This window comes from Dysidea avara, chromosome 3, assembly GCF_963678975.1.
Source record: "Dysidea avara chromosome 3, odDysAvar1.4, whole genome shotgun sequence".
NCBI lineage: Eukaryota > Metazoa > Porifera > Demospongiae > Dictyoceratida > Dysideidae > Dysidea > Dysidea avara.
This window is the reverse complement of record NC_089274.1, coordinates 7,069,661-7,358,018: the sequence shown is the minus strand read 5'-3', so window position 1 is coordinate 7,358,018 and position 288,358 is coordinate 7,069,661. Positions and strand designations below refer to the sequence as shown.

Below are 288,358 nucleotides of genomic sequence, written 5' to 3'. Positions count from 1 at the left end.
AAGAGGTGATTATTTGCTGCTTCAAAAATAACAAGAGAATGTGCCCTCCCCATGCAGCCACCTATAACTTTAGTCTGTTTGTGCTCCTCCCCTTGCCAGCTCCTGGATCCGCCCCTGAGAGGTATAGCTACTTTAATTAATATTATGTTAGTCATACACTGTAATCTGATACGTATATAATGAAGGGTGCATCTACTTACTTCACTGGACATACTGGATAGGATTACTGGTTATACTGGACAGGATTATTGGTTATACTGGACAGGATTATTGGTTTCAAGGTTTTTATTTTATTGCCTTTATTGGTCAGATTTAACCACAGAAACATTTTAAGAAGTCAATGAAACATCATGAATTTTAAAATCTTGCACTTTTTTATGTAATGTAGACTCTGTTCAGCATTTCCCACTGCCTATAACTCATGTGCTGTGCAATGTTACTTTTGACATATATACATAAGTATAGCTATGTCCAACCTGCCTGTTGGATAGTGCATGTACACATGGGGAATTAACTCTGGCTAACTATTAGCAAGTGTATATTATGATGATTCTTAATATCATGAGTACTTGCTGCTAACAATAAGACTATATCAAGACACACGGTAGTGTGTCGTGCGGCCCAAGAAGCCGACGCGCCACACCCGTGAGTATATATTGACAGGAAGAACGAAAACGTCATTTTCACACCTTTGTATCTCGGTGATCACTTATCTGATTGGAACCAAATTTGCTACACAGTTGCCCGCCAGCCAGGGGAGTCTACATTCCAAATGTGAAGGAAATCGCTCCAGCCATTTCCGAGATACGAGCTGCCAAAGTTTCTTTTTTTTTTCTTCGTTTTTTTTTCTTCTTCGTCTTTTCGCACACTTGCAAAAATTGCTATAACACTTGAAATTTGGCACACAGAAAGGGAGTCCAAAGGCGAATCCTAGCATCAAATTTGGTACAAATCCGATGAATGGTTCAGGAGTTATGACCGATTATTCGCGTATAACAAAATCGATTTGTTGTCACGCCTACAGGGTAAACCGCTTCATGGAATGAGTTGAAAATTGCTATGTAGATGGAGTAACCATCGTAGGAGTACCTTTTGGTGGTTTGAAAGGAATCGAGATAAAGACCACGGAGATATGACACAAAACCCAACCTGTGTCACAATTACGCGATCGATTTTTAGGAATAAAAAAGTATTAGTTTTCACGCCTACTAGGCAAACCGCTTAGAGCAATGAGCTGAAAATCGGTGTATAACTGGAATAATCTTCATAGAAAGTCCTTGCAGTAGTACAGAAGAATCGGATTACAAACCACTGAGTTATGATTCGAAAGCCAACTCCGTGTAGCAAATGCGAGATCGAGATACTCTAATAGAACAGTCACCCTAATAGAGCATTCGGCTAATTTATTTAATCCATTATAGAATTTTATTACATCACAAGTTATTCTGTAGGGAGTTTAACTGCAAACAGTTAATCTTATAGACATTTCAGCAAGAAGACAGTCACCATGTGGAGAGTTAAGCAAATATATCACAATAGAGATTCAGAACATTAAAAGTCACACTGAAGAAAGTTCAGCTATAAACAAGTCATGCACCCTGTAGAGAATTCAGCTACAATTAAGTCACTCTCTAGAGAATTCAGCTACACAGAATTCAGCTACACAGAATTCAGCTACACACAAGTCACTGTGGAGAGAGTTCAGCTACAAACAAATTACCCTTTACAGTGATCAGCTACAAACAAAACACTTTGCAGAGTGTTCAGCTACAACAAATCAACCTTTAGAGCGATCAGCAATGAACAAATCAGCACAAATCTACCTGTAGAGAGATAAGCTAGAAACAAATCACCCTGTAGAGAATTCACAGCTACAAAAAATTACCCTGTAGAGAGTTCACAGTGTAGTTTCTAGCTGATCTCTCTACAGGGTGATTTGTTTGTAGCTGATCTCTCTACAAGTTGATTTGTGTGTAGCTGATCTCTCTACAGGGTGATTTGTTTGTAGCTGAACTGTGATTTGTTTGTAGCTGATCTCTCTGCAGGTTGATTTGTTTTAGCTGAACTCTCTACAGGGTGATTTATTTGTAGCTGAACTCCTTACATTGTGTGTAGTTTCTAGCTGATCTCTCTACAAGTTGATTTGTGTGTAGCTGATCTCTCTACAGGGTGATTTGTTTATAGCTGAACTCCTTACATTGTGTGACCCAACCTGCAGAGAGATCAGCTACAAACAAATCACCTTATAGACAGTTCAGCTACAAACAAATTACCCTGCAGAGAGATCAGCTACACACAAATCAACTTGTATAGAGATCAGCTACAAACAAATTACCCTGTAGAGAGATCAGCTACAAACTAGACACAAAGTAAGAAGTTCAGCCACAAGCAAATTACCCTGTAGAGAGTTCATCTACAAACAAATCAACCTGTAGAGCAATCAGCTAGAAACAAATCACCCTGAAGAGAGGTCAGCTACAAAAAATCACCCTGTAGAGAGATCAGCTAGAAACAAATCACCCTGAAGAGAGGTCAGCTACAAAAAAATCACCCTGTAGAGAGATCAGCTACAAATAAATTACCCTGTAGAGAGATCGCTACAAACAAATCAACCTGCAGAGAGATCAGCTACACACAAATCAACTTGTAGAGAGTTCAGCTACAAACAAATCACCCTGTAGAGAGATCGGCTACAAACAAATCAGCCTGTAGAGAGTTCAGCTAAAACAAATCAACCTGCAGAGAGATCAGCTACAAACAAATCACCTTATAGAGAGTTCAGCTACAAACAAATTACCTTGTAGAGAGATCGGCTACAAACAAATCAACCTGCAGAGAGATCAGCTACACACAAATCAACTTGTAGAGGGATCAGCTACAAACAAATCACTCTGTAGAGAGATCAGCTAGAAACTACACACAATGTAAGGAGTTCAGCTACAAATAAATCACCCTGTAGAGAGTTCAGCTAAAACAAATCAACCTGCAGAGAGATCAGCTACAAACAAATCACAGTTCAGCTACAAACAAATTACCTTGTAGAGAGATTGGCTACAAACAAATCAACCTGCAGAGAGATCAGCTACAAACAAATCACCTTTTAGACAGTTCAGCTACAAACAAATTACCCTGCAGAGAGATCAGCTACACACAAATCAACTTGTATAGAGATCAGCTACAAACAAATCACCCTGTAGAGAGATCAGCTACAAACAAATCACCCTGTAGAGAGATCAGCTAGAAGAGGTCACCTTGTAGAGAGTTCAGCTACAAAGAAACCACCACATAAAGAGTTCAGCTGCAAATAAATCACTTGTAGAGAGTTCAGCTACAAATAAATCCCCCTGTAGAGGGATCAGCTAGAAGAAGTCACCTTGTAGAGAGTTCAGCTACAAAGAAACCATCATGCAGAGAGTTCAGCTACAACAATTCACCCTGTAGAAAGATCAGCTAGAAGAAGTCACCTTGTAGAGTGTTCAGTTACAAAGAAACCATCATGTAGAGAGTTCAGCTGCAAACAAATCACTCTGTAGAGAGTTCAACTACAAAGAAACCGCCATGTAGAGAGTTCAGCCTCAAATAAACCACCTTGTAGAGAATTCAACTACAACAAATCACCCTGTAGAGAAGAAGTTACCTTGTAGAGAGTTCAGCTACAAAGAAACCATCATGTAGGGAGTTCAGCTACAAAGAAACCACCATTTAGAGAGTTTAGCTGCAAACAAATCACCTGTAGAGAGTTCAGCTAGAAACAAATCACCCTGTAGAGAGATCAGCTGGACGAAATCACCTTGTAGAGAGTTCAGCTACAAAGAAACCATCATGTAGAGAGTTCAGCTGCAAACAAATCACCCTGTAGAGAGTTCAGCTACAAAAAAATCACCCTGTAGAGAGTTCAGCTAGACGAAGTCACCTTATAGAGAGTTCAGCTACAAAGAAACCACCATGTAGAGAGTTTAGCTGCAAACAAATCACCTGTAGAGAGTTCAGCTAGAAACAAATCACCGTACCCTGTAGAGAGATCAGCTAGAAGAGGTCACCTTGTAGAGAGTTCAGCTACAAAGAAACCATCCTGTATATAGTTCAGCTACATTTCAAGTCACCCAGTAGAGAGATCAGCCGCAAAAAATTATCCTGTGGGGAATAATGGGCATGTAATAAATATATGTATATAATTTGTATAATTACTAATAAAATCAAAAATAATTGAAGTATTAAAAATCTTCTTTAAGTTCTTTTCTTCTTCCTGTGGTAAAGAAAAAAACATATGGGTTAAAAAAGCCCCAAAGCCAACCATAGGCCGGCTTTGCAGTATACAAATACAAAAAGAAGTGATATCTAATCAAAAACAGCCAAGCTGTAAAAAAAGATGCGGCCCCCAAAAAGGCCATGGTGAAAAAGATGTGAAATCCAAGGTGGCGGCCAAGAAATGGCTGTGATGGTAGGTTAATGGTTACATTTTAATAACGATAATTCAGGTGAATTTTGTGCCAAAGCTCACCTGAATTGTCGTTATTAAAATGTAACCATTAACCTACCATCACAGCCATTTCTTGGCCGCCACCTTGGATCTCACATCTTTTTTCACCATGGCCTTTTTGGGAGCCGCACCTTTTTTTACAGCTTGGCTGTTTTTGATTAGATAGTAATAACTGCATGTGTTCTTAGAAATCTGTCATGTTTTATGAACAAAAATTAATGTCTCCGTAAAGGTGGAGAAGTTCTTTCAGTAAAATGTATAATTGTTAAACATTGATGTTTTGATGCTTAAAACCTTTAAACACAATATCATGTACAGTGTATTAAATAAAATATAGCATGTATATGGTACGTACAATAAGGGTTTAATAGTGTAGTTTAATAAATGTACAAATGCCTTTGTTGAACTTTTAACAGTACAATGGTGGCCTTGTGTTATTAAAGAGAAACTTATAAATCATGTTCAGGTAAATGAATGCAGTTAAAACTATATCCACATAGCCTGCTAGAATTCATTTGAGCTTCCTTTCATGAAAGTTATACTTTGAGTTATACAGTGTTGAGCATATAAATATATATTCGGCTTGTACATCTCACATTGCACATATTGTGACATATTTTATAGCAGCTACCATTTCTTATAGCTAAATGACATGTCAAGGTTTACTGAATCCATCGTATATACTCATTTGGTCTGGTTCATTTACATCAAAGCACTTCTTTGATAATGAACTCTGGTCTATTCGCAGTACTTCTAAATCCTTTGGCAGATATTTATGTTACAGTTAAAGTCAAGAGCCTGTATTATATGAACAGACTATGTATATACACTAGACTCAATAAATAATGATAAACTGCTCACCACATGTTCCCTTATTTGAAGAGGTCGAGGAAGAGGTGCTAAAGTATTACAGAGCACATCATCTAAAAAATTGTTAATGCTACAGTTCAGTGTACAAAATTGTCTTGTGGGTATACTGGTTCAAGTGTTCATTATTGTACATACTTGACTAAGATATACAGTGGAACTTCTTTTGAAGGATCGTCTGTATAAGGATTACTGCTAATACAGTTCTACTTCTGCAACCTCCACTTTAAAATTTCATCAAAATCTAGTCCCAAGGTGTGCATTACGCATATAGCAGTTCTGCTGTATACAGCTACATATAGCATAATTCAGCAAGTCATATTACTTTATGCCACAGCTTGATTATATCATGCAACAGTAATCAATGAAATGCAAAAGCCATATAGGCAAAACCAGATCAAATAACCTCTGAGAATGGTGTAATGTTTACTATATGTAAGTTACGATCATGACGTATAGCAAATTTACATAATTGTTGATCAAGTCAGAGTTGACGTAATCATGTCTCAATTAATTTATGTGTGCACAATCCTCATATTTTACATATGCATAGTCAAAGTAAATTTGATTTCCAGGTATATATACCTTCACAAACAAATGGACAAATCAATAGTTTAGTAAAGCATCTAGTAGTGACGGCTGCTGAGTGAAGTACTAGTGAAATATGAACACCTTTGGAGTATAATGATTATGGATATCTGAGAACCTATATGAAACAGACACATTGAGTTATGCTTGAGGTCGGCTTTTCTACTTTCCACATAGCTATAATATAAATATTTGTCTCTTTTTTCATTTTTTTGCAGCTGCAATGGGTCATATCAGGGGTATAGCCTCTTGTATAAACCATCTAGTATACTCAGCTGTAAAAATTGAATATTAAAACCAAATGTTTCTATACATAATTATTATGTATGCAACAATACCATGAAGCAACTGAAAACACTATATACACATTATTCCTTCAAAACAGGTCACAAAGCTTTATCAACACATGAAATGCTCAATAATGTTTAAAGTAAAAACATAATATTATGCAATATAGAAAATGTGTCTGTTATTTCATCTGTACAGCTACATGTTTACCAGCACCAACTGATAATGTCACAAAGAGGTGTCACAGCTGCAGCATGTAAACACCATTGTTTTATGGTATATATATGCAGCTAGGCTATATGTATTTCTGAAGCATCAAAACTCGTCATAGGGTTCTAACAAGAGTTCACAATATATTATAAACTCTTGGTTTTACACATTACCAACATGGTTACAGTCATACTACAGGCTTGCAACATGCAACTCCGGTGCAGTTCACTAGCTATAGGTCACTGATTAAAAAACAGCAAATGACAGATTGCACTAGAGTACCAGTCATATTAGCCAGTCACAACTGTTACTGCCCACCAGGCAATTGTGCCATACACACGCGCATGCACGCACACATGCACATACACAAAGCAAGACCAGTACACATACACCTATCAAACAAATCCTGGGCTGCACTCCAGCACTATATAAGAGTCAGTGCAGGAAAATCTTTGTGCAGGACTAATTGCCTGTGTCATGTGGTCATACCTGACACACATGTACCCATCCATCTACCTACCTACCCATCGTTCCATCCACCCAAATACACACAAACACACGTGCACACACAAGCACATACACATACAACACACTCACCATAGAGAATTACATGTCAAACACCCCCCAATGAAGCTCGGTAGCTGTATAATCACTTGGCTAAGGAATACCAAGTAGTGAATTAGAAGGTACCAACTGAATCCAAGAGGGAAAATTGGCCCCCAGACAATAGTGTGAGCCTGAATCTGATAAACTGGTCCAGGTTCTGTTCAGTAACTTTGTCCTACTATATTGAAGCACAGCACAGTAGTGTATAATGTACATGATAATATGTATAAGCTTTCACACACTGTGTCACAAGATGACAGTGTATATTACAATATTCTCAGTATGAAATTTTATACTAATAGGATTGTTCTGGTACATGCAAGTTATAGGCCTATATGAAATTTCTGCTGCTGGAAGGATAGATGCATATAAAAGTTCAATGATGTTTATGTACAGCAATAGTAAGGAGGATTTAAAATTGCAATGCTTTCCATCATTGTAATATATTTATTAAGTCATATGGGACAAGTGATGGCCAGTCAATGCAGAGATCATGAATTTGTTTCTCCTTTCTTTGTTGGAAGATCCTGTGAAGACATTTTTGACATGAACCCAGACAGCGATGGCAAGTCAGGATATTATTGGATTACCAATCCACTACAACAGGTATATTGTGACATGGAACACACAGGCCAATCTTGCACACAAATAAATCACAGATATCCAGAAACAAACAATAAACCAGGATACTATCGTTTAGCTAATGGTGAATGGGAACATTGTAAAATGGAACCACTCACTTTTACATGTGGACAGGGTAATTGGAAAACGATTGCAAGTATTAATGGGAGTAATTGTCCCTTGGAATGGAATAATGGCTGGCACAATGATACCAGCTTCTGTACAGCACGGAGTAACTCTTCAGGATGTCATCGTGCGATCTTCTCAACAAATCAAGTAGTAAACTATCAGAATGTCTGTGGAAGAGTGACAGGTTTTCAAAAGGGAACACCAGATGCATTTAATAGTAGAAGTAGTGCCCAAGTAGATGGGATATCTATAACACATGGTGACCCACGTCAGCACATATGGACTTATGCAGTAGGTCTTACAAATGAAGACAGAACATTACAATATGATTCAAACTGTCCTTGTGGCAAAAAGGCTGGACACAATGCTCCTGAATATGTGGGCAAAAACTTTTACTGTGACACTGCAAATAAAGTTACCAAATGGGTTTTAGGTGGTAAAATTTATGTGTCTACTTTCCTATGGCAAACTTCTGGCTGTTTTGACCCCAACTTCTGTTGCCATACCACTAACCAGCCTTGGTTCTACCGCCATTTGAATACTATAACTACTGATGACATAGAAGTTAGGATATGTAGAGATGACCCAGCTGATTTAGAAGATATTCTGATATACCAGTTAGAGTTGTATGTTCAATGACTGAAGCATTATTGCTTTTATTTTAATCTAATCTGTAATACTAACAAATGTAATATTGTACAGCCACGCTATACATGTACAAATATGGTTGATTAATACAAAAAGTAATTGACAACAATAGTTAATGATTAAGATAGGGTGGTTGATAGCTAAAGGCAAGCACTACCAGTAGTTGATTACAAGTTTTAACTAATTGCCTATAATTACAAACTATACTACACTTAGTTACTTAGAGAGTAAAAAGGGTTAGAATGTGTGCTGTTCATACAAGAGGAACAGGGACAACAAATAGTCCAGTCATTTTACTGTTTAACCTTTAACTAATTGCAACAAAAACAGTTTCAACTGTTTCTGGTACAGAAAACTGTGCTCTACAACACATCAAAAGTCTCGGTGAGTCTCATTGAGGGAAAGTGCTTTTTTGTGACCTTTTATAGTCGCATAAAAAATGGGATTTTCAGTTCTATTTCATCAGTGCATTATCCAAACCACTCAAATGTGGTATTAAATGATTGGTCTTACCATAAGGAACAATGTGATACTTGTTTGGTGTCAATAGCTTAATCTGTTCAAAAGTTATAACCCTTTTTACCTGTCATTATTTAGTCCCACCCACGCATATAATTAAATTTTGTTTTAAAGCAATTTCTTTCTGACACTTTAACCATGGCAGGAAACATGTTTTCACTTTTCACAACAGAGGGTCATGATGAAGCCTTAGATGTAGTTGTTGCCATGGAAACACATAAGTACTTTGTAGAATTATTGTAATAATTAATATAAGATATGAACAATACTTCAGACAGTATATGTATTACGGAAGATGTACACACAACTGAGTTGATGTGAGTTTAAAGTAGAAATGAGTGTGATACAAATAATAATTATAGTTACTCATGTTGCATCTTCATCAACATCATCATCATTATCGTTCAGGGGGGGGTTTGGGGGCTGAAGCCCCATTCATATTTAGGCTTTACTTGATCAATATGCTGAGTATTATAATGAAATTTTGTCTTAGCATAATTATATGATCACTAATAATACAAATACTCATAAAACCACCTTATAAACATCTTTCTAAGGTATTATCGCAGTGGATTTATGCTAAAGTTTATGCAACAAGGACCCGGATCAGCATTGGAGGTGTACAAGATCAAGATACTCTAATAGAGCAGTCAGCTAACTACTCTAATAGAACATTCACTGGAAACATGTAGTTGGTCCTGTTATGGAATTTTTCCACTGCGACACCTATACATACAATGAAGTGAATTGGTCTGTTTAAAGGGCTTCATTCATCTACTTGTGTAGTTAACATGTATGGCAATACTTAATTCAGGTACACAATTTCCATTGAAAATACTCTCAGATTCAATCTTGTATTGTTCAAATTTCAAATTTTTCCACTTTCAACATTATTATTCTAACATGCACCTATTCAGTGTTGTGCAATTGTGAGAGGGGTGCATCATGTACTTGGTTGTCTGTACCTACCCAAACTTTTCCATTAGCAAAATGCTTCAGAGAGCCATACCTATAATCTAAAGGCAGTATATAAAATATCTACAGGCAGAAAGTATTATGAATTTTATGTGGAAATGTCTCCAAATTGCAGTATTTTAGCATCTGTTTTTCAAAATTTTCCTGGGGGGCATGCCCCCAGACCCCCCTAGTTCCAGCATGCTTTGCACACCTCTACCCAAGAGATTAGTACCTTGAGTTAGCCCCCCCCCCCCCCCCCCACCCCCTTTATATATCCTAGATCCGCCCCTGTCATTTTCAATTACTTCTGAATTAGTACATCCCGATCCTCTGCAGTTGCCACAAGCAACATGCAGAAGGTCAGGATGTACTAATTCAGAACATTTCACATTGTGCTTCTTGCATGTGCACCTCACACTGCTAAAGTCAGCCTGACAGTTACATGTACTGTATCTGATTATGCTATCATGCCAGTCTGGAGTCTCATATTCAAAGAGTGGAACGTCAAGGCTATCAAGAAACAATTAGGTCCTGTAATACCCTTTTTCTACATGCAGTCCTTGGCTATAATTACACTACTTCACACCTGTATGGTATTGGAAAGGGCTATTATCTATTAAAAATTCCTGAACACTTTTGAGAACAAGCCAAACCTGTATTTGCTAAAGAGTCAGCTACCCCTGAAGAAATTTCCATTGCAGAGCAACAAGCATTAGTAACTTTGTACAATGGGACACCTGGTGAGTCACTAGACTCTCTGTGCTATAAACATTTTAGTGAAAAAAATTGCCACAAACACATTTTTTATCCATCCACAAACTTTGTCATCTACTTCAGCTGCAAAATACTATAGCCTTTAAGTTTATTCGCAAATATTGGAGCGGAAAGGTAGTTGTGGTGAAATGAACCCCTTAGAATGGGGTGGAATGAAAATAATTTACACCATTACCTACTGATTTTCCACCAGCACCAAATGAGCTTCTGAGAATTATCAGATGTAACTGACTGTAGCAGTATGAGGTGCACATGCAAGAAGCACAATGTGAAATGCTCTGCATGTTGCTTGTGGCAATTGCAGAGGGTCGGGATGTACTAATTCAGAAGTAATTGAAAACAATGATGGTGATGGTACTGATGAAGATGCAAAGTGAGTAACTATAATTATTATTTGTATCACACTCATTTCTACTGCACCAACTCAGTTGTGTACATCTTCCGTAATACATATACTGTCTGAAGTATTGTTCATATCTCACAATAATTATTACAATCATTTTACAAAGTACTTATGTGTTTCCATGGTAACAAATACATCTAAGGTTTCATCATGACCCTCTGTTGTGAAAAGTGAAAACATGTCTCCTGCCAAGGTTAAAGTGTCATTAATCCAGAAAGAAATTGCTTTAAACAAAATTTAATTATATGCATGGGCGGGACTAAATAATGACAGGTAAAAAGGTTATAACTTTTGACACCAAACAAGTATCACATTGTTCCTTATGGTAAGACCAATCATTTAATACCACGTTTGAGTGGTTTGGATAATGCACAGATGAAATAGAACTGAAAATCATATTTTAAAGCTAAAAATGGCTATAAAAGGTCACTAAAAAGCACTTTCCCCCAATGTGACTCACCAAGACTTTTGATATGTTGTAGAGCACATTTTTCTGTACCAGAAACAATTGAAAATGTTTTTGTTGCAATTAGTTAAAGGTTGACCCATTTTTTTGGCTAAAATCACTGGACTATTTGTTACTCTATCACTTTCAATTACAACTACTATTTACATGAACTGTTATAAGGTATCAAATGAACATTGTGAATATCATTTTTACCAGTTCATTTCACACTGCAAATGAGTACTTGCATCAGTGTACTATGGCTATAATTCCAGGATTATAAACCGGCAGATCATCAAGAAGGATCACAGCAAGTTGAATTATCACAGTGCAATATACTATTGTCAACATAATGTGCCAAACTGCAGTGTTGATTTACTTGGATCTGTGCATCCTGGACAAACACTGCAAGTTGAACTTTGTATGCCAAATAACACTAAACAAACTAGTTTATATGCAGAAAGTCACAATACAGATCTACCAAAATCAGCTTGCACAATTGCTCAGCAAAGTCCTTTGTTTAGCACAATCACTAATAACTCCAAAATGTTCAATTTTCCTATTGTTGCTGAATCTGAACAAAAGTGCGAATTGTTTCTAGCAGTATCACCTTGTTTGTACAACATTTACGAAGCATAAAATTACCTTGTCCAGTTGGATTGACATTGCAAAATAGAACATGTGATTGTGATCCTGATCTTAGTATCATTCACATTGACACATGTTACATTGATCAATCAACTATCACACGTCCTGCTAACACTTGGATAACTGCTCATTATTACTCTAATAACACTAAATATTTAATATCACATAATTGTCCAATGGATTATTGTCTACCACACTCATCACATCTTAATTTACTTAATCCTGATTTACAGTGTCAGTTTAACAGGACTGGTATCTTGTGTTCACAGTGTCAACATTCACTTAGTATGGTATTTAGATCATCAAGGTGTATACACTGTACTAATATACATATTCTCATCACTATCATAGTTATACTTGCTGGAATTGTTTTGGTAGTCTTACTTTATCTTCTCAACCTCACAGCCACTAATGGAACTATCAATGGAATAATATTTTATGCTAACATCATTAGCATTAATGACTCTGTATTCCTAGTAAATGATAATGTGTGTAAACCACTCAGAGTGTTTATTTCTTTTGCCAACTTGGATTTGGGTATTGAAACATGTTTCTGCAATGGAATGGATGGGTATGCTAAGGTGTTCCTGCAGTTGTTCTTCCCTTTATATCTCATAGTCATTGCTGTTTCAATTATTGTAGCAAGTCATTACTCTTCTAGAATACTACGATGGACATATACTAGATCTCTTCCTGTACTAGCTACATTGTTTCTGCTATCCTACACTAGTGTTCTCAGAGCTGTATTAACAGTCTTGTTATCTTATTCTACCATAACGCAACTACCAAGTGGTGATCAACAGTTAGTGTGGTCTATTGATGCCAGTGTTCCATTGTTTGGTTTAAAGTTTACCATACTGTTCATCACATGTCTTGTCTTATTCTTACTACTAATTCCTTTCAACATCATTTTGTTGTTTACAAGATTCTTTTTAAAATTCAAAATAATTAATCGTTTCAAACTGCATTTCAGGGATCACACAAAGACAAATACTATTATTGGATTGCAGTACACTTGATCATTAGGAGTTTATTTTTTGAATTTTATGCCTTTCCTGTCTCTATCAGATTAATTTTGTTAACTATGCTACTCATCATATTTAGCATTGGTTATGCATCTGTCTGTCCCCATAAAAACAAACTAGTAAATACTCAAGAACTCTTACTACTACTAAACCTCACTATAATGTATGCAGTATCCTATCAGGGTAGTGGTAGTGTTTTCTCTACTGTCACAAATGTCATGATCGGTTTGGCTTTTATTCAGATTTGTACAATTGTGTTCTATCATTTCCTCACCTACTCATGTCACTGTAATGTTGTGACTGCATTACAAACTGTGAAAGAGAAGTTGATGAGTAGTTTACATGTACATGTAAATTCAGATAATCACTTGCATAGCACTTCACAGCTAAATATACCTGATCACACATTCAGTTATAGCTAGGGACCCACCGATTATGCTCATAATTTTACCTATTATGCTATGCTGCACTGCTCAAAAATTTACCTATTATGCTTAAATTTATGCTCAATACTTACCTATTATGCTCAAATTATGCCCAATTATTTATGCCTCAGTTCTCATGCTCTGCTATAATTTCCAATTTATGGATAAATAATAAGTGGCTGAAGCACAAACTTACTTGTTAAAATGCATATCACAGAAAAGATCGATATACTCTAATAGAACAGTCAGCTATGTGATTGTTCTATTAGAGTTGCTGACTGTTCTATTAGAGCATATCGATCTTTCTGTGATAGCTATTTTGATAAGCAAGAATTCATATTATTACATAAATATTCTACCTATTATGCTAGCATTATGCTCAATGCTTTCAGGCACCTATTACGCTCATAATTATGCCAGCATAATCGGCGGGTCCCTAGTTATAGCCAGTATCAAGATGGACTTGTCAGTGATGATTTTCATTAATATTGTATAGATACAAAGCATTCACTTTCTGCTATAATGCAGTTGTGTAATTATTTGTCATATGCAACATATTACACAATCAATATCTAAATGCCCTGTGATAAAAATTTGTTATTTGCTAGTGATACTGTAAAACATACATACAGTGGTCCCTCCATTATCCAAACTTTCTGTTATTCGAATTCAGGAGATGACTGTTCTATTAGAGTATTTTGTCTAAAGTGTGTGTTCTATTAGAGTAATTGAACAGGGGTCTGTATGGGCTTCTATTATCCGAAGTTTTTGATTATCTGAACACACTCAGGGCCCAATGGTTCGGATAATAGAGGGGCCACCAGTGGCAGATTCAGAGTGGGGCACATGCCCCCCTCCCAAAAAAAAGATCCGAGATACTCTATCAAATACTCTAATAGCGTAATTAAGTAACACTATTAAGAAGCCTCCTCCGCTGAGTATAAAAATTTGCATCATCTGCAGCACCAACCCATGGACACACTTAGTTGTGTAGCCTGCTATGAATTAAATTCACTTGGTCCTTTGCAGTTACAGTTTACTTTAGGCTTATAGCTGCTCTAGGCCACTTAGAAAGTATGATTTAAATTTAGATATTTTGTAAATAACTATGTACTCTACATCAAAAAATTCAACCCTGAAACATGTAAAATACCTATAGCTTCTGGGGGGCTGTGACCCCAGCTTTATATCACTACCTATTGCCCTGGTCATGGTTCACCCTCCCCTCCCCCCTCCCCTCAACCTTGTCAAACCATGGATCCACTCCTGACCACTGCATTGTATTACATCATATGGACGATGGCTTCTTCTGTGCACACCACACAGCCTAAAAATTAATATTGAATTACAAACCAAAGAATGTAGATAATGAATGCAATCTAATTGATTGCATGGGAGGTCAAATGGAGCGGGTTTCTCATCTTATATAATCTTTTTTATGTACCAACATGTGCATGGAATTGCATAGCAACTGGAAAGTTAGTACTGTTATTTTAAAGTTTCACTGTAGCATTTATCATGCAGTACAGTAGAGTAGGGTTTACATTTTCCATCAAAAACCAGCTTCATGTAGTATGACTTGGCAGTATTGGTTGCATGGGTATAATCAAACTCAGATACGTCTTCACGGTGTGACCAGAAATGCTCCAATTAGTTGCCTGGAATTTCCTAACCAATGCCTTCAAACCCGCAGCATTAATCAATAATGACTGCTTGACTTTTCACTCGGTCAGAAGACATCACTTCAGCCTGACATAGCTATAGCTATTTTGGAATACTGCAGTAGAATACTTATAAATCATGGACTTACAGTATAGCTCTGTCTTTTGTTTGTGTTCCATTCTTTTTGCAAAATGGTGTAGATTCACAGTATATCAGTGGCTTTACGTCTTGACAGTGTTGTCTATCATGCCTCCAGCAATCGAAGTAGGTGGATGGTGAGCTTAACACATCATTGTTCTCCATATGTAGCTAATGGCAGAAAACTAAGTGAAACAGCCACTTGCATACGTCTAGCAGGGCCGGAGCCCAGAGATTTTGAGTGGTCCGGCCATCCATGGACTGCAATGGAGGTCATACTACTTCTTATTGATCTGATGTGCTTTTTAGATCATGTGATACTCAACTGCATGTGCTAAGCACCTTCAGCATGCCAAGTTAGGGGGATCTGGGGGCATGCTCCCCCAGGAAAATTTTTGAAAATAGATGCTCTGAAATGGCATCTGGAAGCTATTTTACTTGTAAAGCCTCTTTCTCCTTTTTGTTAACATTAAGGATATATACTGGTAATTTTGTACTACAGCGCCAATTAATTCAATTTTATAGCTAATTTTACTTTCAAAGTTTCAGTGAAAGCTTAGTCCTTTGAGATACAGAAGTCATTGGGTTTGTAACTGCTAATGCATGCATGACATGCTCACATGCGTGATCAATTAGCCCAATGCAGTACAATGCAGATGACGCACTGGAACTTTTGGGTGATTTGAGGACAATTAACATAGATGTAATGGCTTAGACTAAGTAGAACAGTGGCTATATTCTATACCAAATGCTCTATTAGAGTATTGCAATGACTGTTCTATTAGAGTATATTATGATGACTGCTCTATTAGAGTATATCGATCTTTTTTCAAATCCAAGTAGCTGAAAAGTGGTCCGGCCAATTCCGGACCGTGGGCTGCGTCCCTGTCTAGCTAGCACCCTGGCACAACCATAAAAAGCTCGGGAAAGCTGCATAAAAGCCTGTGCCTTCCTTTTCTAAGTTGCAAAATTAAACACAAACCTCAGTGAATTTGTGCTGACTTGTTAGCACTACTAACATGTGAGCTGACACTGGTTTTTACTGAGCTCGCGCAGAATAACTGTAAAATAATGTAAGAATATTTAGATGACAGTAACCAGATGCGGCGGGCGGTGGACGGGAAATAGAGAATTTATTTAGAGTGGCCTACTGATCCCATCAGATACTAGTCTCGCGTAGCCAGGCCCTTTTCTTTCTTTTGTGTGGGGGCGGGGTAGCCAGACTAATCAGATACTGAGAAACTGATGATCATGGCTAATAACAGGGCCACCCAATTTTTGATTCAGAAAGTTGCCATTGATGTTCAACGTGGCAATGCTGCTTCTGTAATGGCAACGATAACATCATCCCAGGACTGGGCAGAGTTTGCCTCTCTGCCCACTGTTTAAGTGTTTTATATCTTTGTGGTTGTATAGCCTGTAAATATCTCATGTAAAAAAAATACTGGGAAATAAATAACAGTCTCGATAACAGTACCCAAGAGAAGTCCCGATATCAAACGTATCTATGACCAATCTTAGTTGTTGTTGATACGAGGCGAACTACTGGCTCGCACAGCATCACGTGCAACACCTTAGTTGCTATAGTAACTCCTGATGATGTCTGCTAATTAATGATCACCCACTTTGTCTGAGTTTGCACCAAAGACATGGCTGGGAAGGTGAAGAAAAGCAAATCAGTTGCATCGCCAGGTAACCTTTTATATAACCGCATCATCGCTTTAATCTCGTGCTGTGTTGTCGTAGTGGTGATGACAGACACGCTAATTTTCCCTAACGGAGAAAAATACGGTAATTTCTGTCAAGTTACTCTGTTCGATGTTTAAATATATTGTATAGTTGGTCAGTATGTTAAACAATCAGACAAAACGGAGAGACAAGGAACTGGAGTGCACTATGCTAGCGATGGAACTGAGTTCTCTGGTATTTGGGTGGACGACAAACTGAATGGAGAAGGTACAGTCCATCTCTTTTTGTGCTATGTAAATTGTGGAGACTGCCATACACTTTGCCTACTTGGTACATGTTGTCGGCTTGCTGGTGGATTATTTTATATTTGATGAAGCTATAATCTGTCTGCATGACAGTTAGGCCAAGCAAACTTGATTAATTGTTTCTCATCCTCACCCGCATCCCTTTGTACCCCACCGCCTCTAATTTCAGTAGTATTGCTGTTATCAAATACATGCACACGTATTTTGATGCTAAGAAGGCTGGCTATCACTTTACAGCATAGCAAATGTCACTTGCGCCTCAGAAATGGTGGTGAAACGTAAGTACTACTTCTTAAAAGGCTTTAACTAACCTTAAAGTAACAGACAGCTTGATTTGAGTATTTTCTTTAATAACAAATAATGAAAAGTGACTGCATGAAAATCCGAAGAAACAAGCTATCAAGTTTGCCTGGCCTTATATACGTTCTACTCACATTATACTGTAGAGGGAAACTTTGGCAGGGGAAAACTTTGGTGAATTTGGCAATTTGCTACAAATTCGCCAAATTTTTAACCCGCCAATTACTCGTAGCGCCTGAGATTTGCATCTTTATAGCTATAGATTGAGCTTGAATTCACCAAAATTTATTTTGTCAAATGCAATTTAGCTTGCTATTTGCCACAGTTTACCCCTGCCAAAGTTTCTCTCTATATGGTATATTTAATAGTTCACTTTATTGTGTTGCTTTGTGCACAGTAAGCCAACACGTGCTAGCTTAACCTGTTTTTATACTGACAGAAGGTTGGAAGCACTTCAAGTGTTAGGCCACTTCAAATAAATTCTGTTTCCCATCCTGGACTCAAGACATATTTGCATGTAGGTGGGCGATCCATTTCATTATAAGATTGGCAGCTTTTCAAGTTTGCCTGGTACAATCATAAAAAGCTGCATAAAAGCATGCTTAAGCTTGTTCCTTCCTTTTTAAGTTGCAAAAATAACATAAACGTGGAGTTTGTGCCGACTTGATAGCACTGCTGACACATGAGCTGACATTGTTTCAAGATGGCTTTTACACAGAACCTGTCGTATGTAAGAATAACCAGAAAATAATGGAAGAATATGAAATAATGGAATATTTAGAACTGACAGCAACTAGATGCAGGCAGTGGGTAGGAAGCAGAGAATTTATTTGAAGTGGCCTTACTTAAAATATTGAGGTACTTTACTTAAATTCGCATGAGCCTCAATAGTCGTAATACAAACTAGCAAATTGTAGGACTTAATTTGACTGCTTGTGTAAACATAACTTTTCTTTTGTAAAAGCCCTTAGCAATATCCTACTTGACACATCTTTTAGCAGTTACCTAAAGACAACAACAATATGATACCACATTCCGTTACAATATCCACACTCTTTATTTTCAGTGTAATTTTTTCTAAAGGCACGTTATCATTTCCAACCTCCTATGCTGACAAGTCATAATTTTTTTTTTCACTTCAGACTACAACAATAGATTATTATATGCTCACTTTATTATCAATATGCTGATATGTAAATTTAGTGGCATGCCCCAGAATTTTTGACAGTGAATGACTACCATAAATCTCATACAAAAGTATGGGTAGAAAATGCAGGTTAGGCTTTAACTTGTCACTAGAATTATGGATAGGGCTCCCCATTCCAGTTACTCTGCTTAAGCCGCTGGAGAAGTTCTCATAACTAGTCTATTTCCTGCAGTTCACACCTTTCTTTCTATACGACCCACAATACATTCATTCGCAATTGTGATGTGTTAAAATACCACATGTCATAGTTAGAATATTTTCAGCAGTGCATATGTAATTTCTTAGCCTCTAAAAAGCTTTGTACATTGATAGTTGAGACTCGTGTATGGAAACCCTTCATAAATGTGTTAGAATAGCTAATTGCTGTTGATTGAAAACCTTCAGTAGTGAATTAAGTGACACAATTATTAATAGCGAACAATACTGAAAGTGTAAAAGATATGCCTTCAGCTTCTATACCAATTATTGTGTTCATTGCACTTACTATGAACACAAATTCCCCGTTTCTGATCAGCTCTTTCTTGTTGTGATAGGCACACTAAAATTGTATTAATGGCTATATCGCAAAACTTGGTAAGTAAATTCTATTTCATTCTTATTATGTGCAAAAGAAATGCCACTTATACAAAATTCTATTTTACTGTAAAAATTGTATTGGAATAAACTGGATAAAATTATGCTTGCCACATAAAAATTATGTACATTTTAACCACTTTGATACAAGGCTCAAATCAATGAAACCTATATACCATTGAATTTCCCTATTCATAACTGAAAAGTAAGAAGTCTTGGTTTAGTGTTTGTACAATAAACAAAACTTGAATTATAGGAGCTTATGTATGATTGATGCAGTAGAAATGAAGTTCACCATCATAGTTTGTTGAAATGGCCTTCTTCTTTGTGCACACTGAGGATTACAGAGAAAGTGCTATACCTTACCTGTTCATAGTGAAGAGCTAGTCCTGTCTTCATAGCTTTCATTTATGATTTTTTTACTGTATTAGTTGGGCTGTATAAATCTAGGTTCCAACTGCAAGACTATTCAACATAAAATTTCACTCCTTTGTTACTGTTGATAACAGAAAGACAATGAAATGTAATTCAAGGAATGAGCGGTGTAAATGATGGATTTTTACTCAGTTGGTAACATGATTTGTGGAGTGTTGACGTCATTTTAGTAGCAAACTTGCTATGATATAAGTACTATTCAAAGCTAGCAATCTCATTTTTCCAATACAATAGTGATCTGCCATAGTTTTACATATTATGTTTTCATATACAGGTGTAATAAAATATCCAGATGGCTCAATATATAAGGTCAGTTATTTGTTACACTATGATATGATAATCATCATCTTCTATAGGGTAGTCTGGTTAATGGAGAGTACAGTGGCAAGGGAGAGTACACATTTTCAGATGGCTCAAAATATCTTGGAAACTTTACCAACAACATGTTTGTGAATCTTCTGTTGAGTGAATTATTGAATGTGTTTGTCTAGGATGGAGGGACCAAGTGAATTTACAGATAATGAAGGCAGAGTTTGGATTGGAACATTCAATGGAAAGAAAGCTAATGGACTAACGCTGAAGCTATCATAGCGTTTTGTACATATACACAATACCATTTGTATCATTCATAATAATACTGTGACTGCTTTATTAGAGCATTTCACATTCTATTTGGTGCTCACTTTGCACGTGAGCAGACTGTTGTCTTAGCAACAGTGAGCAAATGAGCCGTAGGGCGTGAGAGCCTACCGTATCGCAAGTAGCTGTGAATACACAACATTCTTGGACAGTGTGTTCAAGGTAAGTACCGTATTTCAGCGCAAGGCCCGTCAGTGCTCATGAAGTGGTACACTTCGCTGGCTTCGATGATGCCATGTACGCGCCTTGCACTTGGAACGTTTGTATGCAAAGTTCGTGCATTAGTGAACCACAGTTGCAAGTAGAGCTGGATGCATATGCTGCTAATGAACCAGGTTATAAACACTGCCTAGGTGCTTGTCATCTGAAAGTGTGTAATGTTGCACTAAAAGTGAAATGCTCGAAAATTGTGTGTGAATGTTTAATGTTGCTACTTACAGTATGGCAGAGACAGCAGTGCACCCCAGGCCACACTTCAGCACATTTTTACAGTCAGATGCTAGTGCTGGTGGGGATGCACTCTCCTACTATCGTCACAAGCAATATCTCAGGAAGAACAAGACTGCAATTCTACAGGCAAGGGCTGGAAACCTTCCCACTATTCAGAAACCATCTGCTCCATTGGAGGTGAAGGGTGAGCAAGCCATTCCTAAGCTGAGCCCTTTAACTCAAAAAAGTCCAACATCTGTAAAATTTGAGGAATCAGCCGAGGTAAGAGATAAACATTGTTTACTTATCAAACATTGTCCATTGACACAAGTAATGTTAATCAGTGATATCCGGCTGGTCATTAGCTACTTAAATGTAAACGACTTTTCCATGTACTTTTGAAGTTAGTCTGTCAGTGTTAATTACAGACCCTCAGAAATTGTAGGTCCCTTGTAATGCATGTCACAATATTACCTAAACTAAGTTATCAATTATTTTCTAGCCTTTGGTTAAGCCAGTGAATCACTATCGATCATTGACAGCAAGACCTGCGGGACAGTTTGTTAGAACAGATCAGCCACGTCTTGTCAAGTCTGCAAGTACACATGGTAGGAGGAGCTCATGGTCAGTTGGTGATATTTCTTTGGTGCAAACACCTCGACCAAAAACTGCTGGAAACTGTACTCATGACTATAAAGTAATGCAGTCCAATGCACTGCCACAACTAGAAGCAGCACCAAAGCAACTCCTGCCAGAGCAGCCACCATGCAAACTAGGTTTGTAATTTGAATAACTTGAAATGAAAGAATGTTAAAAAGCTACTATCTGAAAGCTTCCCAGACTGAATTTTGTTCAACCACACCTTGAATTATGTTGATTGCTTGTGTGTCCACTCAAATGACCCATGTTATGCCATAAGTAATTATTATTTATTTAACAGTGTTAATTATATTTCAATTAGTATTAATGTAAGGATTTTAATTGGCCTGTTAATAAGAGGTGTTAGCTTTTATTAAGCACTTGGCTGGGTGACAATGAGTGTAACAGCAATTGTTATTGTGATTCCCAGTATCACATTTATTAACAATAAAGGTGTCTTAGCACACTTACTCTAGTAAAACATTTTTCAGGTTGGATCACTGAAAGTACTAGTGAAAACCGTACAAGCAGTGAGGTTGCTAGAGATGAGAAAACTAAACACAAGAGATCTCAAACTGAACCAGCAGTAAGGGTAGCAGCAGCAGCAGATTCTGGTGAAGCAGCACAGACTAACAAGGTAAAGAGATAGTGTCATAGTTGAGTTGTGTTATAATTAGCTTGTTCTAAATGTGTAGCTATCATTAACTGGTGCAGACAGTATGACTAGTATAAATGACTTGAAGCCTGGTGAAGTTGAACAGTTGGCTAAGGCCTATGTATATGGAACTTCAACTCAAAGGTGTGTATAGATTAAACTGCGTGTATGTGTTCAAGTGTAGTTGTGCACATGTGTGTGTATGTGCTCTGTGTTTTTAAGCGCCATGTATGTTGATGACTCTGTGTTGTGAATCGATCCTGGCAACAGTGATATTGCTTACTACTGGATAAAGTTGAAATAAGAGTTTGTGCTTGTGTGTGTAGTTCCGGATGCCATCTGATGGTGTCACTCTATGCATGTAAAGCTTCTTCTCCTGCACTCAGAGCAAAGAGATTACCTACAACCCTATGTGTGTTTGTGCATGATGAATTATCTGTACAGTAAGTAAGCATATATCCCAGTGCAAGCACAATCAATGTATACATATCATGTTACAAACAGGAAATTTTACAACTGTTTGTAAGAAATGAGACCATTCAGGTGTTGCAGCTGTGTCATTTAAGCTATGCCAGTGTGCATACATGGTTATGAAGTTTTTTGGATTCGACTAAAATAACCAAATAATGAGGAATTCCATTCAAATCTCCTTCTCATTGGTTCAATTACCATAGACGACCACCAATGTGCGTACATGTACACAATCATTACATAGTGCAAAGGATTAATGGATTGATACAAAAATTATGGAACTCCTGCTATACGTTAAAACCAAATCTTCAGACTATCTGGATGTACGACAATGCAGTAGGTTGGCTGACAACAATACATTTAACTAGCTGCTTCATCACTGAATACTCACACTAGTACTAGTGGAAGATACTGTATATACATGCTGTGTTTGAAAAAACAACAATTGTCTTATTTACAGGGGGTACAATGAGGTAGGATGGCATAACAAGCTACCAGGTCCACTACCTCTCCCGTCCACTGCCCTAGAGGCACTACCAGACCAAGTGTCACTGAGGTTTACTATGAAGAGATATGATGCAGAGCCTGCTCAATGGCAGGTACAGTAGTGTGTGTGGATTGATGTGTGCATCGTATGTATGTATATGTACTCTGTGAATAATGATATTGTCCACTGTTTAAGAGGAATATGGCTACACCAACCCACTAGAACCTGAGTACTGTACCAATGTCCCTGATTTTTTCACATAGCTTTACATGTTTGTGTTGCAGATTTGTGTATGTCATGGATGTGTCATTATTTGTGTTGCTTGTTGTAAGTCATCATCAGTCACGTGTATGTATCCAAGGTGTTCATAATTACAATCACTAACATGGTATCACAGGCAATAGGAACTGTGTGGGACTATACACAAACAAGGAATTGCAGTTACCATAAAGGACCACAGGCCATTTCATAGTAAGTGTAACCTCTTCAATAGTGATGTGAACACCAACAACTAATGAACACATTAACATGTTTGTCCTTTACATGGTTAATGTTTAGTGGTTATGTTTCTACCCATAACAGCTCCAGTCCAAACAGAAAGAGCCAACAAATACCAGGCTACAGGTTAGAATTGTATGTGCTTTCTAAATGTAAAAGTAACATTACTGTACACACATTGGATGGACCTTGAGTTTCACTGCAGAGGGAAAACCCTAGAATTAGGTTTCAATGGTCAGTTTTTATGCTTTCTGTGGGAGTGAAAATGGTATTTTAAAGGCTTCACTACTAGTTTACTAAACAGTCATACTGTGTACTGTAGTGGCCATGTTGGTGGTGGAATGGATGAAGTCGATGATCTTAATGTGGAATACAAACCAACCGTAGTGGTTAGAACTCACCAACCTTGGCATACGAAGATCTCACGGTAAGCACAGTTAGCTATGATATATAATCTATAATCATACACACTCACTCATTGCAGAACTTCTAATATCCCTGGATACACAGGCTGTGTCCACTGGAGTAACAGACTACCAGCTCACAGTAACATGCCCAAACCTGAACCAACATCAACTTCAAGAGTGCATAGGTAAGAATTCTATTTAAAGCACACTACAACTTGATGAGTATGTTGGTGGTTTTGGTAAACTTTGCTATTGTTTTATTGGACTTTAGGGCATTGCCTTTGGAAGAGAATGGTTCTCCATTTATCAGAACAGGAGTTCTTTCAAAGACTGTCATACTTACCAGCCCATATAATCCTTTCAATAAGGTCGAACACTAAAAAAGGCCATCCATTATTTATTTTGTAAAGTTGTTGAGTAGATATTTTTATACATTTAAGTACTATAGTTTTATAGATACAAAATATTGCATAACAAAACAAGACTGATGTAATAACTGTATAGCAGCACAGAAACAAATAAAAATCTCAATACATATACATGGCTGTAGGTTTGCAATACCAACCCTAAATCTTAAGCAAATTGTTCATACTGTGCATCATCCTTATCAAGCCCTAGAATGGAAACCAATTAAATATAATTACTAAAATTTTTGCACTTATGAATTTTACATAACATATTTCAGTGGAATGTAAACTGTGTACAGCATTGAAGTGATGGGTACAAAAGAAATTTACAGAAATAGTGAAATGAAAAGGTTATATACATGGTTAGGTAAATATAATACAAAGTGGAATTAATACACACACTGAAATTAATAGTCTTTCAATTGGGGCCAGACACAGCACATGCAGATGGGGATCAAGCATTCTCCAACCCTAAAGATGAGTAATAAGTGTGTGTAACTTACTAATGGTGAACTGGTATATAACCATACAAGAAAGTATTACGACATACCATATTTACGACGGATTTCATCAGTTTTGCTCTTTCTTTCAGAACGCCTGAAAAACAAGTACAAGTCAATTGCACAAGTCTGTTATGTAGCTCTTACCTCTGGACTGCTCTTTCATGAATGTCACTTCTTTCATCTTCATACCTTTGTTGTTGTAGCCTCCAAGACCTTACAAAAAAAATTTTTATTAGTACATAAAAACTTATCAGAATGTAGCGGACTTCTTACTGTAATGCAAATCAAAGGAAACAAAATGTGAAGTATTTGGTTCCAAGAAATCTAATACTAAGAGGCCAACTTCTAAACTATTAAAGATAGTACTGTCCATTACAAAGAAGGTGTACCAGCCAATTACATAATACTGGTGTGCATTATATAGAACACACCCTATACTGGTGTGCATTATATAGAACTATACCTTTTATTTCTTCGTGCACACCAGACACAACAGCAAATCACACAGCAGGTGATGCCAAGGAGAATCACAAATAATACCACAGAAATTATCACAGCATATGCTACACCATTGACTAAAGAGAGAAAATGGCATGTCAGACACATTACTGTGAACTTCCCTTATATGTAGTGTACAATTTATTATTACACAACTTTTAATCATGTTACTTGTGGGAGTATCATATTGACAAACCATGCTTTTATTTTTATATGGTTGAATGAAACCTAATAAGCAAGGAATCACATCAAGGCCAACGCATACTAGAATTACTATGTTAGGGAATAAACAGTAAGTCAAAGGAAACAGTTCAGTTTACATCATGCATAGTTTACTAGTGTACTTGGGATTATCTCATCTGAATGGCAACATACACTTTCTATAACATTCAGTTAGAACTAACGTGAACAACTCTTGTAGTTCCAGTCATAGCCAGAGCATTTGGTGCCTGTTGGTAAGATATGGCCACCGCTCCATTTCCATTCGCGACATACTTTGTCTGCATTACACCAGTAGCACTGCAAAGAAAATGGTGTCATGTAACACAATAGGAACTTGTATACTATGGAGACTATTTGTAAATACCTTGTCATCGTCATAACCCGTACACTGATCACAATTGGTATCATTGTAATAAGAACAAGGGGTGCCGGGAGCTAAAATGAAGTTAAACGAACACACAGATTAACCAATGTTACCTTACTAACAATAATACACTAATTACAACTTAAGTTGACAACTGAGTGCGTGAGTTCCGTACTTGGACTTGGCCGTGGAGTTGATGTTTGAGCTCTCGACGAAGTAACCGCGAAGGCTACTAGGCCGAATAATAATAATACGACAAACGAAACAGAATCCATTTCCCTCAAACTCAACTTGGAAGCAAACACGTAAAACTACTTCGAATGGTTTCCACTGACTCGACGAACAAACTGAACTTATTGTGTCACGTGCTATTCGTGGTTACATCATGTGCGCCATCCCGGGAACATCAAAATTCTAAATAACGCCCGCGTACTGTTTTCACCGCAGGTAACCAAAGGCTGGAACATGACTGAACTGAAAAGAACGAATAGCTTTGATGATAATCCACAGGTGAGCATCGCACCACAACATTGATGCTATAGAATCCCAATCAGCTGGGCAGAATCCGGAGTCCCATTTTATAAAATATTTATATTTGTGTTATGCACCTATCAATGTAATCCCCGACTACCACTAATACGGGCTGAGGTGGGAGAAGGTGGGAATTTGCATCACTGAAAATTACAATTCCCCACGTACGGGGAAGTACTGGTGATGCAAACCCCAACCAAGCCTCGACCTGCAAACCCCGGGAATACTGGGAATTTGTATGGTTGTGTGGCATTGGTCTAGTGATGAGTTAGTTCAAGTGGATTCTGGTATGAATGTAGTAGCTAGCACCTGAGACACTCCTTCCTAAACTGAAAGTGAAATCATACACCTTTGCGTTGTCTGAGTGAATTTCGTTCAGTATAGTGTAGACAAATCCCACTATGTCAGGGAAATTTGACGATCAATTCCCCCACCATTCCCCACCCTCAGCCCGTATCAGTGGTAGTCGGGCATTACAATGATAGGCGCATTATGAAGTACAGCGCGAATGTGTGGCTTCTGACTGAGGTGCCAGTTAGCCTTGTTACAAACTGTGATAAAACAATGACAAAACTTGTTTAGAGCACATGCTTTCCATCTACTGCCTCTGTTTACTGCCAGCACTGAATTTCTTATATGGCACAGTAGAGCATGATTCTTGAAAACATGGCAGTTTTAGTAATGGATTGTCATGAATTATTTTTACTGCGACTTGAAAGTATAACTTAAAGCTTACTATCCAGTTTGTTACTGAACAAATTCTGACATACTTTATATAAACAGGCTGTAGGACCAGGTCTTGTACAGACCTTCAGCACTTGTGCTGTAAAGCTTTAATAAACTAACGTTGATTTGATTCTACATGGAGTACTTTGAGATAATAAGTCACTCTCTAGAGTTCCTATGGATACATATACATGAAATTGACAAGGAGAAACCATTCTGACCACCTGGCGGACTCCTGTAAGTGTTCGAGTGTGGCTGCAGGTTCGAGGCTGCCTATGGATTTTTTCTCCTTTCTGCACCTTTTTGAACATAGCAACTTTAAACAGGCTGTAGGACCAGGTGTCCTACAGACCTTCAGCACTTCCTTAATAAAAAAATTAAAGAATAAATTTTGACCATCAAAACTGCCAATCCATTGTAATCAATAATGGTCTGCCTTCTCTGTATGTGTGTGGGTAGTGGGGGGATGAACTTTGAATATGTAACTACTCAACAGTCTGCAGCAAATTGTTAGATAAAGCTGCTCACAAAGCAATCAGCTGTTCCCAATGAACATTTTTGGCATGATATTGTACTGATTGGAACATTTAGTGTGATTTGTCTTCCTCTGTGTATGTGTGCAGTACTGTAGTTATGTATTTATCATTATATCTTCCTTGCCATGCCTTTTTGCACGTCAGTATAGTAGCATGTGTCCACGGTTTACCTAATTGTATGTGTTTGTGAACATCTTAATGATGGTTTATTCTCTGTCACCAATGCATAATATTTGTTTCACTGTACTGTATGTAGTAATTTTTCTGTGAGATGACCACAATGTTTAGTGGTATACCATTTTCAGTTAGAAAGGCGAACATGTTTTATGTTGATTGGTTTTTCTCACTTCAGGTCAAAGAATTCAGGGAAAAGCTTTATGATAATGTGAGTAATATAGTTGTTGTACGCATGGTTAGGAGTTTACAGTAATTTGTCAGATTGGCTAAATTTGGTGGTATTGCTCCATAAGTCTACCAGTGTTGTTTAGAAAAGTGCCAATCATGTTTTGCTAGGTAATTTACATACATGGAATGAATCGCGTATACTGTCGTACATAGCGAAATAATATTTAAGAGGAAAGAATTTACACAGTTTTGACTTTGCTAAATAATATTTAAGAGGAAAGAATTTGCACAGTTTTGACTTTGCTAAATACCTGTGTAAATAGCCATGAATGTTGGACCACAGGCATGTTACTAAAATTAATGTTATTGGTTTTCTTTAATACTGTATGGTTAGCCAGTTGAACTCCTCTTAATTCGGCTATTACTTTCATAATACCACAGAGACTACAAACAATTTAGCAGTGTTGCTATTTGTAGCCTGTGCATGCTAGACTGTTTACACGATTAGTGCTTGCTCATCTGGTGTACATCTGTGATACAAAGAAAGAGTGAGCAGACAAAAATACCTTTTTAGAATAGGCTGGGCCACTTATAATCCTTCCCATCAGCCGTGATGCATGGAATAACCTACCCCCAGATGTGGCATGAACAACACTAGATCAAAACAATTGATATGATAAGGTAGTTAGTAACTGGCTGGTTGTCTTCTTAATATGATCATTCACCTCATTAAGTGACCAGGTCCCAATTTCAGCTAAGGTCTGGCTTTGGACACATCCAAGGTGTGTTTAACAAGATCACCGCTGTATGTTTTCTATATATATATCATTAAGAAAATGTAGTTATTAATGAAGACCATATAGTTGGTATCCAAGGTTTCAAGAGACTCTACATACATGTTTGGTTATATGACTACATGTATATGATTTCTTCCATTTCAGGTTGAGAAGGAGATGTATGAGTTCTTCCCCACCTGTGTATTGGAGATGGATAAGCTAATCAAGGTTGTTGTCACAATGTGATGTCATAAAATGATGATGTAATTGTTTACACAACCTTTCCACCATACTTATACTTTCTTCAGTTTCTTGTTTGTACATATGTCAGTGTTTTATGTCTCAAAATGTCCTCACAATTATTGTGTTATTCACAGAGTGGACTATTTGATCAATCTCCCAGTTCAATATACTGCACCTTGCCATCAGGAGTTGAGAATGGTCCACATAGTGAGAACAATGAAGATCATGTGAGTCTATGTTGTCATTAGCATATAGCAGTCATGAGACATGGACTGTACAACAATTTATATTAGAGGGTGTCCAGTATGTACGTAGTCTAACAAATGGGACCAAAGACAGATGTTGTTTTCCAAGGTGTCTTTATCAGTGAAGTGTCCTGATTTTAGATGTCTGATTCGTTTAGACCATTACATGTCTTTACTCTACTTTTAATATTGAGGGGTTCCATCTACGTGTCTGATTCATAGGGGTGATGATCATAATTGCAAATACCAAAAAATTAATAAATAAAAATACTACATGGAATACGAGATATTTTGTACTGCTAAACTTTATCTGTGGACAGGCCAGTGTTTGCTAGAACCAGTTTGCTTATACCAACCATTTTATGGTGATGTTGATGCTGGAACAAACCATTAAACATTTTCACTAAATAGATAATTATAGTACTAAACATAATTCACCTGATGCTGTGTTTCATTGTCATGTTGTTTATGTACTACAGTTACCATCAAAGAAGAGAAAACTGGATGATATTAGCGTATCACTGTGTCCCACTGGTCAGTATGTGTAGTGTGTGTGTGTGTGTGTGTGTGTGTGTGTGTGTGTGTGTGTGTGTGTGTGTGTGTGTGTGTGTGTGTGTGTGTGTGTGTGTGTGTGTGTGTGTGCGCGTGCGCGTGTGTTAGGGCTGAGCGATACTACCGTTTTAGCAATATATCGCGATGTTTTGTTATTAACTATCGTGATACCATGCCTGTACATTATTGTCATTTATAGAACTTTGCGTGGGCGAGATCAAAGGAAAAAGTGTACTTTTATTTTCATAAAGTACACTATCAGCCGGCCAACAGCTTCATCGACCACAAAGAGTACTTTATTGCACCGCAAAGAGTGCTTTATTCGTTCAATAAAGCACTCTTTGTGGGCAATAAAGCACAGTTACCCACGTGCTCTAGTGCAGGCTAATAGCCTGCGGGGCTCATGCCAGTACGACTAATCACCCACACCGGTGAAGGCTGATAGCCTTGCCGCGCTGAGTGATCAATCACCCCAGCCAATACGAGTTCTACCACTAAATAGCTTTTATAGACATACCTAAATGCTTCGATAATGGGTGGGAGAAGGTAACGTTGCTGTTATGTTTGTTAATGTAAAGGGACAAGTCCTGGAGATATCACGGAAATGTTTCACTATGTGACTCACAAATGGAATCGATTGTGGGTTGCGAGCAAAACCTGCCAAAATACGTGATGAACGTCTACCATGCCAAACTATGGTGAAATACGCGTGAGTTACTTTGTTAAACTAGTTTGTGTATGTTCAGGCTGCTAATAGTTCGTGCAACGCGTACTAATTACGAGCCGTAGTGTATAGTGAAGCTACATGACTAGAAAGTTCCATAAATCATTTAAAGCATAGCCTTGCTTGTGCTTTAACATATACTAAAAATCCATTTGTTATGTTGTACTAGGCTCAAGAATCCTTGTAAATCATAACCTGGTTACCCCTGCAGAGAGGTGTGAACACCATAACATAACCTCAAAGCATGTGTTACAATAACTGTTACTGTAAACAAGAATGATAGTGGCTAGTTTGATGAGACTTCCTGCAGGAATACTGAGGAATACACTATGTAACACCAGCTATGATTGACTTATTTGTAAGTATCATGAACTATTCAGTATCGTGAATAGTGGCTTTAGTACCGATTGAGATACTAAATGGCAGTATCGCTCAGCCCTAGTGTGCGTGTGTGTGTGTGCGTGCGTGAGAGGAGAGAGAGGCAGCATAGCAAAGTGGCTAGAGCATTACTTGATAATCGAAAGGTTCCAAGTTGGATGCCCGTTTATGCCGATTTGGTGTTGTTGTTTCCTTAAGCAAGAAACTTTACCCAACCTACCCTGCTGTATATTGGGGAGCTGGTGGCCTAGTGTCATCTGGGGAAACAGCACCCAGCTGTAACATCAATGGGTACCTGGGGAAGCAAACGCCCAACTGTCCTTGTCTCACTTAGCGGTGTTGGGGTCATTGTGGAACTTCAGATTCCGCGACCTCACTTTGTGAGACCTGGACAGTCCTTACTAGCCCTGCCCCAGGAGGGTTTGCCTGCACAAGGCTCAAGCACCTGAGTGGTGCATGGGCAACCCAGTGCTGGTTCACTGGGTTGAAGTAGCTGTACTTCACAAGCTTTGCTTCACAGGCTTTGCCATAGGCTTTGCTTTGTGTGTGTGTGTGTGTGTGTGTGTGTGTGTGTGTGTGTGTTGTGTGTGTTGTGCATGCGTGCATGCAAGCATGGGTGGGTGGGTGGTTTCATGTGTGTATACATACCTGCATATATTTTCCTCATGTATGTATTCCATTGTTAAGGTACCACCAACACCGTCAATTATCCTTGTAATAAGGTACGTACAGTCTTATCTCTTTGTCTATTTGATTTAAATTCCATGTTTAGAAACTGAAGGAGGTAATTGCTGTCCTGAAGCCTCACATTATCACACTGATTGAAAAATGTGCAGAGGTGTGTAGTGTATTGTGTTCCAACTTCTAGTAGTGTTGTGTAGGGTGTAGGGCTGAACGATAGAAGTGTGTATTGTCAAGATATTAAGTTGATATCTGGATAGTAGAACTGCTATCCATTTCAGTCCTATGATGGGACCAAGAGTTCATAATATAAAGTTAATATTGTATATTATAAACTCTTGATGGGACTTTATAATGTACTTTGCATATGATGTCGAGTTCTCGTAATAAGATGGCACACCATTAGACAACATTTATTTCCTTCACAAAGGGTTTCCTATAGTTTCGACATACATTGTACTATACGTACACTGTATTACATGCGGTAAACTATTAGTGTATATTTATAAATGGACAATTTTAGTACAACCAATGGTGTCCTGATTATTGTGTTGTGCTAGTGAGTTTATTTACTAAGGGACCTTATGTATCTACCCGTGTTCTCACTTTTTGATAGTGGTGTGCGATATCAGGATTTTTATTTCGATACAATATTGGGGTAAATATCGAAATTTCGATTCGATTTTCGATAATTGTGTGGGTGGTGTAATTGCATGGGCGGACGATATTTATAAATATGCTTTAAATACAATTTACACACTAAAACTATTGCATAAAACAAGCCTAGAAAACTGGTAGACAAGTTTTTAAAGTGGCTAGATAGTACAGAACCAACCTTCATTTCTAGCGTGATTGTGCAATCACACACTAAATGCTGTAGATTTACCAAAATATTCTTCAATATTTCGATAATTATCGCAAAATATTACCTTTTCGATAAATATCGAAATCTGCTAAAGCAGTATCGAAAATCGATACGATAACGATATTGACAAAATTATCGCGAAATCGACGATATATTGCACACCACTATTTTTTGAGTGTCTCCATTAACAATTCCACTGTATGTGGGATAGCTAAATACACTCAGTATATTGTGGATTTGTATTAATTACGGCTCCTATTCTTATAGCTCAAGTTGTGGATTGAACTGAAGATTCCCAAAATTGAAGATGGCAACAACTTTGGTGTCTCAATACAGGTCAGTCATCTACTATGTGCAACTGTGTGTTTTCATCATATCAATCATCATGATAATACTGTATCATGATCTTATCCTTTCAAATCACAACATATTTTTATACAATTGTCATTGAGCAACCTGAGTTGCCACACAGGTGTAGTGCAGTCGTATAGCCTTTTTAGTATGAAAACCAAATAAAACACTAGTTCATGGTGGCCAATATATGCTAACTAGTTGCATCACCATGGATGTGTTCATACAACACCTGGAGAAATGTTGAGGTAAAAATCAGAAATCAGGTGCTATAACATCCTTGTTTTCTGTAGCTTAGATGTTAGATGACATTAATTTTCCATAAACTTACATACACAGCAGAAATTTACTTGGAAATCAGAAAAATCATGTGTGCTTATTTAACCAAGTGTCGTTGATTACAACAGTTGCTTGTAGATTGTGTGCCACCATTAGTGCTGAGCGATAGTAAAAATTTTACTATCATGATAGTTACTCATTAAATATCGCGATAGTGAATACTATCCCGATAGTTTATGAAACACTTTGCTCTTAACAAAGTCTTAGTTGTATAGCTATAATTTGTAGTCATATAGAAAGTTATTTTGCATGCACAGGACATTTGTTAATTAACTGCGTGGGCGGCTGATGGAATATGGACTTTTGGTAAAGCTTTTACAGGCCACTCCTTTGTAAGAAAGCTGGTAATACCAACTGTAAAACAGTATAGAAGGGTTGTTAATACCATTTTAATGCAGATCGGAGCTTATCATAACTATCACGATAGTGATATCCCTACTATTGCGATAACGATAGTGATTTACTATCGTGATATATCGCACTATCGATACTATTGCTCAGCCCTAGCCACCATCTTGACCGTTAATCTGATCATGTGATCCTTTATATTGTTTGATGTGCTGAGTTGATTTGCCTTTATTCCACCTTCATAGCATAAAGGATGAAGAGAGTTATGGCCATGTTTATAGAGAGATATGGTATAATTGGTATTTATGTTACATCATTTTACACAACTTTTTTTACCATTGGTCTTGTTGGCTCTTACTTACACAATAGTTGTAGTTTCATTCATCTGGCTTGAAGGAGAAAGAAAGCATGTTTTTGCCACTTAAAATATTGTCTGAATAGTCATAGTACCTATAACTGGTCTCTACCTGGCTGTGGCCATGCGCCTGGTTTCCTGAAATTGTTTTCCAGAAGTGATGTGTGTTCAATGTCTGTGCACTTTCCATGCACATGAGCAAAACGTTCTATGCTAAAATCATCCAGTGTATTAAAAATAGGGAACCGGGTACCTGGTTTTTTGATATAGCGCATTGTTAGCTTGTGATACGTACATGTTGTAGTGTTGCAACACTTAGGCTTGCGTTTTTTAAGTGAACGCCACTCATGTCATTTATTCACATAAATATGTTGATTTATGTGTGACAATTGATCGCGATATGATAAAATGCAGACAGTCGCTACATGTTAATCGACTGCTGGTTGTTTTCGCAAAATTTTGCTATTTGCTATAAAAACATATTGAAATAAACTGGGTAAACACACACATGCTACTTAAAAATTTTACACACATTTTAGTCACTTCAGTATGTTCTGAAACAAAACTCGAATCAATAAAATCTATACGCTAGCAGATTTGCCTGTTCATGGAGAGTAAAAAAAGCAGTTTGTATTCATACAGCAAAAGAGACACGTGAGTTATGGGCGCTTGTTTACAATGCAGTAGAAATAAAGTTTACCGTCATCATTTCTTAAATTTGTTGGAATGGTATTCTTTGTCCACATGGAGGAGTACAGGAAAAGCATTACCTTGATGGATCTGGTGAACAGATTGAGCCTAGTCCTACCTTCATAGCTTGTTTCAGTTGCAATTTGTGATTGATTAATTCAGAGCCTGTAATTTATTTGTTGTATTGTTGCCGTACAATTTATTGCTGTCCAACTGTAACTCCCGAGACCATTTATCATAAAAAGGCTAAAACTTTGGCTGCAATAAAATGGAATTCAAGGAATGCACAAAATCAACTGGTTTTTGCTCAGCTGGTCACATAGGATAGGGCACAATTAATATACAAAGTACTCCTTATTGCACAGCACTAGTGTACAACACTAGTGCATTTATCAGCATTTGTATTGTCTGTATACACCATATAGGAAGATATATTATCTGAAGTAACCAAACTAGAGGGAGACACTGGGTCGTACCTGGAGCAGATAACTCGGTATGGTCATCCATACATATATGTACAGTGCTATGCTGAAGTTTTTGCCCAATTTTGTAACCTTAACCAATAAAGTAGTGTTCGTTTTTTGGGGTGCTTTTTGTTAATCACAAGCTATGTCTACCTCACCCACTTAGTGTACCTTTGCTCAGTTTGTGTATGTGTATTGTACTGAAGTTGTGTGTTTGTATCCCATAAGAAATGTGTATGTGTTATGATTATCATTAAGGATGTAGCAACAAAATTAGGGCTAAGAAGAGTGGTAACTGGTTGGGCACACAGCTTGTATACACTTAGCATGTTCCTTCTGGGGGCATGGCTCTTACAGAAATTTTAAAAAGTAACCTTCTGAGATTGAATTTGGTACTGAAGTTTACTTGAAATGTGAATGTTTTAGTTGAGTACATGACTACTCTATTAGAATATTTCAATGGAGATGCCAAGTCCATGCTACAAGCTTCAATGTTAGACATAGTGGTGGGATTTTACCATTGTACCAATAACTAATACAATGGCTTCGAAATATCCGATACCGATGTTTTTTAGTGTTAGGTTACATCTGAAAATAAAAGGTTTTCAGTATGGACACTACAATAAATGTTAGAAAATGTGACTTGTTGCCAAAATGTTTCTGTAAAAAGAAAAAAGAAACTTATGAAATGAAAAAAAGGTGCAATGAAAAGGTCTGAGCATAGAAAAAAACCCAGTTTAACTGTTAATCGAACCCTTGACCACTGTAGAATAGTTAGCAACATAAGTACCCACTGTGCTACAAGATCAAGCATACATAAATTTGAGTTGTCTTAGTACTTAAGTGAAATATTTGCTAAAAGCTCAACTTTTGTTGACACATATGTTAGAGTTAAGCACTGCCACGCGTGTGTACAGAAAATACAGTACGAGGGTGTGTGTCAAGAAGCTAAAAAAAGCACGAGGCGAAGCCGAGTGCTAATTCGCCTCGAGACACCCCTCGAGTACTGTATTTTTCGTACACACAAGCAATTATGGCAGTGCTTTAAGTGTTATATTGTACTTCCTGGTCGCGTCTGGCTCGGAGCGATTTTCTCTAGTACTCAAACCGCTGCGATTTTCGGTGATAAGGATATCAGTAAGTGTTTAACTATTCTATTTCTAGTCATAGAACGGATTAGTTTGGCTAGTTTTAGCGATTTACAATGTCACGCACATGATCAGTCGTGCTGTCTTAGTGGAGTCGTGTTTTAAAAGCTTCGTGATCAGACGATCGGTAAGTGTTTATACAATCTATTCCTAGCCGTAGAACAAACTCGTAGGATTAGTTTGGCTGGTTTTAGCGATTTACAGAGTTGTTTACGTAACATTCCACAAATAAATTCTCCACATAACTGTACTGTATTTGCCCAAGTGTGCTGTATTTGCCCAATTAAGCGCATAACTGTACTGTATTTACCCAATTAGCTGCATAACTGTACTGTATGACTCATACAGTACAGTTATGCAGTTGATTAGTACTGTATGGAGAATATGATACGTGGCATCGCTTTGATCCTCCCATGCAAATTACAATATATCACAATATAGGTACTGATAGTTATATTGGTGTACCTCTAGTTAGACATCGCTTCAGCCCAACAGGCACCTTTTGGCATGCCGCAGTACATACAATGCAGTTATCTTTTGTCCTCAATTGTGTTCTGTTTCTTTTCACTTGCAGCGCAAGGTGTTGACTTGCAGCACCACATCAATGTAATTGCATGTTGCCTATCACGAAAGAATAAAACAGGAATCGTTCATGTTTTTCTACCGTATAGAGGGAAACTTTGGCGCCGTTAAAATTTGGCGAATTTGGCGATTGACCATGAATTCGCCAAATTTTCCCCATCCAAATATTTTGGTGGCGAAGAAAATAGCAAACCAAGCCTCGAACTAATCAATTTTCTACTCAACCAAGGGATAGTGGGCCAGGCATTACGCTAGAGCCAAGCCTGCCTCGACTACCACACTAGGTAGCTAATTACTGTACACGTGGTATCCTCAAACTTCAACTCGAAACGGGCATGACAAGTATAGCGAGTCCTACCATGTTAAGTACGATATTCACTATTCCAGAGGGTGTAGATCTACTTTCTATATAGTATTACCTTTTAGTTGGTAGCTGACTCCAGGCGCCGAACGTGGCACTCCAGTTCTCGCTTCAGGCACAGCAATTAGTGATCTAATTAATTCAATACGGCGCGCGCTTTGCTAATAATTCGCCAAATTTTATTTCGCCAACAGTGGTATTTTGCTTGATTCGCCAAATTTTTCCCCCTCCAAAGTTTCCCTCCGTACGGTATACCATGCCTTCTAAGGTACAGTAGATGTAAGCAGGCTGACCTTCAAATAGTAATATTTATACTTACCATTCTTATCTGTACTCTTTTTTCCCCAGAGCAATTAGATTTCTCTTCCTGATCATGTTGTAGAAACTGACAATATGAACACACTTTTAAATCTTACCTTAGTTTAGCTGCTAGCTATAGTATGTTCACGTTGAGCTGAACCCTGAAAAACAGCTAAAAATTAAAAGTGGATTTTTTCTCAAAAGAGTTAACATTTCTGCCAACCAGATGATTATTAGTAACAGCAAAGGTGTCAACAACAGACACGTACGGTTTGGCTCCATTACAAGTTCGGGAAAGGGCTCTAATGGACACTGTACTTATATGGCTTCTCCATAGGAAATGTATTGTGAAAATTTGATTGGCAGTAAATATTATGCCAAACATTTGAACAACAAGATTTTGAAATATTTTTAGCAGGTCAAGCAGTGCTACAAATGAGCCAAATTTCAAGATCGTGTGTAATTGCATCCAAGAGTTATTAAATGTTTTTGAGGATTCAGCTCAATGCAAACATACTATAATCATGCTCATTATTGAGGTCTTGTACATTACACAATATAATCATACAGTACTATAGTACTGTATAGTAGGGACGGCGAATGTGTGGGTGTGGCCTGTGATATAAGATAACCCAAAACTCTGCCTTGATTTTTCCTAACAGTATTAAGCCCAAAAGTGTCTTCAGATCGACCCGAAACAGTTCTGCCAAGTTGCTACAGAATTATATTTTAAAAATTAATTATTCAACAGAATTTTTTACTGCCTGCCTGCCTGCCTGACATCTTCAGTCAAGCGTAGTGGAAAACTGACTACAGCCACAGCTCTAATTCTTTCACAGAAACATTTCTAGTTCGCTTAAGAAAAAACCTTTGGTATATTGATAAACATACAATGAGTGCACTATTGTGTGACCTTTTATTCTTCTTTACCATGGTCATCAGTCAAAGTTCTCCACTGATAGTGTTAATAGACTACAGTAGGGCTCCCATCTACGGGCGTACATTTCAACTATTCGAATACACGTTGGCGAAGTTAGCAGTTGATACCATATAGTAAATAACTTGCAGTAAAAAATCGCACTGTTGCAAAATTGGGGGGGAAAGTTTTCTTCACTTGAATTTTTTTCATAATCTATGATAGAACGTAGCTACCATGTACTGTGTACGTGCAACTGCGAGCGATTAAATAACTTGCCAATTAAGGGGCGTGGCAGCCATTTTGATTGTGCGTCTTTAGCCTTCGGGATGACGACTCGTGATGGAAATGGCTGCCACACCCCTTAATTAACAAGTCTTAATCGCTTGCATGTAGCGATGTTGCATTCAAGTGGTAGCTATCATTCAACTGGCAGTGTTGCTTGTGTTTCTAAATGCATTTCTTTGCTATGACCAACACTATGTTTTGTGAATCCAAACTTACTAAAGTTTAGCAATTTATATAGTGGTGCACATCTGTTATGCTAGTTGATTGCTTGCATAATATATAATGCTGTGATTGACTCTATAATAATGGTTTCCAGGGTATTTAGTAGTCATGAGCTTGTAAAAAATAGTTCACAAACAAGTATAAGAAAAAATTAGGAATTTTAAATTAGAGTAGGGACAGTGTATAGTACTGCAATAAAAAGCACTGAAACAAGCTGGATCGGAGTAGTATGTAATGTCCAAATAAAACAGAATATTCCTACTGTGCATTTTGAGTGTAGCACAGTAGGGATATTCACTTCTTTTGGACATTATATACTACTCTGATCCAGCTTGTTTTAGTGCTTTTTATTGCAGTACCCTGCTCTAATTTAAAAGTCCTATTTTTTTCTTATACTAGTAATAATAAATAGTGCTCTCTGAGGGTATGACATAAATAGAGCTGTACCGATAATCGGATTGGCCAAAATATCGGCCGCTGATATGGCAATTTTTACCAATATCGGCATCGGTACAGAACAGTACGAGGACCGATATCGCTACCGATATTTATACAGCAATAGTTTGTACATAAACGGATTATAATATTGGTTTTCTACGTTATCCATGTGGCTGTTCAGTAGCAGTGACTTATTATTCACTGGACAGCAAGCGCTACACTATGAGAAGCCATACAAACACACGATTCTAGTTTGTTGCTGGAAAGTCTTAAATAAATGAAGCAGTTATATATAGTACCTTTGTAATAAAAGAACAGTCACAAGAAACCTACTGTACCAGCCTTCACACAAGCCAATAAAATGCAGAGTAATGCAGAAATATCTGTTTAAGGCTCCATGGGAGTATGCATAAAAATGTTTGTGGGTGCCTAATTGTCTGGATTGCACAATAGAAACCCAAGCCACTATTACCACAGGCATAGAGTGAGCAATGAATATATCCACATGTTGTTGTAGAGTAGGTAACTGTACACTTTTGCATAGATTAACTATGACTTTTGTTTGTAATGCAAATATCGGATCAACTATCGTGTACACTTTTGCATAGATTAACTATGACTTTTGTTTGTAATGCAAATATCGGATCAACTATCGGTTATCGGCTTCTTTTGGTGGTATCCATATCGGATATCGGTACATGCCAAAATCCCATATCGGTACAGCTCTAGACATAAATACCCTAAATGGCATGTACTGGGACTGGTAGATGTAATTTATTAGTACCTCCATGGCCTATCATGATTAAGATGATGATTTTACATATCGAGATTGTAATGGATCCTAGTAATCTCATTGTACACCATACAGTTGTCAGGTTGAAAGGTATGAAACTAGTTAGGGAACAAACACTACACAACTTTTAAGTCAAAACATATGTAACTATTCTTACTAAACAGTGCTGTGACATTCCTTCATTATTAAGACTATCAATATAAAACGAGGGTCAGTTAGTGACAGTATATGTGTGGTTTTATTAGGGTAAACAGTATATACACATGCATGTGCATTCAAACAGTTAAATTGAACAAATTCTCTATGTGACTGGATCTGCATGTTTGCATAAGGCTAATTTTACGTTAAACACAATAGGATAAAAATTAATCCATAAATTTTTGAGTACTTGTTTTGCAATGAAGCAATGCACTAACAGTAAAAACCTTGTATTCCTCAAAGCAAGAGGAGTTCAAAGTGTTAGTGCTTCCAAGGACACGGAAGACATGAGCATTATTGGTTTAACTGTGTAGACGTCCAGTTCGCCCTCATCTTTTTCACTTAGTTTTCGCCTATGTCCTGATCACAGGAAAGGTCTGTAAGACATAACTTACCTGGCAATGGATTCACCTGTTCATGGAGAGTGTGATGGTGAAAGCTACGTATTTGTACAGAACTGAATTCGTAAGTTATAGTTGCTCTATTAAGTGCCTGTAATTTATTTTCTGTTTTGTTACTGTACCAAATCAATCTTTCTGTTGTTACCACTTTAAATTGATAAGCACTTGGCTTGTAGGACTGAAACTTTGGTTGACGATTCCTTTGGCTATGTACATAAAGTAAATGGAATTCAAAAATTGTGCTAACATGTAAAGGTTCTTGCAGATCTGGTTACATGTAATGAGTACCTTCAGAACAAATTTTCACTAAAGGATGATGTATGATTCACTGTTGTAATAATTGTGATGGTTGCAGGTATTACACAACACGAGGTAAAATGATGTCAAAACTGGTCAAGTACCCTCAATTGGTAAGTATGTATAGGTATAACTATTGTGCATATGTACGAGGTACAATAAATGTATTGCCACAAAGACTGGATTCCTTTATTGCTTTGCTTTGAATAGCATAGTGCATGCTTTGTGAGTGACTTTTGGCATATAACTTTTTGCTCATATGGGATTATGAAACACAGGGACACACAATTTTCTAGAGGTGCACCGATAATCAGATCGGTTATCGGCTATATCGGCCTTGTTTTTTCATATCGGTATCAGATCGGTAACAAACATAAAAAGGCAGCAGATACAGATATACATAAACATCTATTTATGGGCACTCATGCTCTAGTAATATCCTAGCAGCACAGGATTATGTAGTGTTGGCTATTGATTACAGTCTCGGCTCTATCACTTATTTACTACATTTAGAGAGCAGATTGTTAGAGAAAATGTCCATGCTACTATATTGGATCAGCTTTGTTTATCGGCTTGATAATATTATTTTATATCGGTTATTGGAATATCGGCTAAAAGTCATATCGGTGCACCTCTACAATTTTTCTAAACTAACATTGAGGGACAAGCCATGAGCCCACAACTGGTTGTGGGGGGATGAAAATATATCACCTATCACCCTTTTATGTATAATTCATCTCTGTTGTTGCAGGAGGATTACCGCAAAGCCATAGAGGAATATGATGAAAAGATCTACTTCAGTTTAAAGCTCATCACTATGGAGCTGAGAAACACTTACGTGAGTACTTTGTTACTGACAGTATTCTCTATGAGATGTGGTCATTAATCAGTGATGATCAAGGAGAGCACAAGGGGCACGTGCCTCCCTCCCCCCCCCCCCCCAAAAAAAAAAATTTGCAAGATTGAGATACTCTAATAGAGCAGTCAGTCACATACAGTAGCACTTAAGAATCCTCCACAGTTGTTGAGTGTATAACTAACATCTGCAATACCATTCAGGAGCACATAATAGCCAGCTAGAAATTTTGCAGATGAAATACACATGTGTGGTCCTTTGTATGTCATTCTCTATGACATTTGGCTCTTAACTGAACTATTTATGACTGTTACTGATTCACAACTCTTTATCAATGCAGACCACTTAAAAAGCATTCTTTATTCTTTATTCACATATTTGTGCAAAAGCTGCTCTACCGCAAAAATTTAGTCCCGAAACATATAAAGTGCCTTTAACATCTGGGGGGAACTGGTCCATATTCCTACTACCCTGATACACATCCCCCCCCCCCCGTTAACTCACACTTTAATGCCAGACTTCTATCTAGTATCTGTACATTTGCTTGAGGATTTTTACTATGGTACTACATGAACTGGATTACTGGACTCCTCAAGTTTTGTTGCTATAATGTTTTATTGCCTACTAGCACTCCTACCTGCCCTATCATGTAGGTTAATCATAATCATTTACTACTGGTACACTGGTACCTGCCTACATGTAGCGCTATATTACATACTTTTACTTTCAAAATTTCCGTCATGCAAGCACACAGACTAACGTTTCTCAAGATACGTGTGATAGATAAGGTCCTCACACAGGATAAATCACAGGTAATTGATCTGCCCGTGCTTGCCCTGGTTTCTATCATATGTGCCATGTACTATCCCCAGAGGGCCATGTGCTATAAAGAAAGCTGATGTATGCAAAAACCTATATTGAAAAGAAAAAGACTTTTATCTCCAGCTGGATTCAAATCCACAGCCTAAGCACAATTATCACACATAACTATTGGTTGAACTGCTCTTCTACACATTCATTGGCTTACTGCCTGTAAAAGCTGCTTAAGAACATTAACAAGTTGAATAGCTATAGGTATTTACTTTTGGTTTTCCTTGTGGCTTACTTGCACTGTAACGGTGGCTGTTAGTAAACGTGGCTGTAGTCCTAGCACTTCATTAAGCATAGAAATCATTTTGTCATGTGCAGCAGCTGGCGAGATGTTAAAAGGAATACCAATTGTAGAAGACAGATGGCTATATGTGACTGGATATGCAAAAAGGGTCTTTCACCCACACCCAAAATAACGAACTTATTGATGATTTATACGTAGCTACAGATATGAATAGATTATTGACCAGAAGAGAGCAACAACATAGATTAATGGATTTCTGATTTGCATGTGTATTTATGATCTTTGTAGTTCATGGAATTGGATGCGTTTTCACATATCTGGTCACTTTCTTATGACCAGACTTAATCACAGCAACGTTTGGCATTTTATTTTGTGGACTGAACTTGCAATCTGGACTAACAGGTTGGGCTTGGAACAGCCTCCTAGCAATAAACTGGGTGTTATCTAGCTCTTGTAATGCTGGAGATGCACGTGCGGTCAACGGACAAAATCCACACAAATAGCACAATGTCTGCACATAATTAGTTTTGGGCGGACACACATGTCCTTTCAAAACCAATAGTGGTACCATAAAAGCTGATGTGTACATGTTTGTTTGTAGTGCTAACAATCAATAATTGTCACTTGGTTGCTAGGAGATATTACATTTTCCCAACCCAAGGATTTACCGATGCCACCTCCCCTTTGTGTACTGCTATCACCAGCAGCTGTACTGACCACAGCCTGGTGATATGTTGCAGCTATGTGGTTGTATTTAACTTCAAAACATTCAATGGAAATTCCCTATTCCAATTCCAGCAGTGTATATAAAGTGCTCCTCTAGCTCATGTCTGTACAATTTGACTCTATGTCTGTACATTTGTGAATATGTAAGGACATTTGTCCTCGGCACCTTAAAAATTAAATTAAGGCCTGCCATTGTTGAGCTACAACTGCTGATACTGCTCTTCCATATAGATCATTGAAGTCATGCATACACTAATTTGTTACAACAAAAAAACAAAAAAAACATTGCCAGTTGCATTGTGTGTACTGATTATAGCCAATAGATAAATTGTAATCACAGTTAGACCTAAGTTACATATGCTCAAAATTTTGTCCTAACTGCTTTCAGGAATTTCCCAAAATTTTCACCTATTATGCTCTTCAGTGTTCCCAATTATGTTTGCATTATGCTCCTAGGTTAGCAACATCTCTACAATTATTCTGGAACATTTACAGGTTTTTGCAATTGAATTCGTCCCGTTTGCAATTGAATTCGTCCCGTTTGCAATTGAATTCGTCACCTTTGCAATTGAATTCGTCCCATTTGCAATTGAATTCGTCGGTTTTGCAATTGAATTCATCGGTTTTGCAGTTGAATTAGTCGGTTTTGCAATAGAATTCGTCGCGTTTGCATTACAATTCGTCATAAACAAAACGGCTTCAAGAAACCAACCATTCATTAAGAGATGAATTATTTATGCCATGGAGAGTTACACTTGAGACACTAGAAGGTAATTGAAGCTGGTAGTACGCGAAGCTGATAGCTGTCTGACAAGTTAATTAGCTTGCTCGCGAGTGACCACACCCATCGCGAATGGCATAGTAGAGTTTGGAATGTTGCTGGATAGGCTGTAGAGGAAGAATTATTACCTTATAAAGAGTTGTTTACTACTGTTGTACTTGAACAAGTTCTTGTAGCAGCTGCTACACCATGTTTTCGTGTTTTCTCCAGCTGCCATTCTTGTTACGGACGAATTTAACTGCAAAAATGACGAATTCTGTTGCAAAAGCGATGAATTCAATTGCAAACGGGACGAATTCAGTTGCAAAACCGACGAATTCAATTGCAAACGGGACTAATTCAATTGCAAAAGCGACGAACTCAATTGCAAACGGGACGAATTCAATTGCAAAGTTGCCGAATTCAATTGCAAAAACCTGTAATCAGTGAATGTTCTATTAGAGTATTTCACTACAAAGTGACTGTTCTATTACAGAGTATTGATCTTACAGTTTGCAGTTTCCACTTACTGATCTATTAGAGAGTATCAATCTATTTTCATAGAATTTAGCCCATAGTTTGAAATATCCACCTAATATGCTATATAGCATTATGCTGGTATAGCACACCAGCCTATTATGCTTTTTATATGTTGGCATATTTGACGTAGGCCTAATCACAATTTTTTGTCCATGTATATATTGCAGTGTGTACAAGAAAGCATTTTCTGGCTAAGCGTTAAATTAGAGATGAGCGATAGTGCAACTACCATAATCATGAATTGGTAGTTATCGTGATAACAATAGTATCACGATATTGCTATCATCATCAAAGACACTTAATCTCACAAATACAACACTCGAATAATCCAATTCTCACATGTCTGCTTTTCTTAAGACTCAAAATTATCATTGTGTTACAGTATCTTTGTGTTTTAGTTGATACCTTTGTTTTCCTCATTGGGCTGGTCTTTCACAGTTCCTAAACTCCAACGCTATCATGTTTGCTTCTGTTATCCATGTTTGTGCATCATTTATCACAATAGCACAATTGTATGCTATCATTATCATGATGGTTACTTACTATTGCTCAGTTTTACGTACGGTACATTAAATCATAAAAGCTGTATGTGCCTTTAACATATAGCATTATTAAATTTTATGAATGAAGTAGGCATCCAGCGATAAAAAAGATTAAAATGTAGTATAACAAGAGATAAATAGTGGTATTGCAACATAGCTGTGCTGGAATATCCTGACATTGGCATGTTACCACCATCTGTTCAGTGCCAAAGTAGGGATTTTTGTATACGTTCCTAAGTAGTGGTAGAAGTGTTGTGATAGAAGTGTATTTGTGTGTACATGCCCACAACATGCTGCATAGCAGCAAACTCAATACCTTCTATTGCAAATTGTCACTTTATTCAGAATATATAATATGTAAGTGTGTTGGTATGTATTATTTACTGCACACTTAGTGCTCTTCTTCTCTCTATAGTGTATACTACATGACCTCATCACCAAAAACATTGAGAAACTAAAGAGACCAAGAAGTTCTAACACAGACTCCATGTACTGACCAACACTACGTCACAACTTGTACACAATGTATCACATCATGTGTTGTATTGAATTATTTAACTCAAGCTTTTGAAAGTATGATCATCGTGTAATCATAGAGTAGGAAATCACAACATACTATACACTAAATTGTGTATAATCAGTGGCTGCAACAAAGAGAAGATGCCTGTAGAAATGTGACCAGATATAGCACATTGTTTGTGGAGATAAATGCTGCTAGAATTTAATCAAGTATAGTTTGTTTTGTTTATAGTATGTAGACTATAAGTAAATTTGCAAGGAAAGTGACATGATGACAGATCTTGAGGTACATATGTACATGCCAGTTGTGAGTACTTACTTGAGTTGAAAGACTGCACATGGATTATGTTGTGAATGATATCATATCTTGTGCAAAATGTAAACCCACTTTCATACTTTTATCTATAAAAGAAAGCAACTGTGCAATGGTTATGCCTATTGCAGATTAGTCAACTTGAGATATGCCATGCCTATCCTTGGCAGGTTTTTAAAATGTTAGAAGCCTGCTTCTTAATGATAAATTTGAAAAATCAAATGCATATATACCATTTTCTAAATCCTAATAGAGCACTCTAAATTCCACCTTAGGAAACATCCTAAGCCTCAAAGCAGCCAATTAATCTGCCAAAGTATACGTCTACTAGTGAGTATGAAGTCAAAAAACTGAAAAAAAGTATTTTTATAAAGAACAGATTTTACCATAGGCCTCCAAAAAATCTGTGCACTTAGGGCAATTAAAACTGAAGCTTTTCTTACTAGCTTTTCTTCATATTTGTGGCCTATTTATAAGTGTACTGTACTGACAGCATCCATTCTGAACTGTTTTTGTTTGTGTAGGTTAACTTATCCATTGATCTGAGTATTGAACATTATGCATTGCAAGGGAAATGTTTTGTTATTAGCAAAAACAGCTAATTAACTGAGTGGAAAAGTGAAATCAAAGGTAGCTTTAGATTAATGCCTATCAATTGTAATAATGCACTCCCGGATATTAAAATTGGTTGGCATTAACATCATTGCAGCCATTTCTTGGCCGCTACCTTCACCCAAGCTTTTGAAGGCCACACTGGAGTGACTGGACCCTTTCCTCCAGTTTAGTTGTTTTCGTGTAGATTTTCACTTCCTTTTGTATTTGAATACCCCAAAGCCAGCCATAAACTGGCCTTTTGGAGATACTTTCAGTCTTCTTATCTACTGGCACAATGATGATTATGGAATGCAGAAGTTACAATAGTGTTGTATTGCAGATTTTATTTGACCATGTTTTGTAATACTTTACTTTTAATTGTATTTTACATTCCCCAAATCCAGCCATATAAACAGGTTTTGGGGCTTGCAAATTTCTTCTTATCCACATGATTATGATGATTCTGCATGGAAGACCAAAATAGATTATGTGACATTTATTTTTTAATACCATACTTGCTGCATATACGCATGTTGTGCATTAGCGTTGCTATGTATGCAATTTGTCACTGTACTAAACACGCGAATACCACTCTTGTTGTATTGGAAATGGGGATAAATTTCCAATACAACAAGAGTGGTATTTATCCCAAATTTCACTGCTACCCATGCTATTCCTAGTACATATACCCTAACAGAGTGTGCATTTTTTCAAGGACTTCTACATAGAATGTTCTAGAACAATCTAGATTTTGGTATATAGACCTAATGAAATTATGAACTTTTAATGATAAAAAATTGAATTTTCATTTATAAGGTAGAAATTAAGTGAGTTGAGCAGTTGATAACAACAGTTCATGAGAGTTCGATCCACGATCATGTTTTTTTTTAAGGCTTTGTATGCTTCCCTCACATCCACTAAGGTTTTTTCATACTCTTTAAATGTACTGTGTTTTTCTTAAAGATTTTGTATCTCCTATACTGTATGATGAATTTCTCAAAAGTGCAAAACTTAAATATGAAAATTTTGAAAATCTGTATAGTTGTAGAATTGTCCAGCAAAAAAAATAAGGAACCTTTACAGCAAAGAACTTAAAGAATCCAAAAAGTTAGAACAGTATTGAATTCAACAAAGATATAGCATGTAAGCAAGATCTTTAAGAGAGATAGTACTGTATATCAGAGATGTGGAGGTTTGCACTTTCTCACAAGAAAATATTGACCAGAAACCAGCCTCATGGTACCTTCATGGCACCTTGGTAGTATTGGTTAGGTATAATCAAGCCCAAAGGTGTCTTCATGCAGTGTGACCTAGCTGAAATGCTTCAAACAGAAATTTTTAAATCAGTGGAATTTTTTGCTGCCTGACTGAATGACAGAATTCCCGATGTTTTTAGACAAGTGTAACTCAATAATGGCTAAGGATACAGCATCATAATTATGGGCTTGAATTTTTCACTGTTAGGTTGTTGCTTTTGCTGGACCGGTACCTTTTGGCATGCCGCAGTACATACAATGCACTCATCATGCACTTACCTTTGTCCTCCTTTGTGCCCCATTTCTTTCACTAATAGTGCAAGGTGTCAATTCACAGTAGTATGTGATGGCTTCTCCACGTTTGTAAAGGAAATTGTTCGTATTTTCTGTATAATATGGATTGATTGCAGAGACTCTTCTGCGGTTCTTTGTTTGTAATGTTGTGTAATGGGATAAACACCAGTCGTAACATTTTTGTTACAAAAAAAAAGTTAAGAAATAGGTAGAAGGAAAAATTAGGAATTTTAAGTTCAATTAGGGATCATGTAAATAAAAAGCAGTGAAACAAGGGAGATTTGCTTACACCTGAAGATATGTTAGTGGACATTCAATCCCTAATTTAGTCATGGCCTGACCGAACTTGAAATTCCTTCATTTCTTATTAATTACTTGTCAAATTGTTATATATAACAAAGGTAAATATTTTATTGTTCATTATGTTTATTGTTGACAAATTCCACAATCACATAACAATATATAATAAATAAATTCTTCAGGCCTTTTACTGACATTTTGTGATTAAGCAATAATAATATTATAGCCCTTGCACCGATAATTTCAGTACTCTAATAGAGCAATCACATGCACAGTCAAAATACAGTTGATTAATAGTTGGTAGTCACCTCCCATCCACATCTGGTTTTGCTGTAGAAATACAGATCACATATCATTTCTAGCTTCCAGAAATTCCATGCTATAGCCAATGAAATGATGCATGTCTTATACTCATTACGAAGGGGCAGGCTGCACCAGTCAACTCTCAGTAAACACTCTAATAGAGCTGTCACCCAGTATGAAATGGCACACAAAAGCAGCCCAAATGGAATCAAAATATATAGGAACTCCACAACTAACACCCAGAGCCATATCATATCCACTAAACTACTATTACTAGCTGCTTGTTTTCTTAAGGAAAATTAATCATTTGAGTAGGAATCATACGAATAAACAATGGATATCCAAGTCAGAAACTTGAAGAATACTGAATGCAGAAAAATCCCAGATTTAATTAACAGGCAGCTTGCAGCCTAGTCTAGGAAAGTACTTGAAGAACCACATGGCCTGTAGGGATTCATTCTTCTGAATTCAGCCAGGGCCAGTATGTAAACGTGCTGTACTTACACAAGGAGAGGCTGAGGACCAGAAGTCACAGTATATGAAATTTACAAGCTTGTGTGTTGTGACGATTAATTTCAGCAACTGATCAGCAAGAACATGTCCATGCAGTTAAACATAATAGAAATGCACAGCAGTAAATCATCAACAAGCTGCATTGAGTATGTACTGAAACATGCAGGATGGACACTTATTTAGAAGTTACTGGACATGAATGTAATGAAGTAACAGGCTACATCATAGATACTAAATATGGTTCATGTTGCTTTGATCAAACTATGACTGTGTAAGTGCATGCTCGTGTATAAAATATAGCAACTACATAGTAGGATACAACATTGATCTAAAATTGTAGCTATGTATGCAGGAGTGCTAAGTGTGCTGGTCACATGACTAAAATAAATCCTATTTGTTTGTGTGCTAAATAAGTATGAAAGTTAACATCCATGTATGCAGCATAGGATGACCCAGACAATCAACCATGGAGGAAATATAATGGTGATAAAAAAGTGAAGGTAGTGGCTGACAGTATCCCTTGGTTGCTGAATCACAGTTGTTTGAAATTTTCTTTCATCACCTATCATCACAACAGTAGTGTCAGATTTCTTTTGTGTCGGGCGTCGTGTAGGATGATAATGCAGTAGATGATCAGTAATAGAGGAAGCTGCAAAACAAAAACAAGTTAATTCTACTTATACATGCAGGCGTTAATAGCAAGTACTGTAATTTATATTTACACTTGTAATGTTGATTCTTTGATGGAGTAATGCAATCCTTACAAAATGGAGCATTCACAAGTTTACACAAGCAAACAAAAGTACTCTTTGCTAGCCCACTCCCCTGCCTAAATTAAAAGATGATGAACCCGATTTCAATCTAAACGTTGACTTGGTAATGCTAGCATGATATTTAATAACTCTTGTAATTATGTAGGCACACTACATGCATCTTACATGCAATGTAATGTTTATAAATGAGCACTATCTTAATATACATACCATCATCATCTGAGTCTGTGTCGGAGTCTGATACTACATCAGAGTCAGCAGGTGATGAGGTATCTTCTGGAACATAATCTTCATCAATATATGGTCCAACATTTGATGGATCAAACGCTGGATTGTTAACAATTAAAGCAGTTGGCATTTGTGAAGCTGCCATTGGTTCATATCCACTATGGTCAGAAATAACCACCTTGAAGGGACTGTTAGGAATATCCACACCACTCCATTTTATAGTAATAAATATTTCACCAGCAATTTGAGGATTGTATCTTGCAATATATTTGCTGGATCCTTCATGCTCGAGATATTTTTCTATGTCAAATGGCCCTTCATTACTAAGAGCAGTGATGGTAGGGACTCCCTGACCTGCATCCTCAGTATCTACTGTGAACTCTGCCCACTCTCCTAGTATACCATGGCTTAATCCATCACCCTCGGCTTTAACCAAGTTTGCATTTGTAGTCATGCAACGTATCTTAAAAGGACTCCCTTGTACATGGTAACCAGATATCAACACTATTATTGTGTAAATTCCTTTGATATCTGGAATGAATTTTATTGCATACCCACCATCACTTTTATGTGTAAACATATCAATGACCTGCTGATCATTTGGGTCTCTTATTGTGACATCAGGTGTGTAATTAACAACTAATTGTGTTGTATCAATAAAAAATTCCAGTGATGTGTTAGTGTAGTGGACATCTTCAGACCGGATCTTAGTTACTTGGCACTTTGATGCGTCTTTTTCTGCTGTATCACTGACATCGGCATCAGAGACAGTTATCTTGCGGAAAGAAGTCCCAGGGATAGTAATATTCTGGTCACAGTGTTTTATTTCTACTGTGTAACTACCACTCTCTGGGGCAATATAAGTAATATCATAAATTCCATTGCCTACATCCTTACTCTTAACCTGTGCCTCATAATTCGAAGGAGCTTGTTTTATACTTACAGATAAGGAACCATTGTCTAATAAGCCATCCTCATTAGCTTGGATTGTAAATTTAGCTGGTACATGAGCTATAGCCCGTTCCTCAAGACCTGCTATGCATACTACTTTGTTTGATTTAAGTACTGTGAAATCAAATGGACTGCCTAATATATGCTCTATTCCCCACATCACATCTATTGAGTGATTGCCAAGCTCTTTTGGGATGAATGCACATTCCAGTACATTCTTCTCTATTTCAATAGTATTTATATACTCATGATTTGTAGGGCCTCGAACTTTAATTACTGCTTTACCACATCCTGCACCAGCAGTTAGCAACCTAAAAGCAATTTTTGTTCCAGCTTGGTATTGCCCAGTCAAATCACCCAACACTCTACATTGGTAAGCATCGCATATTTCTACCTTTAATGGTGTTTTTGGAATTGAGATGCCTGAAAATGCAACTTTAATTGAAATACTTCCTACTTGTGTAGGTTTGAGTGTAACTGTGTGTACATAATGACTTTTTTCTACTATTTTATGGCAAATCTGGTTATTTTCTTCATCACCAAATTGCACAGTAATATCACCAGGGCCTGCATCACGTGAGATCACTTTAAATCTAGCTGCTCTTCCTACTTGAAGAAACTTTGACAAATCTCCCAATATTTCACATTTGTTGGGATCAACACAATTCAAAGTGTAGGAATTCTTGGAAATTTGTTGGCCATTAATTTCTTCAAAAATTGCATAAGATCCAGTAAGCTGTGGAGTAAAGCGTGCTATAGTAGAATACTTTTCTTTAACACACTCTACATTTCGAACTCTTTCATTTTGTGGGTGATACACAATTGCAGAGTATGAATGACCTCCTTGTATGTAAAATTCATAAGGTACACCAACTTGTGCTACATTATTTGAAATGTAAATCACTCCAGAGGTCGCATCTTTATCTATTGCAGTACACTTGTATGGGCTTTCATGTAAATGAATGTTAGAATAACAAACTGCAATTTCAAACGTCCCTACTTTGCTTGGAAAAAAATGAAATTTGTATTCCCCATTCTTTTGTTTTATTGGTAATAAGGTACCAGTTTTGTGATTTGGGAAGGAAATAAATGATTGCAATGCACCATGTCTGACATCTCTATTTGTAATATTTACTGTGTAGGACACTTCTGTGTTCAAGTATGCAATGTTGTTTCGTAATGGGATACCCTTGAGCTCAAAATCATTATTAATCTGTTCAGATGCTGCTATATCGTGCTTGGTGGTATCAATGGTATGTACTGGAACAGGTTGGGTATTGTGTGTCAAATTGGAGGTAATGCGTACTTTAAAAGGGCTTCCAGGAATTGGAGTATCACACCATTTAATGTTTATTGAAATTTCCTCGATATTTGAAGGCATGTAACTTGCTTCATATGTGCCAATTCCTTTTTCTTTTATGTCTACAACAAAAGCCCCGTCAGAACTAAAGCCATTGATTGTAGGGACAACTTTTCCAGCATGTTTTGTAACTACAGTAAAATTTGCAAGTTTTCCTACAGTTCCACTGCGTAATCCTTGACCATATGCATACACTTTTTCTGCAGCCACAGACTGGTGAATATGAAGCTTTAAAGGACTCTGTGGCACATGAAATTCAGACCACAAAATACTGACTGTGTGTGTTCCTTCATTTCCTGGAATGAATGCTATATGGTGCTGTTCATTATTCTCCTTCTTGATGAACACAGCAAGCTGTTTGTCATTTTGGTCGGTTACAACAACTCTAAGAGTGCCATCTCCTCCTTGTGACGTGTCAACATTAAATTCAATTAAATCCTTAGCATATACACCTTGAGAATTGATTCCAGTTATGTTGCATTTTGATGCATCAGCACCTTGAACAGCATTAATTGTAAAAGGGCTAAATATAATATCTTCATTACAATACTTGATTATTGCTTTATACTCACCAACTTTTGGTGCAGTATACACAACATCATAATGCTTATTACTGGTTTCATCAATATCCACCTTGCATTCATGCTTATCTTCCGTAATGCTTATAACTAAGTCATTTCTATTCAATGAGCTGTTCACTGCTGTGATATAAAATTTAGCTGGTTTTCCAACTGTAGCTCTGTTAAGACCAGATCCTATTGCAAGGCACAAATTACCAGCAGGCTTCTCTACCATAATTTTGAATGGACAGCCTTTAACATGGTCCACTCCCCATATCACATCTATCATGTGTTCCCCAATGTCTACTGGAGTGTATGTACATTGAAAAGATCCATCTCTGTTGTCAATGATACTCACTGCATTTCTACCCAGCTGGTGATCAGGATGGTAAACCTCAAAGTTTGCCTTGCCAAACCCAGCACCACTACTTATTAATGTGAAAGTAAATTTCTCTCCAAATATGCAAACATTATTTGGCATGACAACTTCGCATTTACTGGCATCACATATGTGCACTTTGAAGGGTTCCTCAAACTGTGGAATTGTTAACCCTACAAACAATAGTTTGATGGAAACATCTCCAACAAATCTAGGCTTGAGCGTAACTTTGTGATGTCGACTATCTTGATTAGTATTTACTATTGCCGTACACAATGGGTTGTCCTCTTCATCATTTATAAATACTGAAAGAGCACCAAGTCCAGAATCAGCTGATGTTACTATAAATTCTTCCGCTTTTCCTACTTGAAGATATGAAGGCAAGTCTCCCAGTACTTTGCATTTACTAGGATCAATGCATTGCAGTACAAAAAAACTATTTGGAATAAGCTGACGGTTTTGTTCTTCAAACACTACATAAGATCCTGTACAATCTGGAACAAAATTTGCAACAGGCGAGTGTGGTTTTTTAAAAATGTTCACTTTACTGTTTTTTGGATCATATACAACTGCAGTGTACGCCGGATTTCCCTGTATGTAAAAAGTGTAGGTCTTATTGAGAAGTGCTATACGATTAGGCATTGAAATTACTCCAATCTCTGTACTCTTGATGTTGCTGTTGTCAATAGCAATGCAAGCATATGGACTCATACATACAGGAATGATGGAGTAACGCAGTATAATAAAAAATCTTCCAACTTCACAAGGTCTATACTGAAATGTTGTGCCCTCATCATTAACTGGTGTCAGAATAATGCTTCTTTGGCCAGGACGAGCAATTCTGGATTCTACTTTTCCTTGTAAGACACTTCTAGTGCTTACTGTGTAGGTGATATCTGTATTTAAATAAGCAATTTCACTCTCCAGAGGAAGACCCTGAACCTGGAAGTCACTTTTACTGATTGATTCAAGTGGTAGTGGATCTGAACTGGTAATACTAACTCTAAAAGGACTTCCTGGGATATGATTTTGATTTCTGCCCCACTTTATATTGATATAAACATCACCGATGCAAGAAGGTTGGTAGCTTGCTTTGCAGGTTCCAGGCTCATGCACTGTATGAACTTCAAATAACCCTTCAGCACTAAGACCATAAATTGTAAGCTTCCCTTGTCCAGAATCCTTAGTTTCTACAATAAACTCTGCAAATTTACCTAACCTTCCATTTTGTAATCCTTGACCATGCGCATAAACTTTGCTTGCATCTTCTAATTTGTGAACTTGAAGGTCTAAAGGACTTCCTGGCACATGATCATTGGACCACAACACACTTATTGAATGTATTCCTTCATTCTCTGCAATGAATCTTACTGAAAACTGGCCATTTTTACCTTGTTTGATGTATACATTAAGCTTTTTGTTATATGGATCCTTTACAACAACACTGAGTACACCATTTCCTCCTTTAGATGTGTCAACATAAAATTTTAGCGGAGTGTTAGTGTATTTATATTGTATAGGATTGATTTCTGACATCTCACATTTTGATGCATTGGCACCTTGAATAATGTCAATTTTGAAAGGACTGAAAACAATTTCTCTGCCATAACGTTTGATTTCTGCTACATATTCACCAACTGTTGGTGCAGTATATTCAACATCATAATGCCCAGCACTGGTTTCTTCAATTTGTTTATTTACTTTGTAGGTATGATTTATTGCCCTGATGCTTACAAATAAACCTTTGCTTTCCAATAAGCCACTCTCAGCTGTAATATAAAATTTGGCTGGTTTATCAGCAATACCTTTATTTAGGCCAGATCCTATTGCAAGGCACAAGACACCCGTTGGTTTTTCTACAACAACTTTAAATGGACTGCCTGGAACATGTGCTGCACCCCATATCACATCTATCAAATACTCACTGGTCTCTACAGGAGTGAATGTACATTGTAGTGGCCCATTTTTACTTTTAATGATATCTACTGTGACTTGTTGATTGTTAGAGTTGTATGCTTTGGAAATTGCTTTACCAGATCCTGCACCAGCTGTATCTAATGTAAAGCTAAAGGAGTTCCCTACTAGACAATTGTTGGTTTTCATAACAGTTATACATTTTTTTGCATCACATACTTGCACCTTTAACGGTTCCCCAAAATTTGATATTGGCATACCTGCAAACAAAACTTGGATACACATGCTTCCAACAAGTTTGGGTTTGAGAGTAACACAGTGTAGACAGTCGTCTTGTTGGGAATTCACTATTGCTGTACACATCTGGTCATCTTCCCTGCCATTGATCAGTACTGAAAGAATGCCAAGGCCTGCACCAGCTGTTGTTACTTTAACTACCGTCACTTCTCCAACTTGTAAATATTTAGGCATGTTTTCCAATAATTTGCATTCCCTTGGGTTAATGCACTGTATAACAGAAGAGCTATTTGGAACACACTGTCCATTGTCCACTTCAAACATTACATAGGATCCAGTAAGTTTTGGAGTGAAACTTGCTAAATAAGAACTTTTCTTTTTGGGTGTTATCTTTTCGTTTTGTGGATCATAAACTATTGCAGTGTATGATGGACCACCCTTCATATAAAATTCAAAGGGTTCAAAGATAAGTGCAAAATGACTGGGAAGTACAATTATACCTGTATCAGAGGTAATGTTGGGTACAGTGTAGCATTTATATGTTCTGATGTGAGTCTTGGAGTAGCGTAAAATGATATCAAATCTTCCTACTTCACAAGGCTTGTACACAAATGTGTACTCACCAGTTTTTGAAATACTTACAGGTGTTAAAGATATACTTTTGTGACCAGGTTGAGAAATGATAGAATGCAGTGTGCTATTTCCAGCACCACTACTGTCAACTTTAAATTTGATTTCCTTATTTAAAATTGCTTTACTATATTTACCATCAATCATTGGTTTTATTGGAAGATCATTTTTGTTTGGCTTGCACTTGCTGCGCTCAATTACATTAACTTCAAAAGGACTACCTGGAATTTCATGGTCGTTCCATTTAACTGTTACTATATGTTTTAGAGGTTTTTGGGGAATAAACGAAAAACGATATTTTGCACCTTTAGATTTATCTATGCTTGAATGAACTTGTATATCATCACTTTGCTTACCATCTACTGTTACAGTGGTAGTTAAGGATCCTGTACCAGCATTTGTAACATCTACTGAAAACTGTACTGCAGCAGGTGGGTTTACAAGAAGATGGTCATTGTTCAAATATTTGTGTCGGATCCTACAATACTCAGTAAACTTATTAGTTGTAGTAACAATCCCAGGTAAAACTGTACACTTTTGCTGGTTTACTGTGACTCCATTGAATGTAAACAGGAATTCTATGGTGCCCACTACAGGGGGTATGTACCATTCTTTAACCACCTCATGCTTACATATCTTAGTGAAGATAACATCTTCTTTAGTGCTTCCAGGATCAATTACTTTGGCAGCAACTATTCCATTTCCAGCTTGTATTGCATCAATTTCAAAAAAAATCACTTCTCCTAGAGTCATCTCCACTGGATGGATTTTAACAACTACTAATTTTGGGTCACAGACATAAATAGTGAATGGGCTACCAGGTATTGCTGTTTTGTTCCAGTAAACAGCTATTTTATAATCCCCAACGACTTTTGTGGGGAAGCTTTCAATGCAATAGGTTTGATTGTCCTTTTGGGGATCTTTAAGTGATAATTTGTCAGATCGTGGATCCTGCCCATACTGTGTAACTTCTCCAGTGCTTGTACCATTGTATTCTATATTGAACTTAATAGGATCCCCGAAATTTACCCTTTGTTGATTTTCAAAGGAGGGTTTACATTTACTTGCATCAACCCTTTCAAAAGCATACCGGAAGTAAAAGAGGTATGCAGAACTTCTAAACTCATCTATCTCGGCCTCACTGAACAGCTCAGGTGAAAACATTTGTGAATATCCTATACCTAAATTTTCTTCAGAAGCTTTCATTACATTTGAAAAATTATCTTTCGTACTGTGGCTATCAAGAGTATGCCAGGTTGAGTGTACTCTAAGGCACAAAGTGTTACACAATGCAATTAAGTTTTCTCCGTCACACCAGTCTGTTGTCAGGTTATTTATGTTTCTGTCTGGAAGGATTTCTTGCAGCCAGGCAAGCAATAAAATTTTAGCATGTTGTATGAAGAATGCCAAATAGATCATCATGCACTTCTTATCTAGATTACCCTTTTGCAACATGTCTGTGCTTATGATACTAGGTATGCCAAAGTTGTTTTTTGCACATGTAATTGCAAACTCACATTTTTCACGAGCACTAGATGTTTGTAGCACTGAGTACTGTGGACACAAGCCAGGCTCAAGCATTTCTATTAAGCGGCAAAAAAGAATCCCATCACACCAATCAGTGACAAAATTATTAACTGCTGTTGTAGAGAGAACAGCTTGAAACCACATCAACATGGTGTTCTCAACAGAGACTCTGATATTGCAGTTGCAAATGTGATAGAATTTAATTATTTCCCACAGTACCTTTAAAATGGCTTCACCATCACCATTGTAAATGTGCTCCTCCTCTGCAGAAAAGTACATGTCATTTAAATACAGTAGTATAACATACTATACAATGACTTACTTGTACCATGTAATTCTAATTTCAGTGACTGCATAAAGGTGAAACATGCTTTCAAGTTCTGCATCATTTCCAATTTATTCTGAGGCTTAGCATTAAGATTTCTTATCTCTTGGCCAGACAAGGTTTTCAGTAGAAAAGCTAGTGTCACTCCACTTTGAAAATCCCATTGAAAATCAGACACTTCTTCACCACTGCTTGTTTTGAGAATGTAGTTGATATAATTGATGAAAACAGTGACTCGTGCTTCCATCTTTGGATTGGTTTTGAGATAATCTGAAACAACTGTGATTTCAAAGACCTTTTTTTTAATTTTAATGCCATTGAAAAATAGTGACAGTTCTGATGGCCCTTTATGTGTTTCATCTGCAGTATATATAAATGTTACCTTACTATCAGATTTGACCATCTCATAGCTCATTTTCGCATCAGAAAATTCTGCATGCAACATATCAACATGCCCAGCTTTAGAAGTATCCACTCCAAGTTTAATGGTGTCCCCAACATACACATTATGCCTGGAATGTGTATCAAATTCAACAGCCTCTGGATTGCAAACTATAAACCTTTTTGGGCTATAAATAATATCATCATAATTGTCTTTCTCTGGGGCTCCCCACTGAATGTTTACCTCATGAATTCCAACTGCCTCAACTCTCAAAAAGCAATAAAATACCTTATTAGATCTTTTACGAGGCTCTTGATCTGCCCATGTTTCTACTTGTTCATTTGTGTCAGTGGTACAGGTGATTTTAAATTTACCCTTGCCAGCATAAGCACAGTCCACTGCAAATACAATGGTTTGTCCAACAGTAAAAATAGATTGCTCGAAGAAGTCCAAATCAGCTATGCATCTGGTGGCATCTGGAGCTGTAGGTATTTTAACATTAGAAAACATGTCTTTTTTTATAAAGGGAATGGCTACAAGGCCAACTTCATCTAGAAATTTGACAATTTCAGGTGGCACTTGATCAATATAAGGCTGATCCTCATGACCATCCTGATGAATAGGTTCAGGTGACTTCTTAAAGCAGTACTGTAAATAGTAGCAGAGGTAAACCATAACAGAAGTCTCATCAATGTCAGGATTAGCAAGATGCTCAGCTGAGATTATTTTTGGGATCTTGAATGGCCATTTGCTACCCAAATCTAATCCCTTTTCACAATTTCTTACATTGTCCAATTTAGGTGATTCAGGGCACGTACCTTCTTCAATGCTCTCAATTAGAGCACATAAGGCTATTCCATCATTCCAGTCAGTGTTTAAATTGCGAATCTTTTTCATACTTGGAAAACGCTGATGTATTTGCCAGTTAATCCAAGACAAGAGCGCAATGATTGCACGAACATTGACTGACTTTGATAAAGCAGTGGAGATTTGATTAGGACTTTCTTGTAATTTCTTTTGAATGTGATAACGATAAATAAGAGAATAGACTAAACCTAAAATTACGTTTAACTTTCCATTGTTGATATCTAAAGGATACAGACAATAATAGATTATAGCATCAAATGGCATAGGTTACAGCAAACCCAAAATTACACAATCAAGACTTACAAAGCCAGCATGTCAAACTGTGGTATATTGACATAAATAAAGAAAATGCAGTTTTCATAGCTCTGTGGTCCTTTCTGCAAAACACACTAATTTTGCACTATGGCTGTCTGCCGAGTAGGGTAGGCCACACAGCAAATTTGATTAACTTCCTTCCAGCCATTCATGAGATATGGGTAGCCAAAGTTTCAACTTTGTATTTCTTCGTTTTTTTTTCTTCTCTGCAGGCAACTAGATTATTCTTTTTTTTACACACTTTGCAAATGTTGCTATAAAACATAAATGTATAATTTGATTGCTTTGAAATTTGGTCCAGCGTATAAAGATGACTTCATCTACATTTATTAACTTTGTAAGAAATCTGATAAATGGTGCTATAAATGTTTAATCTCATTTTAAAAAAACTGATGTCACAGCTACAGGGTCAACCACTTATGGGAAGTGCCTTTAGACAATTTGAAAAACAAAGAAGTAACACCTACAAAGTTTCAAAGCAAAAACCGAGCAACTGTAAATTGCTAGGTTGAGATACTCTAATAGAACAGCTACTATGTGGTACATAAAAAAAGTGCACTAAAATTGTTGCCAGAGTTTAATCCTTAACCACTGAACCATTGCTATCATAGCTGTTCACTAATACTGAAATATACTTAATATAATTTACAGATCTACCAATGAAAATTGTTCTAGAATATTATATCTGCACAAAAACAGCCAAGCTGTGAAATGGGTACAGCCCTATAAAGTCAGAGTGAAAAAAGTTGTGGTATCAAAGGTGACAGCCACCAAATGGCAGCAGTAATGATGTCAATACTAATAATGCACATAGCCATTATTAAAATTTATTAGCATTAACACCATTTATTCTATGTGTGTTCTATTTAAATTTCTCAAAAAAATATGCGCTTTATTATATAGAATAGTAGAATAATAAATAATATCACCAAAAAATTAATCAGATATATTCATAATCATCATTGTGCCTGTAGATAGTTTAATTTCCTGTATCAATGCTTAGACACCAAAATTTATTTAAAGCGTTTACACTGATATACATTACTGGTAGACAGTGGGTAGCTAGACTCTGTACCTGCATGATAGGACCTTTTATGTACTAGCTGGACCAATAACAACTGAGTGACATGCCCCTTTATGATCTAGTACAGCAGGGATATGAATGATAAAAATAGTGAGACAAAACATGAATGATGGTATTTTATTTATTATTTTTATTAAGACTTTACAGCACAAGTGCTGAAGGTCTGTAGGACTCCTAGTCTTACAGCCTGTTTAAAGTTATTACAGAAACTATGTTTGAAAAGGTGGAGAAAGGCCATGACTGGGCCTGGGCAGCCTTGCACCTATAGCCATCCGATTAATGCTCGAACGCTTACAGCAGTCTGCCAGGTATCTTCTCCTTGTTAATTTCATGTATTTGTACATATATCCATAGGAACCTTAGAGAGTGACTTTATTATTTCAAAGTACCCCAAGTGGAACCAAGTGGACATTATTTTATTTATTAAGATTTTACAGCACAAGTGCTGAAGGTATTACAACATAGCTCTGTGGGAAATCCCTACTTTGGCATTCAACAAAATAATTGTTATGACATGCCAATGTAGGGGTTTTCTTACACAACATTGAACTGTAAAAAAATCAAAGCCTTTGCCTTAGCCATTATCAAGTTATGCTTGTCTGAAGGCATCAGTCATTCTGTTAAGCAGTCAGTCAGTAGAAATATTGTTTTAAAAATTGTAGCAGCTTTTGAAAATGTTTCAGGTCATACCAATACTGCCAAGATGCCATGAAGGGATTTTGAAGCTGGTTTTAGGGTGATATTTTTGGCCAGAAAAGCCCAAACCTTCATGATCCCCAATATAGTACAATATAATTATGATGATGATATCACTACTTAACAGTAAACTGCATGGCATACCCAGGGGGGTTTCCAGGGGTTTCAGGAAACCCTTTTGGATTTTACACAGTACTAAAAATTTAAACTTTAGGTTTCTGTCATAGAACAAGACACATTTTAAACTTTTATCTTTAGTTAAATAGTAGAGTTGTCTCACATGATAGCAACACTTGTTGTATTGTTCTGAATTATGATTTTGGTGTTCTGAATTATGATTTTAGTGAAAAGATTGAGACACTCTAATAAAGCCATCAGGTAATATAAGCATTCTAATATAACAGTCACTTAGCTGCACTGGAAGCCCTTTTTCAAAATTCCTGTGTATGCCCCTGAACTATCTCTCACAATCATTGCAGCTGCAAAAAATGACAATAACAGCAATAGTACATGGGAATATTACAACAGGTAGTTGTAAAGCCTTACAAGGAAGGTATTACTTGCCAAACACTGTTTTTTCAAAGTTTATGCATGATGTTGCACATGATTCTTCAGAAACTACAACTGCTCACTTTCAAACTATACTTGGATTAATGTGGATGGATGTCTTGAATACCAGGGTGGTTGTAATGCAGAATTCTGGTATACATTTTTATTACAAGACATATTTTGTTTTGGACATCTCTTCACCAAAACACAGATGGTAAATTCAAAATCAGCATATCCACTTTGCCCAGTATGGCTTCTTTCAGTCTTGCAGACCACAGAAACTCGCAGAAAACTCAATAATTTTTTTTACTATAAGTGGTGCCATAAAATCCTGTATTTTCATGTACTTTAGAATTTTGCATGGGCTTCCTGTGGGAACTTTGTTGCTCAAACTGTGATTCCGCATATTTCAATAACTACTGGATGAAATTTAATTCGGTAAAGTGCACTACAAAGTACAAAGCATTGGCTATCAAATACTAGAACAGCAGCTCATAAAACATTTATTGAATGGTTGTAATTTGCAAGTTCAATATTAGGGTTTATATATGGATTTAATGCTACATATATTTGACTTCAGATACGCTAAGATTCTTCTACTTTTTGTCCCTAAAATGTTTTTTTGTGTGTGTGTGTGGATATTATGTACAAATCATTGAGCATCATAAATTTATGTATCGTACATTAAATGCGGAGTCCATACATAGTTGGCTTGCAGACAACACATGTTTAGTATACCCACAGGCTGATATTATTAGCTCATAAAAATTTTAAGTTATTTGCTCAAATGCTTCACTTTAAAATGCCACATCATGCTCTGAGCAGGAGTGTAGCCAGGATTCTCTGGAAGGGAGTTTGAATTTGAAGTGGAGTATCTAGGGAAAGCGCCAGAGTGTCAGCCAATTTACACAGGAGAACAAATACATAAAATGCACCCTTAGGCAGTAGCATTAAAATGAGCTGTATGTGCATCTACTACAGCTGTTTATGCAGCTATTATCTGCTATTATTGATAGAATTGCTTATGGATAGCATACTGAAATCTTCTAGCACACAGCCCTTCTTCACAATCAAATTCCTTTGTTGGCAAATCGTTTTTCTGGTTCTTTTCTTCTTAATTAAAGTACACTTATCATGTTATGACTGCAAACAAGCTGAGATACAACTTTAAGGCTTGTTAATGGGATGCTGTTCTTTGGGTGTAATTTGCTGCAATTAGCTTCATGACTGCTCTTAGTGGATGACGATGGGCAGGCTTCAAGGCCTACCATGTTTTAGGCCATTGGTAGCCTTGCATAGTGAGACAACAGGACAAATTCCTGTTACCCACATGAAAACAAGTGTTCCGCTAGTTTATTAATTGGCTGATACAAATGTTGTGTTGCTTATTATAGCTACAGGATAATTTTAATCTTGTTTATAGTACTAATAGTGCAACTTAGCTTAAAATTTACTATACTAATTGGTGATCAGTTTAATTGTTAATCAGCAAGGATATAATACTCATGTACAGTTACAGTATAGCTAAGTGCAAGGCATTACTATTGGCTCAAGTATGCTTTATAATTACATTCAGAAGACCTTTGTTTGTGCATAATACTCTTTTGGGATGCTACACTGTAAGCTATACTGATAAATTCATGTTTTAGGCTTGTATGAGCCAGTCTGTTTTCCAGCATCTTAGTCACTTTCCATAGCTGGGCTATACTCCTCTAGTTTTAGTACGACATACTGGTAGAACTATGTTAGTATGGTAGTACTTCATAGTCATAAGGTTTGATTGTGAGCTAACAGCTGGGTCTGGAGGATACAATGCTGTCCATGTGTTGCTTGATGTGATGGTGTCTGTTAAAATTAATGTTAATCAAGTTACTTTACGTAGATCTATCATGTGTCATGCCATAGAGTAGGCAAACTGAATACAAAATAGCTATATAACTACCGACATACCAGTTGACTCAATCGCATAAGGTTTTGATCTTTCATAAAGTTTAAACATTTTCAAAGTTGGCCTTTTTGGGGATTCTCATGCAGCTCCTCACCATAGAATCACACCTTTTCCTTCTGCAGATTTCATTTAAAGGATGGATTTACTATGCAGTTTTTTCAATAGGGCAAGTAACACTAGCCTATCTTGAAAACCAGTTTGGATGTCCTTAACATCGTATCTCAGCAATGTGCCGTTTAACTCCTTGTTTATCCAGTTAGTGAACATTTTAAAAAATTTTGCACCCAGTTTGTTTGTGCAGTATCCATGACCTCTATCGTTAAATGTAGCTCCGATACAAAGCATCATCAGGTTGAAACAACACAGCTGCAAAGAAAGATCTGAAGCAAACTAGCTACACTAAGGATATAGCTACCACACTGGCTATATGTGTACTAGCCTGGAAGTCTATACTTTAAATGGTATTATAGATTAACATGCATGCAGGTATGCAAATTAACAGATGACTACAGGATACAGCTTTTGACTTACTTTGGTACCCAGTGTAAACTTTGCTGACAAAATTAATGATTCTACACCAGGCATGTGTATGCATTTGTGCAGGAACACACTCATTTCTTCCCCAAGATTCCAAGGCAATATTTATAAGGCAATATTTATAAGGCAATGCTTCTATCAAAGAGGCAACTCAATGTAACCATATAATTAACAACATTGGAAATACAGCAAGAAACTGCAAGATATGCAGGTGGTGTTATGTCTGCATTTTCCAGGTACAACAATGTATGTTTATATGAACCACATTTATATGTTGATTTTGCCTGCATATGCCAGTTACCGCCTTTGTATGGGTAAACAAACCACAGAGGTTTTCATTGAGGTAGTTTCGTACCACAAAGTAATAAAGTATAGCTTTATATGCAGCACAATAGCCTTCTGGATGTTGGGTTAGAACTTGTTTACTTGCTCAAGTGATAGCATTGTTGTTAAGGCGTTGTGTTGTATGGAGGGAAACTTTGGTGGAGGAAAAATTTGACCACAGTTGGTGAAATAATATAAAATTTTGGTGAATTGTTAGCAATGTACATGCCCTTACTTAATTAATTACCAATTGCTATACCTGGCATGGTACCATGCTTCACATCTAATATTCAAATACTAATCAACTAAGCAACAATCAAACTTCTATATCAGTACCCTTTGGAATAGTGAATATGGCAGCACTCACATTGTGCTTGGACTCCAAGGTTCAAGGATATCACTTGTACTACCTAGCTAAGTGCGTAAACCTTCTGCTGATGGAAACCAAGTCTGTGCCATCAAAGGCTACTGAATCATCAAGCTAGAGCCCTGTCAATGCCATCGATTACTGAGCTTAAAATACATCATAAAACAGACTTGTATTTCACATTCTAGTAAGCAAATCAAAAAGAGCGGTTGTTTTCTCATGAGCAAAATATTTGGATGGGAAAAATTATGGTCATTTGTCAAATTTTGTCAGTGCCCCTTTTGGAAGAGCCCTAATATCACTTCTGTTGAAAATAAAATTGTTTTCTTGAATGTTGACATAGATTCAGTAAAACCAAAATCAGTTAACGTCAGTCGTTTAATAGAGAACCATAAACAAACAATCAGCCTTTTGTTCCAAGCTGATATTGTTCATTTGTCAACTGCCATCCAATGATGGTGGTTGTTTTGGTAGTTATACAGGGTTTCATGGTTCTCCTACACAATTTTCAATATGATCATTGATATGATTCTCAATTGCATGAGGCTTGGGGGCAAAATACCTGGGGGTTCCCGAACTTTGAAGCCACAGGGATTTCTAAGGCCATCCTAACAATCCTAATGAAACCCTGCACTATCACACCTCAAGCTAGTCTTAGGATGGAAAAGCTACTCTTGGAATGTGGGAACACTGGACTTGAGTCTACCACACAAGACTCCCTTCAATAACTGAGTCTACCACACAAAACTCTCTTTTAATGCCTGTGCATTTCTTCCCTTAATAGAATAATCCCATACCATAATGTTAATTCCCTCTTCTTAATCCTTAATAAAGTTGTTATTTCAGGGGCGGTGGAGCAGGCCAAAAAGTGAGGGGGCCAGGCCAGCTGTAGGTTAAAGACCCCCCCCCCCCCCCCCCCCCCCAAAAAAAGGTCACAGTTTGCTGATAATAGCTGCTCTCCACCAATTATATCTCCTTATTTATAACTACACATACGTAGCTAAATAGCTTGCTACACTGCTTCTCTGAATACTGTGACTGCTCTATTAGAGTATCCAGATCCTGACTGTTCTATTAGAGTATCCAGATCCTGACTGTTCTATTAGAGTATCTCGATTTTTTCTTGCAAACAGTGTCCCATAAAAGGGGGGGGGGGGGAGGGGGTAATGGCCCATCTCCACTGCCTATGTGTTATTTAGCAACAGTAATGTAATTGGTTGTTTATGTGCTAATTTCTGACATAGTTTCCTAGTCCTAAGGGTGGGCTATGGGAGGGGACTTTTTGTTCCACCTGCTAAACTCTTTAGTAAACTCTTACATATTTGAAGTGACCCATACACGTGGTATTTTTCCAGTGCATGCATTCATAGTATTTTCCAATTAATACCTACTGTTCCATACTGCATCTAGCATTGTGATGCAGGTGTGCTACATACCTATCTAATGCTGAGTAGCTGCAAAGTGTTGCTACACCGCTAAAACAAATGCAATTATCTCCCTCCGTTAACTTTGTTTACAAGTTAAACTTTATTTAATTGCTCAATCATATGGTTTGTGTAGGTAAAACACCAATTTTACTTCTTTATAGAAAACTGCTACCACTGCACCTTCATACACAATAAGCACCCTATATAAAAATAATTATTGCTTTAATTTATTACACTGAGCTACTAGTGCTGGTACTTGCCCTGTCACATGTAATCAGTTAGTACACAATAAGAATTTGCCAAGGTGTGCACATGAACAAAATATATAATCTAATAAAGAACACAACAGACAAAAACACATAATATAGCTGCAGAAGTAAAAATGCTCTTGACTGCTCTACTTGTCTATCAATGTACTATCTACATGCTTTTATAGTGGTCACTTGTAGCTACACCAGAATTTATAAACTATGAGCAAAAAGACTTGACAAAAATTGTGCACAAAAAAGGTAGGCTAGATGAAAGAACTATCTCACCAGAGAATTCTAACTGGCAATGTCATGCTTGTAGTTTGTGCACTTGGACTGAAGATTGTACGTCCTGTGGTCACAGCTTCAACTATGTATTGGCTACCAATGGATGGAATAGTAAGACAGTTAGTAAATTTCAGCTACTTACTGTAGCTCAAGTAATCAGATATACACACATAACTTGTGTATGGATGGTACTTTACTAATACATAATATGTGTACTGTTTCCAGCCTCATGTTAATGGAATGGTAGCCATTACAGACTGGAGATTCACTGTTGGCCATAGAAGCCAGTTTGACAGTAAATGGATGGATGGATTTATTAACTCTCTGTTGTAGCTAACAACTATTTCATTTTCACACATATATTTTGGCAAATATATCTGCACAACAAAACAACTAAGCAAACCCCCATTGAAATGAGCAGGTAGTGCAAAGCTGACAGATCTATGAGTGTTCAACCTGCAAATACGGATTTTCTGATGTCTATTTCAGCTGACAGACTAGCAGTTTAGGATCATGCACTGTGGATTCGTTGATTGGTTCTGACTATTTTTAGTCAGTTGTTGGTAGAGAGAAGATAGTATTACTATCAGGACTGTTCCTTGTATCATTAAGGATTGATTATATTTAACTGGAAGTTACATGGATCCAACAAGCAGTCAGGGAAGGATACCAGCAATATTGTGTCTTGTTATGGCAAGTTTATTGTGCTGTACCAGCAATTAATTATCATCTGCTGATAACCCAGTCAATGCATGGGAATCCTAATGTTGACGATCTCTGGAATAATTGGCATTGTTGAACCACTTGACATTACCAATGATGATAGAGTCCTGGAACAGTTTAACAAGTCAATTTTACTGTGAGAATGGAAGACGGTACATTACCTGGCCTTGGAAATGTGAACAACCTGATCTTCTGGAAAATTTTTGATGCTGCTATGAGTAGATTGAAGTCTTTAGCAAGACATTTTGAAAAGGATAAAGATCTTTTACTCAAGTACAATAAAGGTAATCAAAGCCAAGCAAAACAAGGAGTGATAGAAAAAGTAAGAAAGAAACTTTAAAGCATTACCTGACTCACCATCCAGTTTTGACACCTACAAAGAACACTACAAAATTACGAATCACCATTGCTGCTAATTTTGCCAACAAAGAACTGAAGATCCTTACTTTGAAATGAACAATCTGGACAGACTCAACTTGCATTTTGTATTTGTTTCAAACTGACAAACCACTAACACTGTTTGTAGAGAACCATGTGAAGAAAATTCTGAGAGACAAGGTGATCTTTATTATGTGTCATCAGGTAACAATACAGCTGACCTTCCAACTAGAGGATTAACAGTGCCTGAGATTGAACAGTCAAAACTTTCCAAATTGGCTAATATCTTCACATGATTTTTTGGCCTACAGTAAGTGGCAGCCTCCACAGCCAGTACTACAAGATGTTGAAGCAGAGTCTAAGACTGCTAGAGTGTTATACAAATGTTCTAATGTTGCAACTCATGGTGAACATGACAAGAAATTTTCTGTATGTGGAATTGATGAAAAGAAACGTTCCTCTTATATACTTTGTTGGCTGAAGTGTTTCATTCATTATCTGATGGACAATTAATGATATCTTTTTGTGGACCTATTGTATTCAACAGAATAGGTTGCTGCTTCAAACAATGAGACTTGTTGTTTGAAGCAGAAACTTTGACTGAAGACTGATGACTTGGGTATATACTAAGATGTTATGGAAGATTCTTGAATGTGACTTTAACTGAGAGTGCAAGACATCCAAGTTAGAACACCTTACTAGTTTACTGATCAATGAAGTGCACTATAGACTAATCCATGCTGGTGTTGCCCATACATTGGCCCAGATAAGAGAAGACTACTAGATTCCACAGTGATGGGCAGAAGCCAGAACTGTATTGCTCAATGTTTACTGTGTCAAAGATTATTGGGCCACCATTTCAATCACCATGTATGCCACCTTGGCCTAGGGAACATGTTTCCAGATCTAATCCTTTCCAATATGTGGGTTTATATAGATTATCTGGGACCTGAAACATGAATCAGAATTGATGGATTTGTCTTTTCACATGTCTCTTGGTAAATACAATACACTTGGAATGAATATTAGATTTGTTGGCTAGCCAGTTCCTCAACTGCTTAAGATTTGTCTCTCGCAGAGGTAAACCTGATGTCATCGTTTTGGACAATGTTCCTCAGTTTAAACTGGTATGCACAGTTGTGGACAGAAAGCTTTTAAGGACAAAGAAGTGATGAGCTATGTTTCAGTAGAAGGTATTAAATGGAAACACATTATTGCCCTTTCACCCTGAGTGGTTTCTATGAGTTTAATTAACCCTATCACTGCCAAATTTGTAGAGGTTCCAATCTACTGTTGCAACTTACACGCCATACCATACAATCGTATATCAAATTACTCACAATAGAACAAGGAATTTGAATATTGAGTTGGTGTTTACACAAGAGGAACGACAAAGCCATTATATAACTTTAAAGCGCAAAAATTGATCCAAGTGAAACCAAACATGAAACTTCACAACTTTACAGGCTAGCACTGCAATATACATTGCTAACCTGTTTACAGTTAAAGCAATTATCTCTAAGTATGGTTTCCAGCATTTGAGCAAGTGCGCATGTGCATACAGGTACGTGGTCACTGTTTTGAGGCGTACAAAAGTAGCAACACACCACTCCAACCTATATAATCCCTCTCCTTACTATTTCTCTTTATTAGTAATGCCATTATCACTTCGAAGAATTGTCTACAATGCTTGTTATTGACATTCCGAAAGTATGTGATTGCATCATCTAATTGCACGATAGTGCACGAGAGACCAGCTATCCCTGTTCCTGTTCACTCCACTACAGGATAAGCGCAGGGGCTACTAAAATGCTTGACTTAAGTTGCAGAGCATTTAGAATGTGATGCTATGGGCATTTATATATCGAAACCACCATATGGCGGTTGTGGCGGTGAGAGGGTTAAGGAAATCAATAGGAAAAAGCACTTAGCTTTGGAAGGGTTTGTGATTATATATACACAATCAATTAAGTGCTTAAGTAGCCTATTTCAAATGCCTTCATTTACTGATGTATATGCTTGTACAATAATAGTCATTGCTATAATATTACAGGAGTACCTTATTCAAGTACTTGCATACCACTGAAAATGCCTTCAGATGACTGAGATCAAAGCATTCAAATTTCATGCCCCCAGACCCCAGTAATGGCATGCTTCACTTGCTAATGTGCTTCACACACTAAGGTACAGTTAATAATCTTTTAGTACTTTGTAATCCACATACCCACTTTGGAGGAGTACTGTTCTCTACCCCCGGACTGGTTAACCTTGTTTACAGCACTAATAGTGTTAACTTTATTTGAAATTTAGCTATTACCCATGTTTCATTTGATGACCAGTTTTGTTATTATGTTTTAATCAGCAGGACTCTCCAGGGATATAACACTGATGTACAGTTGCAATCAGTTACAGTATAGCTAAGTACGAGGGATAAATATTGGCTCAAGCTTGCTTTATAATCACATTCAGAAGACTTTTGTTTGTACATAGTATTGTTTTGGGATGCTATACTAATTCATATTTTATGGTCTGTTATGAGCCAGTTAGTTTTTACCACCTGTCCCTTCACTAAAGTAAGGGTCTGGTGAAATACAGACCTCACATCAATTCAGAGGAATTCAAATAGACAGTATACATAACTCAGGTAATTGCCGAACAAAAGCATTGTGTGATTTGTGTGTGCATAGATACACAGACTAGTACCTGGGATCTGAAGGCTTAGTTTTACCTAACCAACAAGTACTTTCGGATTTTCAACTAGTTAGGTAAAATTAAGTCCAAAAAAGCCTTTAGATCATCCCGAAACTCTTTCAACAAGTTGCTACGATTTATTTTAATCGAAAGGAATTTTCAACTGACTGATTGAGTAACTGACTGACTGATGCCTTAAGACCAGAGTAGCTCAATAATGGCTCTACGGGCTTGCTTTGGCCCGAGAGGTGCCTTCTGGCATACTGCAGTATGTATAATGCATTCTTCACAGATTTACCAGTGTCTTCCTTTGTGTCCCATTCATCTTTGCTGACAGCAAAAAGTGTCGATTTGGTGGTAGCACATGATGGCTTCCCTTCATAACGGGAATCGTCTATATTTTTCATAGTGGCTCCTTTGATTGCAGAGGTGCTTTTTGAACAGTTCTTGATTTGTACTGTTGTGTAACGGGTTCAACATAGCTGACAACAAAGCATAATGGATATTTCACTTTTTCAATGATAATTGATTGCTGGGGGCATGCGGCGCCATTTCTTTCTTTTGATGCGGTATGCATGGGTTCATCAGTCATAATAATTTTATTTTACAAAAAAAAGTAAGCAAACAAGTACACAAAAAAATTGGAATTTTCAACTAGAGTAAGAACCATAACACATTCATAAAAAGTACTGAAACAAGCTGTAGTGCACAACATTAAAATTACAGTAAAACAATAAGAAGTGTTGTATATATGCTCAAGATACCATAATGAAAATGTACAGTAGGGATATAACTAGGGCTGCACCGATTCTACTTTTTACCGATACTTCAAATACCAAGTACTCAGCTGGGAATTATCTGCAAGTACAAGTACCAATACCAAGTACCTTAAAGTAGCTATTTCATAGTACACACATTTATTATATAGTGCATTTCTTGGTATTCTTGTACACATTTTCAGTATGGTTCATGTTTATAATGAAGTAGCTAATCAAGATTCACAAACTACGGAAAGAAGTCACTGAAATGCAAACCAGTGGATATTCCAGTATTCTTCTGGAGAAGTGTAGATAATATCATAATGGTGCTTACAATAACAAAATATTCTAATACTAAAACAGTTACTTCTACCTGATTGCTCTATTAGAGTTATTGACTGTTCTATTAGAGTATATCGATCTTTTTCTCAGTAAAGCGTTTTCACACGTAGATTTCAACATAGATCAGTAATTTTGCTGGTAGTTAGCTATTATAGTGTTTTGCTTGATGCTTTTAGGCGTCCACTGTGCTAGTAAAATAAGCAAGTACAAACAAACGTTATTTTATTCTCGCACGTGATAAGAACCGGTATCTGCAACAATATAATCGCCAATTCCAATACTTCATGAAAACAGCAGTATCGGCCCGATACCGATACCGATACTAGAATCGGTGCAGCCCTAGATATAACACTTCTTAATGTTTTACTGTGACTTAATATTGTACACTACTCCAGCCTGTTTTAGTACTTTTTATCAATGTGTTATGGTCCCTTCTCCAATACTGCTTCATCATTGTCAGGGAAAAGTGAGGCTGTCTTTTGGGTGATGCTTTTTCATGGGCCATGTCTACACCTTTGTGGTCCTTACTAATTCATCGTTGCCAGGGCCCTAAGTGAGGCTGGTTTTTGGGTGATGTTTTTCATGGGCCATGCCCACACCTTTGTGGTTGCTACTATACAGTACTATTGTATTGTATGATTATATTGGCATGTATTAATTGGCTAGCATGGAATTTTACGCAAGAGAAATTTGTATTTCACCAGATCCATACTTTATGTGAAGGGGCGTGGCCAGATTAAGCTAAGCTATGTTCCCTTAGCTTTAACTCTATGTTAGTACTTACGTTAGCCATGAAGTTTGATTACAATTTAACTGCTGGGTCTTACAAATACAAAAGGAGATATGACATGAGTTGTGCACCACTTGCCTTATTTTATGCTTCCGGTCCTTTCATGTGAGTGCCCTTGGAATTCTTGGCAAAATGGTGAAAATAACTATCTGTTTTGTGCCTAACATGGCTCTTTCAAAATTTTTCTTGAAGCTTATGGAAAGCACTAGATCTACTGAGCCCCAGTGAACTATGCTTGCTGGTTTATATTACTACTACTGAGACTCACATGATATTCCAAATTATGCAATTAGTGTAAGTGGTGTGTACACATGCCCTATGAACGATATCCACAATGACATTTGTGATGATAAATTTAAAAAAAGGATGTAAGGCATATAGTATACAATGCAATGCAAATAAGCCTATTTAGTTGTGGGTTTGAATTTAAAATTTTCGGTCTGCTTTCCTTGTTGAGGCGTGTTTTGTGTTGTCACGGTACGTGTACTACTTATTATTTCCTGGTTCCATGCAGGGGCGTAGCTAGCCAGAACATGATGGAGGGGCAGGCATGCCCCCACGAAACGCTCAAAATTATTCGATTGCAAAAAGGGCTAATGACCCAATGGTGGGCTAGCCAACATACGGTGTTGTATTATTACAGCTTACACAACTAGCTACGTAACTATTTCAGTACTGATTGCTTATCACGTATCAATGATTCAATGGAGGTATAATTCGTCGAGCATCATCGAACGTGCCACAACTGTACTCCAACAAATTCATCCACAGTCTGGTAGAGCTATATTGTTAATATTTTAGTTTTAATACAAATTACTTTACGTTAGCCACAGCTTTTGTTGCAGTCCTAGCACACTGCTGACAGGATGACACGTTCACTCACTTCACTCGGCGAAATCAAATGCCACGTATTGCATGAAACTGATCCCACCTGTCTTTCTTGCTAGCAGAACTTGTAAGCTTGTGACTGATCCGCCTGACTGACTGATAAAGTAAAAAAAATAGACTACACTGCCATACAAAGATTGATCTAGTGTGATCGACTCGAGAAAATAAACTTGGTACATTTAACACTTTATCACCTCGTAGGCAGTAGGTTCGTAGCGTCATCTGGTCTCCTTTGTCACTTGTGAGTTGTGACTCCTGCCGCGGCGAGGTCCTTAGAGTGGGTCACTCTTCAGATTCGAAAATGTTCTATCACGTGAGTAATCTAGAAGTGTGTCTCTAATATTTTCGTTCGGTGGATTCACGAGCGAGTTGAATGTTGTGTGTGCGCGTTCACTAGCAACCTCTGGTGATACCGCGTAGTAGCGCACATAATTTAGTCATTTGCGTGTCAGTTTAATACTGGTAAGCTTGTGACGGAGGTTTTTAAAAGAAACCACTTAGGTGATGGGGGGGGGGGCAGATGCCTCCCTTACCCCCCCTTGGCTACGCCTCTGGTTCCATGTGTAAAAAACTATACAGACAACATTGATTTCGATCCTCTGGTGCATACCTATACTACATGTTGCAGGGGATCAAGTCACCGCTGGCTCTGGGATTTTTTTTTTCTTCAACGTTCCAGTTACACGTTTCAGACACCCTGCATTCACAGGCTTTAGCCTTCTCACAGGTCCCTAGTGGGATAGCATTCAATAATAAATAAATACTGCGTGCCAGTCTCTGAAGCCCCCGCACTAACCCAGCCATTTTGTCAATTATGACATCAAATTTCGTCATTTTGGATACCGTCCATGCCTCCTCTGGCCGGATACAACACTGTCCATGTGATGCTCGATGTGATTCAGTGAGTTAATCTACCATGTAACACATTGGCTACGAGGTCACATACTTTGACATTAAATCTTGCGTCGTCAACTATTAACGCATTTCGGCACTCATTTTTTGTGACCACACCTTTTCTTTGGAACTCAATTCCTTTTGAAATTTTATCTCAAAGGACTGCTGGCAGTTTTAAGACTAGGTTAAAACATTATCTTTTTTGTAATTAGGTTTATTGATTTTGTAATTATTAAGTAGTTCATGTTCCTTTTGTATTTGTTTGTGTGTAATTGTACATGTGAATGTATGTTCTGTGTTGGGGATCACCTTGTACAGGCAGTATTGCCTTTTGTGTTACCCATCTTTGGAAAAATTGATGATAATAATAATGTGTCTAGAGCGTAGTCTCGTGCCCAGATCGCTTTTTTTTCTTATTGTGTGGGGGCGGAGAAAAAAGGGTCTGGCGGATCTCCAATACATTTTTTTGTGCAGCCGGATCTACAACTTTTGGGGATCGTTGATTAGTGGTGATGAATAGCAAAGGTTTGTTAACGAAGCGACAATAGGAAATATGGCGCGCGTTTGCTTAGCAAGGCTGCATCCTTGGGTACGCGCGCCGTATTTCCTATTGTCGCTTCGTTAACAAGCCTTTGCTATCCATCACCACTAATCAACAATCCCCAAAAGTTGTAGATCTGGCTGCACAAAAAATGTATTGGAGATCCACCAGACCCTTTTTTTCTCCGCCCCCACACAAAAAGAAAAAAAAGCGGTCTGGGCACGAGACTATCTCGAGCGCACGGTAGACAAAATTGCATACAAAATGGTTATAATAATAACTAGCTAGCTAAGCTACCAGCTCACCAGTTGACTTGATTCCACAAAACTTTTGTTCTTTCATGAAGTGTAAACATTTATCGAGGTTTTCACACATTTCCGACTCGTTTTGGGGATTCTCGTGCACCGGTACCAGTGCCTGTACCGTATAATCAGCGCCTTTTTCTTCAGATGTAGATGAGTGGATGGATTTACTGTGCAGTTTTCTCAAAAGGGCAAGTAACACTATCCCATCTTGAAAACCAGTTTGGATGTCCTTAACTTCATATTTTGGCGTCGTGCCCTTTAACTCCTCGTTTATCCAGTTAGTGAACGTTTTTTGTTGAATTTTCACCCAGTTTGTTCGTGTAGTATCCATGACCTAGCTCAGTACGCCTACGTGTGGCTCCGTTGCTGCATGAGCACCAACCGGCTGGTCGGAACAATTCCTGGTTGAAAAGAACAAGATCTAGCACTGCACTAGCTATATGTGTGTATACCATCGGACTAACATGCATGCATACATGCATGCATGCAAACTTGCTCAATAATAGCTTACAGGTGCATGGGTGGACTTGAAGTTGTTGACAAATGATTCTATACCGGGCATATAAGCTGTATACAGGTGTGCAGGCACACACGTATTTCCTTATCAATGATATAAGGCTATACTTCTATCAAAGTTAAAGGTAACCATATAATTAATTAACAGTTGGAAACACAGTTGGAAACACAGCACGAAACAGGTTGAGTTATGTCTGCATTTTTCAGATACCACAAACATGTTTATATGAACCACATCTATATGTTGATTTTGCCTGCATATGCCAGTTACCACCTTTGCACTGATGGACCACAAAAGGTTTTCATCGTGGCGGGCAGCACAAAGGGCTTCTGGCTATCAGGTAAGAACTAGCTTACAAGCTCAAATAACATCGTTGTTGTCCCCTTAATGTATTCTGTGGTTTTATATTGAGTCATAGCTATGATTCAAGACCAAAACTGCTTACTCAGTGATAAGAACTGCGTGGCAGTTGATTTGTGGGGATATGAAGGGTGGATTCCAAGGGTCCCATGGAACCCCCTTTTGGCATATCATCTCCTAAGGTGCTGAGTATTTTCTTGACTGTTGACTACAATATTTTTATTATAAATTCAGTAAACTAAAATCACTTAGTCACTCAATTGTATGGCTTGTGTAGACAAAACACCAATTTAATTTTTACTGGCTCTCTAGAAATTAAGATCACTTATAATTAACTGCTTCATGCAAAATACCGTATAGCCTAAATATTTCGAGGAGCAAATATTTCGAGGTTGAGCAATGTTGCTAAAAATAAAAATTTCATGGATTTGCAAGCACTCCCAAAATGTATTAGACTATATGGAGGTCTAAATATTTCGAGGCTAAAATTTTCACTGATATCACCCAAAACCGTGAAATCAGCAAAAATTTTCCCCCTCGAAATATTTAGGTTATACGGTAAGCGCTCTATATAAAATGTTAAGCATCGTTTTGATTTATTACACTGAGCTACTATTACTTGCCCTGTCACATGTAATCAGTTAGTACACAATAAGAATTGGCCCAAGTTTTGGGCTGGAGTACTGTGTGTGAAAGGTGCTACGTAGCTAGTTAGCTAGCTGGTATGACAAGTGTTCAATGATAAAACTGGTCAGTGATCAAATGTACCTGTTTAACACTTAAATATTACCATTTATAAGATACACTGTAAGGAATGTCTCTAAAGTAGACACAAAGCCAAATCTAAACATAACGATAATTATTTTTAGAGGCACATAGTACAGACGAAGTCACCATGAAGCTGTTCTAAGTGAAAAACAGGTTAGATAAGTATTGTTTCTGTCCATTAAATATATGTAAAGTGCTCCATGTTCACTACTTTTATAATCAAGTTCATAAGTTTTTTCTTTTTTAAAATTTCAGCCAAAAAGTGCATGGTGAGGCTCTGACCTCACTGGTCACACCTACTCTGACTCCCTTGACTACAGTCTTGCTTGAACTGGTCTTACTTGACCTTGCCACACAAGACTTAGATGGACTTATATAGCTTCATCTTGTATTGGCTACCAATGGATGGAATAGTAAGACAGTTATTAAACTTCAGCTATAATTACTGTAGCTCAATACTAATAACTTGTGTATGGGTGCATGGTACTTTTACCAATGCGTACAGTATAATATGTACTGTATAATTTCAGCTTCATGTTAATGGAATGGTATAGCTATCACAGACTGAAGATTTACTGTTGACCATAGAAGCCATTCAACGGACCAAGCCTGTGCACTATGGCACACCAGGTCCATGAATACAGCTGTGCATATTCTACATTCACATAGCATTTAATGTAAAAAAAGAGAAAAACATGAGCTCAGTACAACCAACAGTTCATAATTTAAATAAGAGAGTGTCAATCTAAAGTACATTCAGCAAACATACTGATGTAGGTAGAATATCAGTTTGAAGCATATTCCAGATACCACAATACATATTTATATAAACCACAATCTACTGTTGGTTTTGCCTGCATATGCCAGTTACCACCTTTACATGGATACTCAAACCACAACAGCTTTCATTGTATAGGCTGTTTTGTACCAGAGTATAGGGTTTCTGGCTAACAAGGTCGAGCTTGTTTGCTCACTCAAGTGATATCATTGTTGTCTGCTCAGTCATGACTAATAACACAATCATACAGGAAGTATTTAGCTGGCTATAACTAAAGAACTATATAACTGTAAGACTGCTAATCAATAAGACATTGTGAATGACCTGCTATTCCTACAAAAATTTGTAGCTTAATATCCTTTCTGGGATGACCCTACTCAAGGTAAGTTTTGACTGCACTTACCACTCTTGTTTAAGTGTCCTATCCACTGTGAGCTGTAACTATTGTATGGTTGAGTCTATAAAGTTCACATAATTATTGAACTCAGCACATCCGGCCTACGGCTGTACGTAGCATTCATACATAAAATGTGCCCTTAGGCAAACTTTAACAAGCACGATGTGTGTATCTAGCTATAACTAGCAGGAAACCTACACTGCTGTGTGCAGCTCATTGTTATACTATGCTATTGTAAACTTGTAGCTTACTACATACACAACTTCCTGGTACACAGTATAGTCATGAGGGGGTGTCTATTTTACGGACCGGACCGGACGTTCCTGCTTAGCAAGCTAGGTGTTTAGCAGGTCTATTTTACGGACCAGACCAGAAAAGGATGCATGCATGTGGATCGATGTTTTCATGATCGTGCGTGCTTTTTGAATTCCGTGTGCAAGGATCTAAAGGCGAAAGTTTGTGAGAGCTGATGTTTTCGCGGGTTTTCGGGCCCCATCCGAGTTAGTGGTTCAGTAGCTACCTCAGCATAATGTAGTGTGTCATGATGGATCACTTATTCATCGCACCATAGATTTTCGATCACACTTCTTGCTTTCCGTCTAGCACCCTCCCAGACTGAGTGGCACCAAAAGTGAACCTTGTGCAAGTGCGAGTGAAGTTGGTCTTCCTGAACGGTCTGTGGTAAATTGATAATAATAATAACAAGTTGAAGAACTACTGAAGTAACTAACTCCTGTGTCACTATGTAATTCACACTGTCGAGTGCGGGTAACGGCATCCTGTGTCTTCTGGGTGAGGTCTCAAGAACAGCCGAGTGATATCACGTGCCCTTATTGACCAAAGGCGGAGTCAGGTGTACAGTCTATTTCCGGTTGGTTGACTAGAGAAACGGATAGTTGTAAAAACCGGAATCGAAACGAGAAACGAAACGAAATCAGCCTACAGTCTAGTGGAGGACAATCACTTATTATGCACAATTACACTATAATATATACACGCACTACCTGTTTGTTTATGCATCAAGCAAGACTCCAGGTGGAAGATTTCTCTGCACGACGCTTATCGATTAGAGATATTAAACGCCTGCTCCTATCCGAGGGTCTGGGGACTCTACAATCGAGTCTACAATAGAAAAGTTCTGTGCTTGGGTAGGTGAGCGTTGATTGTCCCTTGACCACTTACATAAGAGGTCTTTTTTGTTGTTGTTTTTTGCCTTGCCATGCCCACAGTGTAGTCCTCTACTTTTTGTGTTCGCATGCTGTCCGAGGTTTCACATGCCTATTTGTTTTGTTGTACATCTTTTCATCACAATTGTTAATGATGGTTATCTCTCTGCCATAATAACCACAGATGGCTTCATCCCTCTCTTAAAGGCATGGCTTCAGACTCTATAGTATGATTAGTATCTATGGCCAATCATCAGTGTTGGGCAAGTTACTTTTTAAAAGTAACTAATTACATATTACTTGCAGCTGAACTATTTAGTTACAGTTACATATTACCCATAAAATATAGTAACTGTAATAATATTACATATTATATTCCTTTGTGTCCATAGCCTTAAGCTGTCACGTGTGAAACTACCACCTTATCACGTGACACGATTGCGTTGTTGGACAATGTGCAAGTCTTGATATAAGTAAGTAGCTGGTGAATAAACCTCACTTAGTAGGCTTCATTACTTCGTTGTGGCTAGGCGTTACTCAGTGGGTTACAAACGAGATTAGTAACTTCGTTACTTTTAGTAATAATATTACGTAATATTAGATTCGTTACAGTAACTATATTACTTAGGTAACCCGTTACATTTGCAAGTAAAGTAACTTGAGTTATATTACCTGTTTTTATAGCGTATTTCGTTATATTACTTTGTTATCACAAAAGTAATAATATTACGTAACGCGTTACATAAGTAGCGCGTTACTCCCAACACTGCCAATCATTACCGTAAACGGTTTGTAATGATCAAGTAGTTATTGCTATTCACTCCTCTTATGAAAGTGGTCAAGGAACAATCAACGCTCACCCACCCAAGCACAGAACGCGTAAACACAATCCGATCACGTACAACTACACCATTAATGACATCTCTATCCAAGAAGTTTCATCTACTAAATATTTAGGAGTTACAATCACCAATGACTTGTCTTGGTCCACACACATTACTAACATCACATCCAAAGCTCTATCAGTCAAAGCATTCCTACAGAGAAATCTTAAGTCCTGCCCAACTCAAATCAAATTGAAATGTTATAATGCCATGATAAGACAATCTTAGAATACGCCAATCCTGTCTGGTACCCTCACATCAGAAGAGACATTGATAAGCTTGAACGAGTACAGAGGCAATCTGCCAGATTCATTATGGCTGACTTCTCGCGTTTCAGCAGCGTAACTAACATGCTCATTGACCTTAACATTCCCAGCTTAGAACACCGCAGACAAGTATCTAGTATCACCCTCCTCTACAAAATTGTTCATAATCTCATTGATATATCTCCAGTTGATTTAATCCCTGTCACTTCCAACACCAGAGGACATGATCAAAGATTTCATCATATCTATGCAAGGACCAATCAGCACAGTAATTCATTTTTCCCTAGATCAATTAGACTGTGGAATTCACTCCCACCTGACCTAATCCAACAACAATCATTACAAATTTTTAAGTACCAACTGAAATTATTATTACTTTCCCCTACCAATCAGTAATCCCATAGTCAATCATATTATAAAACATTTTGTATGCATGTTTCATATGTGCGTTAATCCTCAAACTGAGGCTGCACATTTTTGGAAAATAAATAAAATAAATAATAATAATAGAACTTTTCTATTGTAGAGTCCCTAGACCCTCGGATAGGAGCAGGCGTTTAATATCTCTAATCGATAAGCGCCGTGCAGAGAAATCTTCCACCTGGAGTCTTGCTTGACGCATAAACAGGTAGTGTGTGCATATATTATAGTGTAACTGTGTATAATATAGTGATTGTCCTCCACTAGACTGTAGGCTGATTTCATTTCGTTTCCCGTTTCGGTTCCGGTTTTTATAACTATCCTAGAGAGACAAAGTATTAAAAGTCATGTGCTTGAAAGTAGCCAATGAGATCAGCAGCCTTCAATTTAAACTAGCACCGTCTGCCTGGTGTGAAATTTCATTGGTTATTTCTATTCACGTGATATTTTTGCATTTGGCTTACATTATTATTATTATAATAATTGCAAGACCTCGCACAGCGAGTATAAATGCAATATACAAATCAAATATATAGCTACAGCTAACTAATTACAATTTTACAGTTCATTTATAAGAAGGCTGTTAAACACGGTGATAGATGAAGCTTCAACAGTCTCTGGTTGCAAGTTGTTCCATAGTATAGCAATGGAAGGAAAGAAGCTGAATTTACATGTGTCAATTCTAGTGAATGGTAGGGTAAGTTTGTACTCATGACCCCAGGTAATTCCTCTATTAAAAGTGATACATTCTGGTAGAGTAAGGTCCACAATATGATGAATAATTTTTACATGAACAACCAAGACTGTATTACCACAAAAGAAAAATACCGGCAGTAAAACACTCTTTATATACAAATCAGATGTACCTTTACAGCAATATCAGTGATTACAAATTCCATTGCTCCCTTGCAGCTGCCAGCTCTTCTACGCACAGTAAGCGTGTGTCTTCTGAACTTTAAACAATCCATATCACGTGAGCTATCATCACTTGATGCTATATCAAATAGTTAGGGACTGCTATTATTATTATTATTATTTATCTAGGACCGCATCACATACAACCAAGTACATACACCAACGTGACAGCCCCCTGGTGAGGCTATTAGGTGGTGAAGGCACGATCCCCAAATCAACTCAGTATGTCACAGTAGTGACAGATACAACACAATAGTGGCATCGTAACTAAAGGCCACCAGTAGCTAAGTGCCAGTACATCATTGGTGTGGTAATGGCACAGTGATGTGTACACAGTATATGTAATTATGTATACAAAACGTACAGGAGAGAACTATGCATTATTGCAGTATTGTATGCAGCAATACATTATAGGCAACATCAACAGATAAAAATTATTAGCCAATATACAGTAAAGTATCAACATCAACTAGAGCTAAATAAGGTTCATAAGTGGTGTAGCAATGGCAGTGACGGGGTGACACACTATAATTATGCATACACAACTTGCAGGAGATAGCTACACAATACTGTAGGAGTATGCAAGCCAGACAATACCAGAAATTTGAGGTCATGGGCCTACTAATTAAAAATTAAATTGACATACAGTGTTGTATTGGCAATACATCTCAAATAGCAGTGTACAATGTCCGCTCTGTAGTGAAGGTAATGAAATATGTATAAATAGAGGCTAAATGACCCATTTGGTAGGATTAAAGTCCGTCTACATGTGGCAATACAGACTATGGTTCAGTAGGCCCAAATGTATGGGTTTAACATACAATAAACTCACTCACCCTAAGTAGGTTGAATCTGTATGTAACCAATCATTTTCACCTTATTATTAACGCGTAGGCTAAAACCTTTGCTAAATACAGCCATCTACTTGTGGTTCCAGGCCGTCCATAAATGTCTAGCGATGCTCCAACAAATTAGAAACTGCTTCAGTATTTGACGTATTGCCTACGTCATTCGTCATTAATAGGCAAATCCAGCACTGACCTTACTTAGAAAGCTCAATCCAACTAATTATAGGTGTTCTGTTTTCTCCAGCACGTAAACTACGAAAGTAGTAGCTAGCTGAAACCGGCGCCAAATGAGATAGTCTACTTTTCAGGGTATATTAAAATCACGTACATCGAACTAGAAAATGCTTGTAATAAAATCAGCAGATTATGATGGGTGTTCTTTTTTAAACTAAGGAGTTTTGAGCATATATGCACATACACAGTGCAAAACCTAGAGCATGCTTTAGCATGCTCTCGTCTAGGGGGATCTGGGAGCATGCCCCCACAGAAGATTTTTTGAGAATTTATCCATCTAAGGTTAAATCTGGTGTAAATTTGGACCAAAAATTGCTCGACTAGTTATGCTAGCGATAATAACAAAGCAAAACGACTGAAATATGATGTGATAGACCAGCTTCCTACAGGACAAGACACTTATGGCATACGCGTTGTGATACAGACTACATTATAGTCAATCAACTCAATTAATTTAAAAATGCAATAACACGCACATATGCATGCACGTTATAAACAATCATCAGTTTAGTCGGTGACTTGTGGCTTCCGGATGAATGGTTTTGTATAGACGAGTAAAGGAACATGTACTTGTAAATTACAACAGAAATTAAAAAAAAGAAAAAAAGAAACAAACAGTTTATATCTCACACCATGTTCCTTAACTGAGAAAGTTTAAGCACACAAACAGTTATTTCGAGTATCCCTTTGATGTGGTTAACACTCTAATTTATGAGGTATAAATGTGCCATGATTAAACCGTGCACACACAGACACAGACACACACTACATACACAGTATGGCTTTGAAAGTGTACTAAGTGGAAGCAAATTTTGAGGTTAGTGCAAGATAATATTGTGGTTAGGGACTAAATGGCTTCAAACCCTTTGGAATGTGTTGGTTTCAATCATTAGACATTTATTCCAACATATGCATAGCTTTAAAAACACAGACATGCCAACTCTCACGCATTAGGCGTTAGTCTCACTCTTTGGCTAGTAATCTCACGTTCTCACGCCTGACCCTCTGTTTCTCACTCTATTAGCTTAGTTCTCACGCATTTGTCACGCCTGATCTGCTTCATCATTAGCCCTGTGCTTAAAATTGGACAGCCCTGTACTTATTTTTGTACTTTGAGCATGCAGCGACCTTTTTTTTTTTTTTTTTTTTGGTCTTCACTACCAAAAATCCTGGAGCTGCACTGGAGTCTGGTCCACATTGCTGGTAGTATTTGAGGTCTCACTCCTAAAATTGTTCAGAGGTTGGCATCTCTGAAAACATCGCATTCAAAAGTGATTGTATTATATGAATATTTTACACAGGTTGTCTACACTAATGCACACGACCAAAAAATGTACTAAATTTCTGGTAATGATTGAATCAGATAAAGGAAGACAGCCAAACCAGCCAGAACCTAGTAGCTAAGCCAGGTGAAGGCAAAAAAGATTAAGCATGTATTGAATTGCTTGACACCAACACAAAGGAAGTTCGCCATGCCAGCTGCACAAGACAAGATTGTTTCACTTGTATTTTATATTGTTATGTTTTAATGTTTTCTTGTATTGTTAATTAATTAAATATTTTATGCAATTGGCAGCTGGCATGTTTACTTGTAAAGTGGCCTCTCGCTTTCCCAGGGGCGGATCTAGGATTTATAAAAGGGGGAGGCTAACTCAAGGTACTAATCTCTTGGGTAGAGGTAGCGAAGCATGCTGGAACTAGGCGGGTCTGGGGGCATGCCCCCCCAGGAAAATTTTGAAAAATAGATGCTAAAACACTGCAATTTGGAGACATTTCCACATAAAATTCATAATATTTTCTGCCTGTAGATATTTTATATACTGCCTTTAGATTATAGGTATGGCTCTCTGAAGCATTTTGCTAATGGAAAAGTTTGGATAGGTACAGACAACCAAGTACATGATGCACCCCTATCACAATTGCACAACACTGAATAGATGCATGTTAGAATAATAATGTTGAAAGTGGAAAATTTTGAAATTTGAACAATACAAGATTGAATCTGAGAGCATTTTCAATGGAAATTGTGAACCTGAATTAAGTATTGTCATACACAAGTAGATGAAGCCCTTTAAACAGACCAATTCATTTCATTGCATGTATAGGTGCAGGCAGATTTGGAAAAATTCCATAACAGAACCAACTACATGTTTCCAGTGAATGTTCTATTAGAGTAGTTAGCTGACTGCTCTATTAGAGTATCTCGATCTTATAAACCTCCAATGCTGATTCGGGCCCTTGTTGCATAAATTTTAGCATAAATCCACTGATAATACCTTGGAAAGACGTTTATAAGGTGGTTTTATGAGTATTTGTATTATTAGTGATCATATAATTATGCTAAGACAAAATTTCATTATAATACTCAGCATATTGATCAAGTAAAGCCTAAATATGAAGGGGGGGGCTTCAGCCCCCAAAGCCCCCCCCCCCCCCCCCCCCCCCCTGGATCCGCCCCTGCTTTCCTTCAGTCACTTCACGTACATTCGCTAATCTTCTCCTTCGCGCAATCTGTGATTAAGCAAGGGTGTGGTACTGGGCGTTATATAGAATTACACGTATGGTCGAGTCATCAGCACGAACGGGCGCAACGATTATACGTTTGTGCCTTCGTTCACCTGCGAATCGATCCCCGGTTAGTTTATGTCTCTAGGCCTCGTAGTTTTCTCAAACATTAATAATTAATTATTTATTTATTTATGACGTAATTTTAACCGCGTTTCGTATTATTCTTAGTACTTGGTTGTATAGTTATTATTTATTGTTAATCAGCAGGACCCTCCAGGGGTATAATGCTGATGTGCAATTACATGTGTACAATTTACTTAACTATATAGCTAAGTATGTACAATTACGACAAGTTACTTAATTATTGTAAAGAGTGGTGTCCGAACTAGATACGTAGTTAGCTAATATTGTAATTATCATTGTAATTGTATGTGTACAATAGTGTGTGTGTGTGTGTGTTTTTCCTCTTTTTGTACCTTGTCATGCCCACAGTGGTGCTCTAGGCAGCCTACTCTGTGGTCGCATGCAGTCCGAGGTTACACATGTTTCTTTCTTTTTCATACCTGTACATATTTTTCTCATGTAATGATGGCTCTCTCTCTATACATATGTACAATTACAATAATAAACTATAAAAATATATGCAATTACGATAAGTTACTTAACTATATACATAGAAGGGGCTAATTTTTGCTTAAATTCTTCAACACAGTCAGTCTCAATAACCTCATCATCTAATCTATTCCATTCTGGTACAGTTTTTGGGAGGAAGGAATATTTATATACAACAATTCTTGGTTGGTAAGGTACTAGTTTAAAGTTGTGTGAGTGTTGGGTCCGTAATACAGTAGATTTAAATGGGAGATAAGTATTAGGGTATATCGATCTTTCGCGATCTGTTGCTTTCCTCCGTGCACTTTCTGCCTTAGATTTCCTGTTCGAGGTTCAAGCTGAAGGGGGGTCTCGAGACCCCAAAGACCCCCCCCCCCCACATCCGCCCCTGATATCATACACACTAATGTCAAATTAAAAGGCATTATGCACTTGTCAATTTCATGCCCCCCCCCCCACCCCCAGGGGGTGGGGGAATACAGGGGATTTGACAAATTGTAGTGTCAAATTCCCCACTGCTGGGGCAAAATCTGCTATCAAATCCCCACTATGTCCCCACCCCCATAGTAGGGGATTTGACAACACCTCAAGGATGACTAAGCGCATATTTCATGCATGCGATTAGTGTAATAATGCATGCGACTAGTATAATAAAATGTAGGTAGTAAAATTATAGCAAGTGCGATTTTATTGTTTAGAAATGCAACTACCAAAAATCGGTCAGTGAATTGGACAACTGTCAATTGCCCCAGGGGTGGGGACAAGAAGCAATGTCAAATCCCCACCTGGGGTGTGGGGACGCCCGGGGGTGGGGGCATGAAATTGACAAGTGCATTTACTACTGTAGCTACATCCTACAATACTCACATGCAGGAGGTAAAAGCATGTGAGTATATGGATTAGTGGGGAAATGAGAGCAGGTAAACAAGGTCACATGCATACTTGTCTGTATCAATATGTACTTGACACAGACATAATTGGTTAGATTGTATGTATCATTGGTAAGATTGCAGTATGCAAGTTTGGCATCCACACCTAATGAAAAACATCGTAAACTTTGAAAGAATTCAACGTCATGCCACCAAGCACATCTTGAATGATTACACCAGTTGCTACAAAGACCGTTTGATAAATCTGAGGCTCCTTTTTTTAATGTACATATTTGAATTACAGGACATACTGTTTGCTATCAAATCTATCAAGCTACCACTAATACTAGATCGGGTGCCAGCAACAAACTCTTGTTACCTCAATGTCTTAACAACATATCACGTGACATTCTTATTTTCATTGTTTACCATCCCTGTGGAATTCTATGCCAATTCTATAGTATGTTCACGTTGAGCTGAATCCTCAAAAACATTTAATAACGCATGGATGCAATTACACACGATCTTGAAATTTGGCTCATTTGTAGTACTGCTTGACCTGCTAAAAATATTTCAAAATGTTTTAATTCAAATGTTTGAGATAATATTTACGGCCAATCAAATTTTCACAATACATTTCCTATGGGGAAGCCATATAAGTATGATGTCCATTACAGCCCTTTCCTGACCTTGTAATGGAGTCAAACTGTATGTGTCTGTTATTGACACCTTTGCTGTTACCAATAATCATCTGTTTGGCTGAAATGTTAACTCTGTTGAGAAAAAATCCACTTTTAATTTTTAGCTGTTTTTCAGGATTCAGCTCAACGTGAACGTACTATAGACTTAAACATGTCATTTTATTTGTTGAAATCTAATTTGTATCTGTGGGATCATTTCCTAAGAAACTTTGATGAGAATAATAACTGCACTTTACATTGCTTATGTCCATGCTCCAGATGTCACCAAACAAAATCTCCAATTACCAATTTTAAACACTTACACCACTTATAGTTAACTATGTAATTTAACTAGCTAGTAATAATTGTACATTGTTATGGCTGTTGGTTGCTACCAACAGCCCTTTGATATTTTACACCATAAAACCTAAATAAATAATGCTTTGTGCCGTCAATTTTCTTCTGGTCCTAACTACAAGTATGTACAAAAGGTTTCACAATCAAATGAAATTATATATACTTCACCAATACAAAACACATGGGACAAACAAACAAATACAGAACATCATGCAGGCAAGTAGCAATAATTATTTTTAAAAGCATTTTCCAGGTTTAAGATCACCCATTTTGCTTAATTTAACAAGACTGTATTCACGACCTAACTACAACTGTGTGTTTCATTAAGCAGGACCGGAGCCCAGAGATTTTTAGTGGTCCAGCCATCCATGAACTACAATGGAGGTCATAGTCATGCGCACTAAATCTAATTATGATCTTTAAATGAGATATATCTGCTTTCATGTGATATTTAAGTGCATGTGTTAAGCACACACAGCATGCCGAGCTAGGGGCAGTCTCCCCCAGGGAAATTTTTGAAAATAGATGCCTTTGAAATGGCATCTAGAGTCTAGAGGCTATTTGCATGCAAAGCCTCCTTCTCCATTTTGTTACATCAAGGATACATCCTGGTAATTTTGTACTACAGTACCAATTAATCTAGCTATGGTAACTAAGTTCACTTTCATGATACAAATATTCAGTGAAAGCTTGGTTCTTTGAGATACAAAAGCCATTAATTAATTGCTAATGCATGACATGCATGATCAATTAAATTAGCCCAAAGCAGTGCCATGCAGATGACTCACTGGAACTTTTGAGTAATTTGAAGACAATTAAAGATTCAAGCAGTGTAATTAGAACATTAGCTTTATAATGAGTGCTCTATTAGAGTATTGCAACAACTGTTCTGATGACTGCTCTATTAGAGTATCTCGATTTTTTACAAATTTAACTAGCTGAAAAGTGGTCTGGCTAATGTTGGTCCGTGGACTCCAGCCCTGCATTAAGTATCACTGCACTATCTATAACAAGCTCAAGACCTATATTAGTGAATGATATATAAGTATATCAGTTAGATGATAACTCAAGTTTAATTCAAGGGAAAAAATCCATCCCTCCTGGAGGAGACTGAATGTGGCACTTGACTAGACACTGGGTGGCCTGCAGTTTGAATCCTGGGGTTGGATGAGTTTTCCCTTTCTTTGGCCCATTTTCTGTTTCACCTTGTTATCATTGTCTTAAAACCTCCAATTTCTATTTGTTGGATTAGGTAATCCAAAGACAAATTGCTGTCAGACCTTTATTTTATAGCTCTAATGAAATAGCTATACGTGATGTAGAACAGGCAGCTTTATAGTTTATACATATAGATACAAAATTAGCACTGTCAACCATGCCAAATCAGAATTCCTACCATACAGCATATGCAAGTATGGGTCACACTAATGCAGTGACAAGTGAAATATTTGGTAATACTACATAGATTCTTAACTGCAGTGTATCACAGAATGGGAATAAAAGATTTGATATAGAAATTGAAGAAATGAAGATCTTTGGTAGTCTTATATATAACCTAGCTAAGTGTTTAATATGTTGCTATAAGTGTGTTGTATAATAAAAACTGAAAGTGTGTGACTTTCGATATTCATGATTAGGAAGGTGGTACTAGAAAATGGAAATAGTGAGCTCATGGCTTACTACATCATCACCTCATCAATGCATAACCTTGGCGTATACATATACGTAGCTACATATTCTGTTGATGTTGCTACTACTACTACTACTACTACTACTACTACTACTACTACTACTACTTGATTAGCATGTACAACTGTACAGACAATTTAACTGACATCATGTTTATAAAACATAAGATGAGCAGTATAACTACATTAAATTAAGAGGAATTGTTCTTAGGGTAAAAAAAACAAACAAAAAAAACTGTTCCGATAATTGCCACCGTCTGCAGAAAAGCAAACAGTTTTGAGGGGTAGTTTGGGATCTTCTTCATATGATTAAAACAAACTGATGAAACAACACCAGTGCAACTCAGTACAACAGGCACAATAGTAACTTGCATCCCATACATCTGATGATAGTCAGTTTCCAAGTCACAATATTTTGTCACTTTCTCGACCTCCTTTAATGCCACATTAATATCAGCAGGGCATGATATTTCTATAAAATAGATTTGTTTCTTATAATAATCAAACACAACTATGTCAGGACGATTGCTTGAATGATGGTGGTCAGTGAATAAACTAAAATCCCACAGTATCTTCACAACAGATGATTCCAGCACTGGAGGTGGTCTATGGGAGCACCAAGACTGACTAACTCTTGGGAATGAATAAGCTCTCATTAAGTGCCAGTGAACAACAGCAGCAATCAGATTGTGACGATGGAGGTAGGCAGTTGAGGCAAGCACAGGACAGGCTGACAACAGATCTACAACGGTTTCCTCCACCTGGCCACATAATCTGCAATTCAATTGATGGTACTGATTTGTGCATTATTTTTGCCTCGATGACTCTGGTTGTTATCACTTGGTTCTGGATGGCAAAGATAGTAGATTCAGTTTCTGATTGTAGATGTTGTTTCCGCCACACAAAACTCTTCTGTTTGTTCACATCCTCAGTATCCACAAAAGAATAAAACTGGCCATGAAGAGGTACTACTACTACTGTTACTGCTACTGCTACTGCTACTACTACTGCTACTGCTACTGCTACTGCTACTACTACTACTACTACTACTACTACTACATTAACACACGATCAAGCGGATCAACATTGGTCATATATAAGTCATTATAATTTTGTGACATGAAAATTGTCAAACTACCAAAAATGTTGTAATCAATGCTAATCATACATAACGTCAAAAGCCTATGCAATTACCTAACCTCATTGTATAAAAAGTGTGTGTGCAAATTAGCGTGCTTATAACAAAACAATTTCTAGCTACACATTGTTAAAAAAATGAATCCTGATACAACAGCACAACAAACTAATCTTGCGGTCATCACTGATTTGCAACACTAACAATTGCTGACACCACTATCATCAATACTATCAAGAGCATCGATCCTCCACAACATAAGCAGCAACAGATTAACACCTTTTTGAGATCATGATTTGAATGATTCCCCTAAATATGTAAAATTACTAAAATAATCTGTGGACCTATTTAGCAATTATAACACTAGTTAATAAATTTCTATGTTATTATCCATGATCCATGACAAATACTGCAGGTCTGAAAATGTTTGCATTCACAAACTTTTTCAAAATTGTGCTATTTGGAGCTGCTTATGCAATTGATGTTCATGAATATTTGCTTACTACATATTTTCAATAGGACCAATTTATACTCGTCACAAATGAAGCTCTCCTGATTTTGTCCCACTCATGAATAACATGGAAGCATGATTATTTCAAACTGAGCATCTGTTTGGGATTTACGGTATATATATCTATAATATATAAAGTAACAAAACTCACTTTTAATGGTTACAACTACTTACTGTACAAGTCATATGACAACAGTGCATTAAGCAACTTACTGCAACAGGTGTATTAATCAAACGAACAGTGTCTTTTCTAAAAGCACAGTGTACATATAACAAACTGTATACTAAAATACATAGTGTGTGTGTGTGTGTGTGTGTGTGTGTGTGTGTGTGTGTGTGTGTGTGTGTGTGTGTGTGTGTGTGTGTGTGTGTGTGTGTGTGTGTGTGTGTGTGTGTGTGTGTGTGTGTGTGTGTGGTGAGTGTGTGTGTGTGTCCATATACGTTGCCTTCACAAGGAAAGTGACAGTTTGGTAAATTTGGAAAACAAGTATCATAGTGCTTAGTCAAACTACAAACCAAAATATTTCTAGTCTGTTTAGCCAATGAAACAAATTCACCTAATGTTTTTCTTGCCAAAAATGCTATCATGTGTAACAAAGTTATAGATTTGATATATGAAGCATAATAGTGTATGTTTACTCGTGTGTGTAGCATATTGGGGGTCATGTTAATAAGAATAGTACAAGCGTGTGGCTGGAGCACCAGTCCAGTCCTTGTACTGTAACAAGGTGTCCCAGCCCATTACATTGGAGGTCCTACTGAGAAATACAAGAACAGTACTGAAGTTGGAAGTTATATAGTTGGAGGGAGACGTTTTCCAGGAAAATCGCTGAAGTGTCAAGAGAACTTTCGAGTAAAAGAGACCGGACAAGAACAGAGCTAGAGTCCTGGAGCGAGATTTCCCCCTGGCGAAGGAGGCCAGATGTGGGACCGACACTTGTGACAACTGGAGCAAGGCCAGTTGAAGCAAAATGTGTGTGTCTCATTGGATTGCAGGAGAACCAGGAACTGAGAAAGGAGTAACCAGCTAGTTGAGGACCAATTCTCATAATTTGCAAGGCCATAGGAGGTGACTGTGAAGGGATGACAATTGGAGTAGTGTCTTAACGAGAAGATGTTGAGGGTTCCAATGCACCAAACATGGAGTCTGCGATGCCTGTTAGCAGTCTGGTAAACTGAAAGTGTTGTAAATGATTGTGAACTCGGTGAACAAGGATTGGAAGCATACTAGCAGTGCATACATTGGATGCTGGGGTGAAGAATAGTCTGATGAACAAATGTAAAGTTAATAGACAGATGTTAAGGAAATTGGTATATAGAATAGTGCATAATGTACACATGAGTTATATATATATACCAGAAACAGAGTTTAGCTTGGAGAACCAAGCTCTTGAAGGAGTGAAGTGATCTAACAGAGCATGGACTTGTTGTATGATGTATAATAGTGTATGTGTACGCATATGTGTAGTATATTGGGGGTTGTGTTAATAACAATAGCACAAGAAGAATCATGTGGCTGGAGATCAGAGTCCATTCCTTGTGCTGTAATGGGGTGCCCTAGCCCAATACACATGCTAAATTTGTCTAAGTTTGTAACCACCAGTCTTTAATGTCATATAATATGGTACATTTTTCTTGCAAAGTTAACTTATTGAATATTTTGTCTAACTGGTGTGATGTTAATGACAGATTTCATTCATGTAGGTACATAAGTTTTGGACAAATTATAAAGTGGTGGAGGCTGGCTATACCATGTTTTGTTGCAGCGTGGAGTATGGACCTAACAGTGCAGTGTATATACGTAAAAAGAGTGTATATAATAGTATAATTATTATGTAGCAGTGGTTGTTGGCACGTCTGAACATTCATATAGTTACTAACCCATAAAATTCTCCACTCTCTTTCTTATAGTGTGCAGCATCTCTACTTTGATGTTGCTGTTGCTGTTGCATCACAATAACAGAGTTGCTAGAGGCTTGTGGATAATCTGCATATAATAAATGTATAAAATAAACTATACAGTAGCTAATTCATTGCACCTAACATCACATGGTAGGAAATGTCATATAAAGTTGGTAATGTTTTCAAAAAGCCCTACTAACTTTTCATTTATTTTTGAACATATAGCGATTGCAAATTTTCCTAACTATCCCTCATCAAGGCTATGAAATTTGTCATGAATTTAAAATAAATATAGCTATTCTAATACCAAAACAATACAATGCTGTGCACAATGAAAGTTAGGAAATACCAACTACTTCTTTTATGATTAAGTTTCACAAATAAGCCTTTTGCTTTTGTAATAAGTGTTTAAGGGTGCAGTTTGTATGATACAACATTATACTTACAGCTTGAATAAGGAGGAGGAGAAGTTGAATTGTTGGCTCTTGGATTTGAATCAGCAACAGTTGGGTAAGGAACCTTTGCATTAGGAATGTTTGGATTGCTGGCAACTCCTGGATAAGTACCACTTGGGTACGAGTACTGAGGAACCCTTGAATTAGAAACATTTGTATTATCAGGTCTTGGATAAGCAATTGCTGGAGTAGTGACCCTTGAATTAGTAGCGCTTGGGTTGTGAACGCTTGGATTTGAAGAAGCATTACTAGGAGACCTTATGTTTGTGGTATCTGAGTTAATGCTGTCTTGATTAGTGGTACTTGTGCTCTGATTGCTCACCCTTTGATTTGCAACTCCTCTGGGAATAGCATTGTTTACACCAGGATTGGTGATTCTAGCCCTTGAATTGGTAGCAGTGTTTGCTACACTGGAATTAGCAATCCTAGGATTATTGACACTCTGATTGCTGGCACTTTGATTAGGATTGGTAATGCTTGGAACAACAACATTTGTATTAGTACGTTCTGGATTTGGATTAGCCTCTCTTTGATTAGAAACACTTTTAACAGGAGTTGCTCTTGAAGAATGAGCAACACTTGAATTAGTTGAACTCGGATTTGCAGTGTTTGAGCCTGCGACTATTGTACTTGCAGCTCTAGGGTTAGTGACCCTTTGTTTATAGGCATTTGTGTCAGTGATGCTTGGTTTGGGAACAGTTGGGTTGGGAGCACTTGAATTAGTAGCTTGTTGATTGGTGGATTGACTTGAATTGACAGTAACTGATTTAACAGTTCTTTGGTCACTTGTATTAGTAGCTTGTGAACTAGCAGACTTACTTGAATTGGCAACAGCTGACTTGACACCATTTGATTGCATAATGTCACTGGTAGTAACTTTCTGTTTAATGGATTCACTTGAATTGACAGCAACTGACTTTACAATTCTTTGGTTACTTGTAGTAGTAGCTTGCGAGCTAGTAGACTTACTTGAATTGACAACAGCTGGTTTAACGACACTTGGGTCACTTGAGTTAGTAACTTTCGGTTTAGTGGATTTAGTAGAATTGACAACAGCTGGCTTAACTCTTGGGGCTTGTATAGTAGTAGCAGTAGTAGAAATGCTTGATGTAGTAACTATGGGATTAGCAATTCTTGAGTTTGCATTACTTACAGTTGGTTTAGCAATATTTGGAATACTAACTTGCGGATTAGCAGAAGAGCTTTGGCTGTTAACGCTGGAATTGGAAGCTCTTGGGTTGGCAGAATTTGACTTGGTAGCACTTCGGTTGGAATCACCTGAATGAGCAGCCTCTGCTTTGACAACACTTGGAGTAGCAACAACTGAATTAACAACAGCAATCCTTGGGGTAGTAGCTCTCATATTTGGATTAACAGCACTTGATTCCAAAGCATTTTGTTTATCAAAACTATTGAGTATTTGGCGGAAAATAGAAACTAGTCGATTGAGTTCATTGAGTAAAGTTTCTAGTGTGATACTATGCTGAGAGGTTGCACTAAAGTAAATTGCATAACTAAATTAATACAGTTGATTTGGCATTGCATAATAAATCTAACCTTTTTTGAAGCTGTAAAATATCATTCTGTGCTTTGTACAACTTCTTTCCTATTATGTTCTGGTTTTCAAAGGATGCCCTGTCACCATCCTGGCTGCTAGCATCTTTGATTCCTTGATAAGATTCCAAATCACTCTTCACTGATTGCAGTAGCTACAATTTCACAATAGCATTAGTAAACAGCCACACACAATTAAAACAGCAAGTACTTACGTAGCTATGTATACAGTGTACATGCATACACATACAGTGACTATATAATTTATGGTGACTAACTTGCTTAATATTTATAGTGGGATCTGCTTCAACCCCATCACATTGCTCCATGTCAGGTTTGGAAGTTGTTACTGATATTAGGGTACTTTCATCCTGTACTTTGGAATGATCTTCTTTCTCAAGCTTTGTCACTGGTTTAATAACTACTGCCTTTGATGCAAGTGGTGCAGAATCGGCAATCTTTACTTTGAATGGACTGCCAGGAATTTGGACACCACCCCATCTGACAATTATGAAAACATCACCAACAATAGAAGGGTTGTATCTTGCTATGTATGTGTCTGGCCCTTTGGGTTGCACTGGTATTTCAAATGTTCCTTTGATACTGTGCACATTGACTGTAAGAGTACTCTGGCCTGCTTGCTTAGCTACTATTCTGAATTCTGCCCATTCATGGAGCTTTCCATTATGCAAACCAGGACCATATGCTTTTACCATCTTTGCATTGGGAGCTACAGCGTGTTTAATGTGAACCTTAAACGGACTTCCTGGTACATGAACTTCAGACCACAGTACATTAACTGTGTATATTCCCTCACTATCTGTAATGAATTTTACAGAAAATCTTCCTTTGTCTTCTTTTTTAGTGTATGCATTTACCTGCTGATCATTTGGGTCTCTTACAGTGACCATTAGTGTACCGCTTCCTCCTTGAGATGTGTCAATGTAAAACTCCTGTGGAACATTAGTATATTGATAACCCTCTGACTTGATTCCAGACACCTGGCACTTTGATGCATCTGTACCTTGTACCACACCAATTTTAAATGGACTGCCCAAAATAGGCTGACCTCTCAGTTTTATTTCAGCTATGTAAGCACCCATTTCTTGCACAGTAAATGTAATGTCATAATTTCCATCACCATTATCATCAATTTCTGTTTTAGCTTCACAATGAATTGTCCTAACGCTTACAAATAAAGCTCCACTATTTAGTAAGCCACTCTCATTGGTGATAATACTAAATTTTGCTGGTATTCCAACTACAGCTTGGTTAAGACCAGAGCCATTGGCAGTGCACACTAGTTCACTTGGTTTGTCAACAATAAACCTGAATGGACTACCTGGAACGTGAGCTATTCCCCACATGACTTCTATCAAGTGCTCCCCCTCAACTACTGGAATGAATGCACAGTGAAAAGTGTCTCGCTGACTTTTGTTGATATTTACTGTGTACTGATGAGTGGTAGGACCATGAACCTTAATCACTGTTTTACCAAGCCCTGCGCCAGTAACAACCACAGTAAATGTTACCACTTTTCCAACAGTGCAATTTCCAGCCTTCATGAAATCGGTGGTAACTTGACATACATTGGCATCACAAATCTGTGATTTAAAAACCATGCTTGGAATTCTGTGACCTGCAAACAAAACTTGAACCGAAATTTCACCAACACATCTTGGAATGAGGGAAACCTTATGTAGACAAACATCTTGCTGGCTGTTTACTTTTGTTCGACAAATATGGTTGTATCTTTTATTATCAATTAGCAAAGAAATGTTACCAAGACCTGCATCAGCTGATGTCACTATAAATTCTGATACTTTTCCAACTTGCATAGCCACAGGAAAGTCTCCAAGTGCTTTGCACTTGCTTGGGTCAATGCAACGCAAAAGAAAGGGACTCTTTGGAATTTGCTGTCCATCATACTCTATAAACACCACATAAGATCCGATAAGGGTAGGAATAAAGTAAGCAACAGCAAAATTCTTTTCTTTAGACAGAGTCGCATCCAACTGATTATTTTGTGGATCATAGACAGATACAGCATACGAGTGACTCCCTTGTATGTAAAACTTGTATACTTCACCAAAACAGGCTACATTTGATAGTAAAATAACTTCAGTGCTATCAATGTCTATAGTTACACATGTGTAAGGGCTCTCACTGAGTTCCTTCTTACAAAATAGTGTGACAATTTCAAATTTTCCTACTTCACTAGGCTTGTACTCAAATGTATATACATCATTTTCTTGTCTTGCTGGTTTTAATGCAATGCTTTTCTGACCTGGTCGACAAATAATGGATTGCACTGTACCAGTTCCAGCTCCTCTTGTGATAACCCTGTAACTGATATCCTTGTTCAAAGTAGCTATGTTATCTTTTAATGGTAGACCTTTAACAATACATTTGCTGAGGTTAATAACAATTACATCAAATGGAGTTCCTGGTATTGCTTGATCATTCCATAAAACAGTCACAGTGTATTTCCCAAGCAATTTAGGAATGACACATAAATTATGTGTCACTACTCCTTCTGACTCATTCACATCTGAATATACTTGTACTTGGGAACCTTTTGGATCAATTACACTAGATGTTAATGATCCAATACCAGCATCACTGACATCAACAGAAAATTCCATTGGTTTATCAATATTGTGTCCTTCATTTAAGTCATCATGCTGAATTCTGCACTTGCTGAAATCACTAGAAGCCAATGTTGATGCTACTGTTGAGTTACTAACAGCATCAGCAATGTACACCTTGAAAGGGCTGCCAGGAATTTGAAATCCACTCCATTTGATAAATATATAAACACTACCAACAATGGAAGGATTATATCGTGCTGTGTATATATCTGATTCTTTTGGTTCTAAGTTCACCACAAATGATCCTTTAGCACTAAGTGCACTGACAGCAAGAATACCATTACCAGCTTGCTTAGTGGATATTATGAATTCTGCCCATTCTTGTATTTTTGCATTATATAAACCTGGACCATAGGCTTTCACCATAGCTGCATTTGCAGCCACAAGTTGTTTAATGTTAAGCTTAAAAGGACTCCCTGGTACATGGATTTCGGACCATAAAACACTTATTGTATATATTCCTTCATTTTCTACAATACATTTTATAGAATATTTGTCTTCTACCTCTTTGTCGATAAATGAATCAACCTTTTCATCGTTTGGATCTCTTATAGTAACTTTAAGTGTACCGTTTCCGCATTCAGATGTGTCAATAAAGAATTCCTGTACAGTATTGGTATACCGATCATCTCCAGACATGATTCCAGTCACCTGACATTTAGCTGCATCTCCATCTTGAGCTACAACAATTTTGAAAGGGCTACCAACAATGTGTTCACCATGACATTTTATTTCAGCTTCATAAGCACCACTTTCTGCAGCAGTATAGTTTACATCATAAATACTACTTCCGTTATCATCAATGTGTACTTCAGCCTCAAAACCACGTGTTTTGATGCTGACAAATAAAGTCCCATTTTCTGTTAGGCCACTTTCATTAGCTGTGATAGTGAAATAAGCTGGTTTGCCAGCAGTTGCTTTTCTAAGACCAGATCCATTTGCCGTGCATGTCATATCACTTTGTCCATCTACAATGATTTTATATGGACTCCCTGGAACATGTGCTGTTCCCCACATTACATCTAGTGAGAGCTCGCCTACTTCTAATGGAGTGAATGCACATTGAAAAGTTTCCCTTTTCACCTTTTTAACATTTATTAAATGATGCTGCATTGTAGGGCTATGTACTTTAACAACTGCTTCACCAAATCCAGCACCAGTAGTAACCAATGTAAATGTGATTTCTTTACCAATTGGGAAGGATTTATCCTGTCTAAATTCACCAATAATTTTACATTGACTAACATCACATATTAATGCTTTGAACAGCATTGTTGGAATTTCGTGACCTGCAAACAAAACTTGTATTGAAACGTCTCCTATATGCTTAGGAATGAGGGCAACTTTGTGAAGACTATGGTCTTGTTGGGTGTCCACTATTGCTGGACAGGTTTGGTTTTCCTCTTCACCATCAATTAACACTGAAATAAGTCCAAGACCCGCATCAGCTGTTGTTACCATGAATTCTGTTACTTTTCCAACTTGAAGGAATGCAGGCAAGTCACCTACTAACTCACATTTGCTAGGATCGATGCACCACAGAAGAAAGGGAGTGTTAGGAATTTGTTTATCATCATGCTCTACGAACACTACATAAGATCCTATTAACGGTGGTGTAAAACTAGCAACTGAATAATGCTTCTCTTTAAAAAGGCGCACATCAACTTGATTACTTAGTGGGTCATAGATGACTGTGTTGTATGCATGACTCCCTTGAATGTAAAAGTTATAGCACTCGTTGAGAATTGCTAAATCTGAAAGCAGAATTATCTCAGTGCTATCAACGTCTATAGCTACAGAAGTAAATGGACTCCCACTGAGTTCTTTCTTGGAGAAAAGCATGACAATATCAAATTTGCCTACTTCACAGGGTTTGTACTCAAATGTATAAACATCATTTTTCTGCTTTGTTGGTACTAAACTGATACTTTTCTGACCTGTTCGACAGATTATGGACTGTACTGTACCTGCTCCGGCTCCCTTCGTAATAACCCTGTAACTGATATCCTTGTTCAAAATAGCTATATTATCTTTTAATGGCAAGCCCTTTATGATACACTTGCTAGGGTCAACCACATTTACATCAAATGGAGCGCCCGGAATCACTTGATCATTCCATAAAATGTTTACTGTGTATTTTCCAAGAATTGTAGGAATAAAGCATAAATGATGTGTAATCCCTTCAGTTTCATTTACATGTGAATACATTTGCACATGAGAACCATTTGGATCTATCACATCATTTGTCAGTGGTCCAATGCCAGCATCACTGACATCAACCGAAAATTCCACTGGCTTATTAATTATATGATCTTCATTTAAACCAGCATGTTGAATTTGGCATTTGCTATAATTACTAGCAGTCGTCAAATTTTGTAACTGATTGCCAATTTGTACTTGCAAATTATCCAACATATCTGAATCAATAGCATTGTCAGAATGAGTGCTACTGATAATTGCCTGTGAACTTTCTGATATTTCAGCATCATGACCAGGATTATGTAATAGATTTCTAACTTGTGCTTTCAGGCTATCATTGTCGGTTTCAATGTTTAGTAGTGAGTCATCAACTTTTGCTTGTGATTGGTGTATTTCACTGTTCAAGTTTTGTAGTTGGTCATTGGGTTGTGTTTGAAAGTTATCAAATGTTTTAATATCATCAGGGGGATTATTCAACTGATCACTAAGTAAAGCATCGAACATATCAAAAATTTCCATGTTATCATTAGAATTTTGCAATTGTGATTTGCTTGGTGCTTCAATAGTACCACTGTAGTTTTCTTTGATATTAGTACTTGTGAGATCTGCTGAAGTATATAATTCAGTAACTTCACATTTCCACCGTTTTATGCTAACTCCATTGAATGTAAACAAAAATTCAATTGGACCTACAGTGGCGGGTGTGTACTTGATTTCAACTACTGCACATACATATTCTGAAAAGAGGATGTCCTCTGCAGCGTTCTCTACACCAATGGCAAGAATAACAAGTTTGCCATTACCAGCCTTTTCAGCATCGACTACAAAAACCATTTCTTTTCCTATATTTACCTTTTCTTCAGGAAGCTCTCTAATGTAAACTAAATCTGGATCGGCAGTGTGAAATACAAACGGGCTGCCAGGAATGGCAATATTATTCCAGAAGGCAGCTATATTGTGAACGCCAATTAGTGTTGTAGGAGGATTACTTTGAATGTTGTAGACATTTCTGTCTTTAAGAAAGGAATCCTTATTGACTAATAAAAGTAACCTAGTAAATCGAGGATCCTGTCCATATAGTTTAATATCCCCAGTTCCCGTACCAGTGTATTCTACAGAAAACTTGATGGGTTGCTTAACATTAATTAGTTTGTCATCTTCAAAAGTAACCTTGCACTTACTTGCATCAACCCTAGCAGAAGCATACCTAAAGCAATACAGATATGCAGAAGTTGTAAGTTCATCAATTCGTGGACCTATAAACTGTGAAGGCAAAAATGTTGGCTCACTTTTTATATTCAGTTTTTCTCCAGCTACTTTCATGGCTAGAGTAAGATTATATGTGGGATCAGTGACTTTGAAATTGTGCCATGCTGGAAGTGCCCCAGGACACAAAAGAGTACACAAGGCTACCAGACTAATCCCATCACGCCAATCAGTAGTAAGATTTGTTATATTTCTGTTTGGAAGAATAGATTGTAGCCAGGTAAGCAATGATGTTTTAGCGTGTTGTATAAAAAATGCTAGATATATCATCATGCACTTTTCATCTAGGTTCCTCTTGTGTAACATATCTGCACTGACAAAGGCGGGAATACCTAAATTGCTCCTAGCAAGTTCAATTGCAAGTCCACAATTTTCGTTAGCAGTTGATGCTTGCAGTAGTGAGCACTGTGGACACAAGCCAGGCTGCAACACTTCTACTAAGCAGCAAAGCAGTATGCCATCATACCAATCAGTGGTAAAATTACTAATTGTGGTCTTGGAGAGAACAGTTCGAAACCAAATCAACATGGCCTCTTCCACAGTGACTGTTGTGTTGTGGTGGCCAATGTGATAAAATTTGATTATTTCCCACAGCATCTTCAAAATGGCTTCACTGTTGCCATCATAAATATCCTCTGCATCTACAGGATAATATAGAGTAGCACTATAATACATTGAATCATGCATTTGTATACAAAATGCTTACCTATGTCAGATATCTGTAATTCCTCTGATTTCATGAAAGCAAAACACAATTTTAGGTTATATATCATCTGTGACCTATTTTCAGCCTCAGCAATGACACTCTTCACAGGATCAATCTTTTTACCAGAAAACTGTTCTAACAAGGAAGCCAGTGATACCCCACTTTGAAAACCCCACTGTAAATTTGACACTGCTCCTTTACTACTTCTTTTGAAAACATAGTTGATATAATTGGTAAAGAAAGTGAGCTGCATTTCCCTATTAGGGCTGCTTGAAAGAAAATCAGAAGCAACTACAATTTCAATAGTTTTCATATTTAAGTTGTTGAAATATATGGACAACTCTGTTGACCCAATCGTATCTGCGTGATAAATAAAAGTCACTTTGCTATCAGTCAGTATCTTCTCACACTTCCTTTTCTCATCAGAAAATACTGCTTGCAATATGTCTGCGCTTCCAGCTTTAGAAATGTCCACATCAAATTTAATCGTGTCACCAACAAAGGTATTGTGCCTGCTTTGTAAATTCTCAAGTACAATAGCTTTTGGGTTACAGACTTCGAATCTTAGTGGGCTATCCGCCGTTATAGGGTTACCTTCCCACTGGATGACTAATTCATGAGTACCAACTGTCTCGGCTTTAAGAAAACAATCAAAAATTGATACTCCAGCAGTAAATGACTTTTTACGTTTGGTAGCAATGTTTTTTTCTCTGTTTGCAGTGGCATATGCCTTGATGTCTAAATGACCTTTACCGGCATTAGTGCAGTCTACTGTAAAAATGATGGGTTCTCCAACAGTAAAAACAGATCTTCTTAAGAATGTTAAATCAACTATACATTTACTGGCATCAGCAGGTTGGGGAACATCAACACCAACTTTAGCTTGCTTGGAATCAAGTTTGGAAGGAGCAAATTCCACAAGACCAGCATCATCAAGAAATTGAACAATATGTTCTGGAACATCAGGAGGTGGCTTTGGCTTATCAAAACAGAACCGTAAATAATAGCAGAGATAAACCATAACTGACGTTTCGTCAATTTCTCTATGACTCAAATGTTCAGGAGAGATAATTCTTGGAATTTTAAAATGTTTTTTACCTAACCGTAATCCTTTTTTACAGTTGTCCAATCGGTCATCGCCAGACAACTTTGTGCATTCAGGACATGTTCCTTCTTTAATACTTTCAATTAGAGCACATAAGGCTATTCCATCATTCCAGTCAGTGTTTAAATTGCGAATTTTCTTACCTTTTGGAATATACTTTGCTACTTTCCAGTCAATCCAAGAAAGCAGTGCAGTGCTAGCACTAACATTGACTGACTTGGCACTAGAAATTTGGCTAGGCCTTTCCTTTACTTTCTTTTGAATGTGGTAACGATAAATCAGTGAATAAATTAAGCCCAAAATGAGATTTAACACTCCATTGTATATGTCTAAAGCACCTACAGTACAATGGGCCATTAATAATAATTTACACAAGGTAGTAAGTACCACACTGTAAAGGTGGACATAAATGCATACATTGCCATACTAACTATATGAGTACAACAAAGTAGGCCTGAGCTCAACACAATATAAAAGATTACTTTTTGAAAGTATGTACTCAAGTCCATTTACAACACAATCCATGCAAAATAGCTATTAAGATGTAAAAAAGGTATGACTATTAACTTGAAAGCCCAGGTGAAAAAAGTTGTGAAATCAAAGGTGGCAGTCAAGAAATGGCTGCAATGATATTAATTCCAATCAGTTTTAATAACATCATTGTACCCATTTCTTGGCTGCCACCTTTGATTTCACAACTTCTATCCATTCAGGTTTGTGAAGGTCACATCCTTAATAGCTGTTTTTGCATAAATCGTAGTGTGTCGTGCGGCCCAAGAAGCCGGCGCGCGCCACACCGTGAGTATATTTACAGGAAGAAAGTAAACACGATTTTCACACCTTTGTAGCTCCGTGATTCCTTATCTTATTGAAACCAAAGTTGCTACAGAAATGCCGGCTAGGTGGGGGAGTCCACATACCAAATTTGAAGAAAATCGCTCCAGCCATTTCCGAGATACGAGCGGCCAAAGTTTGGATTTTGTTTCTTCGTTTTTTTCTTCTTCTTTTCGCACACTTTGCAAAATCCGCAATAAAACACGAATTCGTGCTTGGATCGGACTGAAATTTGGCACAGTTAAAGGGCTCATTAAGGCGAATCTCAGTACCAAGTTTGGTAGGAATCCGATGAACATTCACGGAGTTATGACCGATTATTTGCGTAGAATAAGGTCGAAGGCCTGTCACGCCCACAGGGTAAACCGCTTGAAGGAATGAGCTGCAAATTGCTATGTAGATGGAGTAACTATCGTAGGAGTGCCTTTTTGTGGTTTGAAAGGAATCCAGTTAAAGGCCATCGAGATGTGACACAAAACCTAACCTATGTCACAATTACGCGATCGACTTTTATGAATAAAAAAAAACTATTAGTTTTCACGCCTACCAGGCAAACCGCTTAGAACAGAGAGCTGAAACTCGGTGTGTAGCTGGAATAATTATCATAGAAAGTCCTTGCAGTAGTACAGAAGAATCGGATTACAAACCACTGAGTGATGATTCCAAAGCCAACTACGTGTAGCATATGCGAGATCGAGATACTCTAATAGAACAGTCACCCTAATAAAGCATTCAGCTACGTTTATAACTTACTCCATTATAGAATTATATGGCATTGGTTATTCTGTAGGGAGTTCAGCTACAAACAGTTAATCTTATAGACAATTCAGCTACAAGCAAGTCATCCTGTAGAGAGTTCAGCCACAAATATGTTGCTGTAGAGATTCAGAACGTTAAAAGTCACACTGAAGAGAATTCAACTATAAACAAGTCACCTTGTAGAGAGTTCAGCTACAACAAGTCACTCTGTAGAGAATTCAGCTATAAACAAGTCACTGCGTAAAGGGTTCAGCTACAAAAAAGCTACCTAGTAGAGAGTTCATCTAGATCAGCTACAAACAAGTTACTTTATGCAATGTTCAGCTACAAGTAAGTCACTCTGTAGAGAGTTCAGCTACAAACAAGTCACTCTGTAGTACAAACAAGTCACCGTGGAGAGAGAGTTCAGCAACCAATCAAAAAACCACCATGTAAAAGAGCTCAGCTATACAAACAAGATATAACTCTATAGAGAGATCAGGTAGAAACTTAACAGATCACACTGTAGAGAGTTCAGCTAGAAACAAGTCATCCAGACTGAGTAGAGAGATCAACTAGAAAACATCACCTTGTAGAGAGTTCAAATCACCCTGCAGATAGTTCAGCTAAAAACAAATCACCCTATAGAGAGATCAGCTAGAAGAAGTCACCTTGTAAAGAGTTTAGCTACAAAGAAACTACCATGTAGAGAATTCAGCTATGAACAGATCATCCTGTCAAGAGTTCAGCTAGAAACAAGTCATCCTGTAGAGAGATCAACTATAGAAGAAGTTACCTTGTAGAGAGTTCAGCTACAAAGAAACAACCATGTAGAAAGTTCAGCTGCAAACAAATCAAACTGTACAGAGTTCAGCTACAAACAAATCACCCTGTAGAGAGATCAGCTAGAAACAAGTCACCCTGTAGAGAAATCAACTAGAAGAAGTTACCTTGTAGAGAGTTCAGCTACAAACAAACCATCATGTAGAGAGTTCAGCTGCAAACAAATCACCCTGTAGTGAGTTCAGCTACGAAAGGATCACCCTGTAGAGAGTTCAGCTAGAAACAAATCATCCTGTAGAGAGATCAGCTAGAAGAAGCTACCTTGTAGAGAGTTCAGCTACAAAGAAACCACCATGTAGAGAGTTCAGCTGCAAACAAATCGAATTGTAGAGAGTTTAGCTACCAACAAATGACCCTGTAGAGAGTTCAGCTAGAAACAAGTTATCCTGTAAAGAGATCAGGTAGAAGAGGTTACTTTGTAGAGTGTTCAGCTATGAACAAACCATCATGTAGAAAGTTCAGCTGCAAATGAATCCCCCTGCAGAGAGTTCAGCTACGAGAAGATCGCCCTATAGAGAGTTCAGCTAGAAGAAGTCACCTTGTAGAGAATTCAGCTGCAAAGAAACCACCATGTAGATAGTTCAGCTGTAAACAAATCATCCTGTAGAGAGTTCAGCTACGAACAGATCACCCGGTAGAGTTCAGCTAGAAACAAGTCACCCTGCAGAGAGATCAGCTAGAAAAAAGTCATCCTGTAGAGAGACCAGCTAGAACAAGTCACTTTGTATGTAGAAAGTTCAGCTACAAAAAAATCACCCTGTAGAGAGGTCAGCTACAAACAAATCTCCCTGTAGAGAGATCAGCTAGAAGAAGTTACCTTGTAGAGAGTTCAGTTACAAAAGAAACCATCATGTAGAGAGTTCAGCTGCAAACAAATCACCTGTAGAGAGTTCAGCTACAAACAAATCACCCTCTAGAAAGATCAGCTAGAAGAAGTCACCTTGTAGAGAGTTCAGTTACAAAGAAACCACCATGTAGAGAGTTCAGCTACAAACAAATCTCCCTGTAGAAAGGTCAGCTAGAAGAAGTCACCTTGTAGAGAGTTCAGCTACAAAGAACCATCATGTAGAGAGTTCAGCTGCAAACAAATCACCTGTAGAGAGTTCAGCTACAAACAAATCTCCCTGTAGAGAGATCAGCTAGAAGAAGTTACCTTGTGGAGAGTTCAACTACAAAGAAACCATCATGTAGAGAGTTCAGCTGCAAACAAATTACCTATAGAGAATTCAGCTACAAACAAAGAGATCAGCTAGAAGAAGTTACCTTGTAGAGAGTTCAGCTACAAAGAAACCATCATGTAGAGAGTTCAGCTGCAAACAAATCTCCCTGTAGAAAGGTCAGCTAGAAGAAGTCACCTTGTAGAGAGTTCAGCTACAAAGAACCATCATGTAGAGAGTTCAGCTGCAAACAAATCACCTGTATAGAGTTCAGCTACAAACAAATCTCCCTGTAGAGAGATCAGCTAGAAGAAGTTTCCTTGTAGAGAGTTCAGCTACAAACAAATCACCCTGTAGAAAGATCAGCACGAAGAAGTTACCTTGTGGAGAGTTCAGCTACAAAGAAACCATCATGTAGAGAGTTCAGTTGCAAACTAATCACCTGTAGAGAGTTCAGCTACAAACAAATCTCTCTGTAGAGAGATCAGCTAGAAGAAATTACCTTGTAGAGAGTTCAGTTACAAAGAAACCACCATGTAGAGAGTTCAGCTGCAAAGAAATCACCCTGTAGAAAATTCAGCCACAAACAAATTGCCCTGTAGAAAGATCAGTTAGAAGAAGTTACCTTGTAGAGAGTTCAGCTACAAAGAAACCATTCTGTAAAGAGCTCAGCTGCAAACAAATCACCTGCACAGAATTCAGCTACAAACAAATCACCCTGTAGAGAGAGCAGCAAGAAGAAGTCACTTTGTAGAGTGTTCAGTTACAAAGAAACCACCATGGAGAGTTCTGTAATAAATATATGTATTATATATATAATTTGTACATTTACTGATAAAATCAGAAATATTTAAAGTACATCTGCTTCATCTTTTCTTCTTCCTGTGGTAAAGAAAAAAGACAAGGTTAAAAAAGTCCCAAAGCCGGCCTATGGCCAGCTTGGGGTATACAAATACAAAAAGAAGTGAAATCTAATCCAAAACAGCCAAGCTGTAAAAAAAGTGTGCGGCCCTCAAAAAGGCTATGGTGAAAAAAGATGTGAAATCCAAGGTGGCGGCCAAGAAATGGCTGTGATGGTAGGATAATGGTAAAAATTTTAATAATGACAGTTCAGGTGAATTATTGTGCCACTTATAGCCTTTTTGAGGGCCGCACACTTTTTTTACAGCTTGGCTGTTTTGGATTAGATAATATGTAACAATGACAAATGCAGCAGTAAAAAATATGCAAGTTACCAGGGGCGGAGAAATAGAGGAGCAGAGGGGGAAACTGCCCCCCACTTTTACAAGTGGAGGGAGTGCCCTCTCACTTTTTCCAATGCCCAGTTGCCAATGTAAAGCAACTATTTTAGTCATTAGCCAACTTACTTTGCCTTTATTTACTGGGATTTGTGCTAAAGGTTATGCAAACATGGAACACTGCATGAATCAGAGCTGGGAGTGCACGAAGTCGATATACTCTAATAGAGCAGTCACCTAACTACTCTAATAGAACGTTCAGCGGAATCATTGTAAGTTTGCCCTGCTATATGCAACTAATTCAATATGTCTTTACTAACACTTATATCTATATGTATACAATCAACAGCATGAGTCTATCTGAAATGCTTTCATTTACTGATGTATCTAATTGTACAGTGTCTCAATGATAGTCATTGCATAGGAGTATCCTTTTCAAGTACACATATTCCACTGAAAATGCTCTCAGATTCAATCTCAAAGCATCCAAATCTCAAAATTTTCCTGTGGGGGGCATGTCCCCAGACCCCCTTGGTATTGGCGTGCTTTGCATGCTAGAGTGCAAAGCACAGTAACATACAGTTAATGATTTTAAAACATTTTGTAACTTACAGCCAACCCACATGACTTGCCCCTCCACTTTTGAGTACTGTTCTCCGCCCCTGCAAGTTATTAACTAACATAACAACTTTTAACAAGAAGTCAGTACGCATGCTGAAGATATTGATTGCATGCAGGCATGCTTCACTTATTGCTATCTCCAGTGATGCGTAATGAGCAGAACATAACTGAAATCTGTCCAAGCAAATAATAACTTTGTTTACCTGTAATTAATTAGTGCCTAATCTAAAACAGCCAAGCTGTGATAGGGGTGCAGCCTTTAAAAAATAGGCTAGTATGAAAAAATTGTGACATCAAAGGTGGTGTCAAGGAATAGCTCTAATGATAATATATAGTCAACTGATCATGATTTGTAACAAACTAATTGACATAATATCATTGCATTGGCTGATTATCTTTTTCATATTTGCCTATTTATGGAAGACTGCAGCCTTTTCACAACTTGGCTCTTTTGGGCATTATTTCCAGCCATTTCTTGTCAGCCCCTTTGATATCACATCTTTTTCATACTAGCCTATTTTTGGAAGGCTGCAATCCTTTTCACAGCTTGGCTTAGATATCATTTCTTTTTGTATTTATATATCCTGTGCCAAAAACAGCCCAGCTGTAAAAAAAGGCGAGGCCAAGGATACACAAGTACATGTTCATGGAGTAACCAAAAGACATGATATCAAAATCTGGCCAAGAAAGCATTTACAGTATAGGCACTTTTGTGCATTCATTTTCTATATGCTTCACATTATCACATCCAGCTAGCTGTACATGTGTGTTTGCAATATAAACAATACTACTGAGATGATAAAAGATATTACACTGCATTGTTACCAAAATTAATTTAACTAAAAATTTACAATTGGTTTCTACTTGGCCATCTTTTTGCACTGTATATTAAAATAAAAAGATGGCCAAGTAGAAACCAATTGTATATTTTTAGTTAAATTAATTTTGGTAACAATGCAGTGTAATATCTTTTATCGTCTCAGTAGTATTGTTTATATTGCAAGCACACATGTACAGCTAGCTGGATGTGATAATGTGAAGCATACAGAAAATGAATGCACAAAAGTGCCTATACTGTAAATGCTTTCTTGGCCAGATTTTGATATCATGTCTTTTGGTTACTCCATGAACATGTACTTGTGCATTCTTGGCCTCGCCTTTTTTTACAGCTGGGCTGTTTTTGGCACAGGATATCACTACTTTTTGTTGACTAGAGAACATACAACTAGGTATTATATTACTTACACTGTAAATCCAGAAGTGTGAAGGTCACACTGTTGGTATGACTCCTGCGGTCGCTTAGTGCTATAGGAGACACTGCATTCATAATAACAGCTTCAGCAACAGATTAGCTAGCTAAATTAGTAGCAAAAGCTTCCAAGTTCAGTGTTTAGAATCACTACTAAAAGTGACTTGCTCAGAGAAAATTCATTCAAACTGAAAATAATGTTCAAATTCCCACAAGGACTCACGTGATATCTCGCGTGATGTTTCACGTAAGATAAGAACCGGCAAAGTCGAGGCTACAGTCTTAACTGTTCTTGCTGAAGCAGTGGGTTGGTGATATAACTAGTGTAGTCGAAATCTGTGCGTGGCAAGTGGAGCCGAATCAGCTGCGAGTTGTTGCTGAATGTATGCCTCGGAATGGACATGAAACCTGGCGGCACTGAATGCATCACACTATTGCCCCTCATTGTAAACGGCTATATAACTACCGTCGTATTTTTAGACAGGAATCTCCCATGCCATAGTAGCTTCCTGGGATTATATACTATGCTTGTGCATGTAGGCCAGAGCAAGGGGGTGTCAATCAGGCTCTTGCTGTAGGTCGATCTGTGACCGCGGTCAAACTCTAAGTCAATGATCAAGGCCACAAAAATAGCTCTTACAGTGGGTCAAGGGTCAAGACGATACGGAAGATTTGAAACCCACAATTGAAAACTATACGTAGCTACTATCAAGTTTACGAAATTATACGTAACTCACAAGAAGTAAGGATCTCCAAGAAGATGTTTTATTGGTCCGACAGGCATTTCGCCATGATTTTTCTCTCCCAGCTGCTGGTAGCACGCACTAAGAAAGTACCATACTAGGTTACAAGTGCAGGTGCGTATAGGAAAATAGAGAAATAAGTGGAGGTCAAAAGTTCAACAAGAAACGCTCAAGTCATGATGATAAATGCTGCAAGTCAAAGGTCAAGGTGAAAATTGGTCAAGACTTTGACCACGGTCACAGATCTACCTACAGCATGAGCCAACGTGACACCCCCTTGCCAGAGCCTCGTAGCTGGCTTGTTCTAGCTGCGTGGGTCAGACCGCGAACAAGTTGAGCTGAACCCTGAGAAAACAGCTAAAAATGAAAGAGGATATTTTCTCAACATATCAACCAACGAAGATGGTTGGTGATGACAACAAAAATGTCTAGAGCAAACAAGTGCTTCCACCAACAGTTCAGGAAGGTTAATAGGCTATATCCTATATTGTATGGTGAAAACGTTGGCTATAAATAATGTGTCAGGCATTTGAATGATTAGCGGGTAAGTCAATACTACAAATGAGTTAATATTTTTGAGGACTCAGCTCAATGCGTACATACAGTAGGCCGTAATTACTATGCATCAATTGATTGATGTGATAATAATATAAGCAGATCTGAGACAACCATGGACCATACTATATAGTAACTGGGCAGATATATAGAGTTATGTATACTCTGATATAATTGTTGAGTGTTGTAGTTTGCCAATAGTCAAAGCTAAATTAACCATTTTAGATAGCTTTTTGTGATGTTGAAGGTGTCAGGAAAACTCCAGTTAGGGGCAGGCAATAAAAGATTATTTTTAAAGCAGGAGAGGAACATGCTTAGGCCCGCAAGGTACAGGCTTAATCTACTTACCCCAGTAGATGCACCATATTATATATAATGCACATATCAATGTATTGCCCTACTAACCCCCCTCTCCCTCGGGCATATATAGGGCTATAGTGGGCACAACCGAATGTTAAATGCCCCATGGTAGGACAAACCTATTGTGTCAAATCCCCACCATTGGCTCCAGTTGCAATGTGGGGGATTTGACATAGCGTAGAAAAAATACTTGGGTGTTTAGTGAATGATTGTCAAATGCCCCATAGTGAAGCAGCAGTTTCATGTCAATTCGCCTTGTAAAGTCCCACTTACAGGCATTACATCCAAGGGGGGAATACATTGGTAGGTGCATAATGAGTTTACATGTTAAAATTTAGTCTGTCTTGCTTTTTTCATGCTTATAGCAGCTAATGTGCTTATTCTCAAACAATCAGGACTGGAAATACTACTAATTGTCTTCTACTTTTATCTATCAACTATCCAATCACTGCTAGTTTAATTAAAATTTCCTTTGCTGTTGTGTAACTTGTTTACCATTATGCTATAACCATTAGTCCCTCCTAGTTTATATGTCTCCTAGCAACGAAAATTATTATGTCAACAGTGTAGGTGAGAACCACAAAACAAGTCAAGTAATATATTCCAAAAACTGCTGCAGTATGCTTGAGAATGGTAATGTGGGATGCTCACTTTCACAATAATCATAATAGTGGAATTAAGTGTTTGTTGACATGTTAGTCTGACTATATGATTATATGGTTTTAGTTGCTGTACCTTACCATACTGTATCCCTTTCTGTATATGCAGGGTGGATACTGATGTTGTGACTGTTGGCAGGTGAGTTTATGGCCAATGGACAAATCACGCAAATGGTGAAGAAAAATTAATATGTGGTAGCTACCAAGACCCCACTACTATATTATGAACTCTTGGTGGTACTTCATAGCCAAACGCTAGTGTATCTGGTTTCCTGTGCTATTGTAGTCATTTTTTTAATTTTATGGGATCATCATAATGTAATTGTTTACTATTACAGTATATTCATGCTATCATTAAAGAGTTTCGGTCTATAATTGTGGGTTACTGAAAGGTGATGCGCTGATGCTGGCTTTTTGAGTGAACACTGAAGTTTCACAGGCACTGAAGGGCTGGGTCGGGATTAAAGACATGCACGGGTAACGTAGCAGTAAGTTACTTCCAACTATCACTACAGCAGGTATGAAACAGCTGGCTATAGCTATGTACGGCCCTGCATGGGCCGGAGTCATGCTATAACGAGTCAGTGGAGGCATACTGTGGCGAATTTAAAACAAATCAGTGACTGGACTCACAATTAAACCAAGAGTTGACAGCACAATGAAATCAGCCAGCTCGCTATGGCTAACCACTTCCACACTGTTTCGGTTTGGGAATTGAGGCGGGCGCCTCACATCTCGACGTCATGGTGGCAAGTTTGAATCTTCAAAGAGCACAAAAGCGATCTCATAAACCAACGAACAACTCTTAGCGAAATTAAATGTACAGATATATTGTGTAAAAAGCCCCTGATAGCCACAGCCTTTTTACAATACAACTTCATGGTTGAAAGAAAATCGCTCCAATGGGATGCGATGGCGAAGAAAATTAAAGAACGATGCACATTTGAATAAATAATTTAATTAATGCATTGTAAATGGGTGGGCGATGGAACAAACTACTCCAACAATTCGCCTGACTTTTCGTGTAGTGGTTACTCATTATACAAAGGTTACATGCCCTTGGTTTCAAGGCAGAATCTTTTAGTAAGGCTGAGATTTCGCCATGCGGATTTTAAAAGATTGCATAATCAATCCCTCATGTAAATGACTCACAGTAGTGGTCGCGTGTTTATTATTGTTTTGTGGACGCGCACTTTATGCTTCTTGGCCTCGCGACTCACTACCGTGAGTCTTGATGTAATATACGTATATATATGCTGGCCTTTGACTATATTTTTTACAGGTAAGCAGAAGAACAAGATTTTAAGTGACATTTGTATGATTTTACCCATCCAAAAACAGCTTATAGCTGTAAAAAAAGAGCGCGTCCAAGTAAAGCAGAGTTAACTGCGACAAAAAGTAATGATATCATAATGCGGCCATGTGCGAGGTGTGCAAGTTGTAAAATTAATATTAGCTAATCAGATAATACAATGTTATTGTTAAAATGTTAATGAGAACTATGTGATGCTGCTAGTTTTTAAGTGTGTGAGCATCTTCATAAATGCCACATAAATTTAATTCTCAATAAAGCAATGTGTATAGATTCTCTGATAGTAATAAATAGTTTGAGTTTGGCCACCTTTCCTTTGTTCGTAGCATTGCTGTATACAGGAAAGGCTGCCAAACTCAAACTATTTATTACTATCAGAGAATCTATACACATTGCTTTATTGAGAATTAAATTTATGTGGCATTTATGAAGATGCTCACACACTTAAAAACTAGCAGCATCACATAGTTCTCATTAACATTTTAACAATAACATTGTATTATCTGATTAGCTAATATTAATTTTACAACTTGCACACCTCGCACATGGCTGCATTATGATATCATTACTTTTTGTCGCAGTTAACTCTGCTTTACTTGGACGCGCACTTTTTTTACAGCTATAAGCTGTTTTTGGATGGGATTTCAATACTTTTTGTTAGAATAAGCAATGCACTGTTGATAACAGTAGGTGAGTTTCCATGGTTTTGACAGAAACCCCAGATTACAGTGACAGAATATTAAAATATAACTGTAATTTTAGTGGCCAGAGCCGCCCACATTGGGGGTAACTGGGGTATTTTGCCCCTTACCACAGCCCGAAAGGGGCCCCTTGAATACCTGTTTAAAGAAAGATCGATATACTCTAATAGAGCAGTCAGGATCTAGACCCTTCCTTGCCCCTGGGCCCCTCTTTAACTCTTTTCCCTGGGCCCTCTAATTTCTCTGGATGGCCCTGTTAGTGGCATGCAACTGCAGTCAACTAACTTTAACTAATAAACCCTTAACAACACTTTGCCTTTCATCTTGTACTGCATTGAAATGATCAAGATACTCTATTAGAGCAGTCACAAAACAGCTGTAACACAGCAATCAATATTTAGCATAGTTACAACTTCTGCTTAGCATCGGATTGTATAGTTTAAATTACTAGCTACTTACAGACTTTACAATATAAAAATATGGCACTTGTAGAAATGTGACTGTTCTATTAGAGTATCTCGATCTACTTCAAGCATTGACTAATTCAAGTGAAGAAGCTACGCCCCTGCCAAGAGATCTTGTGAAATGAAATGAGAATAGTAAAGAAAAGGCAAGCATGTACAGAGACAATAGAGGGGCGCGTAATTATGTCCTGTTGTAAATAAACGCCTTTAAAATTTATATTACTACTAAATAAACGCACCAGAATAGGCTTGTGTGGCTGTTGTCTCCAAGGTTGTCTCATTACTTGTCTTTTCGTGTTGAAGGGATTTAGTCGCAATTGGTGAGTTTAACTATACATGTATTTGTGTTGTAAAACTTAATTGTAAAAAGGCGATTAGCACATATCATGATAAACATGTATTTGTCACAGTAGAGTCTCTCACGAAGTCACGATTATTACGAGACATTGGACCAGGGTAAAAAATTTACTGCTATATTTAGAGGTTGTAGCGTTTGTATATCTTAGTATCTTAATAAATAATCCCCCATGATCACTAATCACTAATAGTACAGTGAAAACTGGTCATTATTCAGGCCGTAAGGACAAAATTTTCTAACCTTGCCTTTTAAAGAGGTGGCTGCATTATGCGGCCTTGAAAAAGGTAAGAAGCATGCTGTTCTAACTGGCGATAGAGATGGATTTAGTGTATGACAGCGTATGAGGCAGTGAGTGCTGGCAGCAAGGGGGCAGCCAATCTGTTAGAGCACCAAAAGCACTGCTTCAGACATAGGCAGTTGACTGTCAGCCCCAAGTGTAAAAAGTTTCACTATTGGTCCTTATAAGCTCCTGATGAAGAAAGTGATGAAGTCATTATCCATAGGATATATTTTTCAGAGTATCCATTTCAGTTCTACAATATAGTAGCCAAGCATAAGATGAACATAACACAGCATTCCAGTAGTTTAGTGGTGACCACAACACTGCCTGAGCTAAACTGTGGTGAGATTTGAAACTACCAGAAGCCCTGGAATGTCTTCAACACATGAAATACCAAATATCTAATGCCTGGCTTTCATCCACAGTGGACCTGTCTTGGTGGCCACTTGTACAGAAGGGAAACAGCTGCCACACAGTCTTGCGAGCGAAACAGCTAGTTGCCACACCCCTTAATTATCAATTTGTAAAATCTTTAGCAAAATTGTGTGTGCGAGCAAGTGCGATGTGGCAGTGCCGTGTATATGGTTGCTGCCTAGCAGTGACACATCACGAGTATTGAAGTCACAATGCGTTACTGTATCATCCATCTAAATACAATCTCTGAATGTGTCATTTTGTGTAGAGAGCAATCTTCCACAAGAAGTGACCTGCAGGTTTCAGTGTATATTGTTAACCATTAATATAGTTCACAATATTGTGAACTATATATACAGTGAAACCTCACTTAGTGGCCACCTCCTTAATAAGACCACCTCATTATATTGGCCACCTCTAGTAGGTCCCAAATATAGCTAAGCATTACTTATGACCTCATTAATAAGGCCACCTTGTTATTCAGGCCAAATTTTTTGGTCCCACAGCTTGCCATATTAATGAGGTTTCATGGTACTTATGTGAATTTTTATTTTTCGTAACTTTTCTTCAGGTTTACTGATGGGCACTATGAAGCATTGTTGACTGGTACGTGTATAATGTGGTGACTTGAAATGCTAAAACAGTACGTAGCATGTCTTGTATGTACATGTAATGTGTTGTAATGTGTCCACACATCCACACATCTTAGAAATAAATATAATTGTATTCTCTATAAATAGTCAGTTCCATTGTGCCACTGGGTCATAAGTTGGTTGAGTATGGATCATCCAGGGCACTTGAGTCACATTTTGTCCTGGCCAAGTGGATCTCATCCACTGACAGAATATACAGGATCAGATCACGTGTATAAATTACGGTGGAATTTGTTTATTGCCACCTTCACTCATTCAGCAGGTAACAGTGTATAAATTCTCAATTGGAATTGGCTTTTCAAGAGTGGTTGTCTTTCTATACTAGTGGCCATTAAGATAGGTTGTACTGATAGAGTGTACATACTAGAGATGCAACAATATCCTCCACTTAGTGTCGTTTGATAGTGATGCAATGGAGACTATGTATTATTGCATTTGAATACTATACTATTATATTGCAACTCTAGCACGTATTTATAACAGGAATGTTTGTTAACTGTTTAGACATACTGGAGCCACACCCACTCATCTGGATTCTACAAATGGAGTCATACCAACTTGTTGTCATCATACTTACTCGTTACTCCCATTGTGTTTGGATGAATCTACATGCCGTCATGTGAGACTTGCTACCATGGTGGGCCACTGGAAAACATTTGCATAGCAGTTATATTACAGTCATTATTGTACAATTCTTACATTATTGTTGTGAAAAGTGTTTGGTATTCATGTGTCTCCTCTGTATGTTGTAATTACATGTGTAATTTTGTGTGGGGGTGCTATAAAATGCAATAATGCATGGTGACAATTGTATTAGGCGATTTTGCACACTTCCTTTTAAGCTCGCTACATGTGCTAATTACTCACAGCTTGTGTCAACAACTGGTAACCGCAGTTGTACTCTTGTGTCATTCTTTAAGCCGCGCCCTTAGAGGACAAATTATGTGGGGGCGACTAATTTCAAAACGAAGGATGGTATGCAGCACCATAGATTATATCTATGGACTATAATCTATGGCAGCACACTTCTTGGTGGCTATATGTACTGATTAACTACATAGAGCGCCAGTTCATCAATACCCAGTGACCGCAGTTGTGCTTTGCGTCATTCTTTAAATTTCGAGTAAAATTCTTAGAGAGCAAATGACGCGTGGGGGCGACTAAATTCAAATTTCAAACTAGCCATTCTCAAAAACAAATGTTTCAATCTGAACGAAACTTTCAGAACAGTTTAAAGACACATTGCCCTACATGCCAAGCGAGTATTGCGGAAAACAACAATCTGGGATTTGTATTTGGCCTCTAGGTCGACTGAGGACGACTGAAACTTCGTTTGGTGCTGAAATCACGACTGTAGGGTAATCATGTATGGTGAAATCGATGATGTGAATCTTGAGGTGATTGAGTGAATACTGAAGCGATAACAGGGCGATCAATGTTCGGAATGCACAAAGGAACGCAAGGCATACACCTGCGGTTGCGTCTAACCGCATGCGATAAAAAAAAAAAAATGAAACTTCCCCTTTGATGTCGGCAACCTCGATCACGAAACAATCGGCATGGATTTGCTTCACTGCTTGTGTGGTAGTTACTAGTGACACGATGAGTTCAACTCCAGAGTTTCAGAGGGATAGCGTAAGTGACGGGTGGATTACAGGAAGGCTGAATTTGACAACGTTCGTTCTTGTAAAATCCTCACGTAGTGGTCGCGTCATTTATTGTCTGCGGCGCGCGTTTCTGCTTTACTGGCCGCGCGACTCACTACCGTGAGTCTTGATATTATTTTGAACTTCACTTTAGTTGTTGAATGTCGCATGTATGATGGATCTCAAATGGGCATGTATAGTTGGTTTTCATGTTATAACTCCTTGATGATTTCCATTACACTACTGGACTTGATAGTTTACTGATACATACAAAAAATTAACTAGTTCACTTAAGTGTTTTAGTCAGAAAACAAATTGTACTATTGCCGACTGCTCTTCTATTAGAGTATCTCAATTATGTGACTCTTATGCATGTTTGGTACATAGCCTATTTTATTTTGACTTTATAAATGTTTTTGTAGCACTCTAACAGAACACACATATTTCTGAGCGCTTCTAATACAATATTCTAGAATTTCCATTGATAGCTAGATCTAAAACTGACTTTACCATTCTGGTGTAGTAAACTAGAGCTTTCATTTATTATTATCATTATTACTATATAGGCCCGGGGCACATACAGCCAAGTACAATCACCAACGGGACAACCCACCAATAAGGCAGTACAGTGTGTGTGTGTGTGTGTGTGTGTGTGCGTGTGCGTGTGTGTATTGGCACATAAATACAATTATAATCAGATGCTTAAGCTTTATTGGGTATAATCAAGACAACAGCCATGTGTACTCTAATATAATTATATACATATATAACAGGCCCTCAGAATTCATACTGACCAGCAAATGCTTAATTAGCTAGGATATTAATTTATGTATCTGTACACAGTTTGTGTCCTTCTCATGTGATACCAGCTGCTTAAATGAGGATGGATCAGCATAGACAGTGGAAGAGGGGGTCTGTATTGTGCAATAGTCATCATGTGAACTCCTGCAAGGTTTCTGATCACAATCTAGATTCTCTAATAGAGCAGTCACCCCAATAGAACAGTCTTCCTAATACAACAATCAAGCATGTATTAAAATAGATAGCATTTTATTAACAGCTAAATCCACCAAAAATGCCCTCAAATTCAATCTCCTGATACCTAATTTTCAACAATTTCCTGGGGGGGCATGCCCCCAGACCCCCCTAGAATTAGCATGCTTTGCACACTTACTACTACCAACATAAATTTTGGGCATCCCTAATTCTAGCACCCTTGCACCTCCTATGATCAGGATGATGGATTAAGACATGGCTGGAGTTGCCAAGGGCAGACCACAGTGCTACCTAGGACAAAAGAAGCTGAGTATTTCCACTTTGTGTCACACACAACCATTATCTGACTCATCCGCTGAGTTACACTTTTAAGTATGAGATGGGCTGATATGTCAAAAAATGGTCACATGGTGTCTTGGATACACTGCAAGATGGTGTAGCAGATTGCTGTGAAAGGTGGCAGTGCCTTCATAGGAATACTCATGGATATGGCACAACAGTGGTGTGCGGACACTGAATGGTAGCTACAGTAGTGATTGGCACTTCACGGCTACAAGAGATAAATATGTTATTTATTGTTACTGGGTAGTTAAATACAAACACAGTACAAACAAACAATGCAAACAGTATTATATACAACATGAAAACATAGTCTACCTCTGTTAATAATCCATCTGAACACATGTACTGGCAGCTGACATGGCGACTTGGGACTTACAGTGGCACCTGGCACTTGTATGAATACTTAGAAAACAAAGATCTGGGCACAAACGATTAGTAGACAAGTTAGTAGTAGACCTGCTGTAGTGTTCGTTCACCATGTTTAAGATTAGTACGCCATTTTATGATCACGAGATACAACAGTATGCGTACAGCTATGCGATTACATAATATTACATCATATGCATATACAATCACGTATACCTACTACAGCAATACTACACCCCTCCCCCCCTAGTCAGTTACTAGTCTCTTCTATTAGGTGAGAAGGAGGTTGACAAGTTCTTGCTGATCGATGCAGTGGGGCACTGGTACCATCAGAAGTGGTGCTAACTGCAAACTCTAATACTTCATCTTCTGGTTCAGACACTGGTAAAGGTAGCTAGAATGAACATCACGTCCTTCTTTCTGTTTAGTTTGACTCTGTCTAACATTGTGTCCAATACTTGGTTGTAACAAATCTAACGTTGTACGTAACTGTTTTCCAAACATCAGTTCAGCTGGAGGTGCTCCAGTAGTAAAGTGTGGGGTCACCCTGTACTTAAACAAGAACCGAGATACTTTATTCTCAACACTACCCCCAGACATTCTCTTCATTGCAGTCTTAAAAGTCTGCACGACCCTTTCAGCCAAACCATTAGAGGATGGGTGATATGATGAAGTCTTCACATGAGTGATCCCATTTTGCTTCATAAATGATGGCTAGTAAATGCTGATCCATTGTCAGAAACTACTGTCTCAGGTAAGCCCAAAATCACAAATGTCTGTTGAAGTTTCTGAATAGTGACTGCTACAGTACTTGACTGAGTAACGTGAACTTCTAGCCATTTGGTATGAGCATCCATTATGATCAAAAACATCCTATTCATAAAAGGACCCGCATAGTCAATATGAATTCTTGTCCATGGCTCTTCTGGCCACTCCCACAAATGTAGTGGTGACACTTGTGGGCTGTTCCTGCTGGACTGACAAGCACAACATGACTTCACCTTCTCTTCAATCGCTGAATCAAGTTCCAGCCACCATACGTAGCTGCAAGCCAACTGCTTCATTCATTCCATGCCAGGGTGTGCCTCATGTAATAGCTCTAACACCTTCTTCCTCCCTTAAGGCGGTACCACAACACGGATACCCCTCAGTATACAGCCACTCTCAACACTCAGTTCAGTTCGTTTGTTATAATATGGATGGAGATCCTTGTCTTTAGGTGGTAGCATCCACCCTTTCTGTAGCAAATTCTTAACTTTAGCCAAGACAGGATCCTGGGCTGTCCACTTCTTGATCATGGTAGCTGTAACTGGAGTAGAATTCAACTGTTCAAGGAGATGGATGGTGTCTGCTGGAATTGGAACAATAGTAGGGGCTGTGGGCAAAAGCAATCTACTCAAAGTGTCAGCATTGGAATTTAACTGGCCAGACTTTTACTCTATAGTGTAACTGTAGGCTGAAAGTGCACATCTCTGTATTCGAGCAGAGGCTAACGGTGGAATGACTCTACTAGAATCAAATAAATGTGACAAAGGTTTGTGGTCAGTGAAAATAACATAGTGACGGCCAAATAGGTATGGATGAAACTTTTTCAACCCAAAAATGATATATAGCTAGAGCTTCTTTATCAAGTTGACAATATTGCTTCTCAGCAGGGACTAGAGTATGTGATGTGTAAGCTATGGGTCGCTCAGCTACATCACTAAAATGGTGTGCCAAGACAGCACCCACCTCATACGGAGATGCATCACATGACAATATTAACTCTAAATCACTATCATAATGTCTAAGTAACTCACTTGAAATCAACCCTGACCGTACTGTGTCAAAAGCTTTCTGGTGCTGTTCTTTCCACCAAAAACGAGTACCTTTCTGAAGTAACTTGTATAAAGGAGCTAAGGTGGTTGACAAATGTGACAAAAACTTTCCATAGTAGTTGACAAGGCCAAGAAATGCCTTTAATTCTGACACATCCTTGGGTACAGGTGCCTTGGAAACAGCTTCTAGCTTGGAATCTGATGGTTTGTGTAGTAGACACATTAGGTTTCTATGGTAATTATGTAATTGGTGTGATGTAACCACATAATGTATGATGCATCCTTAGAGTTGTTGTAGTAGGCTTTTATGAGTTGTTGTGTAGTTTGCGCTATCTAGTTATTTTATGAGAATCTAGTTAGAGTGATTCCAAAACCGAATGGCAAAGTTCGAATCTGTGTTGACCTGACAAAACTTAACACAAGTGTTTGCCGTGAGCGTCCCATCTTGCCATCTGTAGAACAAACATTAGCCCAAGTTGGAGATGTAAAGTATTTTTCAAAACTTGACGCTAATTCTGGTTTCTGGCAAATTGAATTAGCATCCTCAAAACTGACAACATTTATTACTCCATTTGGGAGATATGCCTTTAATCGTCTTCCATTTGGAATAACCTCTGCACCTGAATATTTCCAAAGAAAGATGAGTGGTATTTTGTCAGACCTTGATGGAGTTGTCTGTCTAATTGATGACATTATAGTTTATGGCAAAACAGAACAGGAACATGATCAGCATCTCAAAGCAACTCTCAGGAGAATAAGTGAAGCAGGCCTTACACTTAGCAAAGAGAAGTGCGTTTTTGGTGCTACCAGCATCAGTTTCCTAGGCCAAACTGTAAACAGTGAAGGAATTCAGCCTGACCAAAACAAGATCCGTGCAATTTGTGACATGAAACCACCAAGTAACCTCACTGAACTTCATCGATTTCTTGGTATGATTAATCAACTAAGCAAATTTTCTCCACATTTAACTGACAAGACTCAGCCTTTGTGAGAACTCCTTAGTACTAAAACTCAATGGGTATGGGGAGAAGCACAAGACAGAGCTTTTACAAGTCTCAAAGATGCTATCACATCCAGTGAAGTTCTCATAATGTATGATCCAACTCTAGAAACCATTGTTTCTGCCGATACTTCAGCATATGGACTGGGAGCCGTTTTACAACAGAAAACAGAAAGATTGCAGCCTTCGTCCAGTTGCATATATTTCTCGAGCATTAAGTGCAGCTGAACAGAACTATGCCCAAATTGAAAACGAAGCCCTTGCTGCAACCTGGGCTTGTAAAAGATTCCAACAGTATTTGTTGGGTATGCACTTCAAATTGGAAACGGACCACAAACCTCTTGTTCCACTGCTATCTACAAAGAGCCTTGACGAATGCCAATAAGAGTACAACGTTTTAGACTACGCCTGATGAGATTTAGTTACTCGATTTATCATGTTCCTGGAAAGGATATTTGCACAGCAGACACTCTTTCCAGAGCACTAGTTCTGACTGAAGACCACACTGCAGAAGCCTTTCATAAAGAGGTAAATGCTTATGTTAATCTTGTTATTGATCATCTTCCAGCTACTACAAAGAGGCTACAGGAGATCAAATGTCTCCAAGATCAAGATGAAACCTGTCAGAAACTTAAACTATATTGTCAAAATGGGTGGCCAGCCAGAAAACACCTGAGTGGTATGCTGAAGTACTACATTCCTGTTAAAAATGAGCTGAGTGTTAACAATGGTATTCTCCTAAGAGGCAATCGACTGATTATTCCTTCCTCTCTCTGTCCTGAGATTATTAAAAAATTACATTCTGGTCATCAAGGCTTTACAAAATACCAACAGCGAGCTAAAGATTCAGTGTGGTGGCCAGGCATAAAGAAGGACATTGAAGAAAAGGTTTCAAACTGGATTGTTTGCTCTAAGCACAGATTGAACCATGTGGAGCCATTGTTGCCATCACCATTTCCAAATAGACCATGGGAGAAAGTAGGGACTGACATTTTTGAATGGAGAAATTCTAGCTATTTACTAGTCATAGATTACTATTCTCGTTACATTGAGGTTGCCAAGTTGTCTTCCATGACATCACAAAACATAATACAACATCTTAAGTCAATATTTGCTCGTCATGGCATTCCTGAAACTGTCGTTTCAGATAATGGTCCACAATATTCAGCAGCATTGTTCAAGTCATTTTCTGAGCAATACAGTTTTACACATGTTACAAGCAGCCCAAAATACCCTCAAGCCAACGGTGCAGCAGAAAGAGCTGTCAGAACAGTAAAAGGTCTGTTAAACAAAAGTAATGACCCATATTTAGCAATGCTTGCTTACCGTTCTAATCCTTTAGAGAATGGTTATAGTCCAGCTGAACTACTGATGGGGAGACGGCTATGTACTACTATTCCAGTACTCCCAAAGCAGTTAAAGCCAAAGTTACCAGATGCCAACAAACTGAGGAAAAAGGAGAAGTCCATGAGAAAAAGACAAAAAATCAACTTTGATCAGTGACATCGTGCAAAGGATTTAATTCCCTTGCAAAAAGGAGAGTCAGTTTGGATAATTGACATTGAAGCAGAAGGTGTAGTCACAGAAGAACTATCCAGCAGATCCTATATGGTCCAAACACCTTACCACTATTACAGACGAAACAGAAGAGATTTGATACCTCTAGCCAACCAAGAAACAGCTTCAAGTGTTGACAATCCAATACCAACACCAACAGAAATTCCAGACGAAACTTTTATCACTGTTTCAGATGAAAACCCTTCTGTAGTTCAGACTAAAAGTGGAAGAATTTCTAGACCTTCTATACGGTTTGTTGAGAGTGAACAATGACAAACATTTTGTAGCATGCATCATACTTAAGGAGGGAGATGTAGTAGACACATTAGGTTTCTATGGTAATTATGTAATTGGTGTGATGTAACCACATAATGTATGATACATTCTTAGAGTTGTTGTAGTAGGCTTTATGAGTTGTTGTGTAGTTTGTGCTCTCTAGTTATTTTATGAGAATCTAGTTATAGTGATAGAGCAAATACTATTACAGCCCGCACTGTTGTTTCCCAATTGTTAAACGCCTGTAAAACCCAAAGGGAAGGTAATTCACAAAGTCTGAGGAGAGTCGCCACACCCGTATTTTCGGCAGACCACCAGGGTGTAAAGGATCTATGAGACCACCAAAAAGATACAGACTTCAGTTCGCTTTACTTCTTACGTAAAAGCTGCTTTTACCATTACTATAATGATTTTGCTCACATGGGTGCTTACGGACAAACATAGATAGGTAGGGCAAGTTAGGCAGGGAAAGTTACGCGTGGGAAAAGTTTCGCAAATTACACTCTACTTTGTATACCGGCGTAAAAGTTTCGTGATGCTGATTTGCTAACCGGTGTAAAAGTTTTGCAATAGCTACTGCAATTGCAAAATTCGCGAAACTTTCCCCGCCTACGGTAGCCGGAACTGGAATCAGGAATGGAACGGAATGGTCACTCTGATGACTCCACTATCAAGCACACTAGTTTCTGCTGACCCCTGTACCAGTTTATGGCTTCAGGCCATTCCTTGTGATTCTTTAGGCCTATCCATGTCCTCACAGGAGTTTGTATGCTCTCTTCGATACTGGCTTGGTGTCCCTCTCTTTTCTGCTACTTCTCCAGTTCGCTGCCCATGTGATAGTGTTGTTGATCAATTTGGTGATCATCTACTGGGCTGTGGACATGGACCCACGCGTATACATAGGCACGATGCTTTCTGTGATGTGATTTATCATGCTTTACTTCAGGACAACACTGGTTGCCGTAAAGAGCAATGGTGTGCTGGCTCCCGATTGGATCGCCCAGGTGATGTTTTTCACCCTGATTTTGTGCATGGGAAGCCTGCGTACTTCGATGTTACTGTGCGTTGTCCATTACACGAATCTTTGTTGGGTCGGTCTGCAGTTTCAGCAGGTGTGGCTGCTGCTAAGGGAGAAGAAGACAAGGATGCTCATCATGATGAGCTTGGGCAGGCTGTTGGACATGTCTTTGTCCCCCTGGTGGTTGAGTCCTTGGGTTTGTGGTCTGCTGCTAGTTGTCCTGTCTTGTAGGATATTGCTTTAAGGACAACCACCAGGAGTGGCATTTCTCGTGGCCTAGCTTACCGCCATCTGCTAGAGCAACTCTCTGTTTGTCTGTGGCACCACAATGCCTGGACATTTTTACATCTATTTAGCCTATTGTCTGGCAGTCCTTTGTGGGAGTTGAACTCTGTTTCATGTTCCCACTCCCTGCAGTTTTGTCAGTAGTCTGCAGGGCTTTCTTCTTAAAGGTCCACTGAAATGGTAAAAACAACTTTAGCTATTATCAATCCTTGCTACTAATGGGATAGGTTGATGCATATGGTTTAGTCTGATTTTGCTTTGTTTAGTAGATATAATACATTTTAGTATATTGCGGTTTGTCAATTAACTTGCGTCATAACGCATCATACCAAGAAAACTTCAGTACGCGTGTGATACACAGAAGTGTCTATTTCGGTCCATGTACAGCAAGTTTCGGTTTAATTTCAAGTCATACTAGCCACAAAGACTTGAAATACGGTAAGAAGTTGTTCTGCAACCAGTTACAAGTCTATGGGAGTGGGTTAGTTAATGTACGCTAGGTGGTGTGGTGAAGAACGCTCGAGACATCTGTGAAAGGGGCTGTAAATCGACAACACAGTGGTGGGAGCGAGCTGCAGTTCGTTCCTTGGCTGTTTTGAATGCGTTTAAGCACGTATCCTTCCCAACACAGCGGGTAGAGAGGTATAGCAATTGTGGTGTGAGTTGGCACCACTCTCACTTGATTTTAGTACGAGGATATTGGCGAGCGAATCAGGTAAGTCTAACAATCGCACGATCGTTTGTGTGTGTGATACTGCTAACCCAGCTTCGTAAACAGACCGAACTAACAGCCTGCTACAGTGAAACATGCAGCGATTCGCGCGTACCGAGAGGAGAAGGTGGTTCAAGCCCAAGCACTACAGCAACAGCTACACTCCAGACTTCGCTTTTGTTTACCAACAGAACTCTTCAGTGATCTTGGAATGCTACAATGTCGAAAAGAAGTGCTGGGTAATGCTACTGCACTGTGACTTTGTCAGCCTTTCCCATTATAAAGTGTGCAGTTACAGTACTTCCGGTTCTTGGTCTGACGTCACATCGTGACGTAACTAGACTTTGTGGCATAACTCTGCACAACAACATAATTGAATTATCAAAAAGGTGTTTTCGTGTATTGCATGATACAAACTACTTATTCATTCAATAAAATGGCTAGTGAAATTTCCATTTCAGTGGACCTTTAAGGCTCCTGTCGGGGTTTTGCTGTGTGTATGCTGGCAGTCCGTGCAGTGTTTTTGTAGGTCTGTAGGTTCTAGGTTTAGCTGCTTTTTGTCTTTTATAAATTAAATTAGGTTTAACTTCTAGCTAGAGATCAGGGAGGATGGGAGTGCCATTAGGGCTGGAATTTAAAAAACACTAGTATGAAGGTAAGTTTTTGGTGAGTTCGAGGCGAGCGGTAGTGCTAAAACCCGGAAGGGGGCGTGCGCCAAGTTAATAAATCGATTTTGCAGTTTCTTACTATCACATAGTGACTAGAATTGTGCTGAAGTTAATTTTTGTCTCCTTGCAGGCATGTTAAAAAATCGCTCGACGTTTCTATTTAATGCCCACTGCATTAATGCGTTTTGCAATTACTTACACTGAATAACTATCATTTACCTGCTAAAATATTATTTTGTAAGTACTGTAAGCATATGATTGACAGCCACTAACATACACCGTGGTTAACTCTTGTAAATTATTACCAATGCTGGCACACTTCAGAAAACCATCCTCGCTGTTACTAAAGGCTTGGACGCGACTATAACATGAAAATGCTACAGTCAATGGCGGATCCAGGATGGGGCATTTGGGGCAAATGCCCCCCCCTCAAGAAATTGCATACAAGATCGAGATACTCTAATAGAGCAGTCAATTACTCTAATAAAGCAGTCACAATGTTCATGAGGCAGTGTAGCTTACCTATGAAGCCATAAATAGGATTTTATTTTACATAACAGACGTGATATAGTCGGTAAGGATAACTAGCTATTATTGTTGTGACCTTTTTTTTTTTTTTTTTTTTTGGTCTTCAACTGGTTTTCAGCAAGTTTTTTTGGTCTTCAACTGTTTTTCAGAAAGGTGCCCCCCCACTTTCTAAACTCTGGATCCGCCCCTGACAGTAGTTTACCTTTTAGAATGATAAGGAAGTAATTCTACATCAGGATCAAACAGAATTTGATGGATTGGTAAGAACACAATATGCCACATTGCGGCCATTAAATAGAAATTCCGAGAGCACGATTTCTAGCATGCATATAAGTAGAAGGAAACAAACTCTAACACAATTCTAGTCACTGTGTAGCAGTTGAAAATGATGTAAAATCCGTTTCAAACGATTTTTCTACTTGGTGCTTGCCCTAATTGGTTCTGTTCCATTCCGTTCCGGCTTTTAGCACTACCCGAGGCGAGCTAGGGTTGGAGCGAGCGTCTATCCGCGAAACCGGGGCCTGCCGGGCCAACCCTAGCTCGCCTCGAACCATAAATAATAGGTAAGGTATATAATTTTATTATCTATGCTCAAACTCACCAAAAATTTACCTTCATACAGACAGTGAAAGACATCACTATGTTTAACAGGTTAGGTTAGGGTTAGGGTCGGGTTCAGCTTTGGTTTCTTCTTCACCTGGTTTAGTCGTTCCGTTCCATTCCTGATTCCGGTTGATCATTATAATTTGCCGATAGGTACACACACACACACACACGCACACACAGTTTTTACGAAGACAATTTCATTAAACCAGGCGCGCGCCGAAGGCCGACTGTGGGCGTGCCTGGTTTTAAAATCGCGCTGGAATACCTACATTAAAAACTTAACATATGCAATGTAAAGTTAGAGGGCTTTGAAAGATCGTCTTTCCATGAGTTTCCGGAAATATACGTAAATCCGTTTTGTAGTGTGCCTTTTTCGAGGGGGCGCTTATAGTCTCTAATAGATAAGCGCCACCACGAAGAAAATAGTGGTCTGGCCACGCGAGACTAATTAATACTCTTCGTAGACCATCGCGTGCCACACCCGCTTGCAGAAATCGTACGTGGAATCACGCCCAGTCAATTAAAAAAATTATAAGACTAGTTTCCTAAATAGCTACGACCCGTGTTTTAATAACACGCTAGTTGAGCTCCCAAAATTAGCTCTTGGCGCACGCCCCAGTTTTAATCAACCAAGGTCAGCTGCATAGTGAACTGGCGAGACCAAAAATGTATGCGTTATTGCCTGTACAAACATGTCGTAACACGTGCACAGTGCTCACGAGACTCAACTGATTGCAAGATAATAATTTACAAGAGTCACATTAGCTAGCTAGTCAAACTCAAGCGTTCCGTCAAAGCCGGCGTCCCGAAACGCTTTCGCGGAGTTACCGGGAATTTCAGTAAAAAAATTGTACTGTTTGCGTGATGACGTCACCTGGTTCAAAACAACGTGATTACATCATTAAGCAAAACGCCTGTTTTCAAACGGAACTGAAATCCCCGGTAGCTAGATATATCGTACAGCGTAATAATTCGACGGGGGAAAATTTTGACGAATTCATTATTGTCAAATATTTACAAGGAAAATTTTGACGAATGTGCTGATTTCAGTATTCTAATTAACCAGTCACGTGAGCTTTGACGAGGAAAATTTGACGAATTGCAACAATTCGCCAAATTCGTCAAAATTTCGCCCCGTTAAATTATTACGCTGAACGGTATAACTTTAGCTGCTTATAGCTACTGCACTGTATTCCCGACAAGAGTTTCTGACTCCCTGTATTCACAGGCTTTAAGCCAGGTCGTCCTTCATGTAGTTATTGGTGTATATGACTATAACGTACGAGCATAGCCGAAAACTACGCGCATCACGGCCACCTTTTCCATGCAGTAGCATGGAGCACACGTTTTGTTGTGCAATTACAAATCAACCCAAGGGAAGAATTGCTACTTTAAACTTAAAAGGCTAATAAACTATATACTGAGGGGATCTACCGTATTATCATCATGCCGGTGGAGATGGGAAATATGCTTAATTGTCTTCCCATTTCATATATAGCTACATTTATATATGTATCACAACTATATATACTTACTAATATCGTGGACAAGAGAAAAGTTCTGGTCTTTCATGAACTCCAAACAAATGTCCAAATTCTCACGCATTTGATACTGGTTAGTGGGATTCTTATTTATCCGCCCTACGTTACTGTGCACTTTCTTATTAGATATAGTCTCCAACAAAGCAATCAATGCCAATCCATCCCTAAAATCAGTCTGAATGTCATCACCTCTGTACGTATGTGACACGCCTTTTAGCACCTTTTTTATCCATTTAGTGAATGTTGCTTTTTGAAACTCTACCCACTTTGGAGTACTCTCCGGCGCGATGCCTATAGCTTCTTCCGCATTGCCTTCTATGCATTGTGTGCTCATGGTTTAGCTAGCTATATATATACTACAAATCCTCTAAATTCCGTACGCTATACATTTTGTAACATTGTCAGTCATGCGTAATTGCGTATACCCTCTAAATGGTATGAACTTTATATTTATAACTATTCCGCTTGTGTGCAAATTCTTCGCATGCATGCATAGCTCATATTATAGCTATAAGTATATATATATATATATATATATACAGGGAATACGTGTGCATGCAGTGTGTATGTGTATGTGTGCAAATAATTATATAGAATGTATACTAAATGCACAAGATGAGGGATGCATGCAGGTAAAACATATATGAACTATTTATTAGGGCTTGGATTGAATATTTGCTCATAAGGATTTTGATTGATTTATTATTTTATACTCACAACAATCGGCACAGTGCCGTTCCTCCTTGTTGGAGTGATAGCTACAAAAATACAAAAACAACAAGTTTTCAAGATTATACATTTGATGAAGCCTATAAAAATTTCAACACATTAATTTACATATTATAGACTTCTATAAAATAAAATAATCTGCAATTTCTAAATATGAAGTCAATTATGATGTACAGTAACTAGCCAGACCAGTTTTCTTCTTTGTCATTGAGTAGGGGAAAAGGGTTTGGTCCAGTTCAAACACCTACACTTGTTCTATGGTACTGGTTGTGGCCAGGATGGAAACATGCATGTTCCATCAATGGTCTACAGTAGCATGTGCAGAAGCAATGCAATGGCGGATCCAGGATGGGGCATTTGGGGCAAATGCCCCCCCCCCCCCCCCCCCCCTCCCTCAGTAGAAGAGCCATAGCTGCTTCTTTTGATAGAAATACTATATACTTTGTCATAGTTGTCAGAACAAAATCAATTTATATAAAACTGCATATTATCACCATTTATTGCAAAGTCTAAAGTTAAAACAGCTGTCAAACTGTCACCCAGTACCTTCGTACGTACTAAGCGCTTCTAAAAATAATTATCGTATGGCTGGTGTTTAAGACTTACATAGCCTTGTAAACAGCTTTTAAGATTTCACAACCATCTGCAAAGGATAATCAACCTACTAAAGAGTGATCATTGCTGCTTAAAAATACAGCAACTAACAAGAGAATATGCTCTCCCCAACTGGCATCTACATAACTTAGCCTATTTGTGCCCCTCCCCTTGCCAGCTCCTGGATCCGCCCCTGCAATGATGTGATGATTGCATGCAAGTGTTCCCAGAACAAGTAAAGGTATCCAGACCCTTTTCTCTCTACTCAATGACAAAGAGAATAAAAGTGGTCTGCATGCACTGATTGTCATACAAAACTAGCTATAGTTAGTAGCTGACATGACATCAATCAAGAACCATGCTGAAATGTATAGGCTATAATTATGTTCACCACACAGATATACCATGCACACCATAATCGCAAGTTTAAAGGATTAATTAAATATATATATATAATATAGAAGTATCTTAATTACGAGATACTAATATATAAACTGTAGCTTTACAATATTAAATTTTAGTTCTAATCTATTGCATGTATACAAAAATACAAAACAGCTGTCAAGCAACATAAAATGCAATATACTATGTATTCTTGGAATCATAAACACTTTCTACAATAACATTTAAGGTGTAAACACTTTCCACCATAACATAATTTTAAGGCCTGTGGTATATGGTTGTAATACAACAAAAGTTGTGATCTAATATAGCCAATTGCATTCCCACAAACTATTTTATACTTTGTTATTCTATGTTAGCCAATAATTGTATGGGTATTTGAAATGCACATATATCCTAAAGTATTAATGAAACCACTGCATGTGGAATTGTGTAGGCCACTGCTTAGTCTGCTTGAAACCACCACTGTCCAGACTCAGTACTGTTTGACTTATGAATTCCTGCTGACCACCTGCATGATGGACACTGTATGATGGTCAAATTCAAAGTCTTACTATTATACTATATATGGACAAAATAAAAATTGAAAGTTTTAAAAGGGGAATATTAGAGATCACTGAGAAAATCTATGAAGCAATAAGAGATTGCTATAGGGTGCACTGTAAAAACAGGGGTGTTATGGTAGCACCAAATTGGGATGTCAAGCACACTGTGCACCACTGACATGCACCCTTTCAGCCTTTCTAACACCCTTTGGGGTGTCAGCCTTGAGTCTATCATGCTCCAAAATTTGCCAATTATGGCATTTCCCCAATTTTTTTGCCTATTATGCTTCTTTTTGTGCTTTTCAGAAAAGTGTTATGCTTTTATTTTGTGTTTTATCTTTGTGCAGAGAAGTTCTTCATATAATAGAATGTAAACCATGGAGAAGTGTCAATTCAACTGCAACATACAATTATTAGCAATAGCTTGAAATTTGGATGTGCCCCAGAATTAGTAGGCATATTAGAGCAGGGGTGCATATCTATAGTCCCTCAAAAGCTATAAAGATTTTATTGTCTAATATCTTTGTAGCTTTGTACGCAAATAATTATGTATAAAAATAAAAATAATATTATGTATGGTTAGCAATTGGTATTCAAAGGACAGCAACTGCTCAGTACAATAACATGTGACTTGAATTTGCAGTACCATGCCAAGAACATATTAGCTTCCTGGGAACAAACACTTAAATGATTCTCATTCTCTCTGCTGCATGCGATGACTGTTCTATTTATAGAGCATTTGACAGTTCTATATAGAGAATCTCGATCATTTTGAAATATTTTCCTAGTTTGATATTAACCCCAATCTCACTGCATACCTGCAGAGACTCCACTATTATCTATGTCCAGACATTCACTAGCTATACAATTGTTATTTAGGCCATTATATGCCATACACTATTGGCCAAGTAGCCAATGCTTGTGAAGTGGGAAAGAAGACCATAAGATCCCTGCTTGAGCAGGCTGCTCGCATTCCTGTCTCCTGCTCATACAGAATTTTTAATTCTAGAGTCTCCCTGGACTCCAGGGAGACTCTAGAATTAAAAACTTCAGAATTAAAAGAATTAGAATTAAAAAGTTCAGAATTAGAATTAAAAAGTTTAGTTTGGGCAAACTCTATCGATTTGCCCAAACTGAACTTTTCTGCATGATATAATTATTATTTTTGCACTGTAATTTAATACTGTAAGTCTTGCCAGTGCTCCTGTACTGGCCATCCAGTGTTTGATATCCCTGAGTCTAGATCCCTGTACTTAAGTTGTATTTTGTCTTAACAAAACAAGATATCTCTCTCTCAGAGCTTCTAGCTACTGTATTGTCTTCCAATCTGGCTTCCAATAATCATAATCATTATATCACATTTTATTCAAAATCAGACGATGAGATGCTTTATATAATACCAAGTACAATAATTGAAGCTCACCTAAACTGCTTTTCCATGCTTTGGTACTAGACTAACTTACATGTATTCTGTAACCCCTTTTTCCCAAGTACTATCCCCCAATAGAACAATCTCCCTATTAGCAACATCACTGGCTTGACTCTTGAACAATTTAAAGAATCCCTATCTACTTTATTATCAAATTTATAATTCTGTATTTATGCATTAGCATGTTACCCTTGCAGGGCTTTGCTAATTATTACTAATAATAATAATAATAATAATAATAACAACAATAACTCACAATGAAAAGCATTAATTCCGTCAAGTGCAAACTTGTGTAGTAGCTAAGATTGTAGTGCGTTTTTCTACTCGTTGTCAAGAATCATTTCACCATCCAAAAAAAGGTTAGCCATTGACTTTGTGACTGTTATAGCAGACATTATACTTAGTGTGGCAGAAATTTGCCTATTATGCTCTTAAGGACAGGCTACAATGAGTTAACTATCATCAGCTTCTTATAGAAAAATGCATGTGGGCAGTAGGGTTATCTTATTATCTCATTATTTTATAAGTTATATAAATGTAAGTAATACAGAAGTAAAAATGTAATACACTTGTACAAAAGCAGTAAGTTATTTTAGGTCTTGGACAGTGTGCACATTGAGGGTAAAACTCAGAGTTCACATCAACTTCAACTTCCTCAGCACAGTAAATACATATTGGAGTATACCCTGCTGGATAACAGTAGGGACCATAGCACATTGATAAAAAGTATTGAAACAAGTTGGAGTAGTCCATGATATTAAATCACTGTAAAACAATAAAAGTGTTATATCCCTACTGTGCTCAAGATATCATAACGGAAATGTACAGTAGTTAAAAATTCCAAATTTTTCGTGTACTTGTATGGTATCAACTGCCAACTTCACCAACTGTTCAGCCACGTGTATTCGAATAGTTTGATGAATTGTACACCTGTAGATGGAAGCCCTACTGTAGTCTATTAACACTATCCGTGGAGAACCTTGACTGATGGCCATGGTTAAGAAGAATAAAAGGTCACACAATGGCGCACTCATTGTATGTTCATCAATATACCAAAGGTTTTTTCTTAAGCAGTATAGTTCTCAGTAGGGTCATAACAATTGATGTTGCACACATGTACTTCTGAAAAGGGCTCTGGAAGACTGTTTCAAAATAGCAAATGTATTTGGATGTTGTACTGTCACAATACATACATCTTCTGAAAGATGAATAATAAATCTCATGAACTTTCCAAACTGCTGTACTACTGAATTTGCTGCTAAATCAAGATTAGCGTCTAAAGACAAAGATTCCTTGCTGCTACCAACAAATATTTCTACATTCTGTATAGTAGAAATCTTAACTTATTTGCTCGTACACATTCAGTATTCATACCCAGATTTGGCAAAATTGGTCATATGGGTGCCAAGTGAATACCAGCATAAGATTTTTAGGCTCTCTGGCCATCAATTTGCACACAATAAAAGCCTTCAAATCATCCAGTCTGCTTATGGTAACTATGCTTTTGTCAGCTTATAGAAGTGCCCCTGGCTTCTGTGAGGCCACTGGGTTGGCTAAATCAGCCTGGACAGGCATGTTGAGTAGACCAATAGTACAATAATTGATTTTAGCCCACACAGTACCCCCTGCTGGGTTTTAATTTAGTTTTGCAACTATACCCACCATCCCAAACTATTTTGAAACTTAAATGATGCTAACCCTGCTGTCTACACCCCTATCAGAGCCCTTGTGATACAGTTATTAAGCCAATGGAAAAAACTATTGGGACACCTTTGCCTAGTGCTCCAGACTCTCTAAAATTTTTATTGCATGGCTGCCATGCCTAGTGAGTTTTAAAAGTGCACCCATACAGTTACTTTCCCAAAATCCGTTCACATTTTAACATAGTTTCTACTTTTGATATTCTAATATAGTACTCACCGCTGGTACATTGGTGCCCCAGTGGTTGTTGATCCTCCAGAAAGCATTGGAACCAACACACAAGTAAAAAATTCATGAATGGTGTCTGTATCTGAATGAGATTGTACAATTTCCAATGAAAGTAACGTTTTTCTATGCAGCAATACATCGACTACTGTAACACACAAAAGAACCATGCTGTTAACACGTGCAATAATGAGTGCACATGTACATAAGAAAATTTTGATGTGGGTGGTTGATGAGAAACAAGTCATCTCATTCAGAGCCGGAGCCCAGAGGTTCTGAGTGGTCAGGCCATGGACTGCAATGGAGGTCATAGTCATGCACACTACATTTTATTGATTTGAAATTTAAATCAGATTATCTACTGTAATTTTGTTTGTGTGCGCTAGCTACAGCATGCATTAACATGCTAAGCTAAGGAAGTCTGGGGGCATGCTCTCTGGGAACAATTTTGAAAATACATGTTCTGGAATGGCATCTGGAAGCTATTTTACATACATGGTCTCTTTCTGCTTTTAACACCAAGAATATATCCAGGTAATTTTGAGCTACTGTATACCAATTAATTCAATTTAATATATAGCTAGTAGCTAATTTTACTTTCATGATACAAAGTGAGTTTAGTTCTTGAGATACTGAAGCAATTTTGATTGTAATTGTTAATACATAACATGCATTATCAATTAGCCTATTGTGCAATTCTATGCAGATGGTTCACTGGAAAGTAATTTGAAGACAATTAAAATGGATATAATGGCTCAGACTGAACCAGTGTAATAAGAATATTGATGAATGCTCTATTAGACTATCACGATGACTGTTCTATTAGAGTATAATGTGATGACTGCTCTCTCGATCTTTTTGCAAATTCAAGTGACTGAAAAGTGGTCTGGCCAATGCCGGACCATGGGCTCCGGCCCTGATCTCATTGTAGTGGCCTAATTATGCTTTATTATGCCAGCATTATGCTTTTCATCTCCTATTAAGCCAAAAAGTATGCTGGCATAATCAACGCAAGCCTAGCCTTTCTGACATCCCAGAGGATGTCACCCACAATAAGAAACTTAAAATTTGTTGAAGGGTGTCATGTGGGTGTTGTGTAACATCCTGACGGGGTACCATAGTGACACCCTTGATGCCCTATACTAACTTCTAAAGTTTCCATTGGGTAAAACCCCTATCATCCATCGTCCACTCTTGGTTATTAATGATTTATTTAGGAAGTACATGCGATCTGTTAAAGAAAGCAATTCAATGCATCACAAATACACTTACTTGCTTGTCTTTCTACACTTCATACAAGTTGTCAAAAAATACATAGCTACAATTACATAGCTACACCTCAGACACATGTGACTATACTAACATGCAAAAGCACAGTACAGGTATAATATATGTGTATATATATATATATATATATCAACCATGGCTACGAGGTGTATTACACTTATCAACAGTAAACTTCTGATGACTGCATGAGGAGGAGGAGTGTATATGAGTGCAATACACCAAGGGTATATAGCATATGTCCGCACTGCACAACATACTAACAATCCATATGGACACAAACTAAATGATCAACACCACTTACACTTAATTTGCCATATGTATAACACAGTAGACATGCTGGTAACCTTCCTCTCACAAGTCAGCTTGCTCAAAATGGTATAGTGACAATCGATTGTGGGACTTATTAGTCTCCATATATCCCCTGTTCATATCAACAAACATAGGAGCAACATTACCTGCTGCCACCAAACATGAGGTATATCTATAAAATGAATCTAGTGGTTAAACTCTTACTGGCTGGGGTGACTGATTGCCCAGTGTGGCAAAGACTATGGCAATTAATTGTACTGGCACCCACCACAGGTTAATAGTCTGGTTTATAGGCATTACATGCATTAGTATCGTGTACCTCAAACCACAGGTGTTTATTATATATATCACACACACACACCCACCCACACACACACACACACACACGCACACACACACACACACACACACACAACTGACCTGTTCCCAGGTAGGTATATATACAAGTATAAGGAATTTTCAGTTTGTTAGGGATCATAGAAAAAAAAGTTGGGAAACAGGGGAAGTTGCTGCAGATATACTATATAGTGAACATTTAATCCCTAATTCAGTCATGGTACCATAAATCCAGAAAACTGATAAAAGACTGCCTCCTAAAGCAGATGTTGATCATCTGTATCTTTAAGGTATCGAATGTGCAACACTTAGCTAGCTATTAAAGTTTGGCAAATGGTGGCAGTCAAAACTCAAGCATGGGCACACTATGTCTGCAAGGGCAAACTGCAGAGCCATTTCTGTTGGCTGTAGAACAAAGTGGATTGCTTCCACAGCCCAAAATTCATTATCAGAGATTCAGAATTTAAAGTCTATATGGATACAGGATCGTGCTACCTCATGGAGACAGAAATCATTACACGGAGAGCTGCCTACTGCTATGGAATGATAGAGTGTGCGTACAAGTGGTTTCGATGGTCCTATACGAATTTTGAAACTGAGACCTTAATTACAGCTGCCCAGGACTATAGGTCCTATGCACAAATGCTTACAATGCCAAAGTATTGCACTGCTCTGATGATCCTTTATGCCATCTGTGCCATACCTTTGTTGAAACTATAATTTTGAACTCATGTCCTTTTTTGTTCCTACTGGATACTTACAGCAGTACAATTCAGGGATTCCTACTTGTGAAAAGTCATGGCCCTACAGTCCCTAACCAGTCATAACATCTAACCATGTAAAGATCTAATGAGCTCACAGACCTGATAACGGTGTACACGAAGTTTTAAACAATCATGTACACCAATGTCAGGTCTGTGAGCTGAGATGAGTTGATCACTGACATCAACATTTCATAAGATCCTTACATGGTTAGATGTCACTACTGGTTGGGGCCATGGCTTTTCACAAGTAGGAATTCACATATTTGTTTATGAATTAGAATTGTGCTGTAAGTATCCAGTAGGATAAAAAAGGACACCAGCTCAAAATTATAATTTCATCAAAGGAATGAAACAAATGGCATAAAGGATCATCAGAGCAGTGCAATACATAAGTAATTGTATATAGGGCCTAGTTTTGGTCAGCTGTAATTAAGGCCTCGGTTCAGAACACTTTGCAATACCTATAGATGCTGGAAATTCCAGCACATGTGAACATTGCTGATAAAGAACAAGAGAAGATCTTGAAATATGTTGTTGGAGCTACAAAAGATATGGAACCTTAGAGGTATCAAATTTATTCCTGTATGGTCATTAGTGCATTGGGATCATGTCCACCCAAAGAACTTAAAAGTGTTACCTGGTATACACAAGATTGGCCCTTATTTGAAGTTGCTTTATTGTCTCGTTTAATTGATTAGACGAAGTCTAAGTATCCCAGAGTTCGAGTAGAATTCACAATATTTATTCACTATTGTAATTGTACATATGTAATTGTAAATTCCAGCATTGCTGTTTGTTTATTTCATAAATAATAAGCCAGCATGTCACACTGCATGTTATTGACAGGATGAACCCAGACACTGAACAAAAACACAATTTTCATGCATATGTAGTTCTGTGATGCTTTTTACAAAATGATACTGGCAATTTTCACTATGGATATGCCCTCCACCTTCAGTAGTCCATCTACATACCAAATTTTAGCTTAATTGTTCAAGGAATTCCCAAGATATGAATCTTCTTAATTTCTTTGTTTCTTTTCTCCTTCATTTTGCATACTTAGCAAAATTTAAAATGCAAACACGCTATCTGATTACTGTGGAGGATATAAAGATGAATCTTAGTACCAAATTAATAATCAGTCATGGAGTTATAAAAGATTATATATTCAAAATATAACACCAATATGTTGTCACACCTACTGGGTAAACCACTTATGGGAAGAAGCTAGTACACAGAAAGATTAATTATCAAACCCCAAACATTTTCTGATTTGGAAAAATTGAGGTAAAGGCCATGATCATGAATTATTATCGTTTATTGTTTCTGTGTAAAACTCACAGAGTATGTAAACATAGATAATTAGTCTGTGGGGAAGAGGTGAGCAGATAAGTCATTGGCTAGTTCAACTATTGAGGTAATTCGTTGCGGTTGAGGGTAAAAATAAGTTCAGACAGGATTCACTTCTGGAGAAAGGAATTGCAAAATGCTGGTTGCGTACATGGGTAGTCAGTGATTGGGGTGTGAAAGTTATAGAAGTCTTAATCAGTCCATGTAACTGTGTAGAACATAGTTGGCTTTAAAAATTTTCTCCTTTGTGCAAGTTGTTCTAACATGTTAGATACATTGCTGTAATAGGAAAAATCATTCAAGCTGAGCTCCATTGCAGCCATTGTTGGCCGCCATTTTTGATTTTAAGACTTTTTCACCCAAGCTTTTTAAGGCCGCACCTTTCTTTACCACAGCTTGGCTGTTTTTGTGTGGAAAGGTATAACAAGAGATATAACAGTTGGATTTAACTGATCTAAGGCACCTGTAATTGATGAACACGCATCTAACATGGAAAAAAACACCTCAATGAAGCATATTTGTAGTAAAGCCATTAAAGAAAGCATTTTTACAGTGAAATCTTATTTAGGTACTTGGCTGATTATTTTTGCTGGATTTGTTGACCATAAATTTGGTAGCAATGTTTTATGTAGTTCCTTTTTCCTTCTTATCTAGGTGTATGCAATTTTCGATTTTGCCATGTGTTTGCCCAGTTTTCTAAAGTGAGGAGATCATTTTGAAGGCATATCCATGTTAATTACTCTATTATGTAAAAACATTCGTTGTCTGCATAAAGTCTGATGGTACTCGTCACCTTGTGATGGACTTAGTGATGTCATTGATGAGGACTAGAAGTGCTAGTACAGAGCCTTGAGGTACTCCAGAAAGAACTGGATGTGAATTGTTGGATTTGCTTACAGGTAAAACTGTTTGTGATCAAATAATTAATCTTTTATCCAACATAATAGTTTGCCATAGGTGGTCAAAGTGTAGTCATTGCCATGGTGACATTTTAAAGATGGAATCAACTACAATGAACTCTGGATGGATCTGTTGGCCTCAGACACAAGTTGACTTCCTACACCTACGTAGTGTGCGGAATCAGTCAGATTAGCTGACTATCAAGTGATCATCATGAAATCACTTGATAGGTCACCCCTGAATTCTGAACAACCTAAATAGTGATGATGATGGGAAGCTATAATATCATAGCCACCTTTTCATAAATTCCAGGGCTTCTAACAGGAATAACTGTACATTCAACAGGGATAACTGTGCTTTTGAGCCCACTGATTAAGTTCCAGTAGTCAGAACTCAGGCTAAAAGTACCACGGCTTTAGCCATGAATCAAACATGGTTTGTCCCTACCACTACTTAATACCATTCTTTGTTACCAATGTGTCATTGCCGTGTTTCTTAAGAAAAATGATACACAATACCCTAGCTAAATAAATAAATAAATACCCTAGCTCCAAGTCTTGTAAACAGCACACCTGTGATATGTGAGTTTCTAATCGGACAAAATCTAAATCGAAATTATACCACATTTACATATGCCATCTAACAGTTTGTATGTATATGCATGGACAATTACCATATGCTACAGACTACTGCAGGATGAGCAACACTAGAACAAAATAGACCATGCACTAATTATTTAAAGGAATGAGGAATTTAATTATGGATTGGCAATGTCTGGCGTACATATTTACTATGATTCCCATACAAATTTGTATGTTTTTCAAAGTGTCTCACAGGCTCACAGTTCCTTGGATTGACATGAAACTTGAATGCAGGGATTACCACTTATAGAGCTACAAATTGGCACAAACAAAGTGAAAATTACATGTTTATAGGTGAATACATACATAGCTTCAAGAATGCAGTACACATTGTAGTGAAGAATATGCCTATTAGTCAACACTTGCCGTAAAGATCCTAATGCATCAATATCCAGTCCTACAAGGAGAAGTGAGCTATATACACTCTGGATTCTATTGTTAAAATAGTTTGCCAGGGTCTATAACTTACTGTTATAGTTGATTTCGGTGTGCTATCCTGTATGATCTGTGGCAATGCTAATGTGAGTTATATATATATAGGTTGAAAAGTCATATTGTATGATGAGCTACACACAGGCACTTGCATGGCTAGATTTCAGACCAAAATGATCACACAGCACAACAAGCATTATGACGACTATACACTGCTGCTGTATGTTCAGTGGTTTGTCTTATTGATGTAAAACAGCATTTGGATGCTTTAACAGGGAGATAAGGGAGTGTTTATTACCATGCTACAAATAATCATCATCTAGTACACCCTTAAGGCTCTGACTGACCTTGTCAGTTATCCCTAGATCATAACTGCATTAATGAAACTAGTTTCATAGACTTGTGGCAAAGCATAGACCAAAACAATAAGAAGGCAATATATTTGCTATGATAGTAGTCCAGTAGTGATACTTTTTATTATCTGATTAACATCCTTTGGTAGAGTGGTCTATTGGCAATAACTGCAGTAATCCGAATATTAAACAAACTGTTTGTGAAATTGCATGTGGAAAACTCTATCAAATTACCTGGAAGACTATTCTACCACAGTTACTTTTCTTCTAAAGATTTTCTTATTTAATGATGATAAATCCTAGCAGAACTCTCTGGTGCAATATTGGCCAAATTGAATGGATGGGTTTAATAACAAACAACAATCCTTAAGTAACAATTGTGCACGTGATTAATAACAGCAAATAATGAAATTTGTAGGTGGTTGGGTGAAAAGTGGGAATGAAAAAAGCACTAAATCAAGTTTGTTTGGCTGTAAGTATGTGCAAATGAATGATGAATCAGCTAGTTAATGGGTATATATAGTTTCTAATTCACTGTTATATGCTTTCTTTGGTTTGTGAGATAAGTGTATGTATATTATTGTTTTCTGTATCATGTATATTGACATGTTGTGTATGTTGTATATGTAACACTCCAGCTTGGAAAAACGGCTGGTTCAAATTATATAATTGCAAAATCACATGTACTTTGGTGCTGAGAAGGCTGTATCGCTATCATTTTGTAGCACAATAAGAAACTTGTCTTGCAGCAAGGCAATAAACTATAAGTATTGGCTTTAAAGGGCTTTAGTTAACTTTCTTAGTAGTGACAGATAGTTTGGTGTTGCTGTGCTTTGAAACACGCTCCTCATTAACAAATGAAATGAACTGCATGCAGTCTTAAATTAATTCCTGAGGTGCTTTAGGTCATGTAGCACATAGGAGTTGTCACATGCTGTATGGCATGTAGCGCAACCTCCAGGGCCACTGTGCAAAAGACACCTGTTGGGCTGAAGTGACATTTAACAATGGAAAATCAAGCTCATAACCTTATAGTTACTATTGAGCTAAGCTTGTTTGAAGGTATCACTTAAAATTCCACCTGCTAAATTACAATAAGTTTTGAAAAATTTTGAATTTGTAGTAATGTAGTGGAAGCATCTGGTCATACTGAAGGTACTTTTGGCCTTGATTATACCCAACAGTTTGGCGGTATAAGTGTACTAATATTGCCAAGGCATTTTGAAAGTATTGTAAAGATATAATTATTTTTGTGGGAAAATTCATGATCCCCGTTACACAATACAACTACATGTACTGCATAATAGCAATAGTGTCATTCAAATTGACTATGTACGTAGCTATATACAGTCAATAACATTATATTTGTCTTAGCTGAGCAACCAAAATGTTTATTTATGCAGTAACATATAACATATGCTATTTACTAGCAGATACATAGTCATTACATAGAGTAAGTAAAGATCAAAAAAACACTTACAATAATTAAGGTCCAAGTTACAAAAGAATGGAATGTGTATGGTGTGTGTGCATGTGCATTAGAGATGTGTCTATACTGTTCTATAGCAATTAACTTGTGTGCTGGTTATACAAGTGAGTGCATGTGGAATGCAAGAATAAGTTTTTAGCTATATACCCCAGAACACACATGGATGTTGTTATGATGCTCTACAAAATCCCTTTTTTTTATAACGTTTCTTTTCTGTTTCCAAGTCAGCAATTTTTCTTTCGAGTTGCTCATTCTGATCTTTATTTGATGCCTTTTCTTTTTCTAGTTCAGCAATTTTATTGTTGAGTTGCTGTTTACGATCAGCATCTAACTTTTGTTGTTTACTTAAATCTGAAATTCTAGCTGCTTGCTGCTGATTTTTTCGGCTTAAGCTTATCACATCTTCCTCTCTTTCTGCCAGCATTTTTTGAACAACATTGCATTCTTGTAATTGTTCAGTATAAGTTTCAAGATCTTTAGTTTTTCCCTGCAGCTCTGCTTGCAAGCGTTTTACATTATCAGTTACACTGGTTTGCTCTTTCAAAAGTGAAGTATATGTATGCTCTTTGGTGATTTTTAAGTGATTTTTTAGTTGATAACTTCTCACTTTGTGCTTTATTTAACTCCTTTCTTGTTTTCTGGAGCTCGTGCCGTAGGTTTTCTCCAAGTGCATTTTTATTCTCATTGACAAGTCTCTCAATTGTTTTGTTTAACTGATTTATGCTAGTATTTTTTTCATTTACTAATTTAGTTAGCCCTTTTCTCTGACAGACTTTCTTACTTTTTCATTTATTTCATTTCTTTAGCTTTCATTTTTTCAATGGTTTTGCTTCTTGCCTGGTTCTCTTTTTCGTAAGTGGTTAAGGTTTGTTTAAGAGATCTCAGTGTTTCATCATACTGATACTTCATCCTCTTGAACAATTCATTGGTGTAGCATTCTCCTTGGTTTTCGCTGTGTATTCTCTCAACAAGATTCTGTAATTCAAATAATTTTTGCTGGTAATATTTGCCATTTTCATTAAGTGACTCTATAATCATGTAGCGGTTTTTGACAGAGCTAAACAGTTCCTTCATTTTTGGAGGACATCTTTCATCACTAAGTGTTGCAGTAAGGTTTGCATTTTGACTTTGCTCAGTTGGACCCAATACTTCTCCATGTGTACATACTACAAAAGCATGATCCAAACATTTACCCAAGATTTTTAGCTCGCTATATAGACCTCCATCTGTGCCAGTAAATCTATTTCTTGAATTTATGCAAATTGCTATGGCATGCACACCATCTCTTGCATACAACAAAGCTTCACCCAATTCAGCCACACGATCATTATCAACACTAATTTTATCACCAAATCCTGGAGTGTCAATAAATTGAAAATTTATCCCACTAATGGTTTGCAAATGTTCAGCACTTGTAGCAGTTACAGAAAGAAAGCCAACAGCAGCTTTAAACTTTTCCTCTTTAAAGAAAAAAGTTGCAGAAGGTGCTTTTTCCTGTTCCAACACACCCTATAACCATGACTGAATATGAACTTATTTGAAAAAAAATGGTAACGGAAAGAAAAACAAGTTGATGTACGTGCTACTTCTAAAAACCAGGTTCCCAGTTATGTAATACTATTACTTGCCAAATAAAAGGGAATCAATTGAATGCATAAAACGTAGCTAAACAATACATACTATGCTACAATTTATTTTAGCTGACTATATTTAGTTTCATATAATACGTACACACAACATTATTTTATTTATTTATTAAGACTTTATAGCACAAGTGCTGAAAGCCTGTTTAAAGTTGTTACAGAAAGTATGTTTGAAAATGCAGCCAATTTATTTAATGTACTTCGTAATTCAACAATAATTATTATTTCATATGCTCCTTTTAACTCAAAGGAATTCGATATTCCTAGCAGGGGCGTAGCCAGACTTTTGGTGATGCCAGGGCCTAGCTGTAAGCTAAAGACCAAACCTACTGACATATCTCCAAGAGCGTAGCCAGGATTTTCTTGAAGGGAGCTTGGATTTCAAGTGGAATGTTCTTGGGGGAAGGCCTGGGTACTTCCCCCTACACCACGTGTGCAGGAAAATGATGCGTACACAAAAATGTGTTCTTAGGCAGTAACATTAAAAGGTGCTGTTTGTGCATCTAGCTAGCTAAAACCTACACACTGCATGCTGTTTATGCAGCTTATAGAAACTATAAACCTATTGTAGCAAATACTCCACTTCCAGACAGCCAACTTCAGACTTTCTATCACACGGGAACCCTCCACACTCGATCGCGAGTCCCTTAGTTGGCAATACTTCCTTCCAGATATACATTATTCTCGGTCAGCCCTCCTGTTGATGGTCAGACTTGCTTGTACTCCAATGTATTCGAAACATCACGTGCCCAAAACATGTGACAAATAAACAAACCATTCATCAGATAAATATACATCAACTATTCACAGTTTGTGCTCACCTGACGCATGTATAACACGAACACTCAAGTTTATCGCAGCAGTGCTGCCTTGTAATATCTTCACCATTTCCACTATGCATCATATGCACTACTGATCACGTGATGCAATGGATCTCGATAATCTGCAGTAGTTCAGCATTAATACAATGCGACCCTCAAGAGTAGTACAAGTACAGAGGAGCGCTAGTGTGTAAGTAGCTGCCGGAGAGCTCCAGGGCTGTAAGATTTGATGTTGATTTTTAGTTTTAAAATATCCTGGGGGGTTCATCCGAAATCCCCTTCCACCCCCCACCCAGCTACCCCTTTGATCCCCCCTCCACCAACTACACCTCCTTATTTATAACTACATACGTAGCTTGCTACACTGCTTCTCTGAATACTGAGACTGATTTATCTCGATCTGACTGCTCTATTAGAGTATCTTGAATTATTGATGCCCGGGCCTGGGCCCGGGTTCTGGCTATGCCCCTGATTCCTAGTAACTTGGGAGACCTTGCACCCATAAAGCACATTAAGAAAGGCCTTTACAGTATTTCCTTATTAAGCTCACTTCACCGAATTGGCATAAAGTAGCCCCCTTTACATAAAGTTTACCTACTTGGAAGGTTCACACTGGCTCTGTACAGTCTTCATTTTACACACACGTATATAGGCTGCCTTTGGCTTAATTAATTAAGACATGGGGACAGAAAGACAAACACAGAAACATATATACACATAAACATGTTTTTCCAAAAACAATTAGCAAGGGAAAGAGAAAAGCACTTCTAAGAATCAATGAGAGGTGGATGAATTATATTTCAGGAGTAAGGGTTAAAATAATTAAAAGCTGTTAACATTGAAATAGTCTTCTAATAGAATAGTAAGTTACTCTAATACTTTCCAAAAAAGATCCCTCCAAGCAGCTAGACTGTAAGAAAAAACTGGCCTGTTAAAAGGTTGAACCTTTTTTCTTGACCACTGTAACACCTAAGTTGAAATTCTATAGCATTTATGTACGAATCCATAAAATTATGCTTTAACAGGCCTTCTCAAAAACAACCTCTTCTGGCTAAACATAGAGTGGATATTTTAGCTATAGCTATGAACTTGACGTTTCAAGTATAATGCTTTCATTTACAGCTAAAGCGCTACTTAATTAATCATGATACTCCAATGCTCTCCACCAATTATATCTCCTTATTTATAACTACACATACGTAGCTAAGTAACTTGCTACGCTGCTTCTCTGGATACCGTGACTGCTCTATTAGAGTATCCAGATCCTGACTGTTCTATTAGAGTATCTCGATCTTTTCTTGCAAATAGTAACTGCAATGTAAAAAGTGTATAAAAACATCTCAAAAATTATCACGGTCAAACCAGGGACCTTCAAACCTAGCACCTAGATCCTTAACCACTGAGCCTGTTTACCTCACTTATTTTCTAAAATTCTAGTTCAAAAGTAACCTACCAAATAGTTACCATTACATCATTATGTAGCTTCATTCATTTTAGCTCTCCTTCAAAATTGGCATGCACAAAGAAGATCCAAACAACAACTTGGTAACTAGTTTCATAGAAATCCTATCAAAATTGAGAGGTTTAAAGTCTTATCACTAGCATGGTTTTCTAAACTAACTTGTATTACCCACATGATAAACCAGTAATTACAATAATTTTTTGTTCATACCACTGTAGTAGTATTGGGCAGCATATATACCATTATACTTCATCAAACCAGTTCAAAGGTATTCACTTTCTATTATACTGGTAATATTGGCATGAAAGCCAGACATCATGCAGGTCTGGGCATTTAATTAAATTATGTGTTGATGGTTTGGTAATGTTAGAAAAAGTAAACAAACAATTCTTCCTTGTACTTGTTGTTTCAGTAAATCCTTTGAAGTATGGCTTCACGGGTAGGGATTTAATGTCCACTGGTATATCTTGAGGTATATAGGCAACCTCTTTGTTTCTTTACTTTGATCCCTACTCAAACCTAATTTTCCTTATAATTGTAACCTGTTAGCCACGAGTAACTTTACTTGTAGTATAAGCCCAACTTTACAGATTAACAGTTGACTACAAATAAAAATATTACCAGCTTGATTAAAGCGTTGTAACAATGTGTCATTGATTGATGCCATGAAATACCGGATACCGGAATATTTTCTCAACACCAGTTACCGTGATCAAATATGCCATACACTGTAAATACACTGTAGTTCAGACTTTGAACAAGTACCGGTTAACAGTGGCTCTTGTAAGGTTCATGCACAAAACAAAATATTACATGCTGCCAATTACTGACCTATATAACATAATCCCTCTTCAAGATCACGCATTTTCTCATCAATTATAGGTTTGTATGCACATGCGCGTACACACACTCTTACACACATACGCATGTAAGAAACAAACTATGGAATACTTTTTTCTAAACTTAATTACTACATACTTGTTCTTTGTCGTTTCCTTGGAAGAGTGATAAATTCGGTAGAAGAGCTATTCTGGGTTCTATTAGAAAAACATTTGTCTTTTTATTCTACATACATCATTACAGTACAGTACATGTGTTCAACTTTTAAAGTAATAATAATATTTATCATACAGTATGATGGTACTGTATATTACAGATCACGAAGGTTTAGTCTTTTCTGGCCATAATTTCACTCTGATCCAGCCTCACAATACCTTCATGGCGTCTTGGCCAGGCATAACCAAGCCCAAAAAGTGCCTTGAGTATGACCTGAAATGCCTCCAAAAAGTTGCCATGAAATTAAAAAATATAAATTTTCTACTGACTGCCTACCTGACTGATGTATGCAGATAAGTGTAACTTGATGACAGCTAAGGCTACAGGCTCACTTCAGCCTGTACAATGCATTCTTCATGGACTTATCTGTGTCCTCCTTTGTGTCCCATTTATCTTTGCTGACAACACAAGGTGTTGATTTGTGGTAGTGCCATGTGATGGCTTCCCTATGTTTGATGGGAATCATACGAGTTTTCCATTGTGACTGATTGATTACAGAGGTCCTTCTCCTAGTGTTTCTTCATTGTAATGCTGTATAAAGTGTGTTTACTTTCATAGTTATGACTAATGAACCAGTATCAAAAGGAAGAATGACACCAGACATGTAATAAAATTAAGTTTGTGTCTGAACCTTACAGGTATGTTCAACAGCCAATTTTGGCAGGTTTTGATAAACCTGCTTTTTGCCAGTTTTGGCAACATTCGGTATCATATTTTTGCCAATTGTGGCAAAATTAGGCTTATCCCAGATGTTGGTGAATTCAGCATTGTCCATATTTCGCCAAATGTAGATCCAACATGTTGCCACTTTTGTCAATCTATTGGGTTCCATATTTTGCAGCTTTTGGATTACTGCCAAAGTTGGAACACCCTTAAAAGCAAAGTCTGGCAATGTAAAGAATTTTATTTTGCCATTGTTGGAAATTTACGAAATGCAACTCGACTGAACGTACGCCCAACAATCAATTACTGAAAAATGCAGTGGTCATTATGCTTCATTTTCAGCTTTGCTTTGCCTGTTAGACAGTGATATGAATGAAGAACAGTATGGGTATTGTCTCTGCAATCACCACAGAAAATACGGCTGATAAACATAATAGCTACCACCACAGCCAAAGGGAAGCCATATTGTGTTACTGTTAATTGACTCCTTGTGTTAGTTGTCAGCAAAATGAGCCGGGACACAAAGGAGGACAAAAGTATGTAAGTCTGTGATGCATGTATTGTACGTACTACAGTTGGCCAGAAGGTACATCTCGGGACAAAGCGGCATCGATCCGTACAAAAAAATCAAGCTCATAGCCTTATGCATTGTCGAGTTATGCTTGGCTGAAAGCATCAGTTAGTTAGTTAGTCGGTTAGCAGAAAATTCAGTAAAGTAGGAAATTTTAAAATTCCATAGAAACTTGTTGGAAAGTTCTGAGGCATATTTGGGCTTGGTTATGCTTAATCAATACCACCAAGCTGTTTTGAAGGAAAACTGAGACTGGATAATTTTGAAGGGCAAGAAAGCCCAAAACACCGAGATCCCTAATATACAGTACTACTGTACTGTATGATATATCAGCAGTGTGTTGTGTGGCCCAAGAAACTGGCATGCCACACCATGGGTATATTGACAGGAAGAAAGAATATGTGATTTTCATACATATGTAGCGCTGTGATCCCTTTACTGATTGGAACCAGTTTTGCTGTAGAGATATCTACCAGGTAGTGGAGTCCACATACCAAATTTGAAGGAAATCACCCAAGCAATTTCTGAGATACAAGCAGCCAAAGTTTTGCATTTTTTTCCTTTTGTTTTTTACACACTTTGCAAAATCTACCATAAAGCACAAACATGTACTCTAATTACTCTAATCATGCTGAAATTTGGCACACTTAGAGGGGTTATTAAAGTAAATCTCAGTACCAATTTTGGTAGAAAGCTGATTACAATTCATAGAGTTATGACCAATCATTCACATAAAACGAGATCAAGCTTCTGTCACATCTACAGGATAAACCACTTTGAGAGAGGATTAACCAATGAGCCTTATCTAAAATTATGTCACAGACATAAAATGGCCGCTGTAGTGTGGGGATGTTTGTAAAATTTGTATAGACGATTATGGGAAGAAAATTTTTTAACAGTGATATCTCAGCGAAGACAGAAGATATCGAGCTCTAATCAGCAGGTATGAGCTGAAAGAATAGGAATCTAGCGTTGTTTCGCTTTTACGCACTTATTGTAATGTCTTATAGCCATACCTGCTAGTTATAGTTCGATATCTTCCTCCTTGGCTGAGATATTGCCGTTCAAATATTTTCTTCCCATAGTCGCCCATACAAATTTTACAAATGTCCCCACACTACAGCAGCCATTTTTATGTCTGTGACGTAATTTCGGATAAAGCTCATACAGGAGTGCTTTTTGGTGGTTTGAAATTAAGATCACGAGATACAAAAACCAACAGTGTAACAATCACATGATCGAGTTTTGTTAATAAAAATGTTTAGTTGCCACACTTACTTGGCAAACCACTTGTAGGAATGAGTTGAAAATCAGTGCGTAAGTGAAATCATCATAGAATTCACCATAAAAGCACTGAGTTTTACTGTAACAGACAACTACATGTAACACAGTCTCAATTGAGGTACTCTAATAGCACAGTCACCCTATTACAACATTCAGTAAGTAGCAAGTCATTCCGTAGAGAGTTCCGCTGCGAACAATCATCTTGTAGGGAGTTCTGTTACATTACCAGTCACCAACATATGTAACAAGTCATCCTGTAGAGAGCTCACTACACAAGTCATTTTGGCAAGGAAAAAGTTGCAAAATAAAAAAATAAAAAATAAATCTTGCAGGTCACATAAAATCTTGCAAGAATTGTGCATACAATTTTTTCTATTTGTTCATTTGTAACTCATTTGAACAAATAAAACAAAATTTTAGCTCTAAATTTGTAGTACCGCTTGACCTGCTAAAAATATTTCAAAATCTTTTCATGCAAGTGTCTAGGAGAATATCTATGACAAATCAAAACTTTCACCATACATTTTCTATGGGGAAGCTACATAAGTACACAATCTGTTGTTTCTCTGCCGTACTTGCGTTGGAGCCAAACTGCACATCTGTGCTCTTGACACCTTTACTATCACCACTAGTCATATATGGTTGGTTGAAACATTGTTTCACATTTTTTTCTAAAACACTTTGTATGTGCACATACATACAAATGAAATATGTACATACAAATAGAAAATCTTTCTGTTGTAATGAAAGGACAACCGGCCATAGGCTAGCTTGGGGCTTGAAGTGATATCTATAGCCAGTGTTGGGGGTAATGCATTACATAAGTAACGTGTGATGTAATAATTATTACTGTTGTGGTAACTAATTAATAAAACGAAATATGCTGTAAAAACAGGTAATACAACTCAAGTTACTTTATTTGCAAATGTAATGCATTACCTAAGTAATGAAGTTACTGTAACAAGTCTAATATTACATAATATTATTATTTTAAGTAACGAAGTTACTAATCTCGTTAGTTATCCACTGAGTAACATCTAGCCACTACAAAGTAACGAAGCCTACTGAATGAAGCTTATTCACCAGCTTCTTGCTTATAACCAAGATTTGCACATTGTCCAACAACGCAATCATGTCACGTGATAAAGTGGTAGTTTTACATGTGACAGCTTAAGGCTGTGGACACAAAGTAATATGATATGTAATATTATTATAGTTACTTTATTATATGGGTAATATGTAACTGTAACTAAATAGTTCAGTTGTAAATAATATGTAATATGTAACTAGTTACATTTAAAAAGTAACTGTCCCAACACTGTCTATAGCAAAACAGCCAAGCTGCAAAACCCCAAAAAATCAAAGGTGGTTGCCACTAAATGGCTGTGATGGTAGGTTAATGGCAAAAATTTCAATAACAAAATTTCAGGTGGATTTGGTGCCAAATCCTAACAAAACTTGGAGGCAACACACAAATTCACCTGAATTCATCATCACAAAATGCCATTCAGCAGCAATTCAAAAATAAAAAGAAGATTCTCTGATAGAGAGTAGCAAAAAATAGTTTGAGTCCGGCCTTTTTTTTCTCACGCATGAATGAAAGGTGGCCAAACAAAAACTACATGTATATTTGCTATCACAGAATCTATATACTTTCTTGAGAATTACTGTTGAATAATGAACATTCACAAAGAAAGATATACTGTATAAGCCTGCAGCATCACAATACATCTCAAAGCCTTATCAATTGCATATTTGATTTATACCAAACATGCAAGCTATGAAAAAGGGCACAGCCTTAGGGTGAAAAAAGTTATGAATCAAAGGTGGCAGCCAAGAAATGGCTGTGATGGTAGGTGTACAGTAAAAAGTTTATATGAAACAATACTGTATATACGTAAGCATGAACTTGGTAGGATTATAGAACTGGACCCTAGTAAGTATTTTAGAAGTGGAGCCACCTCAAACTTTAACTTACAGTATTGTGACCTTTGCACTATCACTACTTTTTGTCACAAGTACATCAGTTATTTGGATGCATTACAGGTGGTATGGTGGTGTACAAGAAATGGAGGGAAAAGACAATCATATAGCAATTTGGCATCAGTAGAGGCTCTCTATTCATTCAAAGCACCTGTGAAAGTCCCAGAAAGCTGTCAGGCTAAGGTCATACCAGCAGAGCCAGAGTGATATATCAGAGCCACAAGTCATCACACAAGGATTTATAGAGCTCCAGAAACATGGACACATATAGCAGACCCAGCAGGATAAAGAACACACACTGTTAACTCACTAACTGGTTATGGCTTATAGTACATTTTAAGAGTGGGCAGTATTGATCAATATCATGCTCATGCCACGGTATTTTAATTATAAATATTGCGGTATTACTAAATGCCTACTAAATATGTATAAGCTTCCATTGCATCAATAGCCCTCATTGTAGACTACGCAGTGCTTACTCTTCAAGTGGGAAAATAAATTGGAGGCATTAGCCAATAAACTTTTTAGAGAGAGCCAACAAACTTTTTAGACAGAGGTAACAAATAGCACTCTCATAATTATTTGACTGGTCCCCCATTAGTACCTTACTAGTAGTCCCATGCTATGCTCTTTGCTCCACTCTTGCTAACAAGTTCTGCTACAATACTGTAAATAATTTGAAAACCTGTAATTTCTGGTATTCTTGGTATGTCAGTATGCACAACTATTTAGTGATTCGGTTTTTAAAAAAAATATTACACAACAACTAAATCAGTATATTGTCAAACACTAGTACATTTGGGATCATACACAACATAACAGGCAAAAGTAAAAGCTGATGCCTATTTAGGATGCATCCACTGGCATGATTTGGGTATTAATACATTCACTTAGCTTAAAACAAAACTTGCTTTCTTGCAATGCATGTGCTCCTTCATGTGGTATGGATTATACTGGATACTAGAAAAATACACACACGATATTACACTTTTATTTACCTTTATTCTTATGAACAATGATATTGAGTCATAATAGGGATCACCCATGTCTTTTGCAAAAATATTAAAACTACCCTCTGGTGGCTCTTTGGTAGGGAGTGTAGACTGACTATCAAGTGCAAAAAAAACAACAACTACATAATTATACTTTTGATAACATTGAAATTTGCTATTATGTTAATTATTCCTTATTATTCTACAGCCATACTAACAGAACCTTGGAATTAAAAAGTTGGCAAGTTTATTAAGCAAATTAGTGTAGCTACAAGGTCTGTGAGTTATTTTGGATTTTGTTTTGAGGAGGATCAGCCCAAACTAAATCAGTTATTTCCTTGCTCAGATGTTATTCCATACAAGAATATGTAAAATATAGTGTACAGAGCTAGATTAGCTTGTGTACACTGTTTGCATGCTATTGCTAATTAAATCATATAAGCCAGCAAACTTACTTGCTTGTCCATGCACATCTGCAATTGTGTGGCAAAGAAGCTCTATGTTAAAGCAGCCTGTGAGAGCACTCTATAGGCGATTGTACTGTTTGTCTATTAAGATTTGCAATGACTGTTCTATTAGAGTATCTCAATTCTTCATGCAAAATGTGATAAGTTGCAGTTGCTCTGTTTGTAACAAACAACTTTATGTTAGAATATGATTTGCAGCTTGTTGTCACAAGTTTTATTAGCATAACACTTATGATGATGACAAGTAGGTCTTAACAGTAGTGTACTACCCTCAGTACCCTACCTATCTGTACCAAGATGACTATAATATCGGCTTTGAATCGATGGAATACTAGTGAAGTTGTAATTAGGGCTGCACCGATTCCACTTTTTACTGATACTTCAAATACCAAGTACTCAGCTGGGAAGTATCTGCAAGTACAAGTACCGATACCAAGTACCTTAAGGTAGCTACTTCATAGTGCACACATTTATTATATAGTGCATTTCATGGTATTCCTGTACATGTTTTCAGATTTATAATGAAGTAGCCAATCAAGCTTTACAAAGAAGGAAGTAACTGAAATGCAAATTCCAGTATACTTCTGGAGAAGTGTAGATAATATCATAATAGTGCTTATAAAATCACAAAATGTTCTAATACTGAAACAGTCACTTCTAGCTGCCTGATCGCTCTATTAGAGTTATTGACTGTTCTATTAGAGTATATCGATCTTTTTCTCAGTAAAATGTTTTCACACGTAGGTTTCAGCATAGATCAGTAATTTTGCTGGTAGTTATTAGTGTTACACTTGATGCTTTTAGGCGTCCACTGTGCTAGTAAAATAAGCAAGTACAAACGAACGTTATTTTATTCTCGCACGTGATAAGAATCGGTATCTGCAACAATATAATGGCCGATTCCGATACTTCGTGAAAACAACAATATCGGCCCGATACCGATACCGATACTAGAATCGGTGCAGCCCTAGTTGTAATAGTATTGTATTACAGCATTCATTTGCTTTACTTTTGTAATGCTCTAATAGAGCGCACATATTTTTGAGGATTTCTAATAGAACACACATAGAACAATCTAGATTATCTATTGGTAGAACTATGAAATTAGTAGATTTAAGCTAGAATTTTCATTTATAAAGTAGAAATTTATCAAAATAAGCAGACATGATAGCAGCAGCTCAGTGGTTAAGGATTTGGGCATTCAGTACGGTTCAAATGATGGTACATTTTTTCAACATTAGGCCACTCCAATTGGTAATTATGTTTCTGGTCCTTTGAAAATCAGTTTTAGGTGCGGGCGGGCGGAATTCAGCAACAAAGCAACAATGAAGTGACTGCTCAATTAGAGTATTTTGTGATTTACTGACTGTTCTATTAGAGTATATCGATCCGTACCATGTACTCTGCCCATTTCTTGCAGGTTTTCATTGATAAAATACACATTATGATACTTAGATAGTTAGATTTAGCATACTTGTTGCAGCCCATATTTGTTTCTGAAATCCAGGTTTTTTAAAAAGCTGATGCGGGCATTTTACCCAATGTATTTCTGAAATTTCACATTCTCCAAAAAGGATGCGGGCGGTGGACCAGAAACATAATTACCAATTGGAGTGGCCTTATCATGCACCTTTTTACCCTGAGGTGACTGTTCTATTAGAGTATTTTGACTCTGTGATTTAGTTTTTGCCTTGTAACTCTATAGCTGTTAATGCGATTTCTTTTAAACCACAAAAAGTTTGAGCTATGATGGTTAACCTATACGCATACCGATTTTTAATTACATACATACAACGACACATATGGCCCATGAAAAAACATCACCCAAAAACCAGCCTCACTTTTCCCTGACAATGATGAGGCAGTATTGGTTAAGTAAAACTAAGCCCAAACAAGCCTTCAGATCAACTCGAAATGCTTTCAACAAGTTGCTATGGAAAATTATTAAATGGAATTTCTAGTGACTGACTGATTGACTAACTGAGTAATAACTAACTGACTGATGCCTTCAGACAAGCGTAACTCAACAACGGCTATACTCCAACTTGTTTCAGTACATTTTATCGATGTGTTATGGTCCCTACTCTTAGTCGAAAATACCAAATTTTTTGTGTACTTGTAATAATAGCTGAAACCGACCTTACACCAGTTTGAATTATAAAATTTATACACTTGCTTACAATCATTACTTACACAATAAGGCTTGTCTAATACGACTTGCATGTGTTGCAACATCACCTCCATATTTCTCCATTATATCGAGGAGGCTGTAGAAACTTTGTGTTATACCACTTTCAAGTTGCAATCCAATCTTTCTGAGAACATGTGCAGCCTTTTCTGTAGTTGTTGGAATTTTTGAGATTTCTTCATCATCAGTAAAACCAATTATTTTTTCAGCCACTAACTGTGGAGATATACTCGAAATAGGAAGAATGCTTCTTAGTTTAGGATAATATTCAGTGAAAACTTCAAGTTCTTTTGGAGCACCTGTGCAAGAAATCATGTTATTATCCATGCCAGCATCAAGATGTAAATAAAGCAGATCTAGCTATAGCTTAATTATTCAAATAACATTTGTTTTAGAGATGTTCAGACATGTAAATTTAGTCTGACAAATTAATTATACATTGGCATTTTACCCTCAATAGATCTTGCTAATATAATACATTTAATATAGACCAGTGAAAAAATGTGCTGGAAGTTCATAACTGACGTGTTTGGATAACCAATGAGATGCAATTTATTATGTATATTAGGTACATGTACAAACTATATACCATAATACCAATTTTTGCTTTGCTGCCTAAATAGTCACTAGTTTATAATATCATACAGTACAGTAGTACTGTATATTAGGGATCCCAGAGGTTTTGGGTCTTTCTGGCCAAAAAAATCACCTTAAAACCAGTTTCACAATACCATTCTGGTGTCTTGGCAGTATTGGTTATATATAGCATAAGTCACCTATTATCGACATGTACTACAGATATGAAGTTATGCTTTGTATTGGAAACCAGTATGCTATTGTGTCTAACCTGAATATCTCTAGAACGGCTGGCCTCATCATCATGACACTTCTGTGAAATGGAGTTATCCAAGGACTGTATATCCCACAAAAATTTCACCAAGGTACCAGAGAGGTAATAACTCACAAATACGCTGATAATTGGTCAATCAATTGCCAATAATATGTACTTCATGCCGATAATTGGCACATGATACACTTTGCGATTTCAGTTATAACATGACAACCACTCACGTGAGATAATTACAATTTGGTGTGCTAAGAGACTAAAGTCTACTCTATTGAATAGTTTAAACCAGAAGTTCATACATCATTCCAGTCAGAAGTTCATACATCATTCCAGTCAAGAATTAAAATCACTAGACGAAATGATACAGATAATTGGTGACTTACGCTAATGGCAGGAAACTCTGCTGCTAACTACTTGTACTGCAGTGGATACTCATGGAAGTTAAGGAATTACTGTAAAACAAGTGAAATTTAGCTCTAAACATTGGCAAGCTATAGCACCCTACATATTTATAACCAGCATTTCCCGTTATACTAGCTGGAAAATAGGCATATAATATGACAGTCTCACATTTAGCTATATAAAGTGTATATGTGCTTAGCGATTGCAACAGACCATTATCACATGATGTCATAGCTATTTTGCAATATAAGCATATCCTTTTATTAGAAATTCAGCACGATCATGTTATGCAAGACATGATTTATGATTTATACGAATTAACTGAGGTAAGTTAATGGTGGTCCAGGATGGAGCATTTGGAGCAAATAAGCTAAACTATAGTTGGTACACATTCGCCTGAGCCCCCACCAAATATAGTAATATCAAAGAGGTGAACATGTGTTCACTCCCAATTGGTTTTGTAGCATGTTTTCATGTTGTATAGTAATATCAAGCCAAGATCAAATTATAACTCAGAAAATATGCACACTTATTACAAATTCACCTGAAACTAAAGCAATCAAACTAGCTGTGAAATTGTCACTTCATATATTATTTAAGTTTTATCAGCTTTAAATCTATCACTGTATTTGTGATAATTTTTAGAGTGGGTCCCTTTCTTCACGTCATTTTCATAGCAAAATTAATTAATAATGGGCCATTTTGGATTCCGAATCCCAAAACTGATACAAAGTGTCTATTTTGGGATTCATTGAATGGAAAATGTATATTATAAATATACATTTGCCATTCAGATTCATGTGTACCCAGTGCCTCAAAAATGTTAAGATATTCACAGCCTTTTAAACAGCTTTATTAAAAAAGACTTCACAACCATCTGCAAAGGCCAAAATGGCAAAGATCAACAGTGAGACACTACTAAAAGGTGATTACTTGCTGCTTAAATATGGCAACTAACAAAAGAATCTAGCGCTTCCCAACCACCAACAACTTAGCATGTTGTTCCCCTCCCCTTGCCAGCTCCTGGATCCACCCCTGTCAGTCTGAGAACTGACCAATAGCTTTGTTGTTGGTTTAGATAGTCATTTCTTTGTCAACAGTTGGATAATAATTGTTTCCACAACTTTCCGCAAAGGGGAATTTAGTAGAATGACATCATCCTCAACACAATTGAACAGCTTAACGCATCGCAATGGGCATTCGTTAGTGATCAAAAATGCACACCATCATGCATGCCATAGTCTGGTGACTGAGCAGAGCTGCTCCATTAAAGCCCACAACCATTACAGTAGCAGCTATTAGGCCACTCCAAATAAATTCGCTGTCACCCGCATCTGGTGACTGCCAGCTCTTAATATTCCATTATTCCGTATTCTTCCATTATTTTCCGGTTATTCTTGCATACTAATAGGCTCAGAAAAAGCTCTCTTGAAACAGTGTCAGCTCACGTGTCAGCAGTGCTATCAAGTCAGCACAAACTTCACGTTTGTGTTATTTTTGTAACTTACAAAGGAAGGAACAAGCTTAAGCATGCTTTTATGCAGCCTTTTTGGCTGTCCCTGGCAAATAATGGCTTGAAAAGCTAGCCAATCTTATAATGAAATAATGGAAATGGACCGCCCGCCCGCATGCAAATATGCCTGAGTCCAGGACGGGAAACAGAATTTATTTGGAGTGGCCTTATCTTACATCACATCGCCGGAAGCTGGGCAACGAGCCGACTATCATTTAGTCATACTCGGGTTTAAAATACATAGATACCACTACAATATGCAAACCTTACCTGAATTCAGTAGTCAGCTCAGCTGTAGCCATACCTTTTCCACCGCTAATACAATTCAACAAGCATCACGTGCTACAATTAATTAGTGCGACTGAAACTTGAACTTTAAAATGGACATGCGAAACTCGACATAGCTACTTGACACTAGGCATCTCAGTACGTATTTTTACAATTGTTAATGCATGATATTATAATTGTTGTTCAACTACACAATATTACAACACTAATCCATTCTGGCTTTTAATGTCCGTGTAGTGACCTTGTCTTTCTCTCTGCAAAAAGAAAACAAGCATCAACTTGACCATTAATATACATCACATTATCACAGAAAATTAAAATCATGGTGTCCCAGTTCACTTTGCCTTTTCCTTTGATTTTAACTTTCCTTCATGGCATATCCCTCAATTAATTTACACAGCAATTTCATAAGTATGTTAGTTGCTGTGACCAGTTGACTTGAACAGAGCCACAATGTGACATTGAAAGACCACCACAACTTGCAAGGCACTTACAGTATATGTACAACAGCTCCCCAGCCACTAAGAGCATCTCGATCAACTGCATTGAGCAAAGCTTGTGAAATTGTCTCAAACAAATCATCAGGTTCCTAACAAACAATATCCACAGGATGTAAAAAATAATAAAAGCCCGCTGTATATCCCATTCTCTTACCAAGTCTGGTCTCCATAGTGACTCACACATTCCATACAACTGTTCAGTTGATGTTCCACTAACAACAAAGTCATCAGTTACCATGGGACAGCCAATCAGATCCATGGCAGCTATGAAAGGTTCATTGGTCTTGGGGTCCAGTCCAGCTATCACTGGCTCCACAAAATAAGGACCAAACCTAAAACATAGAAAAATACAAAATGAACAACAGTATTGCAAGGATGGAAGATAAAAGTTCTCATTGTATCATAGTACAGGAGAGAAAAGGTAAAATGGAAAGGTCTCGAATATTTTTGAAACTTGAGAAAATCATTACGTTCTTGCTTAACTTCTGGTTATGCATTACAGGCGCATTAGCCTTCTTTATCAATACTCTAGCTGTGCCAATGCATTTTCTGCATATTGGATCCCTGTCTGTACAAGGCTTATTAGAGATCATGGAGGATTACACATTCTCACATAAAATATTCCTTCACAGTGTCTTGGCAGTATATCAAAGCCCAAAAGTACCTTCAATGTGATCCACAACACTTCCAATAAGTTGCTTTGAAACTTTAAATTTTTGTTTGGTGGATTTTTCATTAAATGACTTACTTACTAATGCCTTCAGACAAGCGTAACCCAATAACAGCTAAGGCTACAGGCTTGATATTTTTCACTGTTAGACCTAGCTTCAGCCTGACAGGTGCCTTTTTGCATACCACAGTATGTACAATACACGCCTTATGGACTTACCCATAAACCTCCATTGCAAGTTCTAGTAACAGCAGTACACAATATAGTTGTACACACATACGTTAGGACCCACTTGCACATTTAAATACTACATCCAACGCAATGCACAACACACTCACCTTCTCTCATACAATACAGATGATACTAGTCCCATGAACACCTTTGGCTTCATATTCTTGTTCTCTCTTAACTGGTACATGTTGAGATGGTACTTCAACTTGTTAGCACTGCAGTGAAGCAATAACATGTACATGGATAACAAAACTTTGAAAATGATAAAGTGAGTATTATTACAACTACTCTTATGAACTAAATTAATGGCCAAATAGCACAAGATTGAAAGAACTTACTTTTGTTGGTGATAACATGTGAAAAACAACTAATCAGATTTTTTGTAAAAAGTCAGGCCCACCTATCTTTTGTAAGACTGACAACCGACACACAAAACCCTGTACACAAATTGCAATCCAACCATCAGGGGGAAAATTTCTGAGGAAGCATGCCCCCGCAGATCCCTAGCAATAGCATGCATGTACTTTACACGCTAAGCAAGCTTGACCAATTACACTCAGCCAAACCCTACCAAGTTTTACTGTTGTGGTAATGCTTGCAATGTATGAAAGACTGAACCTGAAATTTAAGCCAGCCAGCCACTCCACCTGGATATATTTCAGTTCAGTGCCCTAGTTTTCTATCCCCATGTAAAGGGTATGCAATTATAGTGAGTAGCAGGTTAAACATGTTGGCCACAAACTAACATAATCCACACATACAAATGGCCAAAAAACAGTGTGATTTGCAACTGACATGGTGCACACAACATTTAACGTTCACAATGACACATCGATAAGATTCCTACTGAGAAAAGCCACTCATTGTATGGAAATGGCTGAGAAGCTCTGGTACACTTAAAGCAACTCTGTGCATGGGCATTGATACCAAGGTATTGACTTTTCCTTGAGAATAATGACATGTGACCAGCCTCCTCTGGTCCAACAGACTGGATGCAACATATTCACATCATATCACTACAACAGGCCATACAGTGCTTGATAAAGACACAATAACACAGTACTGTTGCTATGGACACAGAATATCTAGGGTTCCAAAGCAGAATTTGAATGGACATTCATATCATACAATAAACAACTTACACTGTTTGAACATCAGTGGCTAGGCCCGGCAGGCCAATATACAGTTTATCACTCATTTCATAAATCTTCTTGAAGTTGAAGGAAACCGTTTGCGCCTGTATCCCAAACCTCTTGTCTGCTGCAATGGCGACGCAATCTTTGCCTCTCATGGCAACAATTGCCGCTCCATTGTACTCTAATATTGACTGAAACATAGAACACGAACTGGTTTTATAAGTGTATTCCAATTAATGCCCTCCTAGCTATCCCAGTTATAGTTTCATACGCTTATCAACCTTTTCACCATATTAGCTTATTCTACAAAGTATACAAGTAGCCATAAGCGACACCACTACACTGTATTACAAAGAACCATTACCATTTTAACTTTAATCAAAACTGCTGCAGTGTATCACGTGAAACTTGTAATGTGTGCACGTGGTCTCGCGCAGTCCATACGACTACATGTACTAAAAACCAACTTAAAAAAAGGAATTTGTGTGAGATACTTCTCTTTATTTCCTTTCAGCATAGCTGGTAAGGTACAGTAGTATGTTGGCTGTGTAATCGATCACGTGATGTTTCAGTGTGTGGGGTTTTCCCAGCAGGCGAAATATCGCCACCATGAGCTGGGATAGTTATGATAGTCAGGAAGGTGATCAGAGCAGCCCAGAGAACAGTTTGAACGGTGAAATGTCCAGTTACGCTGAGCAACGCTACAAAGACGGATTGGAATGCGCCAGAAAGGCGACCTACTATGACGGAGAGAAGCAGTTCGGTGGAGCCTTGTCATTCTACGACGAAGCGGTAGAGGCGTTATGCCAGGCGTGCCACTTCAACCAGAAGTACGCACACATAATACCTCAAGTGGAGGCTTACACACAAAGAGCTGCTGAGATTAGACAAGCATTCAGTAACAACAGTGTTGGTAAGAATGTGTGTTGATTTATAGTATGAGCTTGATTAAATGTCTGCTGTTATATCTTCCCAGGCAAACTTGTTTCTCAAACTTTGAGATTTGCATGTGTGCGGTAGCGCCATGGTTAAACACAGCCAAAGCCTCTAACAGAATCCTTACATTTCCCAATTTGTTAATCAAAAGACATTTTCATACGGATGAGAAACAATCGGGTTGCTTGACCTTCTAACCATGGACACGGCTTATCAACAAATCGAATATGTGGGTAGAGATTTTCCTTAGTAAGAATAATATACCCATCTCATATTTAACCTAACCAAAACACAAATACTGTTTGTATTACAGCTACCGTACACAGAAACTATTGTGGACCGTTCAAGACCAAGAATCTTTGGTTAATTTCAAACATAAAAAGTATATGTTCAAACCAAACATTTTGGGACCAAAATGTTTGCTTATGTTATGGAGTAATTTTATTATATTACTAATCACTAGAATTAAGGACACACATGACCATTGGTCAGTCAGTAATGCAGCCATGTGTTCCACTAAGTACAGTAACAGATGTTAGATTTACGTTGTACTCAGATGTAGAGTTTGTTTCTAGCCTTATATTACTATGGTCACTTTCTTCACTTTATTGTCTTAAAGGTTATGAACGAAGGCCATCCTTTTCAAGACAGACTTCTATAAACAAGGTTTGTTAACAGTTTATGAGGTGATGTGTTACTTGGATGATGTTGTTTGTTAGAACAATATTCGTCAAGTGGAATATTTGTTTGAGCATGCAATGTTAGAAGATGAAGCTGGGAACAATGAACAAGCTGAGAATTTGTACATTGAAACTGCACAATTAGCTCTGGAAATGGTATGCACTGGGATGTGTGTGCAATAGAAAGTGTAATGTTGTATAACGAGTGTGTGGTAAAATTCCAGAGATTTTAAGAGAGTGCGTGCTACAGTGTGTGTGCACGTTGCTCTTCTCCAGTCTATCTGCCTTATATTATTGGTAACTTGTACTTTGTATTTCCTGTGTGGGCAGCAACTGTCCATGTTTCTTCTATTGGGGGTGTGGTATTCTGGGTGCCCACATCTTCCACGTTTGCTCATGAGAAATATAGTCTTTTAGAGGATTTTCCAGCACTGACTCTTAGTATCTAAACAATACACATGTGTGGCTTTGTGTCTGTGCATGTGACAAGCAAGAGCAGGTGTTTGTGGGTGTATGTGGACATCAGTCATATTAAACAATGACAATAGATAAGTTTCATAATAAGTCTACTCATAGTAATGACTGTTGCCCCTAGCAACCTGAAGGTTACATTATTTGAAGTGTCAGTATCTAAAGTAATTTTAAAAGGAAAGCTATTACAGGTTGTGAGAGATAGAATTTTGTAGTTTTCCCATACATTATCTATGAGAGAGGGTTAACAGTTGCTACTAAGTAATGTACGTATGGGAAAATCACAAATTCAAAAAAAAATTCATACCTTAATTTAATGTTATTAAAAAATGTGAATGTCAAAAGTAATCTCTCCAAGTTTTACTGTAGATGGATATTGATATCTGGCCTTCACATAGGAAATTTTCATTCCACGAAATTTTCATCGTTGAAAATTAACAATTATCAGGGCTAGCTCTAATAGATAACATCGGTGTGAAATGAGTGATCCATGAAAATAAAACCACGGAATTTGTCAATCTACGAAAATTACCTACCTTGAAAATTTGTACCTATATGGTGATTGTGTACATTACTGTGTATATTTTCTAGATAAAGGGTATATCTGATAAAGCCAACAAGTCAAGACTTGAACAGAGAGCCAAGTTGTCTATTGGAAGGTATTACTACCATGATCATAAGTTACACATCAGACAACAATACCAATCCACTTCATGTATACTAGAACCACAGCTACTAAGCTGTGTATGCATATCTAATTTTTGGGACGAACTTGTACATGTGCTTGTCGCATTGATATCTAGTAAAATGCTAGCTACTGTAGGTAAGGGAATTACACCTGAAAAAGGTATTACTAGACTACTGGTTTGATGTTTGTGCAATTACTAGTGAATTTGGCTAGTGAGTGGTGTTTCGCCAAGCTAAAATCCACCAAATCATTTGTCCAATATCAGCTCTACGAAGTTCGCCAACTTTTTTCTTGCCAAATCCTATCATGGCAAATTCGCCAAAGTTTCCTCCCACCAAATTTTCCAGCTATATGGTAGTCAGCAGTGTTGGGAGTCACGCGTTACGTAATATTATTACTTTTGTGGTATCTAAGTAATGTAACGAAATACGCTATAAAAACAGGTAATATGACTCAAGTTACTTTACTTACAAATGTAACGCGTTGCCTAAGTAATATAGTTACTGTAACGAATCTAATATTATGTAATATTATTACTACAAGTAACGAAGTTACTAATCTCGTTAGTAATCCACTGAGTAATGCCAAGCCACAACGAAGTAATGAAGCCTACTGAATAAAGCTTATTCACCAGCTTCTTACTTATAACTAAGATTTGCACATTGTCCAACAACGCAATCATGTCACGTGATAAGGAGGTAGTTTCACATGTGACAGCTTAAGGCTGTGGACACAAAGTAATATAATATGTAATATTATTATAGTTACTTTATTTTATTGGTAATATGTAACTGTAACTAAATAGTTCAGTTGCAAGTAATATGTAATATGTAACTAGTTACTTTTACAAAGTAACTTGCCCAACACTGGTAGTCCGCTTATACTTATATCATCATCATGATGCCTTACATGGTAATCAGTGCATAATAAAAATAATAGGAAATAACTCATGCTGCTATTAAAAGTTAAAAATAACCCGATATCAGTACCTAAGCATATATAGTGCGGTACTTATTTGTTACTTTGTTTCATATGATGTATTATGTGTTTGTAGGGCTGAGGAACTGAAGAAACCTTCTACAACAACTAACAAACAAAAACCACAACCAGAGACAAAGCCGAGGAACACGTTCACTGGTCCTCTAACGTCTTTCCTAGATGCTGGTCATGGGTCTACCAGTTCTAAACCTCCAATTGGCTCTTCATCGGGTCCCACCCCAACCCCTCGTAAGAAGGAAGAGAAATTCACCAAGGAGGAGCTGCAGGTTATAATGTAAGGAGTTTTGTAGAGAATGCTTTTTACATGTAATATTTCTAATAATGCACCGTAAATTCTCTAACTAAGAAACAGTCATTTTTAAAGCCATTAAAGCTGTGCATTTACCTGTAGCTTGCTATTATTTTGTGCTAGAAATTATCTATGAGTGATGGCAGATATGTATGTATGTGTGTATGTAGTTATAGCTGCTAGCTAATGACTTTGAGCAATTTATTTTAGATTATTTTGTATCATTTTGTTAAAGACTGTTTAACTTGCTCATCCATGATTGTGTGCAATATTCAATCTGGGTGTATGTATGCAATTACATTTCACATTTTCAATTTAGGGCTACCTCTCGTATTAATAGAGTAGTCTACCATCCATGGAGTGATGGTGACCTAGCTGAGTTGAAAAAAGTGTCCAAGTTGGGTAGCAAGTTTGAAGGTAAGCAGTACAAAGATTATTCTGTATTGAAATTTGTGGCAGTGAATTCAATAGAAAATCAAAAGTGATAGTTGATACACAGATTGTACAAGTTCACTTGGTCTGGTGAACTCACTATACAATGTACTACAATGAAACATTTTTCCATATAAATATGTACATACTTATTTCTAAGATACTGTGCACCTACTGATTCTTCAGCCTGTTAATTGTTCCTTTAACAGATCCTGATGGGTTACCAGCCCTTTCTGCTAAACAGAAGAAATACTTCATGTCCTGGATGAGACCAGATGATATCTGTGAAGACCCCAAAATGGTCTACTTGGTATCTAGCTTTACGGTCAAACAGGTGTGTAAGTGCACATGTGTGTGTGTGTGAGAGGCAGCATAGCTAAGTGGCTAGATAGAGTAACAGCCTGGTAATTGAAAAGTTTCAGGCTTGATGCCTTGCTATGGCGAAGCAGCCCACCCAGCTGTAACATCAATGGGTACCTGGTGTTTACTGGGGAAGCAAATGCCCAGCTGTTCTTGTGTCGTTTAGCAGTGTTGGGGTTGTTGTGGAACTTTGTGTTCCGCAACCTCTCTCAATGAGATCTGGACAATCCTCCTGTGGGTTACTAGCCCTGCCCCAGGAGGATCTGCCTGCACAAGGCTCAAGTACCTGAGTGGTACACAGGCATCCCAGTGCTGGTTCGCTGGATGGCATAGCTGTGTTTTGCACAGCTGCCATTGGCTTTGCTGTGTGTGTAGTGTGTGTGCGTGCGCGCGCGCGCGTGTGTGTGTGGCATATAGTGGATGTTGTAATATTTTTACTCTTTGGGGCATCTTCCATGGTAGTTCAAGTGCTGCTATAAATGTTTGAGGTCCTACAGTGATTGATGCTTTGAAATTTAATCCCATTCCTTATTGAAAATTTTGTTAAGACCTGGGTGGATGATTAAATCCACCATTTTTCTTGTACTGTAGTACCAAGCACATGTGTCAAATTATATAGGACAATGGACTGAAAAGTCCCAGTAAATATGTCAACCTTTTTTTTTTTATCAACAGGGACCCATGTTCTATGCAGTTGGCACTTGTGAATTTGTTTGTACACATGTGTTATAGTGTGTACGTAATTTCTTTTTTTACTACACAGACACTGATAGGAGATTGTTCATTTGTGGCTTCACTAGCCATTAGTGCTGACTATGAGAAAAGATTCAAAACTAGATTGATAACAAGGTGATTCATCTCATATTTGTGTATACACGTACCTGTCTTGTGGAATAATATTACACACGTACACACATGCATGCTACAAACCCTCCTCCTGCACAGTATGGGTCACATTGCTTTCCAAAAAGTAAGGGTAAGATAACAGCGACATTGGGCCGTCGTACCACTGCATGGAAACATGAGAGATTCGTTGAAACTCAAGAAGCAGCATGTACCCCTAACTGCCCACCACACCTATATATGCAAGCTTAAGATGTTATCCCCTGAGAGAAAATTTTTTTAAAAACCTCCACAGAAATACCAGGCTCCAAGTGGTAGCATCAGACAACACTCTAACTGTAATCTAAGCATGTGGTCATTGGATCATAATTGTCGGTGTTAACCGGCTAGATAATGCTCAGGGGCTACACAAGGAGGTAGTTACGAACATACAGTACGAGACCAAATATACATAATGTATAGTACACAGCTTGCCCATTAATCACATGAAGAAGATTTAGCTATAGTATGTTCATGTCATCCCCTCCCAATAGGTGTATCTACCCTCAAAATAGAAAGGGTGAGCCGATCATCAACCCCAGTGGGAAGTACTTTGTGTGTCTGAACCTGAATGGTTGCAAAAGAAAGGTACGTATGTATGTACCATACACCTCACATGTTGTCAATGGAGCTTTCTGAGGGTAACTCGGCTTGTAATTGCTGATTAGGATGTTGACCTGTCGTGTTGTTAGGTGGTGATTGATGATCGACTGCCGATGGGTCAAAATGGAGAATTGTTATGTTCTTTCTCTACCAACCATGACGAATTCTGGGTCAGTCTTATTGAAAAGGCCTACATCAAAGTGAGCAGATACAGTGTGTGTGTGTGTATGTGTGCGCGTATGTGCATATTTGCATATATGTATAGCATGGTAACATGTGTAGTGTGTGGTGTGCATGTGTTTGAAGAATCTTTACTCATGTTACTCCAGTCTACCCAGCAGCAAATGTGGACATGGTGTTAACTGCAGAGTGTAGTCCAGCCAGCTGCATCAAGGGTACCTAGTATTAAGTTGGAAGCAAATGCCAACTATCCATGCCCCAAATGAGGTTCATACCTATACCATAGTACAGCCTCCTACAGGCTTCCCCCAGGCAGTGTTTCACTAGTGGCAAGAAGATGTATAAGGCAGCCAAAGGCTTTGCTTTGCTTTGTGTGTGAAAAATTTATATAGTTTGTGGTTGTTTAATTAGAGTATTTTTTGTGCTCACTCACTGTAGGTCATGGGAGGGTATGACTTCCCTGGATCATCCTCAGTAAGTACCATCACTATAACATGTCTGTCATTAACATCTTCTACTAACACTAAAGAACATTGACCTACATGCTCTCACTGGCTGGATACCAGAACGCATCAATCTGAAACAAGAAGGTACCTCATACCAAACAATTTAATTTTCTGTTCTAAGTAATCAGATATTTACCAGGAAGTGAAGCTCCAAGTTTGGAGGCAACATTTCGAATGATGAAATCTCATCTAGACAAAGGTGTGTTGTATGTATTTGACATACAAACAGTCACTTGCTCATAGAACATGTACAGTATTATAGTCATTAATGTAATACAGTAGCTTTAGCAAGTTAGCATGTATGTATAAGTTTGTTCAGTGGCCACCTCATTAATGAGACCACCTCTGTGGCTAGGTCCCTTATACTTTGTACACATGTGTATGTACTCTGAACCTCCCATAAATTTTGTTCTCGTAGGTGACCCTACTAATGAGACTTTACTGCACATTGACCCTTCCTCTATCTTAGTTAAATGTACCATGTATACACACAGGAGCTCATCGACACATAGCCATCTGTTGACTAGAGCAGTATTATTATACTCTTGGTGTTATGAATCCTATTGTTTTGTGTTCCACAGGGAATGCCCTGATCACGGTGGCTACTGGTACAATAAGTGAGGCAACAGCTGATAGGACTGGTCTAGTATCAGCACATGCATATGCTGTACTGAGTATTAGGGAGGTTAAGGTAATGTGTATATGTGTATGCAGTACATGTAGTTGTGCTAAAGTGAGCTAACAAAATTGGAAGCACACTAGTTTACACTGTAGTGTGGTGTAACCAGAATCCTCGCTACACCCACATCAGACCGTCGTACTGTGTGAGGATTAGTCTTACTACAAGACGCAGACTAGCATGTCAGACAGTGCAGTAATGTGGTACAACAGAACAGCTATGCATCCTACCTATAGCTTCATATTCATTACAAATTCTGTCCTTTTTTAGCAATGAAATTCGCCTTGCAATATATGTACATACAGACACATGTATACATACATACAGTCTATATATACAGTATACATACTACAATAGTGATCATGGTGTGTTTCGACATATCGTGTCCAGTCATGTTGTAATGGTGGCACCACTTAAGTTTCTAGACAATTCCATGATGGTTGAATTATGTATTTATCTATGCTGTTGGGCTAAAGAGTTTTAATTGAGAGGTTTTCATTTCAAAAGTAAAGGTGTATGGAGCCTGAGGGTTTAGGGGCCAGTTGTTTACCTTGGTAGTGTTGTAGGTACATTATGTTTTGTTGTGTTGTTAATAGGGTATTAGACTATTACAACTAAAGAACCCATGGAGTCACTTGAGATGGAAGGTATGTGTTTACACATGTAAGTATATATCACGTGTATCAGCTGTTTGTACACTACGCACAGTCACACACATGCACACACTATATGCAAACACGTACACATATGCGTACACACATGTGCGCAAAACAAAGCCTCCAGCAGCTGTGTCATACATAGCTATTGCCACCCTGTGAGCCAGCACTGGGATGTCTGTGCACCACTCAGGAAGTTGAGGAAAATCTTCATGGGGAAGGACTAGTAACCCACAGGAGGACTGTACAGGTCTCACGGAAAGAGGCTGTGGAACCCAAAATTCCACAACAACTCTAAAACCGCTAAGCGAGATAAGGACATTTGGGCATTTGCTTCCTCAGTCAAACCCCATTATATTACAGCAGGCCACCAGGTCCCCATTATACAGCTGGGTATAGACTGGAGCAATGTGAGTCAAGCTACTTGCTCAATAGGTCTCCAGCCACTTTGCTATGCTGCCTCACGCAGCACAAACATTCACACACACTCACACAACACACACACACACACTAAATCAAAAGCCTTAAGCTGCCGCTACGTGGTCACGCTGCCCAGTGGCCAACACTGGGGTACCTGTGCGCTACTCAGGTGCTATGAGTCAGCGCAGGCATGCCCTCCTGGGGAAGGACTAGTAACCCGTAGGAGGCTGTACCATGTCTCACAGGTGAAGATGTGGGCACCTGAAGTCCCACCTGGGCCTTCAACTGCTATATGAGACATGGACAGTTGAGCATTTGCTTCCCCAGTTTACACCAGGTACCCATTGATGTTGCAGCCGGGTGGGCTGCTCCCCAGTTGGCACCAGGTCCCCATTTTAACAGCTGGGTAGACTGGAGCAATGTGAGTAAAGTTTCTTGCTCAAGGAAACAGCAAAATACCAAAGTGGCCCCAGCTGAGAATTGAACCTGGAACCTTTCAATTACCAGGCCGATGCCCTAACCACTTGGCTATGCTGCCCCACACACACGCACACGCACACACACACACACACACACACACACACACACACACACACACACACACACACACACACACACACACACACACACGCGCACACACATACACGCACAAACACTACATATGCGTAATATACATGTTTGTATGACTAAGTCTATGATGTGATACAACTTAGTACATTTTATAATTGCTATATAGGGTAACTTCTCTGAGGCAGACACACGCAACTGGACCCCAGAACTTAAAAAAGCTCTCAATTTTGATCAGACACAAGCAAGAAATGTTGACAATGGTAAGCAGCTACAGTTACTATGGCAGTTATGATTCTAATATTTTAGGGATATTTTGGATTGACTACAAATCACTGTGTCAATTTTACAATGTGGTGTACATTAATTGGAAGCCAGAATTGTTTGCTCACAAGTGCACTATTCATGAGTAAGCATATAATGCACTTGTATTGTATAACTAGTAATTCTATTAGAAAATTAAGTCAGTTGTATCTATCATACAGTACGATAGTACTGTATAGTAGGGACCAACAGCACCGATCCTTGTGTGCTATGTTAGATCAGTACATTAGTGAAGGGATTTCATTAGACCCTCCTATACAGTTTGGATCCTTACATTCCTATAATACTAGATGTCCCCCACATTTTGCCACAACCCTCTGCAGCAGATTGTCTTTTCACCAATGATTTTTCCGTCAAAAGGCAACTTACTGGTGGAACTCTCTTCCAAATGATCTTTTTCAAAATTTGTCTTCTTTCCGTAACGATTTATATGATCATTTATTGTATAGTGTGTAATTATGCTTTACTTGTGTAGTTATATTGTGCTTTTATATATTGCTTTGTTTTCGTCTTACTTTTATGTTTGTAACTATGTGTATACTCTGGAATGGAAGAACGGTCTTGGCCAAATTCCAGAGTTTAAATAAATAAATAAAATCAACCACAATGTTTAGGCACGGCCCATGAAAAAACATCACCCAAAAACCAGCCTTACTTTTCCCTGATTACAATGAGGCAGTATTGATATTAGAAAGTTAAGTCAGTCGTATCTATCATACAGTACAATAGTACTGTATTGTAGGGACCACAATGTTTGGGCATGGCCCATGAAAAAACATCACTCAAAAAACCAGTCTCACCTTTCCCTGATGACAATGAGGCAGTTAGGGATCTGCAATGCATATCGATACGGCAAATAAGTATCACGATACGATACTGTACTTAGAGAATATCGATATATCGAAGTTTTCTAGTAGAACAGGTAGTGATTGCTCTATTACTGTAACAGTGATCTAAACACTCGAACAGAAAGCCTACCTGTGCTATAAAATGCAACGTTACGAGAAGCCATACAAATACGCATTTATAAGTGCTGCTGTTACTGTGTTATGGCTAAAATATTCTTACCCAGGTCTTCTAAAAACAGTAGCTGTTACACTTTAAGTATAAAGAACTAGCAGTAAACATCTGCTGTATATACTAGCCATCTTGACAACTCACCAAAATGCGGAGAAATCCGGACAAGCCGAGCATGTATTAAACTTTTTGTGGTAGCAAATTGTCTGCGTGGTGTAATAGAGGCAGGTATCCAGGTAGAGATGTACTTTTAACAGAAACTCTGTTTTCCACACTAAAATCATACCAGAACACACTAGCTATTTGTCACATCATGATCAGTACAATTATTACTGTAGTTTAGCAGCATTCACTGAATAAAGAAATTGTATACATAGTGAATGTATAGAATCAGTGTCGGTTCTTTAAGGTACAGATAAATTGGATATTGTTACAACTATTAGCTAATACGCCAGTCATAACTAGCCATAACCACTTTATTATTATAGTATCGTGATACAGTATCGTATTGAACAGTTTATTGATGGTGATACTCGATACACAAAATGCACTGTATTGCAGAACACTAGAGGCAGTATTGGCTAGGTAAAACTAACAGATTGACTCGAAATGCTTTCATCAAGTTGCTATGAATTTTTTTTTTTTAATTATTAAACAGAATTTTCTACTGACTGGGTAACTGACTGACTGACTGAGTAACTGATGCCTTCAGACAAGCATAACTTGATAACGGCTAAGGCTACGGGCTTGATTTTTTCACTGTTTGATGTTGCTTCAGCTGGACACGTGCCTTTTGGCATACCGCAGTACGTACAATGCATTCTTCATGGACTTACCAGTGTGTCCCATTCATCTTTGCCGACATAGAAAGGTGTCGATTTGGCAGTAGCACGTGATGGCTTCCCTTTGTAATGGAAATCATCTGTATTTTTCATAGTGGCTACTTTGATTGCAGAGGTGCTTTCTTGATTCATAATGCTGTGTAATGGATACTTCACTTTTCAGACGATAATTGATAGCCGGGGCGCATGGTACCATTTCTTTCTTTTGATGCAGTATGCGTGGGTTCACCAGTCATAATAATTTTATTATCCAAAACAAATTAACAAATAAGTGCACAAAAAATTTTGGAATTTTCAACTAAAGTAGGGACCATAGCACATCAAAAAAAGTACTGAAACAAGCTGGAGTAGTGCATGATATTAAATCACAGTAAAGCAATAAGAAGTGTTATATCCCTACTGTGCATTTCCACTATGGTATCTTGAGCACAGTTGGGATGCACTATTCCAGCTTGTTTCAGTACTTTTATTGATGTGCTATGGTCCCTACTCTAGTTGAAAATTCCATTTTTTTTTTTTGTGTGGGGCTGGCCAGAATCATATTCAGATTAATAAAATCAAACATTAAACATCCTCAATTGTAACCCTGCTGAACTATAAATATAATCACCAAAGTGCAAATTGGGATTAGCACTGCAGCAGGGAGACCAGCTCCATTGTCAATACCAGTTCCAGATCATAAGTTTGCCTTTGACAATTCATATTTACACGTACGTATATGAAGCCTTGTGCTTGTTTGTACAGTACATATTGTCAAAGCTTTAAAATATCCCGGAATTTTTTAGCTCAGTTTTATGTATGCCATTTTTGCATTTTTTTAAAATGCATACTTTCATTTGGGGCATTAATAGTATTTAATACATTACATGGTAATATTTCAACAACTTTACCATTACTTGTGTAATTGGTTATGCATGCAAGCATTTCATGTTGTGATTGTCATTTGTAGAATAATATACATAACATAGTTAGATATCAATGTCATTTTGTGAATGATAAACATACAGTAATTCAACTAGGAAATTTGTTAATGTTGTACACTACAAGTAAACAAGACAGCCATAAAAGAACAACTGCTTACCTCACCACATTGTGGCAACAGTATCAATGAGTTTATTGAAGGTGTTAATTGACTGTAGACCTATTACTCAGAAGTGTTAATCAGTGAAGCTATCCTTAGCAAACCTTACACTATTATCACTTACCATATATGGTATGATTGTGTGGTCCTCAGTACAGGAAGCATCTACATGTACTTCCTGAAGTGGTGCAGGTTCATCCCACAATGGTGTTTGTTACTCATTGTTGTCCCTGGAAGGCTAATGCATAGTGTAGTAGTATTAAGTAAAGCAGGCCAAAGAGAGATAAAAGGAAAGCTGATCCAGAGAAATTCTAAAAATGAGATGTACGTAGTGTTAAAGATCAAAAACTGTCAATGGTTTCTGTTAATCAGTTAGTCAGTCTGGTCATCAGGTGCCCTAGTCAGCTAAGTATTGCACATGCATCATGTGTTAGCTAGTGTACACACATGCACACACACACACACACACACACACACACACACACACACACACACACACACACACACACACACACACACACACACACACACACACACACACACACACACACACACACACACACACACACACACACACACACACACACATACAGTGACATACTGTACAATAGAACCTGTCTAAGCCACAGGCCATTGCCATATAACACACTTCAGGATTTAAAGTTGGCCTAATCAATCACCTTGTAGATGACTGGGTATATTCATTAGAGCTATGAAACTGGACACAGTATAACTGATCACAACTGACTTGTTTGTTTGTGTGTGTGTGTTTATTAGCAAGTGGATTCAGGGAGATGTAAAGAGGGACCTTTTCTCAGTAGGTAAGTGAGTTACAAATTTATTTGTACTACAATAATGCTATGTTCATTCTTTTCCTTGTTTGCTGCTGTTATGTTAGCTCTTGAATATCTGAACAATATAACATTTCAAACACCCTATGAAAAATTCATGGTTATCATAGTGGTAATACATACTCTCAGACCATAAATAGCTGCTCTATATTATATCTTACCATTTGAGTTATGTCCACAGGTCTTCTATGACATGTCTATTGGTACATGCATGTATTTACGTGCATGCATACAGTTATCATTCCTGGGATTTAATCCTTCAACTTTCTGTTACACATAATGTACATACATCTTATTAACTACTGTAGTACATATGTATAAGTGCGTACATACCAGCAAAGACCATCATTATTATGTATTTGTTATTCACAGACACTAATCCACAGTACAGATTGGAGGTGAGGGCCCCACAAAAGGCTACAGTATGGATACTGCTGAGTAGACACATCACCGAGAAGGTAATGTATCATGTGTGAGACACTACTGATATAGTGCTGTACAGAATGACTTTGCCCACAATGAGAAGTTCATCACAATACATGTTGTTGAAAGCAATGGGAAAAGAGTATATTACCCTGGTGAGTAACATGCTGTATAGTACATACACTGTTGTAAATCTTTCTTGTGTACACTTGAGAGAGGGAAGGGACAACAATATTTATGTCAACCACAAAGTGGATAACTCTTCGTGTGTACACACATAATCACATTTCAGTAGAGGCTACAGTAGATGTAGAGATGTACAGACTGTACTTTATTGTGGATGTTTTACTAGTGTGCGCACACTGACTATCTTTGCTTTACTCTTGTCCATATTTTCCACGTACAGGTAACTACCTCAATGAAGGCATCAAGATCAACACACCACACTACTTGTCTAAACTACATGACATCTCTAAAGGCACTCACTCATACACACTCATCGTGGCCCAATTTGAAAATGTTACAATACATTACACACTAAAGGTACAGCAAGGCTCTTAATAGTGAGTGTTAGACTTCATGTTATATATAATAGGTTTACTCCACTGTAGAATTCAGCCTTACTAAAATACGCGATCCTTATAATCATCAAAAGGAGGTTGGTAAAGATTATGCAATGCATATACTGTACATGTGTATAAAGGTATTATTTTACATGCGACTTTTAAACTTGTATCTACATGGGTTATTGATTTTTAATGTGTTATTGTTAATCGTGTTCAATGCATAATTGTGCCTTTAGCACTGCACCACGTGTGGTAAGAGATGCAACAATACGGGTAAACACCATATTTCGTATTGTCTTTAAAAATGCATTGCAATATTGTTTAGCAGACCTTTGGTGATGTTGCAAGTGAATGTTGTATGTACTTGTGTAAGCAACTCGTGTACCCACAAGACAAGCCAACCATTATCAAATACATTACAAGTATAGGCTACAAGTAGCTATAGCTCTTGTGTAAGATATTCCGGATTTTCAAATAGGTTACGCCCATTTTGTATAAAATAACACCATCTTCTAAACAAGGCACCATAACTTCTGCGTACTCTGGTTGACAGACACGAAGTTTGGTTTATCAGATTCCTCTATGAAAGGTGAATCGATTCATGTGTAAGTTCTTTGTGTAGTAATGAAGGGGAAGCTAAAAAGGAGCCTTGTACCATGAAATTTACGTGTTCAGAATTCCTGTAAAAACGCTTATTTCTGTAAACTAACCTGTTTAACAATTTGTACGGTTAGAGTCTTATTAAGCATCCTTCGCTGCGTAGAATGATACCAAATTTAGCGAATTTGGTTGAGCATAACAACTTGTAAATTGGGATTTTCCCGCTGAGATAATTAAATTTTCCAATAGATTAATGTATGGAGTGTGTATTATGTCATCATCAGCAATAAATAACCGTCGCTATGACAACATTTTCCCATTTGTACAGTCAGCATTGTATAGAGAAATTCAAGGGCTTTCTTTTATTGTATGGTGTGCTGTAGAGATTTTGTGAGTTAAAGGTTGTAAATTTGTGTTTTTGTATGTAGTGTAAAATACATGTATTTTGCATCGGACAACGACTGACAAGGAATGATGAGATTTTATAATCAGCCTGTTTTACCAAGCTGAGGTTTCAAAAAAGATATTAAATGCATAATTCTTAAATTTTAAGGGTTTAACCTAGTGTTTTGAAAACTTTTAGTGTTGACCACCTAAAAATGCTAGATTTGACAAATCCCATACATATGTTTTGATATGTTACTTTCTGGTGGATTTTAATGCTGAGCAATTATCCACAAGCCACAACCCTACGATATATTGCAATACAGCAATAGCCATATTGTTTGTGTTGCAATATATTAATGTTGCATGTTGTGTCCCTAGTAAGAACCCCACACATCAAACTTTATGTCATAGTAATTGTACTTGTCCAGGAACAGCTCACCATACAGCTGAGCTGACTGCCCAGTACCTAATCTTAAATATTATTTAACCACTACTGTGCATATTAATTCTTGCATCGATATGTAGAATCACTAGAAAAGGCTAATAATTACTGATGCCATAGTGTATTGAAGTGTTTTGGCTGTTCACTAATCTACAAATCAACATCCTGGAATATAGTACTATTGTGTGTATACAACATGACTGCAGGTATATATGCATTATTAACTGTGCACAATTTTTGGACAAAAACGGAATGAATGAATTATCTATAGCTGCAGCAATAGATAGCTATTTCACCACAGACTTACCATTGAATATTGCAGCCCAATGCCAGGCAGATGGGTTATGAAGGATTGAAGTTTAAATGGTTCAGATGTTTTGAACTTCCAAACAAAAGCAATGTCCAACTTGAATGTACAGTGTAATGCATCCACTTACTATATACTGGCTTAGACCAAGGTAATCTACGTAGATGCTTACGCCTTAATACTTATCTGTTTCACATGCATTCAGTACATCATGTATTTTTTGCAGATTACTGGTGAATGGAAAGGAGTCACAGCTGGAGGCTGTTTAAACTATCCTTCCACTCATAACAACAACCCAAAATACACCTTTACCTTTCATCCAACTTTTGCCAACCAGTGTCAAGTATTGATCAAGCTAAAAGCACCAAAGTATAAAGAATTATCTACGTAGATTAGCTACCAATCATCACTTTTGTCTTTTATTTTCAGGCAATTTAATGTTGGAATAACCTGTCAAGCTACTGACAATCCTAGTGGGTCAAAGATGATGGATTCTGGAGTTTATAGGTTGTCTAATATATCTATGTGCACATGTACTCACACGTATTTTGTTAATTTGTTTTTTAGACCTGGTTATGTTGTCTTGGAGCTACCTAACCTTGCTGGTGGATCATATACAATATCTCCAAGTACTTTCTATCCTGGACAAGAGGGTCCATTTATTTTAACTGTGTTTACAGATTGTGTAATGTCTTGACGTGTAAAAATTTTATTCACCGTTCCGGAAATTGACGGAACATCTATTACATACGTCACAGGAAATTGGATTTTTTAAAAGTAACATCCGTAACACTGAAGTATACGTGCTTAATTAGCCCTCGGATTAGCCTTAAAATCGTGAGCAACATTTGCATTTATCTACGGAGTGTACGTGAGTGTTTTCAATGTTACAATATTAGTCAAAGACATTAGGTGAGGTTGATTGGTTGATTAGCGAATTAAGTAACTACAACAGGTGAGCTGCTCGTTTGTCAAAACGTGTTGCAAGCTTGTTCAGTAATGAGACAGTTTTATATCTGTCACAAGTGTTATAAACACTCATATTCAGGTTGGATTTATATCTACTTCTCTTTCTTAGGCTTATACGTTAGCATCTTACTGTAGCGAAGAATTTTTCGGTCAATTTGTTGTATTATTGTATAAGGTCGTTATGGCCGCTGTTGTGCTAGCCAAATTTGACTACTCGTATACACATGGTGGAAAGACCGTATCATTTAAGATAGGCGACCGTTTTTCTTTAATAAACAAGGTGAACAATGACTGGTGGCATGTCAAAAGGTCCAACGTCAGTGGTGACGTTGAAGAAATCTACGTGCCGGTTTTGTATGTTGAAGAAGTGACTGAACCCGCTGCTGCTGTGGTTCAAAACAGCAAGACTAAATCCCTGGACAGAAGGATGACAACAAAATCTTCACTGCAGAAAATGGAGTTAATTAAAATGGATGATAATGATGGACATGGTGAAAATATTTATCAGAATGTACATGTAAGACCTATTATGAGACCTGCCCCGCCACCCCCACAACCAAAAGAAGATAAAGTCAAAAGTCCAGTGGAAAAGAGTATCACTTTGCCACGAGGCAGTGGTAGTACATTTGGGATGGCAATTTCTCCAAATGAGTTTCCTGATAACCCAGCCAGCCCTCCATTATTGTCACCACTTAGAAATACACCATCACCACCTTTTGTTCCACCGAAACCAGTAAACAGGACTACTAGTTCTGACAGATTTCCTGACAAACACTTACCACCAACAACAACAAAGCCAGTGCAAAGAAGAACAAGTAGTATGGAAGAACATCATGGTTCAAAGTCGTATCAAAAGAGAGCAAGTTACGTGAGTGGTTTGGATGATCCTGAAATTAGTACTTTCAGTCTCTCAAAATCAGTTCCTTCTGGCCAAAACAGTTTACCAACACCAAAGCCAAGAACAGAGAGGGGCATTTCTGAAGAGGTATGCATGACTTCAGCATGGGGGTCATTAATTAGAAATGTATTGAAGCCTATTAAATTTAATATTTTTGTAGGGCTTATGCTCAGGATAGGTTTAGTAATTGCTTTCCAACATGTGTAGTACAAGAACTTTATGTGTAATTGGGACCCACGTATGGACAATTAAGCAGATCTTTTTGAATTAACAACTTTGTCAGTTTATTTTGTGGTGTACAATTGATTGGTCCTGATATTAGACCATTCTACACATAAATAGAAAAGTAGGTAAGTTGATGTTTTCCAAGATTTTTAGTTTCTTTATGGTTTGTGGGGGTTCTAAATTTGGTAACTTGGTCTGTTTAAAGGCAACCTATCAACTGCTGAGGTGGGACCAGCTTCCTGTTTCTCTGTTGAGTCAATTTTTTTTACTAATTATGGTGCCCATTCATTGTGAAATAATTTCTTTTTTGTTTCAGCCAACACCAGCAACCAGTACTTTTTCCAATGGCTTTACTCAGCGACATAATACACTTGCAACCAGCCCCACGTCACCATTGCAACAAGCTCCTGTGGCTAACAACAAAACAGGCAAGCTGTCAAGTATCAGTAGCAGCGAAGAAGAAGAGGAGCCTTTACCAGAAGGCTGGAAACAATATCGCACTCCTGATGGTACTCCATATTACTACAATGAAAAAACTAGGGATTCGTCTTGGAAAAGACCGGCCGCCCCTAAACCCCAGGTTTACTTCTTTTCTTTTTTTTAGTGAATAACAGATGTGTTTTATACAGTACTGACTTGTTTATTATACATGCAATGTGTTTGGTACTCTGGTTTTGTTCTTGTTACAAACTGTTATTGTTTTTTTAATAGAAAACTATAATACCTCCTGGCTGGAAAAAGGAAACAACTCCCTTTGGACTGCCTTTATATCTTAACCTGAAGACAAACGAAAGGGTAATGTTTATGTGTGATATGTCATCGGTATTGTTAGTCGTTATGAGTCGTAAAATGTGCTTGTAAGTACGTGGGAGTTTAGAGTACTTACATGTAAATATCCACAATTATCACACCCCCTGTTTTATATCACTGTTTATTCTAGTGACTGTTCATTTTCCTTGTAAATTTTGAACTTCCGTAGATGAAGGAAGTAGAGATCATGTGGCTCCAGTCATGTTTGTAGTGATGCTCCTAAAATAGTTGAATGTAATGAAGCCACCCTCACAGCAACACTGCTTGAAAATTCCCTAGAGTACTTCATGCCCTATGAATTAGGGAAAGCCATCTGATCAGTCATGATCACTGGATTTAGATAGCTGAAAGGCCACAGGAACAAACAACCATACTTAGTATATAGGTGAATGTAGCCCTGCTAAATCTTTGTAGCTCATTCTACATACCTGTTGTTGCTAAGGGAAATACAGTTTGTTTAGGCTGTTGACTTGTACCTGGAGTTTATTAGCAGTGCGTGAGATTGTCTAACTAGAGCAAACACACCACACCAAGCAGACCATTAGCACCACAGTTGTTCATTCTGTAGAATACAATAGTTTAGCCCTAGAACAGTAGTATTCTATTAGCAGCAGAGATACTAATTTGAGAGGCATGCATTAGGAATGGCAATAACAGTGCAAAAGGTAGGTCATCAAACACAGATTTAGTTACTGGAAAATGCTAGAAAAATAATTAGTCATACCTATGGCTGATGGGTCTGTACATATAGATTTGGGCTATTATTATTTTACACAAACCCAGGTCCTGTTATTAGCATCTGTTGTACAAGCAGTTGATTTTTGGCACTCTCCTACACTTCTTAATGAACTCTACTGTATTGTCTTTATGATTGTTAGCTTATGTGATTTGTTGTTCCTCTCTAGTGGGGGTTTGGGAAAGGTGATGCTGGCAAGACCTACTATTACAACACAACCAACCCCAGCCAGATTGCATTTGAACTACCAGAGATACCAGATTATGTGAGTTATGGATGACACGCACACAATTAACAAAACCCAGTGTGTTATTATACTGACTGTACAATGGCTTTCAAATCTAGCCTGGAGTGATACGACTTTTACTTGACTCTCGTTTGTGTACAGTACCTTGTCAGTAAAACTGCTTTTCGTATTACTGGAGCTTTGTAGCCTCTATTAAGCCACGTTTGTTGGCTTCAAAAGTGACAAGCACTACTAGTAACCATTATATGTACTTTTGAATGTCAAGTTGAATAATTGCCAAATCATCTAATGAACTTGTGCAGGATTGCAGGTATAGCTGTAGAACACACAAAAACACATAAGTACTCACCTTTTTTGTGTTTTGATAACATATTTGTGGTGGAGCCAGTTTTGCTATATAATTGAGTGGCCAGGCCTTATATGGGTTCTAGTTTTCCTTTTTTTGCATGCCAACATCTCCCAGGGTACGTGCTGACATGTGCAAAATTCAAATACATGTAATTTGTATGTGCGGCGGGCTTCCTGTAGTTTACATAGTAATGTAAATAGACAATGCCAGATAGGTGCAGTGGACCTCTCTATCTTGACATTTTGATAATCAAGTCAAAATTGACTGTGATTTATGTATCTGCCATTTGCTATACCATAAAGATGCACTGTCACAACCGTCTTGATTATCCAGCATTGTTTGTATCTGAGTACTTTACCCAATGTGTATATGGTTTGCTGGTTTATTGCTCTACCAATATTGTGGTATACTAGTTGTACGCAAACACCCAACCTCAGATGCTTATTATTAGTGTTGCACTGATAATCAGATCGGTTATTGGAAAAACCGTATATCCACTGTAATTTTGTGTATCAGTATCGGATCGGCGCCACGATGAAAAAAACCAGCAGATACAGATATTTTTTTTATTTAGAAATACATGGATCGGCGCCACGATGAAAAAAACCAGCAGATACAGATATTTTTTTATTTAGAAATACATGCTCATATGTACCAAATGATGTTTACAAATGATTGTGTTACATTTTCCAGCATTACAATGTTGTTAGTGTACTGTCAGCTGTTGTTGTAGCAATACTGCCACTATGAACAAGCCAAATTGGTCCTTCATAATCAAATTTCTAGTAAAAATTGCTACATGCTGTGCTATATTGGATCAGCTACGTTTTTCGGCTTGAAAATGTTATCCAATATCGGTTATCGGAATATCAGCAAAATCTCATATTGGTGCAACACTACTTATTATACCCAGGAGCAATAGTTACATTGTGAACATGAAGCTAGGTTGAGCAGCCATAAATCAAGGCACCAAAAATCGGTGCTTTAATTTGTGATGTAAATGAATTAATCTTCACCTCTTGTACAGTTACTCAACACCAATCAGAAATTGAAGGTGATAGGATAATCCTGGCAAAGATATTTTAGGGAACCATGTAAAAAATTGAGTTGAACCAGAATTCAGTCCATGAAATATGGTCAAGCACACTCATTCCTGACATGTGTTCTTTTTTCTCTATAGTGTACTGTACGTCTTCTTTCTCTTGTATCCTCATATATTCTGACAGTCTTTAGCTGAAGTGTTTGAGAGGTGTCATAATTAAATACACTAGGACTGGATGAGTGTCCCAGTTATCAAAATAATGTCTATTTCTCTTTTTTGAGAGTTCTATCTCAATATTACACGGTCTGCCTTTTTTTTCCAAAAGGTCCCTTAGGTGCTACTATCTGTGCTAAGAGCACATGATGCAGCAGAGGGGTAGGAGTAACAACCTTTATCACTTGACCCATCCGTATGAGAAGTATTGTATACAGTTTTGTAATGCCAGTCCATGGGGGTCACTTCAGAAAGCAAGTATATTTGTATAGGGTTCTGTATACTGTCAGTACTTTGATTGATTGATTGATAACTGAAATGTGTGGTTATGTAAGTAGTAGCTGGCACATAAACCGGAATTTGAGTATTGGGCAACCAGCACTTTTTCAGTACATTACTGTAAATTTGCATATTTTGGCACAACTAAAACCCCTGTGAATTTTTACCCAATTATTGGTGAGGCAAGCCGTGGAACAAAACAATGAAGGGACACTATTTTGGCACAGATGAGTTGTATCAGCAGTATCAGCTTTATTGGCAGATATTTTGTACGTTATTTGTTGATACTATTTCATTTGCCCTGAAAACAAAGCAGTTGTCAGCAAATCTCTTATCAGTGCCTCGTTATTCTGAATTTCTCCCAACTGTAAATGCTATAATTGCTGCTCCATAAAGGTTAACCAAAACACCTGTTCATTTAATCCTTTTATAAACCTCTTTGTTAATTCTTCCATGCAACACTCTAAAATGAACACACACACTATTGGGAGGTTGATATGTCATTTCTCAGAGAGGGAATATATACTATACATCTGTCTAACTGTAGGTTGAGCCCACTAACAATGGAACAGTGAATGATGTAGGACCATCCCATACCACACTCACTCCAGATGAGGTAATGATGCTGTGTACACTGTGACCATATATGGTGTTGGTAACTAAGTCATATCCTGTATGGCTTCCCACAAGTAGACCATGGTCAACAGGATATTCATAATGTGGTGACCACAAGAGTATGGGTGTGTAGTGTGTGTAGTGTGTGTAGAAAACTGTGTTTTGTGTAGAAAACTGTGTTTTGTGTAGATACAGTCATTTCACAGGCAACATGGTGAAGTACATGTGTAGAGAGTGCCCATGTCATAACAGTGTTGTAATGAATACAATAATGAGTTTTGAAAATCACTTAGACAGTATTCCTTCCTGTAATTGTTGCCTTACACATACACATGAAGTTAAAAGGCTTTCCCCCTTCACTGTACATACATATGTGCACACTATACAGAGTGTAGTACAGTCTGTGAACATACAGTAACATACACTGCACATCAATTTCATTTCACCCACAATTATTACATTACTTACATACTGTAGAAGGGCCCAATGAGGACACCATATACGTGAAACACAAGTAGCTGCTAAAAGCAGACTAGGGGGTTGAGCAAATATCAAACAGCAATAATTGAACAGGTGATCAATTATTGGTCAGCAAATTGTCAATTGACCAGCTGTATCATGTGGTCAAGTAGTTGAGATTACTTGAGATGTGTTTGTGTAGTGTGTGTGTGTGCGTGTGCGTGTGCGTGCAGTGTAGTGTGTGAATGTGCATGGCAGTCATGTTGTCTTCCTTAAACTGTGCTTGGGATGTTGGGGGTTCTGAGAAGCTGTAAATTATAATTTTTCCTCAATTTTGCTCAACAGCTACACTGCTTTGTTATACCATTAATGCAGTATTAAGTCCTAACATGGCACATCACATCACTGTGTAATCAGCCTTTTTTTTGCTATTAATATCTCTATTAACATGTAGTAATGAACTATACTATGCTTACAGTGCATCAAGTATAACAAAACTTACATGGTTACCATATTGCACACCATGGATACAGCGTTATAGTGGCAGTGTTGATTATTGTGCTGAGGATGTGTTCTAAATTTGTTTAATTAACCCTTTGGCCCCAAAGTTAACCAATTAATGGTGGTAGTCGCCATATGGCATCATGGCATTATAAATTACGCAGGAAATAAATTCTAGCTTCGCTATAAACTGTTTAGTGCGTGTAATAGTAAGATGCGCTAGTGCTAAAGTGGACACGCCCATAGGGGGTCCCATTTCTGGGATAACCGGATCCTTCCCGGACTAGTGTGCATTTGTTATGTAATAGCATATGTACCACTCTGCGTGGGTAGTTCAAAGGCACCGATAGTGCCATAATTTGTATATTGCACTACTGCAGACCGCAGGGAGTGCATTATAACGCACTGATTGTGGTTTTGTAGACCACAACGAGTGCATTATAAGTTATAATGCACCGACCGCAGTGCAATATACAGATATTGCACTGGCTGCGGTTTTGTGCAGCATAGCACAAGTGCCGGTGGCGAAAACCACTACGACACCTCACCTAATAGGTGGAAAGGCACTTCACAGATCACTCGAATTCTTTATAGCCTGACATGTAAAGGTCGATTGTGGGCCATAACGTCACCAATACGTATAATGTTTACAGGCAGCCAATGGCGATCGAAAAAGCCAACGCGGGTGGCCACAACTCTAGTCTACATATATATAAACGTACTTATACACCTTACTAGTCTGGTGCTATCTTAGTCCAGATTAAACTGTAGTTCACTTCGACAATGACTCAATAAAACAAATATATTCTAAATAATACTAACCTTTACGTTCGATTGTGGTAACCAGTTTTGTCATGCCACCAGATTCGAGTTTAGCCAGTGTGAATAGTAAGAATTAGACTAGTATCGTTTAGTAGTTAGGTTTTGTTTACTTAAACCGTCTATTTAGCTGCTTTTTTCGCTCAAGAGAATCACTATGGCGATTAGTCTGGTGCTTAGTCTATATGGCACGCTGGCATGCTGAGCACTACATGATGAGAGTCGAACAGCGAATGCAGGTTAGTGATGTAACCCATAGCGTACTAACTTTCAATATCTCGGGCGGCTGCAGTACTGCAGGGGGAATGTCATCGCAATGTCCAGCTTGGTTACCCACAATCGATGTTAGAAACCTGGCCTTTATAAGTGTTACAACTGTCTTGTGAGACTCTCCCCACCTATTAGGTGAGTGGTACATAACAGTTATACAACGTACACTCGTGCTCTGCCTGTATAAACGCACTTGCCTTCGGGCCTAACGGCCCTCAGGCTCGTGCGTTTATATCAGGCAGAGCACTCGTGGCCGTTGTATAACTATATAATAAAGTGTAGCCTTTCATAATACGTAGGCGAATTAAATCATTCTTTGAGTTAAAAACAAGTTGTTAATAACAAAGTAAGTGTTATACATCGATGGAGACAGGTAAAGTCAATAGTTGGCTGCTTTATCCCAGATGTGGCATGGTGGTCACAAGTGCAGATATGCATGCGCAGCAGCAAAAATGGGACAAATCACGAAGGAACCAGCTGTGGAATGGATCGCACTGTAAGTAAACTGTACAGAATAGTTCTTTGGAGTATAAGGCACCTTTGTAGATAGTTGGAATTCCGTTGTTTGTTTGGGCTGGTTTTCACCAATGTTTAGACTTTGCCGAGTAATAACTTCATTGCAGTTAGTATTATGCAAGCAAAATTAACAACAAGGTGTTCTGTTAAACGCGAACGCCGCTATAGTGGCTCTCATTACTTGCATACGTTCAATCGCACATATCTCATAAGCGAAATATCCTATGAATATACGGTTTGAACCATGCTACTCTGCAGTTAACGGATATTATCCTAAGCTTTATCCAAGCATTGTAGCATGATCGAGCGTGATATAAGACGAATCTGCATTTGAAAGAATTTTCGCTATTTCTAAGATGATAATTATGACGATAATTATGACGATGCTACCTGTCACAAAGGAGAGATGGAATAAAGAAGGTCAGTAATAGTTATATGATGTTGTAGATCTATCCTTTGTAAGTAGTTTAATGCAAACCACGAAGGAATAGGCACAGAGTAACAGGAGCCCAAGTTTTGTATGTCAAAACAAGTAGTTTACGTAAAACAAGTTTCGTTTTTAAAAACCAAAGCCACTATAGTGGCGTTCGGGGCCAAGGGGTTAATTGTCCATGTCCTTTCTTGCCCACAAGTAAAATTTTATAAAAAGAACTCTTGTGATTTGATCACTTCTAATTTGATTTGTTTTGCTACTACAGGAGGGGAGGGAGATATAGCATGAAGTTTATTGACTTGTGTGTGGCACACCTACAAAGCAATGTAAAGCCTTTGGAAGCCATGCAAAATATAGTTATTGCCACCCAGTGAACCACCACTGGTGTACCTGTGTGCCATTCAAGAACTTGAGTCTGTGTGGACAGTTTCTTACAGTACCACCAGGGACGTGTTTGTAGTGTTGTGCTGGGCTTACTACACTGTTTGAGAAGTAAAGACACATTTGTGCGTGTAACTCACTGTGAAATACGGAAATGAACATTATACTGATATTATATTACACATACAGTGTGTGTGTGTACCAGTACCAGACTATTTTTAGAAGCAGCCTTTCAATGAGGCCATCTTTATTTAATGCAGTACAAAGCCATACCATGTTAGAACTAACACATAAGTATTTTTTATAGTACAGGTGCAATGTAAAGTATATTTATTCTAAAGACAGGTTAGGAATTCACTAAAGTTGTATGGTATAAAGTACGTTGCATTCAGACATCTATATATGATACTGTGGTATAGTGAATCTCTGTATACATATAATACGTACATTGGCACCTGTAGCTGAATGGAGACTGCATTTTTAGTTCCATACATCGTTGAAGAATAGATGTTCTATTGAACTATTAACCAGTTTAAATGGAGACACCGTGTTTCTTTTCAAACAATCCTTTAGTATGTGTGTAATGCTTTCACGAAATCTATAGTGAGAAATACATAAACATCTAGGCTGTAACAGGATTCTAGGCTATAGCAGGATTCAAGCTATAGCAGGATTCAATAGATTGGTACGTACGTACTACGTTTCATGCAGTTTCCTTACATCAAAGCCTGGTAATATATACCCACTCTAATATTGGAGGGTGGGTAACTACATAGGTATTGGCTAAAAATTCTGAACTACTTACCACTGGTAACTGCATTTAGTAGGTCAGCCTTGCATAGCTCTAGCATCCATCAAACGTAGGCTATTTGCCTATTGTGTATAAATGTTTGCTAGATGTTTGACCACTGTGTTTAAGAACACCAGTCATTATCACATTCTGGTGCTGAAAGTAATGGCACCAACAGAGCAGAGCCCAAGTACATCAAATAGAATCACTATTGGTGACAAGTGAAACTGTAGGTGTTCTATATATTTGTAGTTATGGAGTTGCTTTTTCCACATTCAGTGGTGGTCCTTGAAAGGCTACAGTGTATATGTCTGGAAGAGATGTATGGTGTTTGTTGGGAAAATGATATGCAGTCATTGAGGAACTTCCTGATGTGATATGGTGTGCATGCATGCATGAGTGTATATGAGTGTACCTGGTAATTGCAGACTCAGTAAAGCCCAACTATTGCTGTTTCCTTGAATGTTACTTTTATCCTTAAACCATGAAATTTCCACTGTTTTAGCTTTGGTGTATAGGATACATCCACACAAAACAGCCAAGCTGTGAAATAAGAAATTTGCATACATCATTCAGCTGTTTACATGGGTATTGGATGTTTGTTGAGCAAATGTATGATGGCCTTGTTGGGTGTGGTCATTAGGAGAACTTGGGGTACCACACCTCATTTAAAATGTTGCTTATTTCTGCAGACCTCTGTTACTGGACCACCTACTGGTTCTGATTCCCCTGTGACTGCCCGTGCTGCTAGAAGTGATTCCACCCCTCAACCTCCACCTGCCACTGTTACCACGACAACGACGACACCCAGCCAACCAAACATGTCTTATGCTTCACAGCTATCCAGTGGCATTGTTGTAAGTGAATAATTGTCATTGTAGTAAGTGAATAATTGTCATTGTATTGTATTTCATTTTACTCACATCCCACGTATGACTTTCAAAATATCAATTTTTCCTTGATAGGTTGTCATAAAAATTAGAACCTATGTACTACACAACTATGACATTGCACACATGTGTACGCTGTACATACTATGTATCACTTTGTCTCTCATGCTCTATGGATGTACGCGTGCATACACACACGCACACACACACGCACACACACACACACGCACACACACACGCACACACACAAGATATGTACAATGTAGCGGTATGCATTATAACACAACTTTTCTGTCTTCTACAGAATCGTCATGGATATTTGCATAGGAAGAAAATGTTTGACAGTAATGGCAAGAAGTAAGTATATTAATATTATATGGTTTGAATTGCACATCTCCTCAGGGTGAACCGTAACTGGAATCAACATTATGTGATCCTACAAGATGGGATGATGTCATTTTACAAAGACATAAAATCCGCTCGTGAAACGGTAAACCATCTGCATTCACGCAGCCTTACTTTAGGTTTATTGTTCCAGGTAAACTATCAGAACAATTTGTGTATAAAATCTGTGTGTATTGTGTTGTGTTGTGTTGTGTTTGAATGAATTTACTTTGGACTCCATAATATAGTGTGTAGTTTTGTGGTGTGTATCTTGTGTGGTTATATATGTGCAGTGTTATGTGTCTTTATGTTTTTGCTATAGCCTGGTGCTAAACCACAATCACAGTTTTCACTGTTGTACAGTTCAGTCAGCCTACCATCCACTTATGTTAAGAGAAAAAATGTGTTTCAGGTACAATATGTTGCGTATATACAGTAAATTGATGTGTACAGTATGTAGATAGTGTGTCATTATGTCGTCATGTTGTTTATTGTAAACATTTTAATGACCACTTATAGCACTTACATGTATCACTCCATCAGGTTAGCTCATCATTTGGTGAGCAGTTCTACTTACAAGCAGACACTCTACAAATGATGAACGACTGGTACAGCAGTCTGCAGGCCAGCATCAAGAAAATTGTGAGTACTTCAATAGACAGTTTAAATACAGTGAAACCTGTGTATTAAACAGGCAGTGTCCTGGTGTCAAATACCGGTTCCACTGTATGTATAATGAAAAGCAGTAACAAAACCTTCCCATGTGTATGTATGTATGTATGTATACTTTGTGTTATATTGGGCCTAGTGTCTTGCACATAGTACATGTATGATAGGCTCCTAATAGAATAATACCTACATCATTGTGATATTAATCGTGTGTGTTTGTATTTATTATATGTTTCTACCAGAGTTATCAAGTCACTGCTTATTTAGTATAGTGTTACAGTAGATTATGTTTCATACAATCCTGTAATATCCTTTACATCAATGGTACAACCCACATGGATAATGTATCTTCAGCAGGTATAACTAGTCTTCAGGTATTTCCATTATTGCTTCCAATTAATCCACCCAACATGTATATACATGCACCTGTGGTTTGTATTTACTAAATTGTGCCGATGACTGGGAAATTTTACCATTTGATAAAGTACCTCTGTAGTTGTAATACTGTTTGTTTTTGTCAAAGGAAGGATAACGTTTATTTTCATTTATCTGTTGTTTTGCCTTCCATCTATAGCAAGATGAGAAAGGATCTGGTACAGATGTAGTTGATTATTCTCCTTCACTGCAACAGAGACATAACAAGGGGCAGAGCCTAGGTGTGTGTGCTGTGTCTCAGTCTTGTCTTGTCTTGTGTTGATCAAACACTACATCATTGTATGTGTGTGCATGTACCAGCTTCTGTGGTGCCTTCTTTGTAGTTGTAGTGCAGTGTATGGCTTTACTGCCATACATGTATGCTTGTAGACAGGGAATTTTTTATTTCTTTGTCATTCCAACATGAATTACCTGTAGTTGTACATCACGGGCCATTTTTAATACACATCCGTAGATTTTTCAAGTGCCACGGTTGAATACAATTCATGCAGTGCTATAGAGTGTAGTATAGAATCATCACAGCAGAACTCTACACTGTTAAAGGCCTCACCAGAAACATCACCCAGCTTGCACAACCGTTTTTAAATCCACGCGCATCAAAGCTGTGAAACTGGACAGAATATCATAACCAGTTATCAAGCAAATTATAACTGTCAGTTATCCCAGTTATCTGAAATGACTGACATTTCTGTGCATGTAAGCTACGTACCCTTAAATTTGTAGTGTAAACATTTTGTCAGATTGTCATAGTGGCCAAAGTTATAGGCACCAAGTGATTATATACCTATAGCTACAAGTATGATAGCAATGTTAAAAAAAGCATGAGAAAAGTACCCAAAACACATATTTTTAAAGAGTTCGGTTTAGTGAAAATAATAACTGATGATTGGCTGGTTAATCAGTTATCCAGTAAGGTTTCACAGCATTAACACACATGTATTTATAAACAAAAAGATTAAAAAATCTACTATATCCATCCTAATAAGTACATTCTCATGCTTCATCGTCCTAAAAAGAAAAACTCCCATAATTTTGTGATGTAAAGTATATAGTCTAGACTAAATGTGTATTTTGGTAGATGGCATGTAGCTATTGTACCATCTCCACCTGTTTTTTTATGTGGTGACCAGTTATAGTCTAGTGAAGTTATAGGGGTCTCCCCTACATTTTGTTGTTGTACAGTATTTTGGAGCAAAGTACATTTTGTCTTGTAAAATTTGTCTATACACATATAAAACAAGGTATCTAATAAGTCTTCAAAGTAAGGACATTTGTGCTATAGAACTGTTGGTATCAGAAATGCAACCTGCAACTGAATGTGAACAAAACTGCTTCATTTTATTGAAACAAATTTTTCTATTATATAAATTATGTTTAGTAATAAAATGTTGCTGTCATCTTTCCTTGTTTCATCAATGCTATCGTGTTTAGATGAATCCACAGTGAAGACTTTGAGACCTAGTATTTTATTTCAATAGGTACTGGGGTTGATTAAACATGTAATGAATAAAGATGTTAAAATGCACAGTTGCTATAGGGTACATCAGAGATAGTTGACATATCAATTCTTGTGTGTAGTTTGTACAAATGTCTTGCACAGATTGTGTATTGGTATATTTTGTGTGATGGTGTGTTGCTGTGTTGTTCTAGTAGGTGGTTCTGACTCTGACGAAGAAGTAGATGCCGAAGCAATTGACAGTAGCTCTGGAACAGAAAAGAGTGGTGAGTATGACATGTGTGCAAGCACATCTCACAACACGCACATGGACACACGCACACACTCATGCACGCACGCGCATGCACACACACCCATACATCCAAGCAAACAGTCAGACACAATACACCCACCTCCCATAATGCAATACACATATGATAATCTTGTTTAATTTATGCTAATAACACAAGGTATTATGTGTTCTGTTTAACAAGTGAAGTGGCTTTTGTGTACACATCCAGTCAGTCTCAATAACTATCTGCTATATGATATCTGCTTTGAGTTACTAATTGACAAATAGCACATCCTACAAGCTGAACCCTGTAAACTGCACTTACTTCCTTAGTTCTAATGTTTCTAAATACCATCATTGCATGTTATATGGTTGTGTGTTTGTCATGCCTGTAGTTCGAATCAGGAGCAGACTTCGAAGGCTAATTGCCAAGAGACCTCAAGCAGAAACCCTAAGGAATCAAGGCATCATACTTGGTAAGCCTGCAAGTGTAACGTGATTATGTTCCAGTGTGTATCAATACATGGTAACAATGTAAAAGAATCTCCTCCCAAAATGAATCCTTGTTTGTGTTAAGAAGCTGTATGAATTTTGCAAGAGTAATTGTGTTAGGGAATTTTAATTTGAATTACTAAGCACAAACCCAGTTGCTTCATTTGGGTATACTGTATCTGAAATGAGACATTTACAATTTTATGTAAGAAGCATACATGGGCTAATGTTGTTAGAGGAAAGCCTCCTACAACTCAGGGATATAGCTGGCTCCCACAATGCCCACCCTTCTTGCCTCAAGTAGATTTACTAGTTGTTTAGTCATTGGGGAGTTCATGTGTGGATGAAGATGTTAGGCGAATTGCAAAATGTTTACCTGCATATTCTACATAATGCTCATCATTGGCCCAGCATACTATACTCTACATGCTACAGTAGATGTATAACCAGTCCTGGTGCATAACTCAATTAGTATTATTCTCTTTGCACACAGATAATGTGTTTGGCTGTGATTTGTCTAAGCTAGTGGATGTAGAAGGTACCACTGTACCAAAATTTCTCGTCAGATGTATGGAAGACATTGAGAAGAGAGGTATGGTATTATCATGTGCATAGATTAGCTTCTATAGTCTGTATGATTTAGATAATATTTCACCATTAAAATGACTGTTAAGCCTCCCATTTGTTAGTCTCGTGTCCAGACCCCACCCACTGCATTAGGTAGGGTCTAATGACAATGCTGAAGTTTTGAGCATTTTCTGACCAATCAGATGCTCCGATTCAGCTACAACACGATTTGATAGGCTTGAACAATGAAGATGGCCAATTGAAACCATAGATACTCATACATAAACAATATTATGGTGGATGGCCCAATAATGTAGTGCAAGTCACCAGACCCTACCTAATATAGTGGGTGGGATCTGGGCACGAGACTACCCATTTGTATTGCCCTCCCTATTGTTAGGTGTGATTTAGGGATACAACGTGCTAAAGTGTGTGCGTGTGTGTGTGTGTGTGTGTGTGTGTGTGTGTGTGTGTGTGTGTGTGTGTGTGTGTGTGTGTGTGTGTGTGTGTGTGTGTCTTTTTGTAATATTCAAAGCACAGTACCTCACTACTGATATTTTTTTTGCTACCATTCACAGGCTTAGAGGTCATCGGTATCTACCGTCTGTCTGGCAATGCTGCACAGGTCCAGAAACTTCGACACAGAACAGATCAAGGTACGTACATGCAAAATACTTGTCGAAGTCAAATGAGACTTTTTTTTTTCTTCTTGAATGTTAAACGAACACTTTTTGGTGTGTGAAATTAATGTACTATTAACTTATATTATGGGAGAGGTATGCCTTATGTGGCCCTTATTAATTTATTAATGAAATCATGTTCAAAAAACAGTCATAGAACATAATGTCAATGAATTCATTTAAAGTGCACGATTTTCACAGATCTGCCTGTCAACTTTGGCGATGAAGAATGGGAGGATATCAATATTATATCAGGAGCACTGAAACTGTTTCTAAGGGAATTGCCTGACCCACTGATCCCATACAGCTTGTACAATAAGTTTATAGATGCTGGAAGTGAGTGTCGTGTGTGTTATATTAGAGCTGTTTTGTTTGATGATTGATTTGTGTACGTTTTGTGTAGAGCAAGCTTCACCTCAGAAGATAACAATGTTAAGAAGATAACAATGTTAAAGTCATGCGTTAAGGAGCTACCCAAGGCAAACTATGCAACATTAAAACTTTTGAGTGATCATTTGAGAAAGTAAGTTGATGTACCATACAGCTCTATATGCATATTGATATTGTGAAACCTGTAATATAGAATGGTCACCTTTCTAATAAATGGCCAACTTAAGATGTTCCAACTGATAAGTTTATACAGTAATTCATCTGTCCACCTGCTTACTAAGGCCAGAAATTTTGGCCAGTGTGTAACCAGCTTAGACAAGTTCCACTGTAGTTACTTTAAAAGTAAAATTGTAATGTGTAAGATGTCACAGTGCATTATAAACAGTAATGTTGAGAGCCACATATAACTTTTACAGTGTGTTAATATTTGAATGGATGTAAAATATGTCTCTAAATCCATTACATTGTCCAGGGTGATGGAATTCAGTACTGTGAACAAGATGCAGAGCACGAATTTGGCCATCGTCTTCGGTCCAACGATCATGCGTAACGAGGGAGACTCGCTAGCCATCGCTGCTTTGATGCCAATTCAGAGTCGAGTAATGGAAGCATTTCTGACTGACTATGATACCATATTTAGCAAAAGCTAATTAAGTAAATAGTATTTATATAATACATGTATAGCACACTGTATGCACTTGTAATATCCAACAAAATCATTGTGTTTTAATGTGTCCCTTGTGTTTGTAATGTTTTGTACCATATATGGCAGTGCTAGCACATGACAACAGAACTTGTACAATTTTAGCACTTACAGAATGACAATGTTGTGTATGTATGTGTTAAAGGAATTTTCTGTTCAGTTAATTGTATTCATTAACATCAGCTGTTTTGTCATAATGAAATTGACTAAATCCAAGGTGACTGGGTATAAGGAAATTCAAGTTGTTACAATCAGTTATAGGATGTGAGCAAACTGTTTTATGAGCATAATTATGTGGCTGTTTTCAAATTATAATATTATTTTGTCCCAAGTACTCCAGTATTACTGATTCTATAGCATGGCTACTGTTGTATAATATAGTCTCACATGATGGTCTCGTTTTAACATAATTTAGATGTACAGTGGCTTAGCAGCCACCTACCTATTTAGGCCAACTATACACTAACTACCTAGTACCTATCAACAAGAAATTTTGGCCCGAAGGTGACCAACTTAGACAAGTTTCACTGTACATCTTACCACCCTACTGTTTATTTAGGGGCCCACAAATGCAATCCATATTATAATTATAGAGAGAACTCTTCAAATTGTCATGCTGCAATGCTCAACCTATGCTCACTATTAGGTGCATTATTCATGTTTTGATATCTAGTCCAACAAGTGATTGGGTTATACCATATATATATATTATCTATGGTTATACTCTCAATACACCTTGCATATTATTTTGTTACGTCAAGCAATTAGCCAATAGAATTAGTATTACACTTGTTTGTCTAGGTCCCTTGACAAAAATCTGCAGTACTATAATGTGATTGATTAAACTGATAGTGTTCTATTGTAAGTACACGTCCGACTTGACAACTAGTGTTACCATATATAGTGATAGATCCCCCATAGCAATGGTTGCTAAGTGTGATATATAGCTAGGTCTTTTACAGTGCTTATTTTTTGAATTTCTGTTGTTTAGTAACAGTTGCTATGGGTTGTCAGAGTAATTTAAATAGGATGGTCTGGACGGATGGCTGTGGTATTCGGGATTAATAGTTAAACAGGAAGGAAATAGTGTGGTTAACTCCACCTTGCACTATTTTACTCCTTCCTGTTGACAATGCTCTCACTACTAGTCCTGAACCATTTATCCTACAAATTTGTACTCTCTGATAAGTGATAATAGAATTTCAAAGTTTTGGATTTGTGAGAGAGATCATCAATAAGGAGTCATGCATGTCAAGAAACTGCTTGACTGCTCTATTAGGGTTACTGAATGCTTTATTATAATTTTTTTGACCTGAAGCATTCAGCATAATAAGCACAGTAGTAAATCCTGTTATAGACATAAACAGGTGTGTGACATCAAAATTTAATTATCATGTGGTTATCGGTCACAAGCTCACCCAAGATTATTTGCAGCATAGTTAGGGGCAAATCACTTTGGCAAGGGGGGGAGGGGGGCACCAGGGTAGTATATGGTCTGAAGCTATTTCATATTTCATATGTTTCAGACAAATTTTAAATGCAGAAGAAATTTATATATATATGCCCAAAATATCTAAATCATGCTGCTTTCTAAGTGGACTTATTGATCAAGAGCTATTATAGGGTTGAGTGACAGTCGTGAGTATAGTTCAGCTAGCAATGAACCTAAAGAATGACATGCATAGGACCATGTGCATTTCATTTGCAATAATTATGTTCAGTGTACCCATGCATAGGATATACGTTTTCATACTCTGTATTCTCAATACTCAATAGTGTCATGTGTTGACTGTTCTATTAGAGTAATTGACTGACTGGCTATTAGAGTATCTCAATCTTGTATATATATATAGGAAGGGGGGATGTCACTGATAATATCCACAATGCAATAGTATATCAAATGTCACCAGCATAATTGAGATACAAGAGTTGTGATAGTCCTACTGTATTGGTTACAGCCAAGTTGTGAAATCAGTGTTATTTCAGGCTCAGATACTGATTTGATGGCTGTTTTGGAAAGTGTTGTATAGTGTGCTGGATAACAGTACACACAAGTGTGCACACACACACACACACACACACACACACACACACACACACACACACACACACACACACACACACACACGCACACACAACACTCTAAGGCATGCAGTTAAACCTTTAACTGCTGTGTGCATGCACTACAGTATATTTGGCTGCTACACTAGAACACACACATGCACACACATACATGCACACACGCACGCACGCATAGACATACACACAAAACACGAAGCCTTCAGCTGCACCGTGTTAGCATGGTCACGGCTAGCCAGTGAACCAGCACTGGGACACTGTGTGTTACTCAGGTACGTACAAGGAGTCAGTGCAGGCACTTCCTCCTGGGGCAAGACTAATAACCCGCATAAGATTGTGCTATGTCCACAGGTGAAGGTGTGGGCACCCTAAGTCCCACCTGGACTTTCACCTGCTGTATGAGACATATATATGGACAGTTGACATTTGCTTCCCCAGTTAATATCAGGTAACCATTGATGTTACAGTGGGCTACAGTAAGTTTCACTGATCACCTCAGCTGATTGCACATTTGTACATCAGATTTCATGTTTGAAAATTTGTTATACATCATTACCTCCAGCATTGTTAGATTTGTGCTGTGACATGCAAAACATGCATGTATATAAACCTTACCGCTTGAAAACAGCCAAGCTGTGAAAAGAGAGTACACCCTTCCAAAAAGGCCAGGGTAAAAAAAGTTATGATCATCATAATCATTAAAATGATTGGCATTATATAGCATCATTGCACCTTTTGATTTCTTAACCTTTTCACTCTGAGGGCTGCACCCGACAGCTTGGCTGTTTTGGTAAGGATATCATTTCTTTTGTAATTGCAAGTCCCACAGCCAGCCTATGGTTAATAACTTTGATCTTTGATAGATTGTATATGTAGTCCTGTCAGGAGTATAGCCAAGATTCCCGAGTTACTGGTACAAGAGTCTGGGGGTGCAGCTATCAAAGATACATCTGAAAACACACATACAGAAGCAATAAATAAATAAACAAATAAAGCCTATACCCCATGCAATCTATAGAGTGTTCATGTTGAATTGATACCTGAGAAAACATTTTTTTACAGGAGACAAGTAGGTAACATTAAGTCTATTAAATAATTGAACTAGAAGAACAGACATGTGTGTTTTGGCTGTATTACTGGCAGGGAAAACCCTGTACCAAACTGTGCATTTGTATGACTTTTCTGTATGGCAAAAATAATGAACCATAAAACATAGTGGACATTTAAATAAAATAATTTAGTACGTAGTACTACAAATGAGCCAAGTTAACATCTTGTGTATTAATGAGTTAGGAAGTAAATAATTAACTGTTCTCTAGAGTATCTTGATTGTTCACAAGATTTACTTGTAGGAAACTATCCTTCCTTGAGGAATGAATGCGACTTACTTTTCATGTTAAATTGTTGTGTTGCACTGCATCTGTGAATATTTTAAATGTTGCAGCTACATTTTTCCTGCTGTAAACTTAGAAATAACATGTTCCTTTCTCCTTGTCCTCTAACTTACAACACAATTGCACTGCATGTTTCACATCACATTGACAATAACTTATTAGCTTTAGTGCGGGGACTCACCCCATAGTAATATTTTCAATATAAGATATTCTAATAGAACAGTCGAAAGTTAATATTTCTATAAGTGAATTCTATTACAAATTTCCTATAGTGAGCAAGCCTATAACATGCTGAACTGTGAATGTTCTTGCACACCATAACTACTCAGATATTTTAGTTTTACATTTCAGGATCAAATGTAGGCACTATATAATCTATTGTGGTGGCATAATTTTGCTTGATCAATTATTATAATAGTCTGAGTACTAATGCGTATGTCATACAGCAAGTCCTGCTGGCATGGTCCATGAAAATGCATATCATGGAGTGATGGAGAAGCGTCACATGTTCTAAAGGGACAGTCATTGACATGCTATCTTTTACATGGGTAACAACTCTTTACACTCGACCTCAAGCTAAAATCCATTCAAATTTATAAGCAAAAATTGGGGTCTGCATGCAGCATAATAATGACTGGTGTCTATTATTACACAGTAAAAGCAAATTAGTGCCTCACTACCATGTTACCATCCAACTCAGTGTGGGTTATCTTGAGGATCATGGTCTGCTTCATGATCATGATCATCAGGGAGCTTACTGTTGTGGATGTTCGCCAAATCATATTCTTCTATTTGTTACAGACATTGCCACTTGTGCTCTTGATAGGGAATCTACAGTTTGTGTGGCATTTCTAGGTGACTCGTACTCTAATTGGGGAACTATGTTGGGTGGCATTCCCAAGGCAGAGAACTGGAACCCCTTTTATTTTGAATGATATGCTCTTACAAGGAGTCTTTGTTCAGTTTACTGATGACACCTGTTTAATCTGTTGTGGAGATGACCTTTCCTCTGTATCTCAAATGCTTTGTGAGGATTTATGCTTGCTACATTCATGGGTCAGAGACCACTGAATGAGTTTTAAGAAATTGAATTGATGTGGTTTAATGTTTGGTCTCAGTCAGAGATCTATCGAGGCAGAAGTCCAATAAAGGTCATTGTCAATTACAACACCCAAGTACTTATGAGTAACAACCTTTGTTAGTGGAGAGCCATCTAACCGACAGAACTGGTGGATCTCACATTTCAACTCTTTGCAAGAAAATGGCACATTATTGTACTTAATTGGTTGCCATTAGAGGAATCTAGCTACCTGTGGCTATTCTGACACTTCTTATACAGTCTCTTGCACTATCCCACCTATATATGTTATGCTGTGTCAGTCTGGGAGCCATCTTTGAGTCATGATCTGCAGTCCAGATTAGAGAAGATGTTCAATCGTGCTGTTAGGGTGGTCTGTGGATTGAGGAAATTTTACCATGTTAGTGCTCTCCGGAGGAGGCTTGGATGATTTTCTGTCCAATCAGTGATCCAACACCATTGTCTGCTTATGTCATATCGCCATTATCATATATAGTGACACGGAAAATACTATCCACCAATTCAATTTGGCAGACAATCGCACTATGATACCAGAACCGCCCCTCATTTTGTTGTCCCACGTCAATTTAAGCTCTCATTTACACAGAAATTGTTTCGTTCTAAAGGTATCTACTGGTGGAACAATTAACTGTCTTTTATATTTATGCAGCTGAATAGTTATTATGCATGGCTTTACTTGTAAGAAGCAAATGATTTACTGAATTCTTAATGGTTTGTAATAATTATGTGTTGTAGCTAGTTATCTGTTTGCTGTGTTTATTGTCTTTGTAGTATCTCTCTGTCTGTACTTTAGGTTGCTGTATATGTATGTGTGCCCCCGGCTCTGGCAGGGAAGAGTGGCTTTGTCCAACTGAATAAACAATCAATATGCTCAAATATATCCATTTGCTTTAACTGAATATATGAATATCACATGATTCTACTGACTATAAGGGTTAGAACTATTGAGTACGAAAAATGTAAGTCATAGTATCACATTCAAATCTCCACTTTGACGTCTAGTCCAGGCTATTTTAGCAGCCACTCAATGCATTCATTCTTACTATCTTAGTTCAGTACAGAATAACTCTTTTGTTTTTGTATTGTAGATTTTATGTTGAGGGAAGCACCCTTGCACAGGCTTACTATGCCTTTTGGTGCCACCCTAACCGGCCCAGCTCAAAAATTCTGTTCTAATACTACAGTTGTAATATTTACACAGGGAATCCACTCAGTAAACAGCAACAATTCGACATTATGCCTGTTAATTGGGACACTTGCAATTGAAAATGAGGACATGCACCTCAATCTGAGCACTTACGGTCCCAAAATATCCCCCGGCCACTAGTCAAATTCGCCAAACTTTGATCTTCCTGCTAGAGGTTACTTTTCATATCGATTATTTAAAGTTTGGAGTTTCATACACTCACAGATGGAAAGGGATGGGTAATTTTGTGCCACTGATATCCTAGTCTCGCGTGCCAGACGGTTTGTGTGGGGGCGGTAAATAGGTTTATTTGCCGCCCCCACACAAACCGTCTGGCACGCGAGACTACTGATATCCGTCCAGCCACACCTGAGATACACCTCGAACTACACCTCAAAACAACGTTAGTTTACGTCGTAATATCCTGAAATATCATACGTAAGTTGTGTACTGGTTTGTGTTTGACAGTATTTGATCTCTGTGATTCTTTCGATTCCTGAGTCGGTGGCGTCGTGTTGAACTAGAATTTCTTCGCCAGTGCTTCTACCGAGTCCGGCGCTTCGTAGTCTCTTGCCAGCCGTGACGGTTCGTGTGGGAATTAACTCAGTTTGTCGGTCCGCGGCGCGGCACTTCTCTGGTCAGTATGACTGAAATTATAAGCTCTTAAGGGTTCGACTCGTATATTGGTAAAGACTATCCTCTCGACTATCCATGATGGAGAGAACGATAGCTCTCTCGATGGCTATTAATGCCACAAGAGATGCCAGCAAGGTCAGGAAATTTGTGCATGCATGACTGCTTGTATCGTTCGTTGTAAATTTACTCGACTGTTCAGTTAGCCCTCCGGGTCTGCATGAGCTAGCAGACTGCATGGACCGGCTACAGTGTATGATTACCAGAGTATAGTTGGATGGCACTGGCTGTGACTATGGCACACAGCATAGGTCAGAGATAGGCTTGGAAACAGAAAATAGGACCAGGTCACAAGTGACTGCTTTCTATCATAGTGTCAACTTAGTTGTTTCATGGGCTGAAGATTGAAAAAAAATTTTTTTTTAATTCATGTTAAACCCAGTGTACTCATGAATGATTAAACACAGATATGTACCAACCTTATTCCCTCGAAACTATACTAATCAAGTTGAAGTGCTATGATACATGGCCTTATAACTAGCAAGAGTGCATGGTAATGTGCACGCTGTACCATTCTTGAAAATGCGGATCATTTATTTAAGGTTCTATAGCTTCATAATATGGTTATCAGGGACATGACTGAATAGTTTCCATTGTATAGCTATGCCCCTGCATACATGATTGCATGTGCTATTAAAATATTTGGTATGATGCTTTAAAATTTAATGTGCATGCCGGAAGGAAACTTGGTAACTGTTCTTGAGTTATACTATGCAAGAAATGTGCATGCATACATGTTCGAAGGAAACACAATACTATCTTGACATGATTGTTTGTACTCTGATGAGCATAATTGTTTTGAAAAAAAATTATATTGTGCAATAACTTTATTGCATGGCTATGCAACATGGGTTATCACAAATTGACCATATTTGTACATTGTAATGCAAATGTACAAGACACATGATATGTGCTTGAGATTCCATATAATAAAATAATGCTATAAATAGAATACTGCATGACCAAAAGAATTTAATATCAGCTCCTACTTATAGCTTAGGAGTTCAACAAAAAGTATCACAGGACAGGAATTTGACTGATCAGAGTTAATGCGTACCTGTAAGTTTTTAAAATGGTAACTATAGCTAAAAGTAGAGAGAATCTACATGGCATTGGTTATTATGTGCAAAGCACATACTGTGTATAGCTACATGTTCATTATAACATATCTAAGGGTTGCATAGTTATCATGGTGCTTGTAACTGACACTATAAATATACGTTTACCATAAATGGAAAACTAATAATTGTTTATGTCATATTTGTATAAGGATTGCATCATTTATATATAGTCACATGACTTAGGGTATTTTTGAGGTTTGGTCAAATCTCCTGTAAACACATTCAGATAAAACCACATTCAACATATTCATCAACACGACATATAACTGTAATGCTTGTGTGTGGGCTGTTGATTACTTGTCTGAAGCTGACTGCATTTTTAGGCCACTTGCCTGCTACACAATGAGCATACTAGTCTATTATGTTGACTTGCTAATAAAATTTAGAAACATTGTGCAAATGCACCGCGATGTGTGAAATCTGGTTGAATGTTGAGCCGCTGGACTGAAACTTGCATAGCTAGTAATCACTATCCCATGAATATTTGTTTGCAAAATGTTTCTAATGAGTTGAAATAATAGACCAGTATGCACATTATGCAGCAGGTGAGTGGCCTACAGCTTCAGACACTTTTTCAGAGGCGCTTATAATTTCTAATTAGTTTAAACATAGTGTGAGACACCGTGACATGGGAAAAAGTGGATTGGCCATGCAAGACTGCTTGCAGAGGTACCTAGTATAAGTATAGAATATTGTGAAGGGTATAAAATTCCAAGTAAAGTAAAGTCCCCTGGTCCTGGGTCCTTGGTCCCCGGGTCCACTGTTTTTACCTACCCCATTTTTGCTGTCAATCTTTTATTCCAGTCAGTATTTCAATTCTCGTACTAGTTACATGCATAGATATATGTACAGTGATTGTGGGTGTAAGTATGGTCTATTTATAGACTTTCTCTCATTAGGAAGAATACTGCCAGATTATGTCAGCATCCAGGGATGGTGACAATAGTGCGATACAGAAGCTTATTGGGAAAGGCGTGGACATTGCAAATACTCATTTTGAGAATTGGGTTAGTATATTGTACTGCTTAAATTGGTATCAAGAGTTTTGTGTTTATGTAGTACAACCAGACACCGTTACACTTGTCAGCATGGGGTGGTCACATTGATGTAGCCACTTCACTCATAGAGCAAGGAGCTGAAGTTGAAGCACTGAGCTCGGTAAGCTCTTGATGTCAATTCATCACTTCATAATTGGAAACATGTGATTATTGTGATGGGATTATACTTTTACACTGAAACCATACTAAACTAAATGTTTATTTACTCTTTGGATCACATGCATGTTATCCTAATAGTCTGTTTGACTGTGCTTGTCCTTTCTACTTATGCTGATAGGTAAATAGTACTCCTTTAAATGTGGCTGCCTATCATGGGCAGTGTGACATGCTAAACCTACTTTTGAAATCAGGGGCTAAATGTGACAGTACAGATTGGGTAAGTGTTATAGTGTAAGTAGTATATATAAGTTGTTGGTCTAATTTAATTCTATACTAGGGTCATCACACACCATTGTACTGGGCTGCCCGTCGTGGTCATACTGACATTACTGACAGGCTTATCCTGGCTAATGCTGATCTTGAAAAGCCTGAGATGGTAAGTTATGTGTGTGTATTCAAGTGGTCGTTATAGTGGTTGCTCTAATCAAAGTCAAGACACTGGACACCTTTACATGCAGCCTCCTATCACGGTAATCTTGATATAGTGAAGTTGCTGGTAGATGCTGGAGCTGACTTTGATGCCACAGACAAGGTGAGTTTGTGTGTGTGCTTATGTGAGAGCTATTGATTAAAGTCAGTAATTGATAGGATGGTAATACACCACTGCAGTTGGCTTTACAGCAGAAACATACTGAAGTTGTGCAGTATTTTGTTGAAGATACCAAAATGGAAGCTACCCAGCTTGATGAAGTACTCAACTTAGTTACTTTGATAATAGCGTACAGTATGTATTTTTTTCATAGCATCAGCAACTAATGATTGATAGTTTGATGATGAAAATGGATACCAGACAGTGTGCTAGTAGTATTATACCAGCCCTTGCTATTGAAACGAGTATGTATTGAGTTTGTGACCTTCTGCTAAGCCATCATTATGCTATATAGGTCTGTATTCTAATAGAGGGAATGAAGGATTTAAGAGAAAGACAGCCATCTCCTACCAAGAGGCTTTAAAGATTGGTACGCGTGCCTCCAACCAGTTTAAGTTGATTTTGCTTGGAGTTGAGGGTGCTGGAAAAACCAGCACAGTTGATTCACTTTTAAATAAACCATTTAACCCTGACCAGGCATCTACCATTGGTGCTGATTTAAACAAGTGTACTGTGGATCGAATTCTTGTCAGTAAATGGAAACAAACTGAAGTAAAGGATCACATGCAAGATGTAGTCAAACAGTACAGGTGTGAAATGAAGTCCTGCATGAATAAAGTGTCCCGAAAACCAGTGGAAGAGCATTTAAGCAAAGGTACCTTCAAATTTACTTATAGCCAAGCCACCTTTGCAGAAGCTAAAGTGGTCATTGAAAGCAAACCATTTGGTGGAAGCAGTGATGTAAAAATTATAATATATGACCTTGGAGGTCAAGAAATTTATCAGGTACTGCGTTGCCTATTCCTTGCTTCTGAAGACATTGCATTTGTAGTTTTTGATGCATCCATTGGACTTGACGGACATGTGAAAAATAGACAACGTTGGACAAGATTTAAAAGAAAAGTTGAAGCCAAGGGGACCCAAACCAATCTCGAAGCTATTGAAATGCTTTTAAATTCTGTTTATAGTCAATGTAGTATCAAAAGTGCAGGCTCTACTTCCAATCGTACACCAGTAATTGTTTTGATAGCAACCCATGCCAAAGATCTCACCAGTGAACAAAAAGAAGAAATGAAAGACACAATATATGAAAAGTTTTCAGGTAGACCCTTTATGGACCACTTGCCGAAATCTAAAGATGACGCCATTCATTTCATTGACAATGCAGTCAGAGATATGAAAGTGTTTGAGCACCTTAAAGAAGTAGTTTTGGCAGCTGCAGACTGTGTAATCAAAAAGAAATGCCCTATACCATATCTAAAATTTGAGTCAGAAATTCTTAATGTATCCTTGACCAAAACCACTATTACTAAACAGGAAGCTTCAGAAATTGCTATAAAGTCAAATTTGCAAGATGACATAGAGTTTGTATTGCATCACTTCCACCAAAAAGGAATCTTACAATATTACTCAAGAGTGAAATCACTACAAAATGAGGTGTTCATATCACCACAAGAAGTTTCAGATAATGTTTCCACTGTAATCAGTACACACAATTGTGAACCAAATTCAGCAAGACTACAGAAGTCCTGTAACCGATATGAAACTTATGGGATACTTGAGGAAGCACTTCTTGATCACATGTTGGAGGCATGTAATCGTACTCACAAGAAAAATATCCTACTCGGTCTGTTGGAGATGTTCAATCTTGCCGTAGTTCTTCATAAAGATACAAGGTTCATTGATGAGGATCAGTCATATTCCACTCCAGTATCAGGTAGAGTTTTCTTAATACCATCCATGCTTACTTACAACGAAAAGAAAATCTATCACAAAAAAGATGGGGATATTGTAATCCAGTTCCACTTCCCTGACAAATTTCTACCAGAAACAATTTTTAATCGAGTGCTGGTAAAAACTGTGGTTTGGTGTAATAAAAATGACCATGAAATTAGAGGGTAAGACTGTACAGAAGGCTATACTGTTTGTCAAGTTTTCTCTCTTTTTTTTGCAGAATCTACCATGGTAGTGGCCATTTTGATTTTAAAGACAGGAAACAATGCTTCAGATTGCAGCAGTGTTCAACAACATTTTCAATAAAGTGCTTTATAACTGTTGACCAGCAACGAGCAACCAATGAATTTCAGCTACAAGAAATGTTGAAGCATCGCAATGAACTTGTTGCTCATTTACAATGCTGTGTCAGTGAAGTACACCACTCTTGTATTCCATCAGCTGAAAAACCAATTGCTTACTTAGAGTGTCCATTGATCCACGAGCCTGACTATCCTCCTCATATCCAGCTTGATCAAATTAATGACACTGATGAGGTTCTGTGTCGGCCAAGCAACAATCAACCAATTCCTAAAGAAGCTTACATTTTACTATGCAGAGTCTCATACTGTGAAAGTAAGTTGTAGCTAAGGAGTGTGGTATCTAAGTGAAGTCGTGTTGTTATATGTTACAGCTGATCCCGATATGCCATATTCAGACTGTGCAGATTTTGATGATGATACAGTAATGGAACTGCTATGGGAACTCAACCCAGAGATGAATAAGTACATCAATTTAGACTGTCTACTTCCTTATTTAAACCGACACAAAGTTCTAACCAGATCTGAAAGGTTCTGTTTTAACAATTCTTCTAAATCTCAAAATGAAAAGATAGCTTATCTCTTACAAGTTTTGGATGGTAAAGATAGTGGTACTGTGCTGAAGTTTATACGAGCTTTAAAGGAAGAGACAGAACATACTGGACATATGAAACTTTATTCTTTACTAGCACAACGGAGGGGCCGAGTATAAAGTTATCATAGACTGGGCTCATCTATCCAATATACATGAGGGGCTAATTTATGTATTTATTTTCCAAAAATGTGCAACCTCAGTTTGAGGATTAACGCACATATGAAACATGCATACAAAATGTTTTACAATATGATTGATTATGGGATTACTGGTTGGTAGGGAAAGTAATAATAGTTTCAGTTGGTGCTTAAAAATTTGTAATGATTGTTGTTGGATTAGGTCAGGTGGGAGTGAATTCCACAGTCTTATTGATCTAGGGAAGAACGAGTTACTGTACTGATTGGTCCTTGCATAGATATGATAAAATATTTGGTCGTGTCCTCTGGTGTTAGAAGTGACAGGGATTAAATCAACAGGAGATATATCAATGAGATTATGAACAATTTTGTAGAGGATGGATACTTGTCTGCGGTGTTCTAAACTGGGAATGTTAAGGTCAATGAGCATGTTGGTTACGCTGCTGAAATGCGCGAAGTCACTTCAAGTCACTAGCCATAATGAATCTGGCAGATTGCCTCTGTACTTAATTGTTCAAGTTTATCAATGTCTCTTCTGATGTGAGGGGACCAGACAGGGTTGGCGTATTCTAAGATTGGTCTTATCATGGTATTATAACATTTCAATTTAATTTGAGTTGGGAAGGACTTAAGATTTCTCTTTAGGAATGCTTTGACTGCAAGTGATGTTAGTAATGTGTGTGGACCATGACAAATCATTGGTGATTGTAACTCCTAAATATGTAGATGAAACTTCTTTGATAGAGATGTCATTAATGGTGTAGTTGTAGGTGATTGGATTGTGTTTACGGGTGATTCTCATGAATAGCTACACTTTTATCAGGCCTTATGATGTATGTTTGACATATTTTTACCAATCGTACTGAGTGAAACCATAGATAGTTAGTATATTCTCCGGAGAATATACTATCTAATAGTATCTATGGCGAAACACACGTGATATATAGTCCACAGGCACAGTACTGAAAACGGTTCTAATTTTAGCGCCAGCGCTTGCACGCGATGGCAGGGCGTAGTGAAGTACTAGTGTATGATGTCGCGGTGATAGGAGCTGGTGTGATAGGAAGTGCTGCAGCTTACCAGATTGCTAAGACAGGATTGAAAGTTGTCTTGTTGGAACAGGTTTGAATTTACGCTGAACATGGTTATAATTTGTCTCAACCTCTGGCGTCTTCGAGGGCGCGCCTTCCTGAATAGGGATCGCCGGTATCTTTAGAAGTATATTGTTGCTAGACTATAAAAGCTAGCGAATTCTGTAAAACAAACGTGGAGACATGATGATTTACCAGTTTTTGAACAATTATCTCAATGTAGATGCTTCAGATTTGTTAATCGGTAATAGCGAACTAGGGGTCATGATTTCAAACCGCATACTTCAATTAGAGTGAGATCTTCATTTTTTACCATAAGAGCTATCAATGACTGGAATAACCTTATCATGTAGTTAATGTACCCTCATTAAAAGTTTACTTGACTATAATTATTAATTAGTTGATTTGTTGTATAGTTGACTTTTTGCTCTGTAATTATTATTAATAATAAGTAACTTGTTCTGTAAAGATCAGGCTCTCTGAGCTTTCTTTACCTGTCACAATTAATACTAAGCTGATCAAATATAATAAAGTTTATGTGCAGACTAAACAGGGCCATTCAATGATCTATGGCAAACACAGAGTCATGGCTACGGTGCTGTATATTCTCCATCACTGCATCATGACTGAGTGCAAACAATAAACTATGTTTGGCAGACCTGTCATCACAATGCTCTTAATCACAAGGCTGTCCAAATTTTTTTGTAGATCAAGATGTAAAAGTGTTGCCATAAATTCTTTCAAACTGATCAGTTTAGCTATACTGTTCATACCAGAGTCCATAATGAGCTCCTGTTCATACATTTTGTCTACTAATGAACTGTATACAATTTTATTGAGACCATGCATTCCCCATTACTTGCATGTAGTTAGATATACTCCTTTTATTTGTATGTACTGCATTTATGTATAGTAAATCACCAGCAACATTGAAGGAAATGGTAAATGCTTTGTTAGCAACATAATGCAATACTGTAGCTAATGGGCCACAGCTAGTAGCGCCATATTTAACAGGAAATTTTTGAAGGGCTAGCAGTTCCCAACCAAAACTTGTTTGCTGGAATGTTAAAATCAGATGTCTGCCATGTAGCTGTGCATATCCTGTAAGGGTGAACTTGAAAAAGGTAATTTATAGTATGTATATAAACTTTCTGGCAGGATTTATGTACTTACACTTTGTTGCTAGTTTGATGTTGGTCACACCAGGGGTAGTTCCCATGGTGGTTCCCGGATCACCAGACACCTCTACAACACTGACTACTACACCAAGATGACAATTGAGGCCTTCCCATTATGGGAACAAGTAGAAAAGGAGTCTGGAATAACTGTGTATAGGTAGGTAATGATACTAGGTTCATGTGTGTTTTGTAGATCATCTTACTGTAGTTGTAAATCTAGGTTTAGCATGTGTGCATGCATACACACACACACACACACACACACACACACACACACACACACACACACACACACACACACACACACACACACACACACACACACACACACACACACACACACACACACACACACACACACACACACACACACACACACACACACACACACACACACACACACACACACACACACACACACACACACACACACACACACACACACACACACACACACACACACACACACACACACACACACACACACACACACACACACACACACACACACACACACACATGCACTACAAGCACAAGTACACATATGTACATTTTGCACTATAGAAAGACTGGACTAACTCAGTTTGCTCCTAAAGGCTCTAAGACAGTGGATAACTTACTTGCTATCATGAAACAGTTTGATCTACCAGTCAGTGTAGTGGATGCCAAGGAGGCCAAAGACAAGTGCCCCTACATTACTGTACCTGACAATTTTGTGGGAGTCTTTGAGGAAGACGCTGGAATATTAGCCACCAGCAAATGTGTGACTGCTCTACAGGTGAAGTATATAATTAGTCAGTGTATGTACCAGGCTATGAGGTGTATACGTAGTCACACCTTGTGTGATATTAATCATGTTGATAAACAAACATACTATTAAGAAATGTGCTTGAGATGATATCCCAAATAATTATGTGTTAGAGACATATGGCCATTTTATAGTATAGTAATCATGATATTAAAATATGGAGTTGTGTTACTGTGCCATTACCAACTAATGTAAGGGGAACCCCCTGTATATGACCTGCTGTAGAAGAGCTATGTACATCCGATATAGAGTCTGTATCCTTTCTTGATTCTTGGCAGAATGTGTTTATCAAGAGTGGAGGGAAACTACTTGACTGTTATCCAATAACTGAAGTTGTTCCCGGGAACATTGTTGTACTGAAAAGCAGCACCAAGGAAGTTATCAGAGCCAAGAAAGTGGTCATCACAGTAGGTAAGGTTTGAAGAAACACATATTGTACATTTGTGTGCTGGATATATGACACACACAAACACTGCTAGAGTAGCTAGTTATAATGTTTTGATAGATACGTAACTTCAGTATGTTATGTGCATGTGTGGGTTTACTAGTATTAGTTGTTCACAAAATTTGCTGACTAGTCAGACTGGCTCACCAGAAGTCTTGATAGTGTGGGTAACACATAACAGATAATAAGGGAGTACCAAATTCCAGTCAATAAACTAATTACATTGTGTAGTTCATGTTATAATGATAACATTGATTGCATCATATCTGGATTAAACCTGAGGGAGGGTACCATTGCTCTCAACTGCTATTGTATATCCAAGAGTTTAAATGTGACTGTCTCTGGGAAAGCCGGTTTTATCGCCCATTAAAAGTATCAAGAAACGTCGGTTTTAAATATGCAGAGTGTTGTAGCTGGCCAGTGGTAGTAGCTATGCATACCAAATTTTCACACGTTTTACAACAATGTCTTACCTTCCTGCTCATCTACTGAAGAAGTTGTAACAGCTAAAATTCTCGCCATTTTATTTTTAAACCGAGGTTGACTGTATCAGGCATGCTGCAAAAAGGGTGGGAGGTGGGGGCCCTGGAAAGTGGGCAAGATGGTGTTCAAAAATTGAAAAGGAACATGTTGGGATGAATTAGGCCAAGTTATGGGCCATTTAGGGCTCAGAACTGGCTAAAATGAAAGGAAATTCACAGTGCAAGTCATTGTCCAACACCGCGGAGCTGTACAGCCACACACAGCCATCTCTTGGTTGGCCAGGGCTCCATCAAGACCCCAGACCACTCGTACAGCTCACCACTGTGCTTTTAAAAAGCAGCCAGCAGAAGTAGACCTCTTTACTCTGGTTGACTGTGACAGTGAAACTTGATAGTGCATTCATTAAGATTTGTGTTTATGTGAAAAAATCAAACTTCCTGTCTTGGGTGATAAGAACGGTTTTCATAGATCCAGTCACAAATTGTCAAACAGCTACATTTCGTATGTTTCATGCCAGGCATGTACAATGGCTCTAATCCTTCTACCTGATAATGATGTATAAAAGTCCAATTAAATATACACACTCTATTGCTAGCATGTAGGGGGAAGGACTAAAACCTTACATGAACATTCAGAAGTTTTACTGCCAATGATCATTGACATGTATATAGCAGGGAGAATATACCGTAATTTGCTTTATTTTTGTTTTGTGCTACAAAATCTCACGATAAAATTATTTTTTAATGTTTTTGTATGATGTACAGTGAACAAAAATTTGTTTTACACAAATTTTACAGTATTTGACTTCCCTATTAGAATATCTTGATCTTTTGCAGCACTGGTAGCTACCCATTAAGTCATGTTCTTTGATACTTAATGTGTTTTAGTTAAAAACCAATAGCTACAGTATTAAAGGCAGCAAGGCACACAGTTAATACTTGGGAATTTTGGCTAGTACAGCAAATAATGCTCAGAACTAGCTTCTTTACCTATGGTGTTTCTTCATGAAACAAAGCCTTGGTTCTGCCTTCCACTTTTGTTCATGTAAGGGAGGGACGACTTGAAAGGATATACACAATTTGTAGTAATCTACAAGGCTTGCGCTGTCATTTTTTGGTCACTGCAACACTCATACAGCCACTAGAAAGGCTGTTTACACCACATTCAGAAACTAGTATTACCCGTATTTCAAATTGGCAAGAAGTATATGCTTCAGTGTAAAGCTCACCTGCCTGTTAGTTTAATAGAGAGTGTATGGAGCACTCACACCAGCTGCTTTTAGCATAAAGCTTATTTACCACACAAGTGTGGGTGTGGACAGACAAAGAAACGAACATACATACAAACACAAATTTTTCAAAAACAAATTCAGTAAACCAGGCATGTGGCCACAGGCTGGCTGTGGGTATGCGCCTGGTCCCTTATACTCTGAATTAGGGATTTAATGTCCATTAGTATATCTTCAGGTGAAGGTGTACTACTACTTTAATCAAACTCAAAAAATTTAATTTTACCTTGTAACTGTTTGTTTACTTTTTGTAACATAATTATAATTAATCCATGCATGCCACATAAAAAGAAGGTATGGTGCCAGATTTAATGCTTTCGCCTGAATATGCATCCCAAGTCTGACTCCCAACTATTATTTGCCGAATATGGAGTAGTCATTTTAGCTATGTTCAGCCCATTACACAGTGTTACAAATGAAGAACAGTGTAGACACGTCTCTTGCAATCAATTCAGTTGCTATGGAAAATATGGATGTTTCCATTGCAAGAGTAGAGAGGCTATCACATGCTACCATGAATCGATACCTTGTGCTGTCAGCAAAAAGAAAGGAGGCAAAGAAAGGTTAGTCCATGATGCATGCATGGTACTTAACTGGGGCATGCCAAAAGACACCTGTTGGGCTGAAGTAACATCCAGCAGTGAAAAATTCAAGCCCGTAGTCTTAGCCGTTTTTGAGTTAAATTTGTCAGACAGTAGAAAATTCTACTAAATAATTTTAAAATCAGAGTAACCTATTGGAAGCATTTTGGGTCATACTGAAGGCACTTTTATGTGCTTGGTTTTATACCTAACCAATACTGCCAAGGCACTATGAAGGTATAGTAAGGCTGGTTTCTGGTCAATTTATTTTTTTGTGAGAAGTATAAACCTCCATGATCCCTACTATACATTACTACTGTACTGTATGATGACCATAAACATGTATCTATTGTGTTATAGCTTAGTGAGAGATTGTAAGGTATGTAGTCTAGTTGTATGTAGTCTAGGTTGTATGTAGTGTGGGTGATTTCCAAGGGTGATCTCCTGTGATTATTTTATGAGAGTAGTTGATTGCCTGCAGCAACCAAATATTTTGAGGAAGGAATATTTTCAAGGTTTAGCAATGCTTCAATAAGAATTTCGTGGATTTGCAAATGTAGGTCTAGGATGAAATTTTCACCGTTGACCCCAAAATCTGAAAATATTTCCCATATGAAATATTTAGGCTATTTTACAGTACAATATGTGAGGATCTGGTTGCACAAGACTAAGGCTTCAGGCAACCAAACTCTAATAAGACAATCACAATGAGTGAAGGAGATTACCCATGCAGCACCCACTCTGCAACTACATGTCTTGTAATCTCTAACAAAGCCAACATACATGTTTATGCAAGTCATGGATAGTAGTGTATTCTCCCTACTGTGTGTCCATGATTTTGTTAGTAAAAGCTCTGAATGTTCAATATAGAATACTGCCCATCTCATTTTGAACATAGGAGAGTGTGGTTTATGGTGAAATAGACTTGAGTAAAGATTTCAGTCCAGTCCAGATTCTTGTCTGGTCTAGAATCCAATCCAGCCCACTTCTCAGTATGCAGGGCTCTTAGGAAATGTTCACATATTTCAACCACCATGTTGTAACCTAGTCTGGCGTAGCCGACCCTTTTACGCCGCTCGCTTTTTGATTAGTTGGGCGGCGCTCGCTGTAAAAGGGTCTGGTCACAACCGAATACTAAACTTGTGTAAGCTGCCACTATAGTGGCAGCACCAATCAAATCACAGCATTTGTAATTAAACTAAACATTCAGCGCGTAAAAAGTGGAACCATGGATACTATTGCCCGGAGGATATCGTATCTATGGTAACTATGCATGGTCTTACTTGGAGTACGCTGTTATCAATTGTATACAGAAGCTTGGCTACATGAAGTGCGCCTCTGACAGTGCTGTCAAATTCGAAGCGAGATTCAAAGCAATAATTCTAAAGCGTTAGTACTGCGTTACCATGACAAAACCCGTGTGATTCAGAGTTAATTAATTCCAGCTGCACAAGTTTGGTATGCGGTTGTGACCAGACCCTTTTACAGCGAGCGCCGCCCAACTAATCAAAAAGCGAGCGGCATAAAAGGGTCGGCTGCGCCAGACTAGTTGTAACCCTGTAAAAGTATGTGTGTATATTCTATTGAAGAGTTTTGTATGTTAACCAGGTCCATGGGCCAAGAAATTTCTGGAACTCCTTGGGTTGGATCTTCCACTGAGAACTGTAAGAAATGAAAGTTTGTTTTGGGAAGCTGATCCTTTACCTGATAATGGCAGAAGAAATTTCAACATCATCATTGTCTCTGATGGTGAGGACACTGATGGATGTTATATGATCCCAGAACATGAGTATCCTGGTTTAGTGAAGGTGTGTGTTGTGTTGTATGTGTGTGCATGCATTTGTGTGACTTGTGTCGATTATGCCAGCATGATTTTAGGCATAAGAGGGGATAAAAAGTATAAATAATGCTGGCATAATGGAGCATAATGGGGTAAATTTCTGCCACAATAAGTATAATAACTTCAGGTATAACTAGTCACAAAGTCAAGGGCTAACCTGTTTTGGACAGTGAAATGATTCCTGACAACAAGTAGAAACATTGCACCCTAACCTTGCCACATTGTTCCTTGTCATACCGAATGCTTGTCATTGTGTGCTTGAGTTAACTGAAGCATGGCAAGGCAGTCTAGTTGAGCTTCGATCATTGAATTTGGTATTATCTAATGTGTCACACCATCTGATTTTGTATAAAATGTGATATGATGATTATTGTTATTGGAAGACAATAACTATGGTGGAAGCTCTGAGGAATAAAGTTAGTGATGAGTCAGTAGCTAGCTAGTGAATGTCTGGACAATGAAAACAGTCAAGTCTGCAATGAGACCATGCAGGTTAATATCAAACCAGGAAAATAATTATTTCAAAAAGATCAAGATTCTCTAATAGAACAGTCAAACACTCTAATAGAACAGTCATCGCATGTGACAGAGAAAATGAGAACCATTTAAGTATTTACCCCCAGATGGAATAGTGCTGCAAATGTGTACTAAGCATGTAGTTGCTGTCCTTTGAATACCAATTGCTACAACTCATGATCAGAAGATTGATCAGAATTATTCAGAAACCATGTGTAATATTTGTGACCATCTCAGCAAAAACCCGACTTGTTTGCACAAGCATGTATATTGAGAAAATTGAAATTTACAAATATTCGTAAAATTACACATGCTACAAAGAAAAACATGCAAGTTTTTATTGGGCCATTACTTGGAGAAGGAAGACTCAAATCGATTAAAACTATACACCATCTTATTTGCCTGCTCATGGGGTCATTTCTTCAACTAAACCGCCTTCATACCCATATGCGTAAGTGACTACAGGGCTAACACTATACCTTAGCTGATTTACTACTCCATGGTGAACATTTTTAGCCAAATTGAAACATTGTAGACTACTGCAAACGAAAGTTATGGTTGCGAATGTAAGCGCCTGTAGTTTATTTTCAGTATGGTCGCTGTACAAATCAAGTATTTTGCTCTTCCTACTGTCTAGCGCTGTAATTCCCAAACTACTACTCACCACAGAAGCTGAAACTTTGGTAATCCATTCCTTGGACACTGCAGATAATGCTGAGAAAATAAAAGAATTTCTGAAGGTGTCCAAACAAGTCAGGTTTTTGCTGAGACACTCTCATTTTATACATAATTATTTGCATACAAATAATGCCTATAGCTTGGCCTATAGCTTCTAAGGGACTACAGATATGCCCACAAACTCCCTGCTCTAATATGCCTACTAAATCTGGAGCCCTTTTCAAGCTATTGTTATTATTTGTACGTTGCAGTTGAAGTGACACTTCTTCATTCACATGTTATTATTGAAGAATTTTTCTACACAAAGAAATACACACAAAATAAAAGTATAGTGCATTTCTGAAAAAGCATAAAAGTAAGCATAATAGGCAGAAAATTGGGGAAATGCCAAAAAGCATAATAGGCAAATTTTGGACCATAATAGATTCAAGCCTGGGTATGTGTGTGCGTGCATGCGTGTGTGTGGTTTTCTTTGATATATTAAATGTGTAATGAGAATAGGATGGACTGCACAGTAGACAGAACACATCATCGCCAGTCCTGTTGGCTGAAAGTTTTGATATTGGTAATCTTTTAAGCTTAGCTGGGCTTGCACATTACCAATGACGTATGGAATGACTATACTGGAGACATTTCATGCTCATGTTGAGTGATGATAAAGTTATACAGACCTTCTTCATTCGCTAAGGATCATTGTTCATGAAGCTGTTTAAGAATAGACAATTTTTTTTTGCTATTTCACAGTGTTTTGCCAAACCTGCTAAGAATCGTTTAGGAAATATCAGCATGTGGTTCGACAGATATATGTGACCATCCTCACTCAACATGGCAACTATTTATTAGGACAGAATCATCTGCTGGGTGACTTGCTTGCAAGTAAATATTATAGGAGTGGGTTCAGGTACTGTTGGACTTTGGTACCCAGGCCTTTACTTGTGAGACATGGTACAGCCTTCACTTGTGTGTATAGCATAAAGTATTATAGTGTTTATGTTGTAATAGTGTAAAATATAAAATAAGTATAGGGAGTAGTGGGTATGTAGATGTATAATGTTATGTATGCCTGGTACATTATTGTTCCCCTGTAAGAACTGGACTCACATTCAATTCGCCTTCTTTTTTCCAGAAATCAATGATACATATAATAATTACGTAATACTAACATCATCATAATGACCTGTGAAGGTACCATTTATCTATGGCTATCTGCATGGTGACCCTTAGCATCCAGCATAGTAATGGCAAGAAGTCTTCTATCATTGCCCTTTTTTGAAAGTGTTCATTCTATTACTGTAATGCAACTGCTGCTACAGCTACCCTGTTTTGTAGCCTAGTGAAATGTGTTACATTTTATGAACATTTTTGTTACTATAGATATCATACAGATCAAAGTATGGGGTTGAGGTGGACCCTGATGCAAGAGATGCTAAAGTTACTCAAGACGGGATAGAGATAACAAAGAAATTCATCTCAAAATATTGTACTGGGATCAGCACCACTCCTAGTGTAGTGGAACCATGTATAGTTACTGTAAGTGCAACAAGGCTAAAGCAAAGCATCAAATTTATCGCACCATAATAGGTGGATTAATTGTGCCATACTATAGATATTTGCTTGCTAAAATAAAAATATAAATCACAGTGAAAATTGACATGTGTATATATACACTAATAGAACAGTTGGTAAGTTTAATAGAGCAGTCTGTTAGCTATTTGATGTACCGGTTTATTTGAATATTTATAAAGCATGGGGAACTGAGGTATGAATATTGAGCGTAATTACTGTATGAGCATATTCGGTTAAGTTATTGAGCATGCAAAACAGCATAACATATTAGGTAAATTAAAAGTGTAATTACAGTAGGATGGTGCCTAGGTTAAGGTATGTTGGTACATTACAGCCAAATTTACTCTTGTTCTATACTGTCTGCTGTACTACGTAAGCAAATTTTGGAGAGGATGTTTGGTTTCCAACTTGATTAGCTGCTTCATGGGTGAAACCACCAAGAGTATTGAGAGGGATTGGTCATTGTATAAGTGTAGGTTTTTGCCCTCAGTGATAATTTTCAGGTCTCTAAAATAGCACAGATACTCAGATTTGTACAATAAATGCTTTATGCTATATATCTCATGCGGCTCTGGTTGCTTCCAGTAATGATGGCTCCTGATCAAATTAGTGTTTACATAGTGCTAAAATAACTCACTGATAGGCTTCCTAGATGAATACAATTATCTTTATAACCCAGCAATGATTTCTAACAACACTGGTACACAGCACCTGTGACTGGAATTGTGACATATAGATCTTGTAAATATTTGCTGAACCACTAAATATTCATTGCTAAAATTTGTTGTTATAATGTACGGTATGCACGTTACAATTACACAGTGCCTGTAGCAAATAATTACTACTTACTGCACAATCTTTTTCTGATGTACGTAGCTACTTGACAATATATAGTTGAAAAGTCTATACCTTTACTGTAGATGTTAGTGCTAATAATGATATTACTGCATTTTGTTGTTCCCCACAGAAAACACCTGACAATGATTTTATCATTGATAAACATCCAATATACAATAATATCATTATTGGAGTAGGATTTACAGGTGCATAGAAGTCTTAGTGTGATAGTGTCTACACTGTATGTGTGTGATCATTTGGTAGTCACTGATTAAAGCACTTGTGTGGGTGAAGATCAAACGAATAAGGGTGCTATTATTTCTAGAAAGGAAAATACAGCACTGTTAATCATGTGCATAATATTTTAAATTGCCAGAAGTAGCCAAAATAATGCTATCTGTTTGTTTTATGACCAAACTTGTACTATTATAGTCATTTACCAATTGTCTGATGGCTGAAAACTGATGCGGTTAAGTCTACAAAATGGATACTCCAAACAAAGATGACCAGAAAGCACTTTAAACCAGTTTAAGCACTCAGCCTTAACTGGTCTTGAGCCAAATATAGCACTCGGCTTTGCCTCGTGCTGTATTGGTCTCTCGCCCATGCCCTCATGCTATTTTTTCCATATTGCACTTGCAACAGTGCTATAATGGGTAGCTGTAGTGTATACATTTGTTTAAAAAGCCCGTGGTCCTGTATTGTAGATCTGTAGCTACAGTTTCACCATAAATGCTGTCCAGTACTAATGCTGTCAGTTACAAATTAATTAGGATATTACAACAAGTGAATACATACTTGCGTGTACAGTATTAGTGAATTTCACATTACATTCTTCGATATTCCTTAGCAGCTAAACTGCTTTATTGCTTATATATAGTGGCTATGCATGGCTCCAAATGTACTTCATGATCTTAATTCACCTTATTAAAAAAGGCCACCTCATCATTAAGGCCATCTTTCTGATAATTGAGGTTTTTCTCTGGAACTGGAATGCTTTTATATGCATGTAAAAGGCACAGCTTGTTTTTGATTGTCTAACTAATGCATGAGGACTATAGTACTGTAAACTTGGCACCAGGACCTTGTAAGCACCACAAAGTACCATAATTTGCTTTTTTAGTTGTAAAATAATTTTCGTATGCAAGTATTTGTACGAAAATTTCTTACACGAAAGATTTTTTTGCATAAGATCGAACTACTCTAATAGAGCAGTCATACAAAAACATTTTTACACGAATAATTTTATCACGAAAGTAAAGTAAATTATGGTAGTTTTCAGCACTTATAGTCTGCTGCAGATACTAAAGTACATGTTTAACTGGTAAGGGAACTGCCAAATATGTGCTTTTTTTATTACACTGGTAGTTTACTCCAGGCAGGATATGAGGTCCTGCTATTGTAGTCTTGCTATTGTACTGTATGATACCTGTTACATTCATATCTCTGTATGTGGAGCAGACCCGTTAATTGCAGCTTTATAACTCTGCCTCCATCCATTCCTACAGGTCATGGGTTCAAGTTGGCTCCAGTTGTAGGCAAGATACTCTGTGAAATGACAATGGATCTACCACTATCGTATGATATGACTCCATTTGCTGTAAATAGATTTGGAAAGTAGTGAAATTGTGAAGTGTAAAAGTTGCATAAAATGCATAAAATTGTGAATTTTTTTCTAATTATTTGAGTGCAATTGTGAATCGCGCATATCTGTGTATTAATGATTTAGCCCTGTACTGATACCACATCTGATTATTTAAATCTGATATCCCATATATTTATTTAGTATCAGTACAGGTTGTTTGATCAGGCTATGTCACAGAAATAGCCATTACTTCAAAAGTGTAATTAATATCCTGCCTTGTTTAGAGATAGAAGTGTGGTTAACATAATCATGATCACTAGCTGTATAAAATTCAATGTGCTATGCTTTTCAACAATTGCAATGCAATACTGTAGCTATGTAGTTACCATTGATTATTTACCAAGTGTTCTGATAAGAAACTGGGTACAAATCAACTGCACAAAGAAAAAGAAACTGATGCCAAAATTATCTAGTGAGCAAAAATTGGGAGATTCCAACCCAAACACACCAATCTCCCCACCCACGAACACTTACAGTTTACAATTGCACTATAAAAAGTCACTTGCATGATTCTATGGCTTGAACTGCTATATTATATGATTTATATTCATTCGTTAAAATAATTTGGAACATGTTTCATCATGTAGAGTTGTATTGGTTGTGAGGTTTTTAGTTCCTGTAAAACCATCCGCTATATTATTATGTGGAAACATTTGACAACCAACCAGGTACTTGTTTAACATACTAACAGCTTGCTCATTGTTTATAAGGACTCAATCAGGTGCTCATTCCCCTACACAGTCAATAATTGCAACATGTGTTCCTTTATGGAACATTGCTGGGCAGTGCAAACACTTATACAGATTACAAAGTAGGAATTCAAAGTGACAAGTTTGTCGCCTCGTGTTTGGTTTTACTTTTACACATAAATCTTTCTGTGAGATATGGTTATATCAAGAGTAAATAATGGAAGAGTTATTTACTCTTGCTTACAATAATAGAACAGTTGATGCTACTGATGACACCACTGTTATTATAGTTTACAATGCAGCCAAATTCTTAATGCACAATGAGTACTGTTTACATTTAACCAGATGTTCAAAGTTTATGGCAAAAAATTTGAGCATAATTTTGAGCACATAGTGCTAATAGGCAAAAATTTTGAGCACTGCAGCATAGCATAATAGGAAAAATTAAAAGCATAATAGGCTGGTGCTTAATGTCTATACTAGAACAGCCAAGCTGTGGTGTGTCCCCCCAAAAGGCCAGCTGCACATGCAGGGTCGCCAGGGTGAAAAGTTGTGAAATTATCAAGGTGCAGCCAAGAAATGGTTGCATGGGGCTATTATCTCTGATGCATAGCCATGGGCTGATCCAGGGTTTGGCAATGGGGGTTGCACCAGACCAGGGTAGAGACTGGGGGGGGGGGGCTGTAAAAGCTATTTTACATGTTTCAGGAGTAAAAATTTTGATGTAGAGTGGTAAAGTTTTATGCACAAAATTAATATCTATATCTATGTGATCAAGAGTTGTATGGGGATAATGAGTAGTTCAGCTGGCTATAGATATATGGACCTATATGTATTTATTTATTGATTAGCAAAACCCATCAAGGGTATAACACTAATGTACAAAAAAAAGGTCATGTAAGTGCATAATAATATTATGTAATAATATATATAATATAGGGCTGCAGATGCTAGTTTTTCGTATACTCAACGACTCTATGGATGATTCTCATGAGTGTTATATGTGGTGACTGTTCTATTGGAGTATTTGACTTACTGCTCTATTATATAGAGTATCTTGATATTTGATTTGGGGGAGGGGGGCACGTGCTTCCCTTGGATCCGCCACTGTAAAGCTATAATCCTCGTAGGTTCAGTAATGGAAAAAATTTTGTGATAGGAGGAAATTCACTTGCATTGTCGTTAATTGCCATCACTATAGCTAGCTATTATGAGTGCGATAGGTGCTCCCGATTAGGTCATCCGTGAGTGCGCACGTGTGTCAATTATATTTAATCATCCGCTACGTCATAGAGCTATAGGCGTCTATATATCGAACACTTAAGTTGATTATTTTATATTGTATTTATCTCGTATAGTGTACATGTATGGTGGAGGGATTACTTAATGGCTGATTTGGAACTACTTTTTCCAAAGGCCAAGAGTGCTAATAAGGTGAGAAGAAAAGTCACAGCTAAAGTAGCTATATAGTTAGGTCAATTATGATCACATCTTGGATCACATTAACGGATGTATTATAATTAGTGCTGAACTTTGTCACTTTACAAAAAAGGATGCGGAAGCACTACTCTATAGCTACCTGGTGTTTACCCAACTGAAGCCGGTACAGGTTACGATATACCACCATGAAAGACTAGCGGATGTTCCGAGGGACTGATGTTTTTGGCGAAAAGCTGTTTTTGTAGTCGTGCGTGTTTAAAGCATTTCAATGATGGTTTTTCTCTCTAGCGAAGCCGCCCCCGGCCGGCAGGCAGAAATCGCAGGTAGCTGTAGTAGCTACTAGATTTGGGACTGTGTAGCTCGAGGGGGTAGCTACGGTATCTATACTTGCGAACTGGGTATAGCTATTTATAAGCGTAGATATTATAGTGTCTGTATTTATTGACGGCACACATGCAGACATATAGCTAAATGTTCGGTAGCTACATGCAGGTTGTAGCTATAGTCTACCAGTATAGTTAGCTCTGACTGACACAAGTGTAGGTTCTGTAGGCCGTTGGGTACTCGGGTGGGTACAATATTAGCCTATTACATCATACTCAATATCTGGCATATACAGCTGAAACAGCACATGACATTGTGGTTTGTACAGCTAATAAGTTAATTAATTGGTTATCCCATTTATGGGAATATAATCAATGGGATCATATTGATGTTGATAAACACATTGCATCATTCACATAAAATACCCTATAGCTATAGTGTGTGGTTGCATGACAACCACAATTATTACATCATACATACTGTATGTACTTCATTACAGAAAGAGATCAGACGGATTTTCTTAGCATCTCAAAAAGGTAATCTAACTGTACTGCAGAAATTATGGGATGAAGATGTAGACATTGTCAATGTCCGTTTTAAACAATGGGTGAGTTATTGATATGATACTATATGAACACACTGTATCTGCAGCTTATAAATACACATTATAGTCATCCATAAAATTAGCTACTTTACATGTATTATAGCTATATGCAGCATATAAAAGTCTAGTTCTCGCCAACGTAACACATTAATTATGATTTAGAATTGCATGCATGATAACATGCTATTTTATGCAGTTACATGTATGTTTACTTTGCCTCTAGTTTAATCAAACTCCTTTGCATATATCATCATGGGGAGGTCACGTTGATGTAGTGAGAACTCTTTTAGAGCTGGATGCAGAAATTGATGCTTTAAGTTCAGTATGTCATTACAATGTAATCTGCTATGCATGTACTGATGTGTGTACATATATAGATTCATAGTACACCACTAAATGTGGCAGCATACCATGGCCGATGTGATGTGCTCAAGGTCCTGTTAGAAGCTGGAGCTGACTATGATACTGTAGACTGGGTAAGTCAAAGTGACTATGTAGGGCACACCAACATATACAACTAGTTTGGTATATCCACGTTACTTCACAGGGCCATCAGACACCTTTGTACTGGGCCGCTCGTACTGGTCATGTTGACATTACTAAAGAACTGATCAGCTTTGGAGCTGACCTTGAAATACCTGAAATGGTAAACATTACAGCTGTTTTATCTGTATCATATATACTGTGATGTTTTGAAGACAAGACATTGGACACCACTTCATGCAGCTTCTTATCACGACAAATATGTTATAGTTAAACTACTAGTGGAAGCCGGTGCTAATCTTGATGCTATTGATAAGGTATGGAATTACAAAGACCTTTGTGTGTAATGTAAGTGTAATTATATACTGTGCAAAAATTAAGCCATTAGTATATACGTACGCTAAACATGTAGCTGTACACGCATACATAGACACTTTCACTATGCGCACACAATGTGAATATACTTTCAATGAGCAGGATGGGAAAACACCACTGCAGTTGGCACTAGAGCAAAGGAACACTGAAATTGTGAAATATTTTATTGATGGAGCTGAAATTGATGCTAGTCTATTAGATGAGGTAAGTAACAACATGAGTGTGATGTATTGAGATGTGGTAAGTTCCAGTGTAATTGTATGCATGCATAATTGTAATGATAGAGTTGTTCTATTAGTGTTGTTGTACCCGGTTGTTGTAGTAGGCCATTATTTTATCCTGTATGTGATTGTACATTGTGTGAGATTACACTGACATAATCTACTTGTTATCAACATAACAATGTGCAATGACAGTAGAAAGGCATAGAGTATACATGACCCACATTCATTATGTATATGTAGCACCAACAACTAATGATTGACAGAATAATGATGCAACTGTCAGCGAAATGGAATGCAAATCCAAAGGAAGATGGTTTAAGCATTATGCCAGCACTTGATATAGAGAAAAGTATGTTTACATGGAGTTGTATAGCATACAGTAATTTGTTATCATGTTGTTTATATTCAGGTTTCTATTCGAAAATGAGCCATGAAGAGTTTGACAGAAAGGCAGCATTATCATTTCAACAAGCACTAAAAAGTGGTGTACGTACTGCAAACCAGTTCAAAATTGTTGTAATAGGACCGGAGGGTGCAGGTAAAACCAGTACTATTGATGCCCTCCTAGGAAAAATGTTTCAACCAAATCAATCTACTACTGTTGGTGCTAAGTTAAACAAATGCACAGTTGACCGTATACTTGTTTCTAAATGGCAAGAATCTAATCTAAAAGATCATATAGAAGAGCTGCCTAAACAGTACAGTAGTGAAATGAAACTTTGCATGAGTCAGATGTCTCGGAAATCAGATATCACTGTTCTAGCTAAAGCCAAAAATAGTATTCCACAAAACTGTGCATCATTTGTTTCTCAAGCAAAGAAAGTTATTAAAAGTAAAACAGTGGGTGGAAGTCGTAACATAAAAATCATTATATATGATATAGGAGGCCAAGAGATTTATCAAGTAATACGTTGCTTTTTTCTTGCATCAGAAGACATTGTATTTGTAGTATTTAATGCCTCCATTGGACTAGACGGACAGGTAGAAACTAGACAACGTTGGACTAGGTTTAAGAAGAAGGTTGAAGCAAAAGGTACCCAAACCAATCTTGAGGCTATTGAAATGGCTTTAAATTCTGTGTACAGCAATTCAAATGACGATAAAATCCAGTCTACTTCTAATCGCACTCCAATAGTTTTCATGATAGCAACTCATGCTAAAGGTCTCACAGGTGACCAGAGAGAAGAAATGACAGACAAAATTTATGAGAAATTTTCAGGAAGACCCTTTATGGATCACTTACCAAAGTCTAAAAATGATGCAATCCACTTCATTGACAATTTTGTCAGAGATCCAGAAGCATTCGAGCATCTAAAAGAAGTTGTAATGGCAGCTGCAAATTGTGTTATAAAAAAGAAGTGCCCCATACCATATCTACAGTTTGAGTCAGAAATTCTCAAGACTTCCATAACCAAAACCAGTATTACTAAAGAAGAGGCTACAGCAATTGCTAAAAAGTCCAATTTGCAAGAGGATGTTGAGTTGATTTTGCATCACTTCCACCAAAAGGGGATCTTACAGTACTATGCACAAGTAAAGTCATTACAAAATATAGTATTCATATCCCCCCAGGAAGTGTCTGATAATGTTTCCACTGTGATCAGTACCCACAATTGTGAACCAACTTCAGCTAAACTACAAAAGTCCTGTAACCGATATGAGACATATGGGATACTTGAGGAAGCACTTCTTGATCACATGTTGGAGGCACATAATTGTGCACATAAGAAAAGTATCCTACTTGGTCTGCTAGAGATGTTCGATCTTGCAGTGACTATTCCCAACAATACAAGGTTCATTGATGAAGATCAGTCATATTCCACTCCAACATCGGGTAGAGTTTTTCTAATTCCATCCATGCTCACTTACAATGAAAAGAAAATCTACCACAAAAATGAGGGGGATGTTGTAATCCAATTTCACTTCCCTGACAAGTTTCTGCCAGAAACATTTTTCAATCGTGTGCTAGTAAAGACTGTGGTTTGGTGTTACAAAAATGACCATGAAATTCGAGGGTAAGATAAAGAGTTGATATGTAGCTAGCAGAATTGTGATGTGTGTTTTTGTTGCAGAATGTACCAGGGAAGTGGCCATTTTGATTTTAAAGACAGAAGACAGTACTTCAGATTGCAACAATGTTCAACAACATTTTCAATAAAATGTATCATAACCATTGACCAGAAGCGGGAAACCAGTGAATCTCATCTACAAGAAATGTTGAAACATCGCCAAGAACTTGTCACTCAGTTAAAATGCTGTGTCAATGAAGTACACAACTCTTGCATACCATCTGCTGAAAAACCAATTGCTTACATAGAATGTCCATTGATTCATGAGCCTAACTATCCTCCTCATATCCAGCTTGATCAAATTAATGACACTGATGAGGTTCTGTGTAGACCAAACCACAACCAACCGATTCCAAAAGAAGCCTACATTTTATTGTGTAGAGCCTCATACTGTGAAAGTAAGTACAGATAAAGTCAAATCATGGATGTTTGATTTGTCGTTTTCTGTAGGTGATCTTGGTGCAACATATTCATGTGCAAACTGTGATGGGAGCACAATAATGGATACACTATGGCAGTTACACCCAGAAATGATCAGATACATCAAATTGAATTGTCTGTTTCCTTACTTAAACCGGCACAAAATTCTGACCAGAGACGAAAGGTTCTTTTTCACAGATTCCTCAAAATCACCGTATGACAAAATAACTAAGCTTTTACAAATTTTGGACAGCAAAGATGATGGTACAGTGCTGAAGTTTTTACAAGCACTAAAGGAAGAGACAGAACACACTGGACACAAAAACTTGTGTGCCTTGATTACACAAAAGGGCATAAAACTGTTGTAGATGACTCCAATATACATGAACAATAATTAAAACGACTTTCTTACCATTTTGTATGTTTGCTTGTTGTATTACAATGTTTTCACGGCTGATAAACAATAGGTCTACCAGTTAATTCTACCAATTAATTTGTAAAGCATCTCATGCAGTGTACAACATGCAACTCAGTGTACAAGCACATTATAAGCAGCCTACTCAAGTGTCCACTGGACACCATGACGATTTAACTATTATAGATACTCCATTTCTTGTTCTCCATTAGCTGCAGAACCGTACACTAGACACTGCCCAACAATGCCTTGACAATTGCTTATCCTGTTTCATCTACAATGTTGCCTGCAACTGTTGATTGGTGTTGAATGTCTCAATTTCCAATGGAATACATATGCATTAGGTCACATATGTATTCCAGGCTATGAGATATACACTTATTCCCTGTGTACAGTACTGTATAGTAGGGGTCATGAACATTTGGGTTTTCCTGCGCAAAAGTATCATCCAAAACCAGCTTTGGTGATTAAGGCATGATCAAACTCTAACATGCCTTCAGAGTGACCATAAATATTTAAGCTTCTATGGATTACAACTTTTTAAAAAATTTTTCTAATAACTAACTGACTAACCGATACCTGCAGGCAAGCTGTGGTTAAGGCTATGGGTTTGATTTCTCCACTCATTATATACTTAGGCCCAAGACATGCCTTTTGGCCAATTGCAGCATCTATAATGCATATATCAAGGACTTACCTTTGTCCTCCTCTGTGCCCCCCATTTCCTTCTCCACTATATACCACATAGGTATTGATTCACAGGTACTTCAGTACTGGCTATCACAAGAATCGTCTGCGATTTCCATAGTGAGTGGATTGATTTTAGAGGTGCTTCTCATACGGGGCACAAATTCTGTTGTGCAATTAATTTGTCTGGTGCTAGCTATTGATGTGGTATGTGCTGGTTCATCAGTCATAAATCATGTTACAAAAAAGTAAACAAACAATTGCCAGTAGCTATAAGGAAAATTTTACATTCAAGTAGGGATCATAGAAATAAAAAGCAATAAAACAAGGAACACTAGTGGCCATTTAATCCCTACACTTCAGTCATGGCTATACTATTGACTGAAGTAGGAACTATATGTTCAATAGTATAGCTGCAGGTGTTGACAACCTCACATGTTTCATCACTTTTTATGATCCCCATTTGAATGTATAAAATTTCTAATTTTTCCTTATACTCATTAATCATATGAATGAGAAATAATAGATCTTTAATATGCGTAGCTATATCAGTTATATGACCAAAAATTAAACTGTACTTTTAATAGATTCTTTTATATGGTCATATTTGTGAAAACGTGGTATTGCTGGTCTGTATTGTACATTGTACAGTGGAAAATAGTTCTCACTTTTGGACACAGAATTTTGGACCTATGTTTGCTATATTATAGAAGTTAGAGGTTTTCCTCTTTTAGAGGTAATAATGTATGGAGTCAGACCTGTTGACTTATTATGGAGTTTTTTCTGTTGTGCATTACTTTGCTGAATTTGTTGAGTGGTACCATTGCAACCTTAAATTACTGTAGATTTGTTGCTATAGCAGACCTGTGTCCATCTAATACTTGCTTTCTTATTTGCTTGTTTTGCCAGAATGTGTTTATCAAGAATGAAGGAAAATTACCTGACTGCTACCCAATAACTGAGATTGTTGCTGCAGACATTGTCATACTGAAAAGCAGCACCAAGGAAGATGTCAGAGCTGAGAAAGTTGTTATCATAGTAGGTAGGCTGTGACTGTGTACTTTGAGAAACTTATGCACAGATAGTATTCATAATAGTTGTCATGTTTTGGTGGATATGTGCTTATTTGGGGATAACTCTAGGCATCCCAGTGTGATCAACATGTGGGAGGAATTACTGGTAATAGTTGATGTTACAGTTTACAACAGAAATTTGATGAACAGTCAAAAATAGGCTTACCAGAAGTCTTAACAGTGTGGGTATGACATAACAGTAGGGAATTATCCAAATACCAAATTAACTAATTACATAATGTAATGTGTAATTATCCATGTGGTAATGATAGCATTGATGAAATCATACCAGACTTGTTTCATTGTAACTTAAGGAAGATAGCATTGCTCTTGGATGGTTGTTAGTTTTAGGGTAGCTTAGCAAGCACACACAAAGATTTTTCACATCCAAGATTATGACTTTCAGCTGCATAGCCTTTCAGCCTCTTGTGGATCCCTAAACAATAAAATAGATGATCTTAAATGGTGAGACTGTAACATTTTTCATTGTACATAGCCCACGGCTTTATTTAAAAGCAATACGTAGTATGACCAGAATGTTATTACATATACCATTGCTGGGCTCTTGGAAATGTTCAAATGCTTCAACCACACCCTCATGATCATGTTGTAACTGTCTAACAGTGTATGTTCTACTGAAGAGTTTTTCATGTTAAATAAATAGGTGAAGAAATTTCTGATACCACTTGGGTTGGACTTCCATTAAGAACTGTGAGTAGTGAAAATTTGTTTTAAGAAGCTGATCCACTACTTGATAACAGCATGCACAGAAGAAATTTTAAACTTATCACCATTTCTAATGGCGAGGACATGGGTGATTCCAGACCATGAGTACCCTGAAGGCGTGTGTTGTGTGTGTGTATGTATGTGTGTGTGCGTGCACGTGTGCATGCATGTTTAGTAAGTGTGTGTGTGTGTGTGTGTGTGTGTGTGTGTGTGTGTGTGTGTGTGTGTGTGTGTGTGTGTGTGTGTGTGCATGTTTATTGTGTGTGTGTATGCGTGTGCGTGCCTCCGTGCGGAAAACCCCAGGCAACAGTGTTTTTACTGGATAAACTGACTAAGCTTGTGAGTTTGGGATTCTGTGTCAAGCCCAGGACATCATCTGATGGCGTCAAAACTTAGATGCCATTTGTCAACTGTTTGGACTATCAACAGAAGTGGTGTGTAGTTGGATGCAAGAGAGTGTAAAAGGAGCTTGGTTAAAAGAAAACAGTTCACGTGTTCACACAATCGTGTTTGCGAATTGTTCAAATGCATTTGCAAGCAACCTGAAATCGGCTGTACAGAGGTTCTTGTGTACAAGCAGAAGTCATGAGCAAATACCTTCTTTTTTGAAGTTTAAACCAAAATAACTACATGTGACTTCTGTTTTACATTTGCTGCACAAAAACTATTAGAACCCATAATGTCAAGCATTAGTGTCTAACAACACATGTACGTGAGCATTAGAAAAAAGATACTTTGACAGTATCAAAAAAATATGTTACCAATAAATCTCCCATTCGATTTCACTCACCATTGCTGAGGGGTAGACATGTTTTCTTTTAGCTTGATCATCTACCATTTCTGAACACTCCACTTCTTCACCACTCACAGTGTCTCTGCTACTGATTTCAGCTATCACCTCTAAGTATGATCCATCTGTGAGCAGGAATCAATGTGGGTATTGTGTGTACAGTGATGTCAACATCGATACTCCACCTGACATCCATAGGTGCAAGTGCAGCAGCATGCATATGCATATGTCTGTACATTTGTGTGCATGTGTGTGTGTGTGTGTGGGGGGGGGGATGCATTCATGTGTGTATGTATGTGTCTTTGCTGTACTGTACACAGTGCCTATATGAGTGAAAAATGACTCGCTTGGGATACTCAGTTGTAGGGAGAGCCCATTTTGTAGTAGGAGCTGATGCATCCAAGGAGTAAAGTCTGGATACTGCAGCTGAATCAACAGAGAGGCTTGTTCCTGTAGCATCTTTGTGCTAATAAACTTGTACTGAGCTTGTTCCAACAAAACCCAATCTCTCAACATCACATCATGCTCCTCAGAATATGCTGACACTGCTGGAGTATTATTTGTCTTCTTAGATTGTTAGACAATGCCAGAAGCATACTGAGGTGGTTATTCAACACATTAAAACACTGCATGTAGGCATTCACATGATCACATTTAAATATCTTGTGTGCGAATTGTTCAAATGCATTCGCAAGCAACCTGGAATCTACTGTACAAGTTTCACATGACCCTGATACTACATTATGATGTCATCCTCTAATGCAGTAAACAGCCTAGTCAACAAACAATTATTTCATCATTTGTTTATTTTCATTGTGACAACTTGGTCTGCTTAATCCTGTTGATGTGTTGACAGTCAACTGCAACCTGTTAACAAACTACAAGAAACTTACGAGATCTCTGAATTTTTATATGCAAGGACAGCAGTTTTGTGCACTTATGTAGAACACATGAGACTATAAAGCCATGTGAGAATCCCTTGCTGGTGAGAAGTAGCTACTGTATGCCTGGAAATTTATGTGGTACATAATCTTCACTGTTTTTTGCTGTATCGTGACGTTTTGTCATGTGAAAATTGTGCATGTCAGCATGTGCAGCGAAGACATCACCGTAACGTTTAGTCTTGATACTAGCAGATTTGGCTTTCTCAGTATCAGTCACTTTGATAATCACCTCTCGCATTTTCTGCCTCGATCATCATTCCCGGTTTAAAGACAGCATGATACTTTCCTGTAAGAAGATATAGCTTCATGCATACCTACAAACTTTCAACTCACCTTACTGATAAATTACCATGGCTCCACGTATACTTACAAACAGTATCACACATTTCCGATATTAAAGTTGGCATGGCTCATGAAAGAAGCTGGTAGACTATGCCTTGCACAGGGATTGCCGCTGCTGTGCTACTTGGTTCAGACATGCTTTAGCAATTGCTATGACACTTGAACTAATGAAGTAAAAATCATTCAATACCCTTCATAGTTGAGAATGACAATCTTGGAATTGAGCAACAGTGATCTATGATTTTTACGTGAATTTTAAAATGTGGGCTAAGATGAATTTAAAACACGAAAATCTTGACAAAGTGTACTACCATGAAATATATGTACCGCAGAAATTTCCAGGTATATGGTAACAAATGATAAACACAATAGCTTGCCACCAAAAAAGGTTACAGAGATGAATCCAATGACCGTCATTCCAGTGCTAGTGTTGGCTGCACAACTTAGAATCACAAGAATGGATTGTGTTGCACTTCCACCACACTTGTACATATTTCCTCATGAATTATTTCAACTCTGTGTGTGCAAGCTGAAGCAGTTGTAGTCACTGCAGCACTTGTGAAATATTGTTTTTGTTTGTTAATCAGGTAAAGGCCAGGAAGAAGATAAGGCTTAGTGAGACTGATCTTGATGCTGATGGTGACTGCAAATCTGGTGATCATGGTAAAGGAGCTCGTGGTCCATACTCCAGTAACCGATCAGTGCAGTTTAAGAAATTTGTAGTTGAGCTGGCCAAAGAAAAAGGACTGCAACCAGATGCAAGGGATTTGGGCATCTCAGATTCTTCACTAGTGTACTGGATGAAGATTGACTTGGACTCTCCTAGGGAAGATCGTAGGCGAAACAACCCCAATAGTGGTAGACCTGTGAAGTACGGCAAAGAGTTGGATATGAAACTGCGTAACTGGGTGCTGAAACAATATGCAAAGAAGCAGCGTCTTACCATCTCAATGATTTGTAAGAAAGCTCAAGAACTAGTGCCAGGCTTGTACCCCTGCTGAGGTGTTGCGAGCCTCTCAGGGTACCTAACTTTGCACAAAGAGCAAAAAAAAACCCAGCTATTTTAACAGCTAGCTTCTGGAACGTACATTCAATGATGGACACTGAAGGTGCTGTTGAGGTGGCAAGTCAGAGGAAAGATGATCAGAGAGGTGCTGCAATGTGGAGCAGTGCAATGTGAACACTGTCAACGTTGGTTCAAGAACACTGAGGCCTCGCTGTCCACAGTAGATTGTGCAATCCATGTTAAGTGCTTTTGCTCCCCAATTGGGGAGAAACATGTGATCAGGATCAGGATCATGCGTGCGTGCGTGCGTGTGTGTGTGGTGCGTGCGTGCATGCATGCATGTTTAGTGTGTGTGTGTGTGTTTGTCTCTGTGTGTAGTGTGTATCTGTGTGTGCCCTTATTGAAGCTTTAATACTCTACTAACATTGGTGCCATACATGTAGAACCATCTCCACATTAACTAAAATTCATAAGTTACGTAATGGAACCATGTAAGTATTAAGCATCATTGCCATTTATGTATGTAGCATGACCTGTGACCTGTGATGCCACTTTAAAGCACATGAGCCTTATCCTATCTTGCAAGGTATGCTGAAATGATGTGAGTATACATGCAGGTGACTTAAACAGCAGAGCTGCATGTAGGACAACTGTAGTGTTATATATGTTTATCACACAAGTCCAAACAATGTCCTCTACTAGAATAGAAAGAAAAAAATTGTGGCAACAGCTAGATTTAAACCCATGACCAAGTAGTTTTCTCTATACCATGCATGGCCTTCAGCACTGTGTAATGAACAAATGCAGTGCCTTGTTACACTTATGGGCTCTTGACAAACAGAAGAGCACAATAACTCCCTGTATTCATAGGGTTTAAGCCTTCTCACAAATATCTAGTGGGATAGCATTCACAGAATAAAAAAGGAACCAGATGATGAGTTTTGATCGATCATTTTGAGCCGTGTAGACACGCCCAGAGATTGGCAAGTGAGCAGCATGATAGACAGATGAACAGGTCACACAGAAATTTCAGCTTTAGAGATTACAACTGTTGCTGCTGCAACTGCCCTATTTTATAGTGAAATGAGTCTCATGTTTTATTACTTTAGATATCAAAGTATGGGGTTGAGGTGGACCCTGATGCAAGAGATGCTAATTAAGTTACTCGAGACGGGATAGAGATAAAAAAGTAATTCATATTGTGCTGGGATCAGCACCACTCCTAGCATAGTGGAACCTGTATAGTTACTGTAAGTGTAATCCACACAAAAACAGCCAAGCTGTGAAAAAATGGTGCGGCCTTAAAAAGCCTGGGTGAAAAAAGCCATTGTGAAATCAAAGGTGGCAGCCAAGAAATGGCTGCAATGATGTTAATGCTAATAAATGTTAACAATGCACACAGCCTTTATTAAAACTTTTTAGCATTAAAATCATTGCAGCCATTTCTTGGCCACCACCTTTGATTTCACAACTATTTTCACCCAGGCTTTTTAAGGCTGCACCACTTTTTCACAGCTTGGCTGTTTTTGTGTGGATTTCACTTCTTTTTGTACTTTATAAGGTCCCAAAACCAGCCTATGGCTGACTTTGAGGTTTTTTTACTCACGTTCTTCTTTTATATGTAGATACAATGATGATTATTGAAGACAGACTTATAAATGTATTTCATCATTGTATGATTTAATTCAATATTTGATATTATTGTAATACTCTAATAGAGTGCACATTTTTTTGAGGACTTCTAATAGAACATACATAGAATGTTCTAGAACAATCTAGTACTTCTATTGGTAGATTTATGAAATTACAAACGTTTGATTAATATAAACAGATTTCAACTAGAAATTTCATTTATAAAGCAGAAATTAAGTGAGGTGATCAGCTAAGGTAGCAGTGGTTCAGTGGCTAAGGATGCAGTTGTTAGGTATGGAGATCCCTGGTTCGAACTTTGGTAAGTTTTTTCGACATTTTTTACACACCTTTTTACTCTGCGGTGACTGCTCTATTAGAGTATCTCAATTCACTTGCTTGGTTTTTGCTTTATAACTTTGTTGCTGTAACTCTATTGCTATTCAAACTATCAAAAGGCACTGCTATGATGATCAGCCTACCTACACGCCCATTTTCAAGTTATTTCTATACTTGGTTTACCCTGTAGCCATGACAGAAGTTTGATTTTTTTTATGTGAATAAATGCTCATAACTCCTTGAATATTCCTCAGATTCACAACAAACTTGGTACATGAATCCACCATTACACGCTCTTCATTTGTGCCAAAAATCGAGGCAATCGAGTTGCACATTTGCATTTTATAGCAATTTTTGCAGAGTGTGCAAAAAGAAATCGAAGCCCCCGTAGTCCCCATACGGCATAAGAAGAAGAAAACAATAAAGAAATTAAAATAAAACTTTGAATGCCCATATCTTGCAAATAGCTGTTGCGAATTTAATCAAATTTGCTGTGTGGCGTACCCTACCAGGGGACAGCTATAATGCAAAAATGGTGTGCTTTGGAGAAGGGGCCAAGGAGTTATTCACACATGAAAAAGCTGTTTTATTTCTTCCTGTTAATATACTAACAGTGTGGTTGCCGGCTTTCTTGGTTGCATGACACACTACCATGTGTCTTGATGTACAATAAATTAAGGCTAGTTACTGTAAGAGTAATGTACATTAAATCAAGGCTATTAAATTTGTTGCTGCCTGAAGCATTACATTACTGCTAGCTCAATAGGAAGAATAATTTGTGCTATACTATAGATCTTTGCTTGCTAAAATTCATATCAGGATTGACATATATAATTTATTAGAACAGTCGGTAACGCTAATAGAGCAGTCAAACTGTTTGTTAAGCATGGAAACTGAGGCATAAATATTTTTAAATAAATTGTGAGTTGAATTATTAAGCGCAGTAAGCATAGCATAATAGACTGGTCCTAGTTTAAAAATTTCTCTTTTCTTTATTGTCTTCTTAATCATATCTAATCCAAAACAGCCAAGCTGTAAAAAAAAAGTGCGGCCTTCAGAAAGACTATAGTGAAAAAAGATGTGAAATCCAAGGTGATGGCCAAGAAATGGCAGTGATGGTAGGCTAATGGTAAAAATTTTAATAACGACAATTCAGGTGAATTTGGTGCCACTTGATCTTGGCACAAAATTCACCTGAATTGTCGTTATTAAAATTTTTACCATTAACCTACCATCACAGCCATTTCTTGGCCGCCACCTTAGATTTCACATCTTTTTTCACCATAGCCTTTCTGAGGGCTGCACTCTTTTTTTACAGCTTGGCTGTTTTGGATTAGATTTCACTTCTTTTTGTATTTGTATGCTGGCTTTGGGGCTTTTTTAACTTATCTTTTTTCTTTACCACAGGAAGAAGAAAAAGATGAAATACTTTAACTAATTCAGATTTTATCAGTAAATGTACAAATTATATATATATAATACATACAGTTATTACATGTCAATTATTTCCTACGGATAACTTGTTTGCAGCTGCTCTCTCTACTGGGTAACTTGAAATGTAGCTGAACTCTATACAGGGTGATTTGCTTGTAGATGAACTCTCTACAGGATTCTCTCTACAAGGTGACTTCTTTTAGCTGAACTCCCTACAGGGTGATATTTTCGTAGCTGAACTCTCTACAGGGTGATTGATTTTTTTTGCAGCTGAACTCTCTACATGATTGTTTCTTTGTAGCTGAACTCTCTACAAAGTGGCTTCTTCTAACTGATCTCTCTACAGGGTGATTTGTTTGCAGCTGAACTCTCTACATGGTGGTTTCTTTGTAACTGAACTCTCTACAGGATGACTTGTTTCTAGCTGAACTCTCTACAGGGTGATCTGTTAGTAGCTGAACTCTCTACAGGGTGATTTGTTTGTAACTGAATTCTCTACATGGTAGCTTCTTGGTAGCTGAACTATCTCTACAAGGTAACTTCTTCTAGCTGATCTCTCTACAAGGTGATTTATTTGTAGCTGAACTCTCTACAGGGTGATCTGTTCGTAGCTGAACTCTCTACAGGTGATTTGTTTGCAGCTGAACTCTCTACATGATGGTTTCTTTGTAGCTGAACTCTCCACAAGGTGACTTCTTCTAGCTGATCTCTCTACAGGGTGATTTGTTTCAAGATGAACTCTCTACAGGGTGACTTGCCTGTAGCTGAATTGTCCATCAGATTAACTGTTTGTAGCTGAATTCCCCACAGAATAACTTGCAATGTAATACAATTCTATAATGGAGTAAGTTATAAACGTAGCTGAATGCTTTATTAGGGTAACTGTTCTATTAGAGTACCTCGATCTCCCATGTGCTACATGTAGTTGCATTTCGAATCATAACTCAGTGGTTTGTACTCTGATTCTTCTGTACTACTGCAAGGACTTTCTATGATGATTATTCCAGTTACATACTGATTTTCAGCTCATTGCTCTAGGCGGTCTGCCTGGTAGACGTGAAAACTAATAGCTTTTTTATTCATAAAAATCGTTCGAGTAATTTTGACACAGGTTGGGTTTTGTGTCATAACTCCATGGTCTTTATCTCGATTCCTTTCAAACCACAAAAAGGCACTCCTACAATGGTTACTCCATCTACATATCAATTTTCAACTCATTCCTCCAAGGGGTTTACCCTGTAGGTGTGACAGACCTTCGATCTTATTTTACGCAAATAATCGGTCATAACTCCGTGAATGTTCGTCGGATTCCTACCAAAGTTGGTACAGAGATCTGCCTGAATGAGCCCTTTAAGTGTGCCAAATTTCAGCCCGATCCAAGCATGCAGTCGTGTTTTATGGCAGATTTTGCATGAAGTGTGCGAAATGAAGATGATGAAGAAGAAAAAAACGAAGAAATTAAAACGAAACTTTGTTTGCTTGTATCTCGGAAATGGCTGGAGCGATTTTCTTCAAATTTGGCATGTAGACTCCCCTAACTGGCCGGCACTTCTGTAGCAAATTTGGTTCCAATCGGATTAGGGATCACAGAGCTACATAGGTGTGAAAATTACATTTTCTTTCTTCCTGTTAATATACTCACGGTGTGGCACGCCAGCTTCTTGGGCCGCACGACACACTACCGTGTGTCTTGATTCACAATAGTTTCCTCTGTACTGTCTGCATGCTTTATCCACAGAAGCAAACTTTTGGAGCAATACTGTAGATATTTGGTCTTCAACTTGATTAGCTGTTGTTTCATTGGCAAAATCTACAAAACTATAAGGTCAGTAAGTTGATGTATAAATAAAAAAATACTAGAAGGAGAAATTAGCACAAAGCGAGTGCAGAAATAACAAAAATACAAGTAAGGGGCATGGTCTTGAAGATATGTGAACAATGCATTGGAAGTGCATGTGCTCAGAGTTTATAACAAGATTTTAGCTTGATTTTTTACGAAGTAGATATTGTGCTGGTACCAGTTTACAAGCTAGGTGGCTATTTCACACCCAAACTATCAAACGGGCCAGTTGTATGAAGATAAGTTTAACGAAGAGACAATGAAAGATATCAATATCGTTATACTAACAAGCAAACCTCAGTTAGTGCTAGGGATGGCTGGGTTAGGGTCAGGCCATTTTATATTATGGCAACAGCATATTACTACCATAGCTCTTGGATTCACAAAGTGACAAAGAAAGTTAAGAACCTGCTCAATGTCTAACTAGCATTTAATTATGTTGTCAGGTTCAGCAAAATGCTTTTCAGATTCGCATTCATAATTCAAATATAGATAGCAATAGTCATAGCTATGGTACATGCAATACCATCCACTCAGATTTGTACTGCCAACAACCAGTACCATCAAATACCAAAAGAGCCACTTTTACAGAATGGAACAAACTACATGTACAGGTATTCCCTCATGTTACGACAAATAAATTCACATGTTACACATAAACATTTCCTAGCTCCTAATATTTTCTACCCTGCTTTATAATTCCAATTATTATATACACAATAATGCAGCTAAAATGTGTCATGAAGCTAGGGTTGGGAGGTATTTAGGTATTAGTAGTTATGAAGGTATTCTTCAGATACCGATGTGGTATTCTAAAATTACCAAATACTGAATGTGTAGTAATAAAATTTTTGGTGGTTTAATGGTGGCCATACATGAAGTGAAGCCATATGCACAGACACTTCAAATCTTACTTAGCGGTACAATTATACTAGGTATAAGTGTAAATCAAAGCTTACCCATGTTTTTAAGAGTATAAAATATAAGATATTAATTTTAGTGATACCAAGGTATTTTTCCTAATACCATACTATTCTTCAAAAATGCAATATTGGCCATCCCTACATGAAGCTATAAGTTTTTAACTGTAATAATCCTTCTATAAAATTGACCAGTAATACATCAAGACTATTATGTACATCTGTACATCACTATGTATATTCACAGGCCTGACGAACCCACCTTTTGATTGATTGAAAACTTAAATAAATGTTTGCTAATCAGGCTAAGGCCGTGCAAAGTTAAGTCTGTGTTTCCAGACCTATCAACTCTTCAAAACTTGACCATGCTATCAGGTTTCTTTTGTTATCTTTTAGTTCTGTTTATATAAATGCAGTGCACTTTTGACATTTAATGGCATGGAATGATAATTGCACCAAACTCATTGACATGGAAGTTTGTAACATAAAAATGAGGATCAATAAACATTTTATTAACAGTATATAAATAACTATGCACTTTTGCCTATCATTGCATAATGCTGGTTTGCACAATGCCTTCTCAAAGATAAAAAAGACCAGACAGGGAAACAGAAACACATGGTTAACTTTTCGTGGCCTAGAATATCACTATAAACACTTGTGACTAGACTTTTCACTTGCAAATATCTTCTCAAAACATACCACTGTGTGTTTACTAGTATTTTAAAAAAAATGTTAATTTAAAAATGAAGTAGGGATCTTTGCAATAAAAGTAGTGAAACAAGAGATGAATGATGGTATTACAGCATAGCTCAGTGGGAAAATCTCCACTTGGGCATTGAGCAAAATAATTGTTATAGGTAATGTGCCAAAGTAGGGACTTTCCCACTGACCTATGCTTTAATACCATCATTCATCTATTGTTTCGCTACTTTTATTGCGTAGATCCCTACTTCATTTTTAATTAAAATACTTGCTTGTTTAGTTTTTTGCTGCTAGCTACAATGTACCTTGTGACTGTTCTAATAAAATATGATACATGACTGTTGTATTAGAGTATATCTCAAGTCAGCCAAGAGGTGTGCAGCTAGCTAGACCAATAAGGGGTGAGGTCATCTTGTTTACTACTAAGTAAACAAGGTTAGACTGTTAAGAGATGTGGTCCCCATACTCTATTACTATTAGTCCATCTAGATCTTTAATCGATGGGCATGGTCACAAACTTATCGCAAACGGGATCCCAATTGCAAACTTGCAGATATTTAGCTAGTATAGCACTGGGACTGAAGAGCTTCTGAAATCCAGCTCTAAAACATCAAGATCCTTAGCTACTTAAATTTTTGCTAATTCCGCATTCCTTTTTGCTGACTGATTTATGTTTAAATTTTAATTTATATACCAACAAGCCCCATACTCTTTATAACGTTGACTATTATTGGCCCCATACTCTTAATAACATGTGTATTTAGATGCCACAAAACTATTTGAGTACTTAAGCCACTGTAGGTGGAGTAGGTACATGTAAAATGCACTTATAAAACAACAATTGCTGGTCCAAAACGATCAGAACATGCCGCCTCACACTTAACAATCAGAGCACTCCCTGATCACGCCCCTTAGTGATCTAGCTACAATCAGCTGCGGTTTTGCTGTAAAAAACTGAACATGTCAAACCACACCCCTTACTCTATTATGTAGCTCATTCGAGACGTTGAGATATTCTAATAAAGCAGTCACAGCCATGCACACACGTATAACACAGCTATGTTATAACAAAAAAATTGACGTAAATTATTAATGAAGTATGGTTCAGTAATGAAACAAGAATGATGGTAGCTATTACAACATTACTATGTGGGAAAATCCCTACTTTGGCAACAGATGGTGGTAACATGCCAATGTATGGATTTTCCCACATACCTGTTAAATTTTTAATTGTACTACATATATGTAAATTTTGCATAAGAATTCAGTGTGTGAAGGATTGTAGTAGCTAGCGCACGTTAACTGGTACCAGAATGTTATGAATCAGGTTTTTGTGGTTAAATACAAGCATTTAAACAAATTTGCTTTGGGATATCAATCTACTAGAGTTTGTGACAAAGATCAACTACGTTACAACCCAAGGGGGTGGCACTCCAATATACCCTGTACTCTGACCTTTGTCCTCAGTCAAAGTCGAAAAATAAGCCTTGACTCTCACTTATGTTAAAGCCTGTGCTTGACTCTTGACCAAATTCTTATATATTTTTACAAAATTATGGTTATGTTGTAATTCTAAAAGTGGTATACACTTTACGAACGAAGCTTGACCTACTGCAAATTCTTGCTTGACTTTCATTTTCACCTAGGACGAAGATCAGAGTAGCTACAGCCAGAGTGCCACCCCGTTGTGACCATTTCTTTAAAGTGACAATATTATCAGATGTTCAAATCGGTTATATCATATATTACCTATGGGTAGATAGACATAGTCTCGTGTGGCTAGACTACTTTTTTCTTTGTAGGGAGAAAAAAGGGTCTGGTCCAGTTTGAATCCCACACACCTTTTGACACTACCCAGATAATTTAGTGTTAACGAAAGAAACATGATGCATATTCAAATAGTAGTTGCTTGTGTAAATACTCATATGAATCACAAGCGTGCATTTACAAACCAATCAATGTCTAAAGAAACTGCTTTGACGTCTACGAATGATTGAATCAGTTAATTAGAAGTCTTTTATTGATTCATAGGTAAGTATGTACTACGGTAGTTTTATTGTAGTCATGAGTATATACTTCCGGAGGTAGCTATACTATAATTATACTATGCATCGAGCTGGGGACGACACTAACCGGACCCCTCTTTCTCCCTACCCAATGAAAAAGAAAAAAAATCACGTGAAACTAGGGTAGGGAATGTATATAATCAACATACGTTGGATCTCGGTTTGATTATGACGTTCTCAGATCGACCTCCCCGCGGCGATGGTATAAATGCAGATAGATCTTCAGGGGGAGTCTCAACAACCATAACGAAGTATCTTCTACTTATGTCCACCAACGCAGCAACGAATTGTAGAACGCCATATCTTCTACGCGCCGGCGCTATAAGCTTATAGTCCAGGATTTTATGCACATGGGCGTTTGCTGTGGTTCCCGTTCGGATCATGTTCTACCGGGAAGACGCAAGTGAGGTGGTTTACGACGTTGCTGTTATTGGAGCGGGAGTAATGGGTAGTGCTGCTGCCTGCCACATCGCTGGAAAAGGAACTAAAATCATCCTCGTAGAACAGGTAGTCTCGCGTGGCCAGACCGCTTTTTTCTCTTTGTCATTGGGTAGGGAGAAAAAAGGGTCTGGAACAGTTCGAATCCCACACTCGTCTTGGCACTCCCCGGTTAATTCGGGGGTGTTAACCAAAGAAACGTGATGCGTTTTCAAAATAGTAGCCGCTTGCGTCAATCAATTTCAAGCGCGTATTTATAAACCTATCAGCATCTAAAGCTGCCTTTGAGGCGATAATAGATTGAATCGAATGTTAGTTGTTTAGGTAAGCTAAGTCTGTTTATTGTTGTGCTGTGGCATTCTTGTTACAATGGAGTTTAAGCGCATGGGTTGCATTACTTGTGACGTAGCCTCGTGACGTGTCAAGACGATTGTGGGATTCGAACTGTTCCAGACCCTTTTTTCTCCCTACCCATGACAAAGAGAAAAGGCGGTCTAGCCACGCGAGACTATAGAACAGGTAACTTAACAATTGAATAAGGGGACAGGGCGTGACTTGTCTGCTAGTGGCGCGGCCGCCTGGCGTGTCTACACATCAGATAGCGAGTCAGATAGGCATAAATCGCATAGTCCATTCTTCGTACCAAGAATATACGATGTACATGCATGCTTGCTAAGGTAGGGTTTCCACCGTGAAAAGTCGAAGTCACCGTTTCTTTCACAAAGCCACTCCCCCTTCCTTCTTAGGCCATGCCAGGCAAAGTTGATTTATAGTTTCTTCAGTGTATAACCCGCCCGCATCACCTTCCTCCCTGCCACCTCTAAATTTATTACTGGAATAGTTAATCACGTACATCAGCATTTTGATGTTGAGAGAAACTAGCCACCATATTCACCTATGGAAATGTTCTTTCTGCTTCAGAAAAGTGGTAAAGTGTTAAGCATAAGCTTTAAGAAGGCTTTTGATAGTCCTTGTAGTGACAGGTAGCCAGCTGTTTGAGTATTTCCTTCACAATTAATAATGAAAAATTGACCACCCAAAATTGAGGAAGTGGCTGATGAAACTACTTTGCCTAGCCTGTCAAACAGCATGTTTGATTAAGAAAACACTGTTAATATATGTGACCGGATTTGCGAAAAGGGGTTTTCCAATTCTATGAACTTACTTAGTGTTCAAGAAACTTATTAACTTGAAATTTTTTGTATTCATTAAATAAACTAAGTTGGTACTTACCACTGACCAAATTTCAAGGCAATAGCTGTTTCCAATCCTAAGTTATGAATCATCAAAGTTGATAAATTGGATGTGTGTGGAAGACCCCTTTTCGCAAATCCGGTCACATATGCAAAAATTATACTGAAAAGCATAAAAATGATAGATAATAACGATGCTACTCTTGACTGTTTTATTAGGGTATATGACTGCTGTATTAGAGTATCTAAACCAAAACAGCCAAGCTGTAAAAAAGAGTGCAGCCCCCAAAAAGGCCAGGATGAAAAAAGATGTGAAATCCAAGGTGGCGGCCAAGAAATGGCTGTGATGGTAGGTTAATGGCAAAAATTTTAATTGCGACAATTCAGGTGAATTTGCGTTGCCTCCTCCACTAGGATTCGGCACCAAATTCACCTGAATTGTTGTAAGTAAAATTTTTGCCATTAACTTACCATCACAGCCATTTCTTGGCCCCATCCTTGGATTTCACATCTTTTTTCATCCTGGCCTTTTTGGGGGCCGCACTCTTTTTTACAGCTTGGCTGTTTTGGTTTAGATATCACTTCTTTTTGTATTGCAATTAAGCCACAAAGCCGGCCATAAACTGGCTTTGGTGCTTCCTTTTAACTTGTTTTTTTTTCTTTTCTGCAAGAATTGTGGAGCAAAGGAAGAAATTTTGTGTACAGCTTTTTGTCTGATTAAAAATATTTGTATATTTAACAATAAATGATAATCACATACTGTAGGTAATAAGGTGACTTCTTATACATAACTGAACTGTAGCTGAAACTCTCATTGTTTGTAGCTGAACTCTTTTCAGAGTGAGTGACTTGTTTCTAGCTGAACTCTCTACATGGTGATTTGTTTCCAACACATATTTCTACAGGTGGATTTGTTTGTAGCTGATCCCTATAGGGTAACTTGTATCTAGCTGATATCTCTACAGGGTGACTTGTTTGTAGCTGATCTCTGTACAGAGTGATTTGTTTGTAGCTGAATTCTCTACAGGGTGATTTGTTTGCAACTGAACTCTATATGGTGGTTTCTTTGTAGCTGAACTCTCTACAAGGTAATTTCTTCTAGTTGAACTCTCTACATGGTGATCTTTTCGTAGCTGAACCCGATGATTTGTTTGCAACCGAACTCTCTACATGATGGTTTCTTTGTAGCTGAACTCTCTACGAGGTAACTTCTTCTAGCTGATCTCTCTACAGGGTGACTTGTTTGTAGATGAACTTTCTACATGATGGTTTCTTTGTAGCTGAACTCTCTACATTGTAACTTCTTCTAGCTGATCTTTCTACAGGGCAATTTGTTTGTAGCTGAATTCTCTACAGGGTGATTTGTTTGCAGTTGAACTCTCTACGTGGTGGTTTCTTTGCAGCTGAACTCTCTACAAGGTTACTTCTTCTAGCTGAACTCTACGTGGTGATCTTTTTGTAGCTGAACTCTCTTCAGGGTGATTTGCTTGCAGCTGAGCTCTCTACATGATGGTTTCTTTGTAGCTGAACTCTCTACAAGGTAACTTATTCAAGCTTATCTCTCTACAGGGAGAATTGTTTGTAGCTGAACTCTCAACAATGTGATCTGTTTGTAGCTGAACTATCTAAAGGGTGATTTGTTTGCAGCTGAACTCTCTACAAGGTAACTTCTTCTAACTGGTCTTTCTACAGGGTGACTTGTTTGTAGCTGAACTCTCTACGTGATGGTTTCTTTATAGTTGAACTCTAATTTCTTCTAGCTGATCTTTCTACAGGGCGATTTGTTTGTAGCTGAATTCTCTACAGGGTGATTTGTTCGCAGCTGGACTCTCTACATGATGGTTTCTTTGTAGCTGAACTCTCTGCAAGGTAACTTCTTCTATCTGATCTCTCTACAGGGTGACTTGTGTGTAGCTGAACTATCTGCAAGGTGATTTGTTTGTAGCTAAACTCTCTACAAGGTGATCCTTTTAGCTGATCTCTCTACAGGATAACTTTATTCTAACTGAACTCTCTACAGGGTGATCTATTCGTAGCTGAATTTTCTACAGGGTGATTTGTATGCAGCTGAACTCTCTACATGATAGTTTTTTTGTAGCTGAACTCTCTACAAGGTAACTTCTTCCAGCTAATCTTTCTACAGGGTGATGTTTTTGTAGCTGAATTCTCTACAGGGTGATTTGTTTGCAGCTGAACTCTCTACATAATGGTTTCTTTGTAGCTGGACTCTCTACAAGGTAACTTCTTCTAGCTGATCTCTCTACATGGTGACTTGTTTCTAGCTGATCTCTGGATGACTTGTTTCTAGCTGATTTCTCTACATGGTGACTTATGTCTAGTTGAACTCTCTATAGGGTTATCTGTTTGTAATTGAACTCTCTACAGGGTGATTTGTTTGTAGCTGAATTCTCTACAAGATGATGTGTTTCTAGCTGATCTCTGTACAGGGTGACTTGTTTGCAGCTGAACTCTCTACATGGTGGTTTCTTTGTAGCCGAACTCTCTACATGGTGACTTCTTCTAGCTGATCTCTCTACAGGAAGATTTGTTTGTACCTGAACTCTCTACAAGGTGATGTCTTCTAGCTGATCTTTCTACTAGATGACTTGTTTCTAGCTGATCTATCTACAGAGTGACTTGTTTCTAGCTGAAATCTCTAGAGTGTGATCTGTTAAGTTTGTAGCTGAGCCCTCTCTTGTTTCTAGCTGATCTCTCTATAGAGTTATAACTTGTTTGTAAAGCTGAACTCTTTACAGGGTGGCTTTTTGATTGGTTGCTGTACTCTCTACGCAGTGACTTGTTTGTACTACAGAGTGACTTGTTTGTAACTGAACTCTTTACAGACTGACTTAGTTGTAACTGAACATTGTAGCTGATCTCTATAGGGTAGCAACTTATTTATGTAGATGAACTCTCTACTGGGTAATTTCTTTTTAGCTGAACTCTCTACAGGGTGACTTGCGTATAGCTGAACTCTCTTCAGTGTGACTTGTAATGTTCTGAATCTCTACAGCGATATATTTGTAGCTGAATTGTGTATAAAATTAACTGTTTGTAGCTGAACTCCCTACAGAATAACTTGTAGTGTAATACAATTCTATAATGGAGTAAGTTATAAACGTAGCTGAATGCTCTATTAGGGTGACTGTTCTATTAGAGTATCTTGATCTCGCATTTGCTACACGGAGTTGGCTTTGGAATCATAATTCAGTGGTTTGTAATCCGATTCTTCTGTACGACTGCAAGGACTTTCTATGATGATTATTCCAGCTACACACCGATTTTCAGCTCATTGCTCTAAGCGGTTTGCCTGGTAGGCGTGAAAACTAATAGTTTTGTTATTTATAAAAATCGATCACGTAATTGTGACACAGGTTGGGTTTTGTGTCATATCTCGATGGCCTTTATCTAGATTCCTTTCAAACCACAAAAAGGCACTCCTACGATGGTTACTCCATCTACATAGCAATTTTCAGCTCATTCCTTCAAGGGGTTTACCCTGTAGGCGTGACAGACCTTCGATCTTTTTTTATGCAAATAATCGGTCATAACTCTGTAAATGTTCTTCGGATTCCTACAAAAGGTGGTACTGAGGTCCGCCTTAACGTGCCCTTCAAGTGTGCCAAATTTCAGCTTGATCGGAGTACGCGTTCACATTTTATGGCAGATTTTGTAAAGTGTACGAAAAGAAGTAGAAGGAAAAAAAACGAAGAAAAAACCCCAAACTTTGGCCGCTCGTATCTCGGAAATGGCTGGAGCGATTTTCTTCAAATTTGGAATGTGGACTCCCCTACCTAGCCGGCACTTCTGTAGAAAATTTGGTTTCAATCGGATAAAAGATAACGGAGCTACAAAGGTGCGAAAATTGCGTTTTCTTTCTTCCTGTAAATATACTCACGATGTGGCGCGCCGGCTTCTTGGGCCACACGACACACTACCGTGTGTCTTGATCTCGATCTTTAATGCTATGGACTATGGTTAAAGCCAGACCATGCTTCTATATCCCTGAGTGCAGGATTCTCAATAGTGTTACATGTGGTGGCTGTTCTATTAGAGTATTTGACTGACTGCTCTATCAGAGTATCTCAATCTTGTGTATAAAAGTTTTTTGGTAAGGGAGGGGCACATGCCCCCTCTAGATCCGCCACTAGAAAATATTAACTGTCTAGTGCTGGGCATGAGCAGATCCTGGGGATTAAGAAGGGCTCCATCGAACCCCATTTTGGGATAAGCCTTATCCACATGTACACACACATACACACACACACAAAGCAGCCAAGCTGGGTGAAATCATTATTGACATTAATATCATTGTAACCATTTCTTGGCCACCACTTTTGAATTCACAACTTTTTTCAACCAGGATTTTGAGGCCACACCCCTTTTCACCACTTGGCTATTTTTGTGTGGATTTCTCTATATGGCCCCATAGTCGGCCATAAGGATTAGGAAATTTACTATTACTATTAGGGTTATGAGTAGGGTTTGATTACAGTAGATAGACTTATGAAATAAGAGGCACTTTTTTGTATAAATTATTTCGAATAGTGGAAACTTTACCCCACAATCAAAAGTTCTATGGCATACTATACAATACGCTTCCATAATTGGAGAAGTTCAAAGGAGGAGAGAGTTTCTAAAACTGGCAACAAGTAAACTGAATAGCCAGTAGAAATCCTCAGGTTGCCAATTTTGGCAATAGACAAATTTCATAATAAGGAAAAAATTAACTGTTGCCCCTAGCAACCTAATTTTTACGTTATTTGTAGGTGTCAATGTCTAAAGTAACCTCTCCAAGTTTTAAAAGGATAGCGCATATAAGTCATGAGATATAACATTTTGAAGTTATAATTTTCCCATACATTGTCTATAAGAGGGACACCAGTTTCCCTTTCTCAGTAATCACACAAATCATAGGATTCAAAGAATGTCATATCTTAAGATCTACAGATATACTATTCATTTAAAACTTGGAGAGATTATTTTTGGCATTCACACCTACAAATTATGTAAAATTGATATTTGAATTCTTTGGAATTATGGTTTCTCCATATGTTGAAATACCTCATTTATGTGATTGCCCAGAAGGGGCAACTGTAGCCTTTTTATATAGATATGTATGGGGAAACCACAAATTTCAAAATGTCATATTTTATGACATATATATGCTATCCTTTCAAAATTTGGAGAAGTTACTTCAGATGTTATCGCCTAAAATAATGGGAAATTCAGGTTGCTAGGAGCAATGGTTATTATTATAAAAATATGCACTATAAAGTCTTACTATGAAATTTGTCTATTTGGTGATGTTACCAACTTTGGCGATAGCCTAAAAGTTGCCAATCATGACAGTCATTAATCATTTGATTGCAAAAATGGTAACTTTTGTGTGTATTGAAGGTTTGCCAAAAGTGGCTCCATAAACATCAAGTAAGTAAAGGGATTGGATACTAGCAACTTATAAAGGTAAACAACTGCAGTAGAGGTATCACAATGGTGCTACAGTACCTAAGGTGGAGTTGTCGTTTGAATTTCAATTATGTCATTGTTGTGCTGACTTTGGGGTGGTTTATACTTTTGAGTTGGTGACCCAACCATCAGAAAATTGTTGTGTAGCCGAAAATCGCGAACTCAAGCAAAGTAATAACACTTCCACTGATTTACCGCCTTCTTTTAACTCCTATTGTCCTGCATCACTCTGTCATATTACAATCACTGAAGCTGATGTCTATGAAGCATTGGTAAGCTTAGACACATCCAAGGCCATGGGCCCAGACGGCATCCCACCCATTCTACTTTCTAAGTGTGCTTCGGTCCTCTATAAACCTCTTCACTATCTTTTCAATCTAACATTAAAATTTGGTTATCTTCCTTGTGAATGGAAAGTTCACAAAATAATTCCTGTGTTTAAATCCGGTGACCCTACCCATATCAACAACTACCGACCGATATCCTTACTCAGTAATACTTCTAAAGTGTTGGAACGAATACTGCACGATAAAATTATTGGACATGTTACTAGCAGAATAAATCCTGCCCAGTTTGGATTTATTCAGAATCATTCATCAGTACAACAACTCCTTTTAGTTTTATCTGACATTTTTACCTCTCGTCATCAGCTGGATATCATTTACCTGGATATCATCAAGGCTTTTGATACTATTTCTCATTCACATCTACTTCACAAACTTTGTATGTTCGATATTGGCGGTGAACTCTGGTCATGGTTTCTGGCATATGTTACTAATAGGTCTCAATTTGTATCAATCAATGGCTGTAATTCCAATCTTCTCCCTGTTGAATCAGGAGTACCTCAGGGTAGTATACTTGGTCCTTTATTATTCATTATTTACATGAATGATATCTCCTGTGCCATCATTTACAGTAAAATCTTTCTTTTTGCAGATGATACAAAATGCTTTAAACATATCAAAGTACCAAGCGACATGCAGCTCTTACAACATGATTTAAACTGCTTATCAAATTGGAGCACAACATCTCTATTGTCATGTCATTCCTCTAAAAGTACCCATCTGTCGTTTAAATGTAAATTTACATCCACTTATAACATCAATGGCAATCCTATAAACACTTCCCATTTGCATAAAGACCTAGGTGTCCTGATTAGTGACAATCTCAATTGGAACGAGCATCATGACTACATTCTAAAGAAAGCCTATAAGACTCTGGGACTTGTACGTAGAACCTTTTGCAAAACCATTGTGCCTTCGGTTACGCTCAAACTATATATATCCTTAGTAAGATCACAGCTCCTATACTGTGCACCAGTGTGGCGACCTCATCTCTTAAAAGACATCTCCAAAACTGAACAACTTCAACGTAGGGCAACTAAATATATTTTACAAGACTTCACAAAACACGGCTGACAAAACTCAATTTGCTTCCATTAATGTACATCTTTGAAATATCAGACATAATCTTTTTTGTCAACTCTCTGAAACATCCCACTCCAAGCTTCAATATCAACCTCTACATTTCATTCTCCCATAGTACTACAAGATCCAATTCAGTCAAGCTACACCACAACATATCCTTTACTAATAAAGAGCGTCATTTTTATTTCAACCGAATCTGTCGCCTTTGGAATTCCCTACCAATCATTGATATAAGTTTGCCTATAGAAACCATCAAAAGACGCATCAAATCTTTTCTCTGGAATCATTTTATCACAAACTTCAATTCTACTGACCCACACAAATATCATTATCTCTGTCCGTGTGGTAACTGTGTCAGCAATCATCTTGTCATGAACTTTGATCTCTTGTAGTTACATACTAATTAATTTATAATTAAATAAATAAGTAACTTACTGTAGTTAAGTAATTAATTTTTGTAACATACTCAGGCCACTAGCACAGGTTGCTAGTGGACCCTCAGCATGGACTAGTATTGTTTTCATGAATGTGTAACCACTGTATCTGTATGTAGTTGTACCCATGCTGAAAAGCCTTATAAATAAATAAATAAATAAATAAAAATAAGCACTAGTGAATGCCTTCCATCTGACAGTACATTTTTTAAAGTTTCAAGGCATTCTGCGTATGATTACAAAATGGTTGACACAAACTTAGGCCATACCTATTGGATCTTATGTTGCACGGGCGAAACCTTGAAAAATATGGGTAGGTAGGTCGATTTGATAATGATAATGATAGTTTTTTCAATACTATTATTTAATGTAAACATAAAAAATATCACAGTACATGGCTACTAAACTTTAAAATTCAAACTACATAAAGCATGGTACATCAATACAAATACGAAAGCATTTGTTACCAAAAATGAACCTATGTAACTATACGTATGGTTTTAGTTTTTCTTTTGCTTCTTCATATTATTAGGTTGTCTAGTGGCAGGCCTTTTGCCACTAGATCTACACAAAAAACAGATTGGCCGTACAACATCATATTGCTTGCGTAACTCTTTGATGGAATCATCATTGACCAGTCCATCTGGTAAGCCACAAAAGTAACAGATTAGAGGAAACGATACGAGCGTTGCACTGTAATATTGTACTTCAATGTAATCACTGCATATCAGAGCTGCACGTGTAACTATCAAGTCATAGCGGCATGAAGTTGGCGGAAATAATTCAGAACCACAGGTATACAGCTTTGAGTAATCAATCTCTTCTAGAAGTGTACATTCTTCTTTGGTCAGCTTTCGTGCAGCATAAATACACCTAAGCTTGAAGCATTCTCTGCATATAATAGTTCTACGAACTGTGTTGTTAGTAAAAAGGGACTTTCTTTTGGCATCAAGTTCTTTCGCTTCCTGGAAGCTGTAAGATCCCTTTGAAGGTTGATCTTTGTCTGATGGTAGCTGCCCATAAACTTTGTCAAATGGAAGATACGAATCCTTATGAGAATCAAGCAGAGGTAGAGGCAAGTAACTAAGTGCTTCAAATTCTTCAGCTGTCATGTACACTGGGTGATGGGCACAGTGGAGGCAACTATTGTTTTGACATTTTTTAATTTGAAAAATATAGTTAGACATGTTGCAGTGCAATCCCGAAGAGGCACAGACTCTTTCATTATTTTGGAGGTCATTTTCTTTTCACTATCTATGGATGGTTCTAAAAACTGTATAAAATTTAATGCATGTTTGATTTCATCTCCACTTGCTGCAAAAGCAACACCAACACCCTGCTCCTTAATTTTCATTGCCTTGAACCGGTCAGCTAGAGTCGTAATTGGACCTTGCATCGAATCTCTTAGCGCATCTTCTAAGCCAGGATTCTCAACTAACATCTTGCGCACTTCACCAAGAGTGTTCTTACCTTTTATTATTTCCTCTAGGTCTGGTTCCATAGACCTTCTAGCTAATGCCACATGCTGCAAAGCCAAATTAAGAGTAGACATTACTCTTTCTGCAAGATTTGTCCAGCTCTGATAGGGACAAGTACGTACAGAGATTAGCATATCCAAATCAAGTGCACGAAACAAGGCAATAAGACTTAGCTTCACAGATGGAAAAGTGATTCTATGATCAGGACCACCATCACTAACAGTGACTAAAATAGGCTTATAATCCTCCTTTTCTAAAACATGCCTTAGTTCAGATGTGTGCCTTAGTGCACTAGAGGGTTGGGAAACTTTGTCCTTGAGAGTGACACATGCCTTTCCCTGAAAGAAAAAATCTTTTGCAGATATGGGTATGTCAACTATAAAGGACACTGATGGGACAATACCATGCACATGAAAGTCATGGTCAAGGGCACAATTCTGTGGTCCATCTACAGGAATCAGTGACCTGTTATGCCCCCTAACACCTGTTGACACAGGGCAACTTGGCTCTCCTACAGGTATGATAGCCTTATCATCCACAGATATCATTCGAACAAGGGATTTGTGTTGAACTGAGAAGCCTTTCACATACTTTAAAATATTCCCCACATATCTGGCATCAGGATGATCTTTTCTTAACTGCCGTACCTGTACGCCGTGCTTTACCTTAAACTGCCCAGTGTAACGTAGTGCTGCACTACTGTAGGGATTCACTACTGTAGGGATTAGATGGCCAGAATTGCAATCTTATCCATTCAATTGAAGGAACTGCTGGCATATTATCTGTATGTTTCTTCTGTAGACGCTCAGTTATAATATGCCGTAGATGGCGGATGGATATGGCAAGAGGCATGTGCATAACATCACCTTGTCGTCTTTCATCAACAGCTGTTGTGGTTTCTTCCAAATATTCACTCATCTCATTCCAGAAGGCTTCAAATGCATTGCATTTAGGATTTCCATTCATTTCTCGTAAATCTAAGACAATATTTGGATCATCAAGATCAATCAGTGCTTTAGAAACACGCTCATCTATCTCCTTCTCAACCACACAATTGCTGGAAGAAGCATCTCCTACCAAGGATTTATAAATATTATGCAACACATACTTTGGTGTTTTAGACAAACGATTATATTGATCCAGAAAATCTTTCCTGATGGCCCTGGAAGAATACTTAGGTTGGTCGCGGGTAAGTCTGGCAACAAGGTGGCTTATTTTATCGGCATCATTAGTATCCTGTAGAATTTTCCAAACAAAAGAGAGTGTACCTATCTGTGATCCATGAGCAAATTTGTACAGCATCACTGGAAACCGCAATGATAGTACATCAATCCAATGACGACGTGTATATCTGTCATCTGGGGCAAAATCATTTAAAAAGACTGGGTCATATTTTTCTTTAGCATTCAAAGTTTCTTCAATCTTAACATACTCTTTTCTGGTTGGATTAGGCGAAGCTGATATCGGCGTAACACTAAAGGACTCCTCCACTGGTTTGGGAGTAACCCTCTCATGTGTTTCCTTCACATTCTCACTGTGGCTTTTAAGGTAAGTTTTATATTTGTGTAGGGATAACAAGCTTTTCAACAGAGGACCGAAAACTCTGCCATTTCGATGTTGAAAGCCATGGATGCATTAAATAATCAGGAAATGTGCTTTTCAAGCACTTCTTGCAAAAGCTGTGGCTTTTTATGTCTTTTCTTTGCCCAATTATTGAATCCTGTAAACCCAGAAAAAACTTCTGGGATTATGCAAGCTCGTGAGGAAAATTGATCATGATGTGCAGGGGCGGATCCAGGGGGGGGGGGGGGGGCTTTGGGGGCTGAAGCCCCCTCCTTCATATTTAGGCTTTACTTGATCAATATGCTGAGTATTATAATGAAATTTTGTCTTAGCATAATTATATGATCACTAATAATACAAATACTCATAAAACCACCTTATAAACATTTTCTAAGGTATTATCAGTGGATTTATGCTAAAGTTTATGCAACAAGGACCCGGATCAGCATTGGAGGTTTACAAGATCGAGATACTCTAATAGAGCAGTCAGCTAACTACTCTAATAGAACATTCACTGGAAACATGTAGTTGGTTCTGTTATGGAATTTTTCCAAATCTGCCTGCACTTATACATACAATGAAGTGCATTGGTCTGTTTAAAGGGCTTCATTCATCTACTTGTGTAGTTAATATGTATGACAATACTTAATTCAGGTACACAATTTCCATTGAAAATGCTCTCAGATTCAATCTTGTATTGTTCAAATTTCAAAATTTTCCACTTTCAACATTATTATTCTAACATGCACCTATTCAGTGTTGTGCAATTGTGAGAGGGGTGCATCATGTACTTGGTTGCCTGTACCTACCCAAACTTTTCCATTAGCAAAATACTTCAGAGTCAGAGAGCCATACCTATAATCTAAAGGCAGTATATAAAATATCTACAGGCAGAAAATATTATGAATTTTATGTGGAAATGTCTCCAAATTGCAGTGTTTTAGCATTTATTTTTCAAAATTTTCCTGGGGGGGCATGCCTCCAGACCCCCCGAGTTCCAGCATGCTTCTCTACCCAAGAGATTAGTACCTTGAGTTAGCCCCCCCCCCCCCCCCCCCTCCCTTTTATAAATCCTAGATCCGCCCCTGATGTGGATCCAGCATCCACAAGCAATCTGTAAGGGCCTTCAAAAACTTTATACCTGTGGTTTCGACAATATCTGGACTCCATCCTAAGATTCTGTTGTTCAACAGTTCAAGTAATTTATTGTAAATGGCATGATCACCTCTCAATGGCTGTTCATCATATGGTCGGGGTAACACTGTCTTATGAGCTGCAGACATCATAACCTGGAAGGCGTTAGGTTTGTCTCCACTGTGTGTACAGGACAAAGAAGTGCTCACACTTCTATTATCTTCCAATGTAAAGCATACAAACTTGCAATGAAACTGATTACAGAGAAACACTGGGGCATCAATGTTGACCTTTTATGAAAGGCACAGGAAATGAAGTTCGCATGGCATAATAGTGAGTAGCTATATGATTTATAAATATTAAATACCTTTTAATAACTGTATTCTACTGTATAACATTCACATACATACATATTTAAATTCAATAATAATAGTAATATAGCCCTAGCTATATAGCTATATAAGCAAACCTCGTGGGTAGACAAAAATTGATCAGTCTGGGAGATCTCCACTTTTACAACTCTTCTTTCTGTGCTGTACGACTTCAAAAGTAAATCACCAAAAGAGTTTTCCCAATTACAACTGATTATTTTTTAACGCTGTACAAGCTTCAGCCCTTCTTTTACAATCACGCTTAACCACGCGCACGAGTTAGAAGCCATATTAGAACACGTGATCAAAAATCACGTGATTATCATTATCATTTTAGGTTATGAAAAAAGACAGTCGGTCGGGCCCGCGCAACATAAGATCCAATAGGTATGGCCTTACTATTAAAATGACACAAACTTACTTGGATGTAACACATGTAATAAAACTAAGATGTTCAAGATAATCAGTGTGTGGATCAAATCTGCTGCTACTACAGAATGACTTGTTACCTTACTACTTAGCTAGGTCCAGGGCTTTCTACATAGTTACGCAATGCCTTAAGTGTATCAAAACACACGGTAGTGTGTCGTGCGGCCCAAGAAGCCGGCGCGCCACACCGTGAGTATATTAACAGAAAGAAAGAAAACGCAATTTTCAAACCTATGTAGCTCTGTGATCCCTAATCCGATTGGAACCAAATTTGTTAGAGAAGTGCCGGCCTGTTAGGGGAGTCTACATACCAAATTTGAAGAAAATCGCTCCAGCCATTTCCGAGACACGAGCGAGCACAATTTCATTTTAGTTTCTTCATTTTTTTCTTCTTCATTTCGCACACTTCGCAAAATCTGCCATAAAACACGAATGCATACTCCAATCGGGCTGAAATTTGGCACACTTGAAGGGCTCATTACGGCGGATCTCAGTACCAACCTTGGTAGGAATCCGAAGAACATTCACGGAGTTATGATTGATTATTCGCGTAAAATAAGATCGAAGGTCTGTCACGTCAACAGGGTAAACCCTTTGAAGGAATGAGCTGAAAATTGCTATGTAGATGGAGTAACCATCGTAGGAGTGCCTTTTTGTGGTTTGAAAGAATCGAGATAAAGACCATGGAGATACGACACAAAATCCAACCCGTGTCACAATTACGCAAAAAAACTATTAGTTTTTACGCCTACCAGGCAAACCGCTTAGTGCAATGAGCTGAAAATCGGTGTGTAGCTGGAATAATCATCATAGAAAGCCCTTGCAGTAGTACAGAAGAATCGGATTACAAACCACTGAGTTATGATTCCAAAGCCAACTACGTGTTGCAAATGCGAGATCGAGATACTCTAATAGAACAGTCACCCTAATAGAGCATTCGGCTACGTTTATAACTTACTCCATTAAAGAATTATATTACATTGAAAGTTATTCTGTAGGAAGTTCAGCTACAAACAGTTAATCTATAGACAATTCAGCTAGAAACAAGTCACCCTGTAGAGAGATCAGCTAGAAGAAGTCACCTTGTAGTGAGTTCAGCTACAAAGAACCACCCTGTAGAGAGTTCAACTGCAAACAAATCACTCTGTAGAGAGTTCAGCTATGAAAAGATCATCCTGTAGAGAGTTCAGCTAGAAGAAGTCACCTTTTAGAGAGTTCAGCTACAAAGAAACCACCATGTAAAGAGTTCAGCTGCAAACAAATCACCCTGTAGAGAATTCAGCTACAAACAAATCGCCCTGTAGAGAGACCAGCTAGAAACAAGTCACCCTGTAGACAGATCAGCTAGAAGAAGTTACCTTGTAGAGAGTTCAGCTGCAAACAAATCACTCTGTAGAGAGTTCAACTACAAACAGATAACTCTGCAGAGAGTTCAGCTAGAGTCAAGTCACCCTGTAGAAAGAATCTTGTAAAGAGTTATCTACTTACAAGCAAATCACCTTGTAAAGAGTTCAGCTACATTTCAAGTCACCCAGTAGAGAGATCAGCTGCAAATTATCCTGTAGGGATTGATTGACATGTAATAAATATATGCATTATATATAATTATATATTTTATAGTTATAACACGGTTACGAGGGATATGACAAAAATATATGCACGAGCGCCCGCAGGGCGCGAGTGCATATATTTTTGTCATATCCCGAGTATCCGGGTTATAACTATTATGTACTACTTTCATTGTCTCCCGGTAGTAATACCATAGATATTAGAGTAATACAGTCGTAAGTAAAACATTGATTGTTAAAGACAACGTTGGATTGTTACCTGAAGATGAACTAGCAAGCCATTATTGTTTACAAGTGCCTGGCTGGTGTCCCTGTGTTAACTGCCGCGACTTTTCACCACCAAGCGTTTCTCTGCTGGCTAAAGACAATGCTAAAGACGATTTGTGCGACATGAATCGTGAGTCATACCGCCTAATGTTGAAGCGAAAGGCAAGTGCTACAACTAGTGCTGTGAACATTGTTGGAGAATGTACAAAGGCTGCTAAGCAGCAAGCCCAGGAAGTCCAAGCGCGTGATACACCCCGATACGCACTTGCTGCCTTGGATCACCCCAAGGATCAACCAGGCAAGAGGTTTCAATTTGACTGCCACAGCGATGATTTACAGATGACCAGTCATTTAGTGAAAATGGTAGTGGCACAGAATTGGTGGCATATGGTTCTTCTACCACAGCTGTAAGTTCATTGATTAGCCAAGATCAGTTTGTTACAAAGCAACACTTGCCACCCCCTGCTCCAACATTTATCTTTAACAGTTGCAACTTTTCAAGCTGTCCAATATCTTTTTCTGGTTCATATCAAGACAGTACAGATGACATTGATGAGCTTTTAAAAGACATATCAGTTGATCAGCTGTTTGACCCATAAAGGACATTATAGAGACAGTGAGAGACTCTCTATATGATTATATCTATGTGATTATATACAAAGTTTAAATGTACAATTATTGCTTAATAATCAATCAAAATATTTCAAAGTCTAATACAACTATAATTGCCATAGAAACAGGCCTCTTATAAGTATCACCTCCTGGGTTGAACAAGTTGCATAATGTTGTTTACTGGACTTTATGGAATGTAAATGTTGAGAGTTTGTTGACTGTTGAGACCTGCACATGGAATGCTGTGGGACACCACAAAGTGTGGTATATCAGTTATATACCACAGTTTGCTGTGGTATATCATTTATATACAACAGTCTGAGCCTTTGATCTGAGGTGTGAAAGTGGTACATATATATATAATTATATATAATTTGTACATTTACTGATAAAATCAGAATGAGTTAAAGTATTTATAAAATCTGCTTCATCCTTTTCTTTTTCCTGTGGTAAAGAAAAAAATATAGGTTATAAAGCCCCAAAACTGGCCATAGGCCAGCTTTGGGGTATACAAATACAAAAAGAAGTGAAATCTAATCAAAAACAGCCAAGCTGTAAAAAAAGGAGTGCAGCCCTTGAAAAGGCTATGGTGAAAAAAAAGTGAAATCCAAGGTGGCGGTCAAGAAATGGCTGTGATGGTAAAAATTTTAATAACGACGATTCAGGTGAATTTTGTGCCAAGAACAAGTCGCACCAAATTCACCTGAATTGTCGTTATTAAAATTTTTACCATTAACCTACCATCACAGCCATTTCTTGGCCGCCACCTTGGATTTCACATCTTTTTTTTGCCATAGCCTTTTCAAGGGTCACACTCCTTTTTTTACAACTTGGCTGTTTTTGATTAGATCATAAATACATATAGCTAATGTCCATTGAATTTTGCAAATCGTCATATAGTACGATAGTACTGTATAGTAGGGACCACAAAGGTTTGGGCATGGCCCATGAAAAAACATCACCCAAAAACCAGCCTCACTTTTCCCTGACGACAGTGAAGCAGTATTGGTTATGTAAAACTAAGCCCCAACAAGCCTTCAGATTGACCCACAATGCTTTCAACAAGTTGCTATGAAAATATTAAATATTGGCTGACTGAGTAACTGACTGATTAAGTAACTAACTGATACCTTCAGACAAGCGTAACTTGATAACAGCTTAGGCTACAGGCTTGATTTTTTCACTGTTTGACATTGCTTCAGCCGGACACATGCCTTTTGGCATACCGCAGTACATACAATACATTCTTCATGGACTTACCGGTGTCCTCCTTTGTATCCCATTCATCTTTGCTGACAGCAAAAAGTGTCGATTTGGTGGTAGCGCGTGATGCCTCCTTTCATAACGGAAATCGTCCTGATTTTTCATAATGGCTACTTTGATTGCAGAAGTGCTTTTCAAACAGTTCTTAATTCGTAATGCTGTGTAACAGGTTGAACATAGCTGACAGTGAAGCTTAATGGATACTTAATTTAATAATTGATAGCTAGGGTGCACGGTGCCATTTCTTTCTTTTGATGCGGTATGTGTGGGGACCATAACACATTGTGCACAATAGTAAAATAATAAGGAGTGTTATATCCCTACTGTGCTCAAGACATCATAATGGAAATGCATAGTAGGGATATAATGGAAATGCACAGTTGTTTTACTGTGATTTAATATCGTGCACTACTCCAGCTTGTTTCAGTACTTTTTATCGATGTGCTATGGTCCCAACTCTAGTTGAAAATTCCAATTTTGTGTACTGAATTGTTGACTTTTTTGTAAAATAAAATTATTATGACTGGTGAACCTACTCTGGTTGAAAATTCCAATTTTCTGTGTACTTGTATTATATGAACAGTGGCGGGTCTAGGATTTTTGAAAGGGGGTTTCTGGGAGGTCTGTTATATTTCTCCATAAAGCGGCCAAAATATAACATTAGTATAGCTATGTAGCTAAACTATTGTGCTACCATTTAGACATCCTTACTTGCTCTTGCTCTCTTAGCTATCAAAGAAAGATAATTTTTCCTTGCTTTAAGTTCTCATCAAGGTCTTTTCTCTTTCGATTTCTCATTTTGAACTCACACAGAAGCAAACGCCAAAAGAATAACTATTGAGTGAGCAGATGAGCTGCTGTATAGTTGGCCTTAGAGATGAAAAAGAAGACATTCTGTAAGTTTTATAAACTATAAATGTTACTGTTATGATTAAGAGCTATTTACAACAGAAGAATGGCTTACTCTGCCAGCATCACTTTTACAAGTGAAATTCTGAAATAGGGTTTCTGTTGAAACTACCGAAACCCTTCTAGATCTGCCACTGATGAGTTCACCCTCATTATCTACAAGTTCATCCTCATTTTCACACTATAAGCACCTATGATGAAAATTTTGTAATATTTGGTATGCAATTATGTATGAATTAGCTAGTCTGCTAGCAATTTAAAGTTCTCCAATAGTTATAGTATTGAACATAATTAGATGTAAATATGCCGTCTTTCAAATGTAGCTATAATGCTATGTAGTTTGATGTTGGTCACACCAGGGGTAGTTCCCATGGTGGTTCCCGGATTACCAGACACCTCTACAACACTGACTACTACACCAAGATGACAATTGAGGCCTTCCCATTATGGGAACAAGTAGAAAAGGAGTCTGGAATAACTGTGTATAGGTAAGTTTGGTAAATACTCTAGTATAGAACATCAAGACACACGGTAGTGTGTCGTGCGGCCCAAGAAGCCGGCACGCTACACTGAGTATATTTACAGGAAGAAAGAAAATGTCATTTTCACACCTTTGTATCTCGGTGATCCCTCATCCGATTAGAACCACATTTGCTACAGAGTTGCCCGCCAGCCTGGGGAGTCTACATTCCAAATTTGAAGGAAATCGCTCCAGCCATTTCCGAGATACGAGCTGCCAAAGTTTCACTTTTTTTTCTTCGTTTTTTTTTTCTTCATGTTTTTGCACACTTGCAAAAATTGCTATAAAACGCAAACGCGTATTCCGAACGCCTTGAAATTTGGCACACAGAAAGGGAGTCCAAAGGCGAATCCTCGCATCACATTTGGTGCATATCCGATGAATGGGTCAGGAGTTATGACCGATTATTTGCGTAAAACAAGATCGATTTGTTGTCACGCCTACAGGGTAAACCGCTTCATGGAATGAGTCGAAAATTGCTATGTAGATGGAGTAACCATCGTAGGAGTGCCTTTTGGTGGTTTGAAAGGAATCGAGATAAAGACCATGGAGATATGACACAAAACCCAACCTGTGTCACAATTACGCGATCGATTTTTATGAATAAAAAAGTATTAGTTTTCATGCCTACTAGGCAAACCGCTTAGAGCAATGAGCTGTAAATCGGTGTATAGCTGGAATAATCTTCATAGAAAGTCCTTGCAGTAGTACAGAAGAATCGGATTACAAACCACTGAGTTATGATTCGAAAGCCAACTCCGTGTAGCAAAAGCGAGATCGAGATACTCTAATGGAACAGTCACCCTAATAGAGCATTCGGCTAATTTATTTACTCCATTATAGAATTGTATTACATTACAAGTTATTATGTAGGGAGTTCAGCTGCAAACAGTTAATCTTATAGACAGTTCAGCAAGAAGCAAGTCACCCTGCATGTGGAGAGTTAAGCAAATATATCACTGTAGAGATTCAGAACATTACAAGTTACACTGAAGAGAGTTCAGCTATAAACAAGTCATGCACCCTGTAGAGAATTCAGCTGCAATTAAGCCACTCTCTAGAGAATTCAGCTACAAACAAATTACCCTGTAGAGAGATCAGATAAAAGAAGTTACGTTGTAGACAGTTCAGCTACAAACAATTCACCCTGTACAGAGATCGGTTAGAAGCAGTTTCCTTTTAGAGAGTTCAGCTACAAACAAATCATCCTGTAGAAAGATCAGCTAGATTAATTCACCTTGTAGAGATTTCAGCTACAAAGAAACCACCATGTAGAGAGTTCAGCTGCAAACAAGTCACCCTGTAGAAAATTCAGCTACAAACAAATCACCCTGTAGAAAGATCAGCTAGAAGAAGTTACGTTGTAGAGAGTTCAGCTACAAAGAAACCATTCTGTAAAGAGCTCAGCTGCAAACAAATCACCTGTACAGAATTCGGCTACAAACAAATCACCCTGTAGAGAGATCAGCTAGAAGAAGTTACCTTGTAGACAGTTCAGCAACAAACAATTCATTCTGTACAGAGATCAGTTAGAAGAAGTTTCCTTGTAGAAAGTTCAGCTACAAACAAATCACCCTGTAGAAAGATCAGCTAGAAGAATTCACCTTGTAGAGATTTCAGCTACAAAGAAACCACCATGTAGAGAGTTCAGCTGCAAACAAGTCACCCTGTAGAAAATTCAGCTACAAAAAAATCACCCTATAGAAGGATCAGCTAGAAGAAGTTATGTTGTAGAGAGTTCAGCTACAAAGAAACCATTCTGTAAAGAGCTCAGCTGCAAACAAATCACCTGTACAGAATTCAGCTACAAACAAATCACCCTGTAGAGAGATCAGCTAGAAGAAGTTACCTTGTAGATATTTCAGCTAACCTGTAGAGAGATCAGCTAGAAGAAGAGTTATCTTGTAGATAGTTCAGCTGCAAACAGTTCACCCTGTAGAGAGATCAGCTAGAAGAAGTCACCTTGTAGATAGTTCAGCTACAAACAAATCACCCTGTAGAGAGATCAGCTGGAAGAAGAGTTATAGTTCAGCTGCAAGCAATTCACCCTGTAGAGAGATCAGCTGGAAGAAGTCACCTTGTAGAGTGCTAAGTTACAAAGAAACCACCATGCAGAGAGTTCTGTAATAAATATAGCTATGTATTATATATATAACTTGTACATTTACTGATAAATTTAGAAATATTTAAAGTAGTTAACATCTGCTTCATCTTTTCTTCTTCCTGTGGTAAAGAAAAAACGATAGGTTAAAAAAGCCCCAAAGCCAGGGTATACAAATACAAAAAGAAGTGAAATCTAATCCAAAACAGCCAAGCTGTAAAAAAAGTGTGCGGCCCTCAAAAAGGCTATGGTGAAAAAAGATGTGAAATCCAAGGTGGCAGCCAAGAAATGGCTGTGATAGTAGGTAATGGTAAAAATTTTAATAACGACAATTCAGGTGAATTTTGTGCCAAGACCAAGCGGCACCAAATTCACCTGAATTGTCGTTATTAAAAATTTTACCATTAACCTACCATCACAGCCATTTCTTGGCTGCCACCTTGGATTTCACATCTTTTTTCACCATAACCTTTTTGAGAGCCGCACACTTTTTTACAGCTTGGCTGTTTTGGATTAGATATAAATTACTGATAGGTTTTGGACTAATACTTATATATTTTAAGGTGAATACCGTGAGGGAATGGCTTGTTTACTTTCTAAAAAACATTTTTATTAGTGCTGAAACAAATACTATAAACACTAAAGATTTTAGTCTTTAAATTGGTTATTGAGTACTTGTTAAGATCATGTGACCCATTTATCTATCAGCTCACATGATGCATTTTTCATCGAGAATTGACACCATGGAGGCTGTGGAATTTTGATTTATGGAATTTGATGCACTTTGCTTGTCAGGAATATTTACACTGGTACTTTAATACACTGTGTGTATCATTGCTGTTACCTATGGAAATTATGAATGATTCTCATGGTAGTCAGCACTGAAGCCTCCCACGAATCAATACCTACATAGTGGTGGAGAAAGAAATGGGTGATAAAACTAAGGACATGATGCCTGAATTGTAGCTGTTGCGGTTGGCAAAAAAGCACATCATAGGCCTACATGATGCTGAGCAATGAAAATGTTAAGCCTGTATAGCTTTAACCAAAGTCAAGTTATGCATGGATGAAGGCAACAGTCAGTCAGGCAGTTTGTCAGTCATTAGAATATTTAGTTTTAAATGCATAGAAATATGTTGGAAGGTGTTATGGTTGCTCTGGGTTTGATTATGCCTGAGCAATACTGCCAAGCTGTTGTGAAAGACTTTAGGGTGATACTTTGTAGCAGGAAAGTAAAACCTTCATGACCCCTACTATACAGAGTATGTCAATTTATTGGTCTTTCCAACATAATTGGAATATAGAAAGACTGGAATTGCTCGATTTGGTCCAAAAGGCTCCAAGAAATTAAGCACACTAGTCACTAACATGCACAAGTGTGGTCTACCAGTTAGTGTACTGGATGCCAAGGAGATGAAACAAAGATATCCTCACCTTAACCTACCTGATAACTTTGAGTGTGTTTATGAAGAAGATGCTGGAATATTAGGTGCCAGTAAAGCAGTGACTGCCCTACAGGTAAAGTCATTTGGTCAAGATATAAAATCTATTAAATCAATTGACTCTTAGATTGACAGCATTGCAATGGTAGCTATATATAGGTATTCATGTCTTTCCAGGTATCACTCTATAAGACCAAATTGAAAAAGTGTACTGCATACTGGTCTTTCCAATTTATTACTATTGTGTTGGTCATTGTATTAGTATTGTAGCATATACATAGATATGCCAAACTATACTCCACAAAAGCATACCAAATTGCTGCAAAATGATCAAAATGCAGTTATAATACTCAAACTGCCAAACAGAGTAGCAACTCTGCTTCTGTTTATGTCAGAATTAATCACCAATTTTTATGTACCCAATAATAATTTTATTAATATGAACAGTGAACAATCATTCAGTAACATGGTAGGAGAGCACAGATTTGAGAAAGTTGACGGTGGATCCATAATATTTTATCAGTTTTGCTTCCTTCTGGTAGAATGTGTTCATCAAGAAGGGAGGAAAACTACTTGACTGTCATCCAATAACTGATATCATTCCTGGAGATATTGTTGTGTTAAAGAGCAGTAAAGGAGATATTAAGGCAAAGAAAATTATTATTACTGTGGGTAAGATGCCAAACATATTTAATATATGCATGTTTGCTCTTGTACAGTAGATTATAAAAAGCACTCATTGTAAATTGGCAATTTGTTATAGCAGTCATTACTGAAATGATGAACATCATCTACATAGAACAGTCAGTTATTTATTGAATTTTAAATCAGTTAAGTATCTTTCATGATCACTGTTTCAGCCCATTTTAATGCAAACTTCTTGTATGACATGCTGTTTTGAATCCAGCTGTGGAAACTTGTATTCAGATTTACCTGTAACCTTGATGGACTTTATTGTATGCTTAGGTTGCGTACCATGCATTAAACACTGAATTATAGCTTCCACATTTGAACCAACTCAACTATCTCTAAACATTCATACCGTCATCTCTAAAACTGGCTGAAATGTGTAGATTTTGATATACTTTGGTGGATCAAATGCTAATTATGCTGTTTTCTATATCAAGTTTAATAGTTTGCAACATATAAAACTGATTTTCTGTGCTGATGCTTGAAATATTTTTTTTTGTGAGAGCCATATTTAAAGTGTTACTATATATGTATTTATACCAGGTCCATGGGCTAAGAAGGTACTGAAGCCACTTGGGTTGGATCTTCCACTGAGAACTGTTAGGAAGGAACAATTGTACTGGAAGATCACTCCATTACCTGATAATGGTGGGAGAGGATTTGATATTGTTGTCATTGCAGACGATGATGATGAACATGATGGATTCTATGTGATCCCAGAATATGAGTACCCCGGTTTAGTGAAGGTAATGTAGTTAGTATATGTGTTCTGTTCTGTACATGATTTCTTTTTGAAGACAAAATAATTCATGTAGATTTTGAAGTAGATTTAAGATCAATAAGCATGTTGAAGTAGGTCTGAGTGATGAGACTATATGCAAGGCTTGCTCTATTATGCGTAATATCTACACAGTACAAATTATTTACAATCCTGCCTCGATGCTGAAAGTTGGTTTGTTTAATGTGCCCTATATATTTATTGGTGACCTAACAACCCTCGCAACTTCTTTGTTACCTTTTTGTGTGCTGTACCATATTTGAGGAACCTAGATGTGTATTGAAAATAAAAAAATGCATCATGATTATTGGTTTCTTCTCCCTTCTTTACCCTACTACACATTCCATTAGTTGGTGTATGTTTACTTTACAGTTTTCACAGAGAATGTCAACAATCTTTACTCAACACCCCTGTATTTAAGCAGCCATAGAAGACAAGCAAACAGCATATAGAACCTTGTTAAACTGCCCATTAGTCCCAGGTGTGACCATTTTGTGCAGCAAAGTGTTGCTTTGATGCAACAAGAAGTGTGCACAATCGACAAAGAAACAATTAATGCTGTTGTATGGACTGTCATAAACAGATTGCTTTTTAATTAGCTCTATTCTATTTGCAACACTTCTGGGTATATCATGAGCTGTGGTAATCCTTGTCAACTACAGGTAAACTACAGATCTCATCATGGTGGAGTTGAAATAGACCCTGATGCTAGAGATGCTGACACTAATCAAAAGGGAATAGAAGAGACAAAGAAGTTTATCTCACGTTATCTGACAGGAGTCAGTACTACCATCAGCATAGTGGAGCCTTGTATAGTGACGGTCAGTAATTTTTACATACAAATATGCAAATATATACGTGTTTTACTACCATACAGTATGGTAATACTGCATTGTAGGGATCAAGCTTTCTTGCCCAAGAATATCACCCAAAAACCAGCCTCACTTTTCCTTATATACAGTTTAACAGTATGGCAGTATTGGCTAGGCATAGCCAAGTCCATAATATTATAAAGTCTTCAGGTCAACCCTAAACCATTCCAACAAGGTTTTGTGATCTTTTTATTTAACTGAATCTTCTGCTAACTGACTGACTAACTGACTGACTGTGCATGCTTGACTGATACCTCCAACCAATTGTGGATAAGACTATGGGCTTGATTTCTTCACTGTTTGACTTTGCTTCAGTCCGAGATGTGCCTTTTTAACCACTGCGGCAGCTTCAATACACACATCATGGAGCTACCTTTGTCCTTCTTTTAGTTTCATTTCTTTCTCCACTACCATGTATTTTTGGCGGAAACTCGCAGCATGGCTTCAGTTTCAAAGTGTGACTGGATTGATTCCAAAGACACTTCTTGTACTGTTCTTCGTTTGTAATGCTGGTGGAGCAAAATGACTACTTTGCAATTGATAGTCAGGGGGCATGCATTCAAACATAATTTCCATAGTGATTGGATTGATTGCAGAGGTGGTGCTTCTCATACTGTTCTTTATTTAGTGGGTGGAACATAGCTGGAAAAGAAGTGGAATGGTGACTGCATTTCAGTCATTGATAATTGCATGGGGCATGCAATTGACATGTGCGTCTGGCGTCATTCTTTCCTTTGATGTAGAATGCAATATGATGTTAATGAATTATTATGTTACTGCAACAAACAAATGTAAGAAAAATTCGAAATTTTGCACATGAGTAGGGATCACAGAAAACAAGTTGATGTGCTACTTCTAATAATCAGCTAGATGCCAAACAGCTAGTTATATAGCTGGAATTAAACAACAATGTAATATCATACAGTACGATGGTACTGTATAGTAGGGACCACAAAGGAGTAGGCGTGGCCCACGAAATAACATCACCCAAAAACCAGCCTCAATTTTCCCTGACAACGATGAGGCAGTATTGGTTAGGTAAAACTAAGCCCAAACAAGCTTTCAGATTGACCTGAAATGCTTTCAACAAGTTGCTACAGAATTTTAAAAATAATTATTTAACGGAGTTTTCTATTGACTGAGTAACTGACTGACTGATGCCTTCAGACAAGCGTAACTTGATAACGGCTCAGGCTACGGGCTAGATTTTTTCACTATTCAATGTTGCTTTGGCCCGAGAGGTGCCTTTTGGCACACTGGAGTACATAGAATGCATTCTTCGTGGACTTACCAGTGTCCTCCTTTATGTCCCATTCATCTTTGCTGACAGCGAAAAGTGCCCATTTGGCAATAACACGTGATGGCTTCCCTTCACGTAACAGAAATCGTCTGTATTTTTCGTAGTGGCTATTTTGATTGCAGAGATGCTTTTCGAACAGTTCTTGATTCGTACTGCTGTGTAACAGGTTGAACATAGCCGACAGCAAAGCGTAATGGATACTTCACTTTTCAAATGATAATTGATATAACTGGGGCACACGGCACCATTTCTTTCGGTATGCATGGATTGTAGAGGTGCTTTTCGAACAGTTCTTGATCCGAAATGCTGTGTAACGGGTTGAACATAGCTGACAACAAAGCGTAATGGATACTTAACTTTTCAGATGATAATTGATATAGCTGGGGTGCGCGGCGCCATTTCAGATGTGGTATGCGTGGGTTCACCAGTCATAATAATTATTTACAAAAAAGTTAACAAACAAGTGCACAGAAAAAATTGGAATTTTCAGCTAGAATAAGGACCATAGCATATTGATAAAAAGTACTGAAACAAGCTGGAGTAGTGCACGATATTAAATCACAGTAAAACAATAAGAAGAGTTATATATCCCTACTGTGCTCAAGATACCATAATGGAAATGCATAGTAGGGATATAACACTTCTTATTGTTTTACTGTGATTTAATATCGTGCACTACTCCAGCTTGTTTCAGTACTTTTTATCGATGTGCTATGGTCCCTACTCTAATTGAAAATTCCAAATTTTTATTTTTCTGTGTACTTGTTAATATAGGTTTCTGTTTTGTAATAATGCAATTATGCATACAGAATGGTCTATTTAATAGTTATTGTAATTTTATATTTTGTAATTGATGAATTATTCTAATTACATTGCTATGCGTTGCTAAGGAAGGGCTATTTGAACAAACCGCTTTAAACAATGTATTGTACACACCGACGTATCTTCTCAACTGTTTTATGATTTCTTTTTTACCTGCAATTTCTCTCTACAAACCCTCAACTCATTTTTTGTTCGTGTATGTAAGAGGCATGTCCCTTTCAAGTCAAAGATATACACTATTTCTATGATAGTAGCCTAAGAGGCGTAAAACTTTTTCCAAACATATTCTTGTCCTCCAATATACTCAAATGTAGCTTGTGTATAATTATTTGGTTGTCTGCTAGCTATATATTATATTTTTGATTGTATATAATTATGTATACTGTGATGTGATGATATAATTGTTTGTACTGTATGTATATACCATTATACCGTATTGCCTCAAATAGTGGCTGATTTCGAATGGTGGCCTGGTCTTGAATAATGACTTGGGTAAAAAGTTGCCTACACATTTATTTCACTGAAGTAGCTTTTCATTCAGGTGACTGGGTCTGGGTGAAAGTTGCTTGAAAGAAATAAAAGCCCGGGCCACTATTTGAGACAATATAGTATGTAGGTATTGTATAATTTTAATCATTGACAATAACAAGATCAATAATGAATTTGCGGCTTTATATATGTATATGCATTTGTATGATACTGTTGTTGTGGGTTTACCGTGTTACTAATCTTGACCTTCCTACAGAAAACACCTGATAGAGATTTTATCATTGATAAACACCCACAATACAACAATATTGTAATTGGAGTAGGATTCTCAGGTTAGCTCGAAGTGTTGGACTATCTGTAGTGTCCGCTGAGTACACTATAGTTACTTGTCCATCATTATCCATTGTGACAGACCATGTATTGTCCATCCCCTACAGGTCATGGGTTCAAGTTGGCTCCAGTTGTGGGAAAGATACTCTGTGAAATGACAATGGATCTACCACTATCATATGATATTACTCCATTTGCTTTGAATAGATTTGTAAATTAATTTTCTACCTATACCATTAACTCGTTTCGTCTTATCATGTCAATTAGCTTAAGTATGAATTTGTATTTGGTTTGTCTGTGTAACTATTGATTGAATTAACTCACTTGTCACAGTATCTGTGTGCACATATGCTTATACATCCCAGACCTTAGACTATATCAACAATTTTCTTACTGTCTCATGAAAGGTATCATAAGACAATTTCCACCAGTGTAAACTGGTTTAGGTCTTGCAATTAAAAGCTATAGAGGTATAGGTGAAGAAATGTGATATTCACGAAATTACTCCCCAAAAATTTCAACCTGTAGAATATATCAAAGAACCACCAAACCTAATTTATCTTTCTTTATACAACAGGAATAGTGATTATTTTGTACACAAAATTTCACGCTCTCAGATGATGCGTGGGTTCCTTCCCATACTTGGCATACTGTATATTCCAGGCCTATAGCCAATTAAGATACATATTTATTGGGAACGTCTTCGTTAATATACTGTAAATATGAAAGAAAGTCCAATTTCTTCAATAAATTTTGGAGTGTTTTGATTTTTAATTCAAGATGGTAACAAGTTTTTCACATATGACATAGTTTGAATCTTTCAATCCCAGTTTCCCTGATTGCTTGAAGTGGCTACTTGAGAATGTCCAATACCATCTTGTAACAGGATGAGGAAGGGAGATAACACTTACCATCAGCAGAAATGCCAAGAATTTCTTCATACGAGCATGATTATCATGAGAATTATTGCCAGCTGTATAGCAATAAATTGTTCAAATGAAATAATTATGACCAGGGAAAAAGAGAAAATGGAACAAGAAGAAATGCTTAAAACTGTCAACATAGTTTTCAGAGCATCAAGAGCTACTTAAGAGCTTTGAGGAGCAAAGCATCACAGCAGCAAGGTCACTGCAAGAAATCTGTTGATAGTCAGTTTTCAATAGGAAATCAAAAGTGTTCAGCAACAACTGCAGCACCAGACCAGTTATTCTGAAGAATGAGATGAAGTTTATCAGCAACTAGCAGCAAAACGAGCTATGGAGAACGAAGAAAGCAGAAAACTAACATATGCTTAAAGAACAAAGTGACACAATGGAACGAATGACACAAACTCATGATAAACAAGTAGCAGAAGAAAGACAACTACTATGCAGCTGCAAAACCAGACTGTTGTAGAGTGATGCACTGCATGCATGAAATTCAAACAGAGAGCTAAGGGTAGAGATGAGACATGCAGTTAGTTATCACAAGTCTGAGATGATAACTTTGTGACAGGCATAGTAAAAGGAGTACGTAAAGTAGCCAAAGGAGTAGGTGAAGCAGCTGGAGATATTGTGTGTATTTTAAAACTGATTGGACTATCAGAGTATACACATATCAGTTATGTGAAAGTTGTGTTTCAGCAGCTATTAGTATTTTGATAGCAATAGCTATACATAAATTTCTAATGTGTGCTGCCCTAAATTCTATAGTACTATAATGTAATAGTTATAATTATTTACATAACATTTATCTTATTGTGACCAAATGAATGTAAGCCACTATGTGGGGTAGGTATATATAACTCATAAACTGTACTGCTTGTACGTGTCCTGACCTTCCACTGTATATATGACTGGATTTTGGAAAAACGATCCAAATCGCACGGTTTTAAAGAATTCAAGCCAGCATAACTCTCCAAGGATAGCAAGCACGCGTATGAAATTTACACTAAAGGTGCATCACTCTGTTACCTTTCAGTCCATTTCCAGTACTTGTAGCTGCTTGTAGAGTTTCCCACCAAATAAGATAGAAAATCTGAACTGTTGGACGAGCGTAGTATCACGAGTGCTCACAAAGGGGAGGGTGGGGTGGTGGGGTGGTGGGGTGGTGGGGTAAGGGGCGGCGGGGTAGGGTGGGGCGGGGCGGGGGGCGGCGGGGTGGGGTGCGGTGGGGCGGGAAAGGGCTAGACCTCAAAATGGAGGCAGATCACAATTGGAGTCCAGAGACGAGATTACAGGGCTGTGCTGGCCCCTTAGTGGTTGATATGCAGCAAAATCCACAGAAAAAACATCTGGCCAACATTGTCAGGCTGTCCACCAGTAAGTCACCGATTCTTGCCAAGCCAGGTCCTTCAGAAGGCCTAAAACCGCCATTCGAGCTCTACACACCCCCCAGAAAAGACGTCTGTTGAAACCAGCCTTGAGTAGTTTGAGTGGTACTGAGTGTCAAAACTACTAGTACAATAGTGTAGCTATCCACTGGTGGTGTTAGTTTGATTTGCCTGATGTGTGATTTGGATCGGTTTTGTAAAATCTGGTCGCATATGCTCTATCCTTCCGCCCAACGTGCATGGTGTACATGACATTTTTTATGCATGCCAGGTGTATTGGTTTTCTTTAATCATGCACTCTTAATAAGCTAGGAAATTTATAATTACCCTGCATTTTTACCTTTCTGTCTTTTTAACATGCTGCACAATGACCCTTCTTGATTACTTACATGACAACACAAATACCTAGCACATTATGGCATGCAGTCCTTCCACCACTCTTCCATCTGTAACATTACAGCATGTACTAGCTAGTACTTCACAAACATCTACAGATCATGGCATCTACAGACCATACTAAACTGACACAAAACAAACAATATATTTGGGGGAAATTAGGCAGCTGGTTGAAGCAAACTTACTGTGTCACTGACATTGTGTGCATGTTGTAGTGCTCAAGACAGTTTCGATAGTGAATGATGTATAAATTAGATGTACGTCATGCATTCACCTTAACCCCAAGTGACGATAACACACACATTTGCCTATCAATTTCATTATTGTTTTACATATATTTATTCTAGCAGCTAACTACGCCTGTTGTTTACCCTAGCAGCTATATGTAACTGATCCTCTAACAGCTAGAGGGTGGGTGGGTGGGTGGGTAATTGTTTCCAGTGACTATTCTCCCTTTCTATAACACTAAACACTGCCATTGCTGAGTAGTAAATGCAGGAAATCTAACAACATGTTAAATGAAATTTCCAATGTTTTAGGAAATGTCACATGTGACATTTATGGTATACAAGTTTACTCCAGGTTTGATATAGTAAATTCAACACTGACATTTCCTGTACATTTCCATGATGATTTTTGGTCCGGAAATGTCACCTTTTTTTTCTTGTGTTAGCTAGTTTTATATGTATATACCTAATGTATAACAGGTATAGCCCATCAATTCATAGGCCATCAATGTGGGTCCCTGGTGGGATAGTTAACAAAACATTCTTGACTGCTCTATTAGAGTATTTTAATACAACTGACTGTTCGAAAATGCTGCAAAGACACATTGTGCTGTAAAATCCTACCTAATCCAACCTGTGTAATTGCATGATGACCTTTAATATTAGGGCATTTTCTGTGGGTCGTTCCCACTCCCAATTTCCATTCCATTCCCGTCCCGTTTTCCTCGAATTCTACTTATACCCTTGTATTTGGGTGGGAGTAATATGCGTGCATCACAGGTGTACTGGTTAAGCTGAAGTGGCTCCAAGAGGAGTCCCCATGACTGTTCATATAGTCCTTAGTCTCCTCATTGGAGCTATGTACCTACACATACTTCAGCTGCCACATGCTCATCATGTGACTTTTTCCTGAGGTTGCAGGTAAAACCTCAGGTAAAACTCCTGCACCTATACGTAGGCAGAGAGAGAACTATCATTAGTAATATGACGATACATACAATACATTATTAGTCCTTGGTCTCGTGCGACCACAATCAGATCAAGCAAAATGAGATATTGTGGGCACGGCAAGGAGTGTGTACATGTAAAATTTTTTTTAAAAGACTAACAACAGCAACAACAATAATTATAAGACAAAAATTAAGTTAAGTGCTCGGTTGACCAATCACTACAATTTCTGGCCAAGAAAATTTTTTGCAAACATGTCATACATTGACAAGCAGCATTGTCGAGGATCTTTCGGATGGAAGATTTGGTGGTTACACTAAATTGTACAAAGTCAATAAAGTTCTTGATGTTCTGAATGGAAGAATGTAAGTAGTGACCTAGCACACTAATTTCAATAGTTTCATAATAGTTTGGGATCTGTAAGTGATCAAATTCCGCAAGCAGTTGATGATACTCAGCCTTGTTTTGTTTTCTAGACCTAGCAGATTGAATGTTGTGTTGTGAGTCTAGAGGGCAGGTTAAGCAACAGAGGGTTTGCCTGAGTTATATACTACGATATCTGGCCTGTAAGGCGTGATCATTAAGGTAGATGGAATAGTGGCTTGAGGTGCTTCAGTAGCTCATAAACCCTGAAGGTCAGCAAAAACATGGATAGATGGATTGTCACTAAACATTTCTTTGAGTTTAGAGGCCAGAAGGTGAAGAACTTGATCGTGACAGTATGTATATCTCTGTTGTGTTAAGACAACAGGACAGCCTCCTAGGATGTGAGCTGTGGTAGGACGAGTGGTAGGACGAGTTGAGTCACACAATGTACCACTCTTATCAACCACCAAGAGGGCCAGCCATGCAAATACCAAAGTATTTCTTGCCACAGACCTCCACCACCAGACAATTCCACCAATTACATTTCATATTGTCAACAACTAACACCTCACACTACCAACACAGGATGGTTGGTTGGCTAAGAAAAGCAACAACTGGTTAATACGACTAGCTATATAGTTAGGTGGCTTAGCAACAAAATGTGGACACAACTGACAAAAGCACCTTTTTTTTCTGTGAGTTCCTTACCACATTAGATTAAAATTTTTGATAGGATCCACCTCAGGAATGCATGCTGGGAAGCCATCCAAGGCTCGGAAATATGCCTTTTTGCAATTTTGGCATTTAAAATAGTAATTTGAAACTTCAGAATAACCTAGAGTATTTCAAGTGACACTAAATTATAAAGGATGTCATTAAGTCTATTTTTTGTGTTTTATTCACAATTACTCTATTAGAGCAGTCGGGTAGTCCTGTAACACAGAGATAAACACATCTCCACTCTGCCTTTTACATTCACTTGAACCACAATCACTTAAAGCATGCAATAATCCACTAAACCACCATCACAAGTATCCCTAGGCTGTGTTATGCTGTGCTATGTTGTGCAGTGCATATGCACTCTCCTCAAGCATGTACGTATTTTGACAGATGGAATCTTTAGATTAGCTCACTCTGAAGTGTACAATTGCTGGCGTAGGGGCCCAGATCTAGGAGTGTAGAAATTTAACCATGTACTTGCTTATAATAGGAGAAGCTAGTAGAGTACATTTCATCAATTGTTTACTTATGATACAACAAGCGTACCATAACAAAAATAAAAATAGCAAGGAAAAGAACTAAGCTCTTCTGAAAACTAATCAGTACTGCATGGTCAAAATTATATTTGTAGGACTGATTTATTGAATGTGGGAATTTGAAAGAATAATACTACTAGAACAGTCATCTATAAAGTTCTGCTTCACAGTAATAAAATTACCATGACCACTGTGCTAATTGAACTCTTCTTTGCATGTGATTTCAGTACAGCTATCTTACCCAATATTATATGCATACAATTGTGCCAAACATGTCATAGTTGAAATTCTACACTTTTGATTAACTGATCATGATCGACGACATATTGCAATTCTGTGTTCTTTACATCCTAACCTAGCATGTCAAAGCTAACTATGTGTAATCTTTGGTTGCTAAGTTTCACAGCAATGGTGAATGTAAACATGCAATACTAAAAGTTATTTTTCACTGCTACAATTTGATCTTAAAATTGCAATACTTCATCAGATTGCATCATATGTCTGAAACATCTTTAAAACTATAGCATTTGATATATACATACCTGCATGTCCAGTCAAGCTCTGGTAGCAAGGCAATTATATTTACATGTATGTAGTTAGTCATTTATACTCTACCATTGCATAATGAAAGCTGTTTGGAAATTCATGAAAAAAAATCCATGCATGGTGACTGCATCCCATGGTTATACTGTACTTAAACCACACTTTGCTCTCACAAACCCTGGTGAAATCTTATATATTATATCCACTACTACAGATAGGCATTTTTAGCAATAATTCAGCTTGAGACTTGAGTAAAGGAATTATATCTTACATGGTATACAGCTGTTTTGCTGGGGTAATGGTATGAAGGACCCTATTGTTGTGGTCATGCATGTGATTTCAGCATAAACACAAAATCATGCATGCAGCACTAACACATATTTTCATACTAAATAACAAGAGCTGGTGTAGTATAAGCTGGTAAGCTATCAAGCTATAGCTACTTCGCAAACAAGCATAAAATGAATTCTGTATAAGATGTGACATCCAGTGTTTATTTATTTATTTATTAAGGTTTTACAGCACAACTGAAGGTCTGTAGGACACCTGATCGTACAGCCTGTTTAAAGTTGTTACATAAAGTGTGTTTGAAAAGGCGAAGAAAGGAGAAAAATCCATGACTGGACCTGGGCAGCCTCGAACCTGCAGCCATCCGATTAATGCTTGAACAGGCTGTAGGACCAGGTGTCCTATAGACCTTCAGCACTTGTGCTGTAAAGCCTTAATAAATAAATAAAATAAAACGTATTATGTAAGAGATATTCATTTATATACCACAAACTAATCACTGCAAATATTACAGTGTATATTCATTTCCATAGTGAGCAACTACAGAGAAATTTCTCTATACAGTTTGTGGATCATACAAGCTGTATACGGTGTAAACTATAGGTGACCGGATTTGTGAAAAGGCACACATTTTAAATACCAGCAAACAAAATGATGTAACACTTGACTCCTTATACTGATTAACTTGCTCTTAGCTAGTACCAGAATGCAGCCCCATGGAAAATGTCAGGCTATTATTATATGCCATGATCAAAAAGTTATGAAGCTTCAAAATTCAAAAAATGGGTCAAATTTTGTGTGTGGAAAAGGTACCTTTTCGCAGATCCAGTAACAGTCAGTATGAATGAAAAACTTACTTGTCAGCATTGAATATAGCTTGTGAGAGCAATATTACTGTTTATCAGCTCTTGGTTTAATCTTCAACCCTGCATTTCTCTTGCACGAAATAGAGCAAAACTAGCACTTATATGGCTTGCCGATTTTGAAAATTCTTTAGCTACATAACTATAAATGCTTTTATGGAAAGGCCCTTTTTAGAATAAAATGGATCCTATCAAAAAATTGAAGTTAAGGTTGTACTACATATGTGGAGAAAGTTTGGTGCTTTTGTCACTTGTGTCCACATTAGTTTTAAATTTGGCTTTAAGCAACCTAACTAATAGTGTGCAAAGCACACTCAGCATGCAGAGCATGCTCTATCTAGGGGGGGTCCCCCCAAAATTTTTTTTGCTAATTTAGCCTATTCAGTATTAAAATTTGGTACTATTTTTGACTGAAAAATGATGCCACTTTGTTTAAGGGATTAACAATGCTTTCACAATGCTTTTACAATGCTTGTAAAGCATTGTGATTCACCTAAGTGTATAATAATGATGAAATGACACCATTATTCCAGAACAGTTGTAATACTAGCTGTCATATAAAGGCACAAGCCAGTAACTAAAAAATATATTCTTTACATAAAGAACAGGAAGGAGAAGGATGCAGCTATACATGATCAATACTTACCAATAATTTTGTGTTTGAAATACCTTAATTTAACAGTACATTAAATTTAGTAATTTTAAAGTTTGGTTTTTTGCTAATTGACTACATCAATTCACAAAGTAATAAAATTTATATAGTGGTAAATTCATCAATATACAAGACTGCTAAATTTAGTGTATTGCTTGGCTTAAGGTATAGCTAGTGTGCTTTACAGTCTCATGGCTCAAACTATAACATCCAAACAGTAACAATGAAGAGAGGGGCTTAAGAGGGCAAGTATACACTCACCATGCAATGTGTAGAGCATGCATACATAGAATTTTCCAGCTAAGGGGTCTGAGGTGATGCTTCCTCTGGAAATTTTTGAAATATAGCTATCACAAAATTGAATCTGGAAGCTATTTTTAATCAAATACTCTATTGTACTGAAAGACTGTGGGGGTACAAGATGGATGAGTTCAGTTATAAGCAAATTTAGAAAAACAGAACTACACCTTTAAATGCTATTGGATTATAAGCCAATACATAATAGTGGATTGTCAAAGACATACACAGGATTGGATCTTAAGGTCACTGTAGAGATTTAAAATGCACACAAAAATAGCTTCAATTTTGTTGTATATATAGCCACAGACTGTTCTGTTACTATTTCAATCTCACTTTTTCAACTATATGGCCCCATCACCATATTAATTTTTTACAACCAGAGTCCAAAGTCACTTACATATACAACTAGTTTTTGGCCACAACTAACCCCTTATAGCGTGACAGCTTAAATGCTGTGGCATCATTTGAGTTTATAAAACTGAACTTCAAGGGGTTTGGGAGTGCAAACCCTGTATGACACTAAATTTTATTAGCTTCAATTGATGCTAGATTCAGATAAATGCAGCATGGAACTTTGGTACTGATAAAGCAAAAGCAAACAGTTCTACTACAACCTTGTTAACTGTATATACATGCTGAGAAATTAACTGTTTTACTTAAGCATGTTAATTGTAGCAACAACTGAAAATACTCACTATAATATTAAACAATGTAGCAACAACTGAAAATACCCACTATAATATTAAACTATTTGACAGAAATTGTTCTCAGAAAGTGATTAGTATATGGCAGGGTGTTTGGAGCAATGGTAAGATAGCACTGCACAGGTCAAGAAAACACACTGGCAACTTCTTGAAAAAAAAACATTATGATGGACTGTTCTATTAGAGTATTTCGATTTTTAGCACAGCTTTTAGGTTAAGTCTCACACCAAGAATAATTTCAACCTCTCTTAGTAATCAGTTCTAAATAAAGATTAGCCATTCTCCCTTCTCTTTCCATCTTTTCATTGCCCATGCATACGTATACTGAAGATGCAATTGCATCTATACTACAAATTCTAGAAGCTTCCTAGCTTGCACTTGGTAAAATTTTGGAGGGGGGTGCTTCAGCACTCCAAGCACCCCCTTAAATCCACCCTTGCAACAATGTTTTTTCTACAGAACTGTTAAAGAATGGAATGAGCTGCCACCTTCTAGTTATGATGAACTTCAGTTTAGCTGAGTACAACTTTAGTCAATTTTTATATATTTTCTACATTGCTGTCTTTCCAATATATTATAATCATAATTATATGCTATACTGATAGTTTAAATTTTATGGTTTCAAGGGAGTAGCCAACTTTCAATGTTGATTGCTTAGCTTGTTTATATATACCTAATCTATTGCCCATCAATTCACAGGTGTCCCTGGTGGGAAAGGTAACAAAACATTTTTGACTGCTCTATTAGAGTATTTTACTACAGACGGTGACTGCTCTATTTATTGTTATTTTTACTGCTCTATAGAGTGTTCCACTTAAGGATTCCGAATCTTTTCCTCCTGTTGACTCTTATGTGTATGTAAAATGGACAGAAGTTGGTGAGGAACCTCCTGGATGGTACAAGGCACGAATTGATCAATATTTTCTAGCCAGTTCTTGTAAAATTGTTTATGATGATTGTGATGACCATGTGGTCTCTGAAGTCATTGATTTACATACAGTGGAGTGGAAACCATGTTCTAAAAGAGCCAGGAAGTTTGTTTCCTTTGATGGAAAGCCTGCATTCACTAAAGTCAACTGGAAACCATCGATTAAGTTTGTTGACTCGATGGAGCACTCACTCAAAGGATACGCCGATGATGTCACCCTAATATCCTGTGATATCGATGTTCATAAGTCTGTATTGCAAACAATTGACCTGAGAGCAGCAGATTTAGACTTGACTTTTAAACCATCTAAATGTATTTCTTTTCTGTTTGACGGCACCAAAGTTGTTCAGAAAGGTTTGCCACTATCCAAAGGTTCAACCAGACCTATAACAGAAGGACAGACCAAATATTTGGGAAAATTGTTTGATGTCTCTCTAAGTGCTACGAAGAAAGCTGCGAGCAAGCGTTTGATAAATCGTCTTACTGATCTTCTTACTGCAACCGACTCACTCCCCATCCGTGGTGAGTATAAGCTATGGATTTACAGAAACTATATAATATCCTTGCTCAGGTTTCATTTACGTGTTGATGCTGTCTCTAATGGATCCATCTCTAAGTCAGAATCTATTGCTACTCGGTTTCTAAAGAAATGGCTTAATTTGCCTCGAAGTGCCACACGTGTTATTCTTTACTATCCTGATGTATGCTGCCTAAGTATTTCTCATGTCTCAAGGGAGACAAAACTGAGTCTATTAGCTTGTGTCAGCTCTTCCTCTGACTTGCGGCTTCAGGAACTAAACTTGCAGCTGCGACTTGGGAGTGCTGCACTGCAAATCCAAGATACTGACTATTCCATCTTGTCTTCTGCTAAGAAGCAATTATCTGCTTTCCCATCGGCCCAATTACTGTATGTTACGGTTAAGAAGCAGTTAAGGGAACATACCAAGATGCAGTGTGAAGACCATTTACAATCTCCATCTGTCCAATCCAAATTTTAGAACTCAGCTGAGTTAGAAACTTCCTGTAGAACTTGGAACAGGCTGTTGATGGGTTTTCACCCTGGTCAATTATCTTTTCTCCTTCGTGCTGCATCTGATACTCTATCCACTGCTGTTAATTTATTGAGATGGTCTATTCAATCTGAAACTAAGTGTGCTCTTTGTGATTCTCAGCGCCCAACAACTGCTCATGTATTAAGTAGCTGCCCTGCAGCACTCAATCAATCACGGTTTACTTATCGTCATGACCAAGTTCTTTTCGTACTGACCACTAAGCTTACTGAATTCTTTGCTGGCACCCCACACGTTCAAGTATTTGCAGATCTTCCTAATTTCCATGCAAACCATTGCCCCCAGTCAACAATTCCATCTAGTCTGCTTATTACATCATACCGTCCAGACATTGTGTTATATAATTCTCAGAGTTCATCTGTTGCTTTGTTGGAATTAACTTGCCCTCTGGACTCTAACCATCATATCGAGTCTGCTCGTGCATGAAAGCAGAAAAAAAACAGAATATCTCCAGCTGTTGGCTGAGTTTGACCGCTTGAATGTTACTAATTATTATGACACTATTGAAATAACAGTACTGGGCCACTATCAAGTTTCCTCTATCAAGAATTTACTCAATCTTTTAAAGTTTGTTCACCCCGATATTGATTCTCCAAAGTCTGCTGTCAAGAATTGGTTGGATGATGCTGCCTTTGCCAGTATTTCTGCTTCTCAGAGGATATTTCTGGCAAGAAACTGTAAGGAGTGGTACACAAACTAATGATAGGCTCTTTTATTCTTCATTTTTGTATTGTAATAGCTACTTTTTTTTTGCCTTGCCATGCCCACGGTGTGATTCTGTTGTGGTGATTCACTTTGTGGTCACATGTTGCCCGAGGCCTCACATGCAATTTAACTTATGTACATTTAATTTGTTCATCATTATAATGATGGTTAAGTTTCTCTCTCTTAAAAATCGTTCTAGCAGAGGAATCCTTTATAATGGCATGATGACCTTTATAGACAATTAGGCATTGTCCGCTGGTTGATTCCGCTTTCCGTTCCCGCGTTTTCCTAGACGATATGCATGGTCTAAAAATGCGAAGGAATTATTTTACAAAAAAACCTTGACGGTGAACGGCTATCGAAGCCATTATTTGCAACTCGGAAACTAGAGAAACCACACAGGATGTCTAACCGACAATGTTGTATTTGGGGCTGTTACAACAGGAAAGGCAGGTGCATGGAGGATATTTCCGGAAATCGGCTCTGCAATGTTAAAATGAGGTGTTACAGGTACACCCATCATAAAGGTGTTCATGTACACCCATGGTATTTACAACACCCTAGGGGAGTATTGTAGCACTTGGGGTGTTGTTGAACACCACAAATGTCATTTTACTCCCCAATAATAGCTAAGCCACTGTAAGGGTGTTTGCCTACACCTAGGTATATTGAAACCCACAATTGGATGCTTCTATTGAAAATTAGGTTATAAGTACAGTTTACTAACTTCTATAAGAGTGACTTGGAAACAACTATGTGGTAAGTATAAGGTGTTGCAAATATATTATTGCGTACTGCTAATGTGCTTTGTTGTTGGTAGTCATTGAGTATAAATTGAAATCAACATGAAGGTTACTGGAATGCTATAGCAAGCCTACATTTCTTTTCAACAAAATGCCACCATGGAGAGCACTAGAACATCTTTAAAGTGTACCATGACACCTTTATAGCTATTTCTAGAACACCCTTAGGGAGTATTGCAATGCCCTTGTAACACCTTTTAGTTGCTCCTAGAGCACCCCAGGGAGTACTACAACTCCCTTCAAAGGAGTTTAATTTACACAGCAGTTAGAACTCCCCCAAAGGTGATTGGATTACACCTGTGTGGATGCCATGAATTACAGTTCAGTTGTTGCCCTAAGCCCGAATTATTAACCCTGCACACAATCAGCAAGATGCCTGTGCCAACCAAGCGAGCTGTTATACAAAGAATTAACACTACTAAGCAAGGTCCAGAACAATCCAGGTGGAAAGCATCTCCAGGAGCGGTTATTTGCAATGTGCATTATATGGACTTCGTAGGACCTAGCAGGGGAAACAGAAATCTTGTTCCTGTGCACTTTAAGAAGCCCAATACCCCTGCTGCTCCTCCAGAATCAAAGAAAAGGAGAGTAAGTATAAGAGATACGAGTGCAGAAGAAGACATACAGGAAACAACCATTGATGAAGACGATGTTTTGCTGCAAACTGATCCAAGTGTTGATTTGATAAGAGAAGGTAATTCTGCTTATCAAGCTAGTTTGCCTACTGGAGACATGGATACTCAGCTAGATACTGCTGGTTTAAGCTCTATAGCTAGTTATCTGCACCCTGTACAGCCACAGTGTGATACTGAAGACACAGGTACAACTTCAAGTAGTACTCAGCTACGTAATGCTGAACTGTGCCTTGAGCCTGCTGTGATTGGAAGTAATTCTACTGATCAACCTACTGGAGACTTGGATACTCCGCCAGATACAATTGGTGTAAGCTCTACTGATCTGGACCCTGCACGTCCACAATTGTATAGTCTTGGTATTGAAGATTCTAGTACAGCCTCAAGTAGTGCTGCTCAACTGGATATTGCTGATGAACCTACTGTGAGAGTAAGCTTGTCAGTTATGCAGCCACCTAATCATACCTCACTTGATGTTGCAAGTATTGTTGCTAGGTGTGCTCAGCTAGAGCAAGAAAACAATGAGCTACATGCAGAGAACGCGGTATTAAAACAAAAGATTGAGACTTTTAACAGCAGTGTACAGCGACTAAATTTGAGTCTACTTACTGACTATCAAGTAACAATGTATACTGGGCTTCCTCGGAAGGTATTTGAATGTCTGTTGACTTGGATGAATCCTATAGTAAGGAAAAAAGGAGCAGTTCATGAACTCGTTCCATCTCAAAAGTTGCTTTTAGTGATGATGAGACTTCGTTGCAATTTTCCACAAAATGATTTAGCTTGTCGCTTTAAGGTTGAGCAAAGTTCAGTGTCCCGTATTCTGAATCAGTGGATACCAATGCTAAAAGCTCAGCTGAAATTACTTATTAAATGGCCACAAACAACTATTGGCCCGACTGATCACCCCTACAATTTCTTGCCAAACGCTGTAGCCATTATTGATGGAACTGAAATTTTTATACAAAGACCAAGTAACTTAGCAACACAAAAGTCATCATACAGTGATTATAAAAGTCATACCACTGTAAAGTATTTAGTTGGCATAGACACTTTTACTGGAGTGTTTGTGTATATTTCACCAGGGTTTTCTGGCAACAGCAGTGATCGGTTTACTGTACAGCATAGTGGATTACTGGATGAACTGAAACCAGGCCAGAGAATTCTTGCTGATAAAGGCTACAATGTGCGGGATCTTTTTGCTCAGAAACGATGTTTTTTGACTATTCCAAGTTTCTTAAGTGAAGGCCGTCTTACAGCACAGGAAGGTATGCAATCTCGGACAATTGCCAGTGCACAAATTAGAGTAGAGAATGCCATCAGAAGGTTAAAAGAATACAAAATTTTATCTGAAACATTAAGTAATCGTGTCAACAAGAAGATTGTGGATGATATGGTAATTGTAGCTGGTGCATTGTGTAATCTAATGCAAAAGCTGATCAAGTAACTTATAATTATAGCTATTAATATTTTTTTATTGTCATGACTATAGGTACTGTTACTTATTGTTAGAGTGGATACTTTGATAGAATAGTGTATTACTGACACAAAATAATTTTATGGTACTTTCATGACAACAGTTTGATAATGTTACATAAGACACACTACATATTACATAACCTGTCTAAAGCTTCTACACCCAGTGTAGTCAAGTAAAAATGTGACAGTTTATCCTTCATCTCTGCCCACAGTTCAACATCAAGCTTAACCCGTTCAATGTGAATGTCTGTTTCTGTCCACACTACGAAGTCGCAAAACTCTGCACTTGTCAGAGCAAGTTGGCCTGTTACTTGATAGTAATAGTCATGTCGATGATCAAGAGTTATTTGACCATCTTTGTTGAACAAACAGAAGCTAGGGTCCTTGCAAGCCTCTTCGATCGAATTTTTGCGATGTTTGTAAGGGCACTTGACTTCTACCACACCAAACTTTCCATTTCCAAAAGAAATTATTCCATCAGGAGATGTAGCCAGGTATGGAACTGTTCACTAAGAAACACTCCACATTCCTCAACTTGTGAACCACTCAGTAGCATGTACTGCTGAATAGCATCTGTCTCGTGGTCACATCCCCATTGCAAAGCAGCAGTATGGGGAATACCATAATCTCCTAGCAGAGAGATTTCACCAATGAAGGTGAATACAACTGCCTGAAAGCTCTATTACAAACTCTTCCAAAATTGCTGGATGTTATTCTCCATTGTCTCACATCAAACCACAGTGGGTTGTGTCACTGGCCAACGCTCATAGACTGAATCAACTCCACTTCTTCAGCTGTTGGCCTTAAGGCCTCAACAAGGTCATCAACAGAAACCTCCCTGGTGGCAGCGATATCAAGTAACTTGTCAAGTGGATCAATTAACACCGGATTGGAGCTAGGTGGAGGAACGGACTGTAATGACCTATCTTCTTCTTGCTTATAGTAATGTTGAATGCCTGTATCACATCCAATACTCTCCAGTTGTTGTAGCAAGTCATTCACGTCTAGCACAGGACCAGTGTACGTAACATAGCCAACCACTGACGATTTTCCAAAATCCAAGTCAGCAGCAAAAGATAGCTTTCCACCTTGTGTAGGCCTGGACCAAGCACACCTCATGCTTGTGCATGTTTGTGGAGTTATTTCAGGCAGTGTGATCAGCAAAGCAGCAACATGAACACAGGTCTGGGTTTCACCGGTAGGACACTTACAGTTGGCAGCAACAGGTTTTCCGTCCATTATCTTTGTGAATAAACAGTAAAATGGGGGGTCCTTACGCATGGTGGGTCGACATTTGGCTTTGATGTAACTAAAGCTACCAGACCTCACCATTTGTAAGTCAAACAAATGGCTACACTGGCACAAACGCACACCAGTTCTGAAGTTCTTTGTGTACCCTCCCCTTGCCTTAAGGTATCTAGTAACACCACTTTCACTCACCAATGGGAAATCATCACTAGTCCACCCATCACTTTGTAATTGTTCAAAGCTGGGTGGAGGAGCGTACTGAACACATTGAAACGAAGTGGCTCCGATTTTCCTCCTCTAACGAATCAGTATAAACAATATCAGCCACTTTTTTAACCAGTTCTGCCTTATTTCCAGCTAAGGGTATTCGCCGTTCTCTCAAAAAGGCCTTCAGCTGATCCCACAGTCCAGGACCGGTACGATTGTTCGCCTTCCGCCATTCAGTAGTCTCGTGCCCAGACCCCACCTACTGCGTTGTTGAATAGGGTCTGGTGACTTACGCTATGTTTTTGGGCCCGCCGCCATATTGTTTACGCATTTGCAGGGACGCATTTGTATCCATAGCTGTAGTCGGCCATTTTTCTAGTTCCAGCCTATCAAATCGCGTTGTACCTGAATCAAGGCGTCCGATTGGTCAGAAAAGAAAAATGGCGTAGGGCCCAAAACTCCTGCGAATGTCACCAGACCCTACTGCAGTGGGTGGGGTCTGGGCACGAGACTACCATTCAGTAAAGTAAAGCTATGACGTCACTAAAGTCACGAGAGAATTAGGAATATTACGGTACGCATATTGTCTATTCTACTTACCCGAATTCAGGTATGGTATTGTCAATTCTGAAGTGACGTAAGCGGTTGTTTAGGGACTACTAGACAAAATTCCCCAGTTTATTAGGTCACGAGCGAGACTTGTAAGCTATGTCGTCTCGGAGAAGAGTCGATCCCGTTGTATCTGGCCTTACATCTAGTCAGAAAAAACAAATCGTGGCAGTTTATGGAGGCGGACAGTCTCAATCGGGCGGGAAATGGGAGCCGATACCAGTACTTACGCATGAGCAAATACAGCTTGTAATAGAGGAACAACGGAATACAGTAACTCAGCCTCATGAGCGGCATCGCCCGCATACTTCACATCTGTACACGGGTGATCAGAGGTACGACTACAAACTTCAACATCCAACTGGTGCAGCAGGAATGTCGAGGGAGGTGTACCAGAGCGCTCAACCAGACAACATGGTGTCTGGAAGGACAGGGAGATTTTACAGTACATCAAATGAATTTCCTATCCACTCTCCTCAGTATCCGAGTACAACACGGCCTCCCTTAGCGTCGAGCTACCCTTTAATGTCTCAGCCTTCACATGGATATCCAACTCCTATTCGACATTCCACATGTACAGCTGGCCATGGGCAGTTTACCCAGAATCTCACCAGTACCATGCAGTCTCTGAGCATAAAGGATGCAGACTGTAACTATGTTATTATGGTGATTGGAGTGACTGGTAGTGGTAAGAGCACAGCCTGTAACTTCTTCTGTGGTCAAGATGTGTTCAACACAAAAGGAGGAGCAGTGTCGGTAACAACCAAGAGTGAAGCTCACAAGTGTTACATCCTTGATAAGAAAGTTCTTCTAATCGACACACCTGGTTTTTCTGATGCTTATGAGTCAGAGGAGCAGCGTATGACTGACCTGGGAAAGGCTCTTTACTACGCTCATGAGGGAGTACATGCCATTGTGATTTGCTTCAACGGTGCAGCAAGGTTCGATATTGCCACTGAGAGTGTTGTAAATGCTCTGGATCAACTCGGTACATTCTGGCCTC

The 288,358-nt window shown here is 37.8% G+C and overlaps 13 protein-coding genes and 4 long non-coding RNA genes across 26 annotated transcripts; 11 read left to right on the top strand and 6 right to left on the bottom strand.

Moving 5' to 3' along the window:
- Positions 1-16,984: 16,984 nt before the first annotated feature.
- On the top strand, positions 16,985-20,598 carry LOC136249167 (MORN repeat-containing protein 2-like). Its single transcript, XM_066041118.1, has 6 exons — positions 16,985-17,125; positions 17,180-17,224; positions 17,273-17,389; positions 20,217-20,251; positions 20,299-20,387; positions 20,434-20,598. Exons 1-6 carry the CDS (start codon positions 17,083-17,085, stop codon positions 20,531-20,533), a joined length of 429 nt encoding a protein of 142 aa, XP_065897190.1. The 5' UTR covers positions 16,985-17,082; the 3' UTR covers positions 20,534-20,598.
- A 20-nt stretch (positions 20,599-20,618) lies between these two features.
- On the top strand, positions 20,619-24,668 carry LOC136249163 (protein SPMIP7-like). 2 transcript variants are annotated; one of them, XM_066041112.1, is made up of 11 exons: positions 20,619-20,743; positions 21,022-21,292; positions 21,513-21,786; positions 22,141-22,286; positions 22,345-22,448; positions 23,236-23,374; positions 23,660-23,733; positions 23,845-23,886; positions 24,083-24,187; positions 24,245-24,352; positions 24,439-24,668. In XM_066041112.1, exons 2-11 carry the CDS (start codon positions 21,023-21,025, stop codon positions 24,545-24,547), a joined length of 1,371 nt encoding a protein of 456 aa, XP_065897184.1. In that variant the 5' UTR covers positions 20,619-20,743; position 21,022; the 3' UTR covers positions 24,548-24,668. The 2 variants fall into 2 exon arrangements, with proteins under 2 accessions (XP_065897184.1, XP_065897185.1); XM_066041113.1 differs by lacking the exon at positions 20,619-20,743 and adding an exon at positions 20,762-20,972.
- On the bottom strand, positions 24,634-26,563 carry LOC136249166 (pituitary tumor-transforming gene 1 protein-interacting protein-like). 2 transcript variants are annotated; one of them, XM_066041115.1, is made up of 7 exons: positions 26,337-26,563; positions 26,162-26,232; positions 25,980-26,094; positions 25,541-25,652; positions 25,222-25,290; positions 25,125-25,171; positions 24,634-24,781 (listed from the first exon to the last, which is right to left on the bottom strand). In XM_066041115.1, exons 1-7 carry the CDS (start codon positions 26,434-26,436, stop codon positions 24,741-24,743), a joined length of 555 nt encoding a protein of 184 aa, XP_065897187.1. In that variant the 5' UTR covers positions 26,437-26,563; the 3' UTR covers positions 24,634-24,740. The 2 variants fall into 2 exon arrangements, with proteins under 2 accessions (XP_065897187.1, XP_065897189.1); XM_066041117.1 differs by lacking the exon at positions 24,634-24,781 and adding an exon at positions 24,808-25,045.
- On the top strand, positions 26,527-46,371 carry LOC136249165 (proteasome activator complex subunit 3-like). Its single transcript, XM_066041114.1, has 12 exons — positions 26,527-26,671; positions 28,307-28,339; positions 29,241-29,303; positions 29,453-29,545; positions 30,043-30,097; positions 31,905-31,939; positions 31,990-32,055; positions 33,031-33,099; positions 35,272-35,339; positions 41,313-41,367; positions 42,006-42,092; positions 46,208-46,371. Exons 1-12 carry the CDS (start codon positions 26,627-26,629, stop codon positions 46,286-46,288), a joined length of 750 nt encoding a protein of 249 aa, XP_065897186.1. The 5' UTR covers positions 26,527-26,626; the 3' UTR covers positions 46,289-46,371.
- Positions 46,372-50,156: 3,785 nt separating this feature from the next.
- LOC136249162 (filamin-B-like) lies at positions 50,157-76,527 on the bottom strand. Its single transcript, XM_066041111.1, has 4 exons — positions 76,111-76,527; positions 58,766-60,238; positions 50,868-58,706; positions 50,157-50,533 (listed from the first exon to the last, which is right to left on the bottom strand). Exons 1-4 carry the CDS (start codon positions 76,439-76,441, stop codon positions 50,307-50,309), a joined length of 9,870 nt encoding a protein of 3,289 aa, XP_065897183.1. The 5' UTR covers positions 76,442-76,527; the 3' UTR covers positions 50,157-50,306.
- Positions 76,528-78,397: 1,870 nt separating this feature from the next.
- Positions 78,398-80,018, bottom strand: LOC136251687 (uncharacterized). The gene is made up of 3 exons (XR_010699151.1): positions 79,935-80,018; positions 79,662-79,876; positions 78,398-79,606 (listed from the first exon to the last, which is right to left on the bottom strand). It is a non-coding gene; the product is annotated as an uncharacterized lncRNA (long non-coding RNA).
- A 1,812-nt stretch (positions 80,019-81,830) lies between these two features.
- On the top strand, positions 81,831-91,742 carry LOC136249161 (uncharacterized). The gene is made up of 2 exons (XR_010698102.1): positions 81,831-81,874; positions 90,327-91,742. It is a non-coding gene; the product is annotated as an uncharacterized lncRNA (long non-coding RNA).
- On the bottom strand, positions 91,464-130,804 carry LOC136249159 (filamin-B-like). 3 transcript variants are annotated; one of them, XM_066041108.1, is made up of 8 exons: positions 130,393-130,803; positions 102,757-104,199; positions 96,213-102,691; positions 95,938-96,089; positions 94,372-95,876; positions 93,905-94,010; positions 92,237-92,273; positions 91,464-91,821 (listed from the first exon to the last, which is right to left on the bottom strand). In XM_066041108.1, the coding sequence occupies exons 1-8, from the start codon at positions 130,730-130,732 to the stop codon at positions 91,696-91,698; spliced, it is 10,188 nt and encodes a 3,395-aa protein (XP_065897180.1). In that variant the 5' UTR covers positions 130,733-130,803; the 3' UTR covers positions 91,464-91,695. The 3 variants fall into 3 exon arrangements, with proteins under 3 accessions (XP_065897180.1, XP_065897182.1, XP_065897181.1); XM_066041110.1 differs by lacking the exon at positions 130,393-130,803 and adding an exon at positions 109,284-109,311; XM_066041109.1 differs by lacking the exon at positions 91,464-91,821 and adding an exon at positions 91,828-92,146 and having other exon boundaries at positions 92,198-92,273; positions 130,393-130,804.
- On the top strand, positions 114,894-118,122 carry LOC136249160 (uncharacterized). The gene is made up of 3 exons (XR_010698101.1): positions 114,894-115,655; positions 116,959-117,030; positions 117,545-118,122. It is a non-coding gene; the product is annotated as an uncharacterized lncRNA (long non-coding RNA).
- A 13,499-nt stretch (positions 130,805-144,303) lies between the features above and the next one.
- Positions 144,304-149,690, bottom strand: LOC136251686 (uncharacterized). Its single transcript, XR_010699150.1, has 2 exons — positions 148,789-149,690; positions 144,304-145,393 (listed from the first exon to the last, which is right to left on the bottom strand). It is a non-coding gene; the product is annotated as an uncharacterized lncRNA (long non-coding RNA).
- Positions 149,691-160,207: 10,517 nt separating this feature from the next.
- Positions 160,208-163,153, bottom strand: LOC136249156 (proteasome subunit beta type-3-like). The gene is made up of 6 exons (XM_066041106.1): positions 162,966-163,153; positions 162,608-162,792; positions 161,573-161,680; positions 160,719-160,896; positions 160,559-160,653; positions 160,208-160,318 (listed from the first exon to the last, which is right to left on the bottom strand). Exons 1-6 carry the CDS (start codon positions 162,966-162,968, stop codon positions 160,270-160,272), a joined length of 618 nt encoding a protein of 205 aa, XP_065897178.1. The 5' UTR covers positions 162,969-163,153; the 3' UTR covers positions 160,208-160,269.
- Positions 162,998-179,535, top strand: LOC136249155 (calpain-7-like). The gene is made up of 26 exons (XM_066041105.1): positions 162,998-163,123; positions 163,174-163,514; positions 164,157-164,203; positions 164,257-164,373; positions 165,280-165,347; positions 166,431-166,649; positions 166,984-167,081; positions 167,306-167,430; positions 168,220-168,305; positions 168,833-168,926; positions 169,031-169,141; positions 169,560-169,595; positions 169,651-169,711; positions 169,767-169,826; positions 170,209-170,318; positions 170,903-170,953; positions 172,119-172,212; positions 172,259-172,358; positions 175,991-176,034; positions 176,437-176,522; positions 176,567-176,642; positions 176,894-177,030; positions 177,083-177,145; positions 179,016-179,158; positions 179,219-179,296; positions 179,357-179,535. The coding sequence occupies exons 2-26, from the start codon at positions 163,211-163,213 to the stop codon at positions 179,484-179,486; spliced, it is 2,538 nt and encodes an 845-aa protein (XP_065897177.1). The 5' UTR covers positions 162,998-163,123; positions 163,174-163,210; the 3' UTR covers positions 179,487-179,535.
- Positions 179,536-179,591: 56 nt separating this feature from the next.
- On the top strand, positions 179,592-196,480 carry LOC136249158 (rho GTPase-activating protein 12-like). The gene is made up of 19 exons (XM_066041107.1): positions 179,592-179,744; positions 179,868-180,743; positions 181,198-181,461; positions 181,593-181,676; positions 182,597-182,692; positions 185,105-185,173; positions 190,034-190,198; positions 190,536-190,588; positions 190,634-190,769; positions 190,938-191,027; positions 191,159-191,257; positions 191,859-191,940; positions 193,370-193,441; positions 193,842-193,922; positions 194,432-194,530; positions 195,084-195,161; positions 195,387-195,530; positions 195,609-195,708; positions 196,048-196,480. Exons 2-19 carry the CDS (start codon positions 179,940-179,942, stop codon positions 196,223-196,225), a joined length of 2,694 nt encoding a protein of 897 aa, XP_065897179.1. The 5' UTR covers positions 179,592-179,744; positions 179,868-179,939; the 3' UTR covers positions 196,226-196,480.
- Positions 196,481-202,466: 5,986 nt separating this feature from the next.
- Positions 202,467-208,549, top strand: LOC136249141 (uncharacterized). Of its 2 annotated transcripts, XM_066041085.1 has the most exons (12): positions 202,467-202,807; positions 204,463-204,519; positions 204,750-204,857; positions 204,910-205,008; positions 205,186-205,284; positions 205,345-205,443; positions 205,498-205,599; positions 205,656-205,757; positions 205,811-205,901; positions 205,952-207,554; positions 207,611-208,005; positions 208,064-208,549. In XM_066041085.1, exons 3-12 carry the CDS (start codon positions 204,768-204,770, stop codon positions 208,399-208,401), a joined length of 3,018 nt encoding a protein of 1,005 aa, XP_065897157.1. In that variant the 5' UTR covers positions 202,467-202,807; positions 204,463-204,519; positions 204,750-204,767; the 3' UTR covers positions 208,402-208,549. The 2 variants fall into 2 exon arrangements, with proteins under 2 accessions (XP_065897157.1, XP_065897156.1); XM_066041084.1 differs by lacking the exon at positions 204,463-204,519.
- An 831-nt stretch (positions 208,550-209,380) lies between these two features.
- On the top strand, positions 209,381-221,400 carry LOC136249152 (peroxisomal sarcosine oxidase-like). 3 transcript variants are annotated; one of them, XM_066041102.1, is made up of 8 exons: positions 209,381-209,543; positions 210,699-210,847; positions 211,255-211,468; positions 211,777-211,909; positions 215,904-216,103; positions 218,704-218,859; positions 219,863-219,938; positions 221,241-221,400. In XM_066041102.1, the coding sequence occupies exons 1-8, from the start codon at positions 209,424-209,426 to the stop codon at positions 221,351-221,353; spliced, it is 1,161 nt and encodes a 386-aa protein (XP_065897174.1). In that variant the 5' UTR covers positions 209,381-209,423; the 3' UTR covers positions 221,354-221,400. The 3 variants fall into 3 exon arrangements, with proteins under 3 accessions (XP_065897174.1, XP_065897175.1, XP_065897176.1); XM_066041104.1 differs by lacking the exon at positions 209,381-209,543 and adding an exon at positions 209,555-210,636; XM_066041103.1 differs by lacking the exon at positions 219,863-219,938.
- A 1,979-nt stretch (positions 221,401-223,379) lies between these two features.
- On the top strand, positions 223,380-228,485 carry LOC136249140 (uncharacterized). The gene is made up of 11 exons (XM_066041083.1): positions 223,380-223,500; positions 224,330-224,437; positions 224,658-224,756; positions 224,812-224,910; positions 224,982-225,080; positions 225,133-225,234; positions 225,395-225,496; positions 225,757-225,865; positions 225,926-227,531; positions 227,589-227,983; positions 228,036-228,485. The coding sequence occupies exons 1-11, from the start codon at positions 223,453-223,455 to the stop codon at positions 228,371-228,373; spliced, it is 3,105 nt and encodes a 1,034-aa protein (XP_065897155.1). The 5' UTR covers positions 223,380-223,452; the 3' UTR covers positions 228,374-228,485.
- Positions 228,486-243,266: 14,781 nt separating this feature from the next.
- Positions 243,267-271,139, top strand: LOC136249151 (peroxisomal sarcosine oxidase-like). Of its 3 annotated transcripts, none has more exons than XM_066041099.1 (8): positions 243,267-243,428; positions 261,816-261,964; positions 265,402-265,615; positions 266,082-266,211; positions 266,773-266,975; positions 267,670-267,828; positions 270,747-270,822; positions 270,928-271,139. In XM_066041099.1, the coding sequence occupies exons 1-8, from the start codon at positions 243,303-243,305 to the stop codon at positions 271,038-271,040; spliced, it is 1,170 nt and encodes a 389-aa protein (XP_065897171.1). In that variant the 5' UTR covers positions 243,267-243,302; the 3' UTR covers positions 271,041-271,139. The 3 variants fall into 3 exon arrangements, with proteins under 3 accessions (XP_065897171.1, XP_065897172.1, XP_065897173.1); XM_066041100.1 differs by having other exon boundaries at positions 243,307-243,428; positions 261,800-261,964; XM_066041101.1 differs by lacking the exon at positions 243,267-243,428 and adding an exon at positions 243,562-243,683.
- The last annotated feature ends 17,219 nt before the right edge of the window (positions 271,140-288,358 follow it).

Excerpts from the sequence above, each read along its gene's own strand:
- LOC136249167 (XM_066041118.1), top strand. The coding sequence starts at position 17,083 with ATGGCTGGGAAGGTGAAGAAAAGCAAATCAGTTGCATCGCCAG. Across the intron at positions 20,252-20,298 it reads CAGATGGCTCAATATATAAG|GGTAGTCTGGTTAATGGAGA; the intron begins GTCAGTTATTTG and ends CATCTTCTATAG. Across the intron at positions 20,388-20,433 it reads GGAAACTTTACCAACAACAT|GATGGAGGGACCAAGTGAAT; the intron begins GTTTGTGAATCT and ends GTGTTTGTCTAG.
- LOC136249163 (XM_066041112.1), top strand. The coding sequence starts at position 21,023 with ATGGCAGAGACAGCAGTGCACCCCAGGCCACACTTCAGCACATTTTTA. Across the intron at positions 21,293-21,512 it reads AATTTGAGGAATCAGCCGAG|CCTTTGGTTAAGCCAGTGAA; the intron begins GTAAGAGATAAA and ends ATTATTTTCTAG. Across the intron at positions 22,449-23,235 it reads TATGGAACTTCAACTCAAAG|GGGGTACAATGAGGTAGGAT; the intron begins GTGTGTATAGAT and ends TCTTATTTACAG.
- LOC136249166 (XM_066041115.1), bottom strand. The coding sequence starts at position 26,436 with ATGGATTCTGTTTCGTTTGTCGTATTATTATTATTCGGCCTAGTAGCC. Across the intron at positions 25,291-25,540 it reads TGTGCACGAAGAAATAAAAG|GTCTTGGAGGCTACAACAAC; the intron begins GTATAGTTCTAT and ends TTTTTTTGTAAG. Across the intron at positions 25,172-25,221 it reads CATGAAAGAGCAGTCCAGAG|GCGTTCTGAAAGAAAGAGCA; the intron begins GTAAGAGCTACA and ends CTTGTTTTTCAG.
- LOC136249165 (XM_066041114.1), top strand. The coding sequence starts at position 26,627 with ATGACTGAACTGAAAAGAACGAATAGCTTTGATGATAATCCACAG. Across the intron at positions 28,340-29,240 it reads GGGAAAAGCTTTATGATAAT|GTTGAGAAGGAGATGTATGA; the intron begins GTGAGTAATATA and ends CTTCCATTTCAG. Across the intron at positions 31,940-31,989 it reads TCAATTATCCTTGTAATAAG|AAACTGAAGGAGGTAATTGC; the intron begins GTACGTACAGTC and ends TTCCATGTTTAG.
- LOC136249162 (XM_066041111.1), bottom strand. The coding sequence starts at position 76,441 with ATGGATACTACACGAACAAACTGGGTGAAAATTCAACAAAAAACGTTC. Across the intron at positions 60,239-76,110 it reads TTGTGGAATCAAGTCAACTG|ATATCAACAATGGAAAGTTA; the intron begins GTGAGCTGGTAG and ends TGTATCCTTTAG. Across the intron at positions 50,534-50,867 it reads CACAGACTCAGATGATGATG|CTTCCTCTATTACTGATCAT; the intron begins GTATGTATATTA and ends TTTGTTTTGCAG.
- LOC136249159 (XM_066041108.1), bottom strand. The coding sequence starts at position 130,732 with ATGAGCACACAATGCATAGAAGGCAATGCGGAAGAAGCTATAGGCATC. Across the intron at positions 104,200-130,392 it reads TTCTCTTGTCCACGATATTA|GTGCTTTAGACATATACAAT; the intron begins GTAAGTATATAT and ends ATTGTACTGTAG. Across the intron at positions 102,692-102,756 it reads ATTACAGATATCTGACATAG|ATGCAGAGGATATTTATGAT; the intron begins GTAAGCATTTTG and ends ATTATCCTGTAG.
- LOC136249156 (XM_066041106.1), bottom strand. Across the intron at positions 161,681-162,607 it reads GCCACTGATGTTCAAACAGT|TGCTAACAAGTTGAAGTACC; the intron begins GTAAGTTGTTTA and ends GCTTCACTGCAG. Across the intron at positions 160,654-160,718 it reads CACTATGGAGACCAGACTTG|GAACCTGATGATTTGTTTGA; the intron begins GTAAGAGAATGG and ends ATTGTTTGTTAG.
- LOC136249155 (XM_066041105.1), top strand. The coding sequence starts at position 163,211 with ATGAGCTGGGATAGTTATGATAGTCAGGAAGGTGATCAGAGCAGCCCA. Across the intron at positions 168,927-169,030 it reads TGAATGGTTGCAAAAGAAAG|GTGGTGATTGATGATCGACT; the intron begins GTACGTATGTAT and ends TCGTGTTGTTAG. Across the intron at positions 179,297-179,356 it reads ATGGATTCTGGAGTTTATAG|ACCTGGTTATGTTGTCTTGG; the intron begins GTTGTCTAATAT and ends TTTGTTTTTTAG.
- LOC136249158 (XM_066041107.1), top strand. The coding sequence starts at position 179,940 with ATGGCCGCTGTTGTGCTAGCCAAATTTGACTACTCGTATACACATGGT. Across the intron at positions 180,744-181,197 it reads AGAGGGGCATTTCTGAAGAG|CCAACACCAGCAACCAGTAC; the intron begins GTATGCATGACT and ends TTTTTGTTTCAG. Across the intron at positions 182,693-185,104 it reads TACCAGAGATACCAGATTAT|GTTGAGCCCACTAACAATGG; the intron begins GTGAGTTATGGA and ends GTCTAACTGTAG.
- LOC136249141 (XM_066041084.1), top strand. The coding sequence starts at position 202,748 with ATGATGGAGAGAACGATAGCTCTCTCGATGGCTATTAATGCCACAAGA. Across the intron at positions 205,285-205,344 it reads AATGTGACAGTACAGATTGG|GGTCATCACACACCATTGTA; the intron begins GTAAGTGTTATA and ends ATTCTATACTAG. Across the intron at positions 207,555-207,610 it reads AATGACCATGAAATTAGAGG|AATCTACCATGGTAGTGGCC; the intron begins GTAAGACTGTAC and ends TTTTTTTTGCAG.
- LOC136249152 (XM_066041102.1), top strand. The coding sequence starts at position 209,424 with ATGGCAGGGCGTAGTGAAGTACTAGTGTATGATGTCGCGGTGATAGGA. Across the intron at positions 210,848-211,254 it reads TCTGGAATAACTGTGTATAG|AAAGACTGGACTAACTCAGT; the intron begins GTAGGTAATGAT and ends TTTGCACTATAG. Across the intron at positions 211,469-211,776 it reads AATGTGTGACTGCTCTACAG|AATGTGTTTATCAAGAGTGG; the intron begins GTGAAGTATATA and ends GATTCTTGGCAG.
- LOC136249140 (XM_066041083.1), top strand. The coding sequence starts at position 223,453 with ATGGCTGATTTGGAACTACTTTTTCCAAAGGCCAAGAGTGCTAATAAG. Across the intron at positions 223,501-224,329 it reads AGGCCAAGAGTGCTAATAAG|AAAGAGATCAGACGGATTTT; the intron begins GTGAGAAGAAAA and ends ACTTCATTACAG. Across the intron at positions 227,532-227,588 it reads AATGACCATGAAATTCGAGG|AATGTACCAGGGAAGTGGCC; the intron begins GTAAGATAAAGA and ends TTTTTGTTGCAG.
- LOC136249151 (XM_066041099.1), top strand. The coding sequence starts at position 243,303 with ATGTTCTACCGGGAAGACGCAAGTGAGGTGGTTTACGACGTTGCTGTT. Across the intron at positions 266,212-266,772 it reads GAAAATTATTATTACTGTGG|GTCCATGGGCTAAGAAGGTA; the intron begins GTAAGATGCCAA and ends TATTTATACCAG. Across the intron at positions 267,829-270,746 it reads TGGAGCCTTGTATAGTGACG|AAAACACCTGATAGAGATTT; the intron begins GTCAGTAATTTT and ends ACCTTCCTACAG.